The sequence below is a fragment of the Melanotaenia boesemani genome, chromosome 20 (genome assembly GCF_017639745.1).
Source record: "Melanotaenia boesemani isolate fMelBoe1 chromosome 20, fMelBoe1.pri, whole genome shotgun sequence".
NCBI lineage: Eukaryota > Metazoa > Chordata > Actinopteri > Atheriniformes > Melanotaeniidae > Melanotaenia > Melanotaenia boesemani.
In genome coordinates, this window is record NC_055701.1 from 4,903,007 (window position 1) to 5,173,671 (window position 270,665).

A 270,665-nucleotide genomic window follows, 5' to 3' on the forward strand; every position below is an offset into this window, starting at 1 on the left:
CAACATTACTATTCTCTGTTTTCCTGCTTGCTGAGAAGTTTTGTGTGAAAACCGAGAATTCGGACTGATAAAGGTAAACCTGGTAATCGTAAAGTCTAAGCTCATTTTGTAACCATGACAATGGATAGCTATCAAAGGAGTCAGAAGAGCTGAAGCCCCAAATGCCTCATATATAGCATGACCCAGAAAAGAAATGAGCACTTCTTTTCATACCCCAAAATTTATGATCCATAATCAGGATTCAAAGTTGATGCAGAAAACTTTTAGTTCTACTTGACCTCACTGCTGTCGTCGAGACTGTTGGTTATGACATTTTAATCCAAAAGTTTTTTTGGTTTTATATTGTTATTAATATAAATTCTCCAAGCAGTTAATTTTTTTGTATTTACATGATGTCATATCCACCTTATATGTTAGATAAATCATTATGTGGTGGTCAAATTAGCTTGTTGTATACCAGTGCGTGTGTGTGCCAATTAACGCCTCATGGTTTCAATTTCTTTGGTTGTTCCAATTGTTCAAATCATGACTCCATCAAAGCTACTTTAAAAAGAGAGAAGATATCATTGGAGAGGCTATTGTAAATGAACACCTTCCTTAAAATAATTCTATCTTCATCTGCAGCTCATCTGCAGCTCATCCAAAACGCTGCTGCTAGAGTTTTAACCAGGACTAAGAGATCTGAACACATCACACCAGTTTTGAAATCTTTACACTGGCTTCCAGTCAGTCACAGAATAGATTTTAAAACCCTTCTGCTTGTTTACAAATCCCAGAATGGTTTGGGCCCAGAATACATCTGTGATATGTTCAGAGAATATAAACCTAGCAGAGTTCTTAGATCAAAAGACTCTGGTCAACTAGTCCAAACCAGACTCCAAACCAGAGTCCAGACCAGAGACTAGACCAGAGTCCAGACCAGAGTCCAGACTAAACATGGAGAAGCAGCATTTAGCTGTTATGCTGCAAACAAATGGAACAAACTGCCAGTGGAGATTAAACTTTCACCAAATGTAGACATTTTTATTTCCAGGTTAAAAACATTTCTTTTCTCATGCGCATATGCATGAAATCTGCACGCTAACTTTTTTAACTTATCTTGCTTTTAATCATTTTAATGTAATTTATTATTTTATTGTGATTATGTGTTGATGCCTTTTACTATTCTAATTATCTGTAATGTCTTTGTTTTATGTAAAGCACTTTGAATTGTCCTGTACATGAAATGTGCTATACAAATAAACTGCCTTGCCTTGCCTTCATAGAAAACTTATCTTTTTAAAATTTAATACCATCTCTATGTTTATGTGGCCTTACTCTAGGCCATAGTAAAGCACATGCAACCAAACTGATATCCACAATGGAGTATAGGGCTAAATGACAATGAAAACAAGAGGACAAACTTCAATGAGACATTGAAATAAGGGAGAAAGCCATATGTAAAAGCAGTATGTGTATTTACACACCCGCCCACACACACACACACACACACATATATATATATATATATATATATATATATATATATATATATATATATATATATATATATATATAGAGAGAGAGAGAGAGAGAGAGAGAGAGAGAGTTCCAAAAATAGTTGGATTCAATGGTCTTGATGTTTCAGTGGGCTGTGTCAGTTTCTTGGTCAAAGGCACAGATAATATCCCTTCAAATCAGTTATGCTGAGGTTAAAAGAGTTTTGACACAGTGGGAAGCAGCATTAACTTTTAGTGAAACAAGGAGCTCTCTGAAAGCTGAACAGAAAGAGACATATTCCACCTTTTCTACAGCTTAGCTTCTGGCAGAAGCCAGGAGGAGTGCTCATTGCCACTAAACTGGGAAAAACAGACTTTTCTGTCAGTTTCCAAGCTTTGGACCACTAACTCTCTCTTCATAGTCATTTTATCCACCCAGTGGAACACCTGAACAGTTTTTCTGGCCTTTTTCAGCAGCTGCTTTTCACAAATGTGCTTCACAGCAGGACATTTTCTGTTGGAGATGGACTCTCATGGCTGGAAATGTAAGGGAGAGGGCATGGGAACCCACAGGAGGTAGGATGTGATGTTGAGTTTACACAGTTGAAATTGCTGTTTTCTTCACAAAACTTTGAGCATAGCAGATCCATGTTCTGCTGATCGATAAATTTGAACAATAGTGAGTGGAAAGCATGTCACATATATCATTTTTTTATAACTTAGATGTCAGGAAAAGATGTTGCCATTAAACTTATGAGCTAGGTATGCAGGTATGTCTGTCTGCAACATGCTGTTGGATAATCAAACTTAAAAATAGATGGGAGGCAGAGTTGGGGGCTAGTGGATGTGACCTCTGAAGTCAAAACCAGCGTTGGGCAGCAGGTAAAGTTTTAATTGTGATTAAGCTGCATGACTTTGTGATTAATCACAATTTTTACACATTTTATTTTGAATTGCAGTGTGAAAAATTCAGCAATAAATTCAAAAGCAGTGTGTTGCACACATTTTTAACAGCAGTATTTCATTCAGCAGTAACAATAGTTTATATAAATCTAAAAATTAAAATTAGATATCCATGAAAAAGAAGGATGAAAATTTCAGTATTTATTCACTCTGTAAAAAGTTATTTTAAAGTAATGTGTGTGTGCATGTATGTGTGTGCTTTCCAGGCTGACAATAGAGCAAGATGAAAAGAAAAGAAAAGAAAAAAAAAGAAAATATTATTTTCTGTAAGCATGGAAAAGGAAATTCTGATTTTGTTAGGAAATAAAAAAAAAATCTGCTATTTTTATTTATTTATCCATGCATTCATTCATTTATTTTTTGTAAGTTTCTTTTTTTTCCTGGAGAAAGGGCTGGAACTTGAGCACAATATAATAAAGAGCAGAATTTGTGTTTAATCTTCAATCAGCAGTGTCAAAAATACATCATGTCCCCTGAATAAAAACTTCTATCTTACACTTCCTTTTCATGGTAGGGTTTGCTTACAGCTGAATAACAGCCCACAAAGTAACTCATAAGCGATACTGAAATGGTGGAGGATCCTGTTATTTTCCATCGACACTCTGAAGGGATTCTTTGTACCGTTTTTCTTTTGAAGCCGTGAAGAAGAACTGAAACCTGCCTGGCGGAACAAAGCCAATCTGTGTGTGTGTGTGTGTGTGTGGGTGTGTGTGTGTTCAAAAAGACCACACAACAGTAGCCTTGTTGCATTATGCTATTGATTGCTCAGTCTCAGTGCTCCAGTGATTATAAGATTCAGCTGTGTAGCCGAGGGCTTGATTCCTTATTAATTCACTGCTCACCTCGATCCTCGCTGAGCTTTTGTTGGGAATGTTTTGACAAGATAAAGATCTCAGAGGCAAAGACAAAAGCTGTGCAACACTGATTCCAGGAACGACTGACATTATTATGATAATAATTACATGAACAAAGAGTAAAACAGTCTCATTTAGCAGATTCACAGAGGACGGGGTATTGTTTGGTGACTTCTTTTCAATTTTATGCACAAAAACGAAGTTTTTTTTTTCCTTTTAACTGCAGCACAGTAGTGACTACAGTATATATATTCAAAATATGTCATTCAATATTTCTGTGTGAAAACGTTGAGACTCGCAGCTAATTTTTATATATCCAGAGTAATTCAAAACTCATTCTGTCCAAACCTAATGAGCAAAAGAAAACAAAAAAAACATAAGAAACAAAAATTTAAAATGAAGAGAAAAGATTGAATCCATCAGAGATGCATGGCATGTATTTTCCCTGTGATTTTGTTTTATTCTCTCTGTTGTTTCCACCTGACAGCCCGACAGACAACATGCATCTAGGCTGCATTCTTCAGTCATCTGTTTGATGTTTGTTCCTGTTTTTACGCTTCAGGTCTTTCAAAGCAGACCTGACCAGTGGAAGGGCAGGAGGCAGTTTTTGAAGGTAAACAAATGCACACGCCTGTCAGTGATGTCCATAAAAGCAGACACAGAGGTAGTAAACATACTTCAGGCAACCCCCGAATTGTCACACTTCAAATTTAGATGCTGCGCAAAATATCTAAATTGTAGAACAAAGTACTTTAACAATTTGGGCACATTGAAAACAAATCTTCACACAACCAATAATAAAACCCAACAATTTTTAAAAACCTGATCATAATCTCTCTCTCTCAAACCCCACTGCCACCACAACCACCTACACCCCCATTATGTTTTGCATTCTATTTAGCTTCTATTTCTATAACTGTATATAATAAGGAAAAACTGGCTTGATACTGCTGTCAGGAAACGGTAACTTGGGGATCTGTTCACACTGGGATCCAGCCCACTCATGACTACAGAGGCCACCACCACTGGAAACCACCTAGATCATGGCAGACCGGGGTCCAAACTGCAGTCGTAGGGCTGCACAGCAGGGCCCCCACAGTCACCCAGACAAGAGTTATCACTGCAGTAACAGCCCTGCAGACCAAGCACATATAGCTCCCTGCATGAAGGATATTAATGAGGAAAACGATGGAATAAAAGATGTTAAACAAAAAGACCAAATTAAAGCAAGACAAAAACATTAAAATAACATATGAATTGGTGGTATTATAAATAAAGAAAAGTATGCAATTAAATAAGTAAGAAGTAAATCTGTAAAATGATGATGAAAAAAATGAGATTAAAAAAAGATTAAAGCAAAAAATTAAAGCTTAGCTGTAAGCTAAGTTAAAAAGGTAGAGCTTGAGCTTTTTTTTAAAAAAATGTCATCAGTCTCTGCAGCCCTGAGGTTCTCTGGCAGGCTTTTCCACACACAAGGGCTGTAGTGATGGAACGAGGTCTCAATAAAGGTTTAAGTCCTGACTTTGGGAACAAGTAAAAGGCTGGTACCAGAGGACGCGCGAGAGGGTCCGCAAAAGTTCATACTCCAAAAGCAGGTCAGATAAATAAGAAGTCCCAAGACCATTAAGACATTTATAAACAACTCAAAGAACCTTAAAATCAGTCCTGAAATGCATGGGGAGCCAGTGCAGCGATTCTAAAACTGCTGTAACGTGTTCATGCTCTCTGGTCCTCGTCAGAGCACGAGCTGTTGAAGGTTTGAAATACTCTTCTTGGGAAGACCAGAGAGCAGGGCATTACAATAATCTATTCTACTAAAGGTAAAAGCATGCTTCAGCATCTCAGTGCTGGTAAGAGAGAAAAATTGGTGGACTCTGGTGATATCTTTAAGATGATAAAATCCTGTCTTTGAGGAATTTCTAATGTGTGGAATAAAATCCAGCATATTGAGCCACTATAAGAAAAACAGTTTGCACTTTACATCTGCTTTCCTGTGTTTTTTGTCAGCATGATTTCTTTTAGGCTGCATGAATAAAAAATATTTTCATCTGTCAGGTTCCAACTGTTGTGCAGGAGTTGACAGATCAGCTGTGCAGGATGGAGCCTTGTTATGGAGCCTTATTTGATCTAGACTGTGTACTGGCACCATCAAGTCTTCTTTCTAATGATGGAGTGAGAGAATAGTCCAACATTTCAGTGTCCAGTACTGTTTTTACTGTGGAAATAATCTATCCTTCCTATCCTTTACAATCCCACATCATCAATAATTGTGTGAAATTGTTTGTCATCTTTCTGTTTCAGTGGACCTGCACCAATCCAAAGTTCCAGCATCATCTCCGTTAATCAAACACTTTAATCCAATCATCCACAGCTGCTTTTCACCCCACAGCAACCTGGTCATCTTCTGTTTAGCTGTAAGTGATGTTTACATTTGTTTTTTTCTGGATGGAAATCCCATTTCCTTCAGCTGCTCTGTTACAGTTCGGTCACAGACATTGACTCCTATTTAAGTCTATTTATTTTTTGTTCTTTTTTGTTGTGCATTTCAATTTTTTAAGGTTTTTTGGTTTAGTTTTTTCTCCTCTGGTGCTTCCTTCATCCACCTCTATGTTTCCCATTTACATTCTTCCACTTTTGTTTGTACCTTCTTCAAATTTTATTCACAGACCAATATCTTTGCTGCTCTCTGTGTGAAATCACCTTGTGGAAATAGGTGTATAATATTTTCCATTGTTTAAAGTGATAGAACTTGGCTGGTCTGCAGGAAACATGGCTCCAAGCAGATAGCTTTTTATTAAACTCTGCAAATGCTCCCTTTTAACTGTAGACTTATTCAGGTTTGTGTTTGTAAATTACAAGGTGAGTCACTTTATTTTTCTTGGTTTAAAAAGGAAACACTTTAAATATAACTATTTAATTTTTATTAATGTATGTAAGATGATTTAAACAGTTTAAAGCTTCAGCAACATTATTTGTTAAGCATGAACATAATGTGGTATTAACTATTAGTACTTGCAAAGTTTGTGGTGAAAATTGCATCAGAGGGAGTAACTATACAGTACAAAAGCTTGTCCATATTCATCGGAGCTCACACAGGTGGTAATACATATGCAACATTATCATTGTTAAAACCTGGATGCAATACAGAGAGGGGGTGTTGTGCCACAAGATACCATCAGACATGTGATCAGGCTGTTTGATCATGAAGGCAAGTTCTGTTGTGCATGAACTGCTTCTAAACTGGAACAAGGGTAAATGGATTCGCTACAGTTATAGAGATGGTTTTACTTGACTCAGTTCTGAACTTTTTGAGAACTTAGGTTGGTGATAAATGGCCAAACACTTCCTTACCCCTGTTCTCCACTAAAGAGTGGTTCTTCTAAGTCTTTACATACAATTTAGTGGGTAACAGCCCACCCATCCCCACACTGTTTGAACTAGGACACAGAAACACCACCACATAGACCAAGGGCTCAGAATAAAGGAAAAACCCGGCACATTTTTAAACAAAATGGCCACATGTCCCCCTCCACACATGATTCCTTTTGACCCTCTTAGTCTTCTATTTATTTTTCTCCTTTTTCTTCCTTCTTTTCCTCTTACGTCTTCCCTTCTTTTTTGTCTGTTAATTCATCTTCTCTGACCTCTTCCCTCAAATCATTTTCTTCCTTAACCCTCTGGCTTATACTCTTCCACTAATCTCTCTCCTCACACTTATCCTTGCCCTAACCTCACACTGTTTTAATCCCAACCCTAACCACTCTGGGCTCTGGGCCAGAGTGGTTGGTGGTTAGCCGAGCCCGAAGTGGTTAGCCCCTTTCTCTCCTTTTTCTCCTCTCCTCCCACTAACCCCATTCCACATACTGCACATATCACTTGCAGCCTCATGGTTTTTGGTCTGCACAGCAAATTCAGCACAGGGCCTCCTGAGTCTGTCCCACACAGAGCAGCAGGAGTCTCAGTGTCTGAGGTTTTCATTGATCTCGAGTTGAGCATGCCTACCACTGATCTCTACACCAAACTCTGGGATGCCATAGAGTGGTGGAAGGAGATCTTGGAGAAAATCTAACCCTATAAACAAAAAGTAATCATTCTCAGCATTTTGACTTAATTCACAAAATAGGAACAAAATAATTTTCCGTTCATTTTATTTTTCTCTGTGATGCTAACACTCATTTTTCCTGTTTCTGTGTTATTATCTGCACATTTTAATAACTCTGCCTTTCTGTGCCTATCTGTTTTAACTTTTTTGTTTTAAAAAAAAATGCCTCATTTTGATAGATCCCTTCCTCTGCTTTTATCCTTTAATGTTTTGCTGTAGCATGAGGTAGAGCATATTTTTTAACAGTGTATGTTATCTCATTACATACATTATATATATCTTTGTAGATTGCATGAAGGGTGAGCTATTGATCATTATTCACCCCACACAGATGAACTCTAACATTCCTGAGAAAGTGTTGACAGAATACGTGATAGTGCTCAGTGACGCTGGGGATTTAGTGGAGTTTTAAGGGTTAAATTCTGACTAACAACAATCAATTTAGCATCCATCTTGCATACTGTCTCTTCTCTGAGCTGTCGCCAGCTAGTAAAAGTCAGTCCAATGTTGACTCTTTACCTCACTTCCTCCAGTAACGTCTTCTCGGGTTTCTTTGCTGAATCAGCCATTGTACGTGTTCAGTCAGTGTGCCGATATTCAGATGCTGATATGTGATGCCATAAATCAAAATACTGCTATGAAGCGATAACCTTGGATGGAGTTCGTCAGTTATGTAGTGCTACTTTAAGTAGATTCTCATCCATTTGTTATAAAACGAGTGAGTCATGTTTGTGCATGAATATACATTAAAAAATGAAAAAACTTACAGTGTCTTTACATTGACTTTTCAGTGAGAACATTCCAGGGTTCACGAAACTCTGAGATATCAGTCTTGAAAAAAAGAATAATGATGCAGCATTGGTTTGGTTTCTGAGATGTATGAGGATGCTCTGGTGTTTTCAGAATTCATTGCAGCTCTTTGATTGCAAGCTGCTCATCTTTTTGAAGAAGCTCATTTCAAGCAGCCTTTCAAGTATGCATGGTTTAAATGTTTCATACAGGTTTGGGGCAACAGTCACTTCAACTTAGATCAGTTTTTTTAAATTAAAAATTTGAATTTTATTTCTTCTTGCCTGCTTCATCTGCAGGTGGGTGTAGATAGAGATTGATTAATGAATAAAAAAAAGCCACATTCTGGTTCTGTTGACCTTTCTCCCCAGCATCCGAGCTCGTGAAATTGTCCGGTTGTGTAAAATAAATGAGGAGCCCTGAAGGTAAGTTTACAAAGAGAATTCATAAGAAAATGGAACAAAAAAAGCAAAAAAAGCAAATGTTTACTCATGTATTTCTTTTTTTTAACCATTCCTGGTAAAAATTGGATTACTGGTGTTCTCCATGTTTGCGTATTATTTATAAGAGAAAATATTGTCACAACACTGCATGTGTGGAGCTTTTTGGGATTTAACTGTCAATCTGCAGCGTCTCCAACAGATTCTCTGTAATCTTTTCAGCAAAGCCGCTGTATACTGCAACACTGTTGCTGGATTCCGGTAAGGCTTAAAACTGAATTACTTGAAGATAAAATGCTATGCAGTGTGAAGAAAAGAATGACACTGGTAAATGAAAGCTGTACCCAGCATAACTATATGCACCATCCTCGTGCATATATACACCTGCAGGATGATACTTATGCAGCATTAATTGGTTCCTAGGGTTCATATTTAGCCCCTACAGCATGCTTACTTGTTGCTGTCCTACAAGGCAGTTCATCCACAGCAAGTAATCAAATTGCTAGAAATTATGTATTGATCTGCAGCTTTAACGTTGTCAATGGTGGTGTTTAATCAGCAAGTTTGTCAGTCATGTTATGGACATAAAAAAAATCTCAAGTGGACAGAATTGAATGTGAGAGGAATACAAATTAGATATTAAGAGGATTTCTGAGGAAAAATATAAATAATCTGAATAGAATGCTCAAGCTTCCTCCAGCCATCCACACACATGCAGTTCAAACCAACTTATGCTCTAAATAAACCCCTGTGTTTTTACATCTGCTGGGATTTTCCTGCCATTGTCCCAGTGCATGGTGGGATTGACTCCAGACCTCTCAGTGACCCTGAATAGGAAGAGGCAAGAAGATAAATTGGATTGGATGGAGAAGGAGACCTGTCATTGCCTCCGTCTAAAATTGGTTATTCTGCTGCACATGGTGTCATCCAGTGAATTCTTGATGGCAGTGCTGTTTGGAAATGGTTATTTATATATTTTAACAATGATTTTTAACAAGGATTTGTGCTCAAATTCAAAACACAAACATTTTGTGTGTGTGTGTGTTTGTGTGTGCATTGTGGTTTTTCTGAATTCATCATTTTTACCTCATTGGATTATTTATTTATTTATGTTTCTGGCTATGAGGATGTATTAATAAAAGCTAATAAATAATGGTTGCTGTACAGTGGGGCGAAACTGTACACAAATGTGCAATAACAGCAGACAAACGGGCAATAAATCATAACCTGACATGGTTTATGAAAAATATAAAGACTATTTTAACTTATAGACACCAAAAGCTAATAATTATTGCAATAGTTTATTTTAACATTGTATTCTTGAGTAATTATTTTTCTGTAATAGTGAGTTGATCTGTCTCATCTACTCCAGAAATTTGGTCTTTTGTTTCCTTACGGTTGCAGACAGCAGTGCTATAATGAGAAAACAAGCTCTTTTCTCTAGCTTGTGTAATGATTATGGGGACTTTAAGAAATGAGTGTCTGTGCACCTCATTTTATCATCCACTATCGTTGTCATGACATTTACACAACAATAAGTCAAGACATGCACATGTAATTCATAGTTTTTAAATGTCTGTCAGCACAGATGGTGGAATCCGTGTAAATAGGGTTTCATCAGCAGCCCAGACTACACATACACACACACACACACACACATACACACATATATATATATATATATATATATATATATATATATATATTCATATATTGACCTTTTGTCACTGCAAACTGAACACTTTCTCAAGATAAATAAGATAATTAACTTGTGTCAAGCTCATAACTTTAAACTGTTTTTTAATGTTTTTTTTCTCAGAAAGTGGTTGTTAGACTTTTACTTCTAACCGACTGGAAAAAGAGGAGCTGTTGCTGTGGCACAAAAATACACTTTTTATGTTCCTTTACACAGATTTGGGCCAGCACCAAAATTAAAGTAGTTGCCATTTCTGTAGTGACGTCTTTAATATGTGCATTCTGGAAAGCATGGTGCTCTGAGAGATGTATAATGTCCATTTCTTTTCTTTTCTAATGTTTCTAAACCATGGTGTCTAGAAATCTGGAGAACCTGCACAGTTTTGGCTGCTCAAACAGAAGTGGCCTTGTTAAACTAAATAAAAGAAGGAAACCTTTGTTAGCTTTATAAACCTGCTATGGTTTACATTTCTTTCTCTTTTTCTGTGAATATAGAGGTGTTCTTATATCTTTTATAAATTTTATTGTTTACCTGTTTAGGAGAACCTGTTATATTTCTGTTATTTTTTATGTGTGCTTTAGCCCAGAGACTCAAAATTTTGTTGAGCTTGCATAATGACAAGATATTGAATTTGATCATTTTAACAATGATTTCTTTTTACTGCATGAGAAATGACCAGTTTCTTTTTTTTCTGCAGAGATATGAATCTTAGGGATGTATGCCAATACAGCATTCATGACATAGTCAGGTCATGTGGTTCTGTTTAAATCTGTGTAGATCACTATGGTAACACGTGCTGAACATATAACCTGCTGTGGAGTTTTTGAATAAATCAGTTAGAAGCAAGTCCTTCTGCCAGTTATTTTCTGAACATATCTTTCTGAGTAGTTTGACACAGTCAGCACATAAATGTTGTCAGGCAGAAGTACTGAAAGTTGATCGCAGTCAGTGACACATTTAAACCCCATGATGGACACTGAAAAAGATTTGGATTGACAAACAACCAAAATAATATTAATACATCATCTCAAATAAGGGCTGATCACATGTTAGCATTTTAATTTTATATTTAAACATGATGCAGAGTTCATTTAATGACATTTTCTCAGCTTCTTCAACTACAAAATATTTGATATACTCCATATTGTAAGCATTATTGAACATCATTAATCATTACAAGCAATTAAAAAATAAAATGCTTCCAAAACCTAAAATACAAGTTGCAGTCTTTTTGGATTAATCTTTTGTTGGCAGTTGTTATGATCTTGCGTAACAAAGAGAACTGCAGACAGGTGTTAAAATGGAAGAATTTATTATTGCGAGTGGTAATGAGGAACAATACAAATGGTGGTAATGTATAACTGTTGAGGTAAGCACAGTTACGTAAAGCAAGAAAGCAACACAACAGCTAAATTCTAATTCAAAACCAGCCAGTACAAAAGCAAAACCAAGAATAAATAAACAGGTGAATGAATGAAAAACTGACTTATATGCCACATTCTAATTTTAACTCTATCTATAAATAACAGAAAGAGAAGCCAAAAGGGCTTTACTTATTACCAAACAACAACATCAAAAAAAAAAAAAAAAAAAAAGAAAAGAAAATAAGACTATCAGTCAGCAAACAAAAGAGAACACAAGACAAACAGTTTTAAACTGTTGGAAAAACAAAACAAATACCACCAATCGAAGCACACGGTCACAATATACCAAAGTTCAGCAGGCCAAGGACAGACTGTTTGTGAGCAGCTGCAGAAGTCTCTTATTTCCTGGTGGATGCCAGCAGGAGCAGGGATTGGACCAGTAATTATTCAATGAGGAAGGTGAAGTCGAAGGTGTGACAGCTCCAGCCAATCTCAGCCAGGTAACAGCAAGCAAGCATTTGCATGCAAAAAAACAAAAAAAAAAAGCATAAAAAAAAAACATGTAAACACATAGAGTATTTTTTGTGATTTTTTAAAGACCTGTAAAAACTCCATTACAGCATTCAAGATTGAAAACAAAAGCATGAAAAAATTTTTCCATATCATGTTGAGCCATCAGTCTCCTTATTCTATATATATATATATTCATGGGTAGTAAAAGGCTGAAATGGTTCCTGATTTAATATGGCTGTTAAAATTTAACTCAGAGTCCAAAATCAGAGCAAGATTTCTGGCTTGATGCATTAATTTCAACATCCCTGAAGTTGGTTGATCAGACTTTTGCACGCTGGCGAGAACTAAGAGGACAGGTAGGATACAGGATGGAAGCTGAATTAGCCATCGTTTGAAGGAAAATCATCCAAAGTTTCGTAATGCCTCTTTGAGGACTGATTTAAGCTGAACAATAAATCCACAGAGGGATAGGAAATGTTACCTTGTGTAGAACAGGGTTTTAAGAAACATTTTGAATATGTGAGTGCTGCAGAGGTCTCAAATATTTATGTATGGAAAATGATATATTAGGCTTTATCCATACAGGAACTCATTTTACTGTGAACTAAAAGTTCCAAACTGTGAAAACTTGCATTTGTTTAACAATAATATATTTTTGTTTAGTACAAATATTTAGTTTAGAGGAAATACAGCGGAAGTTTTAAATTAAGGAGGATGATTTTGGAAAAGGCCTTGCCTGAGGTGTTGCAGCAGCATATAGGGTGGCATGAAGAGTTCCAAAAGGAGGATCAGCAGTCACATGTATAAGCTGTGTACCACCCTCACAATTCATGCTGCTCCTCCTATAGGGCCACCACGTCAGAGAACTTAAGGCAGTGGAGAACATTATGTTGTGTCATCATTCAGCTTTGAGGACTTGGATAAGAGCCAGGGAACATGACGTGCACCACTACTGGCAGTTGTTCATCAAACAGCTGTTTCCTTTTTTTTTTTTTTTTTCTTTTTTACCGTTCTGTTTCTGTGAGGCTGATAAGAAACACAATAATTCCACCTGGCACTGCTACTGCAGCAGGTCTGTCATGTGAATTATGCCACTCTCTTACATATTTTCTTATCTGAAGAGCACATATGTGTTAATAGAATGGGTATTTCACAGTACATGCACCTTTCAGTAATGAGTTGTATCTGCACTGCAGCTATTCATCAGCTTCTGTATTCTACATGCAGCTGTGCCATTTTTCTTCAACAAGCATGAACGGTATTCCCCACAAACAGTACAGCTATTTCATAGTGCCCTGTCAGCATTCAGACCTCAGCAGGTAATTGGCAGCTGCAAGAAGCAAATGAAATTTGCTTAAAAAGATGCTGAAAACATTCAATTGTGCTTCCCTGCAAATCAGGAGTGCTGTTGAAAATCTGCTTATGTGGACAAAGTGATAATCTGACAGCAGCTTGAAAAGCAGCTTTTATTGTGACGGCATAAAAAAAGGATGATAATTATAGATTTTTTTCTTTCCTGTAATCTCTCAGTGCTCGACGGGCCACAGTTAACTTCATAACTCTGTCTCATCCATTTTGCGTTGAGTCATCTATTATGAGACACAATGAAAAAGTCATTTTTCTTCATTTTCAAGCTGGGTCATCTGCTTTAGCTGAACAAAGGAGAATCTCACCATGAGCTGTGTGATGAAATGGCAGTCTAAACTCAGACTTTATGATGCTCAGAATTAGAAGCTTGGGATCAGAAAACCAAGTTTTAACTGTGCCAAAATCTCTTTTCAACCTGATATACAGACAACACAATACAAATAATGTCTCAAGCCTTTAGCAGGAAGCGATGATTAAAATGAAGCATTATTTGGCATTTGAATCCAGGCTGTAATAAAAAGGTTCTTTAAAATTCTAAAAATATTGATGAGCCAAAACATTCTGACCACCTGCTTAATATATATATATATATATATATATATATATATATATTCTTTTTTGACTGAATCATCCCTGACCTTACCTGTAAAGCAACTAAATTCATATAAGATTCACAAGAGCACAATTAAAGATCAATTAGAGTCAGATAGGATTTAAGTGTATTGACAATCAACAAAGGTGACTATTGATTGATTTTGGTTCTGCTTGGATCACCTGACGGCATTAGATGGTTGGATGAAGAGTTTTTTTTTTTTTTTTCTTTATCAAAGTGAAAACCCAAACCAAAGTATTTTTGAAACTACCTATCCTTTTCCAAACTCCACAGAGAAGTCCCCAGATGCTTCAGTAAACCTACCAGGCAGAGACTTTCAGAGGGGCAGATGCTTAAAGTGAAAAAAAAAAAGAATCATGAGGAAGCTGATTTGAAACCATCGCTGGCTTCAGTCTCCTCTTGTAGAAGTATTACAGTTTTCCATAGACAAACATCAAGAACCTCTGTACCTTAGAAATAAAACAATATATTCATCTTAAATAATAAATGATGCTGTTGAAAATAAATAAGTCATGTTTACTTTTAAGGCATATTTTTGCAGCCTAAACAAGTACATGTGTTATTCCTATTTGTATTCATTCTCACCAGCTGGGAAACTGCTACCTTTTGCAGCAACATAGAGTTTTTATCTAAGTATCTTTGCACTGCAGCAGGAAATCCCAATAGGGAATTTATGTTTTTTTTTTCTTAGTAAATCATTAGCTCCATAGTAAGCCAAACTGAAGGAGTCAGGATGTTTGTACTATGCAAAAATGTCAAGTCTATTGAAAGCTGGATATGCACATTTAATCTAGTTGAAGAGCAACTTTATTTTGACCTGTGAACACAGATGGGGAGATAAGAAACTTCACAATGGCTGAGAAGTTTATATCCATTGAGAAGTAAGTGGAAAAATCAAAACAAGGTGGAGGTGAAAACCTGCCTGCAGCCTGTTTGTGTCCTGAATTGAAAAAAAAAAGGCTGCAAGGAATGTTTTTAGAAGTGTAAATGAGGTAAATGTGTCAGCTTTGCCTTACAAAATACACCAAAGTACACATGACACTGCAGTAATCCCAATCAACCTGCAAGCAAAGCTTCTCTGTGTTAAATGAAAGAAATTACATTGCTGCCCTGCTGCCAGTGTTAGCTGGGCTGAACATGTAAAATATCGTTTGACAGCTAGCAGCAGAAACTCACTCATGCCAAGTAGGTCAGTTTAGTTACATATTTTACTTAAAATTGTAATTAAGCTTCAATTATCCCTTAAATTCCCTTTACATTCCCCTCCATTGCTATGAAGGAATTTAAAAAAAAGAAGAAAGAAAACAAAATATCTTTCTTAGAGGAATCAAGAGCCAGATGCCGGCACTCCAGAACCTTCCTCTCTAAACATGCATGCTTCTGACCAAACAAATGCTCCACCAGCTCTCCAGATATCCTAAGAAATGTGGCATCGAGATATTTGCAGCAGGTAACTTAAATCCTTAAAGCTCTGATGTGGACGAAGAGGAAGAACATTCAATAGGTTGATTACAAAAGCCAGCTGTTCACTTTATTTCTTTATTTAGCCAAAAAGCCCACAGAGATTTCTTCCTCCGGGACGTTGGGTCATAAAAAAGACAATTTCAAATATTAGTGCAATAAAAATTAAACGGTGTACAAAATGGATCAGTAGTCGTATCCATGGTCAGCATTTCAGAATGTAAATGTGTGAAACTACTGATTTAACCACAAACACTCATAAGGAAGTAGGAAGGTAGATCACTGACATCCACACAAAGCAGCCAAGTTTGAAGCACATCCAGCAAAACCTTTTCTACAGAACTTTCTCCTTTTACTTCCATCTGACCTGAGAACAGTTTTAGAAATATGAGGTTGGGGTTAGAAATCAAACATACATTTCACTTTTGATGTTCTGGAGTTTAAGTTGTGTCACATAGAACCTTCACACAACGCTGCCTTGCTCCATCAGTGTCCATTTAAAAAAAAAAAACAACCTGAAAACCCATGAGACTCTTGCTTCCTATTTTTATTATTGTATTGATTTTAGTGTTTTATTGCTGTTTTATTGCATTTCACTTGTGTTTCTGTTTTGACTTTGGATTTATTTTACTTTAAATTTATTGCTTCTATAAGTGAAGTTGAGTTGAGTTGAGTTGAGTTGAGTTGAATTGAGTTGGACAAAGTTAAAAATAGTTTCTAGTGGAATGGAGCTGTGCTTCATTATGTCTTTAACAATGAAATCTAACTAACTAAAGCTCCAGTTTCCTTTGCAGTCCAGTCCAGATGCAAACTAAGAGACAGTTCAGGGGGAAACAAACACGTTAAAGCTAACAGCAGTGATGTACTTTACGTTTAATCAGAAATTAGTTTTCTAACATCAACCACTGATAAAATTTGGGTATGACGGAGGTTAGTAGGTGTTTTAAGGATGAGTGTGGTATTAGTAGTAAAATTCCTGATTTAAAACCTTTTTTTTTTGTTTTACAGTATACTTTCACCTTATGATCATAATGAATGAATCAATCAATCAGTCAATCAATCAATCAATCAAGCCTGGTTCTCGTGGAACTAAAAAGAAACCACACCTTGAGGCATTTGTTTGAGCTGAGGAAAAAAAAAGAAAAAAACTCAAAACATGAATTAATTAATATCTGGATTTTGGTGGCCAGAGGTCACTGTTACCACAAACAATTTCAATCTGCTCCATTCAAATGTCAGACAATGTCTAATCAAAACGAGGGAGCGAAGACATTTTGCACCAAAAAGTCAAAGCTCAGCTTTACTTAACATGTTTTACTCTCAGATGACTAAACAGAGATTAGATATAAAAAGCAACACAACCAGTTGCTTATAACAAAGCAGACATGGAAAGTTATTGTATTTTTCTTCCTTTAGTTGACTTAAAGATGAATTAATAATCCAGGGCTTTGACAAATTGTTCATGAAACATTTCATACTTTCTTTAATTTTAATACGTTACATCCATGCAGTTAATTCCTGCTATGCTCATCAACATCCACGCTGGTCTTGTTAAGGCAGTGTAAAAGATGTTGGGTGTTGCATGACTTTCACTGGGTGTGTAGTATTTATCATCCAGGTGATCAAGTGGCTAGCTATGTGGGTGATCTGCCAGATGACCCTCTGGGATTCAAAAGCGTTTTTGGCGACAAAGTCCCATAAACTGCAGGGCTGGAACAAACAAATCATAATTGTGTACTCGCGGATACCAAATATTAATATAAGTACTAACAAATCTCATTACACTAATGAAGGCTCAGTCTCCCTGAGTTTTCACCAAACCCCAGGAGCAGCTAGAAGCAACTGGTTAGTAGACTTTAGAGTTCTGGCTAAAGAGTAAGCTTGCAGGCAAAAACATTTAAACATTTAAATAACATAAAATAAAATTATTTTAAAATCTATTCTAAAACAGACAGGAAGCCGGTGCAAAGAAGCAAGAAGCAATGCTGGTATCTCAACCTAACTCCTGTATACTGGATTGTGCTTTTGTTAAGACTTCCAATGTAAACTTTGCAAATGGTTCACGGCAACGGTAAACATACATGCCGAGTCTGTTTTTGATGGAACACACGTCCAGAACGCATCAAACTCAGTAGTTCAGATAGGGGAAGACAGAAAATCAGACACAGGAGCAGTGTAAAAGCATCTGTTAATTTTCAAAATAAAAGTGCAGATTTGCTCTCTCTGAACTGTGTAAACATAACATCATTAAGTGGCCCGGATGTCTCAGTGTTTTCCATATATACATCAGTGTTTTGGATGTCGAGACGTTTATCCTGGACATAGGAAATCATAAGATTCTTCAATTCTCCTGTGATTTTATGATCTTGTGGATCCAGAGGATCTAGGATCCAGGACGCATCACGGAGGTCGGAACAAAACCGCTGCACAGCAGTGACGTGGCGCATATGCACCCGGTGGAAATGTGGGGTTAGATGTCTCCCTAACACCTCCTCATTCAAATGAAAAGTTCCTGCACAAGCCTGTTAATGGCCCATTGATTTGAGTCAGGTGTGTTGCAGTAAGGACGGATCTAAAACCTGCAAGATGGCAGCCCTGGAGGACCGGAGTTGGAGATCCCTGCTCTAAAAGTGTTATGGTTTCTGGGTTCATTTTTGTTTTTTGATTTCTAATTAGCTGATTGTCTTTGAGTTCTTTATTTTGTTTTCTGTTTTTATTTTGCAGTCTTTCCGCATGTGTATTCTGATTGCTTTACTTCCTGTTCCCTGCTTCCAGTCATTAATTATCCCACATGCTTGTCATTTATAATTTAGTTCCTCAGTAGTGAAGCTTCTGGATTTTCTTTGTCTTTTGCTAGTTCATTGTGTGTGCTACATATCATGCTTTGTTACCTGAGTTGTCAGTTGGGTTTTATTAGCCTTCAGTTATTTTTAGTTATGGTGCTTCCTGCTTTTATGGTATCTTTTGTTTTTATTAAAACATCTTCATTCTTACATCCACCTGCCCTTTATCCTACATTTGGTTCCAACTGCCTTGCCTGATGCTGCTGCAAGAGCCTTCATTTGTTTGGTAAGGCCTCTTCTTACAAGCAAATGCTTTCCTCTCCATTTCAGTGGTAAACTTTACCTCTGTCACTTGTTGTTAGTGTCTGAATTGTCTCGATTGCATAATTTGCCACATCTGTGTAGGTTTAGCTAAAAGCCACGCTGCCTGAGGCTTGTGGAAGTATCCAGCTGTTTGGCTGCTGGAGTGTGCCACCCCTAGATTTTCAACCTCACCTAAATTAGCTCTGTATTGAGCTTCTATTTTAGACTATAACCACCAAGTTGTGAAATTCATACCACACTCTTTGATATTATCATCATTTCAGTGAACAGTACCAAAAGTTTGGACACGCATCCCCATTCAAATTTAATGGGTGTGTGTCTAAACTTTTGACTGTTACTGTATAGATTAAACAGTTTTTTTCATATGAGGCCAAGGGTTCTTTATTTGATGGCAAAGTTCATCAATGGAGCAACCAAGGTCTGACCAGAAGGTTGGGATATTTGCAAATGTTCAGTTGCAACAAGGAGTTGTATTCTAACTTTAAACCCAATCTGATACTTTCTTAACTTTTCATAGAGTCTCAAAACCACTTTCATTCTGCAGCAAAACCCCTGACACTGCAGTTTTTTTTGTTTGTTTGTTTGTTTTTTGTTTATTCCAGTTTATTCCCATTTCCGTGTTTGTAGCTTGTCTTGTAGTGCTCTGTATTGTCACCACTCTGTCAGAGGAAAATAAAGAGGGACTAAAATGTAGATGCTGATGCTCTGCAGGGACAGAGATTGCTCAGATTTTCTACCCGACACCAACTGAGCACCCATGAAAACAACTTTGCTTTATATAAACAGTCACTAACCTAGGTTTAAGTGCATTTTCATTCCATGTGGGATACTAAAAAAGATACCTCTGGATAAAACCTGCTATCCTGTATGGATTCCTTTTATTAAATTTATATCACTCACAAAGAAGAACATTTTGTGAGTTGGTAGGAGATTTATTGAAGGATTTGCCTCTTTCTGGGTTTTAGAACTACCTAAATCAAACGAAAAATCCCCGGTAGTACTTCGGGAAGCTTTATCATTTCTTCAGTCTTGCATCCTGCAGTGGGTCTCTGTCTATAACTCCAAACCAAATAAACACATTTTCCCTGCGGATGAAGTGGCCAGTGATCAGTAAATAAATGAGCCATCGAGAAAATGCTGGATTTCTGCTTTTCCTTTGGGTGCCATATTGACTGACTGATTTGGGCACCGAGTGTCATCTGACCGGTTAATTCATCTCTTGGTCTGAACAAAACTGACGGAATTGCTCAGTAATTGCTCATATGGATGAGAGAGCATGTGAGACATTCAACCTTGGCCTCAGATGATGAAACCACTGAGATTACTCTTCTAAAGCAAAAAAAGAAAAAAAGAAAAAAAAAGAATGTCTGCCTTCCTTGACCTGAAAAGGGGAATCTTGTTGAGTGAAGTGTTGAACCTGATGACACCAAACAATTATTGCTGATTCAATCAGAAGGTTTCCCACAAGTGAGGATGAACTAGCTGTCGCCATCAGACATTGCTGTTTTTATTTATTTTATTTATTTTATTACATGTTCTGACATCTGCTGGGTGGACTTGTGCTCCTTTTTTTAAGTTCCCCAGATTTCCTCATGCAATTAGTGATAAAAAAAAAATGTTCATCATTCTTAAAAATGTAAATGTTCTTTTATCAACACATTTTTTTAAATTTATCTATCCTGAAAAATGTAAAGCATAAAAATGACTTGATTAAATTGAGGTTATTGCTTAGAATATACGGTGATTGGATTGCTATATTCACCACAGCAGTGGCTGGAGGTGTCAGTCTTTACTAGCATCGGGATTAGATTTAAGGATTATAGATTGGTATTCCAATACTCTGGAGTTGATACTTTGAAGTCTGCCAATAAAAATATCAGGCTGAATTATTTTTTTAAGCATTGGGATACCACTGAGCTAATGTAAATCATTCAGTTTGTTTTCACTTATAGCATGCAAAATACAGCTGTTGTATTCCTCCTTCTGTCTTCTATCTCACATAGTTATATTATTTCCTATTTGATAATGATTATGATGATTTTGTGTTTTTTTTTTTTTTTTTATATTTTACTGGTTTAATGCACATTCTTAATAATAATAATAATAATAATGGATTAGATTTATATAGCGCTTTTCAAGGCACCCAAAGCGCTTTACATTGTGTGAATCCATTATTCATCCACTCCTCACTCATACCTGGTGATGGTAAGCTACGTGTGTAGCCACAGCTGCCCTGGGGCAAGCTGACGGAAACGTGGCTGCCAGTCTGCGCCTACGGCCTCTCCGACCATCACCGAACATTCATCCACACATTCATACACCAGCGATGCCAACACTGGAGGCAAGGAGGGTTAAGTGTCTTGCCCAAGGACACAACGACAGATGACTGCGGGAGCGGGAATCGAACCGCCGACCTTCCGATCATTGGACGACCTGCTCTACCGCCTGAGCCACTGCCGCAGCATTGAGCATTGTTTTATTATATTATATTTTTACATATTTCTTCCTACTCAATTTAAGAAATTTAGACAATCTTATTAATTTGTAGTCTATTTATTCTATCATTTTCAAAGCTTCTTTTTACCATTATTTAATCTAATTTACTAATAAATATATTCTAATATCAGTTTAATGCACTTTTGAAGTATTTGTGTTCAGAGTTTTATGCATATTTCATATTGCCTTTGCAAAAAAGATATGAATGCACATTGTACAATATCTCAGTTTTAAAAAGGATAACAACTGTTCCTTGTTTCCCAATGGAGGAAGTTATTATTTCTGTATACATGTCCTTTTTAGAAAACATGATATTGTATTTCTCTCAAAACTATTTGATGCTAGTTCATGATGAAGTCATCAAGCCAAGAATGTTTTTGTGTTCTCTATACAATGATTCATAGAGCATGAAGGTCAGGGTGTGAACAGACTGCACAAGCTAACCCACATATTAATTAGAAGCTGTACTCTTTGACAAATGCAGTACAAATGTATAATAATAATTACTTAATCTCACCATTGTCCATGCACCCTCGTAATCAAGATGTAGCTCGGATCTTCAGTCACTTCCAGCTAATTTTATCAAGCATGTTGTTGAATGTCTCTTTCAGTTAGTTAATGTCCATAGAGGCCAGCATGTTAGCAGGTCACAGATGCAGATATTCTGCTGAAGATGAGCGATGACTAGAGACAGAGTGACAAACTCAACTCATCCCCTTCAACTCTGATGGATTGCAAGACAGAAACGTAGGCCCAGGGCCATGCATCTTCACCACAACGCTGTCAGAGTGGCATTAAAGCATAGAGGACAATAACTGTCAAGTGGTGAAGCCTGAAAATTCTTTACAGTATTCTTCAAACAAGCTGTTGGAATTGAGATGGTGTATGATGTTTCTTTTGGGTAAATGGCAAAAAAAGAAGAGAACTGTTGTAGAATAACCAAAAAGTTTGTATACCTCAGTATTTTTGTCTTTGAGAAGGGACTATTTTTAATATTATGAGATGTTTGTGACATGCTTTTCTCAAGTGATATAAATCTTACCTCTCATGTAAAAAAGTTATGCTCAATAAGGCTTCAAACATATGATTACAAAGTAAAACAGGCAACTAAATAACTTGAGAGCTCAGACTAGCACACACAGCAAGCTGTTATCAGACTAACACACACAACTGACAGACAAATACTTGACTGACAGTTTTATCACCGTCAACAGTTCAGCCCTATGCACTTATGCAGTTGGATTTGGATCATTATTTCATGCTTTATCTTTGGTAAATTGTAAGTTAAACTGGCCCAAGTTGTGTCACATATTTAGTAAAAACAAAAAACCAAAATGCAGACCCAGAAGAAGAATGTTTTATTGGGAAGTTCACATGTGGGGATGTTACCAAGGCTGGGGTTGATTGGCCAGAAAGCAGTCCTGATAGCTTTGCTAACAGATGGAAGGTGGATCTGTGACACTGGAACCTGGAGTTAGACAGGGAATAACAGAATTTAGGCAAAGTTTGCTGGCTGGACAGAGACTAAACTAAAACAGAGACCGGTATATGTAACAATACTGGTTGGCAGAATGGTGGGAGCCAGATTCCAGCACAAGAAAAGAACACATCGGCAAATAGAGGGAACAGGAAAAGAAAGAAAAGAGCTCATTCTAGGCAGTGAGTGACAGAAATGGACATGACATATTAACTCTAAAAATGGAGCAAATTGCTGTCCAGAATTAATAGACTTTATTATATTATATTATTAGAGCTCTTTACTATATCTGTTTTTTTACCTTTTTTACCAGACTAAAACAAAAACAAAACAAAAAAAAAAACACATGAAAGTTAGATTTCCTTACACATTAACCACTGAGAGCATCATTATCACATTTATTCTGTGGTTTATATAACTGCTGATGGGAATTTGCTGTCAGTAAGGCAGAATTAAGAGTAAAACTGTTTTAACTTCCCACTTTTGAGGTGCAGTAAATGCAGCATGATTTAAAATTAAAATTTGGTGAAGATGAGGATGAATTTGAATTCATTTTTTGTTCTGTAAATGAGATATTTTCAAGCATAGCGAAGAGCCACTGCAGAACAGCCCTCATGCTTTAGGCTCAGATAAATCTGTGATAAGCTCAGAGAATATAAAGCTTGCAGGGCTCTTAGATCGCAGGACTTAGGTCAGTTAGTCCAGACTAGAGTCCAGACCAAACATGGAATAGCAGCATTTAGCTGTTATGCAACAAACTGTCAGAGGACATTACAGCTTTCACCACCTTTAAAACCCAGTTAAATACATTTTCTCATGTGCCTGGCCATGAAACCTACACTATATCATTTGACTTGTCTAGACTGTTGATTTAATTATTATTTTATATGGTTTAAAATGATTTATAATCATATAATTTAATCATAACTTAAAATTAAAATAATTCTAACAGTGTGTGTGTTTGTCTTTATGTTCTATTATGTAAAACACATTGAATTTCTTTTACATATGAAATGAGCTACAAAAAAACCTTTATTTTTTACAATATCTGGAAACAATGAAAAAACGGCTTTGGAATTTATATATAAGCTATAAATTTCACAGATTAACATTTTCCTGAATTTGAAAGTATTCTGTGAAGGGAAATGAATGCGTCATACTAGATGTGCCAGCTCTTTGTAGACAACCTCTTGATGGTTTTACAATCAAATCACCATCTTTGCTGATCTGCATTGTTCAGAAACATGGTGAAAGAACAGCCTTCAGGATTTCAACGACTCCTGAACAACTAAATACATAATTTGCAGAACTAGCTGTCAGATGGGAAAACTTCAACTTTAAATGTCAACATTTTTAAAATATAGCTTAGATTAAAGCACAATTCTTCTCAGTAACTGTGAACAAAAAGTCATATGCCATAAGTTATAAGATGTTGAGGGGAAGATGTGTAGAGGGAACTGTTATAAAGTATAAATGTTCTGTTTGTAATTATCATAATTTTAATATTTTTATAAAGCAGTGATTGCAGTCGGTAAACATATTATGTCGTTAACATATCATTAACACAAATATTTAACAGAATAAAGAATTTCAGAAATATTTGAACATGAAAATGGTAAAGACCAATATGTAAAAGAAAATCAGAACCTATAACTCAAGTAAAAAATCCAGTGCAGGATCTTCTGTTCTAATACTGAGCCTGTGAATCCACCTGGACCTGACTTTTGCATAGAAGGGAATTTAATTCAGTATAACTAGAAAGAAATTGATACATTGAATTGTGCAGTATTGTAGAGAAAAAGTATTCTTGGAGCACAGTTGTTACAGCTGGACAGCAAGAAGGGGAGAAACGATATGTGCCTAAACATCCAATTATAATGATTTTAAGTTGGTTTAAAATTTTAGTTAGTAACTTAATATTCATGTGCTGACAGTACACCTATATACAGTTTTTTTTTTTTTTTTTTTTTTTTTATATCTGTATATTGTTCATATATGCAACCCTCTTTTACTATCTAGATATCGTCTACCAAAGATTGTTTGGTAGAAGAAGAATTCATCTAGAACAAATCTATGTATGACTGCAGACTGGAGCTTAAGAAGGCTGAATCTCCCATTAGCACCACCACTCCGGGAAGTCCCCCAGCCACAATAGAAAAAAAAAAAAAAAAAAAAAGACATATTGTAAAAGCCAAATAACAACTTGATTCCTGACAAGATCAGTGGATAATTACTGTGAACTTGTAAATGAGTGTCTGGTTCAGTTGGTCACACTTGATTTCCGCTTCTCTGTATAAACTACTGGGGAAAATGAAGAATTGAATTCTAAATCAAAGTATAAATTTAATTAATATCTTTTGATACTGAGTAAGGCCTTTTTTCGGCCTCCTTAACAAACTCCACAGGAGAACCTTAAAATGTTTTTATCATTGTGGTTTACCACTGTTTTTTTTTTTTTTTTCTCCACATTTATGGGATTCAGTCACTTTTGCTTTAAAGACAGAAGTCTTATTAAATGGGTCACACATGTATAAAATCATGATGATAATAACTTATCCATCAATGCAGCAACATCAATGTGCCATGCACCTCATTCTGTTCCTGTTTGCTGTTTCTTCCAGTAATTAATGCAATGCCATGGCTTGATTAGGCAGCTGATAGATGGACTCAGGCTGCAGCAGGTCCTCTTCCTTATCACTGCACGAGACCAGTCAGCCACTCACAGAGCACAGATATCCACTCAGCCAGACAACACCCATATGCCAAGGTAGGCACACCCATTACACATGTAACTGACATCATTAGTCATCAGCAACCCCAGGAAACCAACAACCATCCCTGGGCGAGTCTTTGAAAACACTTCTAAGTGGTGACTTGTCTCCCATAATGATAATGATATCTCACTGGTTTCTCATTTACCACCGCTGGCCTCTCAGCAGTGAAACCTGTTGATGGTCTTGATGTGGAAGACTCATTTGGCCTGTTAGACGTATCCTCACTGCCCCCTTTGCAGCATATTTTTTATGAAAGCCTTTTTAAGTAGAATCCATTTGTCTTCCAGTGAGAAGTTAACTGTCGCTGCATTAACCAGAGGATTTTAAATTTGATGGCAGCTTTAAAAAGCAAAACCTGAAAGATTCCTAATGTGGTTCTATTTTGATCAAGAGGTACTTTAAACACAAATTATTCTTCATAATTACATTTTCAGGATCATACATTGATGAAACTTAGTGTTCATCAATGTATGATCACTGACATGTTTCTATGTGTTTTTTGGATGACAATGGTACTCCAACGTACAAAGGAATATCATATACCATAAAATACTTGGGTCAGGAATAAGCTAATTATGCTTTCTGATTTATTCTGATTTAATTTGATTTGGATTGCAAACTCTGTTTAAAAATCCCAGATTACAGAATGAATGCAGGTCCAGTCTGCATTACTCACTCAGGCAGGTACAGATCGGGTTTTTCCACATTTTAACTGTTTTTAAATGCATCACAAACCATGTTAATACAAATTATTTTGCAGTTCAAAAAGTGGAAACATTGTGAAGCAGGAGTGATGTAATGTAAACATACACAAGCTGCGACATATATTTTGGTTTGAGTTGTTTGTGATGGTCAAACACTTGCTGTTGCGATGCTTTGCAGGGGGCGGCGTGGCTCAGCAAGGTAGAGCGGTTGTCTTGTAACCCAAGGGTTGCCGGTTCGATCCTCAGTCAAGTTCATGTTGAGGTGTCCTTGGGCAAGACACCGAACCCCTAATTGCTCCTGATGGGTCGTGGTTGAGCGCCTTGCATGGCAGCTTCTGCCTTCAGTGTGTAAAGCGCTTTGGTTATCATCCCAGGTACAGTAAAGCGCTATATAAATACGGACTATTTAAACTGGGTAGCTTTTAAATTGATCCTGTCTGTTGACAAACCAATTGATTCTCCAAGCAGACCACAATGGCCGATCTTTGCTAAAGTAAAAATATTCAGAAATACCCCACAATACTCAACTTGAAAAAAAAATCACTTTTAGCATGCTATGTCTCCTGGTTGACGTTCTGGCTAATGGATCTGTAACTATTCCACTAATGCACAAATAAAGAGATTTGCTGGTTGCTAATGTGCCATAAAGCATTTTGCTGTCACTGTTCAGATTCTGCTCATTTCCAGGATGATAGTATCTTTTTATAGCAACAGCTTTGGGTCATATGATGATTTAGAGGGCTTATTTTTTGTATTTGTTTTACTTTTAAAAGAAAAGAGCTTTGCAGTGTTTTGAATATGTGATGTAACCTTAAGGTCAAAAAGTGCTTCTGAGACTGTATAAACATGCCTCCATCTGCGCAAATTATTTCCTTTCGTGTTTTCAGACTTTGTTCTGCCTTCATTTGTAACACCCTTCTGAAAACCCTAACTACTGCTACCTTGGCTTTCGGTTTACCAGTTCTACATTTTGTCCCTCTCATCATCATCTCTTTTACTCCCTCACCTTTGTTGCCATGGCGTTGTCATGTTTGCAGATTACAAGTGATTGTCTTGGGTTTTGACAAATCTTTTTCAACTGCTTCATATTTTCATCAGCAATCCATTTCTCTTTATTTACATCTGTAATGTGTCTGTTTTAATTTTAATTTGACAATGTGGTCATGAAATGTGTGTTAGCTTAATGAAACAGCCTCTTTCTGTAGTTCCATTTGTGCAAAAGACACTTAGAGCTCTTTATGTGTATGCTAACTGGAGCTAGAAGCCTTTTTAGAATCATAATGGCTTATGCATGGCTCAGAGGCTGAACTCAGTCAAAACAACCTTCAGTACAGGTAAATGCTGAAGTGGAATAAGAACAACATTGTGGATTATTAGCCTTTTCTCCAGTTAAATGAGCCATTGAATTCAAATACTGCTTAGATGTTATTGTGATTCACCAGTGGCAGATCTTCAATCAGGGGGGAAAAAAAACAGAGGAAAAATGTGTTACTAAAGAGATCTTTGCTATAGTAGAAGTCTTCATATTATTATTAGTGCTGTATTTAAACAATAACACATTCTCTTAAGGTGTATTTGAGCTGTTTGTAATAATGAGAGTTGTTTGCCATCTGAATGCTGTTTTAAGTGGATTTCAAAGGAGAATCTAAACACAGATCAATGGCACAGCAGCTGTCTCCCCCACTGTGCATCGACAACAAACGGAACGAAGGAAAAGAAAAGGGAAGAGACTGTACAGAGACCAGCAGCTATAAGACGGCTGCCAGCGATTCTTCAATGCTAAGAATAAAAAAGAAAAAGAAAAACCTTGCCAGAATCAACTTAAAGCAGAGTTAAATCTCAGTCTTCACATTTTTCTACATTTTGTGTACATCTCCTTTTGATCATTTCTTTGTTCAGGGACCCTGCAGGACTTTACACCTAGATACTGACTTTCTAGGTGTCTTTCAGACTTTGTATTGTGGCTTTATCTAAAACCTGATTCAGCTATAGTACCTTTAGAAGTACCAAATTATTTCTTTGAGTCCTTAAACACCAAGCAACATTGTGTGACTATTTCCATGGATCCATGCTAGGCTTCTGATTGAGTATATCATGGTCTGTGTTGTATAAAATTTAAAGTCAGAGACAGTAAGTCTCCCCTAAGATAAAACTCTGGGGAAAATGGTTTTATTTAATTTGTGGACACCTCTAGGATTATAAATGCTATTTTAATATCATGCACACTAAGGAAGTGAGTCACATTACTTACATCCAGACTAAAATACATATTTACATTGTTTCTGATGCTGGGGAAGGCTTTGACTAAACATTAATTCATTCAGTTCCACAGATGAAATGCTCTTTAATGACCTTAAATTCAACTTGTGCAAAGCTGTAGGTTGGTTTGGCACACAGTGTGACTTCTTTTTGGGAGTTGAGTTGTATTAAGTTCTTATAAATAATCAGTGCCTGGCCTGCAGTGGACAGCAGTCAGAGAACTCTGAGTTTAGAGAATCGAGAAGGAATTCTGATGGGAAACTAAGCTAAAAGCTACTTATAAGGACACCGTGTAAGAGATGTGAGAGGGAATTCCTGACATCTAAAATAACTTAAACATCATGGATTTGATAGCTTGAATTAGTGCTACTAAAAAAAAAAAAAAAGCTTAAGAGGTCTAGAATTTATGTTGTCTGCTGCTGTGTTTGGACTCGATATGTCATCCAAGCTGTAGCTTTCAGACAGATGGCCTATGTGACTCTAGAATACTTTGGTATAAAGAGGAGTTCATGTGTGAATCAAGAACTGCAAAGCATTCAGGTACTGTAGCTGCAATAAGGCCAAATTATGACCTCTGAGCTTTGCACAAAGTGGTGCTGAACTGGTTTGGAAAGTCCACTCCTGAAGATCTGCAGCTGTTTTTCCTCTCTGTAGAATGATGGACTATAAATAGTTATCCTTTACAATCCCTCATAGATTGATGGGCACCAACAATTGCTTACCTAAAATCATTGCTGATGTCTTTCCTCCATGGCATTGTGCACCAGAATGCTATAGAGTGGGAAACTTACCAAAGAGGAGTTTGCATTGATGTTGATCAGTTAAGCAAATGATGACAGTTATCATAATAATAATAATAATAATAATAATAATAATAATAATAATGTTAAAGTTGAAACAGGGTGCTTTGACTGTTCTTTCTTTTCAACAGCTGTGAATTATATGCCATGTTTTATGCTGCAGACTGATCAGTGTATGTGTTTTAATTGATGGATTGCTTGAGTAACATAACTAACACTTGTAAATTTTGGTGACATGACTTACATTATAGTGGGGACTACTGAGTATAACTATAATTTAGCTGATTAAAAGGCGAATTCCATAATTCGTTTACAGGTTTGTGAGTAAAGTGACTGTGAAGACCTCCAGAAAGGCAGTTAATTTTTTTTTCTTTTTTTTTTTTTCCTTAAGATCAAACAGTTTAAAGCAGGGACTCACTGCACAGAAGAGCAAGTAAACATGTCCGGACTGACATATACTACAATCCAGGGCTTGTCAGCAGCTCTGATAGGCTACTTTGTTGCTGTGAAGGCTAAACACCGCTGAGCACACGCTAATCCGAGGTAGGTCCTTAATCCTCTGCAGACCTCACGGTATTCCATGCGAACGTTGCCAAAGTGGCTCGTTACCCACAATCAACGCCCAAGTTTCGCTTCTGTGTGTATGTGTTTGTGTCCGTGAAAAGGTGGTAGCCTATACTTCTAGATGACCTGTTCTGGATGACTCTGCCCCCTCCGGCTCTCCCTCTTGGTGGGCTCTGTGATACCTCGTGGTGTTTGTGCCATCTAGGGTTATCCGCCGCTCCATTGCAGTCATTCTGACGCAGAGACTTTGTACCTCTCCATTTCTGCGCGCTGGGACAAACAACGAACCCTTGAATTACTGAAACCAATCACACAACTTTCTTTCCATTTTGGATTTACTGTTTTGGAAAAGCGAACGATTACAAGGACATTGACTCGCGCCAACTGCTGTGCCGCCGGGACAACATAAAAAAATCGCCTTGTGCCATGTAGCGACACTTTCGCTTGGAAATATACCGACAAGCCCACACAGCAGAGATCTAGTTATTTTTACTTGCAGGTGGAAACTACAGAAAAAAATGCATTGAAGCTCCGTGTCGCAACTTGACTCCCAGCAAAAGCGCAGTTTTCCCCCCCACAGCATCTGCTGGTGGGAAAAAAACACCAAGTGCAAAAGAAGAAGCGATATGCGGCTGGGCAGGCAGTTTGTTTTGCAGTTCGTCTTCTGGAATTAGTGGGTGAATGGAAAGGGAGCGGCCATAGCCTCCAACCTGGCAAAAAAGAGATTTTACTGTATAAAACCTGCAGTGGCACAGAATGGATATTTGTCCGTCGGTGAAGGTAAGAGATAACACCTAAACTGTCTGATGTGTGCATTAGTTGGGAGTGCACTCCGCAGAGATCAGATCCGCACTTGGTAGTTTATTACGCTGATTTTTATATTTGTGCTTCACCTTTTGGTCACATGTGATTGCAAACGCATTATTTTTAAGTGAAATCCGACAAATCCAGGGTTGAAGCTGCTTTCAGCCAAATTTGCACTATATAATGGCAGGTGGCGTGTTTATTGGATAAGGGTGGCTCACATTCTTGGACCATTACAGGACAACTTTAGACGGAAAGTAACCTAATGAGAGGATAACTGGTGGAGCTTTCTGACGGCGATTTAATTAAATTAAAAATGGAGCTTGTACATGAAAGGAAAAATATGCTGTTTTTTCTCTCCCAAGGAGAGTGAGAAAGCTGAGATTGGACAGTTGTGGATTGCGGTATATAGTAGTAGTGGATTGTTAATCATGGGTGCGTAAACGGGCATGTTTTGTGCGTGTATGTGAAGGAGTGGGGGGGGGGGGGGGGTCTTCATAAAATAGTCCAGTGTTTTACAGTAAGCTGAGATGTTTATTAAACCCTTTTTTTAATTGCACAAATTGATTGGTGCTTGTTTGTGTAAAAGAGAGAGTAGAGAGGATTTTTATGTACGCCTGAAATGTGCAGGTCGTGTTACGAAACTCCCATTACCTCCTGAGAATAAATATTGGTTTGTGTGTGCGCGCATAAAAGCGTGTGTGTGTGTGTGTGTGTGTGGTTAGGGGCTCAATGGCCGCCATGAGGCAGTAACACCACCACCCACTGTAATCACCACCCTCTTGTGGATTACATGGCAGTAGCGGAATCGCAATGAGAAATCGGTGTCCGGAGGTAGAGACCGCCGCTTGGCTGGAGACTGTTCAGGACCACGGACAGCGCACAGAAAAAAAAGTCAAACTGCGACAGGAGGGAACGTTTCCACTCCCTCACTGGGTCTTTTATCAACATTTACATGGCTACCCCCCCACCCCCTCACCCCCTCACCACCACCACCACATTAAAAATCCATCATTTTTAAGCGTACATAGTGTGGAAAACCGCGTTTCTTACGGCAAAGAAGAACTCATGAAAACAGACATAAAATGGCTCACTGACATGTCCAACCGCAGTCATTTATTTCAATATATCCCCTTGTCCTACGATGAAATTGTCTGCATAGAGAGAAGTAGCTCATCTTAAAAGCAGCAGCGTTTTTTCCCACTGAGTCAGTGCACATACAACATTAATCACATCTACTTTGATTTATGAAGAATATCTGCTCTTCAAGTTCTCAAAGTTCCTGCAAGGCTGGTAGTGCGTATTCAGTTTATTCCTGAATGTATGTTCTAAGTATACTTATATGTTTATCCAATATAATGGCATTAATCATGTACTGTCCCCAAACGTTTCAGCTTTAGAACCACTAAATAACAACGTGTGACTCAGATGTGGGTTGAAGAATACAAACGTTGCTAACAAACTTATTAAAAACAAGGCCAAAATGACTGAACTAACAGCTTTGATATGATTCAAATTATTTTATCCATTTATGACTAATTTATTTATATCCTTTAACAATAATGGCACAACACATTAGAACTACCTAGTTCTAATCGTCACCTGGTTTTCCCACACCCCACCTCCTTTCCTTAATATAGGTAATCTTAAAAGTTTTTTTTTATAATTTCTTTATTATAAAGCATCTGTTAACATTCAATTTTACTGACAAACATCATCTAGAAAAAAATGGCCTTAGGCTACTTTGTAGTATTTCCTATCTTAGAAGCTGTTCTCATTCTTGATGACTTAGTAACTGAACCAATGGAATTTAAGCATGATGTTACCTACCACCTCCCTTTAACCTGATATAGCGAGCACATTACCATGTAGGTGTTCCTTTACAAATCTAGCTGACATGAAACAGCGTTATCTCTGCTTTGGTTTTAATCAGCCATTGAGGGAAACGTCATTTGGTCCTTTAGCTGCTAAAAACTACACCAGCTTTTCACACTGTTTTCAGTGGAAATGGTACAATGATAAGATGCTTGAAACTTTACTGTTTTAGTAGAAGGTCTGTGAATCAAAACAGGGCATGGACCTTGAAAGATATTTACAAATTCCATTGAGTTTGGGTGGCTCAGGTGGTAGATCGGATGTCCTTTGACTGGATGGTTGGGGTTTGATCTCCAGCTCTTCCTCATGTCATAGTGTCCTTGAGCAAAACACTGTACCAACAACTACCCTCACTGTGTTCCACAGTCTGTTTGTGTCTGTAACAGAGACAAAAGTGCTGCATGTATGAATGGAAGATGGAAATACAATGTGAAAACTTGCCAAGGTTAAAAGAGGCTTTATACAGAAAGTGTGGAGCATTTACTTTTTCTTTATACGCTATGAGAAATGCCATTCTTTGATATTAGAAGACAAATACCATTATTGTTTTTACATCAGCATCTTTAAAGACCTCCTACAGTCTAAAAGGTAAATATATAAGCTGTATTTTATTCAAATATAGTCTGTCTTATAATGCAACTCAGGTTTATTTGTTTTAATTTCCACTTATTGTCATCATGAGCTGGAACACACAAACACCCTCAGCACATTTTCAAGCACTGCTTTGTTTTTGCTTCTGCACATAACTTACGATGTTTAATTAGAATTATCATTCTGATTATGTTTAACCAACATCATCTACAAAACATCCCATTTGTGTAGTTGCATTAGATTCAGTCATTGTTTCTCTTTCAGCTGATTATTTCAGCTGCTGATTATTGTCTGATTTAAAGTAGATAATCATGTTAGAGAACAACAAAAGCAGGACCTGATCCATTCATTTTTATTGTTTGGATTCATTGTTATTTGTGTCTTCCGTTGCTTACCGTGAACAGTCACAACAGAAGTGTAAACACTGCTCATCTGATATGTTGTATCAATAGCAGTTATTGTCTCTCAATGTGTGATGGCAGAATGATGCTGGAGGGTTAATGCCTTCTGTTGAGACTGCTCAGTGAAATTGATAGGGCTGCTTTGACAGATGAAATAACCTGCAATTGCAGGCGAACACAATTTACGGGTGCAGCAGATGGATGCTGAGGACATTCTCAGAAGTAGGGCAGTTTTACCTTTGGGAGCAGCTTGACGTGCACAGAAGGCTCCCAGAGAATGTTGGAAAGTTACGTTTTTGCAGCTGAAATTATGAGAGAGAGGTGGGATGACTGAGAGCAGGAAGACAATTTTATTCAAGTTTGAAAGGGATCAATTCCTCTTCAGGTTTGCTTCATGAGGGGTAGTGCTGATGGAAGGCAGTTTGAAAAAAAATGTGGAAATAAATTTTGATTCAGTCTTAAACACTTCAGCTTGGTTTATGGCTTCATTCACTCACATTTAGAGGCAGAATGGTGTATCAAAATCACACAAATGAAGCCAAATGAGAAACTGGGAGCATCTGACATGCAGGCAGCTGGATGCGTCTGATCTGTTGGGGAATAATGGATTTACAGTAAATTATTACAAGGGGAACAAGAGCATTTGCAGGGCAGTTTCATGTGCTTTTTCACCTTCAACAACCATGCATTAAAGGCAGACATTTCACTAATGAGTTCAATCATTGGTTGCTCTTTTGTTTGCAATCATGCCAAGTAACAACAACACAGCTGCTTGGAGTGTAGCATGTGCACAAAGTAAAGCTGACAGTGATTGCAGTGAATTGGCTGCTTGGGTGGAGCCCTTGGATGTAGCTCCAGGAAGTTCTTTCTTGCTTTATTTATTTATTTTGCTCCTATATTATCAGTACACAACAACACCCTCTTCCATAAAAAAAGTATTCTCTTGCCACCACCTCACAGATTGTAGATATTCTATTTCTCAGATATGTCAGCTCTATATGATGAGCACCTGCTGTCAGTTTTTCTTTCACATTTCAGCTGAAATCCATCTCAACTTTCTCAGAGGGGTTTAGTTTTAGGTGATTGTGGAGGCCAGGTCATCTGATGCAGTAGATTTTGTCTTATAGTGCCTATAGTGCTTTTAAGCTTTCTGTCTAACATAAGAACAAAATACTGTCCCTCTCAGCTCAACCCAGATGTTGCAGCAGAATGTTGTGAAAAGCCATGCTATTGAATTGATTCATAGAATTCTGAAATTACACAATGTCAGCAATTTTGACCCCTAAATCCAGATTTCCATGTTCGTTGTTTGTATTGTTGAATGTCACTGGTTTCTATCTGGAGTGATCTCTCTTTAGCAGCTGTACCACAAAGCTCTTTTTTAGACACTCCAAACCATGTAGAGCTCCTCATGCTTTAATGCACCTAATCCACCTTTAATGTAGCTTTTCATTGTACAGATAACTGAAGCATATCTGGATTTGGGAGTTCTAAGAATTAAAAGAGTCTGCATCTGGATGTTAGAGGATTCATTTTCAAGCTTTCCAATCAAGAGATAAAAGTTGAAGATCCAGGATTTGAAATTAAAATGTATGTTATTGCTGCACATTTGCCTCTTAAAGTTGTCACTTTGGTTCAGTTGGTTAGATTTAGGTAAACATTCTGACTTGAGTTCAAAATGACTTCTTTTAAAACTTCAATAGCACAGCTCTCCCTCCGCATTAAGCTATTCTTCTGTTTCTTGGATTACTACAGTAAGGCATTCTTTGACCTCACAAATGAAGGTCTTATGGTGTCTGTTTACAGTATTTAGGATTTTTTATTCAACTCGACACTATGAGGCTCCCATAAAATGCCCAAATCAATTAAGCTGGATAAACTGCTGCTTGTCAAGGTTTTCTGCAATCTATTGATGTGAGCTCAAACCTGAGTTGCCCTCGACTGATAACTAGTAATAACTCACACAGAACTTACCCTGCACAAAGAAAATGGAAATTCTTAATCTCTGTTTCCTGATGTGGTCACTATTTTATATGGTTTTCTTGACTGCACATGAAATATTTGGCCTTTCTTTGCTTAACTGTATCTTTAAATTTTAATGGACTATTGCTTTTGTTTTCTTTGTTGAGAGCTTAGTAATGATAAATCTATGAAGCTAATATTTAATCTATTTCCTGGCTACAAAATCTGCCTCAACACACAACTGAAGGCTTCAGATTTAATAATATAATTGAGATGTAACGCAGGCTGCATGGTGGTGTGGTGTGGCTAGCACTGCGGCCTCACAGTAAGATAATTGGTTAAGGCCTCGGCTGGGGAGGGGTTTGAAACATGGTCTTTCTGTGGGGAGTTTGCATGTTCTCCTCATGTATGCATGGCTTTTCTCTGGGTGCTATGGCTTCCTTCCACCATCTAAAGACATGCATGTTAGATTAATTGGTCACTTTAAAAATTTCCATAGGAGTGAGCATGAGTGGGTGTCTTCTGTGCTTCAGCAGGTCCTGTTTTTTCTTCTTCTTTTAATCTCACTGCTCTACTGTCTCCAGTGTGGGACTTATAGCTTCATACTTTCTGGAATTGAAAGGAGAAACTCTGAAAGCCATTCCAGATAGAAACATTTACCAAACAGCTTTGCTTTAAAGTGGATTCTGACTCATCTTAAAAGTAAAGACTATAAATGCATGAACATGAGAAAGGCACTAAATGTTGGCCGTGTACAGAAATAGATGTGAAATTCATTAAAGTAAATGTTGGTGTAGATGCTATATAATTTTAAAATCTCAGATCAGAGCAACACTATTACTTTTTCTTGGTTCTGGAAAAAGAAAAAAAAAAAAAAAAAAAAAAGAAATCCAACTGCCATCATGTAAAGTATTTATGTATTAATAACAAATAAAAATATGTATGAATGCGTTTAGCTTGTGACAAACCTTACAGTTGCATTAGATCGCATCATGAGTCTACATGAAGTACACTCCTGAGAAATTCTTGACGATTTGATACAAAAACAGCAACTGAGTTAGATGAGAAGTTGTTTGAGTATACTCACTTTAAATCACGACTGCCCCGCTGCTCTCGGTAATTGTCTTGTCTTAATTGCCAACACTGCTGAAGCACTGATCCAATCATTGGTAGGTGGGACAAATGAGTGGTAAAGATGCGATTAGCAAGGACAATGGACCCTGAGCCTGTAGGGTCTGCACATTTCAGTTTACATGGTGACCCAAAGAAAATAGAAGAAGCAGAAAGCAATAAATGACATATCAGTTTTTGTTAGATTGTCACTTATTAAATCAAAACTATGTATTGTGATCTTTAAAATCACATGGCCATTTTTGAATGCGCACCATTGCCGATTTGTCTTTAAAGAAGCACTACTGAATTTTGGCAGATTGTTTAATTAAGGTGCCCTGTAACAACTGCTAAATGTGCACACACCTTGCATCCTACCTTAAATCTGAGTTCTCTCTAGTGAGTTAAAGTCGGTCCAATGTTCATGTTTTGGTTGTTTTGGTGACAAGGAGATCTTTTCAAAAATGACAACAGTGGCCAAACACATGATGAATACTTTGATTCATCAATCTTTTGTATTCATAAAGAGGCAGAGTGATCATCCATCAGATGGATCTTCTGAATCCTTTGGCATGACACTGAACCTTTTTTCCCTTAATGCATTACTTTGGATAAAAGCAAAATAGGTGCATAGTTTCCCTTAAAAGAACCATTTTGCCTGCTGTTAGCTCACCTGTCTGGGCTTTATCCAGGTAGCCATGCTGCTGCTCTGTGTTGGGATGTGGCTTCTATAAAACCGTCACAACAGGAAGTGCTTGACACCGCCATACATCAAAGTAACTGCCGCTTCTGGAGGGCAGAGTCTTTGTGGAGCTTCAGAGAAAACCTCTGGGAGCTCACTGGTAGTTCCCTTATTTAATGAAATACAGTCAGAGCATTACTAAGATGCTGCTTACCAACCAGGCTGACCGTGGGGACACACAAAGCAGTGCCTGGATTTGAAACCTGAGAACAATTTGAGTCTGTAGGAAGATTTTTTTTTCTTTTTTTTTTTTCTGGTGTGGTGATTAAAGGATGGACGACAGTGTGTCTGGACTCAAACTCTTGTTACCATCACAACTAAGCACTTTAAATACATTAGGAAAACTAACACCATGAGTCAGATTACAAAAGCTAAAATCATCTTATCCATCCCACCCTTTTCTGTTTGATGTTCTTTCCTTTGTTTAATTTCCAGGCCTGTGAGCTCAGAAAGGCAATGCTCCAGTTTCATTGTGACCCTTTTCTTCTCTCCCACATGAATTCTCTGTTGTTGCTGCACTTTTGAAAACAGTGGCGGCCGTCATTTAATGGCAGGTTCATTCATCACAGTCAGCAGTTTCAGCCCACTCAAGCTGTTGGATTTCAACTTACTTTTAAATTTTAAAAGCCTCTGAGCTTACAGTTGAGCTGATTGAGTGAAAGTAGAGAGCAGTCATGTGATGTTCATGGTTAAACTTCATGGGATGATGTGTCATGTTGTTTTGTTGACAAAGATGGAAGAGCATGTCTAAATATGAGGTTTGCATTAAAAACTGAATTGCATTATTGGTGCTTTGAGCTTCACAAAGACAGGACGCCATGATCTTCGGAGTCCCTTCTGCAATCATTTTCTAGTATACAGAGGCATGGGTTTCTGTTGGCAAACTTGACATGTAATGTACCCTTGCCTGTTACAGTAATTTACAGCTCGCAGGCTTCATGCATCACAGCCTGTGAGGGGTAAAGTGAGCGAAACCTCTGCCAACATGCCAGCTAGGAGTGATTAGCGCTGACACAGTTTTTGACACTTAGACAGTTTGACACAGCAAGCAGAGTAGAAGCTTTTTCTTAAATGTTCCTCTGTTTCCATTGTTGCGTACATTGAAAAAAAACAAGTGAAGTGTTGAGATATCAACACCACAACCTTTTTTTCATTACTGTGCCCAAGAGTGTGTTTGCAGATAGAAGAAAAAAAATCCTGAAAGTTTTATGTCTGTAAAATTTAATGTTAAAAATTAAATTTAGCATCCAGGTATGTCCAGGCCAACCAGGCTACCCTAGTTGGTTAAAATTCAACTCCAGAGTTTTGTACTTACTCCCAGCTAAACTTAATAAAATTCATATGTGAATTACATGGTTTAGCAATGTGCTTCACATATGAATCAAACATGTGATTTACATGTGAACCACAAGTAAATCACACATCCCCTCCCCTACCATCCAAAGACATATATGTAAGGTTAATTGGTCACACTAAATTCTCACTAGGAGTGAATGTGAGCGTGGGTGTTGTTGCCCCTCTGTGATGGCCCTGCGATGGACTGGTGGCCTGTCCAGGTGCACCGCTGGGATAGGCTCCAGCTTCCCCGTGATCCTTAATTGGACAAAGTGGTAAAGAAAATAAATGAATGAAGATTAGCACAAATAAAAATGTAGAGAACAGGTTGTAGCAGTATGGTTCGATCATATAAGTTAAATAGCCTTACATTTGATTTAATGAATTCATATTTTCTATTTGTCAGCGAAATCTAATGCAGTTGACTACAGTTTGGCCATCTAATATTTCTGTATGATTTTTGCAGCAGAAATGTGAACTGGGGAGTGTTTTTGCAGAGTTGTCATAGTTTGAGCCATCCATCTCATACTGTTATACCATCTGAGGAGTATCTGATAGGTTTCAAATTCATAATGCTGTAGCACAAACAAGCCCAAGAATATAATGCAGGGATCCTGTAGTTTTTATCATCAATATCATATAGAACATAAGCAACAGGGGACACAAAGAGTCCTGCAAAAAATTCTTGGGCCCCAAACCGATCTGATTACCTGCACATCTTATGCAGTTTATTGCCTCTGTTTTTATTATTTGACAGAACATATAAAACAATGATTGGGCTAGAAGTGAATACTGTTCTTGTTGTTGTTGAAGGAGTAAATTGTGATTGTATTTCTTCTATCCTATTCTTTTCTTTCTCTAGGCTCCAAAACATTTGCAACAAACAAAAAATGAAGTACCTGGCAGCATGTCATGTAAACTGTTGCTAATGAGCATGAAACCTGCTGACCTTGAGCACCACACAGGGGTGGAGGAGATGCTGCTCAATTTGTTTGCTTCCACTGGGTCATCTTTGGAGGGCAGCTCGATGTCATTTAGATTAATCTGTTTCTGCAGTTTGGAACCTCTGAGAAGAAAAAAAAAAAAAAGGAAAAAGTAAAGAAAAAAAAAAGATTTTGGGGCATATAAATGTTGTTATAGCTAATGTTGAAACGACTTGATGTACTCCACTGCAATTACATGGATTTTTCAACACATTTCACTTACACTATTTAAAAGTATTGCATTAATGTTATTTCTAGTCTACATCCCTTACACACACACCTTTCGCTGCTCTAGTGTGAAAAAACACAGTCATTGCTGAAGTTATCACTGAAACCATGACAGCTGCACCGGCAGGCAAGCTCATCTTCCTCACTCATGTGCAGCAGGCCCCAAGGTTAGCAACAAAAACTGTTTAGCTCCAGAGATCTAAAATGGAGAGCTCCTCTTGCCGCTGTGGAGCGATAACATTGAGTCTCTGTGGGGATGTCGCCACTGTGAAGAATCTGTAATTTAGAGAAGGGTTGGGAGAGCTTATCTTCCTAAGCCCCTGAGCAAAATAAAGAAATAGTGAGAGAGGGAGGGTGAAACACACACAAAAAGAAGCAATGAGTCCTTCTGTTGAGTCACTGTGAACAGGAGAAAAATTACTGTCTGGATAAGGGTTCTGTGGTGAAAGAGAGCGCAGTCACATTTATTATTCATGGGATTTTATGGTAAGACAGCAGGTCACCTAAAATGGGACCAAAAGGTCAATTGCTATTACACACAGGCGACTGTCTTTATGCTGCTTCAGGGGTTGTCTCTGCAGGTAATGAAAGAGGAAAACAATAAATTTGATATTCTGTTCATATTGCTATGACCAAGCAGCTGGGCAACTTGGATGCTCAGGACATTTCTTGCTCTGCCCGAGTTCGATTTTATCCTGCAAAAATGCACATCGACATGTGCTGTACGGTGTCCTTGAGTAAAAAAGTATGGATTTATGTTGTTCTTTTGACCAAAATTCTCTGGAGGTTATAGAGTTTTGTGCAGAATGACCCTGCACCATCAACAAGTACAATTCCCAAGGTTGTACCTTTAAGAGCTCATTATAACTGGGTCTCATCATCTTTGTTTCAGAGTCATCCATGCTCTGTTATAAATTGTAGTCATTAGGCGCAAAATGTCCCAATTCTGCCTCAAAGTTGAAGTTCTTTCCCAGCAGCATTTTTGATAAATTGATAGTGGGCCTTTTAATCTCACTGTGCTCCTTTCAGGTCCTCCCAGATGATTGCTCTGTTGATGGGTTCTTTGCAAAGCGCTGTCCTTGTCTCACTGCAATGAGTTTACATCTTTTAGAGCCTACAGTATAAGCACAGCGCTCCCTTAGTGCCGCTTTTGAAGCTCAGGCTTGGCTTGTTTATTAGGTATTCAGTTTAGAAAATCTGCAAAGCACTAGATTGTAAAATATTCTTCAGTGGACAACTTTGTCTCGTAACATTTAAAATTCAGTGAGGGTTTTTCGATTGAGGTTTCAGGTCAAGTTTGACAATTTTCTTCTGTTTTTGTCCTTGGTGAAGTGCTCTGAAATCGATGTGGGGAAAATATATCTTCATATGTCTATGAGAGTGGTAAAAACGGCAACTGGCACTTTTTGTCAAACCTGGAATGCTTTTTGATGTGTCAGTGCTCAAAGGTTGAAAAAGCTTAAACTTAGAGCTTTATACTATGTGCAAATAAAACCTGTCAGACTCGCATAACAGCTTCTTTTTATAGGATAATGGCTTTAAGGCTTAAGAAGGCACAGCAGAGAGTTCATTGGTTTGTAGCAATAAGCAACTTTGGTTCTTAAGGGCCACTGTACTGCAGGTGTTAGGTGCTTCACTGCTCCAACACAGTTGATTTAAATTAAAAGGAACCAAAAACATCAGGTCCTTCACAATGATCCATTAATTTGAATCCGAAGTATTAAACCAGGCAAACATGTCAAACCTACAGTTTTAAGGCTCTCGAGGACCAGAGTAGCCCATCCCTGGTTCATGGAGTCATATTTAAAAGAAATAACAAATATTCTCAGGTAAAATGAAGGAAGCTTAGGCGATTCTATCTGGAACATTAAAGGATTTGATTAACTATAACTGCAATGTAAAACAGATCATCAAAAGTATAATATCATCAAAATTAATATGGCCCACTTACAAAAATTTGTAACCTATCATCAATTTCTGCTTTGGTTTATGATGTTGAGTTCTGAGAAGATAGAAAACTACTGCAAGCAGAAAAAAAACAATTGTTAATGCCCATTTATGCTCCCTTACATACACAATAGGTACATCTGTTTCTGGTGGTATTACTCTGTTTGCTGCTTCAAGAGACTCATCCGCAAGGCCCCTGAAAATGCAACAATTACGTGCATAAATGACGCAGGAGATAGACCAAAGTGTCCGTCCATCTTCTGCATCAAGCATAAATAGGCTTTAAAATGTCTGAAAATTTTGTGTTATTGATTTAATAAACTTTAATATAATCACACTGAATAATTTAACTGATGCAAAGTATCTGAAAAATGTAGCAAGCTACTTGCTGTTCTTTGATTCTTTTGATTTAGCTGCCAAGCATCTAGACTACTTTAGTTCTACTAAAACTGCTACCGTAGTTCTACTTTTTTCTGAAGTTTTCCTTTTTAAACCTGTGAGAAAAGCACATTGCTTTTTCCAGTTCCTTTATTTGTATCTATGAAACATGCCAAAGATAATACAATTTGATTGACAGAAAATAGCATTCTTTTCAGTTGATTCAGATGCGTCTGAACCTCCCGTTGCTCCATCTATTGTTCTGACTCTTACCTTAAAACTTGTATGGTGTCACTTTGTTGTTGGAAATCTTAATAAAAAAAAAAAATAATAATAATTGTAGAAAATTAATAGTTTTATTTCTGAGCAGTCACAATATAGAGACATGAAGACAAACATCTGTGTTTATCCAAGTTTGCTAACATTAGCTCATATGTTTCCTTCGACATGAATATAGTCATTTAGTTGGCATTCTTCCCTTAGACTGTAAGATGTGTTGTGCTGCATTGCTTGTGTTCCACATGATTACATGAAGTGGTGTAATTGTGCTGTAATTAGCCATAATAAGCTGCTGGCAAGCATATCCTGGGATACAGGGAAAACTGCCAGAAAAGGAAAAATTAGGTGAAAATTAACGCTGTGGGCCTCTGATGATCATTTTGTGCATCTGCAAATTCAAACACAAAACAGCATGTTTCATTGATGCTGTAAAGAAAAAGAGAATTCAAATGAAATCAGAGCAAAGAGATCTAATCCAGGAGCTGAATGCCCACAGAGCCCCGTTTTAATCCGGTCTGGTGAACTTGTGGCTTTTGAATGTCTCAGCTCTCTAAGTAAGCAGTGATGGATATGAACGGTTATTACGGTGATGCTAGAGTTTTGCTCCATAAAGACAATCAGTACCAGAAAATAAAATTCTCAGAATTTGCATTTAGCTTGCAAAGCAATGGGGAAAAAGCTACACAGCCTCCAGTAAAGAGCCCGTGTAATCCCACCACAGGTTCAGATGTCAACAGTTGCAACAAAGCCTCAATTTGTTGCTTTTGCGAATTGGATACACAACGGAGGCACAAAGAAAACAGCAGTTTAACCTTTCTGCTGTGTTTTTGTACGTTTTTGCTAATAAATATTGTGTGTATAGCATTTTCTAACGGTCGGTGCTTAGGTGGTGAAGATTTTATTTATATGTGCTCACAATAGTATGACTCAGATTTAGTTAAATGTAATCCCTCTGTATGATTCTGAAAGCCAGAAGACCAAACCCAGCTCATACTTGCATCTCTTAAAACATGACCCAGATGTATGAGAGGCCCCTTGAGAGATAATTTAAACTTTCTCACACATATACTACAATACTCAGACACACTTGCTACTATATTCACACACACATGCTTCTATACTCTCACACATGCTACTATACTCACACACACACCATTATACTCACTCACACATGCTACTATACTCACTCACACATGCTACTATACTCACACACACACACCACTATACTCACTCACACATGCTACTATACTCACTCACACATGCTACTATACTCCCACACACACACACCGCTATACTCACTCACACATGCTACTATACTCACTCACACATGCTACTATACTCCCACACACACACCACTATACTCACTCACACATGCTACTATACTCACTCACACATGCTACTATACTCCCACACACACACACACCACTATACTCACTCACACATGCTACTATACTCACTCACACATGCTACTATACTCCCACACACACACACACCACTATACTCACTCACACATGCTACTATACTCACTCACACATGCTACTATACTCTCTCACACACACACCACTATACTCACACACGCATGCTACTATACTGGCCTACAAACAATAGTATGCTCAATCTTAAGTACTTATGTAGTCTCTTCCATACATAATCATTCTTGTATTTAATATCATGCTTTATCCCATAGACTTCTATACCCCTTGACATGTACCATGTCATTTTACATCTACTAACATACTCTATTAAATTATACACTGGTCACACAAATTAAAGGGACACTTTTTTTATTGGGCCTGGCATGAAATCAGTTAAACCTGTCTGATAATTTTCTGGTTGGTTAAGCAGCTGAGGGCATCGTTAATCACTTTCAGCTGTATTGGTGTTCATGGAATTAACAACAGGTGCACCACAGTGGCAACAATTAGAAAACCCTCAAAACAGGACTGGTTTTACATGTGGAGGTCATTTCAAGTTTCTCCCCCTTGATCTTTTGTGGCTGATTTTTCACTGGTGCTGGTTTTGGCTTGAGTAATTATCTCTACTGGCAGTATGAGGCGATCCCTTAACCCTACAGAAGTTGCACAGGTTGTCCAACTTCTCCAGGATGGCACATCCACACGTGCTGCAGCAAGAAGGTTCAATGTGTCTCCCAGCACAATCTCCAGAACATGGAGGAGATTTCAGGAGACTGGTGGTTATTCTCGGAGAGCTGGACAGGGCCGTAGAAGGTCCTCAAGCCATCAGCAAGACCGATACCTGCTCCTTTGTGCAAGGCGGAACAGGCTGAGCACTGCTCGTGCCCTACAGAATGACCTCCAGAGGGCCACTGGTGTGAATGTCTCTACCCAAACAATCAGGAACAGACTTCATGAAGGTGGCCTGAGGGCCCGACGTCCTGTAGTGGGCCCTGTGCTCACTGCCCAGCACCGTGGAGCTCGATTGGCATTTGCTGAAGAACACCAGAATTGGCAAGTCCGCCACTGGCGCCCTGTACTTTTCACAGACGAGAGCAGGTTCACCCTGAGCACCTGTGATAGACGTGAAAGAGTCTGGAGAAGACAAGGAGAACGTTATGCTGCCTGCAACGTCGTTCAACATGACAGGTTTGGTGGTGGGTCAGTGATAGTCTGGGGAGGCATATCCATGGAGGGACGCACAGACCTCTACTGCCTAGGAAATGGTTCTCTGACTGCCATAAGGTATCGAGATGAAATCCTTCAACCCATTGTCAGACCCTACGCTGGTGCAGTAGGTCCTGGTTTCCTCCTAATGCACGACAATGCCCGGCCTCATGTGGCAAGAGTATGCAGGCAGTACCTGGAGGATGAAGGAATTGAAACAATTGAATGGTCTTCATGATCCCCTGACTTAAACCCAATAGAACATGTGTGGGACATTATGTTTCAATCCATTAGGCGCCGCCAAGTTGCTCCTCAGACTGTACAGCAGCTCAGGGATGCCCTCACACAGATCTGGGAGGAAATGCCACAAGACACCATCCGTCGTCTCATTAGGAGCATGCCGCGACGTTGTCAAGCATGCATACAAGCTCGTGGGGGCCACACAAGATACTGAAAAGCATTTTTAATTTGCGGAAATTAAGTTTTTGGAAAAATGGACTAGCCTGCCACATCTTCATTTCACTCTGATTTTAGGGTGTCTACACAATTGAGCCCTCTGTAGGCTGAAAACTTTTATTTCCATTAAAAGACTTGGCATCCTTTTGTTCCTAAGACATTGCCCTGTCGTTATTTATATAGATATCCAACTTCATATTGAGATCTGATGTATCTAATGTGTTTCTTTAAAGGGCTCCTTTAATTTTTGTGAGCAGTGTATGGGTGATTCTCTGTTTGCAGCAACATTGTGACTTCATGGCCTTTGATAAAAAAACAAGTAATGTTTTATGTTTTTAATATTTTGTTACTACACTGACATGTTTAACAATAAGAAATGCATAGTGGTCAAGCTCAGGAGTGGATAAAATGATAATTACAGGTATTCCTCTTAAACATAGTCTCTGAATGTGTTCCAACCTGTTAGGGACATTTACATATGGACCACAAATAGTTAAACATGTAAATATTGATCAATAATGACTTTTTCTTATAAAGACTATGTCCCTTTTGCTAATATAATATGTTTTATTCTTTAAATTGTAACAGATAATTTAGTTATGAATTGTATTTGTCTGTATCATTAAAAAGAGAGAATTATTTAACTCATTTTTACTGACAACATGGAAAATATTGGTAGTTTAAAAAACTTTTATATATATATGTGTATTTAATGTTCCTCACTTCCTAATATGGTGCAACAAGATTCACAGTCCTCAATGTTTTTAGTAAAAAAAATTAAAAAACACCTTACTAACAGGGTGGAATGGAACATAACAGAATGGAACAGAGTATAACAGGGTGGAAAATATTTGTTCCCAATTCCAAATTCTGATGATTTTCCTCATTGTCCTGCATTGTGCCATCTGAAATGACAGGTATTACAAGGATTGGTGATAGGTCTGACTCCGTTGCCACCTCTTTCTGTATTTCTCTGTTTTTGCTTTTTGTTTTGCCAGGAGAGCTGTAATTTTTTCTATTTCTCTTTCCAGTCTTTGTTTATTCCTTTTTTATGACTTTGACCTAACTTTCTTTGCCTATAACAGAAAGAAATCAAAAGACATAATTAACATGCAGTTGTATTCCTATGTTTTAAGAATAGAAAAATTGAACTCTAAAAAATAATCCTGTACAGATCTGAGCTCAAACCTTGAATGTTCAGCAGGTGAAGGGCCTGTTGGCGTATCGGGGGTATTGGGTGATTCGGGTGGAGAAGGTATCGCTGCCCTAACCTTTTCCCTGGTTTGTGCCTCTCTCTTTCTTACTTCCACTTTTTCCTCTGGGCATGCTTTTCTCGCTCAGTGAGGTCTGCAATTCTTTTTTTTTTTTTTTCCTGTCTTTCCTGTACATATATATAGTGTTAAAAGACACACAAATATCTATAAATATGAAGTAAATAAAGTTAATAACATTAAATTATAATTATAATTATGACTCTCCACCCTAATCTCCACCCTGTTAGGTCCATGGACCTAACAGGGTGGAAATTTTTTAGCTAATCTAGCTGTAGTTCTTTAACTGATCAGCATTTAGCTAGCTAACCCTTAACAGAATAACACACCTTTAATAACTGAATTTAAGATATGTTTTTTTATATTCTACTGAATAAACATTTTTCATTGTTTACAATAACAGGGTGGAACTTTAAGAGTGCCTCATACAGGTCTAACATGTTAAAGATAAAAAAAAAAAGTAAAGAGAGAGCTACAGTTAAGCTTTCCTTTTTTTTCCACAGTTGAATTACCATCAAAACCAAAGATGTCACTTCCTGTAATCGGCTTTTATGGAATTTTAGTCTTTTTTTTGAAGGCATAAAGCACATTGTAACAGGGTGGAAAATTACTACAGGGACATGTAGAAAATGAAGGAACTAGCAAATAAAAAATATAGTTTCACCAGATTCAAGTGTATAACAAAATAAAGTTTAGTCTAGTTTATCAAGTTATGAAAAGAAATATATATCTATATATAATTTAATGGCCTACACTTCTTGAGGAAACTGATTACATTGCACTGCGGACACATAGAAACTGAATGTGTTTGTCATAATTGTCAAAATATAAACTAATATCTGAAATACATTTTATTTATGTTTAAATGATGGCAAACACCTAAGTGCATAACTAAAGTACTTTGTTGTAAATATTTTGAACATTTTAGAAAAAAATCAGGGCAGGACAAACATGTGGACATTAAATGTTGCCACAAAAAAAGAATCACCCGTATATTTTTTCTAATCTATAAACCACTGATCTCTCTTGCAGAGTAAACTGTGCATCATAGACATACACAAAAGTTTATTACAATTAAAATTAAGTTGATAGTATATGCGAAACTAATGTTTAATCAATGTATGAGATCGTAACACTATACTATTTGAAACAAAATACAAGAATATATAAAACACAAATAGTCCACATGAATCCAAATTATCATGTGGAAGTGACAAAATAACTGAATGCAAAATAGAATATGGTGTGTGAATGAGAATAGTTGTATGTGTGAGAGAGTTTGATTGAAACGGAAGGTAGTTTGGTTGAAACGGATGTAAAACTACATTCTCTGTTTGTTATTGGTTATCTCCGATGAAGAATGAAGCGGGACATCGGAACGTGGCCCACCCTCCTTGTTAAAATGCGAATATGGCGGACCGGGAGCGCCTGAGTGAGGCAATTAATCTATTAAATAACATCTTAAGCACTCCAACTGTTGTTTCGACAATGTCTGAAATGTTGCAACAAAGTCGGCAGCCGTCATCCACAGGGACGTCTTCAAACGAGGCAATTGAGCAAGAAATGCGGCGGATATTCAGGTCAGGTGCATCAGGGAGTGCCAGCAGCTTTACCTCCGAAGCTAGCCTCAGTGCTAACACAGTGAGTCGGCCAAGATTTCAAACTCAACAGTATTTTGGTGGATGGACTTCGAAATCGAGGAAGAGGTGAGTAAATTAAAAATGGGCGATTTTTAAATAGTTCTTTTTAGTATGTCGGGTAGCATCAATGTTTTTCTGTCTGCAGTTTAGAACACTTTTTCTTTACACCTGACCACATGTTGATTTAAAATTATGGATTTAACTGGAGCTAAACAGTTGTAAACATGAATAATTATGTCAGCTGCCTTTAGACTTCTCGTGATAGGGACTGCACTTAGGCAGGTAAACTGGTTGCAGAAGTGTTGCCGAGGCAGTTTTAAGTTTCCATGTGTTGTCATTTAAAATAAAACCTGAATGTCTCCGTGTTGTTACGTTACCTGGCAACCGTTTGGAATTTCTAATGGCCATTGACATAAATGTGATCTTCTTTACTTAATTTAAGCTAATATGATTAAATGCTTTTACCTTTTAGGCCTGCCCTTCCGAATCATCCTACCTTCAACAAGGATGTAGTACTCTTGCCCAATCCTTCATGGGATAAAGTGTGCAAACATAAAACAAAGAGAAAACTTCATGAACGTGGCTACATTTTAAGTGCCTTTGAAATGAGAAAAGCATGGGACTGCAAGATGGTCCTTGCGGAGATAAAAGAAGCATTCAAGGATAGAATTCCTGAGGATGTCAGGTATGACATTGGTAGTTTACTAAAGATACAACATACACTGAAGCTAATTTGTTGATGCTGACATATTTTGAATTTTTTTTTTATTCTATGTTTTTCAGTATACAACTGTTGATGCCATGTGGAAACAAACTTGTTTCACCAAAGTTACGTGAAGGCCAGGAACTGAATGGCTTAATGATTCACAAGGTATTCAAATCGAAGGCAGTTTATATTAAGCCATCAAGCGGTCTTCCTTTTACGGTAAACTATCATAAACATTTAATTCAGACTGCATATAAAAATGTTATTATACTTTGTGTCATGGTGTGGTAGTGGACTCCACCCTAACATCTTCTAAATGCACATTTGTTTTGCTTTAGCTTGACAGCACAGACTCGGAGGACAGCTGTGTGGAGCTTGACATGACATCTGCATCTAGTGACCAGGGGACTAACACTCAAAGTCAGACAAGTAACTACATGATTACAAGGTCCAGACGAAACCAGACTGCATTAACAGAAACTTCCAGTTATCCTTTGACCAGAAGTACCACAGCTACTCAGCTTTCGGCAACACAGCAAGCAACCAATGATCACCAGACCAGAAGTAACCAGACTCCACTGACACAAGCAACTGGTGATGATCTGACGAGGGCTAACCATCCCTCTGTAGCATCACATACATCCAGTGTCACTGGCTTGGAGAACCAGATTTCATCTACTGGCAGTGATGACTATGCTGCCTACCTTTCAATTATGGGTTCCATCTCAGACCCCTCCTCTGATGATGAAGAATTAAATCAGGCAATAATGGCCAGTCTCCAGAGCCATGTGTGAGTGGTTATTGTGTTATAGGCTCAGTCATTTAATATTTACACAGGCAACTTTGGCTGCCATTTATTTGTTAAAAACCTTACAAATCACCCACTCCAAGATATTTGAGTAATATTTCTCATTTGGCATCTCATTTGACAAAAAAAAAAAGAAGAAGAAAAAAAAAGGACCACAGATATACTGTTTGCTTAGCAGCTCTATACATAATTTGAATTTATGAACTAAGCACCTAAAGATAAATAGTCAGAACCAAGAAAAATTACAAGGGAAACAGTCTGCAAATGGTAAAAAAAAAATTACATGACAATAGTGACTGAAATTATATTTGTTTTAATTTAATTTATGTAATGACTGCCTGTAAAAAAAAAAAAAAACCATGAAGATCCACTTTAAACTTGCTTCTCTGCTAAGTTTTCTATTATGTGTCCAAGCAACTCTAGTTCATCACTCAAGTTAGGAGTCTGGTTGCAGTCTCAAAGATTCATAGGTCATAGTTGAGTGGCTTAACAAATAAAACGCATTTCTCTCAAAGTGACCAGATAGAAAGACTGGAATGAAAATGTGGGAAAAAGAAAAAAGTTAGGAGAAAAACGTCCTTCAGAAAGATGGAGAACTACAGATTAAGACCACATTAGTATTGCAACAAAGTCTGACTTCTTTGAATCAAAATGTAAATAAATTAGCATTGTGCCAAGACTTGCAAATTACTGTATTCTTATATTGGTACTAGACAGAAGATTAAACATGCTTACATTTATCATATATCCAAACACTAACATTTTTTATCTTTCAACAGGGCATCTGAACAGCCAAACATGAAGTCAGCACAGGAAGTCCTTCTTAGTCTGGCATCCCAAATTGACACTAACCAAAGATGCAGATTCAACATTAACAGGTCTTTGGTACTGGATGGTGCTCAACGAGGCTTCAAACGACTGTCTTATAATCCCATGTACCAGATGTCCATAAAGTTTTCAGATGACTTGGGAATGGATGAACAGGCTGTGGACCTCGGTGGCCCTAGAAGAGAATTCTTGCGTTTGCTTTTGGAAGCTCTTGCACATTCACCAATGTTTGAAGGAAGAGATGGCAAACTGAACTTGGCTCTGGACAGTTTTGGTATATTTTGTTTTCATTTAAATATTTTTTTGTCATATTTGTTTTTCCCAACCTCTGTTTTTTTTTTCTATGGCTTTTCTTCCATTTCTACTGATCTTGTTTTGTTTTCCATGCCATGTGTGCTTTAGCTCTGAGAGAAGATCGATATTTTATTGCTGGCCGGGCTATTGCTGTAAGTCTTGTCCATGGCGGTCCTCCACCAGGATTCATTTCACCAACGTTGTATTCTCGTCTAGTTGGTGGATGTTCCTCTGTGAAGCCTGTGTTGGAAGATATAGCTGATGCAGACCTCTATGAAAAGGTTAAAAAGGTAAAAAAAAAAAAAAAAAAACACTGTCTACCAGTTTATTTTTCTTCCTCTTAAATGAACCTTTTTTCAGTGATGTTTGTGAGCTTTTTAATATTCTGAATGTTCTACTATAGTTAACACTGTTTGGGAGTTTCTATGTCGAACAAACAAAAGAATATCCCAATTTATAGCTTAGAACCAATCTTCTGCAATGTGAATGATTCAGCAACACCTAACCCTCAGCTGATCAGAAAATAATCGGCAGCTCTGTTAAACTGTTATATTTATTTTTACTATAACACTATTAAAGGAGCTACATTTTGGGTTTACAAATTATTTAAATTATTCTTTATTGCTGCATTTTCAGGTGTCAGAATGTACACATTTGGACGACCTGATTCAAGCCATTGAACCACTGCAAGACTACCTGGCAAATGCTGGGTGTCTCAGACCACTGAAGAGCATTGAAGACAAGTACTTGATGGTTCAAGATATTCTCATGTTTCAAGTGGTCCACCGAGTCAGTGGAGGATTTGAAAGGTTTGTGAAATACGGCTGAGAAGAAATTAAATTGGTAATATTTTTTTATGATGTGAAAAAATATTTTTGCTACCATTTTGAACTATATAAATCCAGTGCTTAAAAAAAATCTTAAACTTTTCTGTCTTTTTTTGTTTTTGTAACCTTTTCGTTTTACTTTTTTCCTCTGGTTGGCTGACACTGATCCCACAATTGGAGAATATAAACATTGTATTTACGTTAGAATTTAGGGTCTATGCGTACACTGAGTTCAGAACATGTGTGTGTGGGAGTACAGTAGCATGTGTGTGTAAATATAGGAGCAAGTGTGTCTGAGTATTGTAGTATATGTGTGAGAAAGTTTAAATTATCTCTCAAGGGGCCTCTCATAAACATAGTTCATATGTACTATTTTAAAATGTACTTTTTGTATACAGTGAAGATTTTTTATTGATGTTTAGGAAAAAATACAACCAGTAGTCATTTTAATGTTTTTAATCTTGCCTTTTCCTAAAATTATTGATAGCTGCTAGATTTTTGATTAAACACTTAAAATTACTAACATTGTAATTGTTACTTTGCATAAGTGAGTTGTTCCTATCTCACCATAATATGTGTGTGTATGTATGTTTTTGCTTTTCTTGTGTGTCTTTTTTTATAGATTTATGGAGGGGCTGAAGACACTTGGTGTTCTGGATGCTATCAGAATGTATCCAGATAGTTTCAGGCCCTTAATGTGTCATGAACCATCGCCACTCACTGCTGACACAATGGATCATCTTTTCAACATCAGGCTGTCTGCAGCAGGAAGCAACAAGAGGAGGGCAGAGGAATGTGTGGTCCCATTTTGGAGGGACTACCTGCAGGATGTTGAAGGTAAATATTGCTGCTAGGTATAGCACATTGTTTTATTTCAACTGTTATCATTACATGTTTATTTTTGGTTGTCTTTTGGATGTTTTTCATGTTACTTTAGACTTTATACTAAATTACAGGTGGTTACATTTTTCTATAGTTATTGCTTGTGTTTTGTCTTTGTTGTAGAACAAATGGGACCATCAAAGCTTGGCAAAATCTTGGCTTTTGCAACGGGTGCAAATGTCATCCCACCGGTTGGCTTTTTCCCTCGGCCATCAATTGATTTCTTGCATGATCACTCAGGCACCCCTGGACGCCATTTGCCTATGGCAAACACTTGCATCAATTGCCTTAAGTTGCCACTGCTTGATACATATGAGGATTTCAGGGAGAGTATGGACTTTGCATTAGGTAACACACAAGGTTTTGGAAGAGAATAATGTAAAATAATATGTACAAGTACCTGTTGTTTTTGTTTTGTTTTTTTTTTTACTTTACTACAAACAAAAACATCTGGATTTTCATGCAAAGTATAAGTTACCACAATGTTGCTGTTTTTTTTTTTGTTTGTTTGTTTTAAGCAATGAGCCAGAAGATTCGTCCTTTTTGCTTTTTTTATTTTATTTTATTTTTTGTGTGTGTTTCACAATCAGTGCATTTACATTCTAATTTTCTTTTTTTTTCCGTTTAGAACATAAAAAACTGTGGTTCTAAAGAAATCAAATGTTTGTTCTGTAATTTCTTGAGGCATATTGTTTATCAGTATCCCAGCCAAACTGTTTAAAAACAAAAATTGCCACAATGTTTTAGTTTATTAACGACTTAATCAGTTACTGTTGTTTGAGAACATTTACCAGGCCTAAAAATAATACAATACCATGGTTTCCATCCTCTCTCAGTGGGTCTATAGTGTCTTGAATTCTGTTCATAACTGTTGGATTTACATTAAACTCATTAACTGGAATAACAACATTGTTTTCAGTCTCTACTTGTAGAGGGATGTCCTCATTGATTTCCAAGTTCTCAGTTCCTGCAAAAATGTCCTGAATTGCACCAGTATTGATACCGTTTAGAACCCCCCTCTGCCACAGTTGAAGAGGTGTTTGTCCTCCTTGTGTAGATAATCCATGGTGGTTCCACTGATTTCGGAATTCTGCAGTTGCCCTCTGTACTCTTGGTAGGTAGATGTAGTGTAAGCAAAACAAATGTAGTTCATCAGTAGAATCTAGTATGCCTTCATTTTCCATGAAGCTAAAGAGGTTACTGAAGTGGAAAGAAACGACTCTATTTAGCTCTGCCCACAGACGTTCAATCCTCTGGTTGTGGACACTGCGCCCGGTAATGACACTGCCTCTGTTCAAGCCCCGTCTTTCTAACATATATCGAGCAACTTCTGTGTTCTCCATGCCATGGTCACAGCGTACCCTTAGGGGCAGTCCAAAACACTGAATTCCGGTACGGAACAATCCCAGGACAGAAGATGCTCTGTTGTTGTTAAGACACTGCAAGTATATGATTGTCCGACTAAAGCCATCAACACAGCCATGAAAAACCATTCTCCACCTCACCAATTTGTGGTTTCCATCGATGTGCCTGTAAGGAGAAGCATCACAATTAGTTTTACTTCAATTAGCACTGTTGTCCAATGTTTGCAGACTTCAGAATACAATCTATTGCTGTATGCATTACAAAGCTCTAATCTTGTAGACAGCATGTTTATATCCTAGTCCATTGGAAAAAAATGGGTACAATTATGGGAATTTTAAAATTTATTCTTTGTTTCAATGCTTGATACCTATGTGTTCCATTCAAATGCTTTTTTAAAAACTTTTCATCATTTTTCATTTTCATTTTGAGTCATCCCATCTGTCTTTGAATATCAAGAGTCTAAATCTTTTGTTTACCATACCTGAAGGAATTGCTATGATTCCTTAATTCCTGTTTTAATCTGGTTCTAAATGCCAGCCTTGTGCATTTTTGTAGAAATATTTTAAAGTTTTACAATTGGAATAGAAAGCATTTATAATATAAATTTGCTATTAATATTTAATATTAATATTTTATATAATTTTTTCTGTACAGTGATTTTAGGATTGAAAAACTAAACTGTTTTGAAACAAAGATAAATAAATAGTACTTAGTGATTTTTCTGACCTGTGTAGTACCTGCTTTATTAACAGATGCTTGGCTCATGAGATAGTCTTTCAGTCTTGTATAGTGTGTTTACAGCCTTTTGCTTGTGAGATAAGGGTATGCAATGAAAAGTGAGAAATAGAGTTAAATATGAAAATCAGGCTAAATTTACAAAAAAAAAAAAAAAATACTTGGTTCCAACAACTTTTAAGATTTAAATGAAAGACTTTATTTTTGTTCTTTGTTTGTCCTTTGTGTATTTATTGTAGTTTGCGGTTGTAAACTACAAGAATAGCAGTGTCAGTACCATACTAAATACTTGTATTAAAGTATTGCAGATAACACAACTTTGGTGTTCGTGGCCTACATTTCTTAATATTCTTTTCATACTTAACCTGAGGATTTTACTATTGCATAATTTGTGCTCATACCTGAGTACTTTTTTTATTTTGAATTTGAATAGTGTATTTGTACATTGTAATCTTTACTTAAACATTATTTAGTAGAACATCTGTACGTTATTTTCTACTGCCATAACAATTTATTTCATTGTCAAAGATCCAGACTTTTTGAAATATTACAAAATACTTACCATAACTGATTTGGAGTTTGAACATTGTAAATTCTTCGACGAATTGTATGGCGGCGTCGGAAGGCCCGTCCAATTGGATCAAGCTGTTGCAGACAACGTCTCACTCGCTGGCGCTGTATTCTGACATTGCGGGATCGAAGACTTCCTAACACATATCGTTCACCTGCATTTGGGGTAGTTTGAAGGATCTCTCTTACAATGTCTGCCAATTCTTCATCAGACATTTCTGTATAGGTTAGTGGCCCAATTTGAAGTTGTTGCCTGTGCCTGTACAATGTCCTCCTGCTGATTCCAAAGCATTCAGCTATTCTTTGCCAAGTCATTCCCAGAGATAAACAGTACGTAATTTGTTCATGTTCTATACTGTACTCAGGACGACCCGGATGACCAGTTCTCACTGTTGGTGGTGTTCTCGAGGCTAAAAGATCTCTTTGTCTCATTTCCACAGGTCTTAAACTTACGTATGAATTCATTATGGAACAAAAACATGCAAACAACGCATCCAAAATGGCTACACTTTGATTATTACCCCTTTCAAGTTGATGACTAATTGAGAGAAAGACAGAAATTGTCCTTGTATATCCAGTTAGCTCACTGAATAATCTGTCCATGAGCATGTTGTTATGTCCACCGCTGTCAGTTTCCCTTACAATGTCCTGAACACATCTCAGTGCATGAGTGAAAAAAATAGTAATGTCAGCCTCATTACAATTTACTTCCACAAAAATAAACAGACTTTGAAAAAGGAGAAAAATAAGTAGCAATCTCATTGTTATCTATCACTAGTCAAAATACAGCTGTAAAATTGTCATTGAAAGGACAGTTGCCTGTGGCTCAAATTTAGCTAGCAGTACTAAATGTAGGTGGAATGTTTGTTTTCAGAGGTGTTACCCAATCAGGAAATGAGGATCTAAGTCATCTTCCTGTTTGATTAAAGTAACTTCCTTTTAAATCATACTTGATCACACATAGCACCATTCCCTCTTATATAGACCATTAAACTTTTTTACACACACAATTATGTTCTCTTATTGAGAACATAATAAATGCATATCCTGCTTTATAGAAAGCTATGAGGTATGCATGAGAGTATAATATAATTTTTAAGTAAGAACAGTTGTATTTGTAAGAAGGAAAAGTTGTGAGTATGCATGAATATGGTTTTGGCTCAGACAATAGTGTGTGAAAGTATGGTTATGTATGCAAGACACTATAAAAATATTGATGAGAAAGTATACTATTGTTTGTATGAGAGTATAGTAATATGTGTGTGAGATTGTAGTAGTTTTTGTGTGAGAGTATAATAGCATGTGTGTGTGAGTATAGTGGTGTGTGTGTGGGAGTATAATAGCATGTGTGTGTGAGTATAGTGGCGTGTGTGTGAGTATAGTGGCGTGTGTGTGTGAGTATAGTAGCATGTGTGAGTGAGTATAGTGGTGTGTGTGTGTGAGTATAGTGGCGTGTGTGTGTGAGTATAGTAGCATGTGTGAGTGAGTATAGTGGTGTGTGTGTGTGAGTATAGTAGCATGTGTGAGTGAGTATAGTAGCATGTGTGAGTGAGTATAGTGGTGTGTGTGTGTGAGTATAGTAGCGTGTCTGAGTGAGTATAGTGGTGTGTGTGTGTGAGTATAGTAGCGTGTCTGAGTGAGTATAGTAGCATGTGTGAGTGAGTATAGTGGTGTGTGTGTGTGAGTATAGTAGCGTGTCTGAGTGAGTATAGTGGTGTGTGTGTGTGAGTATAGTAGCGTGTCTGAGTGAGTATAGTAGCATGTGTGAGTGAGTATAGTGGTGTGTGTGTGTGAGTATAGTAGCATGTCTGAGTGAGTATAGTGGTGTGTGTGTGTGAGTATAGTAGCGTGTCTGAGTGAGTATAGTAGCATGTGTGAGTGAGTATAGTGGTGTGTGTGTGTGAGTATAGTAGCATGTGTGTGTGAATATAGTAGCAAGTGTGTCTGAGTATTGTAGTATATGTGTGAGAAAGTTTAAATTATCTCTCAAGGGGCCTCTCATACAGATGAACCTAAATCTCTGTTTTCAGTCACTAGTAGTTTCTCGCTCATATCCTCTCCTCTGCTGATTGTTGTGTATTTATTGACTGGCGACAGCATAAAGAACCACAACTGTCAAAACTGTGATGGACGGCCTTATAAATTATTCAGATCAACACAGCCAAAACAAAGATGACAGATTTCTCTATGTTCCCACATCCATTGTCCTTACATGATACAATGCACCACCACTTAGAGTTCATGTCAAGTCCTCATGGAGTTTAATATTATTAATGTTAAATATATCTGTTTGAGTTGCTCTCTCCTGCTCACTACAGCACAAGTTCTATTTCCTAAATAAATGAACAAAGGCAGGTTTATTTGAATAACACATTTCATGTGCACACAACTCAAAGTGCTTCATATAAAACATTAAAATGAAGGTACAAAAGAAACATTGAAAGTAGATTAAAAATAGAAGAATTCAAACAACCTAAAAAAAAGATCAAATAGAAACCAAACCACCTTAAATAAAAAAAAAAAAGATATGTAAATTGTATAAATAAATATATCATATATTAGTAAATAATTATTTCAATTAATTAATTCATTAACTGGTTTATTAATTAAATATTCTTGGTCTTTTAGGGCTTTTGCTGTAATTAAAAATGATTTAAAATTGTATAAACTCCCTTTTTTATCTTGAGATGTTCTGGTTGTTACTCTCATGTTAGCTTTGTTCTCTGCCTTATTTCTTTCTACACCTGTTGTTAATCAATAAATTACTCCACACCTGTGTTCACTTAATCAAGCCTCACAGAGTCTTAAGATAAAGAAAAGAAATCAAGTCTGCAGTAAGTATGTAACATTAGAAGCTTAGTATCTGATTTTATGTCCAGTTATTACTGTTTTAGATTTTTATGCAAATTTAGCAAACTAACAGGTTAGAAGAGTCATGGACATAAAAAAAAATCTGTTTGATAAAGATACAACTCTTTAAATATAAACTATCATATGACACTCTCCTCGTCCTGGGTTTATCCATCTTTTCTCCAGTCAGACTCACGGCACAGTGATTTGACCTTCCACTCATTCTTTTTGTGACATGTATATCTCACTGTGTCTAAACCCTGTCTTGCATCAAAACTTGGATTTTGGTACTTGAATTTGTCTTTGATCTGCATTCTTATTACTTGTGTACCTATCTTAGTTTATAAATGTGACTTTCATCTCTTTAGATTCTGATGGGGTTTTGGCATCCCCATCAGAAATGAAACTCTCATTCAAGATAATGAGCCACTAAAGTAGTCACAGTTGCAATTTTTTCCACAAATAAGGCATTTTTTTAGGCTAAACAAAGGAAAGTATAAGCATCCGTCATCCAGTTCAGATAGCATAATTGCTCTTTCATGCTTGCAGTGATATTATTTTCTTCCTTTTTTTTTTGTCAAATTGCTCTGAGCACATTACAAGACTGAGCTATTCTCTGTGAAATGGCAGCGAGCATACCAGGAGATAATCGCTGAACAATACCCTGCCGGACTTGAGCTGAGCTCCACTTTGTCCGCATGATTCAGCTTCAGTGTAGGCAAATTATCCCCAAACTGTTGCCTCGTTCTTCTGCTTGAGTAAATAGCTTTTCCATCTGTTAGCAACAACGGCTGTCTCCCCAACAGAGACTCTGCATACTAATGGAAAAAAAAAGTAAAATGTGTCACTCAGTTCATCCATCATGTAGCTAGTTTTAATTTTTTACCCATGTTCTCATCCTCCACTAAGATGCATGTATTCAGAGTGGTAACAAGGTGGTGGTCTACCTGTATTTTATAAGCCATGGTGCTGACAGCATCAGTCAGCTGCTGCTGCTTTGTTGCCTCTAAGCCCTGTTGAGAGAGTTACTGGGTTCTTTGGAATGAGAGATGTTTTGAATGATACTTTATTGATCTGTAAAGGAGAACATATCTTTGTTGTTTAAATTCTTAAATGACAAAATGAAATAAAGAGGCTAAAATTAGCAGATTTTCATTAATTTACTTGAGTGTTTTTTGTTTTGTTTTTTGTAGCTTGCCAACAAAGAAGCTAAAGATGCTACACATGGAGCTTTTCAGAATCACAATTAGAATTGGAATACTTTATAAATCCTGGAGGAAACTGTGTGCACGCAGTCGCTCCATACAAAATAATAAAGGATAAGACAAAGATAGCAATCACAATAAGGAAAAATTACAAATTTGTTAAAATATCTAAACAGATACAGGATAAATCCTGCCCGTGAGTGGTATGTACAGTATTATCAATATGATAAACAGTAAATGTATAACAGTGGATGTTGTTGATCAATGGAGAAGTTGTACAGTTTGATGGCCACAGATAGGAATGATTTCCTGTCTCATTCAGTGGAGCATTTAGGTGGTTTCAGTCTCTCACTGAACATACTCCTGTTACTGATCAGCAGGTTGTGAAGCGGGTGGGATGTATTGTTCAGTATTGTTTTTATTATGGACAACATTTTCCTCTCTGACACCACTGTCAGAGAGTCCAGCTTCAGCCCCACAACGTTACTGGCTTTGCGGATCAGTTTTCTTCAGTTTGTTTGTGTCTGCAACCCTCAGCTTGCTGCCCCAGCATGCAACAGCATAAAGGATAGCATGGGCCACAGCTTCTTTTTTTAATAATGGCTGAAGGAGCTGTGTTTAAGGGGCCTTCTGTGATGCAGCTGTACAGTGATTCACAGACATGACAATCACTTGAAAAGTGATGACAGAAAACCTTGTAAAATGTTGCCCATACTAAGGCAAACCTTCAGATTGGCTATACATATGAATGAACAGAAACTAAAATGCCTACCACCCGCCAGCTGGCTGCTACTTTCATATCTACAGTGCGATTGCAACTGGACAGAAAGCACATCATGGTATTTTGTCCTTTAGGAGCACCCGTAGAGCCTGGAAAACGGTTTTAGTCCTGAATCACGTAATGACTAACACACACAACAGATCACCAGTTCTGCCAAGACACTGCCACAAAAACACGAGAGTCTTTGTGTTTAGACCTCAATTGATAACTGTGGCAGTTTGGCTTCAGACTGTTGGGTTCTCTAAATGCCCCCCTTGTCTCTCTCACTCTCCTCCAGTCGCTGTTCTGTCACTGTTTTACATTCCTCTGGCTTTTATAAATGGCTAGGGTGACCTTTTAATGTTTGAATTGCAAATGCTTCATTTTGTTCATTCAGCAGCAGGGAATATTTACGGGGGGTCAATATGTGTGTAGATCTTGCAGTTGTAGATCTCAGTTATTAAAATCTCTGATTTATTGCTTTACATAAATGTGAACGCCACATAGCATCAGTTGACAGATCAGCAAGTCCATTCTCTCTAAATTAGTGTGAGGTGTAGAAACATTGTCACCAAGAGAGAAAACCAGACATGTTAATTTTAATGGATATGACAATATTTGCAGAAAAAAAAAAAATCTTATATTCAAGTGCAGAAATGTATTAAGACAACAATGCGCAGATCTGCTGCACCATCAGATGAGAAGTCAGATTAATTTTCTCAGATAAAACAAGCCTGATTACCTGCATTGATGGAGGTATTAGTGAAAATGGAAATATGGATTAAAATTTGCCTTTCACAGCACAGCAAGTTATCTTTTTAGTAAATTTAGCTGAAGATTTATTCACAATTTCTTATTTTTTTTCTTATTTATATAATGAGATGAGGGGAAAATGCAATTCGACGGTGAGTTTAAACTTGGTGTAAACATTTGAGCAAATAAAGTAAAACAATGACATTTTCTGATTCCTTAAACCAAGTATATGTGTAATCTTACACTTCACCCAAGGAAGAAATAAGAACAAACAAAGGATTGGTCTGACAACAGGCTGAAGCTGCAGCGTCTACAGTGATACTAATGCCTTAAGACTGGTCTGACATCTTGTTTTGCTCCAGGCTGCAAACCTCCTGATGCCCATTTGTTGGTTGGTAATGTTCCTGTTTTTGCATACAGAGGTTAAACACATCTATAGTTTATTGGAAATATAAAATAGCAACATCTTACACTGGCTACTGGGCGACAGTGGGTATTACGTGTGGAGAAAATTATTCTAAAATAAAGCCTTACTGAATGAGTCTTTCTGGGTTTTATTACAACACTGATCAGGGAACATATTTTACATCATTGATAGCACAAAAAATGAAAGTCTCACCATACACACAAACGGTTATCACAATCAGTGAGACAACTTTGCATTGACGACATCTGTCCTAGGTGCATGTCATATGTACAGAGTAGAGGTGTTCTGATACCATGTTTTTCTGTCCGATTCTGATTCCGATGCGTGGGGTTTAGGAATCTACCGATACTGAGTACCAATCCGATACTTGTTTTGTTTTAGTATGAGGTTTATTACCTTCTAAATTAACTTATATACACTATAAACTAACATTCAGTGGCCTTGCATAGGTTAAACTCTAAAACATAAATTAACACCTGAAAACAAAGATTGTCATAGAACATTTTTAATCATTGACTATATAAACTTAAATAAAAAAAAAAAAAAAAAAAAAAAATGACTTACATTGAACGTTTTCCATGATGGACAGGAGCTGGTCATCCAGGACCATGAATAAAAATTTGCCAACAATGTTTGTTGTTTTTTACGCTAGGGTACTTTTACGCTAGCAGTAATTCCAATGTATTCTAAAAGCTGAGAAGTCCAGCTTTGCTCCAATATATACATCACGGTAGTTGCACCGCTCCCTCTAAAGCTTTATACAGTTGCTGATGTTAAATGTGGCAGCATTAATGCCACCTTTGGAAAGTTCAGCCCTGCATATGAGGCCAGTCGCTGTTTTGCTAATGGGATTTTCTAATGAGTAATAATGCCAAATTGCTGTCATAACGTCAATGCTAAATGTTAGCACAACAGTGACACATGTAGCTGCTTCTCCACCTACCAACTCAAAACAATCGCCACAGAAGATTTTACTCAACTTCCTGTGTCTGTGTCTGGCAGGAATTAAAGAATTATTTTGTTCATGTGGTATCTGATGGTGTTAAAACAGAAATACTCACAACACCTACCCCTTTTTGGAAGGATTGGCGGATCCGATGCTAAAATCAGTTTCGGCCCAACTCTAGCACAGAGTAAAAAGTATTGTTCACAACATATTTAAGTAAGGGTTAGGGTTAGGGTAAGGGGGTCCTTGAGGCTTTGAACATTAGAGCTGTTGTGCTTAATGTCCACAAATTGTTCCTATTCTAAGGAAAAAAGTAAGGCTGTATGTTGTTCATTTACCTCTGGCTTCATCAAAGGACAGGACCCAACCAGAATACATTATTTATGGTGAGAATCTCACTTTTGAAAGCCTAAAACCAGCATGGTTTCAGTACAGGGTGGAGCAGGGGGTCCACAACATTGTAGTATGTGCATGAAGGTGGTCCCTGAGAAAAAAGGTTGGGAACCACTGTTGCAGATGATATGAGTGATAGTAGGTTAGCATTTTTTTTTCTTTTTTGCAGCAAATCTTTTAGGTTCTTTATGTTTTTGTGCTGCTCTGATAATGGTAGCTAATTACGTCAATCAACGCTTTAAAAATGGATATTTTGTCTCTTTAAAATGATTTTAAATGAAGCCATGAGATGATTATGAGTAGCCTGTTTCTTGCGTGCTGCAGACAGCTGTCAGCGTGCTCTACATTTGGAGGATCAGGATGTTTTGACAGGGAATCCAAACTAGTAGCTATTCAAAACAGGAAGAGCAAGTCTTTGCTGCCTAAAAATACCTTCAGCCTCAACATATGATGGTTTGAGCAAACAAAACATGATGGATTCTTACACTATTCCACTTTGGCATCAGATGTTTTTATTTCTCTTGTCTTTTTTTCTGTGCCATTATATTTTCTCAAACAAAAACTTAAGTGTTGCACATGGAATCCTCCAACCACCAGTAAGTAAATAGCTGTACAGTTGTTGCAAGTTATTTGCACAACATTGGTGTCTTTTGGTGGAGAAAATATAGTGCCACATAGCTCTACTTTATTGTAAGATGATGTAGATATATTTGATTGTTGATTTAACTTTTGGGAAGCAATGGAGAGAAAAAGCTGTTTACTAGAGCTCCCTGTGTATATGCTTTGACATGGAGATGATGCACGGAAAGCCTTGTAAAGAGGTTTCTAAGTGTGACATGCTACGCTGACCCAGCTTTTACTCTCCTCATGTTGTTATTTAACCACATAGCAGCTTTAACTCAGATGTTTTATTGAACAGGCTCAATTAATGGCCTCCAAAGATGCTGTTGCATCCTGTGTCTTACGGGAACACTGCCCCACATATGCTACGAGCCAGGACAATAGTCAATAAAAGCTAGGACACTACTAAAGCCACAGTGGCACCTGCTTTAGTGTATATTTAATACTAATTCCATTGGAAGAGGACACATATATGTGGCTGCTCTGAATCGATTGAATTGAGATTCTATTTTTTGATTCTGTCAACTAATCTGTTATTTTTGGGTTTTGTACTACAGGTTTTGCTTGTACTGTGGAGGGAGAGGGTTGAAATTTTATTTTCACCTGTCCCAAATAGAATTGCAGAACGTGCATTAGTAATATGCATCTATTAACGTTAAGTAGTAAAATGGAGGCATCCTAATAGAGACTAACCACACATGTGCCTGATCTGCTTCCATGTGGAAAATAATGAAAATGATAGTTGCATGCTAACCTAATCAACTTGTATAATTGGAGATTTGATATCGCTACACCTCAAGTCTTCATATATTCATTAAAGTGTGACTTTAATGGATCAGTATTAAAATTCAAAGTACTGATGATCTAATGTAAACCTTAGCCACATCTATTAAACACATCCCTGCTAACTGGACTCTATTTAAATGTCAGTCACCCTGGCTCCTCGACTTCATGTGAGCGCTGTGCAGAGCTGCGTTCCCACCCAGAAGGGAGAACATTGATTTTCCTTTTTTTCCTTGGATAACAAGGCTTGACTGACTTGGGTGCTTGCCTGAGTTCGATTGCTTCCTCTGAATGCTGGTTGTCTGTACCGATCTCAGACGTTCACATCAAAATACTAAATGTCCTCTTGCAGCTGTGGATGTGTTTCGAGAGAGTTGTTTGACTGACACTGTTTAGCACAGTTTGATTTAAGTGTCAGATGACAAACCAGAGCTTCAATCCCAGAGACTGGAAGAGAAAGTAAAAACAGATTTGTTTTCACCTGTGATCAGTGTGAGCTCTGATTGATTAAATGCAACCCCTTTTTAAGGCAAACCGAGTTTTACCATTATGTTTTTGACAGTTTTGTGGTTGGAGCGAAAGCTGCAGCAGGGAATACCCCATTTCAGCTTCTCAGGGTGGGCATTTCAGTGATGTGTGATTCATAGCAAAAGTGAAAGTCAGTTTAGGTTCAAAGTCTTGTGAGCTTGCAGAAGCTTTTCTAATTGGCACATCCCACATATTTGTGCAAAAATTAAAACTGCTTTGAGATCGAAACCTAATAAAGCAATGCAAAAAAAGTTAGTTCTTGTGAAATGCATAATTGTTTAGCTCCCAGCTAACCTGTCACCCTGCTGAAAAACTTTAAATTAACTAATCACTAATATTCAAATCTCATCAAAAACATACATATTAAAAAAGATTTCTTGGGGGATTTCAGTTGTTATTTTACACTTTTTAAATTACATGGTTAATATTGGGGTCAGCATCATTCCTCATTATCAAAATTAGCCATAGTAGTGCATCAAACATAAAACCCATCACTTTGGATCAGTGCACAAAACATGCTGAGCAAACAAGTGTCAGATACATGTATTACTTTGTAGACCTTGCTGAAAGACATACCAGAAAATATATAATTTGTCTGCAGGAGCACGAAATGTACTGCTTTTGAAGGAAAAGTTTGAACATGGGGAAGCTTTAATCACAAAAAAAAAAAAAAAAAAAAAAAAACACTCCAAGAATTGCATGTTTATTTCAAATTGATTTAAATTTTATTCTTTTTTTTCTTTTTTTTTAATGACAGTTGTATTTCTCTGTGCTCCCCTAGAAACAGCTTGACTTGGAACCAGCTCTGGATTAGTGCTAAACGCATTATAACTGATCTTAAAGGAAAAAAAAAAATCTTTGGGGGGAAGAAAACAAATGAGCTTATAATTCACAAAATATAGAAATATATTTGAGAGAAACAAAAAATATGATTCTAATTCTGAACCCTGTTGGGCACATGCGAATTAAAGAGGCAGACATGTAGCATCAAATTTATTACAATATTCCCCCATCACAATCCGAATCCTTTGTTTTGTAAACTATTCTGAAGATGACCACAAATACTGGCCTTAGCATTAACTTGTTAGTCTAAAATTAATTTACAAAAATTAAATTAATTTTTCCAACATATATGTATATATATATATATATATATATATATATATATATATATAATTTTTTTTTTACTTTTTAAACTGTCTGCGTGGTCAATATCAACAAAGACTGTGGTACTGTCAGATTTCAAAAACATGTCAAAACTGCTGTTCATTCATCAAGAAGATAGCTCAAACAGAGACTCAATATTCCGAATTGCATTAAGTCTTTATCAAGATTAAATCTGTGATCCAGACTGCAAACAGTTTCTCAGCACTCACTCCCCCAGTAACAAGTTGTGTGTGTCAACCAGCAGAGTTGTCATCTGTCTGTTTCTCAGCATGCCCAGCACTAAAATTCTCTGCCAGCTTTCTGCATTCTGAATGTAGGCTGCTATAAATAATACAAAGCCCTGTGAATTGAGAATACATGTACCAAAAACAATGGTACCATGCTGTTTTGGTAGTGCTAAGTTAACATCATATCATTACACATCAACGAGGAGTACGGTTCATAAACCTACTCTTTTTCTTTAAAATGCATGAATTTTTAACATTTAAATTTTTTATGTATTTATTCTGACCAGAGTTTGTGACATAGGTCTCATGCTCCCTCAACCACTCTTTCACAATCTGAGCCCGATGAATCCTGGTATCATCTTGGATTATACTGACATTGTTGTTTGGACACATAATGTTGCTGAACTAGACCTGACCAACTGCAGCAACTCCAGATCATTGACTGCCCTGACAGGCTTGCACAGTAGACACTAGGAATGATGGCTGCATCACTCCATCTGCTTCTTTTCTTACCCTGATGCTCCCATCACTCTGTAACAGGGTGAATCTGGACTCATCAGACCACATGACCTTCTATTGCTCCAGAGTCCAATCTTTATTCCCTAGCAAATTGAACATGGTTCCCACTACCCTTCATTTTTTTTTTTTAAAACGCATTGGACGGTTCTCAACCCATTTTTAGTCCACATGGTTGTTACTCGTTGCATCAGTTGGGTTAAGTAATGTATTGCCAGCTGAAAGATAATCACCCATGCAGTAATTACCTAATAGGAGGCTCGTACTCACTACTTTTAACTTTGAAGAATCTTTACAACTTAACGTATTTAACATTTCACTTGTTTTTGCCTTTATGATCTGAAAATATTCATTTTCTGACACTTTCATGAACTTTTATTCCATTCCTTGTTGTATCCATACACCCAACATCCACACACTGAAGTTTTTAAAAGACAAAGATGTGACAGTTTTTATAGAATTATGTGTGGCCATCTTGCACTTTATTTGAGAAAGAAAGCACAAATGGGTTCCAACCATTATCAGTGAATGGTTTTATTCTTATTTTTAAATTTGTGACAATTTGAAGGCAAATCAAACAGCTATAACATGAGGATCATCGATACTTAAAAAGCAAAACATTATATAGTTTATTAATGTAGTATAGTGGGATATGAAACACAGTAAGATTTTTTAAAGTTGATGCGTTGACAAAGATAATGTGCATCCATAACAAAGTGTGCAACTTTGAAAAAAGTTGAGCTGTGATTGCAGCTGGCCCATAGTATCTCCACAACTGCAGCTTTTATGTCCCCTGTATGTAGTGGCCAATACGTAAAAGAAAGAACCAGTCAGTTGGTGACAGGGCCATGAGCAGCCGAGGCTCATTGATGCCTGTGGTGAAGAAAAGCTGGCATAGTCTCTTCTCCAATAGAAAAGCCACAGTAGCTGAAAGTGAAAATGTTCATGCTGGTTCCAGTGGAAAGGTGCCAGAACCTGTAGTGCATCAGATTGTGTATGGGGTGGCTACAGATTGGTTGAGGTATCGATGCTGAAACTTACAATGGGTACATGAGCATCAGAAGTGGCTAAGTAGATGATTTGGACAATGTTCCGTTTGGAAACCTTGTGTCCTGCCATTTATGCAGATATAACTTTGATATGTACCTTTGATATGATATGAACAGACTAAATATTCTTCATGACTGATTCCCTGCACTGAGACAATTTTTCTTGTTGGCATTAGCTGTTTTAGCAAGATAATGTGTCTTGCTGCTCTGCAAGAATGTTTAAAGTAGTTTCAGGGAATTGACCAAGTCGGCTCCTGTCTACCTTCACTCCAGAGCTAGACTCCCTGTCGACAGTAACGCTCTGCCAGTGAAAGACGTCTAGTGCTCCCACCACAATGTGGTGCAAAATCAGTAGCTAGACCTCTGATGTCCCCCGGTGGTGGAACGATCTACCAAACCTTTTCCAATCCGCAGAGTCCTTATCCACTTTTAAGAGCAAGCTAAAGACGCACCTGTTTAAGTAGCATTTCCGCACTTAGCTTAACTCTTCTACTCGTCGGAATGAGTTAGAAAGATTTGTCCAGCTCTTTGGCTCAACTCAGCACTGAATAAGCTGCGTGCACTTACACTCAGGGTGATATTGTGTGTTGAAATCATGATCTCGTAATTAAACGAAAGACTGTTATAGAGAAGATTAATTAAAAAAATAAATAAATAAAAGCACTGCTTCTAGCACTACACAACAGCACCAGGGTACAACTGGACTCAGCAGTCTGACTACCACTTGATTATGATGTTCATTCCTGTTTGAATTCTTGCTTGTGTTGTTCCAACTCTCAGATGTAAGTCCCTTTGGAAAAAAAAGCATATAGAATAGAATAGGCCCAAGGTGTTTATTTGGCCCCCAAATTCTCCAGATCTTAATCCAGTCAAGCATCTGTGGGATCCACAGCTAGGCGTTTATTGTTCAGGGCTGTTTTGGTGGTACAAGGGCAGACTTATCAATATTAAGTGGGTATTTAATAATGTTGGGGCTGATTAGTGTCAGTTTCTAGCTTGATGCTTGACACTGGAACAAAATAACATGAGGTCAGGAATGAAGTCAAGGGTTTTATCTGTAATTTATTTTTTATGTTCAATGATAACAAAAGATTTGACCAGTAAAGTCGATCAGGTGATAATGTTCTGACTTGCATCTTTTATTCTATCTATATCATAATTTATATGGACTTTTACTTAATATGAGACCTAAAATGCATTCAGTATTAAGACTGTGAAGTTTTAGACTTGAAGTAGAGTTTGGGGTTGCCTCATCCCTTGTGGAAACATACAAATTAAAACCTAGCCTCACACAGGATATGTACCCCTAAAGAAAAACAGGTCTTCTTTCCATCTAAAAACAGCTAAATATCCAAAGATTTCTACTTCTGAGCTGAATGTGGATAAGGCTGTCACATTTTCCTGTTTAATCTGTAGTGCTTTTTAACATTACTTTGAGAAATAGGAAAATTAGGAGAGTGCCCCAGGAGAGAAAACACTATGCATAACAGTAGAGGTATTTTAGATATGAGAGGAAAAATTTGCCTCTTACGACTTTTTCATTACCTCTTTATGTCACATTCCAGGATAATGGACTGTCACAGTTTAAAGGACTCTCTGTTCATCTCAAGTGGATAAGAATGGATGAGGCATGAGAGCAAGGTTAATTATCCAAAAGCATGATAGTGTAGCTCTCAATTTGGATTCAATATTCACTTCTAATGTCTCCAAATGATTCATCTTTTACATGATCAAGATCCTTTGATCGAGGTGAAAAGGGAGGGCACTGCAGTATTGAGCTACTGCGAGATAAAGTTCAATGTTTCTTTTTAATAGGCATTGAAACTATCCCTAAATTACTTTTGATTCTAAAAAATCTTTAGAACCTGACACACTCTTAGAAGTTACTGAATTCATGATTCAGACTGAAAAACTATCCCTCATCTTATTAAATACAGAACAAGTCTTTTTCACATTGTCCTCCATTTATGCAATTTGTGTCTGTTTAGTGAATGAACTTTTTACATTTTTGTTTTCAAGAAGTAAATTACACACATTGTTAGGAAAATTGACATTCTGATATTTTTTGTAAACATTTATCTTCATAGTAATGCAATTTGATATTGTCATACTAGGTTACATTTAATTTAAGTGTGGTGCCAGACAGAAAGCACTTCTGCAGAACCCAGTATGACAGCTGGTGAAGGTACGTTTAGGCTACAGTCTGATTCCAGGGCAGGTTTATTGAGATGAGGTTAGTTTGGGCTATTGCCTCTGCATTTTAATAAGGAATTAACATATTTTGTCATTGCTCATGTTTTTAAACGTTAATCTTTTGAGCTTTGTTTTGTTATGGAGGAAAATAAAGTTTATTTTTAAAAGACTGACTGACTTCCGTTTAAAATAAAGTTTTTTCTTGTTTCCAGTGGGACATTACGTTAATGCCAAACTGTAGAGCTTATCTTCTGGTGATCGATTCCCTTTGATTTGTTTACTTTGTAGTGAAGGATTTTAGATTTACACAGTGAGATAAATTCATTGTTTTGTTCTCTACATATTCTAACAATGGATTTATGACTATATGTTAGTGGCGATGAGGTTTTGAATAATTATATAGAATAATAAAAATTTAACTAAACACATCACAGTGACAAGTTCTGCTCCAAACCCCCTTTTTTACATGAAATTTCAAACCCAGTGACTCTGGTTGACTCTTTTTATTTTCCATATAAAGAACCTTGATTTGGGTCTCAATCTATGTGATGTCCTCTGGCCCTGCTGGCTGTTTCAGGTTGTTTTCAGCATCAATATAGAGCTCAGACATTACACATCTAAACCCAGCTGTGGACCCCAGGTGTTTACTCTGTGCTCATCCTGACAAGGAAACCAATGCAATTATTCCATTTTCTCTCCAAGCATGTTATAGTCTCATTCAGTTGTGCTCCAACAACTTATTTATTTATTTATTTATTTATAAGAGCCAGTTAGAAGTTTTAAATATTTATGAAGGACCAGAATTTGTGGTATTTTCAGTCAGATTGATATAATTGAAAATATTTATTTATTTATTAATTTATGTTTTTTTTTTTTTTTTTGTTTTTTTTTTTTTTTTTTTTAGCAAAACAACACCTAAATACTTTAGTTCAAAACATACATATTTGTGGTTTATTTTTGGTTTAGACTTCTTAGCTTGCAAACAATATTTTCTTAATAAATGACCCTGTCAGATTAGATTTGGTGATCTCTGTTAAAGTGCTTTTTGTTTTTTTTCTTTTCGCTTTTTCTTTTCTTTGTTTCTTTTTCTGCTGTTTGTTTAGTAGAATAATTCTACTCGCTGTTTTATTGACAAAGGAGAAACATGTTACAGAGCTGCAGTTGTACATGCATGTTGTACCAGAGCTTGTCGGGGTGAAATTTAGTAGAACCATCTTGAAAAAAAGATGCCATACTACATTTTTTACTTTTACATGAAAAACCTCAGATTTAATAATAACTAATGATGCAATTTTGATGATAATAATAATAATAAAATAAAATAAAATAAAAAATAAATTTTCATATATAAATATATTACATATATTATATAGAATAGAATAGAATAGAATAGAATAGAATAGAATAGAAATACTTTATTAATCCCTTCGGAGAGCCCTCAGGGAAATTTGGGTACCAGCAGCAATACAACACCAACAGTAAAGCAGGACAAGCTATATGATAGTTTACCCTAAAATAAATCAGTAATTTGGTATTTCCGGTATTTCTTTCTATATTGCAGTTGTCAATCGATTGCAAAATATTAGGAAACAGCACATGTATTTCCTTTCAGTGAGTCCAATGTGCCATTTCTGTGAACAACTCAGTCTAAATCAAGATCTAGGATCTAGCAGTACGATGCACTGAAGTTAATTTCAGTGCCTTCTGCAGACCAATTAGCACATTCTTTATTTATACATGCTGCAGGCAGATGTGCTACTGTTACATCAACATCAGTCTTTGAATAGTTTGTATCATGCTGTTCCTGTGCTTGAAGAGTGCCTCGTGTTTAAAGTTTGAGTCTGCAAACTGCTTCTCCCACAAAAGCTGAAGTGCACAGATAACGTCAACTGAAATGCATGTTACTTCGTGATATATTTACATTTACAAAATGTTTAATGTCAAAGGATGGATAGATGGTCTGCCCCTCTTTCAGAGCAAAGAGTGGTGCAAAGCGGTTTAAATGACATTTTGAGAAATGAATTTATACCTCTGTGGAGGGAGTGGAATGACCAGACCACCCTATACCCGTGACATTTTGCAGCATTCTCTGTGATGTGTTGAGGGGTTCAAATTACCTATGAATATACAGTATTATTACTCACACATGGAAAAAACCCAAATGTGCTTTGTTTGTCTTATTTGCTGTTTCAGTTGAAAAATCCCCATGCTTTGACAAATGGACAGAAGTTTGAGGTTGTACTCGTGCTTGGGCATCTGCTTTGCACCCTTTCACAATAACTGCAAACTGCAACTAAATGCTTGCAATCTTGTGCCGCGCATTGCATTACACTTACAATATTTTAAGAAATATTAATTTACCTATTACAATAATGTGAAAATTTAATATAAATTATAAAAAAATAAATATATAAAATAAGTGTTCACAATGGACGAAAAACTGGGGAAAGGTTATTATTATTTTGGTTTTCTCCCTTTTAATTCAGCACTATGAACCTGAGAATTTGTCTTGTATTAAATCAACAAGCTATGAAAATACACACATACATTGATTTTGGCCCAGTAAAGAAATTGTTTTTGTAATGTATGCATTTTTTTTTTTTTTTTTTTTTTGACGTACATCAGTTTGCCATTCAGAGATTAAGCCTCACAAGAGCCTTAGTCCAAATCTGTTGACGGCACTATGGGCGTTTAGTACTGGGGTTAAGAAGGATGAATAGGAGCTGAAAGGGATTGAATTCAATCCCAGATGGAGTTCTGCAAAAGTTCACATTAAGAGGCAGCTGCATTTTTAAACAAGGTCTGGTTTATGCTATTGCTTGCCTGCAGATAGGTTTGCAGTGAGTGTTGCTCATGCACAATAGAGGGTAAAAATAGTCTCTCTGGACAGCTCTTGAAAGAGATACACGTGGCCACATTCTGTAGCATCATATGGGCACTTAAGATCCGACACTGTGCAGCTTTTTATCTTTTTGTGTACCACGAAAGTGAATGGAGGACCTCCGGGCAGACAGGGTATTCTATTCGTCTATTCCAGACAATCTGGTTCATTTAGAGGCATTTTTGTGCTCTGTTATTGTCAGCAGATGTCTAATTGAGGTTGAAGGAATTAAACATGAATAAACTAAGCCTTGAGGGAGAACACACATCTCTGGACTGGGATTTATCTGCTAGACTTGCCTTGTTGGATCTTTGCAAAAGTTCAGCGGTGAAGGTTTAATTCAGGGTTGACCACGTGTGCTTGAGGGGTTAGAAAAGTGAGAAATGAAGGGAAAGCTTTCAGCAAGAGGTTTATAACTGTGGAGGTCAAATCAAGGATTCAAGCTCCAGCTGTATGAAATGAAAAATGTGATAGGCTAAGAGTCTAATTGGGGAAAGTGTACCTGTTTGCATGCACAAACAAAATAATTCTATTAGAGAGCAACACATTCACAATGTACCACAATTAATTCAGTGAAATTAAATAAATATATTGAGGTTTTTTTTCTCCATTTTTCTGTCCTTTTTTTGTTGTTTTGGAACCAGCGCAGTCTTGTAAATACCGCAACAAAGCTCCTCCACTCACTTATTGCCCTGATTGGTTTAGGATTTTGTAGAATATGTGCCAACATTTGTGAATTGTTTTTCAGAAAAAATATCATACAAACTATTTCCGAGATAAGTCTGAGTGCAGTCATCACTGCACCTGAAGCCACTGGATCCACTCGCAGATGAAAATGGTTGTCTGGAAGATTTCTGGCTGTCCATTCACAATTATTCTTGGCATTTGAAGTGATTTCTATGCCTATCTTTACCACTAAATATTAGTAATTCTCATACATTGTACCCTTTAACGTAAGCTCCGAATTTTACCCAGCTGCTACATATTATGGACACATGGTTTATGACACAAAATCTTTGATTTAATAATAGATGAATGAAACTAAATGGCAATAAAAGATCATAGATGTATGAAAAATATATTTGTAGTCACTTGCTTTTATAACTTAGAAATGCTTTAAATGCAATACAATTGCAAGAGACTGGCTCCATAAATAGCATGGCTCCAGCACACGGCCATTACGAAAGGGGGGAGGGAGTTATTATTTTGTTAGCGTCATTAAGTTAATATGGTTTTGTTACCTAGATTTATTACTTATAATCAGAATGCTACTGGTCTTATTTATTTATTTTTTTTAAGTATTTTTATTTTCAGTTAAATGACAACAAAAGTTAGTCAGACATTTACTGTCCAGCTCAACCCAAAGATTATGTAGCTTCAGTCTCTACACACAGTGTAATGTCATGGTGGTTATATCAAATCAAACTTTATTTATAGCCACTTTTCATGCAAACAGCATCACAGTGCTTTACATAATAAAAAAAAACATTTCTACGTCTTAAAATAAAACAAGCCTTCACACACCAATAGCAATTTAAAAACACACACCTCATAATGATCTCCTTTACACACACTCACACATGCACACACACACACATACAAAAAACAACAAAATAAAAAAGTAAGAAAAAAAAGCATATTTATCAGCTCATTATACACAGCCTATGTTCTGAAGCACATTCCCGACACTATCAACTTAAAGGATGTGTGGCATCAATGTGTATCCACTGGAACGTATAAGCTAGTGTCAGTTCATGCTGCACCTCATATTTGTCTAAATATACAGGATTTACACAACTGATGGGTGTTTTCAAGGATAATTTAAAGTGACCGCACAACAACGCAATAATGCATGAGGCTATAATATGGCTTGTAAAGGACTTAAAATGCTTTAGCTGTAGCTCTGCACTAGATGTTTACCCTATTTCTACATATTGAAGGTATAGCAGCTGAGGCTGTAGCAATGAGGCACATGCTGCATCCATTGTATTACTAAGATTGCTTCTATTTCATTTGAAAGTAATACATTTTAAGGATACATAAGATTTAAGGTCAGCTTTCCCCACATTTAATCCCAGAGCCATACAAATGTTGACAGTGCAGGAAAATATCCAGAAGCATAATGCTTTGCTGGTGTATTAGAGCTTGGATGATAAATTTGTAGGGTAAAAAGCAAATGGAGGCCAACATTTAAACATTCATTAGACATTTTGTTTGCCATGTACTGCTTTCAGCTCCAAATAGTATAGTCTGTAGATGAAGAGCAATTACATAAATAATGTTGACCTTTTATGCTGTTGTCCATAGTCAAAAGGTTTATAATTAATCAACCATTTACTATAAGAGAATTTCGACACACAACAAATTAATGTCCTCCATTATCATGATGTCAGTTAGCCTAAATAATTTGACTGTAGCAAATGTTGCAACAGATGCTGTTCATGTGGGAGGCATACTTATGGTTTGCCAAATAATCTTACACTTCAGTGAGTGAGAAGAGTGAGAAGAGTCAGAAGCATCGTGCCAAGTGGCTTTTACAACCAACTGCAAGCTGGGAACTTGTTTGAATAATCTGGTGTATAATTAAGCAAAGTGGTTCTTATTAGTTTTTCAGGGTGTGTTTCGGGCTTTGGGCAATGCTGGATTTTGATTATTTTTGATCAAACCACTTAGAATTGCTTGGGGACATTTATTGTTTTGAGTTAAGGAAAAAGGAATAGGATTATATATCAGATGGGCATCCATTCCTTGATAAAATGGAGAAGAATCTGTACTGTCACTCATGTGACAGTGAATGGAATGAAGGAACAATGAAGGGAAAAAAATAAATTGTGCCAACTTGCTGAACTATTCCTTCTTGTGGCTGAAAAATTAACAAGTTGGTGGCACTACAGGTAAATGACACTTAAGTCCGTGCCGGTGGGAAGGAGTGCCTGATAAGTATCTGAACAATCTTGTGGCAGTGCTATAGTGATTGTCAGGGCACGGAGATTTGGGTTTTATCCTTCAAGGAATGTGTTCAAAATACTGAGCTTGATTTTGCTGGATAACTGAACATGTTGACTAGTTTGAGAGGTTCCATGAAAAGTGAAGAGGCTTTCACTCTTCATTCCAAATTGCCAATCCCAAGTTTGTCCCAAAGCTCAGGAGGGCATGATAATTTTGACAAAATTGAATTAAAACTAATATATTGTTAACCAAGAAGCTGATCAATTTACTTGCCTGGCCAACCTCTGGAAAATATCTGTAAAAACATGTTTAGTGTATGCAAACATTTGTTCTCAGTTTAGTTATTACATTACAGCTATTTAACTGATGCTTTTATCCAAAGCGACCTACAATGGTTAGACAGTAGGGTTAAGGGTCTTGTCCAAGGACCCCATTGGAAGGTGTGAACATTTGTCTCCTGGGGAATCTGAAACCCCAGAGAGCTCTGCCAACTGAGCTAACCAGCCACTATGTCTTTTAATTAAAACAAATGTCTACAGCACAAAATGAATCAAATTCACATTTTCAATTGTCAAATTAGAACATAGTCGATATGCAACAAATTAGCAACGCTTCCTTAACAGGTCAGGCTGTTATTCGGGTCATGCTATTGGTGAAGACATATTTAGTTGCATTGCTAATTTCTTCTATCTGTGCTTTTATTTATTCATATATATAGTCAGTCAGTCAGTAGTATTAGCAAGAGGCAGTGCTCACTTATTGCTCTTTCACTTACATCCTCTTGTGAACTAATTGGCATGGAAGTTTTATTGTCTGTGGAGACAGAAGGCCCCTGTCTCACAAAAGATGTACCACTACAGCTGCTCTCAACAGGTTTAGGTGTTATTTAAATCTACTTGAGCTTCTTAGAGAGTCTTAGAGTGAGAGTGCATTAGCTAATTAGCTTCATGTATGTCTCTGGAAGAGGGTTAAATATGTAAAACAGTAGTGAGAGAGTATAGCTTTGTAGAATTTTAAATGAAACAATAGATGAAATGCATTTCAGTCTGAAGGAAGTTCATTAATTTCAAATGTGAGAATACTTCATGGCTTCTTTGCATCACAGAAAATAATTTGCATTGTTGTAAAAAAAAGATTTGTATTTGTGGAAAATAATAGAAGTTCTTTTGCAAACATCCTGTCCACAGATGTGTGAATTCACATCTACAACTACAGAGTCTTGCACGCAGTTTTGTGCTTTACATTTGGAGGTATGTGAAGCACAAAACTGCGTGCAGGATAACAAACTTGATTTACAAACAAAAATTTTTATTTACAGCTGCAAAGTCTTTATGAATTTATATTGAGACCATACTTTCCCTCCTTAGCTAATGCAAATTCTGTCATGCAAAAGGGTTAGTTAAGCCGCGGTAGCTAGTTTTATGATTTGTAACTCCTTGTTTTTGAAAAATACACAGAAAGATAAACAGGGAAGTGGTTTGTGTTAGCTTCATGGATAATGCTAACTTGTGATTAATTTCGTAGTCAACCTAGCAGGTAAAGAACCTTAATGTGTGGGAGCATTTCTGAGAGACCCACAAAATGTATATTTACATAAAAGTTAAGACTAAGAACAAAAAAGAAAGTGTTTAGAAGCAATTTTCAGTAATCAAAATGCAACCTTTTAAGATACTGAAATCTTTAAAAGGTACATAAAAAACAGCAGCTAAGAACTGTACTATATACCTGATACACATCATTGTATAGTGTTGTGACGGCCCCACTTTCACTTTGAGTTTATGTTTCGGGTGCCATCTTTAGTAATTAATGGCACAGGCCAGACCTGGGCCTGGTGTGCGCTGCCTTCTATTTAAGAGCTTCACCAGCCTGAACTCAGGGTGTCTCCCAGGCTTGGGCTGGGTATCACCTGGGTTCCGTGCAGGCAGCATGTTTGTTTTTTTCTGTTGGTTTGAGATTGGTATCTGTTTCATATACATTTCTATACATCCATGCACTGTTTACATCACTGACATAGAGCTCACACATTTTATGTTTTATTCTTAATAAATTTATATTTTTGTAATATACCACCTTGTGTCTGTGTAATGTTTTTGTTGTAGCCATTAAGCCGGGCTGTATTAGTGTTATGATTGTTGTTATGGATTAAGAGTTTTTGGTTTGGTTCTTGTTGAATTTCTGTTAGTCTATTCTTTAGTTTGTGGTATTGGTTGTCTTCTTTCCTATTTTTATTTTGCAGAGTTCATCCACTTGTGTATCATTTTCTATTTACTTCTTTTTCTCTACACACACAGTTTCATTTTACCTCCTCAATACATGCCTCTTGCTGTCTTTTGCTCTCTGCCAGATTGTCATTATTCGTCATTGGTTCCTTGTTGTTTCAATGGCTTCCATGTCCCAGCTACCACTTTGCTCTTTGCCTTAGTTTCTCTGTCAGTCTGTTTCTGAGTTATATTTATTGTTCGTTTCTTTTAAATGTATTTAATTATCCCACCTAAGTTACTCCTTTTTAGCTCTGGGAAAAAATCCTCCATTTTCCTATTCCACCTGCCTAGCCCTGCATTTGTGTCCTTCCTCCAGGCCACACCCTGGCAATTGCGGCAGATTATAGGACAGGATCAGTTATAGTGTGATGCTGGTTAAAGCACTGCACACACCTGCATCTTTTTTTGGCTTTGACTGGCAGCATTTTCTCAAGACAAGTATCGACCAAACATGGCCCATCTTTACATTTTTCTCAGGGCCAGATCTAGCCCCCATAACCTATGCAGTAACCTAAATCAAAGCTAGTTTAGCTTATAAAGCTACTAATACTTGGGCATTGATGGCCCATAAAGCACATGCTGCACATTAAGCCTTGCTTATGAAATGTGGGCCATATCTAGCAAACATAATACCTGCCAGAGGCATAGGTACCCAGATTATGTCCACTTGTTTCATCCTTGAGGACAAGCTGCACTGAAAAGATAAAAAATGTTATGGCATGGAAAATCTCTAGGGTTTAAAACAAGGCCAAATTAGGTGTTGGTTAGACCATTTTGATTTGCAGATAAAAGTAACTGTGTATGGAAATTAATGAACTTGCACAAGCTATTGAACATCCATAAAACAATATGTGCTACAAAATGCTGTGTCAAACAACAAAAACAGACATGCCACATAACTGAGATCAGTAGCCCTCAGTGTCCTCAGTGACACATGATGGCAAAAGACAAGCAGTAATCATCGCCATTGCAGCTGGAGTGGCTCCATAACATTCTCCATCCACAAAAAGAAGAATCAGATAGCAACTGACCTCAGCCCTAGTGCTTGAAATCCCACTACTGCCATAAGAGGCTTTTCTGCAGACTAGAGGAGGGTGAATAGGGATAATTTAATGAAACATTAGACAAGAGCCCTCCACAGGCATTTTTTTTTTTTAACAAATTGCTTCTCTCACTGCCAAGCTTTGCTCAGTTTTGGTTGCCTTAAGGAAGAGCAGAATAGAAACAGCAGGGAAGAAGAGCAGTTATTCACCTGCAGCACTGGGGAGGTGGATGTAATGACGCCCTTCTACCACAGAAATGTAAGAGGATGTTGTACTGTTGGGGGCTGGACCTCTACTGGAAAAAAAATATATTTGTGGATTTATTTTTCAACTGGATTAAGTATGATGCCAAGCTTTTGACTTCCAACAAGCATGAGGAGTAGTCACACTTCTTCTTACCCACACTTACCTACTGGCATAAACAAGTCATTACATTATTCCTGGACCTTTTTCGTGGCAGTGGTAGTTGAGTGGATGTTGGCAAGTTCCACGAAAGTTGTTTTTTCATAGCATCATAGAGAACATTCACCTAATGTTGCCTTTTGGGCCGATCTTGAGGTTGGGCTTTAAGGCTGTCTGGAGTAAGACTTTGAATTGGCTTAATGAGATTTTCAGGCACATGACTTCAACTTCACGTGGTGAGAGATTCAGTCCAGCGTAGCGGATATACTAACCCATGCATAAGCCCCTATTTGTTTCTGCTGGACTAGTATACAGCAGGGACATGGCTATTCTTAATAATGAATGCTGAGAAGGTTTTAGACATTAGGGTTTGCATTGCATTAAGGATTTTTTTTCTGTCTTTTTTCACAAAGTCAGAGTGGTGACTAGCTTGATATGTGTCCTAAAGTCAGATCTGATCATTGGGATCAACTGATTTGCTAAAACAGTGTTTTAAGTTACAGTATGTATCATTTAATTTCCCCATCAGTTTGGTATATTGCAGGGATCCCCAACTCCAGTCCTCGAGGGCCAGCATTTTGCAGTTATTAAACGCTTCCCTACTGCAACACATCAGATTCAAATAAAATGGAAATCCAACAGCTTGTCAATTTCTGCATAAGTCTATTACTGACCCATTCATTTGAATCTGGTGTGTTCCTGCAGGGACACATCCAATTCCTGCAGGACACCAGCCCTCGAGGACCGGAGTTGATGAAATTTCAGCTTAGCCAAAGATGAATTTCTCTGGTAATGGTAAGCAGAAAAAAGATGTGTATTATGTGGTAGACACAGTAGAAAAGTACTTGTCAAGCCAGGTTTTCCAAATTTAAATGTTATTGGCTTGAGTTGATCAAACAGCAAAGTGTCAAAATTAAACCAAAGAGTGACTGAAATAAAAAGTGAAGTTTGAGGCTGAACTTGGGCTCAATGTATGAGTCAGAAATAACTATTGTGGATTTTTTTTTTTTTTTTTTTTTTAACCTTGTGGTGAATATAAATGCCCTGGTCTACAGTTGTTTTTTGTTGTAAAAAAATGTACCAAAATAGACAAGAAAATCATGTTCCAAAATCAACAACTTCTATTACTTCACAAATCGTGTTCTGCATAAACAACTTCAGCTGTAACGGGTCCTGTCTGCATATCTTACACTTATACAAGAAGCATAAACTGCACTCTGGATAGCTTTTTTTTAAGTTTTTAACTTTGAGTTTAACATGTGACAAAATAGAAAGCACAATTATCTCTCCACTTCAGGATGTAGTGGAGACTTGGACTATGGCACTGATACTCACTTCGGTCCTACGAGGGCCGCAATCCAGCAGGTTTTCCATGTATCCCTGCACCAACACACCTGAGTCAAATTAATGAGTCATTGTGTAGAACCTGATTGGCTGTTAGAGCCACCTTATTTGACTCAGGTGTGTTGGTGCAGGGATACATGGAAAACCTGCTGGATTGCGGCCCTCGTAGGACCGAAGTGAGTATCAGTGGACTATGGAGATGATAAAGATGATTTTTTTTTGTACTATTTTTGTCATATGTAGACTTGGGACTTTGTCTGGTTGTGGTTTCCAGAATATGACTCACAAATGTATTTGTCTGGATTACTCTGACATTTTCATAACTTGAGATAAATCGCCCCTGAAGTAAATATACTTGAATTGAACTAAACCCAACTTCGATGACATAAATAAATATATAAAATAATATTGATTGTTAGCACAATTTTTTGTATTTTGGAATTTGAAATGGACTTAGTTTGGAGCTCTTTTTCAGTTAGTGGGTCAGTTTGATTTGTACTGTTTTGCACATTAAATGGATCAGGAGATTGTTGAGGTGCATTCACACCAGGATGGTCTTGGGTCTTGGTTTGATTGAACAGAAATGCTGAGAAATTTAGAACTTTCTTATGGTTTGTTTTGCTTTCACACAATATTTTCCTAAAATCTGACCAAAACACTTCCAACTGTTCACCCAGGGTGTTAACGGCCCCAGGCTGTGGCATTGCTGCATGAATTAACATTTTGGTTGCAACCAGGTGATTGGCTGGCTGTCTGGATCCCCTCTGCAAGTAGCTGGCCGTGCACCCGCCTGCGATTGGCCCAATCATGTGCTGCCCACCTGGGGCTCCACTATTTAAGCATGCATTAGACAATCATTCAGGGCAGCTGTCTGAGATTAGAGCAGCTTCTCCTTGTGGTTCTGAGTTGTGAGCATGTGCTTAGGTTTTTCTGAACTGTGTCACTGAACTATTTCGATTGTAGAGGTTATTGCTTGAGGAAGTCCTTAGGTAGGCCATTTGGATTTTTTTAATTGGCCCCAAGTTTGTTAAATTCCACAATCACTAGCTGTTTATAGGTGCTAGCATGATGTTTATTTATAGTGGATGCAGTGGGTTTTATTTGTCTTTTGTTTTCAGTTTGTGTTGTTTTGCTTTTATTCCTAGTAAATTAATAAACCATTTTGCCTTGAACTATAATTTCCAATCTTTAATGTTGTCACCACCTTTTTCCCTAGCTGAAACCGTGGTTGTAAAAGGAGCGATAGTGCCCAAAACTACAGGAGAAAACCTGGTTCAGAACCAAAAATGGAGTTGGCACATTCATTGCATGTAAACAATGGATTAACAGCTAATTTATGCAGTCTTTGTTTTTCACTTTGGTGTTCAAGCTCAGTACAGTTTTCACAAATTACTGCCCAGTATGAGCACCAGGTAAAGCAGCGAGCTATTCAGCATGTTGCTCTACAACACGCTCTGTCACTTCCTGTCTTTGGTTGACTTGATGGTCTGTTTGCTTTTACACTGTTGAAAGTGAACCAATACCCCTTGGTTTTCAAGCAGACCAGAGCTTACTACTTTAGTCTGCCCCGGGTTGCGAAAAAAAAAAAAAAAAAAAAATTAAAATGAATGGATCTGGACCTAAAGAACTGCCAAACAAATGATGCAAATGATGCAAATGATGCAAGGATTTTCTCTGCAGAGTAAAGCCATATTTTGTTTTACCTCAGCCCTTGATCAAAAAACAAAAAAACAGGGTTTCTGCTGGATGTCATTGAGAGCAATGACAACATTGGGGCAACATTGAGAGGTTGAGTCCACTGTGGCTCTTTAATTTGTCCCATCTTTGTGTCACCATGTTACAGGACTTCATCAAATAAGAGACGGTAGGCAAGCTGGTTGGTTTGTGTTAATGTAAAAGTATAGGCCCTTTAGTATGAGAGGCCCCTTGAGAGATAATTTAAACTTTCTCACACATATACTACAATACTCAGACACACTTGCTACTATATTCACACACACATGCTACTATACTCACACACACACACCACTATACTCACTCACACATGCTACTATACTCACTCAGACACGCTACTATACTCACACACACACACCACTATACTCACTCAGACATGCTACTATACTCACACACACACACCACTATACTCACTCACACATGCTACTATACTCACTCAGACACGCTACTATACTCACACACACACACCACTATACTCACTCAGACACGCTACTATACTCACACACACACACCACTATACTCACTCACACATGCTACTATACTCACTCAGACACGCTACTATACTCACACACACACACCACTATACTCACTCAGACACGCTACTATACTCACACACACACACCACTATACTCACTCACACATGCTACTATACTCACTCACACATGCTACTATACTCACACACACACACCACTATACTCACTCACACATGCTACTATACTCACACACACACGCCACTATACTCACACACACACACCACTATACTCACTCACACATGCTACTATACTCACACACACACGCCACTATACTCACACACACGCCACTATACTCACACACACATGCTATTATACTCCCACACACACACCACTATACTCACACACACATGCTATTATACTCTCACACAAAAACTACTACAATCTCACACACATATTACTATACTCTCATACAAACAATAGTATACTTTCTCATCAATATTTTTATAGTGTCTTGCATACATAACCATACTTTCACACACTATTGTCTGAGCCAAAACCATATTCATGCATACTCACAACTTTTCCTTCTTACAAATACAACTGTTCTTACTTAAAAATTATATTATACTCTCATGCATACCTCATAGCTTTCTATAAAGCAGGATATGCATTTATTATGTTCTCAATAAGAGAACATAATTGTGTGTGTAAAAAAGTTTAATGGTCTATATAAGAGGGAATGGTGCTATGTGTGATCAAGTATGATTTAAAAGGAAGTTACTTTAATCAAACAGGAAGATGACTTAGATCCTCATTTCCTGATTGGGTAACACCTCTGAAAACAAACATTCCACCTACATTTAGTACTGCTAGCTAAATTTGAGCCACAGGCAACTGTCCTTTCAATGACAATTTTACAGCTGTATTTTGACTAGTGATAGATAACAATGAGATTGCTACTTATTTTTCTCCTTTTTCAAAGTCTGTTTATTTTTGTGGAAGTAAATTGTAATGAGGCTGACATTACTATTTTTTTCACTCATGCACTGAGATGTGTTCAGGACATTGTAAGGGAAACTGACAGCGGTGGACATAACAACATGCTCATGGACAGATTATTCAGTGAGCTAACTGGATATACAAGGACAATTTCTGTCTTTCTCTCAATTAGTCATCAACTTGAAAGGGGTAATAATCAAAGTGTAGCCATTTTGGATGCGTTGTTTGCATGTTTTTGTTCCATAATGAATTCATACGTAAGTTTAAGACCTGTGGAAATGAGACAAAGAGATCTTTTAGCCTCGAGAACACCACCAACAGTGAGAACTGGTCATCCGGGTCGTCCTGAGTACAGTATAGAACATGAACAAATTACGTACTGTTTATCTCTGGGAATGACTTGGCAAAGAATAGCTGAATGCTTTGGAATCAGCAGGAGGACATTGTACAGGCACAGGCAACAACTTCAAATTGGGCCACTAACCTATACAGAAATGTCTGATGAAGAATTGGCAGACATTGTAAGAGAGATCCTTCAAACTACCCCAAATGCAGGTGAACGATATGTGTTAGGAAGTCTTCGATCCCGCAATGTCAGAATACAGCGCCAGCGAGTGAGACGTTGTCTGCAACAGCTTGATCCAATTGGACGGGCCTTCCGACGCCGCCATACAATTCGTCGAAGAATTTACAATGTTCAAACTCCAAATCAGTTATGGTAAGTATTTTGTAATATTTCAAAAAGTCTGGATCTTTGACAATGAAATAAATTGTTATGGCAGTAGAAAATAACGTACAGATGTTCTACTAAATAATGTTTAAGTAAAGATTACAATGTACAAATACACTATTCAAATTCAAAATAAAAAAAGTACTCAGGTATGAGCACAAATTATGCAATAGTAAAATCCTCAGGTTAAGTATGAAAAGAATATTAAGAAATGTAGGCCACGAACACCAAAGTTGTGTTATCTGCAATACTTTAATACAAGTATTTAGTATGGTACTGACACTGCTATTCTTGTAGTTTACAACCGCAAACTACAATAAATACACAAAGGACAAACAAAGAACAAAAATAAAGTCTTTCATTTAAATCTTAAAAGTTGTTGGAACCAAGTATTTTTTTTTTTTTTTTGTAAATTTAGCCTGATTTTCATATTTAACTCTATTTCTCACTTTTCATTGCATACCCTTATCTCACAAGCAAAAGGCTGTAAACACACTATACAAGACTGAAAGACTATCTCATGAGCCAAGCATCTGTTAATAAAGCAGGTACTACACAGGTCAGAAAAATCACTAAGTACTATTTATTTATCTTTGTTTCAAAACAGTTTAGTTTTTCAATCCTAAAATCACTGTACAGAAAAAATTATATAAAATATTAATATTAAATATTAATAGCAAATTTATATTATAAATGCTTTCTATTCCAATTGTAAAACTTTAAAATATTTCTACAAAAATGCACAAGGCTGGCATTTAGAACCAGATTAAAACAGGAATTAAGGAATCATAGCAATTCCTTCAGGTATGGTAAACAAAAGATTTAGACTCTTGATATTCAAAGACAGATGGGATGACTCAAAATGAAAATGAAAAATGATGAAAAGTTTTTAAAAAAGCATTTGAATGGAACACATAGGTATCAAGCATTGAAACAAAGAATAAATTTTAAAATTCCCATAATTGTACCCATTTTTTTCCAATGGACTAGGATATAAACATGCTGTCTACAAGATTAGAGCTTTGTAATGCATACAGCAATAGATTGTATTCTGAAGTCTGCAAACATTGGACAACAGTGCTAATTGAAGTAAAACTAATTGTGATGCTTCTCCTTACAGGCACATCGATGGAAACCACAAATTGGTGAGGTGGAGAATGGTTTTTCATGGCTGTGTTGATGGCTTTAGTCGGACAATCATATACTTGCAGTGTCTTAACAACAACAGAGCATCTTCTGTCCTGGGATTGTTCCGTACCGGAATTCAGTGTTTTGGACTGCCCCTAAGGGTACGCTGTGACCATGGCATGGAGAACACAGAAGTTGCTCGATATATGTTAGAAAGACGGGGCTTGAACAGAGGCAGTGTCATTACCGGGCGCAGTGTCCACAACCAGAGGATTGAACGTCTGTGGGCAGAGCTAAATAGAGTCGTTTCTTTCCACTTCAGTAACCTCTTTAGCTTCATGGAAAATGAAGGCATACTAGATTCTACTGATGAACTACATTTGTTTTGCTTACACTACATCTACCTACCAAGAGTACAGAGGGCAACTGCAGAATTCCGAAATCAGTGGAACCACCATGGATTATCTACACAAGGAGGACAAACACCTCTTCAACTGTGGCAGAGGGGGGTTCTAAACGGTATCAATACTGGTGCAATTCAGGACATTTTTGCAGGAACTGAGAACTTGGAAATCAATGAGGACATCCCTCTACAAGTAGAGACTGAAAACAATGTTGTTATTCCAGTTAATGAGTTTAATGTAAATCCAACAGTTATGAACAGAATTCAAGACACTATAGACCCACTGAGAGAGGATGGAAACCATGGTATTGTATTATTTTTAGGCCTGGTAAATGTTCTCAAACAACAGTAACTGATTAAGTCGTTAATAAACTAAAACATTGTGGCAATTTTTGTTTTTAAACAGTTTGGCTGGGATACTGATAAACAATATGCCTCAAGAAATTACAGAACAAACATTTGATTTCTTTAGAACCACAGTTTTTTATGTTCTAAACGGAAAAAAAAAAGAAAATTAGAATGTAAATGCACTGATTGTGAAACACACACAAAAAATAAAATAAAATAAAAAAAGCAAAAAGGACGAATCTTCTGGCTCATTGCTTAAAACAAACAAACAAAAAAAAAACAGCAACATTGTGGTAACTTATACTTTGCATGAAAATCCAGATGTTTTTGTTTGTAGTAAAGTAAAAAAAAAAACAAAACAAAAACAACAGGTACTTGTACATATTATTTTACATTATTCTCTTCCAAAACCTTGTGTGTTACCTAATGCAAAGTCCATACTCTCCCTGAAATCCTCATATGTATCAAGCAGTGGCAACTTAAGGCAATTGATGCAAGTGTTTGCCATAGGCAAATGGCGTCCAGGGGTGCCTGAGTGATCATGCAAGAAATCAATTGATGGCCGAGGGAAAAAGCCAACCGGTGGGATGACATTTGCACCCGTTGCAAAAGCCAAGATTTTGCCAAGCTTTGATGGTCCCATTTGTTCTACAACAAAGACAAAACACAAGCAATAACTATAGAAAAATGTAACCACCTGTAATTTAGTATAAAGTCTAAAGTAACATGAAAAACATCCAAAAGACAACCAAAAATAAACATGTAATGATAACAGTTGAAATAAAACAATGTGCTATACCTAGCAGCAATATTTACCTTCAACATCCTGCAGGTAGTCCCTCCAAAATGGGACCACACATTCCTCTGCCCTCCTCTTGTTGCTTCCTGCTGCAGACAGCCTGATGTTGAAAAGATGATCCATTGTGTCAGCAGTGAGTGGCGATGGTTCATGACACATTAAGGGCCTGAAACTATCTGGATACATTCTGATAGCATCCAGAACACCAAGTGTCTTCAGCCCCTCCATAAATCTATAAAAAAAGACACACAAGAAAAGCAAAAACATACATACACACACATATTATGGTGAGATAGGAACAACTCACTTATGCAAAGTAACAATTACAATGTTAGTAATTTTAAGTGTTTAATCAAAAATCTAGCAGCTATCAATAATTTTAGGAAAAGGCAAGATTAAAAACATTAAAATGACTACTGGTTGTATTTTTTCCTAAACATCAATAAAAAATCTTCACTGTATACAAAAAGTACATTTTAAAATAGTACATATGAACTATGTTTATGAGAGGCCCCTTGAGAGATAATTTAAACTTTCTCACACATATACTACAATACTCAGACACACTTGCTCCTATATTTACACACACATGCTACTGTACTCCCACACACACATGTTCTGAACTCAGTGTACGCATAGACCCTAAATTCTAACGTAAATACAATGTTTATATTCTCCAATTGTGGGATCAGTGTCAGCCAACCAGAGGAAAAAAGTAAAACGAAAAGGTTACAAAAACAAAAAAAGACAGAAAAGTTTAAGATTTTTTTTAAGCACTGGATTTATATAGTTCAAAATGGTAGCAAAAATATTTTTTCACATCATAAAAAAATATTACCAATTTAATTTCTTCTCAGCCGTATTTCACAAACCTTTCAAATCCTCCACTGACTCGGTGGACCACTTGAAACATGAGAATATCTTGAACCATCAAGTACTTGTCTTCAATGCTCTTCAGTGGTCTGAGACACCCAGCATTTGCCAGGTAGTCTTGCAGTGGTTCAATGGCTTGAATCAGGTCGTCCAAATGTGTACATTCTGACACCTGAAAATGCAGCAATAAAGAATAATTTAAATAATTTGTAAACCCAAAATGTAGCTCCTTTAATAGTGTTATAGTAAAAATAAATATAACAGTTTAACAGAGCTGCCGATTATTTTCTGATCAGCTGAGGGTTAGGTGTTGCTGAATCATTCACATTGCAGAAGATTGGTTCTAAGCTATAAATTGGGATATTCTTTTGTTTGTTCGACATAGAAACTCCCAAACAGTGTTAACTATAGTAGAACATTCAGAATATTAAAAAGCTCACAAACATCACTGAAAAAAGGTTCATTTAAGAGGAAGAAAAATAAACTGGTAGACAGTGTTTTTTTTTTTTTTTTTTTACCTTTTTAACCTTTTCATAGAGGTCTGCATCAGCTATATCTTCCAACACAGGCTTCACAGAGGAACATCCACCAACTAGACGAGAATACAACGTTGGTGAAATGAATCCTGGTGGAGGACCGCCATGGACAAGACTTACAGCAATAGCCCGGCCAGCAATAAAATATCGATCTTCTCTCAGAGCTAAAGCACACATGGCATGGAAAACAAAACAAGATCAGTAGAAATGGAAGAAAAGCCATAGAAAAAAAAAACAGAGGTTGGGAAAAACAAATATGACAAAAAAATATTTAAATGAAAACAAAATATACCAAAACTGTCCAGAGCCAAGTTCAGTTTGCCATCTCTTCCTTCAAACATTGGTGAATGTGCAAGAGCTTCCAAAAGCAAACGCAAGAATTCTCTTCTAGGGCCACCGAGGTCCACAGCCTGTTCATCCATTCCCAAGTCATCTGAAAACTTTATGGACATCTGGTACATGGGATTATAAGACAGTCGTTTGAAGCCTCGTTGAGCACCATCCAGTACCAAAGACCTGTTAATGTTGAATCTGCATCTTTGGTTAGTGTCAATTTGGGATGCCAGACTAAGAAGGACTTCCTGTGCTGACTTCATGTTTGGCTGTTCAGATGCCCTGTTGAAAGATAAAAAATGTTAGTGTTTGGATATATGATAAATGTAAGCATGTTTAATCTTCTGTCTAGTACCAATATAAGAATACAGTAATTTGCAAGTCTTGGCACAATGCTAATTTATTTACATTTTGATTCAAAGAAGTCAGACTTTGTTGCAATACTAATGTGGTCTTAATCTGTAGTTCTCCATCTTTCTGAAGGACGTTTTTCTCCTAACTTTTTTCTTTTTCCCACATTTTCATTCCAGTCTTTCTATCTGGTCACTTTGAGAGAAATGCGTTTTATTTGTTAAGCCACTCAACTATGACCTATGAATCTTTGAGACTGCAACCAGACTCCTAACTTGAGTGATGAACTAGAGTTGCTTGGACACATAATAGAAAACTTAGCAGAGAAGCAAGTTTAAAGTGGATCTTCATGGTTTTTTTTTTTTTTTTACAGGCAGTCATTACATAAATTAAATTAAAACAAATATAATTTCAGTCACTATTGTCATGTAATTTTTTTTTTACCATTTGCAGACTGTTTCCCTTGTAATTTTTCTTGGTTCTGACTATTTATCTTTAGGTGCTTAGTTCATAAATTCAAATTATGTATAGAGCTGCTAAGCAAACAGTATATCTGTGGTCCTTTTTTTTTCTTCTTCTTTTTTTTTTTGTCAAATGAGATGCCAAATGAGAAATATTACTCAAATATCTTGGAGTGGGTGATTTGTAAGGTTTTTAACAAATAAATGGCAGCCAAAGTTGCCTGTGTAAATATTAAATGACTGAGCCTATAACACAATAACCACTCACACATGGCTCTGGAGACTGGCCATTATTGCCTGATTTAATTCTTCATCATCAGAGGAGGGGTCTGAGATGGAACCCATAATTGAAAGGTAGGCAGCATAGTCATCACTGCCAGTAGATGAAATCTGGTTCTCCAAGCCAGTGACACTGGATGTATGTGATGCTACAGAGGGATGGTTAGCCCTCGTCAGATCATCACCAGTTGCTTGTGTCAGTGGAGTCTGGTTACTTCTGGTCTGGTGATCATTGGTTGCTTGCTGTGTTGCCGAAAGCTGAGTAGCTGTGGTACTTCTGGTCAAAGGATAACTGGAAGTTTCTGTTAATGCAGTCTGGTTTCGTCTGGACCTTGTAATCATGTAGTTACTTGTCTGACTTTGAGTGTTAGTCCCCTGGTCACTAGATGCAGATGTCATGTCAAGCTCCACACAGCTGTCCTCCGAGTCTGTGCTGTCAAGCTAAAGCAAAACAAATGTGCATTTAGAAGATGTTAGGGTGGAGTCCACTACCACACCATGACACAAAGTATAATAACATTTTTATATGCAGTCTGAATTAAATGTTTATGATAGTTTACCGTAAAAGGAAGACCGCTTGATGGCTTAATATAAACTGCCTTCGATTTGAATACCTTGTGAATCATTAAGCCATTCAGTTCCTGGCCTTCACGTAACTTTGGTGAAACAAGTTTGTTTCCACATGGCATCAACAGTTGTATACTGAAAAACATAGAATAAAAAAAAATTCAAAATATGTCAGCATCAACAAATTAGCTTCAGTGTATGTTGTATCTTTAGTAAACTACCAATGTCATACCTGACATCCTCAGGAATTCTATCCTTGAATGCTTCTTTTATCTCCGCAAGGACCATCTTGCAGTCCCATGCTTTTCTCATTTCAAAGGCACTTAAAATGTAGCCACGTTCATGAAGTTTTCTCTTTGTTTTATGTTTGCACACTTTATCCCATGAAGGATTGGGCAAGAGTACTACATCCTTGTTGAAGGTAGGATGATTCGGAAGGGCAGGCCTAAAAGGTAAAAGCATTTAATCATATTAGCTTAAATTAAGTAAAGAAGATCACATTTATGTCAATGGCCATTAGAAATTCCAAACGGTTGCCAGGTAACGTAACAACACGGAGACATTCAGGTTTTATTTTAAATGACAACACATGGAAACTTAAAACTGCCTCGGCAACACTTCTGCAACCAGTTTACCTGCCTAAGTGCAGTCCCTATCACGAGAAGTCTAAAGGCAGCTGACATAATTATTCATGTTTACAACTGTTTAGCTCCAGTTAAATCCCATAATTTTAAATCAACATGTGGTCAGGTGTAAAGAAAAAGTGTTCTAAACTGCAGACAGAAAAACATTGATGCTACCCGACATACTAAAAAGAACTATTTAAAAATCGCCCATTTTTAATTTACTCACCTCTTCCTCGATTTCGAAGTCCATCCACCAAAATACTGTTGAGTTTGAAATCTTGGCCGACTCACTGTGTTAGCACTGAGGCTAGCTTCGGAGGTAAAGCTGCTGGCACTCCCTGATGCACCTGACCTGAATATCCGCCGCATTTCTTGCTCAATTGCCTCGTTTGAAGACGTCCCTGTGGATGACGGCTGCCGACTTTGTTGCAACATTTCAGACATTGTCGAAACAACAGTTGGAGTGCTTAAGATGTTATTTAATAGATTAATTGCCTCACTCAGGCGCTCCCGGTCCGCCATATTCGCATTTTAACAAGGAGGGTGGGCCACGTTCCGATGTCCCGCTTCATTCTTCATCGGAGATAACCAATAACAAACAGAGAATGTAGTTTTACATCCGTTTCAACCAAACTACCTTCCGTTTCAATCAAACTCTCTCACACATACAACTATTCTCATTCACACACCATATTCTATTTTGCATTCAGTTATTTTGTCACTTCCACATGATAATTTGGATTCATGTGGACTATTTGTGTTTTATATATTCTTGTATTTTGTTTCAAATAGTATAGTGTTACGATCTCATACATTGATTAAACATTAGTTTCGCATATACTATCAACTTAATTTTAATTGTAATAAACTTTTGTGTATGTCTATGATGCACAGTTTACTCTGCAAGAGAGATCAGTGGTTTATAGATTAGAAAAAATATACGGGTGATTCTTTTTTTGTGGCAACATTTAATGTCCACATGTTTGTCCTGCCCTGATTTTTTCTAAAATGTTCAAAATATTTACAACAAAGTACTTTAGTTATGCACTTAGGTGTTTGCCATCATTTAAACATAAATAAAATGTATTTCAGATATTAGTTTATATTTTGACAATTATGACAAACACATTCAGTTTCTATGTGTCCGCAGTGCAATGTAATCAGTTTCCTCAAGAAGTGTAGGCCATTAAATTATATATAGATATATATTTCTTTTCATAACTTGATAAACTAGACTAAACTTTATTTTGTTATACACTTGAATCTGGTGAAACTATATTTTTTATTTGCTAGTTCCTTCATTTTCTACATGTCCCTGTAGTAATTTTCCACCCTGTTACAATGTGCTTTATGCCTTCAAAAAAAAGACTAAAATTCCATAAAAGCCGATTACAGGAAGTGACATCTTTGGTTTTGATGGTAATTCAACTGTGGAAAAAAAAGGAAAGCTTAACTGTAGCTCTCTCTTTACTTTTTTTTTTTATCTTTAACATGTTAGACCTGTATGAGGCACTCTTAAAGTTCCACCCTGTTATTGTAAACAATGAAAAATGTTTATTCAGTAGAATATAAAAAAACATATCTTAAATTCAGTTATTAAAGGTGTGTTATTCTGTTAAGGGTTAGCTAGCTAAATGCTGATCAGTTAAAGAACTACAGCTAGATTAGCTAAAAAATTTCCACCCTGTTAGGTCCATGGACCTAACAGGGTGGAGATTAGGGTGGAGAGTCATAATTATAATTATAATTTAATGTTATTAACTTTATTTACTTCATATTTATAGATATTTGTGTGTCTTTTAACACTATATATATGTACAGGAAAGACAGGAAAAAAAAAAAAAAAAGAATTGCAGACCTCACTGAGCGAGAAAAGCATGCCCAGAGGAAAAAGTGGAAGTAAGAAAGAGAGAGGCACAAACCAGGGAAAAGGTTAGGGCAGCGATACCTTCTCCACCCGAATCACCCAATACCCCCGATACGCCAACAGGCCCTTCACCTGCTGAACATTCAAGGTTTGAGCTCAGATCTGTACAGGATTATTTTTTAGAGTTCAATTTTTCTATTCTTAAAACATAGGAATACAACTGCATGTTAATTATGTCTTTTGATTTCTTTCTGTTATAGGCAAAGAAAGTTAGGTCAAAGTCATAAAAAAGGAATAAACAAAGACTGGAAAGAGAAATAGAAAAAATTACAGCTCTCCTGGCAAAACAAAAAGCAAAAACAGAGAAATACAGAAAGAGGTGGCAACGGAGTCAGACCTATCACCAATCCTTGTAATACCTGTCATTTCAGATGGCACAATGCAGGACAATGAGGAAAATCATCAGAATTTGGAATTGGGAACAAATATTTTCCACCCTGTTATACTCTGTTCCATTCTGTTATGTTCCATTCCACCCTGTTAGTAAGGTGTTTTTTAATTTTTTTTACTAAAAACATTGAGGACTGTGAATCTTGTTGCACCATATTAGGAAGTGAGGAACATTAAATACACATATATATATAAAAGTTTTTTAAACTACCAATATTTTCCATGTTGTCAGTAAAAATGAGTTAAATAATTCTCTCTTTTTAATGATACAGACAAATACAATTCATAACTAAATTATCTGTTACAATTTAAAGAATAAAACATATTATATTAGCAAAAGGGACATAGTCTTTATAAGAAAAAGTCATTATTGATCAATATTTACATGTTTAACTATTTGTGGTCCATATGTAAATGTCCCTAACAGGTTGGAACACATTCAGAGACTATGTTTAAGAGGAATACCTGTAATTATCATTTTATCCACTCCTGAGCTTGACCACTATGCATTTCTTATTGTTAAACATGTCAGTGTAGTAACAAAATATTAAAAACATAAAACATTACTTGTTTTTTTATCAAAGGCCATGAAGTCACAATGTTGCTGCAAACAGAGAATCACCCATACACTGCTCACAAAAATTAAAGGAGCCCTTTAAAGAAACACATTAGATACATCAGATCTCAATATGAAGTTGGATATCTATATAAATAACGACAGGGCAATGTCTTAGGAACAAAAGGATGCCAAGTCTTTTAATGGAAATAAAAGTTTTCAGCCTACAGAGGGCTCAATTGTGTAGACACCCTAAAATCAGAGTGAAATGAAGATGTGGCAGGCTAGTCCATTTTTCCAAAAACTTAATTTCCGCAAATTAAAAATGCTTTTCAGTATCTTGTGTGGCCCCCACGAGCTTGTATGCATGCTTGACAACGTCGCGGCATGCTCCTAATGAGACGACGGATGGTGTCTTGTGGCATTTCCTCCCAGATCTGTGTGAGGGCATCCCTGAGCTGCTGTACAGTCTGAGGAGCAACTTGGCGGCGCCTAATGGATTGAAACATAATGTCCCACACATGTTCTATTGGGTTTAAGTCAGGGGATCATGAAGACCATTCAATTGTTTCAATTCCTTCATCCTCCAGGTACTGCCTGCATACTCTTGCCACATGAGGCCGGGCATTGTCGTGCATTAGGAGGAAACCAGGACCTACTGCACCAGCGTAGGGTCTGACAATGGGTTGAAGGATTTCATCTCGATACCTTATGGCAGTCAGAGAACCATTTCCTAGGCAGTAGAGGTCTGTGCGTCCCTCCATGGATATGCCTCCCCAGACTATCACTGACCCACCACCAAACCTGTCATGTTGAACGACGTTGCAGGCAGCATAACGTTCTCCTTGTCTTCTCCAGACTCTTTCACGTCTATCACAGGTGCTCAGGGTGAACCTGCTCTCGTCTGTGAAAAGTACAGGGCGCCAGTGGCGGACTTGCCAATTCTGGTGTTCTTCAGCAAATGCCAATCGAGCTCCACGGTGCTGGGCAGTGAGCACAGGGCCCACTACAGGACGTCGGGCCCTCAGGCCACCTTCATGAAGTCTGTTCCTGATTGTTTGGGTAGAGACATTCACACCAGTGGCCCTCTGGAGGTCATTCTGTAGGGCACGAGCAGTGCTCAGCCTGTTCCGCCTTGCACAAAGGAGCAGGTATCGGTCTTGCTGATGGCTTGAGGACCTTCTACGGCCCTGTCCAGCTCTCCGAGAATAACCACCAGTCTCCTGAAATCTCCTCCATGTTCTGGAGATTGTGCTGGGAGACACATTGAACCTTCTTGCTGCAGCACGTGTGGATGTGCCATCCTGGAGAAGTTGGACAACCTGTGCAACTTCTGTAGGGTTAAGGGATCGCCTCATACTGCCAGTAGAGATAATTACTCAAGCCAAAACCAGCACCAGTGAAAAATCAGCCACAAAAGATCAAGGGGGAGAAACTTGAAATGACCTCCACATGTAAAACCAGTCCTGTTTTGAGGGTTTTCTAATTGTTGCCACTGTGGTGCACCTGTTGTTAATTCCATGAACACCAATACAGCTGAAAGTGATTAACGATGCCCTCAGCTGCTTAACCAACCAGAAAATTATCAGACAGGTTTAACTGATTTCATGCCAGGCCCAATAAAAAAAGTGTCCCTTTAATTTGTGTGACCAGTGTATAATTTAATAGAGTATGTTAGTAGATGTAAAATGACATGGTACATGTCAAGGGGTATAGAAGTCTATGGGATAAAGCATGATATTAAATACAAGAATGATTATGTATGGAAGAGACTACATAAGTACTTAAGATTGAGCATACTATTGTTTGTAGGCCAGTATAGTAGCATGCGTGTGTGAGTATAGTGGTGTGTGTGTGAGAGAGTATAGTAGCATGTGTGAGTGAGTATAGTAGCATGTGTGAGTGAGTATAGTGGTGTGTGTGTGTGTGGGAGTATAGTAGCATGTGTGAGTGAGTATAGTAGCATGTGTGAGTGAGTATAGTGGTGTGTGTGTGTGTGGGAGTATAGTAGCATGTGTGAGTGAGTATAGTAGCATGTGTGAGTGAGTATAGTGGTGTGTGTGTGGGAGTATAGTAGCATGTGTGAGTGAGTATAGTAGCATGTGTGAGTGAGTATAGCGGTGTGTGTGTGTGGGAGTATAGTAGCATGTGTGAGTGAGTATAGTAGCATGTGTGAGTGAGTATAGTGGTGTGTGTGTGTGAGTATAGTAGCATGTGTGAGTGAGTATAGTAGCATGTGTGAGTGAGTATAATGGTGTGTGTGTGAGTATAGTAGCATGTGTGAGAGTATAGAAGCATGTGTGTGTGAATATAGTAGCAAGTGTGTCTGAGTATTGTAGTATATGTGTGAGAAAGTTTAAATTATCTCTCAAGGGGCCTCTCATACTTTAGCGGTTTATGTTAAAGAGTCATGCAATGGATATATATATATATATATAAACTCTTGTAAGTTTGTAAGACATTTTAATGCCTGCAGCCTAAAGTAGAGACTTGGTGATTGGTCCATAGATCTGGGACTGTAAATTAAATTCCTTCTGGCCTTTGCAACACAGCACTTGCAACATGACCTGACAAACCCCTTTAAGATTATTCGTGTCTAAATGCTTGTAGCCCTGTGATCTGCTCTGAACTCGTACGCACTCCCCACAGATGATGTGTGATCTAAATGAGTCTACAGGCTTGTCGTCAGGTAATGCTGACGAGCAGAACATGGAAATCACATTAAACCCTACATGAGTCATCGTCAATATGCACAGCTGCTTGTGTAGATGAGTCTTAAAATCTCCCCTTGACAGCAGTTTGGAGCGTACACTTTTGATCAAGAAAGTCAAGGAATGCAATAAAACTATAAGCTAGTATATCTGTTTCAGTCAGAAACCCAGGAGGTCTGTGTTTAAACAGCTGAGGACGGGAAATATATATATATATATATATATATATATATATATATATATATATATATATATACATACATATATATATATAAGGATTCAAGCTGAATAATCAGAGGAATCCTAACCATGTGTTTATTTATTTATTTATTTTTTTGTAAAGTAATTTCAAAGATTGGGTCATTCATAAATGTTCTACCTTGTCTCCAGTCAGTGATTTGGCTGTCGCAGCCTTGCTTCAGTCCTGTCACAGATGCATTTTGACGTCAGTGGATTGTGGGAGAATGCAGACTGAAGCTGAGATGAGCTTCTTTACACTTGTGGGATTTTACGTCAGTGTATCACAGTCACACTGTGGTCTGTTAGTCCATGCTGGAATCTGTGAGGAGAATGAGAGAAAAAAAAATTATGAAAATGTCTTTAGAGACCCTGATAGCTCAAAGAGCTTCTTAATTACCACACATTGAAAAGGTATCATTTGATAGTCTTTGCTGAGTGTGGATAACTGCTTTAGCTCCCTACCTAATACAGAAATGTTTCCCCTGCAGATCCTAGCTGTTAACCGAATTCTTATAAATGTAAATGTGTTTTATGTCGTGTTTATTTCAGGCAAGAAATGGGGGCTGGCAGGTGTCATAAGGAGCTTAATGACAAAGCAAATCTGCTCACAGATAAAGCCTGGCTTGAGTGCAGAGTATTTATTTGCACTGTACAGAAGTTATCAATACTCCAGGGTATCTTCTTGTTTTGTACATGTACTGCAGGTCCTGCTGGCTTGCTCTCCTAACAGCATTATTATTTAGATAAACCTGTGACTGTATAGACAAAAGAAACGTATTGTGATGTCACCTATTAGTTTGGTCCTGACCACCTGACTCATCTGAAACCAGAAATTACCAACAAGTTTATTTTGCTGTCTGAAAACAGCAAGACCTTCATACCCCCAGAGTACAGACTTACAAGGTAGCCCCTGCAGTCTTAGTAAATACCACCTAATGCAGTTAATAAGCCTTAAAGATGCAGTATGTAACTTTCTGACCTGAAAACTTTGCATTGCTGAGTTGTTTGATGGCACAGTGACATCTATTATGTGCGTTTTTGGAACTGCCGCTGCCCAGCAACATCCCAAGACTGAGAAACCGCACTTTACAACCTTTTTACCTGGGACGCTGCATGACATTGCAGCCGAGTTTTTCTTTACACGGGTCACGCACTAGCAAATAGATATAAATAAACTTTTTTACCATTTTTAACACACATCGTGACTGATTGAGCAACGAAATGCAATAAACAACATCGCAGGAAGAGAAGGAACAAAAGAGAACCAGCGGCAGAGCAAACGATTAAACAAGAATCAAGATAAAACTGTTTCTTACTGTCTGGAGAGAACTATCAGTGCAGGTATAGGATGCAGGATGGATACTGATTTAGCCGTCGATAGGGGGCGCATCACTGAGAAAATGGCAAAAGTTCTGTAGTGCGTCTTTAAGATGATAAATTCATTAGGAAAGTATCTAAGCAGTACTATGATTTCCAATTAACACATGTTGGAGTTACCTTGTTAGCTGCTTGGTTGCAGGTTGTTGCACTTGGTTTACAGGTGTGTCAGGAAATATATGACTAGTGGTTGTTTAGGTGATGTTATGTTACTATCATTCACCCACTGGTCACTAGGACACTAAATTGAAGATGATTGCATCAGTATTTGAGCAGGTGAACAGTTTGAGGATGGTGTGTTGCATTATTCACTGCAAAGTTTGGAGTATAGGAAACAGCTCCTTGAAGGAGTGTTGGCAAATCATTCAAGCAACATGATTTATGCAGAAATGATCAACTTTTTCAAATCATGAACAAATCAATCAAATAAAATATTTTAGTCACTCAGAAACGCAACCGCAAATCTTTATACTTTGTTATCAGAATTTGTAATGTTTTGGTTAACTTTATTTTTATGTTTATCTTTGTTACAATTGGACACTACACAATTGCACTGTATATACATACACTCAAATTTATATTAGATTTATTTATATAGTGTTGGTTCACAGTAAAATTTTATTTCTGGGCTTTTAACATAGAAGTGTAACTCTGTGCAAGCAAGAACTCTGCAACAGTTTGGGGAAAAACAGAGACCAAATTAACATTAAATAATTTTGTACAAATTAAAGATTTGATAAAAGTCCTACAGTATTTTAAGTGTATCTTTACAGGATCCAAATTTGTACACCCTTATATTATTTAAGTCTACAGGCCCCATGGTTGGTAAGTTTAAGTTTATAAGGCCATTTTTGAGACCATATTGCTGAGACTATAACTGTATTGCAATACAAGTTTTGCTATAAGGCAAAGAGACTAACTTTGATGGATGAAATCTAACTTTTAACATTTCATATTTCTCCAAGGGACAAAAGAAATGGTTTAAAGAATCACCTTTGGGAGGAACAAGTGAACAGTATGTCCCAGACACCCAGCTCACGGCCAACCCTTTTGCTAATGGAGTTGCAGAACTTTCTCTTGAAAAAAATACAGAAAGGTGGTATCAGTGAGGCGTCAGAGGGACAGGCAATAGACTGGAAAATATGAGCGAGTCGGGGTGGACTCAAGCTGATGTGTTTATTTGCCACTATGGGTTTCCCTGCAGAAATCTAGGAGGCCAGATGCATTTTGATTCCCCAATGCGTACATGCAGCCTGTCGACCTGCATAAAAATTGAAACTGATCAACCAAACTCTCAGTTGTAGAATCGTCAGGTGTTGGATGGTTTCAAAAATAATGCAGGGCTTCAGAGGAAGGTGGAAATTATTTTCAGTTCCACTTTGCACTTTACTTAGTTTCTGGGGAGATCTTGTCATTTTTCCACTCCTGAGTTATCTTAAGTAAATTGCTCTAAAATTACTCTGTTTATGTCCTGATCTTTGGAAACTTACGTGTTATTGTGATTAGAAATAGTTGGAAAAGTGCAGTGACTGCAAAATCTTCAACATGTATCAGCAGACTAGACTGGAATTGTCAGTTTTATTTCTGAGGCACCAAATCAGTTGTTTGCCTTTCCCAGACTCTACCAAATCTCAACTGTAGCAGGGATTTTCATGACAGCTTGACATACTGGTGACTCATACAAAACAAACCACTTTGTTCATCAGCAAATAAAAGCACACAAGGTCATATGACATCAAAATGCAGGTTTTCTATCTCTTCACTGGCTGACTCAAAGAAAGACTGAACACTAAATAAAATAATTGGCTGCCATCACAGAGGCGTGTTTAATTAAAATTTTGGGTGCAATTTTAAATACCACTGAGGAAGCTGTAAGGGCTCTGACAGACAGAATGTATAATGTATGTAAAAACTATCCACTCTGCAAAGCTTGCCAGAATGATTCATTACACTACAAATAAATGCTGACTTGGGTTAATCAGTGATGCATTGGAACATATAACGCTGCTTGTTAACCTTTCATCTTGGGCTAGCTGTAAAAGCTTGAGGCAGCACAGAAACATGGCACATGAGCAGTCCTTTTGTAATTGGCATCAGTTCGGTGAGGTTAAAAAAACTGAAAGAAAAGTGGCTTAAATAGTTAAGCTGGGGAAGCCAACTTAATAAGTTGTCATGGTAAATCTGGGTTTACGGGTTAATAATGGAATGCAAAATGAAGTTAATGTCAAGTTATATATTGAGAAGTCAAACCTAATGGTGTAACTGGTTTTAGTGACGGTTTGTATGGTTCATAGTCATTTGCCACTTCAGACGTTGATTTAATCTGATCGTGACATTTAATACTCTCCAACAAACAGTTTAAAAGTACTCTCTTACCAAAAGGCTTACTTACCCTACTTTTTGGTAAGTGAGCATAAAGTGTTTGAAGCTGATGATCTGGCTAAAGTGTTGAGCTGTCTTTTGAATGGTCAGATGTGGCATACCTTGTCTGCTCTGCTTGATGGTGATTCATTATGTTGTCTATAGGCAGGCACTTGAAGAAATGAGACTTCATAGTAACTGCGATAGCAGCTGGCCAATCAGATCTAACTTTAACAGAATAATAGCATTCAAGGCCCCAGGGGCAGAAACAAGGATGTCATAAATTATACATTTCCATGAGAACATGTATGGATGGCAGTGTCACACAATAACTGGCACAGCACTTAGCTCCAAGTGAGGCTGCTTGGGTGAGTGATGTCTGCTGCAGGCACCTGCCTGGAAAGCATACTGAAGTGATTTGCAAAGTCAGCGTGACAAATGGGCACCCTCAATTATCATGTTGACCCAAGACTTGATGATGGGGCAGCACTGAAGGGAGTGACAGTGGGTTTAATGATACAAGTACTTGTATAATCTTGTTTTACTGAGCTGACCTTCTAACTGGAAGGGTTTGAAGGTGTTCCACTGCCAAACCCTTCAACTATTAAATTCAATATTTTAGCCATAAAAATTCTTTTGATTATGGAAATGGTAAAATGTTCCTAAATGTTATCTATAAATGCTACTGATTGCTGAAAAAAGGGTTAACAGAGAAGTTTGTTTGCAATTCAGTTAAAAAAAAAACTTGCATTTGTCCCTGAGGGGCAAGTAGTGGCACACAGTTACTAGCACAGTATGTGGAAATTAACAAAGAAACAAGGAACAGGGCAGAAGAAAAGTAGCTGTGCAAGAAGGACATAGGTATAGGAAATAATGTAGAATAATATAATTTAAGTTAAAAAGGTTGATATTAATAATAAAATAAACAAGTATAATGCACTAAATAACATAATATAATATGATATAATATAATATAATATAATATAATATAATATAATTTACTCAAAAGCATCCATGACTATGTGTTCTATACCCATAAAGTGCCATGGTATGTCAAGGTTTAGACTTGCCTGCATCTTTACTGTGAAGAAACCAGAGGTAGTAATAAATGCATAAAGAAATGATTAAGAAAAAATGATAGTAGTCATTTAAAATGATCAATGACCATCTTTACACACTGCTATCTGGGAGTCGATAATAACGATTCTTACAAAATGTAAAGCCCCATTTAAAATTAAATTATTTGTTATTAATTTAAACAAGCTGCCACAGTTTACAAAATGCATAAAACTGAATCACTCAGAATAATTTGTAAATGAAGTTTGCTGCCTGTCAGTATAAGTATGTAATAGTTAAGTTATACTTTAAAAAACTATCGTTTAAAAATTATATCTAAGCCAAGGATATCACATTGGCCTCAGTACTGTATTATCAACACTAACTCTGTTATGGATGTCCAGCTTTTCCCATCCAATATTTACTTAGTTGTCAATACTTTTAAAACTGTACTTGACATTTACCTTTGGATCTAAGTAAAGCTGAGGTATAACTGCAAAAGAAACAATGGTATGAAATATCCTCACTTGTCTGTATCAACTTAAAGTCTTCCCTGAAAGCTCCTCCGTGGGCTTCTTTAATATTAACGGGATAGTAAAATACACACACACACACACACACATATATATATAACACACATATATATATATATATATAGATAGATAGATAGATAGATAGATAGATAGATAGATAGATAGATAGATAGATAGATAGATAGATAGATAGACCCATCCCAATGAGTCTGATCCAATTAGAATCTTCTGATGGGTATGTTTACATAAAGCATTTTTAGCCCTGTAAATAAACATAGCTACTGTTTTATTGGTGCACAGACTGTGCTCTCTCAGCATATAAGAAAATTAACTTTTTCAGATTTGCAGCAGGTTTATGATGCTTTTTAGTTGATTCAGGGGTTTGCATACAGAAGTAATTATATCTGTAACGTTAAAATTTGAGTTTGTCTCATCTGCACTGCATATTACAGTTTTCTTTCTCCAGCTTTAAATAATACATGGAAATATTTGAGACACGAGTAGCATTTAAAACAAAAACATATGCAAAAGCAGACAACACATTCACATCTTAAAAACGGTGCTACTCCGAGCAAGGACACTGAACTGTAAACCTCAGCAAGGCTTCGGGCGGACTCACTATTCTTTTTTTTTTAAATAAAAATAATAATAAAGGATTAGAAGCCACACAGAATGCTGAGAGCGGTGCAATTTTTCATTGTTCCTGCTCTCTGTGTCTGTTCAACATCTTCCTGCAGGTTAAAGAGTGAACGGATGAGGTGAAGGTCTTCTTCCTCAGCACACACACACGCCAGCATCTCAACTCATCTGTAGGAGGAGGAAGACTTGGGATTGTTTGTTGCCTGCAGGAGAAATTCAAGGTCAATGCACAGTACACACACAAATACACGCACACACACACACACACACAAACACACACATACACATGCAGACAGTCTGGATTTGTGTCAAGAGAGGGAATTTCTTCTCTTCTGGCTGTTTAAAGAAGTGAGATGATGAGGAACGCTCTTCACCACAAATACTGAGAATAACTACAAGCTAATCAAACTGATAAAAATCTTAAATGAAAATTTTTTTCTGACACGTCTCTGTGTTCTCTGTTTCTTCTGCCCTTCATTTGTTCTTTCCCTCCTTACCTTTGTCTCTGCCTTCTTTCCTTTGTTCTCTTACAATTTTACCCTTTCTCCATTTTTTTGTCCTTTTTTCCAGTTGTCTTTATTTTCTTCTTTATTTTCAGATTTTCTCTTTCTGAATCATAATGTCTTTAATCTATTGTTTCTTTTTTGTTTTGATTCTTTTCCCTCGGTCCCTCCCCAGTTTTAGGTTTCTTGCTCCATCCCGTTTTCTTTCTTCCTTTTCTTGCATTTTCGTCTGTTTGTGTCTTCCTTCTTTCTTCCAAGCCTTTTGATCCATCCATTATCCTATCCAATCTTTCTTTCCTTCCTCTTATCATTTCCATCATTTATCCCTCTTAATTTCAGTTTTTCTTCTTTTTTTCTCACTCATTTATTTAACCCTCCTGTTTCCTCATCTTTTTTTAATTTCCTTCCCCTTCTTTCTGCCATTTTATCTTTGTTTTGACCTTATTTTCTCCTTTTTTTTCTTTCCAATCTTGTTTGGCATCTTTGCTGATCTTTATTTCTCACGTTTTTTACATCCTGTGCCTTCCTTTCTTGCCAACCTTCTCTTGCTGTTTTTTCTATTTTTCTTCATTTCTGTCCCCTACTTTGTTTCTTATTTAGTTTACTCCACTTTTTTTTTCCAGTTTTTTTTTCTTCCTCCTATCCTGTACCCCCCTGTAACATTTCTTAAAGCACCCCCCCCCCAAACAAAAAAAAAAAAACACTAATCAACTCTCCCAAACAAACACTGTATTGTCCAAGGATTTTTCCCTGTGAAGTCCACACACTGAGAATAATTTGGATTTTAATTGCTTCCCTACAGATCTCTGCCTCACAGAAACTGGGTTAATTGCATTAGTAGAGACACTTCCATTAAGTGCTGCCAGTCTAAGTTACTGCAGTGAGCATGCTGCAGTGTTGCTATTTAGCCACAGCTCAGAAAAAAAAATAGAGGGGGGGTTGTTAATGTCCTGGATGCTGACATGTGTTTCAGAAAGCTTTTAAAGTGTCAGTCATGAAGAGACCATGCTTATTGTGTGCTTCCTTGCCCTACATGTGTCATCACAAGGGCAGCAAGCACATGTTCAGTGTTGTGACAGCGCTGCAGGTTTATCACACTGAGCACAGCTGCTTTGAGGACGAAGTTAAAAACTCTACTTATGGCTCAGTTTTACTGTCCTTCCTCCCCATTCTTCTGTTAAGCCAGAATTAGTCAGCGCCCCTTTTCCAGCATGCACATCACTATTAGAATCAATGTCATCTTAAGGAAGAATGAATCAATCTTCTGAACTACTGTCATTCCTTAAAGAAAGTATATTGTTTGCAATTGGTAAAAACTTGTGGTCCATTTCTGAGCTTTGAGTTGAGCAAACTGCAGATCAGACATATGCCACTGTAATTCTAAGTAAAAATGCAGAAGCAGTGTGTGAAATAATATTTACAGTTTCACTGGTTCCATTGAATCAACAAGACAAGTACTAACCAGGGATTGCTGATAAAATATATTCTTTTTAATAAAAGATCAACAGCAAGTTTAACCACCTTTACAGAAGCCAGAGCAGAAAGACAGCGGACAATGGTTGTAGGGCCATTTCCCAACAACATGGCATCTGTTATTCTATGAGAAAAAAAAATGCCAGTGGAAAATAAGTGGAAACAATTCAAGATAGCAAATCTTCTCTGGAGTGAACTTATTTATCCCACAGTCACACTAAAAATGCTCACAGAAATTGTTAAACAATTCAAAAGACTTCAGTTAACATGTTAGAGTTCATGACAGTACAATACGAAGATGAAACATGTATGGCTTGTTTCACCTCTTCTCTCAGAAAAAGAACACTAGCATGGCTTAGGTTTGCAATGCTGCAAACCACAAGACTATTGGAACAATTTTATGGTTTTCCCTATCCTTCCTCTTTCCCTTCCTGTTAATAGTTTCCCCATCTTTCTGTCACAATGCTTCCCTCGTCATTTGTGTAATTTCTGCTTTGGTTTTTGTAACTGTGGAAAGCTCCTACAGAGACACTGATTACTGGAGATGAGATTAGACTCCCTGACATTTTCCTGAGTATGCCTGGAATACACACACCGTGGAACATTTCACCAAATGGCTTCTGGTTGAGAGTAATAATACCAGTTTTATTGGTTGAGAATCTGAGGGCAAAGTGAAGGACAAGCAGGGTCAGCTGGAAATGCAGAGAAACTATAAATCTTGTGTCATTGCCAGAGCTGCTTGCTGTTCATTCCAATTCATTTCAGACGCAGCAAATTTGATAAGACGTTCTAATACCTTTTCTTTTACCTCAACCATTAAATAAATGATGAATTTCTTAACTGATTCTTGATTGTACACTGAAGTCCTCACAGTGACTTTAACTATCTGGGTTAATGAGTTGACCAGGATGGAAAATTGTAATGTTCATTCAGCTGCTAGGTTTCCTGGTTTTACCTTCAGAGATTAACTTTAAGCATGGCCTCTAGTTTTGTGACAATAGTGTTAAACCAGCTAAGTGGGGATAATTAAAAATAATGGGCTTCATGGTGGAATATCTTGTATCTTGAGTTAAATAGTCTCTTATCTGTAACATTTCTTATTGAATTCAATCCTCTGCTGCGCTGAAAATAATTAAATCAGCATTCATGTTTTACTCAACAGCTTAAATTTATAGCTTAACGTTTTTGTGGCTTTTTTATTAATTTGTAGTGTGTTTGCTAGTTCATTTCCAGCTGTTTATCTTCTCAGTTTACTAAAAAACAGTAGTAATTATTCAATTCAATTAAGCTTTATTTCTATTAGGCGAATTCACAACAATGTCATCTCAGGCCACTTTACAGAAAAATCTGTTCAAGCCAATTAATTGTGATCCAATCAGTATTCATAGAAGCCAACTCATGATAAATAATAGTTTAGCTAAGGAAACCAACATATTGTATCAAGTGGAGAAGGAAAAACTCCCATTTCACAGGAAGGAAAACCTCTGGCATAACCTGGTGCAGGGAGGGCAGCCATCTGTCTCGACTGGTTGGGGTGGAGAGGACAGGAAAGGGAGACCAACAGGCACCACAATTTTTAGCCAGGAAGACCTGCTCAAAGAGAAGAAATAGTTAATGATACAAGTACTGTTATAAGATTATATATGGAAAATAAAGTGCAGAAAGATGATAAGGGAAGAAAGCGCTCAGTGTATCATGCAGTCAGAGCAGTCTAAAGGCCCATTTATGCCTCCTTACATACGTATTAATAGGCACCTCAGTTTAAAGTGTTGTCATACATCTCCACCATTCATACTTCCATTTGTATTTAGCGTTGTCATGGTTATGAAGTCAATTCATCCACAAGTGAGCAGTGCTAAGTCCAGAGTTGACACTGGTTGGTGGCGGTGATGCACTGCTATGAAGGTGTTTGCAACCACCCAACACACTTACAGTATCTCACTTACTTACAGTAAGTAAATACACCCTTCACATTTTTGCTAATATTTCATTTTATCTTTTCTTGGGACAACACTATAGAAATTAAACTTTGACATACAGAATATCAAAGTTTAGTTTTTATAGTTTGGTGTCCTGTATATCGAAGTTTTTCTTTTTCCCTTCATGTTTTCCTTCCCTATGAATAACATATTGACAGCTACCCTTCCATGGAAACTATTCCTAATGAGACCACTTGACAGATCAAGTAAAGGTCCAGATGTATCTGTCCAGCTCTGTCAGGTCTTTTTCTTAAAGATCATGTCTATCTGCTGTAGATAGTTGTTTTTAGACCTGACACTTCAATTTGTTCTTCCCTTGTCTAGTTTTCTTTAAAGTTTAAAGGACCCACTGTACATCATGCTTAGATATGCCAATTTTTCAGCTAATAGCTGTTTGAAAATCATCTTCTTTTGAAAAAAATCATTTTTGAGTGGTCAAACTGCTTCATATTTGGCGTTCATAAGCAATAGGAACAAAGAAATGAATAAATAAAAAAAATAAAAAAATATTCTGACAGGCTGCCACTATAACAATGCTTTCAGATTGCTTCTTTGCTAAGCTGAAAAGACTTATTCATATTTTGAGTTACGACTTATATATGTAATTTAATTTATAGCTCAGTCCTTGCATAAACAAATAGAAAATAAAAAAGGAAAGTCCCTATTTCTCTGAAAATGGCCAGGTTCAAGGACTGGATTGGAAATGAGTAAAATATCAGCCAATGCCCAAAGAAAAGTTTTAAAAAGACCTTCGGAAATCAAGGAGGACTATTCATTAAGAGCAGCATCAAAGATTACATTGACATCTAGCTCCATAGAAAGAAAACACAAAGACATTAGGAGTGGAAACATATCGTAGTCCATGTACATTACTGAGCATGGAGAAAAATTATCATAGCAGTATTCCTACATAATGAGTTAATTTAAGTTCATTTAGAGCAGGAGAGTATTCTCGCTGATACATTATGACAGACTAATTGATGTGCCAAATAAAGATCTTCATCACCCCACAAATTTACACACATGCACACTCATTCTTTAATAAATGAAATATTGATGTGATCTCAATATGTCACTCCCTCCCCAACACACTGAGTGAAATGTAGATCGCATTTGAGTTGTATTACTATTAAATTTACTCAAACTATTTTAAAGCAATTTTCTACTTCTTAGGTAATGAGAATATTAGACAAAGTAAAGTTTGTTTTTCAACTATCATTTAACAAGTTTATTTATTTATTTGTTTGTTTGTTTGTTGAATTACTCCAATAATCGGATGTACAAAAGTACTGTTGGAGTGTTTTCTTTTTCTCCTCTGAGAGAGGCAGCAGACCTAATGGCAAGATTTTACTGCAACTCTTTGAGGTGATATAAAACAACAGATGTGGGAGTTGAGATGGGCTCAGTGACCCTAAAGCTTGATCTATCCATTTTATCTGCTTGATCCAATGTGGTGTAAAAAGGTGGGACCCTCCTCAAATAAAAGGTCTTAATCAACCGGGGGGAGGGGAAAACAATGCAGCTTTATTATCATTTTGATTTTGACATTTTCAAAACACAAAACCTTAAAAATTTAAGGTGCCTTAGCTATTTTAGGATACCAAGGCAACAATAATGTTTTAGTTTGCCTAAACAATGTGCACGCTTCACATTAGTGTAGCACCATGCACGTTCAGATAGTGGATAAATTATATTTGAAGATTCAGTATATTTCTACTGGTTTAAATTTAAATAATAATAATTAAAGATACCCACAGATAACTTTGTGAATTGATGTTATCTAAGTTGAGATGAAGTGAATAGAAAATACAAGCTTTCCTGAGGTTGTGATTATTCACTGACTCTAGAGAAAATTCTATATTTCCCTGCATGCAGTGTGATATAGTGTTACCTGCTGCACTGGCATGTATTGTGCTGTGATTTGTGCATCACCTGATTACCAGCACCTGGAACAGAAATCAGCATACATATTGAGAAATACTGTGTGGATGCACTGTTGAACAGACTTTATTGTCAGGAAGTAAAAGGCCTGGTTTCTGTGACGAGTAGGAAATAAGGCTGTTGGTGGGGTATATGACCGATCTATTTATTTTTTTATTTTTTTGATATAACTGGGATGAATTGTTTCCTCTGCCAATAATTTTCTAGGGTGGGCGTGTTGGGAGGCTTTCCTAAGAGAGCTGCTAAAGAAATATGGTGAAATGTATGATCTGCTTTATAAGCCACCCAAACAAATCGGACTGAAAGAACGAAACCGAACTAGACAGGCAAAGAAAATCTGTTGCATCCCACAATCATGCAGATTATATAAAAAACTGGGTGATGAAACTGAAGCACAGTTTTCTTTTTTTCTGTGCCTCATTTTTAAAACCTCTGATTGAGCTTTGATCAAATAAATGCCGGATGGTGACATTTTTGAATAGTTCAGCGCCCTGTAGCAGCTGTTTATGAACTTGTCCTGAAACTGTCACCGTGGTTGATAAAAGGTAGCATGAGCTTCAGGGATGTCGCACTTGAAAGCAGAACCACATGAACATCTTACTCAAGAATCATTCAGCGGTGGCCCAATACTCCGTGCATCATCTCCTCACCCTCTTGGGTAGACTGATGTTTGTCTCATTCATCTTCCTCACGTCAGGAGGAAGCTGTAAGGCAGAAGTATTTTTTCTCATGGTTGCATCATTGTAGCTGAGACAATGAGGTGTGGTTAGATGGTTCCTGGGGCACCACCATATGCTTCCACCTGGGGATGGTTTCATTTCCGTTGGAGTAGTAGGCTGTGTCTTGTGTTTGGGATTCTATTGTGACAGATTCAGCTACACAGGAGAAGCGGTGAGAGGAAGAGGTGAGATGCAGGGGATGTGTGATATCTCAGCTTTAGAGACAGACAATGTGATGATACTTTAAAGCTTGCACAATCTCATTTTTTTTTTTTTTTTACTTTGGCTGGTTATCATGAAGTGTTAACAGTAACAGTCTTTGTTTGAACCAGCTGTAACCTTGTGTGAAGATTTAAACATTCAATTAATCAAAACGGTGAGATTTTCATCATTGTAGAAACAGCTGTGAATTATTAGTAAGCTTTCAAGAAGTAGAAGACAAACAAAGACAAAACCAGGGATGATTTAGAAAATGAAGTTTTGTTTGCAGGATGAGAGATATGAGTAAATAAATAAAAACATTTTCAGACTGTGTTTGAAGTACTTATCCAATGCAGTCTCACTACAAAGTATTTTATTGCTTTGTTGGTCCTCAGTGTGAAAATGTTCCGCTTAAACAAAAAAGTGAAAAAAAAAAAAAAAAAAGAAAAGATGCCCATAATCAGTCAAATATAATTTTTGTATTCTGTGAAAATGTCATACAGCACATGTTTTAATGCTTATAATGAAGCAGGAGGGGTGGATGGTGGAGTGGAACTGCAGACTGTGATACCACAGAACCAAATTTCAGCCCTTTCTGACTCAAAAACATTTTTTTAAATATTGCTCTCTGTTACTGTTACTTAGATTTAGGCTTAAATATTAAAACAGTCAACCATTCATGTTTTATTTGTAAAGCCGTCTTTCATACTAAATGCTTTTACAGATGGCTTCAGATTACTGAGGAAGTACCAACATATTTAGATCTCATAAATCTTGTGGATTTATATTTTGGGAACTCCACATGTTGATGCATGAACTGCAAAATTCTCATATCGTAACCTTAAAATCTGGAAGTACCTCTGCATACTGCTTCTCACCACTCCCTCAGATGCTCGTCCCTATGTTTAATGATGCTGTTACTTGGTGGGAGTAATCAGAAATATGTGGACCAGGTTGACCCATGGACTGCTGTTAATCTATAAGTTCTGATGTAGGTGGTTCTTTAGTGTTGCTCCACGGTGGAACTGTTGAACATTAGGGGATCCAAGATCTTCTTTGTGATGAAGTCATGTTAGATAAATGGTTAAAGGATTCATCAGGTTTTTTCAACGCTGCTCTATACAAAGTAAGTAAAATAAAAAATTCTTAAAACATCTCAAAAGTTTTATCTGAGTCGTTAAGGATGTAGCTATGCTTTAAATATGTGGACAAACACACATGATAGGTTTTCTTAGAAGATTGGGTTGACTTGACAGGTTCAAAATCAGAACGTCTGGTCAAATACTCTTCATGTTTGAGAGCTGAAGAAGTTAAATCAAATCTGGGGGTATTTCTAAATACATGACCCCAGCTGAGCTGGGTAAACTGAAAGGGTCATTAAAAAAATCTGTAGATTTGATGGGAATTTGATGGGATCTGTTGATTTGAGTGAGGTTTAATGGAGCAGAAAAACCTCTAAAAGACTTTTCATCCTGGATCCCACAACTGTATGAGGTAGATAATGAAACTAGAATTCAAATGCTGCAAATAAAAAGTGAGCCTCCTTTAAGAAGACTCCCAGGTGTTTTGATTTAAAATGTCAAAATTCTTTAATAGAATGGGCTTTAACTTAAAAATATGATGAGATGTGATTTTTCTTTTTTTTTTTTTTTTTTTTTCCCCAAGTTACAGATCTCCAGTATATTGCTTTCCCGGTCTGATACTTACGTATGTGAAGGCTTGAGTGTTTTTAATTTCCAAAAAAGTTTTTTTTTCTTTTTTTATGTGAAACAATTTCTGCTGCTTTTTTATGAAAAGTGATATAAAATGAGTTAAACTTGTGATATTTTCTGCATACGTCCAGGCTAAAATCACTAATCGTTCAGAAGGCAATGCATTACATGGAATCAAACACTAAATGTAAATAAGAATCTTAAATATGGAATCATGGCAGATCAAGCACCTCATTAAAGATTCAGCTGTATTGAAACTTAACAAAACACTACCCGTAGGAGAGGGGAAACACTTACATATTCCCTACAATTGTATATTCAGTTATGCAAATCATTTGAGTCCTTTTTCTCTTCAAATACAGAACAGACCACAATGTGTGGACTACATGCATGCTGATGCATAATATGAACATTTTTATGTTGCATCCTTTGCCAGCACATGGATGTATGAAGTGTTTTGAGGAGTTTTCACAAAGTGGCTTTCATGGGAAAACACATGTGGGTTGATTTGGCAACTGAGAGGCAGTGTCAGGTGGTTTTGTGGGAATGGATATCTCTTACAATCTCATCTGTGAGAAAATGCTTGCAGTAGGTTATCCCATCTGCTGGAAGAAATCTCCTATTTTAACGGTTTTCTGCAGCTCCCGCAGTATCTTAAAAAATGTTTGTATAGATTATTAGTATTGAAATGTTTTGGATGAGTTTTGCTGCTTATGTGTTTGGCAATGACTTTTTCAATTGTACAGTTAATGCCCTTTTAAAGTACTTAGCAACTTGCTTCTGAGTTGCTTCTGTTCCATAATGAAAGGAAGATTGTTAGTAGTGGGGTTAATCTAGCTAAAACAGACAGATGGGAAATCATTAGATCCTTTCCGCTGTAGCTCAGGAGGTTTACAAAATGCTGAGGTACAATAAGTTCAACATGTTTGACCACTGAATCAGATGAATGCTAAACAACCTCGGCTTCACTGCAGTACAGTTTACACTCCAGCAGAAATTGATTGATTAATTTGTGCTAATCATATCACTGATAATAATAATTTCAATGCAATGAACTGATTTAGTCATTTTATATGCTGCAACTTAAAAGGTGTGAATGCTGCAGCATGTATAAAAACAGCCAAACAGAAAGACTTCACATTAGTCTTAAATAATGTGCCTCATTATGGGCAAAGAGAGCAAAACTGAGACTAAATTAGCTGGTTGTGTAAGTTGTGTTACTTAAGTCATTTTTTCAGATTGTTAACACATTAAATTAAAACTTTAGTGTGGCTCATTTTTTAATTAGTACATTTGCTGGTATGTTTCAAATCCAAATTTTTAATTTGCGTTTAGTCCCTTTGCAGTCATTTGTTACTCCTATGTTTAGTGGATCTGCATGGAGGATGCATATTCTTAAAGTAAAACATCAACACAGTAAAAGGAGTAAAATATTATAAGAGAAACTATAATTAAATTAACACACATCAAACCTTTCTCATGTGTGTTCATCAGATTTTTCAGGAGAAGGTTTGCACACTTTCTCCATATTTGTTCACACTTTAATATCACAGCCAGAGATTTTCTGCTGGAGATGCACTCTCACAAAATCAAATATCACTTGTATCTAAATAGAGTGCAAAAGATTTAGCAGCAGGCTCTTTCTTATAATATTACATGTATTTAAAAGTATGTATAATTTCTCGAAACAATTAGCAACTTGCAGTACTGAGTCTGGAGCAGCAGCTCTTACAAGGCCTCTTATTTTAAACACACTAGATCATTAACTGCAGTTGGCTAAAAATCTCCAAAAGGACTCTGTTTACTTATGAAGTTGGTTATGATATTTCTGCTCCCACACGTTGACCATCTGTTATATCACTGATCATTTCAGGCCTGGAGTACATTTCTAAAAATGACTTTGCAAAGTTTTAAGCATTGATGGAAAACTATTTGTTTGGTCTCCTTAAATGTTCCTCTGTTATATACTGTAAATATCAACAGTAGCTACAGTGTGAAAGAATCAGTAGCTACGCGGTTTAGACTGCTGGTTCATATGCAAAATACGTCAAAGCCCATTTCCAACAGGTCCGTGTCCAGGTTGGGCCGCAGTCTCCGGAGCTAATCGCTGCCGTTTTAGGTGATGATTTGGCTCATACTGGATGCACTGTGGCACTTGTTAAAAGTGTCCCAGAAGCGCCTAGTCGTGACTTTCTGCTGAACACACACACCGGTTCTATTTTTGACGACGCGTGCATCCAGAACAAGTCATGCCCAGCAGTTTAGACAGGAAATAAGACATGGGTGCAGTGTAAAGCATCTGGTAAATTTAAAAATAAAAGCCCCCATGCAGATTTGCAAATCCTGTAAATGCAAACTTTGGTATCGATATGATACCAAGTAAATCCAGGGCAAGTATTGACGATACTGATATCGATACCAATGCTTAAAATTTCCCAATCATTTAATGAGTTTGCCTTTGATTATCTACAATGGTATGGTTAGATAGACTGCCGCATTTCACAAACAGTAAGCAAACCAAGAAAGGTTAGAACTACATAGGCAACTGTGTGGAAATTAAAACATCTGATTGGCTACATTAATCATGTGACACCAAAGGAGCACACTGTTGCTGGGCTTCAAATGCAATTTTATTGCCTAAAACTCTCAGAAGTGAAAACAAATGGCATGTTTTGTATTAACAGTGGTATCTCAATTCTCAAAACAGTATTGAATCCAATATGTTGACTGGCTTCTATTGATACATCAACTTCAGAGTATCAATCTGCCCATAAGGTATAACAATTTCATGAACTTGCATATATCTGGCAAGCAGCTGGAAAACAGCAGCCACTTTAAAACTGATCCTTTTAATAGTTATTCAGTTTTGTTCTTCAGTGCAGAAGAAGAACAAATAACAGTCCTTTAGTGAAGTAGCTGTGAATAAATATGTGATGAAGCATTGCAGGCTGGGTTCATTTCCAAAAGCTTTTTAAAAGTCAGAACTTGCCAAACCCATATGTCCTCCCACAGCTCCCTGTTAAGGTTTAACTGAAGGAAAAACTTTAGGAGTGATTAGACATTAAAAAAATATTATAAAGGAGTGATCAAACACAATTTCCATCATCATTACATGCGTGCACAGAATGTTTGCATTAATATTTGTGCATTCACAGGATTAGCAATTGATTTAAATGAACAAGATAAATCAGTCCTAATTATACATCAAACCTTTGAACAATTATCACCAAACATTGATTCTGTCATCTCATCAGCCTCTGTCAGACAAGGATTGAGGCTGCTGAAATATTTAGTGCTGGTTCATTTTAAACTTTAAAGAGTCCTCTCACAGTGACATGACTAAAATATTCTAGCAGGTAAGGATGTCATTATGATAAAAGATGTTATATGTTGTCATGGAGATGTACTGACGAATTCATTTCTGTACAAGGCTTGTATATTCTTTTGATTATTCCATTAAAGGGCAATCACCGTTTGTGCTACTTAATATTTTCCAGCTCTAAAAAATGTTTAAAAAAAGGGGGAATATTTGTGTAATGGTATAGACCAATCAAAGCAGTTGAAGTTATTAGTAATGAAATTGAAGTGCAGATATGGTAAAGCCATCACTAGCAAAGTGAGATTGATATCACTGTCTCATAAAAGCATTTCAGCCTCCAGCTCACAATTACTCCTAAGCCATCATCATGCCATATAAAGACTCCAGCAGAATGTGAAATTAGATCCTGAAATATCTTCATATTAACCCTTCATGAACGTTAGTGAGAGGTTTCTTCATCATCAAAAAGATGACAGCTCCCCGAGAGGTGCGGAAAAAATAGATGCCTATGTTGATGAAAGAGTATTGATTGAGAATAAAAGCTTTCCTATTTCTGTGTAATTCTTGAAGAAAAAAAAAAAAAAACCTTTATCTTAGGTATTTTGACCCATATATTCTCTTACTTTCTATCTAGACTTTCACATGAGCAAAGCCTTGCTTACAATATTAAATAGTTGCATATGATTTTTTTTGCAGACAGTACAATCGGTGTAAATTTATTCTAATTACTTCATTGCCTTAAACCAGCATTCATTTCTTGGCACCGGTAAAAGCACAATGACATAAGTAATTACAATGATGTAAATGTGTTCGTACAATAATGACAGATACAGACAGTCCATTCTGCAACCTACGCAGCCTTAGTTGAGTTTTGAGTAACAGTTATTGCTTGTGAAGCTGACAGGGAGGCTTGGACAGCTGCTCTAAGAGCGGATATGACTCAGCTTCACATTCATCTAGCATGTTAAATGCCCGTGCTGTGTTAGAGCTAATGCATGTCATTCATCATGTCATTCATCTTGTCCATTTATTGTAACTTATAGATTGCATATTGCATTGTGAGCCAGTTGTTTAAAAAATATGAGTGCATCTGTATCAGTAAAATTGATCTCTGATTTCTATGCATGCCTCATGAAAATTAAACGTCCAGAAATGCTAAAAACAACATGTGATTGTTTAGATGAATGCTATTCCGTTTGGTCCACAGCCCACGGTCCTGCATGTTTCCGATGTTTCCCTGCTCCAACACACTTAAATAAAAAAGTCAATGTGCAGAACTCCATAGGCTATTGGATCTATTTAATTTGAGTCAGGTTTATTGGAGCAGGGAAACATCAAAAACCTGAAGGACCATGGCCCTCATGGGACCAAATTGAATAGCCCTGGTTTAGATTATGCTCTTAAATACACTGAAAGCAGCATTACTGCTGGTGATGTAAGTTGAGGGTTTGAAATACAGAGGACCTATGGGACTTTGGCTACCTGAAAAGCCGATGAGTTCCCCTTTAAACACTCACCTGAGACAGTATGTGGGAGCTCCAAAAATATTCAACCATTGGGTTATATTTAATTTTATGTTGTATGAGGTTCCTGATGTTTCTTAAATGAAAAAAATAGCATTAATTCATTGGTGTTGTGTTTATAATCATTAATTTTTTTTTAATACATTTAATTTTCCTTATGAAGCAGGTGATCAGTTTTCTTTTTTTTAATTTCAGCGCTGTTTACAGCAACATTATTTGGCCCAAGCTACAGTAAACTTGTACAGTTCTGTAGTAGTCACCTGTAGTTCATTCATCAGACCACTGGATCCATTCGCAGATGAAAACATGTTAATGTCTGGAAGAATTTTGGCCACTGACAGCCACCGTCCATTCACGACTGTGCTTGACATTTGAAGTCATTACTGTGCCTATCAATTATTCTTGCACATGGTACCGTGTTAAAGCATAGTAAAAAGAAAGGAATCTTGAGTAGGGAGCACCTCTTCTCTTGCTGGTTGTTTACCTTCAGACACGCATCAAAGTTCAAACATTCAAAAGTATTAAAGTGAATAACCTTCATGGATAGCAAGGTTTATATGCAAAGCTATGCAGTTAGTTGCTTTGTGTGGCAGAGAGCATCAGCAGTGGACTGGATGCATTTAAAATCTCTGTATTCACGTGGTGGGGTATTTAAAAGTAGAATAATTGCATGTTTATTTGAATTTAAATTAACTTAATATCTGAATAAAAAGAACCTTCATCTATTGTTTTAACTGGACTGGATGTACCAACATGAGCTCATGTTATAGAAAAAAGTGGATGTCTGGATAAAGATGTGTCTATAAACAACACCACATAATTGTTATTTTCATGTTGTTTGTTCTCATTTTAATTGTACATGCTGAAATGGTTTGAGGTTGAGGCAAAAGTACAGCCAAGGATGCCGTTATCTTACAGCATGAAATGATACACATAATTACAAAAACACAAACTAATAACGTGACGTGACGTGACTTCACTTGCAAAAACAATGCTTTTTCTTTTTCTTTCTAAAGAGAGGCTGGATGCATAGCTGCAACTTCACAAACCTGTACATACTGTAATGGATCTCACACTCAAGCCATTAAGTCCAAGTGCTTTGTAGACCTCGAGCTAAAACACCACATGATTGGGGGGAGTTCTCAGTGGCAGAGACTGAGACTAATGACTTTCGGTCAAACACAAAAAGGTTGCTTAAAGACAGCTTGCTTCATATTGAAGACTGAAGCACCTCTCAGGACACGAAGGCCTCAAGCATACTGATAATACAATTCTGAAGAGGCTTTAGGACAAATCTCCGACTGCCTCTAAATGGCCCGGCTACGGGCAAGATTTAAGTCCTGTAAAACATCTGTGGAGAGACTGAAAATGACATCTCACAGAAGCTTTCCCTCCAGTCTGATGGAGCATGAAATAATATGAGGAAGAATGGATGGATAAATGTTTAAACACAGATTCGAAAACCTCAAGCTGTAGTGGCTAATGGTGCCTCCTATCACTGGATACGGGACTCTAAGAATTTTTTTGTTTATGCAAGATTATGCATCTAAAATTAAATCTAAACAAACACATCTTGCACATATGTCATTGAGGCTGTATTTGAAATGAAAGCAAAAATTTGTAGAGCTAGCTACCCTTCAGAGGCCATCTAGTTATCTAATGATTTATACCAATTAATGCCACAAACAAGACACTCTTCAAAGATAATTAAAAATGACTACAATCTGCACATAATTTCAGATAAATTTGAATAAAATCCACACAGATATATGTTACGCTAGTTTCACTTATCCAATGGAAAAGAGAAAAACACTCTGAGTGACTTCTGACAAAACCTCTCATGTTTTATGGATCAAAGGAGCTACTGATAGAGGGATATGCTTTTCTCCATCTAATTAACTAATATATACATGTATTGCACTGCCAGACAACAAAAGCCCCGCATCATGCAAATCTGGAACAGCTTTTCACTTCCTCCATCAGCATCAGAGGAGCTCACTTCATGCTGTTGTGGAGGCTAAATATAGAGCCAGCCCCGGATCCTCATGCATCTCTCTGGAGTTTTTCTGGTATTTTTGTGCTTTTTTTTTGTGCCAGCAGCTGGATTTATAGCGTTCAGTTGGCAAAATGTAGTGTGTTATCAACAAACATCACTGCTTTCATCAAGGAAAAGCAAAGCATTTCAGTCATATTTACTGACAGCATTGTGAATTTTTAATCAAATGTTTTATGCAAACTTTCAAGAAGTAACACCTCTGTGTTTAATACGCAGGCCGGTTTGTTAGTGACACCGAAAAGAGATTTTTCAGTGACCGTCAAGTAAAGGATTGAAAGCAGTTTCACTTCAGTGCATTTCTAAACAGTTCTAATCAGCTGCTGTTCTAACCCTAACCCAAGACAACATGGTGAGAAAATTATTTTTTTTGTAATCTGAAGTCTTTGTTTGGACTTTTAACAAAATGTAAAAAATAAATAAATAACAAAACAAACATATATATATATATATATATATATATATATATATATTTATATATATATATTTATATATATATAATTATTTTCTTTTTTTTCTTTTTTTACCATAAAGGTCAAAACGTGTCAGAAACTGTATGTATCATATATGATACATATGATACTAAAGAGTTACCTGATGGCCTTATGTGTAATATCAGTGGAAGCAACATATCTTCTAGAACAGTGGTTCTAACCTGGGGTCCGGTACCACCCTAGGGGGTCCCCTGAATAGTACATCGGGCCCCTGAGGCTTTGAACATTCAGAGCCACTGTGATTAATGTCCACACATTGTCCCAGTTTTAAAATAAGAGTAATGCTATATGTTGTTAATTCAGCTTTGGCATTATGGAAGGACAGGACTCGGCCAGAATACATTGCTTATGGTGAGAATCTCACCTTTGAAAGCATAAAACAAAGCATGGTTTCAGCACGGGGTGGGGCAGGGGGTCCATGGCTTCTTAGTGTTTGCATGAAGGGGGTCCTCAAGGAAAACAGATTGGGAACCAATGTTCTAAATCAGGGCTACTCAATTCGGTCCTACGAGGGCCGCAATCCAGCAGGTTTTCCATGTATCCCTGCACCAACACACCTGAGTCAAATTAGGTGGCTCTAACAGCCAGTCAGGTTCTACACAATGACTCATTAATATGACTCAGGTGTGTTGGTGCAGGGATACATGGAAAACCTGCTGGATTGCGGCCCTCGTAGGACCGAATTGAGTAGCCCTGTTCTAGAACAATGGCAGGGAATCTCAAGATGTTTTTCTTTTTCCTTTTTTGTTTTTGGCAGACCTGCTAAAAAACATCCTTCATTCTCTAGAGAACCATTTGTCCTTCTACATAATTCAGTGTGAAAGATTTCTGTGACAAAAATCAAGTTTTTTATTTAGCAAGAAATTTTCCAACACTAATATAAGACTTTTTGGTTACTGTTATAGCCATAAAAAATAATTTCTATCAGAGGAAAAATAATCCCAGTAGATCATACTCTTATTATATATATATTATTTTGTGTATTTTTTTAAGTACAGATTTGGCTCCATGCTGAAAAATAAATATGATGAAGATTTGGGCAACTTATGAGTCCTGACCAAAACACTGATTTACACATATATACTATGTTCCATGATTTCTTTTAAAGTGTGAATGCTATTTCTTATGACTTCATTGCAGATAGCATTTCATCTTTGATAATAATAATCATGACAAAAATGATATTTGCAAACATTATAATTTCTCCTTTGGAGATTATGCAGTATTTATTTATTTATTTATTTATTTATTTATTTATTTATTTATTTATTTATTTATTTATTTATTTATTTATTCAATTACAGTCAAGATAAGAACTGTGAATTTTCCATTTCCCTTCACAGTAAAGCTGATCCTGTCTGATTAGAGCAGCTTTCAACTTGCATACCCTGTAATGACATAAGTAGAGGATCCAAAGAGACAATTTGAGAAGCATAAACAAATAAAGAATTTAAGCTGTATGCCTACATTTGTAGAAAGTAACTCTTTGTACACAAGTTTGAAATAGAAGATTATTCTGTAAGGTGGGGGTATTGTGAAAGTTATAAATTTGGTAGTTTATTTATTTAAATATTGTTTTAAGACCATTTAAATTGTGATTGACAACTGCAAGGACTGAAAACAGCAATTTTAAAGTGTGACTGTTGAAATAATTGTATCCTCACCATATAAAGGTATTCTAGCAGGACTGAGTTCCTATCATTAGTTAATTATGAAAATATAAATATAAAATAAAACAGAGCCTAAGATCGACCCTTGTGGAACACCTGTAGTCACTCTGAGGCTGATGTGCAGCTTTCAGTTGCACACTGTGTTGTTTAAAAAAGATTAGTTCCATTTTTTGTAACTGAGATTTGTGATTTAAAAAATCAATAGCTGTAAATCACTAGAAGTGCAATAAAATGTATCCCTGGAGGGACATTGGACCCATCATTGCATATAGGGTCAGGGGATTTGACGTCCACAGGAGAGGAAATCATAGTTCTTTTTTATCAACTGTGTAGAAGTGGTCCATGTTTAAGGGTAGGGTACACTTTTGAAATGGTTGAGAATCTAAGTTGCATAGCCTACTGTCACCTGATGTGGTTCTTACATTAGTATTCATGATATAAGCAAATTTACCTGATGGACTGACTTGGGCTGTGAATTTCTTTAGAAAAACTTTGAACATCAGTCGTTTGTTTTGGGTTGAAAAACAATCAGATTGTAAGTTGTATAAATGGATAAATCATTTAGGGCAATTTTTCTTGTGATTCTATTAAAGGCACTTTCATATCACATAGACTTGATGCCAGCTGGTAAATTCTCACTAAGATAAGATATTGTGTGTCCTATGTTGGTAAATGGGTCAAATACATGGACGGTATTGGTGTGTAAATCCACCCTGAAAGAACTATCACAAATTCAGATAAACTGAGACATGGAGTTGGGAAGTAGTTTACATTGAAGTATATTGACAAATTAAAGAAATTACCATCTTACTTTTAAGCTGCAACAAATTTGAATATCTGCCTGCTTGCTTTCCTCTCAAGTATGGTAGCAAAAACATATATTTTTGTAGAACATGATGCAAACACAATAAAAAATCAAACTGAACATACACTCAGATTTGTCGGTTTTAATATGGAGTAAAGTTCACAGCGCTGCTGGCTATTTTTAATGCACAAACTGCTAAATTGACAATTTCACATTTGTCTAATTAATTTGGATGTTTCTGTTAAAGGAAACATGTAAATGTCTTAAAAAAAAAAAGATTTCTCCTTTAGGATTGGAAATGCTTCATTAAAAAAAAAAAAAAGAGGAAACGCTTCACAAAAAATTTTGAAAAGCAATTTTTCTATATTTAAAATTATTATTACTGGGTAAATTCTATATTCTAACTCTGAAATTCTATGATAAAAGATGTAAAGACAGCTAAGAGCCTTACTTATGGGCCTACAGTGGTTTACCATTTCCAGGTTTACCATCATTTCCAGCCTGGGGTCTTGATCCTGGGAACTCCAGTCCCGAATCCACCTGTTAAACGTCTAAGCTAACACCATGCAATATGTATATTACTGTGTATAAACTAAATAATTTAAGAGAGCATTAACATTATTGAAACTGAATTTAGGTTATACATTTTAATAAACTTATAATAAATATGAAAAAGAATTAAAACAGTTTTTATTTGAAATTAAATTGTTTTTTTTACAAATGGCGACTTCATCTATTTTCTATTTTATTTTACATTTGACATCTAAATTTGCAGTCTGTTTTTTTTTAGTATTATTCTGTAATTGAAAAAATACATAAAAAAACTGTTATTATTTTTATTTATTTATTTGTTTACTTACTTAACAGTTCAGGAAACAGCTGAGTAAAAATTTCTGTCTCACAGATTATTATTTGCCACTGCAAAGAATAGAAAGAAACATGACTACACATGCATCTAATGAGTCCATTCTTTACTCACTTGGTATGTAATCTATAAATTTTGACAGGAGTTAACTTTAATTATTACTTATTTTTTATTCATGGACAATGAATGGCCTTTCAGTGAATAAGCTTTTGATGGTAATAAAAATGTCTTGATGTTAATTAAATTCTGTCTCAGAGACAGATGCACACAGTTGTCATTAGTGTGAAGGGCATTCAAACTATCCCGTGCATTTTAATTACCGCTTGTTTTCAAACATATTACTGCAGATATGCTGTCGAAACTGTAATGTTTGACACTGAAAAAAATATTACAATAATATAGTTGTGACCAAGTGTTTTTTTTTTTTTTTTTTTGTTTGTTTGTTTTTAAGAGAAAGGAAAACAAATGTTATGTGCCATGAGTAGGATTGATAAGAAGGAAGGGTACACTCGAATTTACAGTGTATGGGCTGACCTTTGAAAATGCCAGCCTTTGTTGTCAAGTACTGACCTGCTGCCGAGGAGAGCAGTTTCACCTCTGCAACACCACCTACACACCTTTCTGCAAAAGGAAAGCAAGTGCAGTTCATTTACAACAAACTTCAGAGAGTATATGGAGGGTAAATCTGTTTTTTTAACTGGTGTCAGAAGATATAAAATAATATTATATTAAGCTTTTTTTCCAAACTTTGTTTTGGATGTAATCCAGTTTACCATTTACATTCTGAATAACAGAAAAGACTACATCAAGACCTGACAGCAAGCAGGAGCTTGAAGCCCAGGCTTGTGATGTAAGAGCCACCTCAATATTCTCCCTAAACTTGATTTGCTACAAAGAATTCTAAAACTTAATATGTACTATCTCTGCATAAATTACGCATATAAATACATATTCTAGCCTGTGTTCAGAAATGAAGAAGACTTAATGCACGAAGTCAACTACTGTGTACAGCTTCACCATATATCTTGCATGCAAATGAGCCTATAATTGCACCACCTCTGTGATGTATCAGCATGTCATGGTGTTAAAAAGTGCACTCTCAACTGTTTAGCAACACCCTTCCCAACATCTCACACTCATGTTCAGAAGTAAACATAAAGTTTCTAACAGGATTTTCAAATGCTTTCAGACTTTTTCATTCATTGCTGAGTCATAACATGGCTCCTCTAAATTGCTGAAGAAGTGTTTCTATTGTTTTATAACCTAATGAAATTGCATAGCCTTTTTATATTGTTGTGAAATCATGATGGTGTTAGCAGGGGGAAAAAAAACTCATACTCATCAGAAAAAAGATTGATTATCTTTAAATATTAGATAGTAAATTATGTCTGATTACAATCCATTTTGTGACCAATTTTTTTCCATATTTTCCTTCAAATTGAAGATATCATAACAACAAATCTAAGATCTTAAATTATGAATGGAACTTGGAGGACATAATGATAAAATAATGAGGAAACAACACTGCAATTAGCAGCTGTTTGTGGCACCATTTTGTAGAAAGTGCAGATCATTCAACATCATTAGGCTTGAAAATTTCAACATGATCATAACAAAGTGAAATATTCAGCCTGGTTTGAAAAAAAAAAAATAGTTTTAAAAAAGGTGTTGCTCATTTGAAAGTATAGATAGAAAGTAAGACAGAATCTGTTGGTCATAAAAAAACTGTTTTATCCAGTGCTATCTGCTCTATGAAATAAATTAGTGTTTACTTGTTTCTGTATGTTAAAGGTGCTCATTCCTGCTCTGATATCTATTTTATACAACACTTTTATTTCTAGTTTGTAGCAAAATAGCCATGACCACTCATCCCCCTCACATGCTGTTTTATGGCACAGGCCTCTATCCTTACACACCCCCACTCAGTCTTCTCTTGCATGCATTGAGGCTGGTAGGAACTCTTAACCACTGTTGTGATTAAATGGCTGTTAGTTTGCATCAAGGTAACATTTTTTTTCCCTTTCAATGCGATTTTTATTGCTTTTCTTGCTTGAGCACATATGAATTATGCAGCAAAAGGCCCATTGATGCAATTCTTATGCCGTGTGCTGCGGAGCTAAAGATAGAGCAAACACCAGGTCAAGTTTATGCCTCCTCTGCTTTGAGCCTACATCTTTGTAAAAGCGCTGGAGGTCCAATGCAGAGGAGGCTTGAAAAGCTGTTAGTGTGTTAAATGGCTTGTAATCTTTGTCTTACAATTTATATTCTGCATATAGCCGTGTATCTCTGACAGCATGCACACACAGAGGAAGTGAAGGAGGAGTTGTACATTAACATTATTAAAAGATGTGTGGCACAGTTGGACCACAAGCATTTGCAAAGTAGCTGTTTACAGGATGAGACGGCATTGGCGTGTGTGGTGTTGTGTGAATCTATGAAACTAAAAACTCATTTAATTTTATTCTAGACCAGCTGGACATTTGGGCATGTCCAGATGCTGTCAAATGCAGTTTTTTTTTTTTTTTCTTTTTGAATCATAAGCTCAACGATGGCTTTTATACTGTGTAAAATGTTGCTCATTATGGCCAGGATAGTATGAGATCTCCTTATGTGGTATTGTATCATAGTATAAGCTGATTTTATAGAGTGTTGGAGCTGCGTCTTTGAAGACATCATCCATTTGCAGTCTAAGGGACGAGTCTGGTACATGGATCAAAACACTGCCAGCAGCAGGACTGAGGGACATGCAAACCTGGAATATTCAAGACACCTCATTTGCAGCCCAGGTGTCATGTCAAAATCCCCTTCATAGGTGGTGGCATAGAATAACCAGCAAGCTGTCATTTTGCTATGACAGTTGTATATGTAGACTAATATTGAATGTGATTTGCACAGAGAATCCATCGGCTCTTTGATGATCCAAATTCAAATGTTAATAATGAGAATGCAAGTATGTGCGGAGAATTTTCAAAGACTATTCAAAGTCAACATTTTCAGGATTTATTTTCCTCACTTCTTTAAATTCAGTGGAAGCTTAGAAGGCATTTCACTGGTTACACATGTCAGAGACAATTTAGTAGTCAAGCGTGGTACAATTCAGCCTTTAAAAAAAGATTCCTTAAATTCTACTCTGGATCTAGAGATGTGTCAACTTCAGGGAGGTTACTTTAGGTCAGTCACATGGAGTTTTCAATTAGACACTGCTGCTTGAAGTATTAAAATATCTTAGAATATCTCATTATGTACTGTTGGATCTACCTTAAATTTTAATCCATAGATGGTCCAGGATGACAAATTTTAACTTTACATCCATAACTTTCCCAGTGTGACCAAGAAATGCAAAATTGGAAATATGTGAAACAGTGCATGAAAGTGTCTTGATCTGTATGATTTTTTTTACTGTAATCCCTTAAAACTCTGCTAGATTTCCAGTTGCATCAAGCACTTTCACTTATATTGTCAACAATTTCTCAGGAACAGGAGTATGTAACTCTGTGGGGTTAATAGTGATTCATAACTTACCCTTTGGGTTAGTGGTTCCCAACCTTTTTTGCTTGGGGACCCCCTTCATACATATATTAAATGCCATGGACCCCTTGATCCACCCTGTGCTGAAATCAGCATAAAGTGTATTCTGTTTGAGTCCTGTTCTTTGATCAAGCCAAACATATAGCTTCACTTTTTTTCTTAAAATAGGAACAATTAGCAGCTTTCATTATTCCCAGATGTAAGTTGCTTTGGAGAAAAGAGTCTGCTAAATAACTGTACAGAAGAACAGAACTGTTTTCTAAAAATAAAACATTTATGCATATTGTTCTTGTCATATTATTATTCGCTTGCTTTTTTCTTAGTGTGAACATTAAAGGGTTAAAAATAGCAGACCAGTTATAGTAAAAAATGAGTTGGAGTTTAGGGATTAAGAGTCAGCTGCTTATAAAACATCTACAAGATGCCTCCAACCTTCTTTTATGATCGAATTCTTATTCGTTCTGGGATATTTATGCCACAGCAATTCATGACAAATGTAATCTCAATGGCCTTCTAAAGATGCAGTCCAATTCAATTAACTAACCATTAAATTTACTTAGATTGTTAATTGACTGTTATCCAGTTTTTATGCTTGAACAAGCTTATTGTTAAGCTAAAGTGTGGTACTTTAGATGCTAAATTACTGATGTGTACAGTATGGATCATTTTTAGATCTTCCAAGCCTTTTTTGATGATTTAAATGATAAATCCAGGGAGGAGAAGCTGTTCTGAGGAAATGAATTGAAATTATGTAATTTTGCCTTCTCTGGGCTTGATTTAATTTTTAGTCTAAAGTATCATGGGACCTCAATAGATGTGCTTTATACCTTATAGTGACACACAAAGCACTCTAAAAAGAAATAATATAGTGTACATATAATGCAAATATACTTGAGAGCTCAACAGAATTGATGGATAACATATATTTAATAGTTATGTCTATCAGTTCAGAGCTGAAAGCCTACAGTTTGATAGGGTCCTTCTGTGTCGGCTTATGCGGAAATGCGAGGCCAGCTTGTTGTATAGATGAGGTATTTCAACAAATATATTCCACAGCATCAAATGCAGCCATAGACTTTATATATGACTATTTCTGAAACTCATTTTGTGTCAAATGTGAAGTTAATATAGGAGTCCATAAAATTTCAGTATCACTTACAGCTACTGTGGGCTGCCTCCAGAAAATCCATAGCATTATTTGCTACATTCAGATTTATTCTTTTGATCCATGTGGTGTTTATTCATCTCCTATATACAGTAAATGGGTATGACACATGCCTGCAAGCTGGTAAGGCCACTCGCTGAGGACACTTTATCTCCCATGAAAGCAATCAAAGTTTCATGTGGGTTCCACTAATCTGTTATCGTCCTCTTGCTTAATTGAAGTCTATTAATTGCTCTGATATGTGAGCAGATGTATAGTTCACATGTAGCATTTACAGCTTACCTCGCATTAGAGTCATATTTATGTCCTTTAGGAATCCAAGTGCAAAGACGTCTGTATCTTATACGGTTTTTTTACTAAATAGATACCATTCATTGTTCCTATACTTCTCCCCCCCTTGCTCAGATCTGACCCTGTCAGAAGGGATGCTGCGCAGTCTTGCTTATAATTGACAGTAAACACTGGATGTAGAGAGTTTAAATACTCTGCATGAAAATTATTCCTTGGCTTCGTCTGTCCACCTCAACTGATCCCAAAGAGAGTGCATAAATGAGCAGATGCTCACGTTGATTGATTACTTTAACTTAACCAATTTCCAGTAAAGTGTTCTGAGACTGAACAGGTTAATCAATTTCCTTTGAGGGACTGTGTAGCTCATATCGTATTTGAATTACTTAACATTTATGACCATGCATGCCTTTTGCGTTACATCAAAAACCTAACAGCCACTGTCGCTGTGTATGAGCTCTGTGGCACCACTGCAAGGCACTGAAAATTAAGAGGAACCTTGTCCACACACCGTTAGTGAAACACTTTCCCAGCATGCCACACTTTACTCCATTACATCAACTGTAATCCAGAGTGACAGCAGCCAATGACCTACGTGACACGTATGCCAACAGCAGGGTCTCAATTATACAGCGTGAAATTGTAACTGTCTGAATTCTGGTTGAACTTTTACAACTTCATGCCTGTTTGCGCCTGAACAATGTTGAACCCACTACCAGGCAGTGTGGGCCGTCAGGCTGCTGTGGGTGGGTTTATGGAGGAATGGAGAACACTGCTTGCAGGCTCCTCAATCCCATTAGGCATATTGTGCTGGCAGAATGAAAGCAGAGGAGTTGTGGCAACACCTAAGCAGTACAACCACAGGAACAGGGAATCTCTGTGGCTTAGTAAAACCACACTGCAGATTGTTCTGTTAATTGAATTTGAGGAGGATATTCTACAGCTTGTCACATGACCAAGTCTAAAGAAATCCAAAGATAGAAAGAAAAGAAGAAAAATAAATTATTGCAGTTTTTGAATGTATTGATCTGATTTGACATTAGTTTATTTATTTATTTATTTTTTTTTACCTCGAGATCCCACCCTTTGTTGTTTGAACATTAGCCCAAAAAATGACCCCTCAAAAACATGTATGACACTAAAATCTAAGTGAATTAGCTGCATTTACATGTTTTCTTTCTTTAAATATTGTCAGAACTTTGTACTGATTCACCGCTGTAACTTACTCTGTCTTATTTTTAAGAACAGTATTTGAAACTATATTAACAAAATTGCTTAATTTGATGTCACTGAAACATAAAAGAAAAAAAAAATGGTAATAGTTCTGTATGAACTCCACCTAGCCATGAAGCAGTACGGGGTTTCCTTAAGATGGCGTGTTGGAATGATTTGCCATGCCAATATTGCTAAAATGTTAAAATAGATTTCTATGACAAAAATATATATTTTAAAATGCGACCAATATCTAATTATAATGTTTTCTGAACTTTATTCAAGTCTTCTCAATACATGACAAAATAGTGCGATCGTTAAGTGAAGGGAGTCGATATAACCACCAAAAATTACAAAGATATAAGATTTACAAAGAGAATAAGTACAAAAAATAAAAAGTGGCAGTATTGAACTGCTGAATTAAACACAAATGACCTGCTTCCTTTTATTGATCCGTGGGACCTGTTGACAACTGAGCATGGTAGGATAAAGGTTTTTGGTCACAGTTTTCTATTGGCACATCTGGTACATCACTTGCGACCACAGAAGGATGACTGGTGATATGCAGCAGTCCTTGTTTGCCAGAAAGTAGCACACAGGGAAGTCTGTGCTTAAATCAAAATCAAATCAAATCAATTTTTATTCATAGAGCGCTTTTTAGGCACAAAGCAACACAAAGTGCTTTACATAATAAAAAACAGATTATCCATATAAAAAAATCTAAATTTAAAACCCTTTACACACCAGAGTATATACACACACACTCACACACAAAGCACACGTACCCCTCCCCCAACAGTTGCCATTGTGTATCCCAGGCTTGCAAGAGTGATTACAGTCAACACAGAGCGCAGGCAGTCAGCGAGGAATCCAACTTCCTCAGTACACAGTCACAAATATACAGTATACATGTCAGGAAACCAGACTATGGTGCTGCTGTTATACAGAAACTAAGTTACATCTTCACAGTTGGAAAGTCAAGATATGTGCAGCAAATGAGACAAGGGGTTGAACTGAATAAATTCCCCTGGTAAACTCAGTAAAGTATGTTAACTTTTAGGTTAATTATATGGATTGAAATATGCTGTTGGCAAACTTCTAAACATCTGAGTCCAATCAGAGAAGCATGGCTGAAAGTTTGTTAGGTGGTTGAAACTGCAGTCAGTTGAAAGACTTTAGATTCAATTAAATTAAATATATTTAAATGAAAAGGATTTAATGCTGTCAACTCACCCAAGATGTGGTCTCCATTAGCAAAACTTTGAATAGTCTGTAATTTTAAAGAGGAGTCTAATGGCTTAAAGCTGTTAGTTCACAAGTCTGCCAATTTGTTACCAATGTTCTGCACACTGAAGTCGAAAAAAATAAAAAGTGGCTGCTGAGTAAAAGCATGAGCAGTAAATTAAGGTTGAATTGTTAGGAAACCATGTGTGGCCTTGCATATGCCATAAAAATTTCACTGCATATAAATGCAAAAGCAGTCTCCTATGTGGGGAGTATTGTGACGGTACCAGACGGCAGCTCTGACGTGGGTAGTGGGTAGCATGCTTTTGATTGCTCAGCAGAAGAGAATGTTTTCAATTGAGCTTCCAACTGAAAGAAAAAGAATGGGCATTGATTAAGCAGAAATACGAACTAACCCTAACACTTCCGTAAAAGGAGCAGGCCATCTTCTGAAGATACACCCAACTTCCTCAAGGCTTATAAATAAATAAATAAATGCAGGTCATTCCAACTTGCCATTTACCACAATCCCTCAGCTTGTGTTAACTCAACAATGTGACAGGAGTTTTATTCAAGTAGAGACTAGATCATTAAAAAAACAACATGTATCTATTTATGGGAGAGGTTGAAGTGACCCATTAAAACAGCCTAGAACAAACAAACACTTCCTCGGAGGAATGCTCTGTTTATGTAAGAAATAGGAATCAAACTGGGGACTTGTCAAATCAAAAACACAACCCAACAGATACCATATGAATGTGAACAAAACCTCGCAATAAAAATAAAGTACAATTTAATTTGGTGATGATTACATATATTTACCTCTGTCATTCTTTCTTCATCGAAGGTTCCACACATAGAGAACTAATTAGTGTTTCATTTGTAGTGTGTTTGGCATTGTGTATGATGCTTTAAAAAGTGATCATTTATTTGGAAAACTGACGCTGTGCGACTTCCATGCCAGGATTGTTTAGATTGGCTCTGGTTGTGCCAGGTTAGTGTAAATGAGAAACTGCATCACAGAAAAATGAAAGCACCCATGTAAGCCATAAACAAATTAATAGAGTTACTTTACTCTTGAGAAGCTTGAATTGTATCCACTGAAAATGCTGAGCAATCATGATACAAGATGGCTGACTTTACCCTTTCACCCAGTAAACATAAATCTGATTCTCTGTGCAGCCCCTCAAATATCTGCAGTGCTGCATTTTAATTTATAATATTATTTCAGTTCATCAAATTACTCTTTAGAAATTTAAGTGAGTAGTTCCTGTTTTAAAAATATCCTGACATTTTCATAATGAAGATATCTGACAACTAGCTGGTTAGCTAGCTAGCATGTTGTCAGATGGTATGGATTCATTATTGAATCCTGCAGGGATGTTAAGGGCCAGGTCTGCTTTTTACTTGCTTTAAATGCCCAAAAAAACAAATGTTTATATAAAAATCTTTTGAATTTTGGATTTTTCTGTGCAGTTTTCTATGGCTTGGCTTTCCTTTCACCACATTCTTGGCACCAGTCAATATCTGGGATGCTGTCATGATCTTTAACTATATTTTCACGCCACTGAAGTCTTGACTGAGCTATTAAGGTACCTGTTCTTTATTTATATTCAGTCACTTTTTTGTGGTTTTGATATGTTGAGTTTTGCAGAGCCCTTGATTGCAGTTAGTACGAGCACGGTGTACCTTTTTGAATTGACCAACTGGTTTGGAAACTGTGTTCACTTGACTCAAACCTTTAAAACTCTGCTTACATTTAGTAAAACTCATTCGAATCGTTCTCTCCTGTAATAATAATCCTTGCTGGTGGTATAATATGGGCAATGTCGGAGGTGTCAGTTTCAGAAAGGAGGTGATTTTCTTTAATTGTAAATTTGCTGTTTGCTACAAATGCCATGAGCAGAGATCTTATACCGACACTTAGAAGCTGATTTGAAATAATACCATCTGCATGGATATCACTGTGCAAAATTAAAGATGTATTATAATTCTTACAGAAGCTCAGCATCTCTGAAAATAGCAGCTGTTTTTAATGGAAAGAGTGCAAAGGATGACCAAGCAATCTGCTTTATTGTTATACTAGACAGCTGAGACAAAGCATTATCTATCTCTTATATAATATCACAATAACACCATTTTATTTTGTGTCACTTGTCCATTGCAGCTTCTTGTGATTGACCCTGTTGCAAATTGTGTAATTTAGTTTTTTCCTAACCATGTGATTTGGGAATCGTAGATGTCTTGCAGATGCATGTTTATAGAACCCTTATTTATTATTGCTATTATTCTACAAAGATAGCACTAATTGCAGTGGGACTTAAGCATTGCTTTAGTTTGTTCACCTTGGCCAATGCAGCCTGAAGCCAGAACACACAGTTTTCCCCAAAAATAAACATTGTGAAACCTTATTCTGTCTATGTTTCCCTCTGTTTGCTTTTATCTTCTCTCATTAGGATGAGGGAAGCGGCGGCTGGTTTTGGGAGGACATACTCTGACATGGCCACAGAATTTTAATATAGAGATGCATTAATACTGCATTTTTGCACAAATCATGATTTCCTACCTTCATAAAGTTAACAATCTTTCTCATGGAGAACTTCTTTGATTCCTCATCTGAACCTGTTACTGGTTGACCTTTCTAAGCATTTTTGCAGATTTTTCTTCACACAGACGTATAAATCCTTAATTCCTTCAAAGACTTGGAAGGATGTAGCAACCAAACTGAGCACTAAAGACCTGTTAAAGTGCACTTAGAATGTTTGATGCTCCATTTCCACCCATGCCTCTTGCTAAATCTCTTTTTATCTTTACAAGTTTATTCAGTAAATCACAACTAGCTCTTTCTGTTTTGGATTTCAAACCATTGTCACTAATTTTGGATGTTCTGTTTTGTCTCTTCCTGTCTTATTGTAGGTAACCGGATAAGCCCAGAAGAGACAAATGTGACCAGGAAGTGTTGTACAAAGTGGACTGCATCTTCTTGACATGAATCACTATGTGTTTGGATACCTGACTTGACCAAACGGCACAAACCTGCTACTGTGAGTACAACTGTCATGCACTCAGTTTGTTGGAAAATCAGTTTTTGGGGTTTAAATCACAACTTTGATCAATCTATCAGTGATACTATCACTTGAAAGGATAATGGTTTAATGTTTTCCAATATCCCAAATTCTTTCATGGTTGAACTAGAAATACATCCTGACCATGATGTTCAGAAGTTTCCCTGAAGTGCTACAAAAAAAATTCTGCACCATTGAAATCTTTTCATTCTCAAAAATGAAACGTAAAAGCTGTTAAATCAATCACAATTTCAGACTCTGCTGTCAGGCTCCTAAAGCACATGGAATCATTTTTCTCTGACAGCAAAAATTTTTCAGACTGTTGTTTTTTCTTTACTCTTTTTTCTTTAACATCATCATCATCTGTTACTGTCAACATTCTTGGCTGTTTTATAGATTGTTTCCCTGCTTCATGTTTGCATCAGACATCAGGGGATGTAAAATTTTGTCCATACTATTTCCACAATGGCAAAAGAAAGATATTACTTGAACTGTCAAACTCAAAAAGTTTCATTTTAAAATGTTTTTTTATTTTTTTATTTTTTCGAATAGTTAGTATGCTTACTTTTCAACATTTAGCTCCAGATAATATGGTGTAGTAATACATGCCAGTTTCCAGGTTTTTTTGCTTGTACAATAAAACCTCATACATTTAGAAGTTTTATGGCGTATATGTGCCAATAACACACCTAGAAAAGAGGAATCAAATGTTAGTTCACACACTGAGAGAAAGTTGGAGACAGATGTGATAAAGATGCATATCAACATCAGATGTAATGCAAAGATATATTAACATTTATTTATAGTATATTAGAAATGAAATGTAATGCCATGTCCTTTTTCAATCAATCTCAAGTGCCATAAAAACTTCATTACCTGTAAGAACGCTGATTGATGAAAATGAAGGATTTTTAATGGTCATGTGGCTGCTCTGGGGTTACTGGCCATTGCCTTATACAGGCAAGTGCTGAATTTGGTAAGGGATCTGTGATGGTGTGACATAACTAGCAAAAACCACACCCGTATCAGGTTCCTTTTGCAATGCAAGAAGAAATCTGATTCAATCTGTGACGTTGAGGGCCGATATTAAACACAGGGCTCCCAGACTAAAATGGCTGTTAAAGCTGACTTAACTCAAGGTCACTTGCAGAGACTTGGCTTAAATAAGTCCCACTTTTGGATTAATGTGGATTAAACCAAACCAGTTGCAGGACTGATGATTAAAACTAATCTAGAACTAAGTTGATTAAATTAATCCTTCAAAGGGTAAGGTTTAACTTCGGCTCAGAAATGTTTGCAGGGGACTAGGGACTATCTGGATTATTTAAACAAAGACCAATATGCAGCACAAAGGCCTGTCACCAGACTATTTGTAGACAGGAGGAATCCAAAGATTTTTTTTTTTTTTTTGATTAAATAACTTTTTAAGATGCTGTACATACAAAGGAAATATTTTTTTTAGCTAAAATGTAAGTAATGACCATGAAGACTTTCACAATGCAGCATTTCAGTTAGATCAGCAGCTTCATCAGAATGATGCAGTGATGATGGCGGTCTTGTGACTATCATTAACAGAAAAATCAAGAACTAAAAAAAAAATGAATAAATAAAATAAAAAAACAGACTGGAGACAGCATGAATACGGACGTTATATGTTTCCTTGTTCTCCAGTCAGCTCGCTCTCTGATTGGCTGCATTCCGTTCTGCATCACAATCCACATAGTCACAGATTTTTGGTCGTAAATATTAAACATGCTCAATACTTCCGATTGCCGGGATGAATTCGATCTTAACACACCTCAGACCAAATGATAATTTTAGAAGAAAATCCTATAAGACTTAAAAAATCTTATAAGACGGGCGGCGTGGCTCAGTGGGTAGACTGGTCATCTTGTAGCCTGAGGGTTGCCGGTTTGACCCACGGCCTGTTGAGCTCATGTCGAGGTGTCCCTGAGCAAGACACCAACCCCAAATTGCTTTTGATTGGTCATGGTTTAGCGCCTTGCATGGCAGCTTCCGCCATCAGTGTGTGAATGTGTGTGTGAATGGGTGAATGTGATGTATAATGTAAAGCCCTTTGGGTATCCTTCCAGGTACAGAAAAACACTTTATAAAACAGACCATTTACCAGACGGTCGCCGTCCTTGGGCGTTAGCGGCCAAAATCAGCCTGATAATCTTTATGTGTGTACTTGGTTTAACTTAGTCCAGGACTTTGTAAATTCAGACTCACGAGGGCAACTTTAAACCGAGATTAAGAAAGTGATGGCTTAACTAGTATAGATTAGGGGCTAGACCTGGCTTACTTTAAGTCCTGTCTATGAAACCGACCCTAAGAGTAGTGGACATGACATCATTATTTATTGAAAATAAAACCACATTTTTCTAAAAGTCTATCTTCTAACTTAATTTTATGTGGAATTAATCACATTATATTCTTCTGCAACCTTATTTACTTTCAGCATACTAAGATTTATCAATCAAGTAATTTAAATTATAAAAGCTGTAATTGTTCCAGTCAATTGTTATCAGACACTGAGTTAAAAAAAAAAAAAAAAAAAGACTTCAGTTTTTGAGGATTGAGTGCATTTTAACTCTGTTTTGAGGTTCTTTCTGATGACCTTTTTGACAGTGTGTGATTATGTCCATCAGACTACAAGCACTTTGTACACCAAGAATAGAGGAAGGTACAGTCCATTCTATTACACCAGTAGTCCTGGTGCCTTGTATGGATTTATTAGTTGCTGCTTTTCTATATGTTCCACTACATCACTTAATCATTTTTTTCATTTCTCATGAGGGGGTTTGGGATCAATAGGTTATCTCTTCTTTTCTGAAAGTGATAGAAATCAAAGAAATCTCTGCTGCAGGTCCATTATGAGCTCTCCTTCACTCAGAGAACATCTGTAACTGTACCAGGATCAGCCCGATTACTACCCCGCTGTGTACTAAATCAGGCACATAGAGATTGCCACTGAAAACCAAAAATGGCATGAAAAATTAAAACCACCAAGCACATTTGTGCAGTAACATTTTCTTGATAAATCTAACCCTGAATGTCTCTGGTACATCATTTGCTGTCCTTGTTGAATAATCTGAACAACACACAAAAAGTTATGGGACAAAATGAGCTCTAAATTATGACTCTGGGAGCTTTGAATAGAAATAAACACAAATTCAACACAGTATAACTGGATGCATTCATGTGTTAAAAAAATAGGTCATATAGGGAATTCTTTTACCATTTAAACTGATTAAAAAAAAGAAAATTTACTTTGCAGCAGGTGGAGAGTAGTAGCAGTAGCAAAGTAGAAGAAACTCGTCTGCCTGACAGCTCGCAAAGATAGCACGACTCACTCGACCTTTTTATCCCAATAATGCGAATACGTCAAATTTTCTTGCTGTAGAAATTCAACTAATCTTCTTAAAGCCATCCTGCCACATATAGACAGCCAGCATTTAGGCTGCCTGCAGTGCATTGATTGGATGATATGAATCACTTCAATGGGACAAACACTCAGCAAAACCCACAGCATTTTGATTTACAAAGTTGGATTACCGTCTTAAGCCGTCTCCCCAAACTGTTCTGCTCCTTTCTCATTTTATCGTTTTCTCTTTCAGAGGAGAAAATTGCCGTCATTTACTGCTGTCACAGCAGGGCTCATTGTCCCCCCCCCATTATCCTAGGGACAAAGCTGCTATGACATTGACTTAATCCCTGCTTGTTTCAGTTTTGCTTTTGGAGGAGAAAACAGATAATGAGTTCAGGTAAGTGGTTGCAAAGAGCAGCATATCTGAGCTGAAATGGACAACAATGATTGAAAGAGTTCAGAAAAGGATAAAATGCAATCTGCCAGGCAAATTGGTTCGATTTCTTCAAGAAAGTGCACATGTTGGGCCTCCCTGTGAGGTTTCTTCTCCTTGAGGTTGATGGAAAACTTTGTGGAGGACTAAACCTGCCTCTGGGAATGTCACACATTCTGAAAAACACAGACAGACATGTTAGAAAATCCTTATCGCTATGAAAAGTAAAGCTCAAGCTGTCCAGGCAGAAGTCAGGCAAGGCTTTGGGAGGTAGAGTTGTCGCTCTGTAAACATAAAGGCCTGATCTTCCACTGAGATATAAGGATATCTGTCCTGCAGAACTCACTGTCTCTAATAAAAACTTCTTTTAAAGAGTTAAATTACAGCAAATATGAGGTATGTTGCATTCTAAATGTATCCAGTCATCTATTTCCACTCCTGATTCATCATGTTTAGCTGTCAAAGTTTACTTTATATATATATATATATATATATATATATATATAAAAACCACCAAACTACATTTTCTCTGCTGCGCTTCCTTCTCTTATTTTTATTTATGCATTTTTAGCGGGAATTGCATGAGGCAGGAGTCTGACAGCCTTCAGCAAATTCAATCAAACAGGTCATTGCTTTTTTCTAATGAAATCGCAGGCGTTGTCAAATACAGTTGTTGGAAAATTTCTGTCTGACAGACAGATTTAGAGTTTTTGATGCATTGGATCAACTTAATGAATTACACCACATGTATGTCTTGTAATTTATTTTGCCACTTGGGTAGAAGCATGTTTTCTGCTTTTTAAACCAGCATCAGATAAACTGTGCTTCAGTTGGTCCACCCTAATAGTTTAATTTCCCTTAATTAAGTCAATCACCATCAGCTAAGTGACACCTGTTTTGCTTGTTATCAGCATCTTGCTTATCACTTCCATCAATAAGGTGAGAAGGTGCCCCTTCCCACATCAGAAGAGGCCCAGTGAGCCATTAACACATATTTGGTACTGAGAGAAAATAAAAATAAAAGCGGCTTATAGAGGCAGAGCGGCCCGTTACCAGTCCAGTGATGGACTTTTTACCCAGGAGACAAGGGTTTGTAGTTACTATTTATCTTCCTACTACATTTATTATTTTATTGCTTTAACTTAAGAAACAATATATTTAAACATCATTCACATCAGAGACATTGAAACTCAGGTCTATACCTTAAGTATAGATGCAATATAATTGCATCTAGTTTAATGACACAATACAAGGAGCTCAGGGAGAATAAGTGTGAATTAAACCTACCAGGGTGTTGGAGGTGGTGGACGTGTTAATAGAAGATGAGTCATCAAGAAATTTTTAAAGGCCTCAGCTCTGATAGCATCTGGTAGATTAATTAAATAATTATCCATACAAATACAAAAAAGAACATTTTGGATTGAGATTGCCTGGTGCAGAGAAGACCACTGCAGCAGAGTATATTCTTTAGAAGGGACTTGGTGAAGATGTAGAATACGCCCATATCACTGAGAATAACTAGTATGTAGGCAAACCATAGTCATGTGAAAAATAGTCAGGAATTCAGCAAGAAGTAGACTGATGTGCAGTTTTTGCTAATCAGACACAACATAATCTGATGTTACTTGTTAGGATGAGAGACATCTATGTCCTGTATCAGAAACTAACTTGCCTAATGAGTCAGAAACAGCTTGTTTTTTTGCTTCCTTGTTTTAAATTGCAGAGTGACATGACTTTGCATTTTTGACTTTGGCCTTTTGGTTAGACTCCTAAAACATTCTGATTAGTTTCAGGAAACGAAAAGGTTTTGGGTTGTAATAGACTTACTTGTTGAACGTACAGCTTGTTGACATTGTTTGGGTTTTTTGCTGCTTTTAAGTGCCTGTCGGTGACGTCTGTTTGATAGAAATGTTTTTCTCCGTGGAATTAAATTTGCCTGTAGCCATCAGAACGACATGTTGCTCTTTTGTGTTCTCTTTGTTCTTTAATTCAGCATCAGTACAAGATTCATGAGGCTGTCCTTCATGAGGATACTCTCCAGATTGTTTGTGCAAGCAGCTTGTTGTGACACATTGACAGTAGTTGTAGCTCTGATCTCAGCATATCTAAAAAAGAAAAAAAAAGTACTATTGCATGTATGTTTTTTTATTATTGTACTGCCTTAAAACAGTGTTACATTTCCTAAAAGACATACTGTAGTTATTGCAGCTGATTAGCCATATTCATGGGTGAAAGGTGGTGCATTCTACTGTCTTTAGAAGCGTGCACCAGCTAAATAAAGCCCTAACTTTATAAGCATTAAAACTAAGATGACATTTGTTTTGATTTTAAATAAACTTGCTTATTTGATGTAATAACTAAATGTCTTAGAATTATACCATATGGAATGTGTTAGTGATTCATACTAGTGAATAAAGACCAAAATATACAGAAACAGAAACATCTTATTTGATGCATTTTAACATTATAAAAATGTATATCAAGTGTTTGTTTTCATTGCCATTTTTAAATACCCAGGCAAGTAATTACTGCATGACTCAATACATTGCTAAAATTAACCTTTCCCAACAAATGACAGCATAAAGCTGTCATAAAAAGGCACACATCTATCTTCAAATGATATCATGTACCCATCTGATATGGTGGGAGAGTCAAATAATGAAATAGCTCATTTTACTTTAAGCAATTAGCTTAAAATAGGTTCATAATGTGCTATAACGTCACAAATCAATCTTATTCGATTTATCCAGAGTAAAAAGAAAATATGCTATACTAAATTTGCTGAACCTGGGAACTGCCTTTCTGCCCCCTCTCATCTCAGCAAGATATCAAAAAGATGATAGCAAGTTAGTATCACCCTGTGATCTATTGATTGCTCTTGTCAGCTTTGGCAATCTGGCCTCATCTATCGGTCTGCACTCATATTATTTAAGTTGCCTGCAAGTCAAGGTAAGCCTGTCCTCTACCTGACAAAGTGCAGCTCTCTCCATCATCCATCCAGCACCACTGGCCTCACTGGCTTCCTCACAGCAGTGCACAAGAGCCTTCTCATAGTTCACTAATCCCCCTCATTAAGCCAGGCCCCAAGGCTCTCGTTACTGTTCATCTATTCCCACAAGCCTTGTACCATACTTGTTGCTTTCATCTTTGGCAGCATGTGCAAATGTCATGAATTTGCCATGTGCAGTGCAGTATGTGTGTCAGGATGTTGATGTCTCTGTCAGCTGCAGGGACAGATAATATGGAGAAAGTCAGCTGTGTGTTTTATTTTATTTATTTATTTTTTTTCAGAAGAAAAGGGAAAAGGAGTCGAGTGCATATCAAGATTTTTACTAACCAAGTTGTAAAGATTTTATGTGTGAATCTGGTGTTGGACTCTGGGTTATGCCTCTGGACAAAATCCACCTTTGCCTTTCATGTTGCAATTTTATCTTGATATTTTATTTGTATACAAAGTCACTCTGAGGTTCTGGGTGGGACAAAACAAATTACAGCCTAAAAATTTCATTTTATTTGAGTATTTCTGTACATTCCTCCGTTTCTGTAAAGGTTGCAGCAAAGCCACAAATACTTAGGAGATGTGTATTAACTTAAGCTAATCTAAAAGCTAATCTTTTGGGATTTCCTTATTAAAAGCCTGATATTTTGATTCATTCTGGAAACAACTGAGACAAATTGGAAGCTGCAACATTGGTGGCCAGCCTGGATCTGACAACCTCTGCGATGCAGCATGCCCATCCAGTCATATAACACCCTCTGACAAACGATGCTAAAACTCCAGTGACAGCAGCGGGAGAAGAGCTCAAAGGACACAAATCATCCTCTCTGAGACTGAACCACAAAGTTTAGCAGCTTTAGTTCACTGTGAAAAATATGCCTAGAGTGATAGGATGTTCTGTTTATAAATAGTAGTAATGATTTTATTTTTAATCTGAGGAGGGAGTGGAATGAAATGCTGCATCACAGGAGTTTAATGTGTTTGACAAGGTATTAAAGTGCCGAACCAGGGATGAACTAGGTGATAACTGCTAAACATTACTCAACAGTTTTGTTTTTGCTGTCTAAGTTGTGGCATGTAAAGTATTCTGTGTGGAAAACGTGCAGCTACAGTTTAATTTCTTGTGAGAAGTTAATTGGATAAATGAATAGAATAGAATAGAAATACTTTATTAATCCCTGGTGTTTGGTATTTAAAAAAAAAATAAATAAATAAATTAGGTCTGGTTCTCAATATGTCAAATAGTGTGAATTGCATTCTAATGTAATTTTACACCATTAGGCTATCACATTATTATTTTATAATTAATGAATTAGAAACACTGACTAAACCATTTAAAATGATAAACTTTTTGATGAAGCAGTTTTAAAGGTGACATGTTATATGCATTGTAAAGTCTGCATTATTACCCTCAGATAATAGAGTTTCTATCGCTGTTTTAGATTTGCATTAAGAAAATTGAATAAAGAAAGATACAGTAAAAGGAAACAGCAAAAATAAAAAAATAATACCCACAAACATGATCACATACTTGTTTAAGCTGTTTTCTGTCTATTATGAAGAAGACTTTCTTCTATTCTTGACTCCTTTCTATTTTTTTTTTTTTTATATTGTTGATTTCTTCTTTTTTTCATTTTGTTCTGTTTTGATTTACAACCATAAGCATAACGCATACCACAACTCTGCAACTCTACATATAAAAACATAGCCTTATATTTCTTAAAGGGTAGTAGCCTACCATAAAGTAAAAAGAAGGGCTCCTAACCCATCATTTCTATGGACACATATGACACTCTTTGATACTTTTTACTAGTGTTAATGAAGATATAACAGTGTATATATCAAGTCATTATCAGTATAAAATGTGCAAATGTTGGCCAAAACAATAGAGACAATTATTATACCAAAATACTTCAAAACAGTGTCTCTAAAATAGTTTTGTTCAAGGTTAATGAGCAATAATTTATGCAAATGCATTTGAATATCCACACAAAAATCCCAAGACCCACCAACAAACATCAAAAGACAACAATCCAATTTTAACTATAAACAAAGAGAATTCTGTTATAAAGCGTGTTGCATAGAACTGAAAAAAACAACTAGCAAGTTAACAAACCCAGTCAAGATATAGCAAAATAGGTTTTTAAACAAAAGAAAAACACCTACACAGGCTTCTAACACAACACAAATATCACATATTTAAATGCACATGGCATAACAGACTACAGCTTTATTACACCATTCCATTGTATTCTCAATACAAAAGTCAACCAAACTGCAGGAGCAGCATGTTAAATTAATGCAAAAGTACAACTTTACTATTTTCACAGGAATCAAGAAAAGAAGCAGCCAGGTGCAGGTGCAGTTAATCAATCTGTGAATACCTCTATAAAAACTCAGTTTTGTCACTTTGCGTCTCTGCATCATTCAGGTATGTTTTTAACACAATGTCAAGGAGGAAAGACATCAGGAAGGGCTGGGGGAAAAAAACAAACAAAAAAAAAAACATAAAAAAAAAAAAAACAACATAGAGTCGTAGGAAGCGAGAACTTTGTTCTTGTTCTCAAGGCCACAATAACAAATGACATCATTTTGTTCTCATGGCCTTGGTTTGGAAGTTTTTGCATCATTTTGAAACATCCGCTGAGCAGAACTTTCTTATCGTGGGACTCTGAAAAGTATTATGTGATCGGTCGGACATTTGAGGTGGGCATGGTTAACGTGGAAAAGCATGAAGTGGACATTTGTCACTTCTGCATTTCCGCTGATGCAAGGTTGATTGGATAGTTTTAATGAATGATAAGACAGTAAAAAAACACATTTAACGTGTGATATAAAGACAAAGACACCACCATGTGCACAACCCCACCCTGCCACGGACAATAACTCGTCATTTCTTTATTGCACATAAAAACACATACCATTGTATACCCATGTTTACAGTCAAATGTTAGACCATCTGTCTGCCAGCTAAAGCTTGGCTGGAAATGGTTCATGCAGCTGGACAATGACCCCAAACACAGCAGCAAATCTATAACACAATGACTGAAAAAGAAAATAATCGAGGTGATGCAATGGTCCAGTCATCTGAGACCTCAGTTTGATTGAAATGCTGTAATGGGACCTTAAGAAAACTGTGCAGAAATGACTGCTGCAATCCTACATTAACTGCACCATTGTAAAGAAAAGTGGACTACAATTTCTATACAACTATGTGAAAGTCTGATAATGTCATACAGACAACCATTACAGTAAGTTACTGCTGATAAAGGTGATTTTACAAGCTGTGGTATCATAGGTTGGACTTAGTTTTGAATGCTTCTGCATTTTAAGTGTGTTGTGTTCCTGTTTATATATGTTTATATATGAAGTTATGTTTATCTAACTTTTTGACATGTCGTAAACCAGATCATTATATGTCCTGTTGCATAAAACCCAACAAATGAATTCTTCTTTTATCTTTTATCTTTATCTTTTATCTTTATTCTTTTATCTTTTACCATTCGTTTTTTTACCTGGAGCAGGGAGCCATATGCACCAAAAGTAATATTTTCATAAGATCTTTTTTTAAAGTCAACAAAAAAATGTGTCCCAAATTTTTTCCCCATCAAAGCGATAAACATACTTGATTTTCCATTTTTACTTTTCAGTGTTTTGCTTTTATTCTTTTGAGATCTTAATATGGTCTTGACCTTTAGAGGCACAATATACACAAAGGGATTTGCAGTATTTTCAACAATATTTCAGGGTTTGCTCTGCCCTTTAGACCAGAAAAATACAACTATTTTCTTTCTCCTGCTTTTTATTTTAGTTGGTGTACATTTATATGGTTCCTGCTGACGTGTTGCCACAGGTGCAGGTGAGAAGATGAAATTAGGCAGCAGCCTTATTCCTGTCAATCATTTACACACATCAGAGACATCTGTACTCATTCAATGACAGGATTTACAACTGCAGTTGATGCTGAAAGGAGAAAGCTTTGGATTTTAATCATATCTTGGTATTTATTTATTAAATGTTATCACAGTGCTACAAGCCTCGAGGCATTCTATCTGATATATGTGCTCCTGCATATTTAATAGGCTAACACAGTGCGGTGGTGAACGAGGCTGACCCTGAACAACTCAGAAAGCTCTTTCATGCACAAGAGAAAGTTGCTTTCATTTGACATTTGTCGGTCTGAATATAGACTAATTTATTCTTGTAGTTCTTCAATACAAAATAACCTTCTAATATTAACGGTTAATGGGAGTTTCAGTAAAAATACACATAAAATTGTGTTAAAGAATTTAATGCTTCATGGATACTGTTGATTTACAAAGTTTTACAATAATCTCATTCAACTCTTTGCAATGTTTCTATCTTCTTTTCATTTTTATTTTTATCTAAGGAGTTTTTGGCGATATATTGCAGAAGTACATTGCATTCCATAGAGAAAAAACAAACTTTGGGAGCCATATTTGTGAATTATGTACTCTGTGACTCATATTGCTGACATGCTGTCTCACAGTTATAAGATCCTGATATTTTGGTAATAAATAGCTTCTTTTGAGATGGCATACTGTATTGCCTGACTTAATACATATATTTTCCCTTTGGTTTGAGAGAATAGATTAGTTCATGAAGTTATCTAAAGTATTTTATAAAATGCTGGGTGGGTTTATTCATTTCATCATGATTAAGAGGTTTTGTCCTCTGAAAGTTAGCTGTGTTAACTACCTGTACTTCTCTTGTAGGATTTCAAGTGTGAGTAAAGTGGGAGTGAAGATATTGAGGTTATGCAAATGATTTGGATAACTGCCTTATAAATGTGTTTTTAAAATAGTAAGAAAATGAGCAATCTTAATCTAAATATATTGATTTACACATTGCAGATTAGTTCAGATGAACTTTATTTTAACCAAACTTGACTGCTGAGACATGAACTGAAAAATGTTTATAGGTGATGTTAAATATGCATGTCCTAGTGGGGATTCAGCCGACATCAGGGGATCTGTGAGCATGCTAGTACGGCAGGAAAACAGGTGTTCCAGCATTAGCTTGAACATTGTTTAGGTGTATCGGTTAATCCCAGCTGTCTTCAGTAAATGTTAAAATGCAAAGTAAAAAAAATGAGGCATGTGTTGGTGGTGATTCTCAGCTTTTTTTCACTGTTATTGCAACAAATGAATCTACAATCTACATCCATTTACTGCAGAGATGGTGAACAATAATTTGACTTTTGTGCTGTGCTGCCAGCATGGTGTTTAACTCAAACAGTCCTGTAGCAACCGTGGTGTGTGATCCTTGGCAAAGACTTGATTTTCTGATGTGCTTGAAATTCTTTAAACATATTTGATGCATTTAAACTATTTTCTTTACCAAAAAATGTTTATTCATCTCATTATTCTTCTGTAATTTAAGAGGGAAAAAGCTCTGCAAATTCTGTGATTCAGGGATGTGCACGTCTAATGGATGTGGAAAGATTAAATAGTGAGTTGACATGCACAACTACATGCACTGGATGGCATGCAGTTCTTAGAAAAATTACAGGAAGAGGATGAATTTCTTAGAATATTGTCAGACAAGTTGAATATTTCTTTGTGAATCTGTGAATTGTTTTCAAAACAATTCTACCTCCACAGTTAATGATAAACAAGGCAATAATTCTGCAGATTTCTTTCTGTTATCATCATCCTTTAATGAGAAGATAATTAACCCCAGCCTGGACCTTTATTTCTTTCAGTAATGAAGCTTCTGCATGTACTTATGTTTAATGTACAACAATTTATTATTTATGAGTAATTGACCTATTTTCTAACCCTGTCACTACCTTCATTAGTGCATCTGTGAAGGTGTGATTTTATTAATTCCCCATCTGATGTGGAACTCTTCATATGTTGAAATTCAGAAGGTCTTAAAGCAGTCAATTGTTTTTAAAGATGCCTACTCTCTTTAGACATGTCTTATCCTGGCAATACATATTAGGCCTATTTTTCCACATTCAGTAGGTTTTGATCTTAACTAACATGTCATCATGGGGCAATGAATCTTAAAGGCTGTTACTTGTCAGAGAACAAAACAGTGAGACAGTAAAGTCTGCATGCATGATGTTAAAGCAATGCTTGCACCAGCAGTAGTTGTTGTCCTTCCAAATGAATGAATTAGCTTGTGACAGAAGGCCATTTCTGCCTCGGGGATGTGTCTTACATTGAAAATTGTCAGGCTTCTTTTCAATTTTACACTACATTTCATTTTACATTTAGACATTTTATATTGTATATTACTCTCAGTACAGTGTCCAAGTGGCACCAAAGTACCATCACCCCAGGGTAGAAAGATACGCTGTACTCATGAAAACCATGCCTTAATCACTGTGGGTCATGTTTTGCTCATTGCTGACCCAAGCTCATGGAGAAAAGGCTGCAGATGGTCATACAGACTGTCATCCAAACTGAAGTAAATGCATGTGCCCCTGAAAGCTGAGACAGCTTGTGAGAATTGTACAAAAGTGGTTGTAGTCTCATATAAAGTATTTACAATGTTATACTTTCACATGTTTCAATAAATTGCTGTTTTCCTGGCTCAAGATTTTATCGGCTACCCTAAAATATAATGGAGATCCCAGACAAACCACCTCAGGACATTGAAAAAAATATTTAGTTTTGACAAATAAAATAGTTAAGAGGCTTTAAGAATGTTTTATGAGTCACAAATAATTATGATACATGGATTTGTTATGGTAGGAAAATAGCATGAAGTACTTCAAATTCTTGCTTCAAGGTCTTAACACTAGAACTGAAGCACATGAATACAACTGCACACATCCCTCACCTACCTTGTAATTTGCTTCTGTGTTATCTGCAGCAGTCTAATGACAACCTCCCTAGCTTTGAAGCTCTTTAAACAGCACTGGCTGGATGAGTGGTCACAGATATGGAAGGGACACCACATAGACTACATGATGACAATGTGTGAATTAGATAAACCCTTTTCTCATGGGCACTACAGCCACCCTAGCAGAAAATGTGATTACATTTCTCCACAGGAGGTGCAGTTGGGATGTCTTTGCAGGGAGTGGGGGGGGACCTGGCTTGTCACTGAGACCCACGTTTGTGTTTGCATCAAACCCTCAAACAGCTTTGACAGGCATGTAAAGTCCGAGGCAGACCACAGAGGACGGGTTTATATCTTTGTCTGCAGTTTAAGCCGAGCATGAGGACAAATAACTCAGTGATGTGTAATGTGGGTGACAGCATGTATTTTTGTTTTGTTTTATTTGTTTGTTTGTTTTTACCAGAGTAAAACACAAACACTGTGTGGTCACAAAGTGGATTTTTAGTTTGAGCCAGAATGCAAACAGACTGCCAGCAGATGTCTTTTGTATTTTTTTAGAAAAGCATTTGAGAGGCAGTATAGCATTGACACTTTGCAAAAGAGAGAGAGATAGTAAATTATTCAGATTGTCCTAAAACATGTCCTGCCAAGAACTGTGTTTCTGAACAATACATGCTAGTGTTTCCAATTTTATTCATTTTCTTTTTCTAAAAGAAGTATTAGAAGCAGTGGAAAAGCTTGCAAAGACTTTAAATGGGACCTGAGTTTGACCCCGTAATAAAAAACCTCTGGAATATGGATTTTTTTTCCTGGATAGCTGTCCAGGTAAACTGCTTTCAGTGTGGACAGATACTTAAATAATAGATACGTTGAACTTCTTTGTTTTAATATTAAAGCAAGTCACTTTGAGAACTTTTTTTTTTTTCTTCAAAACCCTTCAATAAATAATTGAATTTAAAAGTTTATTTGTTGTGACAGTTTTCACAGTCAGAGTAATTTGCTGTTTTTTCTGACTGGCACTTCTTTTTTTTTCTTGTCAACAAATTATCACATTGATTAAAACTAATGTGTTTGTCCAGTTTCTTTGTTTTCCTAAATCTTTTTGACTCATAACAAATCCTTAGAAATCAGGCAGAGTGTTACACTTCCAAAAGGATATGATTTAACTTATCTATTTCATTTTAGAAATGATATTTTGGAGATTTATTGGGGATTATTTTCAGCTGGAGTAAGGCACAATTATTGATATTGTTAAAAAAAGAAAAAAAAGAAAAAAAACAGAAATAGACAGGCATGTGGGATGACACCATAATGATGATTTTCCAGTATCTATTTAAATTGCCCATTTCTTGCCTGCTATAAGCGTTCTCTAATTCAATTATTATAACATGCTGAAGTTTTTACTTAATATAGTTTGACTGAGGGGGAACATTTAATTAAAGCCTTTATTAGTTTATGTTCACCAGACTCTCAGCTCCTCTATTTATCATTATCATTTTTATTTGATTTACTAGAGAGGTCTAGAAAGACAAGATCAACAGTTCTTCTTATAAATAACTTGAAAACATCTGCTGGTGTTAACATTGTTCAGAGGATATAGTCGTTTTAGCAACATCACTGTGCTCAAAACAAGAGGCCGTTTTCAAAGATGACCTAAAAATATTGACAAGACTTATCTCGCCATCATTTATTGCTTTTCAGGTTATTCCTCTACAAGGCACTCACCCCCTCAAAGTTTAATATACAATAAGTTTTTCCAAATTAGAAAAAGCCTTAACCAGGAATTGGACACAGGAAACTGTAGGCAGCTAGCATATATACATTCTGGGTAGTAGAAATTCACCCAATCTACCAAATACCCCATAACAACATTTCTATTGTCAAATTACAGCAGACTAAAGGACTTTGGCATTGATTCTGGTACTTTTTTTCCTATTTCAAACTGAAATCATGATCATTTAATAACTAAAACCACACAATTATTACTGTGAAGTTCTAGTTTGAACTGAAATCTTACTTTTTTCTTACTAACATTAGTCTTTATATATAGATCAGTAGTGTCCTGCTTCAGTCCTCGAGGACAGCGACCGTTGAAGATTGACTTTGCACACCCCTGGTTTAGGTGTAAGTGACACCAACCTATAGTGATTGTGTTGTGCGTGAAATAGCTTGACTTACTTGCTCAGAAATTCTTTTTTGCCCAAGTTTAATCAAAATATGAACCCATTCTCCACACGCCAATGGTGCCATTGTTATTTCCTTGTTTCCGGCAGATCATTCTCTTCCATAGATTAAATAGGCCCAGCTACGTGAGGCTAAATATGTATTTCTCAAAGTAGAATTTATGTGTCTGTGTTATAGTGAGAAGGTTGGAGGTGACTGGCATCAGCCACCAGCAATCACAACGTCTAACTTGATTTTTTTCGAGTTGTTAACATGCATCACGTGGTCACCCAGAAGATGAGAAGATCAGCGTGTAGACATGGAGGGGCCTAACAAGTGTTATGACAATATTCGATTAGTCAGAAACTGATGAAGCAAAAAAAAAAATAAATAAATAAAAGACAAGTGAATATGTTATGTTTCTGTTAGAGGGGTGGGGTTACTTTCACAAGGCTCATGGAAGATGCATATCTAGCAGAAATTTAACCTTTTATGATTGCTGTGCTATAAATTTGAGTCATGTGCTTTACTTCCTGTGTTGTGTTTTCAGTTAAACATTATAGTAAAGTTCTGCCCTGTTTGAACTTTAAAGTCGGTAACATGAGTGATACAGACAGTACAGGAAAAGAAACCCACAGCCACACCCTTCATACATCAGGGGTAAAGTAGTGATGGTCACTAATACAACTTATTACCACCTTCTCAGGTCTGTTGTTAAAAAGTTCAATGTGATTCCTAAGTAATTTTTAGTTAATTAGACATAATTTGGAACAAAGTGATGTTTTTAAGTTTACTTTCCATGAAACTGAGTCAGTGTGATTAAGTCTTTATTTAAACAACTAAACAATTTATGTAAATCTGATTTAAGAGAGTTAGTTCAAACAACTAGGGGGTATAAAGAGAATTAGTTAGGTGAACCCATTGGTTTGAGTAACTCTAATGGTCACATGTGTTCAACTTGAGATGTTTAGTTTCAACATTTGTGAAAAATAAAGTGGTTTAAGGTAACAGGTTTTCATGCAGATTTCTAGGAAACTCAACTAATCCGGGATTAGAGTGTATGCACTCCCACTGTATTTCATGAAACTATCAGAAATTATTTATCCATCTGGTTTGGATGCTCACCTGAGATCAGACTGTAGAGGCAACAGACCAAGGTGGTAAAACTAGACCTCCAACTCATCCTGGGGGTATACTGAGGTGCCCCCTTGCCAAAAAGGATATGAGTTCTGGGTCTAACATAAAAGGGTGACAACCAGGAGGCATCCCAGTCTGTTCCCTGAACCACCTTAGCTGACTCTTTTAAATTCAAAGGAGCAGTGACTTTATTACAAACTCCCCCTGACCTTATCTCCAAGGTTATGACCAACCACACTCATAAAGAAACCAATTTTAGTCCCTTGTATCCAAAACCTCACTATCAGTTGTGAACAAGATCCCAAGATTCATAAACTCCTCTTCTGGAGGAAAAGACCCTTTGGCTGATCTGGGGGGAGCAAGTCACTCTTTTCAGTTGACAAAACGATATATATGGAGGATCTGTTTTTCAGCCCAACTTCTGATTCATTCCTAGTTAAAATTTTAAAATGAGAGCAGGTTAAATATTAGCATCAAATTCAGCATTACAAGAGTTAAGGCCTTGCTTTCAAATGACACACACATAGTCCACATATTACCTAAAACCCTAATTTGGCCTTGCATAGAACACGTTGTAAGAACTTGTGACCCTGTGTTTTTCCAGTCGTTGCCTGTGATTCCTGCAGGTAAACAAGCTGCTGATTTGATGCTGAGATTAAGTTCATATTTGTAAATGAAGCACTTGAAGATCCAACTGATGGTGCCTGACAGGAGCAAACAGATTCCAACTGCATTATGAATATTATTAAAAGGCTTGTTGTGTTGTTGTAATAAAACTGTGCTCTCTTGGCGTCTTTTAAAGTCTCAATTCCCTGAGTCATTTTGCGAGCCTGACTGTGCATCTCAGCAGGTTACAGCACAAAGCAGCGTCTTTAATCTGAATGAGCCCTGCCAATGACAGCGTGCTATTTGCATACCGAAGCTGCTACGCCTTGGAAGGTAATAACATTTTCATGAAAGGAAGTCTCTAAAATAATCAACAACAAAACTTCTGACTCTCAAAATCATTTCACCATAAATATGTCAGCCATGAACAGTTTAAGTGTAGATAAATTCTTTTGAGTGTGTGGTGAATCATGGATAAGTGATTGGCGGGAAGAACCCAACCTGGGACCTGTGGGTCAGTTTTTCGTAGTTTTAGTGAGCAAGAACTGCTCCAGAAATCAAACCAACTTAGGATGTGCACTTTCAAGTCTTCCACTCATCGGGCAATGAACTGGAAAGAGGCATGAAAGGAACAGTAGAGCGAGAGCATGAATGTGAAAGAAATGCTGTCAACGTCAGCATCGATAGAAAGGCTGGATCATCTGGTTCATGCGTAGGAGGGCAAGCACATGAGGAAAATGGCACAAACAGCTCAAAGCACGAAGATTCTGTTGAATATAAAGATGTTTACCATCAACAAAGGAAGAAAAAGGGCATGCCCTCTTATTCATTAATTACAACAAGGCCACCTTTTCTCACTGAAGATCACGATCACCTGCATCCATCATCCAGAGGAGCCAGATGTCTCCTTTGAGAGCATCTGTAAATAAACAAATGCTGACATATGCATGATTTTGTAAATTAAGTATCCCTTATATTTCCTCATACATGAAGCTGAGCTCAGATATGCCCACTGACATGAATGCATCAGCACCCACACTCTCACTCCCACATATATCAGCAAAGCAAACACATAATGCAGCACCCATACTGTGTGTTTAGAAAGAATACAGCTTGTAGGGATGACTAGACACAAAAGAAAAAAAAATAATACAAAGAGACAAATAATGTGCATCAAGTCGTTGCAGAGATTATGTCACTTGGGAACCAAGCCCCTGCATAAACACCCTGCTGTGCAATGTTTCAATAATTTCCCATAAAGACAGCTAATCTTCTCCTCATTTACACTGTTTTCTTTTTTTATAACTGTTTGTTTATGCAGCCTACAATTCACTATAAATCATAACATTGCTGTCTGAATTGTGAAAGGCTTATATAGCGGCACAAGTTGCTCATGGCAAGTTTGTATAATAGCGCCTGTTTTGTTAGGGATGTGCATAAGATGGCATAGTTTGCAAACCATATTATAATAGAGACCTACTTACAGTCACTAAGGTCAAACATGTAAAACATCCACTGATTCTTTAATGCATGAAGGATTATTCATTATTCACCTGCAGAGGTATGTTGCGTATGACCGCACTTGACCTTTTTCAGTTCAGCTTTACCTCAAACGTGTTCAAATAAAACGGTAGAAGAGGATTTGGACTGAACAGCCGTTTTCTTTATCTCCTCTCCGTAGGATCCTGCTGTTTGAGTGAATGTGTGGCCTGGAGGTATTTCCAAGGGACCATATGGCACAATACCACACAATATAGGTAAGATAACCTTCTTCTTTGTGGGTGGAACCTGGAATCGCTTTATTATGAAGGTGCATGCACTGAAACCTCAGGCTTTGGTTTCTTAATAACCACTGAAAGGCTTTACAATTGTAAAAAAATCATAGCAACTTGAGAAATTTTCTCTTTATTTTTCTGTTTGTTGGATTTCTTATCACAAACTCTTTGTCATCTGCCCAGGAGAAGTGATTTGAATGTGCAAGATTAAACATTTCATCATCTTATGACAAATGAGCAGTTCTGCAAACACACAAGTCTTAGAACACAAAAACATGTTTTTTGTTATTTTTTACATTTTTTTTTTATTACTTGCATTAAATTTATGAGGAGATGCCAACCAAGCTAACAACACCTCCTACTCATGAGAATACTTGCATATTAAGGGTTGAAGAGTTATTTTATCATTGCAGTCACAAATTTGTATCCCACCTCTTAGATTGTGGAAAAAGTGAGCTTAATGAACTTTATGCAGTAAATCGCATTAGCAAGCAATAATAGTGTACAAGAATGTTGTATTCCTGTTTTTTAATTGTGAGCTGGAGGGGTTTAGTAACTAACACATTGTACATACACTGATTATTTTATCAGTATTATTAAGACTCAGTTTGTAAAAACATTTATTTTATAAATTCTCTGGCTCTGCTGCAAGCTTCAAAATGAAGAGGCAATTTTCTTCTGAATGACAGAACAAAATGCCTACAGACTCAATGTTTGCAAAGCTTATTTCCAATAGGTACAGCAGCAGAAAGGATGGTCTTTGGATGCAGGATTGTAAATGTATTCCATCAGTTTCGCAAGTCAGTATTAGTTTACCAGGGAATGTGTTATTTCACCTGTACGAACAATTGCACAAAGATAGATAGATAGATAGATAGATAGATAGATAGATAGATAGATAGATAGATAGATAGATAGATAGATAGATAGATAGATAGATCATTAAAGTTAATTGTATACATGTTCTCTTCCTTTTTTACTTTTTGAAAACCATTTAAACCAAATACCCAAGCAGTAGAACAACCTTCATATAAACGATAAGCTACCATGTACATGTTGTCTTATAAATATGTGGAACCTTATTATATGTGTTGGCATCACTGGTGTATGAATGAGTCTGACTGTTCGGTGGTTGGACAGGCTGTAGGTGCATATTGGTGTTTCATCAGTCTGGCACAAGGCAGCCATGGCCACACATGCAGTTTACCATCACCAAGTACGAATGAGAAGTGAATTATTAATGGATACAATGGAAAGTGCTTTGGGTGCATTGAAAAGTGCTATATAAATTTAATCCAATATTAGTATTAATAATTAGTCCCTCCTTATAACCATTATAAATATATTTAAAGGTTGTAAAACTACTAATTAACTGCTAAATCACCAACACTAGGACAGCATCCAGAACTCAGCAGCTATAATAAAGCATCATATAAGTTATATTTTCAGAAATTACCACCAGCAATCAGGAGAGGCTTGAATTTAACAGTTAAGGCTATGGAGTCAAATTAAGACTGGAACTTGTTTGGATTCACTTTTTAGTGCCTATTCCAAAGTTGATAGTGATCTCAAAGATTCTTTTATGACTTCGGGTCCAAGTCATTCTGATCAGCGTTGTATGTTAGTTGAGCAGTGATTTGCAGAAAACATGCTGGGCAGTTAATAGAGCTGTCTTATATTAATCCTGTAACCAACCACTGAATGTGAACATCAAACTTAAAGGTTACAGGTTCAACAGAATAAGACCGCAGTATTTAATATTGCCTCAAAAAGAGGTTTCAGCTGTTAATGATGATGTTTCTGGTATCAGGCATCAGCTTTGAGTCTCACTGAAAGCTGTCCTACTTTCTTGATGCACGTTTTGCATCATGACAGATTTAATGTGATCAAGTGTGCACACTTGCTTTTGAAGCTTTGTGCTTGTTCACTCAGGAGGAGTGTGGAAAGCTTGTGAGATTTATAGAGGACACGCAGAATAAATGTGCCTTTTTTGTTGTTGTTGATGATGTTCTCATCTTTCAGCAGTTTTACTTTGCAGAACAAAACAATGCTTAAACTCAGGCTGCTGGGGATTTATGTTGATCCAAAATGCTTCTAGTTTAATGCATGTAGAGGAGAAAAATCTGCATTTTGGGGAAAATATATCAGTTTTGAATAGTACTTTAATACTTTAGTACAACTTTTTAATTGTTAAGACTTGCTTGTATTTTTTTTTTTATTAACATGTCATTATATAGTGCATCCAGTGTTTTAATTAATTTCTTACTTTTCACCAAAGGAAGATCCCAAGGCTGCGAAGATGAACCACATAGATATGTTTTAAGACTCACTGAGTGAAAGCTGGATGAATCATTTTTGACTAACGGCAAGGAGATCCACTCAATGAAGAAGTTGCTGTACTCTGTGGAACGTCTGTGGAAATCCATCATGCATTGTTTCAATTAGTTCCCCCCTTCAACACACCATTCCACAGATCTGATGTCTTAATAGAAGCACTTTGCACACTCACCTTCAGCGTTAACTTACAAATTACTGAAGCCTTGTTATAGTCAGATAACATCTTTAATTTTTCATCTGCTTCAGTCTTTTGTCCGGAAGATTCTGTCAAAAAGCATTGTTGCTGAAAAAAATGAAAACCTTTAAATCTTTCTTTTCTTTTTATCTCATATATATATATATATATATATATATATATATATATATATATATATACACACATGTAGCTATATAATGGCTAGTGTGACATATCCCTACTCTGCTGGTCCACATCCTTCTTTTAAGATTCCACTGGACAGAGACGAGCATTGAGCAGCCTGGTGATGGAACCACACTGACGTAAAAAGTTGGGATTTATCGTTCTAACACTGGTGTCAGACAATCTTTAGCTTCTTGACTACAATAAGCAAATAAGATAACATCACCTGATGGCTAACATGTGGTTTTGTTGACTTTGCTGTAAAATTGACAAGATTTATTCATAATTGCAAGAATTGCTTAAAAGCTTTTGATAGCATATCTGTTTTCTTTGTTCAGTTTGTTATGCATTTATTATTTACACAAATTATATTTTGTAAGCAAAAATATTTCATTAAGTTGTCTGATCTATTTGTATGGAAGAATTTGTTCTTATTTTAACATATGACGAAAGGCTGTTATTTATGCATCTATTTATTTATAGTATTTTATGTCTTCACTGGCATTGAAAAGAAAATTAGAAATTTTTATCCTTATTTTTAACATCTATACTGCTATAGGGTCCAAATTTCAGGGCATACGAGCTAACAAGTTACCTGTATCAACAGAGAATGATGTAGGTTTTGGCAAACAGGAGATATTTGGTTGACAGTGAGCAGCAGTAAGGCTCACTCCAGACAAGAAAAATAACATTTGTCTTCCTTTTACTGGCAACACTTCCACAATGGTTAGGACTGCTGAACGCTTTAGTACCATTGCAGATGAACTTTTATGTCCACAGCAGAGCCAACGAATGAATAATCATCCAACAAAGAAACTTGTGTTCTAAGTCATCCACAAATGCCATGATGCCTGACACTATAACATCCCTATGTTCAGCCTCTGGTGAATTTAATTTGTTCTAGTGGGAAAAGATGTTCTCAAAAAACCTCACGCTGAATAGGTGGTTTTAATTTTGTGACAGATCTGTAAGTGTCCGTGTAGGTTGTAGATAAGCTGTTCTGCATTGAAAGGGAACACCTTCATTTGCTTCCTTTTAAGACTGAGATGACAAGATTCATTTTAATCTATGAGCTACAGTCAAGGCATTTGTTGCTGACGTTGGACAGACTGTAAACAGGGAAAAGCCAACCTGGATCTATAGACATAATAGCACCATTATAGAGAGAAGAAATAACCTGTTAAGACACAAGACTAAAAAAAAAACTGTAAATATGCAGTGGCCATATCTGTGATCTGTGAATAATGTTAAATATGCTAAAGTTAGTGTTAGCCTGTCTTGTATTCTAGATCATCAACTTAAACAACCTTCCCTTTTCTATAGAGTACGTAAAGTTGACATCATGTGTAGCTTTGTTTAGAAACCATATTATATGTCCAAAGACATGCATGTTAGGTTAATTGGTCACTCTAAATTCTTGCTAGGAGTGAGTGTGTGTGTGAATGGTTGTTTGTCCATATCTATGTTGGCCGAGCGATGGACTGGTGACCTGTCCAGGGTGTACCCTGCCTTTCACCTGTTAAAATGCTGGGATAGGCTCCAGCTTACCTGCGACCCGTAATGGACTAAGCAGTCAAGATAATGAATAAATGATCCTGAAATCTATCTCTAAGATCGTGCTTTTATGCACACTCTGTGGCATTAGCTTCTAAAATCATAACTCTTTCAATTTCCTCATAACCTTATGCTAAATATAGCAAACCACTGCAAATGCAAATCTTTATCAGCATACTGACTCATAAAACCACTTAATAAAGACTTAATAAAAATGAACCCATGGCTGAATGTATTAGTGTTATATTTACTTTAATTTAATGAATAGGCCAAAGAAGGGGTTGGATATAGCAGGATCCGATTTCAGCACATTAGTGGCTTTTTAATGAGATCTTCCACTTGGCAGGGTCTTTTTATGTCTCCCGGTAAGGTCAGTCTTCTTCCCTCTTATCCTTTCTTTATTTATTTCTCCACCAAATTGGGACATCTTTGGCAAACAAAACAACGTCCAATCAGGCAATAATGTTAGCAAGCAGAAGTATCTGAAAAGATACTTATTCCTTACAAGATGTTTCTATCCCAGCCAGGAACACAGCATGACTTACCGTCTTATTTTTACAATGAAATGATGAAGGCTGTGGCTCTGAAATAAACCATGCAATGGATAAAGGCAATGACTGCTCCGTAAATGTGCATAATGAGTGCCAATGTGCCATAAATCCAAGCACCCGTAAGTTCTTTCCAGTCTCTCAGCTTTCAGGATCCTTACGGGAATCAGAATCAGACTTTATTGATCCCAGGCTGGGAAATTTTACACTTTGCATGGGTGTACAAGAGCTTGATGGGTTCTGCAAGATGTAAATGTTGTCAGAGAGTGTCTGGAAGGCTTACTCCTTGTACAGAAGATTATGCACCACTTCTTTGTTGTAAATACACTGTCCTATTCACAAGTTTGATTAATACACAAGCAGAGAATACCTCCTTCAGTAGATGTTGACATATTTGAACGCTGTCTTGCAAGTATACAATTCAACACCAGGTCCATACTACCCCCAGTGTCTATGTGCACATACAGTACATAACAACCATGAACTGTGTCCTCAGGTCCTTGTCAATCTGAGTGAAGTTCCTCATTTTTATATCCTCACTGGCATTCTTTCACCGTTTTTGTTGCCTAAGAGCAGCTGTACTATAACTACAACCATAACATGGATGCTATGTGGTACAATAGTAGCAATTCCTTTTAATAGGTAGAAAGCAGTGAATATCCCTCTCATTCCTCCACAATCTTGAATTTACTGTTAAACTCAATTTTTCTGGCAAATTATTTAAAAAAAAGTGATGGACCTGAAAGTCATTCTATTTCGCCTTGTCCACATTGAGGCCTAGCCTTTGAGGCAAAGGACCTTTAAATCTTGTGCGTGAAACCTTTTGTGGCACATGAGTGAACACACCCTCTGTGTTTGTGTCTTGCAGCTGAGAAGCCACATGCATAGGCAGGAAGAGAGAGGCAGGTGTGAGGACAGGAGGGAAGGGAAGTGGTAATGGTGGAGATGTGAGGGGAACAGGGGTTGATCAGGAAATGATGTAGGGAAATCTAATTTATTTTTCATACGCTGCTGAGATGGAATGTCATATATCATGCTATGCTGCAATTTCCAACCAGTCCCAGGCTCACAAAAGATGAAAGAATAGTGATCAAAGATACAGAGAGGAAAGTCATCTGCTGGAGTTGCTATGGGAGCCACTTCCAGGGAGAACAATATAAACTCTGTTGAATTAGTCATCCAGTATACTGTCACTGTTGGTTTTCAGAGCGGTTCAACTCACTTCAAATATATCAAACAGTGTAAGATGTTTGAAATTCTGTTGAGTCAGTGGAGTGCACCTTTTATCACTAAAATTGAGAATGAATGGGCAGTGCTGAGTATCTCTTGGTGGACAGTAAATTTACACAAAGACACAGTGTAGAATGAAATGTATTGTTTTTATGGAGTAAGTTAATACTTAATCTGCATTTTTCATGAATTTAAATCAACAAGGAATGACAAACTATTCAGCTTCCTCACAAAAGGTTCCTCTGGCACGAAAACCATGTTTAAAATTACAATATTCTTTCATTACAATCTTGAACTTGCCACAAGACTGTCATGGATGTGGTGTATGGATCCAAGGAGTAAGCTTTTGGAGAATGACAAAGAACAGTTTATTGAAAGGTGCAGATGAGGTTGGCAGGGTTCACTGAACGGACGGGCTGGAGCGGGCAGACAGGGTTTTCCAAGATGCAGGCGAGGCACGGACTGGTTCTTTGGAAGAGAGACGTCAACAGGTTAGTCACAGGAAGACACAACAGAATCTGATAACGTGTACGACTGGTTACCACGATGAGTAGTATAATCCAGCGATGACTGGAGGTCCGGGTGAGGTTTATATGGAGATGATAATGATGCCTTGATGTCCTCCAGCTGCGCTGTCCTGATAGCAGTGATTGGTGATCCAAATATGGTCAGCAGGAAGCAGGGAATGGAAGTGAGCGTGAGCCATGACAAAGACAGGGATTGAAAAAAAAAAAACTCTTTAAAGAAATCTGCAAGGAACAACAATAATCAGTCTTAGTGTGTGTAGGCCGTGACAGTTGCTTCAATGATCAATAAACTAGTAGCTTTGGTCCAAACTGAAAACACCAATACAGTAATATTTTGTAACAAGTGCATGAAAAAAAAAAAAGCGCAGGATTGTTTTGCAAACACAGTTTATTATTTTACACTGATGAAGACAATGTGGTGTCCAAAGGTCTAGTTTGTTAATGATAAAGTCAGACTTCACTACATTGGTTATTACAAGTAATACAAATATTTGGATTGAATACGGTTTGCATTATATCCTGATTTCATATATTGAATACAAGTATTGTGGCAGACTTTGTGTTATTGGCAAACATCACATCGTTATCCACTGAATTGATATAACATGTGATTTACATGCCTAGCATGGCTTAGAATCAGGGTGTGATCGTGAGGTCAAGCAGGCTTGATAATCATCGTCATTGTTGCTGGGCTGTTTTGCCAACAAACTGTTGAGGCTCAAGGTTTGCAGGGGATTTTGCTGGAAATGTAATATTTGGGTCAACCTTCCATATTCTTCTGTATTTTCTTCTAAAAGATGTGTGAAAGTGGATGGCAGGTCATTTGAAGTTATCCGCTATAAGGCAAGGCAAGGCAGTTTATTTGTATAGCACATTTCATGTACAGGACAATTCAAAGTGCTTTACATAAAACAAAGATATTACAGATATTTAGAATAGTAAAAGGCATCAACACATAATCAACACATAATCACAATAAAATAATAAATTACATTAAAATGATTAAAAGCAAGATAAGTTAAAAAAAAGTTACCGTGCAGATTTCATGCATAGGCACATGAGAAAAGAAATGTTTTTAACCTGGATTTAAAAATGTCTACATTTGGGGAAAGTTTAATCTCCACTGGCAGTTTGTTCCATTTGTTTGCAGCATAACAGCTAAATGCTGCTTCTCCATGTTTAGTCTGGACTCTGGTCTGGACTAGTTGACCAGAGTCTTTGGATCTAAGAGCTCTGCTAGGTTTATATTCTCTGAACATTCTCTTCGCTATAAGTCTACTCTATGTTCCTGCCAATCATGTTAGTTGAATTATAAAGACTTAGATGTTTATTCTTAAATTCAGTATGTTTTTTTTATTTATACATGGACAGGAAAGTGTATTTAGCATGAGGAAACAGAGCTTAATGAAAACAATGTCATATATTTATATATTCAGAGTAAGGAGTGTTAAGATGTTCCTCAGCAGCTTTAACTGAACTGAATTTAGACAGATATTTCCCCATGTAACTCATTTTGAGATTAGCATATTATTTGAAGTTGTAAATGAGGAGCATGAATATCTGACTGCTTGGTAGCCAGATGCGTAAGATGATGCCATTCAACTGAAATGTCCACGCTTCATTTCCAGCAGGTAAGTCATGGTGTGTACACCACAGTGTTTTTTGTTGCTGTGCACATTGCCCAGAGAGCTAAAGTAAGATGTAAAGAACAAAGATGAGCTCTAAGCTTAACCCATGAAGTACGTAAAATGCCAAAAGCAAAGATTCATCTGTATAGGCCATGGTAGGTATAGAAAAAGTAGTTGTATAACACGAAGCATAAATCAGAAGGAGTGAGCATATGCAGTAATTGTCAGGGGAGTTTTTTTTTTTTTTCCTGGTCTTTTTTTTTTAGAAGTATGTATCTGTGCTGCAGAACAGAAATATAAGTACTTGACAGATATGAAAAAATGAATAAATTAGAGAGGTGCATAAAAATAACACACTGTTACTCTTAAACTGGTAAAAAAAAAGAGCTTTTGGTGGTGTGTGCACATATATATATATATTCTATTCTATTCTATTCTACAGTCATTTAGCAGACGCTTTTATCCAAAGCGACTTACATTTGAGAGTAAGAACAACACAAGCATGAATTCAAACAAGATGGGACGTCATAATTAAGTGATAGTCAGACCGCTTTTGAGTCCAGTTGGACCCAGGTGCTGTCATGTAGTGCTAGTGCAGTGCATATAATTTTTATTTTTTTTTTAGTCATTTTATTTAAATACAAGATCACAATTTCATCACACAATATCAACTTGGTCATAAGTGCATGATTTATATATATATATATATGACTGCAGTTTATCGCCTTTAAAGATTAAAATCTTTCTGTTAGCATCAGTAAGATTTGTGACTAACACTTCACTGCTAGGTTGTTTTCAACATTTAGTTGTTACATGAGCCTACACATCTGCTGGAGGCCAAAACTAACAACAGTCCTCACCATGTTCAACATTACCAAAACATCAACCACCTGCACATTACCAGGAATATTTTATTTGCCAGATAAAATGAAAAACTTTGGCTCAGCTGGGTCTTTAATTCTACTAAGAACATACTGAACACAATGTATAACATGTACAAACTGGGTCTGTGTAAAGACTCAATGCTGATTATGAATAATTTGCATGCCTCTCTCGGGAGATATTCCTCAGCTACAGCCAGGTTGTGTCCTGCTGCTTCCCACCTGCTTTGTAGAACAACATCCTCCACATGAGTTCCCTCTGAAGGGGAATGCTCAACCAGAAATCCTACTTTGTACATGTGTGTGATGTGTAAGTGCATTAAAAAATATCTAAGAATTCAGCACCTACTTAGAATTTGTTCTTAGTCTCCTGAGTTCATGCCATGGTCTGTGTTATTGTTGGGTTTTTAGTTTTCTTTTAGGATTAGTAATATTTTCTGTTCCTGTTGGGTTACCCTTGGTTTATTACTAGTTAAAGTTTTCATGTTCTGGTTTAATTCATATTCTCATAGTTTATTCTTTGCTCAATGTTATTCCTTTCGTCTGCCTATATACTCTCTTTGCTTACCTGTGTTCTGTCCATTCTTGTATGCCTTGCATATTAAGCATTGGATTACTGTTTTCCCAAGGTCTTGTTGGTTTTCCTGCTCAGGCATTTCTATTCAATATTTCTCAGAAAAATGTTAAAAATATTTACGTTCATTCTTCACCAGATGCTTGCTGTAGCTGCTGCTTTTCATCCTCCTTATCCTGCAACCTCATGAGAGTTAATGATAATAACTGGGCGAATGGAGCAAATGAAAGTAGATTGAATCTCATTTAAAAAAAAAACATAGATACAAACATGTTTCTTTAGCTTGTTGGATCTGAAACAATGTGATTGCAATGATGAAAAGTTTCAGTCTTGTGTTTCAGCCACACATCTCAGTCACAAACCCTTTTTGATATTTTGATAAAAGCTGTTGCTGCTTTTCCTATTAATCGTGAATGCAGGGCTGCTTCTGATATCAGCAGCTTTCAAAGCTATAAAGACATAATGGACTTGGCTGTGGATGTAAGTTTTTATGTCTCCCTGCTTTGCTCCATTGTTCTACATAGCTCTTTTAAAATGTCTTTGTTTGCTCCAGCTCCTATAAAACACTAAAAGATCAATTGTGCTGCCATACTTCTTGATTTCAGTGTGTACAGTCAACTCCAGCATAATGCTGACTGCTGTTACACAAGCAGAAGCATCCATCATGCATATTTACGTGCAAAACAAGTCACGCCGTTCCCTTTCAATTACATTTTGATTTATTTCTTCATTCATTCAGCTTGTCATCGTCAAACCGCAACAAGCTTTCAAACCTTTTCCTATTTCTACCATCCTGTTACACACCAGAGATCAACTAATTACAGTATCTATATCAGGCTGAGAAGCTCTTTCTGCTTCACCTGCACCATGGAAAATGTTCTGATCTGTACAACGTTCCACTTCCTGATTTCCACAGGAGATATCGAGCTCCATTTTGAGGGATTCAGCATATTCACAGCAAAATGGGTCCTTTCAGCAGACCATTGCTGTTCTTCATATCATTTTCTAATGAATGTGTTTCTTTCTTTAAACAAAGATGTGGTTCATGTTTTGAACAAGCAATATCTTGCCACTGTGGAAAGTCACCTCCAAAACCGCACAAGTACTTGTCTTTTGTTTAAAGGAGACTCTAATTTGGTCTTTTTCTGTTCTCAGTCTATAGCTGTTAATAGCTGTAGTTGTAGACCAGTTTTTTTTTTCTTTCTAAGGAATGTTTAGGACTGGGTGAAAAGCACCCAGAAGCTGGGATGAGATCTGGTTTAATTCTTTAAATACTATGAAGATAAAGCTTCTGTGCAGTCTTTTAGTACCTCCTTTAATATTGGAAACATTAGAAGATCCTTCATGAAAGAAAGGAGCTTATTACATCTCACAAGTCTTTGTGATCAAACTTTGTAAACTTTCTAATGGTTTTATCTTGTTAGATCCCCATGATGACTCAAACTGAACACATGATCTGTGTTGTAGAAGAGCAAAATCAGAGTTTAAATCTGAAATCATGAGCAAACTGATCCATCTATTTCGTGATTATTTTACAGACAACTTCAGAATAAAAGCTTTCAGATTTCATCACTCAGAAGCTTTGAATATCAGTCAGTGTCTAACATTTTAGTATCTTAAAAGGATTTAACATTAAATAAAAGTTGAATTGTCAAAACAATTTGTCAATAGATCATTTGAAGCTGATCAAATTTAGTTATATCTGCATATAAATACATTTGACAGGATTTTCATCACCAATGCAATCATCATAAAACACAATGACATGTTTAATCATTTGTTCTGTTCAGAAATTGACAACTTGAAACAATAAAATAAATAAATAAAAGCCTTTGACCAGGACTAAGTGAATCTAAAATCTTATATAATTTTCAACTTTCAGCTCACAAAATCTATACTATATACTACTTTTCAATTTCATTAAAATTAACATAAAAAAACTAAAATTTTAAGTATTAATACAGCTATTTGGTTAAAAAATTAAACTTGAATAAATAATATCAGACAATAAAATTAAAGAATGTTACATTATATCATCTAGGTTATTTTAGCACTAAACAAATTAAAAAGTAGAGTAAATAAATAACGACACATAAATAAAGTAAATAAAATTACTTTGTAGACTTGGAAAAAAATAAATATATGCTCAATAACAAATACCAATAACAATTAAAGCTGGCTAATATAAACTGGTAAACACGCAACTCAATAACTACAACTGAGCTGAGAATTTCAGATTTGTAGTCATTTTATGTAATAAAATGTGAACTTATGATCTGATCAGCTGGATGTTTAACATTAAAGCCTGCTCCTTGTCTCATTTCATCAACAATTTTTAATGAACATACGTCATATCTGCATATGTAGACCAAAATATCTCACTGTATACTGTACAGCTATATGTCATAAAGGAAAAACATCTGTACCACTCCCATAAGAGTCATGCTCTCAGTCTGAAGACCCTTATAAAGATTTTCTGACTTCAGCAACAGAAAGCATGATTTTGTTGTTCCCCTCTGGAGATTATATCCATCTTTTTTTACACGGTATGTTTTAAACTAAGACCGCATTGCCGTCATGCTTCCATACATACATTCCTACATCACACTTCTGTATCATTACACTGTTGGAATAAACAGTACCAGCAGGCAATAGAATGAAATAGGATGTGGTCCATGCTTTATATACTGTGAGTCAACTATTTCTGTAGCTTTCTTTTCCTTTGAGCTCAGCAGGGATTCCTCAGCATGCTAATGGAGAAATCACAATCCCAGTTATAGTTGAGGACATAAAATCATCTTAGTGAATTACTGCAGATTAACAATAACAACAAATATATTTCATGATTTGTCTGATTTAATTGCATATTAACTTGGGATTGCTTTGTGTTTTCAGTTAATTATTTCACGTGATGATTAATCAGCTTCACTTCACAAATGAAACTCCCCCCACAGCACAGCCCGTCAGATATGAAGCACACCAAACTAGGCCACCTCTGCCTTGTTGCACGCAGCAAACAGGAAGAGAAACGGTATGTCCTAAATCAAAGTTTTCTTCGGTTCTCTACCCAATTCAGTGTGACAAACCCGCTAGAGGCGAACTAATGCTGTTAAAAGCTCCACCAACTGCCATGTGCTTTTGTCTGATGTGTTTTTCTCACTGTGGAAAAGAGGGGAAGTTGTATTGGAAGTGAATGCAGAGTTCAACCCTTCCAAAAATAGAGCTCTGCATTTGCAATGCCATTTTCAAAATCTCACCTGTAGGATCACATCTGTTTTCCTCCCCTGGCTGTCTGATCTTTTCCACTGCATTATCCCTCACCCGTCTCTCCTCTGTCTTTAGCTGCTTTGATTTCATTTCGACATGAAGAGGGAACATGTAAGTTGAACTTGTTACGTTGCCTCTCATTGCGTCAGCGGTATGCCCTGGAAAAAAAAATCCTTCTTCCTCATAACACAATTTCACCAAAAATAAGAGCTCAAAACCCTAGACCGAATGATAAATGTAATTAAAGAGATAATTTGTCACAGACACCCTCTAATATAGCAGGGCATTTTTTATGATCAGCGAGAGATTACACTGAAGAACTACCAATACTACAGTCTTCATTCCCATTATTTTGTAGAAGAAAACTATGTCAAAGTACTCCCAAGAAGAAAGAATTTTTGATTTCTAATTTTTTATCCATTTTTGTTTTATTTGGCATATTGAGAGATTTTTGTCATGAGAACATGTTGCATGATAATCCATCAGAGGGAGCTGAAAAGTGTTAATAAATAGATCAAGTAATACATTAACATCAGAGCCCTTCTTTAATATCCCAAACTCTATCAACTTTGATAGATACTTTGATGCCTGGATCTCATGTGAGGATACTACAATTGTTTATTGCCCCCCCACATCATAATAGATCTTTCTTTTCCACAGTGATGTTCCACAGGTTCTTCATATCGTTGAGGTCAGTGGATGATGGTGGCCACAATGAAAGATTTTCTCCTTTTAAACCTAAAGCAGCCAAAGATGTAATGGTGTTTCTGCAGCATGGGTGGAGTGTTGCCTTTACTGCAGCTTACTCTTCTTTTTATACCAGTCAGTTAGAAACTGCATATATTTTGCAGAGGTTATTTCGACATCATCAGGCACCCTAAAGAAGCCTACCATCTCACTCCTCATTATTTCAGCCCAAGTCATCACTCCACAACCACTTACTGATATGACAGTCTTGTTAAGACATGGCGCCGATCCACCAATCATCCAGAACTCCAACCATCTGAATCGTCCAGTGTAGCACGGCATTCTTTAGTGAATAAAACCATCTTGAAAATGAGTCTCTATGCATTTCTGAGCTCACTTCAAACATTTCTCTTTGAGGCATTGTTTAAAGATGGCCAAAAGACAGCTTTATGCACACCTGCAGCTTCTGGAGCAGGAGTGTCCAGCTGTGGTCCTCAAGGGCTGCAGTCCTGCAGATTTTAGATGTTTCCCTGCTCTCTCCTCAAAAGTTTGTCAGTTTCTGCCCAAGCACATTGACATATTGATCTGAATAGGTGTGCTGAAGCAGTAAACATTCAAAACCTGCAGGATAGTGGCCCTCGAGGACAGAAGGACAGACTTTGTCCTCAAGCGCTAGAGAATCTTATATTTAGAGGTCCATGGGATTCCAGAGACAGCAGCTTCAAACAGCTTTTTGCTGTTTGAAGCTGCTGTCACACACATTTTTAACAGTATGTAGATCTTGCTTAGTCTTTGTGAAATGTCCAATCTACTCATTCCTTTTACAAGGCATTGCTCCATTTTGCAGTTTTCATTTGAAAGAAGATCCTTCTATGTTTCTGTTTTCCCATACTGCATGAAAAATGCAACTTGTAATGTGGAACAACCTCCTTCAGGAGTATCCCTTTAATTAAGCTCACCTGGGAAACTAATTATCAAACCTGTCTGAGATTGTTATCAATGATCTATACAGATAAGAGAAACAAGACAAACAAAATCTTCCACAGAAAAACTAAATCTAGATTATTCATGAACTGAAATTCTACATACAGAATCATCTGGAATACAGTACACAGTTACATCAAGTTTTTTAGATATTGCTAAACATCAAACTGTTACCCACTGTGTTGATATAATACTGTATTGTTATCAAACATGTGATTTACACCCTTAAACATACTCACAACTCCCTCAGCAAGGAAAATCAGATACAAAAAGAGAACCAGAGCAGAAAGTACCACAGCTTTATAGCTTCCTTTATGAGGTGTGAAAGTATTGAATATTTGAAGTACAGTGCATCCTGGATGTCTTTCTGAGAATCCTGTCCTGTCAAACGAAGCAGTGAGCAGCCAACAAAGATCAATAAAATGGATTTCAGGAGACTGTAGCCCCACCACCAGGAGTCTGACAGTGCATACACTCTTTTCCTGACTCTCCCTTTCACTGTTATATTTCAATCAATGGGTTTTGGTATAGACACCCCAATGAGCTTGTCAAGTTGCAGTCAGTCCTGTATCCACTGCATGCGATGCTGAGGCAAAATCTTCATGTGACAACACATGTGATAAAATTAAATTAAATTTACACAGAAAATTTTTTGAAATGTAAAAAAAAATCCTGCGTTTTAATTGCAATGTTGATGCAAAGTACTGACACATTACTATGAAGTCAACTTTCATGTCCATATTTGGTTAAAAATCTGACTTTTACTCATAATCAGTGACTTCTGAGGTCACACGGTGCATCTGCATTTTGCTGTATTTTGGAGTTTTAAATCCAATGTTTGGTGACATTCCCACATCTGTGCATTAGTGATCCTTGACTGAACTGGTTTAGCTAAATTGAGCTGACAGAGACTGTGTGACAGAGGTGATGAAGGCATTCAGGGAAGGTTTCCTCAGATAGAAAAGAAAATAATTGTTTAATTTTTGCTGGAAAACACAATATTCATGGGGCAGGACTACTCAATTCTGTCCAGGAAGGGCTGCAGTCTATCAGGTTTTCAATATTCCCATGCTCCAACACACTTGGCAAAAATGAATGAGTCATTGTGCAGAGCTTCATAACATGCTGGATCCATTTAATTTGGGTCAGGTGTGTTGGAGCAGGGATATATTGAAAACCTGATGGACTACAGCTCTCTTAAGACTAAATGAGTAGTCCTGATCTAAAGCATTCTAGCATCTTAGTATTAATTTTTGGCTTTAGCAGCCAAAGAGCAGATACTTCAATTAATGCTCCAGTGTGTAGAACCTAGTGGCATACATTTCTAAATGCAACCTCATCAGCTACAGTGGGAATGAAAAATGACCCATTGTTTGGTTTGTTGCTTCTGCTGGTGGTGGAATGTGTATAATGAAACGCATATTATTGGTCTATTGTTGCCAAAAAAAATGTCATGTATTGCAGGTTCTTTTTCTAATTCACCACTGGTTGTCAAGAGAAGCTAATGCAACAGTTGGGAAATAGTTTGGAAAGTGGAAAGTGTGCACTCGGAACACAAGAAAACGAAGGTCTCTGGAAAAAAAGACGCTTAGTTCAGCTGATTTCTCAAAGCAGCTGCGTACACGCTACTCATTGGGCACAGTTGGACAAAAGTGCTGATGCTCAGGGAATTACAAAAAAAAAAAAAAAAAATGGACACCAGCCTTGTAGTACTTCTCTTGCTGTGTTGTGGTTCACCCACTTTCACTGAACTTAAATTAGCTTGACTAGCTGGCAAAAGTGATTAAATTCCACCTTAATGAGTTGTACTGTGGCAACAGAACCCAGTTTCACCAAAACACTGGAAGTCTGAGGATGTTTTGTGGTTTCTGGTTCAGGGATGTTTGGGCCCTGTGGGTTGGGGCTGCATAGATTGGACTGTTATTCAGTGCAACCTACAGATGGCTGATTGGATGGGGATTTGGGGAGTTTAGAGATCAGGTCATCACCCTGTCATGTCCTTCGAGATTTTCCAGACTATTTTTTCTAGTTAGGTGGAGATCACTCTTCGGTTGGAGAACACAATTCTTTTTTTCCCAACAGAATGAGATAATCATTGTGAATAACCTAAATATATGTGTAATTTTGGCACTGTTTTTTGAGCTGAATTCAAATTTTGACCATAATCTGTAGGTGAATCTGATACCATCAGTGGTAGACCCAAACAGATCAGAGGAAGGCAGGACGTTAAAGCTGAGCTTCTGTGTGCTGCTTCAGTGGTCTCAACATACACAGAGGTCCACTGAGCACTATAAATTACCAGCTGTCTTTATTGTATGAGCCTTGGCTGATTAGACATCTTTCTCTAGTTTTTGTGCCAGTCGCATGACAAAGAGAGGCAGCAGCATCTGCTGTGTGACTGGGGTGTTTGTTGCACAGAATATGCAGCAAAGTGCATCTCACATCAAAGAATGTTCAGTATCTCCAAATCGCTGCCTGCTTTAATCATACATTACTTTCTGTTCTTTTATTATCTTCTATTATTTCAGAATCTAATTAAACGGGAACCTTATCAGCCTTTGAAAGCACATCTCGTATTGAGTAGGAAACAAAAGTTAATCCTGTTATTGTAGCCGGAGTACTGGCTGACTCAATCACATGAGGATTATTTTGATTTGATCTGAACCTTCTATTCTAGCAGTCATCTTCAAACACATTTTAAACATCATGCATTATCTCCACAAGGGAAACCTCACATCAGACATGTTACTGTTTGTCAAAAAGTTGGCTCACACCCTGCTGATTGCTTTCATGCCCTTCATCCTCCTTGCGCAGCAAACCCGTGTTCCGAGTATATTTCTCCACGACTTCTGCCTGTCAGCCATTTTGCAAACATGCAGGCACACTTTACAGTACATGATGGGCCCTATTTCAAAGCTGCTTGTGTCTCCTTCAGGAAGCTTAAGCTGTTTAACACCTGCAGTATGAATTATATAACAGTCCCCCATATGGAGAGTCTTCTGCATAAATGCACACATTTCACTCGTGTTTGCACGATGCAAATGTAGACTAATCACCCGGTATCATATCTGTCACTCTCGGTCTGTGGCCTGACCTAGGTTATATTTATATTTGCTTGCACTTTGTTTGTGCTTGTTTTATCTTCCCTGCAGTGACAGATTGGTGGGGTTTAGAGGTTTCCGTGTTTCGTAAATTTTGAATTGCAGATGCATTAATTCTAATTGCAAACAATCTGATTGTCTTGACATTTCAGCATTGCTTGGGTTGTTTAAGTGGTTCAGCTTTATTAATAAGATCCCTATCCACATTATAATTTAACCTATTAAAAAACATATGTGCTCATTTTGGCACTATTATCAATCAATGAAGTCATGACGTTGGCTCTGCATGTTGTCACGGTGAGATTACCAAAGCATGCCAGTGGGGACTCAAAAGAGTTAATTGCTTTAAAGAAGTAGTCGTGTAAATCAGCTTTTTTTGTTTGTTTGTTTATTATGCAGTTGCACTTAAGTAACAGGAACAGAGATGCTTATTTTTTGCAAACATAAGATTTTAAAGGAAATAATAGCAAAAATAAGACACACAATGACATTATTATTGCAGCAGAAAATCCAAAAGATGTTGAATATTTGGTCTTTTTTTAATGTGACAGAATAAGAGTGAAACTGGAGGTAAAGAACTGAAAAGTAGATCTAATTTGATTATCATTAGTGGTATATTGTGAAACTCCTGAACACAGGCACAATATGAAATAATTAAATAGTGATCTAAGTGATTTGATTATGAGTTGGAGAGTGCATGTGTGCAAAACATTCCAGGTAAGCCTTCTGCATACTTCACAAAATGAGAGAACTTTGTTTTGTTTTAGAGGCCGCAACGGCAAGAAAAAAGTGAATATTGGTCCGGTCAATTCACACACCATGAGAACGTCCACCCGGCAGGGCGGGGATTACCGCAGGGGGAGCCAATGTGTTTATGTGCAATAAACAAATGACTCAGTGAATTCAGACTTAATGGGAAACTTCGTCTGTGGCAGGGCGTAGTTGTGCATGCAGCAGTGTCTGTGTCGTTCTTTACGTTCTTTACGTATTGTATTCATTTTCGTACTTTCTCACCATCTCAAATAAGTTGTGGCCTCGAGAACAAGAATTTCTCCCTTCTTGTGGAGTAACAGCATTAAGATGTGACTTAAGTTTCAGACTGTGAGCAGAGGGACCTCCTAGCTTTCCACACAGGTTCCCATGTTCCTTACCTCCCACACACAACTTCTAATGTTGAATTTTCCACATTTTTAATAAGAATTAATGCCAGGATGACAGAGGGCATTGATCATAAAAAAAATAAATAAATAAAAAAATTGTTGATTTCAGACGTGTATATGTTTTATGCTGTCATTTCTTTTCTACTTTTCCTTCACACTTATGATTCTCTTTACAGCCTGTTGCTCATCAACAGATTGCGTAGGGGTTTGGGGTTAAACGTATCTGATTAAAATTATAACGACATGATACACAACATGTGGTTGGAGAGTTACAACCACCTACAAGGTTACAGCTTCCAGATTTTTATTTTCATTTTTATGAGTCACCACTCTTGTCATGTTGAGTGAATCCTGCCTGACAGGAAACATCAGCCTTCAGGGAAACCCTACCATGTCACAATTTCCAACAATAGATTTTTACACTATTTAGTTGTACCCATGACACATTCTCTAATCGGATCGTGTTAATTTTACCTGATTGAGCTGGATGGAAAAGCTGTTAGACTCCTCCTCCTGTGGACAAAATAAAATCTGACACTAGCATTTAACTACAAGATGGAGACTGGTAGCACTATTTAGTATTGCAAATAAGCATTGTGATCAATTTTGGCAGTAATTTCATTTTCATGTAAAAGTACTCATTTAATGCAAATGGGTTCATGTTCAAATAATGTTCCTCATGCATGTTTAGTTATATAGCTTTAGAGCTATTAAATTCAGAAAAAAATAATTGTTATAATTTAAGTACTCAAATGAAAATTTTCTTCCTGTTCCATTTTGAAATAGTTTGTCCTTACACCTTGATGTGACATTTCATTCCTGCTCTGCTTTTCCTTCACACCTGTTTAAATTTAGTTGATTGCTCCACACCTGTGACCTATATACACTTCCCTGTTTCTTTCTGTTGCTGCCAGATTGCCACAGTACTCCTTCCCTGCTGTTTATTCCAAGTATCCATATTTCCTTTATTTATTTATTTCTGTGCTTTAAATTAAACATTGCAGCTGATGTGTAGCGATGACGAGATGAAGCTTCATGAACATTGACTGATTCCAGCCAGTTGGTTCATAAGAGGGTTAATTTCTAAACTCTTAGTGCCATTGTAAGGTTATGGATTATTTAGAACGGCCTTTTCCCCACATCCTGCTAATATTCCCTTCTGTGTAATTGTATTCACCTGTGTCCTTTTGTCTTCCTGTCCCTCTGACCATTTAAGCTGGGTTTCTCTTCCCTTCTGCCAGATCATCTTGTTTCCGCTGCCCTGAGCTTTGGAATTATACTGGAGGGATTCTTGATCTGAATAAAACATCTTTTTTTTTTAATTGCTTAAGAATCCGACTGCACATTCCTTAAGTTCAGCCTGTCTGATCCATGATAGTATATAGTCACCTCAAATTACTTAAATATCAATATTGTAATGTGAGAATCAGTCCATGACCAGCAAGGGTATTGATCGACTACAACAAAGGCTACGATTTATTGGCACAGTACATCCCATCATTAACTATCAGCAACAAAAATAAACACATTTTTACTTGGTTGGTTAATTTTGTAGCATTAAGTATGGCATTTTATACATTTTGAGAAGTTAATGTTAAAGTTTATTGTTTTTAGTAATCGATTACCTTTTCTAAACTGACATGAGCCCTTTTGACAAAGTACATATTTGTCTTAAAATATGAAGAGCCAAAGTTTAGGCTGTAAATGCCTCAAGAATTTAGGCAGAAATGTTAATCTGACCCACCTTCTCAGTCAATTTATTTATGTAGCACATTTAAAAACAAGAAATGTCAACCAATATATTGCCCAGTATGAGTTGAATAAATAAAAGGAAAGAAAAGGCTGTATAGACTTTATTTGGAAACGCCACTGAGAAGAAAACTTGTTTGTTTTTAATTGACATTTAAACTCTTGTAATGAGGAGAATCTAATATGGTGGTTTTAGCTGTTCCAGACTGTTAACTGCAACTAAAAGGCACAAACCTGCCAGGGATACAAATCTGGATCCTGAAACATCTAAAAACTGCTGATCCAATGAGCTTAGAGAGTGACCCGGAGCATGAGGCAGCAACAGGTCAAACAGATAGCCCGGACCATGTTAGCACTTCAAAGCGGTCGTAACACTATTGAAAAATTTCTCCACGGATCAAATATTGGGATTTTCTCCATCATTAATAATTAATACTCAGGAAAATAAAACAAAAAGAAAAAAGCAGGGGGATTAAATAATTTTAAAGAAGAGCCAGAATGTGTTTTGAGGACTGAAATAATACAAGAGTTTGGCACCTCTTGTGACGAATATTGGAATTCTATAACATTTTCTAGGCTGTATATGATGCTGTATTCTTTGTTTGTGTTCTTGTGGCTTCAGCCCCCTCCATCTTACACTTAGAAGCTCTCCCTTTCCATGCTTGAATTATATTTTGCAAGGTCCTTTTCCATGTCCACATTTCACACTCTTTGCCTCAAACTTAAATGTTCTGCTCACATTCTCTGTTTACTCCCTGCTGTTTGTTTGGAGGACAACTGGTGCTGGTAATCAGCTTTCACCGGCAGCCCGAGAGAGAAGTTAAGGCAGTGAACAGCTGCCAGCCAGCATGCGTGTACGAGTGTGTATGATGTCACTTCTGAATGTTGCAGCAGATCGTTGTGTTTAAGCATAGCATGAGAAAGTGAGGTAAAATTGAATTTTGAGGCTGTCAGCTGGCACACTCTGAGCTGCCTGTCAAAATTTAATCACAGATGGCTTGATCAGGCAGTGCATCTCACACTGGTAAAAGGTTCTCTGCTTTTAGAAAGCTTCCACCCACAGTGAAAGACAGCCTGAAGGTTTTGTGCATGCAGTGTGCATGACCGGCTTTGCTGTATGTTGAAACTGTAATAAGAGTGATGGATGGAGCTTGTTACTCACAAGTTATTTACATCATCCTTATTGTTGCGACAAAGCTGCAATAGGAACCTTCATAAACTAATTTTTTTTTCTGGTTTTTCCACTGTAGCAAATCACACTCTGTCAGAGAACATCTGAAGTTGCATCTCGTCTTTCTTTGGTCTTTAGCCTCACAGGCAAAAGGGTGGGGGGGTGTATCGGTCTCTGACTCTACTTTTTCCCCATGCTCCACTCATTCCTCCTCCGCATGGTGATCCACTTTTCCTACTGAATGTTCTGAGGCTATACATCTCTTTCTTCCTCTTCCTACCCCTCTCTTTACTGTATCGCTCCCTCCTCCCCACTGCAATGGCATCATGTTGCCGTGCACCTTCAGGCTGTGTGTGGGATGGTGTTGTAGGCTGGCATCTGGCAGCCTCTGATAAGAGAGCAAGTTAGCCGGTGCTATTCCTTCTGAGATGTGATTTAATTTTTTTAAAAGCATCAGCCAAAGTTTTTTTTTCCTCTGTCTGAAGGACATTGTCTAAAAAGTACTTAACAGTGAGCGTGTGAGTTTCTCATGATTTTCCCGTACACTGCACAGGATCTTATCTGACTTTCTGTAGCATAAAAAAGTGGAACAAGCTGAAAACACAACATACACCAAGTTGAAGAAAAATTGGAGGCTGCATACCTCTGCCAAGGCAGGAAAATCCACACACTTCATTTTCAGTAGGTTGTCGATACCAGAAACAGAAACTGTTTCACAATACTTGGAGTTTCTTTCTCTAATAGTTATTGAGCCAAAGCCTCAAGTGCACACACCCTAGTTTTTTTTTTCCACTGCAGTTCTATTTGTAAAGAAAAATCTGTTTAAAAGATCAAATTTAGTGAAGAATTCAGGATTGACAGAAACATTTAACCCCTTAGGAACAACGTCTCACCAACATGAAGAATAAGAGCAATAAACCTTTAACATAATGATGTTATTAGGACCTGTTTTTCTTTTCCTGAGGGGAGGCTAAACATTGCTATAGTGTGCCACCTCTGATAAAAATCTTTTTATTTTTTATTGTTTATTTTGACAATTCTGATAACAGACATACACTACACTGTTTTGAAAAGTAAAAGGTCCTGACACTATAAAGTTGTAAGAACATTTCTGTTTCCAGTATACTGGTTTTAATCCTTTTTGTGCTTTCTAAAAGAAAAATATCAGTATTTATAAAAATTTAGCTTATCAAACAAGCTGAGTCCTCGTCACCATGGTTTCACATTAAAGATGGATACAATGATCTTACTGTCTGTGAAGGCTTTGTTGTGATATTTTAGCAGATGCTGTTTTGTTTTTAGTCAGTATGCTCAGAGTCTGGTCCACTGCTTCAACATTGCAGCTTCAATAAAAAGCTGTGTATGTATTAACATTTAGTTTTTGTTGTTGCAAGTAAAAGGTGACACCTGAATCCAAGCAAAAACAAAGAGCTGAGTTCAAGCTAACAGATTTATTGAAGAACAGACAGGAGTGAACGAAGGGCTGTGGTGGGTGTGCAGTCCGTTACAGGCGCGTCTGGGCTCCTGAGAGAGCACACAAATGAGGATTAATACAGGCTCAGGGAAATGACAGGACTTTTTCCAAATTGTTTCAAGACACTAGAATGTATGAATTACCACGGGGTAAGCCAACTATGTGGTGATGACTGGAGGGCCAACCAGGAATAAACACTGATCAGCTGATGCGGTGTAGGTGTACATCTTGGTCCCCAGGGAAACAGAGAGACATGCCTACCGCAGCAACACAGTGGTACTGGGGCATGGACCATGACATTTATTACCATTTATCAAATGCTTGTACTCTCGTCGTGTGAGTCTAGAAAGTTTGTGTTTTTTTGTTTTTTAATGGAACGATTTGTGAGAATTCCTACTAATAAACAAGTAAAACCAATCCCATTATTTAAAGCAGCAATGCTGGACTTTGATAGATTTTTCCACCCAACAAAGACTAACCTATCTTGCATCCAGTCTCTTCTCTGAGCTCTCTACAGTCAGTAAAAGTCAGTATGATGTTTATTCTTGTCTTGTCTCTTGCTCTATTAATGTGACTCGTTCCTGTCTTTGCTTCCTTTAATAAGGTCATCTTGTGTTTCTTTGATAAATTAGCCATGGTGCATTTTCATAAGGGTTAGTGTGTTGATATCTAGTTGCTGAAGTGTAATGTGGTTCCATAAAGCAAAACATAGCTGCCACATGGTGCTCCAGGCTGGGGGAAAAAAAAAAAAAAAAAAGGTCAAGTGTAATTTCTTACCCCCGGATGTAGCAGTGCAACAAAAGTCCATGAATATGTGTAATGAATGTCAAAGTGGCCCCCAGGTTGGGAACCACTGTGTTAGAGAGATTATCCAGAATAATACAAGTGACAGCTAAAGTGGGAGCTGGTCAAATCACTTAAATGTTAAGGAATGGAGCTTCATTGATTCCTCTTTTATCTCTTCACAGTTGAGAATCTTTTGTAAAAGATCATGGCATTAAAGAAGCTTCTGTTGAGGACAATGAGATGCATCTTTTTAAACACATCTTTTGAACTCAACATAACTTAAATAGATTTATTGGTCCAGCATGCTTTGCCTATATTGCCTACAGTTTCCCATTATCTCCATAATAATTGTGATTTTTGAAATGCGTGGACAGGAAGGTGAGTGTGAGCTGTGGAGTAAATTTTCATATTAAGATGGAAATCATGATGGGTTATAATTTGTTATAGAAATTTTCAAAGCCTGGAATAGCTGGCATGTTAGGAGTGGAAGGTTTCTGACTGTACTGCCAGGAAGTCTAGTCACCGTGATATTGAAAGCACTAACCTGAAAGATGATGGAACAGCTTACAAGGATGTCTTCTGTTTTCTCAAAGACTTGCTGTTGCTGCATCTCCTGGTCGTTTGTGGCTGTGCACACTGACTGGGCCCGCTCCTTTACGAATTAGGAGGTTGTATTTAATTTTTTAATATGTTACAAACCCACCAACGTTGTGGAAAAATATCCGAAATCTCCTCTGCAAAGTATACAACAGCTATAAATGAAACAAGGAAATCTAAAAACAAAAGAATGCTATTAAATTATGTTGTCTGTTGTAGGTAATGAAGGGCTTGTCATTTTGACTGGAAAAGCACAATATAACTACAGACCATTTAACATTTTTCAAGTTAGACACTGAAAGTTTCATACGCTAAGTATGTCACTACTTTACAGAAAACAGTTGTACTGTGACAATAATGTTCCTTCTGATAAATCCAAAGTTATCCTTGAGAAAGTATTACTTTAGCAGCAAGAGACCATTTTCATTGTTTGTTTTACTTGCTTTTGGTTTTTTTTATTGTTCTTTAAAATGAGATTTTACATATCAGAAAATCAGAAAAAAAAGAAAAAAAAACACAAAAAAACAAAAGTGAATTAGATTAATGACTCTTCATATCACGTACTGAAGTTTCACAATAATAGAGTTAATTGCAGATTTACAATTGGCCTATTTATCATGGCTAAGGGGCGAGGAAGTACATGGTTAAAGTTTTAAAAAGATTAAAACTTTAACAGTGTCCTTGGAGGTTGTAGATATTTCTGATACAACTTTGTCTTTTGGCAACTTGTGTCTATGTGGAACAAGCTTAGGGCTGATTGGTAATAGATAATCTGAGCCATGGGTCCTTGTTTATCACAGTAAAAAATCTCTTTCCAGGAAGTTTTGGAATTAATTGCATACCTCAGTGGGTCAATGCTCCAACATCTGGAGATTAATTTGACTCCCAGGCCTAATTTATTGAACAGGATTTATGAAAATATCTCCTCTGTTCCAGCTTGCTTCATTTTGGGTTTGATTTAGAGGTTTTGGAGGATGGGCTAAAGTGACGAACATTATTTGTCATTCTGTAATTAATTTCAAATGTACCACCGGGGAAAGAGACAGACAGGAGATCACTGGACGCCTTTGGTCACAGATCGATCGGGGCTTTGTTAACAGATTATAGACCAAATTGCCAGTGAAACCAAATCATTTTAAGTAATAAAGCTGAACAATTTTCAATAATTAATTTCAAATTTAGTTAAAGGCTGTCAAAAGAATAACTATTTTGTCATGGTATTTAACATATATTTGATCGCATGTCAAGAATGAAAAACAAATAGTCAGCCATATAAAAATAAAAAATAAAAGTCAAAAAGTCAATTTCTTTTATTTGTAGAAAATACCCAAATTCAACCCTGTTGTTACAACCCCAAAGGAGACTTATTATACTTTTTTTTTCTTTCTTCTTTTCCTCTTTGAACTGAAGTTACTTTCTTTAACCCTTGAAACACACTATTTCTTTATGGGGAATTATGCAATGATTTTTCTTTTTTTTTTTTAGTTAATAGCTGCTTTAGACACTATTTACATAACATTTATCATCTTCTTTCAGCTTCCAAACTGAAACGTCATTTTAATTTTACTTTGCACCATTGAACCTTTTGCCCTCTTTTCATGTAACGTTGTAACTGTAATATGACCCCATAATTTTATTTTTACCATTTTTATTCAGCTGTCATCCTTCAGACTCTTTTTTTTTTCTTTTTTTTGCAGACATGTGGTCAAACACAAAACGATACATAATTTTAACTTTGCCTATTACACCTTTTACTATAACTCAAGGTTGAAAGGTTAAAAGAATCTGGAAAGTTCAGCAGTCAGGAGCTACGTGATGTGCCCTGCAGAAGGCCAGTCAAATATTAGATGAATCCGATATTCAAGTGAGATTCTTTGGCTGGATGAAAAGAGCAAAGGCTTGAGGTATTGGCAAGGGGTTGTCAATTACCCATTTGTGTCTGACACTGAGCAAAGCCTCTGACTTGCCTCAGGAGGTGTGAGAAGTGTTATGTGATGGATACAGCAGTGAACCACCTCTGGAAGCATGAGGCCAGCTTCATACTGAGCTCTGCTGGAGCTGAGTGTCTGCACTCAGTAAACCAGCTCAATTTTCATTTATCTGTGTTTTATAATATGTATTCTTCTTGGATGGGATGGTGAGTGAAAATGAATAAATGCTAAATTGCATTGTATTTTTTTAACCATGCAATTAAATGTCGATTGACTTCAAGTTTTATCAGGTTTCAGTATAACATGGTTAGTTTTTCAGATCTTAGTTTGAACACCTTGATCCACCGAAAGAAGGGAACAAAGAATCCTTCTAAGATGTTAAAAGATAGGATGCTATCATATGAAAAAATTTAAATGATTAACAGCTCCAATTTAACACTAGCTAATTTCTAGCCTTTTTTTCCTATGAGGACCAAAGTGTGAGTCAGAGCAACAACCTCCAGATGGCTTAAGCAGCCTACATCGTTATGGTAGCTGAAAAGAAAATAAAATCCTGTCAAAGCCCGATTCTCCATCTGCAGGATCCACATCTTAATCATGCTTCTGGCACATGTTTGCTTCAAGATATCCCTGACAATTCATCGCAACCTGCTCAGATGATTCAGTTGTAGCCCCATTAGCACATTTGCTGCAAATATGAATTAACCCCAAATCGAGGTTTCACTCTGCAAACTGCAGAGCTGCAGCAACAGTCTCCAGCTTTATTACTAAGTCTTTATCATTATATGTGGTTTTAATATTTCCAACATGTTTTAACATAATCTTGTAATAGTTATAATTTATTTTTAATTCCGCAAATTGAATTTGGGCTGCACGGTGGTGGTTAGCCCGCAGCCTCAGAGCAAGGTCACTGGTTCCAGCCTTGGCTGGGGAGGGGTTCAAACAGTGGTCTTTCTGTGTGGAGTTTGTTCTCTCTGTGTATGCATAAATTCTCTTCAAGACAAAATAAATAAATAAATATTTCCTTTGATTTTTTTTTTATTATTATTGTTCAATAGGCTGAGATAATAGTTATTTATATGGTAGAAATAGTGAAATGGTCTAAACTTGAAAGAGTAATGGGACAACAAGCGCTTTTAATACCCAAACCGAGTGTTAGAGATGCCTGATTATAGTCACTGAATAATTTGCTCTAGAGCAGGCAGGGAAAGGGTTAAGTAGTGACACAGTATAATATGTCATAGGTTTCTTTTGCAACTCTGACCTAATAAGCTGATAAACTTGGTGTAAGATCATTATTCTGCCTCCTATGATACTGGACAGGAACAGTTAAAAGAAGAAAAAAAGTCTAAGAATTAAAGTGGAGCTTTTTTTCAAACTTTTGTGTTATGCAGAAAATAATAAGAGTTTATGGATCCTGTTTATATTCACGTATTTACTCAGAAATAATTTAATTTCTAACTACCAACCTCAGTAGCATGAATTAGTTTGTTGTATTTTGGTGTTTTTTGAACCAGCTCCACCTGCTCTGCCGCTGTTCATAACAGCACAAGGGAAGCTTTTATCTAATACTGAGCTGGGTTTGTGAAGTGCAGCTCAGTTAATCAACCTGTCTTTGCTTTCGGATTTCAGAAGCGTACATGTAAAGAATATTAAACAAAAATAAACTAGATGATTGAAGAGAGTACACAGCCTTAATATAATTGACCTCTTTTCTCTATGGCATATGATGTTGTGCAATCTTTTACAAAAATGAAGTCAAGAACTGGATGATTTGTGTTTGGGCCTTGTGCATGTTTAGCACTTTTACTTTATGAATCTGTCACTTTCAGATTAGTTATTAACTATATGGAAAGAGAAGAGACTTTGGGTAAAATAAAAAGATGCATATTGATGATAGAGGACAGGAAGATCTGAAAAGCTTATTGTCCAGATGCTGCAGCTTGGATGAAACATTGCATTCTTTCGTGCAGTCATAAAAGGATCAAATTTAAACACGTAGGAAGGATGCTTATATTATAAACTCAGTTTGACTTTGTGAATAAAAATCTATTAATCTGCTTAAAAAGAAATGGTTGGGGAAGAAAACCTCTCCATCGCTCAAGAACGTGGCCAAGCATCATAATAATCCGCCACAGCTCTGTACTCATTTACAGCCACCCAGCAAACAGGAGCCTGTAACAGCAAACTCAGCATACTCTCACTGGTGTCAGTTTGTTGAAATTTAAATAAATCTAAGCTTTAAAGAGACTGCTTATGCTGCAGCCCATGCGACTTGCTGACTTTTTTTTTTTCTTAAAACCCTTCATGTGGACTGAGCTTTCATTTCCTGTTATGTCATGCATTTATGCCCAAGTTGATGTTGTTTGATGAAATCATGATGTTTGTATTTAAACAAAATGATTTACAAAAACTACAAAAAAAAAAAAAAAATGGCAGCACCTGGGTTCAACTGGACTCAAAGCAGTCTGACTACCACTTAATTATGACGTCCCATCTTGTTTGAATTCATGCTTGTGTTGTTCTTACTCTCAAATGTAAGTCACTTTGGATAAAAGCGTCTGCTAAATGACTGACTGTAGAATATGAATTAAATCTGGGATGAGATTTCCAGTATGACCTTAAAATGAGGAAAAATCTCCTGATATTAAATTTGAATCACTTCTTTACCCCCACATGAAGTAGAACTATTTCTTTCCTTTTGTTTAGGGTTCCAGTTGCATCCTGCACTGCCCCACTAACCTCATCATCGCTGTAGAAACTGCACACTATAAGACTCCCAAAGATAAAAAGTTTTCACCAGATAATGCCTCAAAGCCTGATGTGTACTTTCCAAATATCTTGGGGGAGACAAAGTGAACACTGTGGGCTTTTCTTTCATAGTTTAACACAGAGAGCATTATGGCTCTTTCAGCTGGATTACATCACACACTGACGGTAGATCCATGTCAGTAAAGTCCAGCTATAACAAGAAAAAAGAGAAAAGCAGACAGCAAAAGAGGTAAATAGATTTGACAGGTTTGAAAATAGCACCTGTCTCACACTTAACGTACAACATTTCTGTATTTTATCATGAGCATTTTGGGAACACAGAGAACAGAGGGTAGGCACTGTCATCCATGATGGAACTGAACTAAACAGAGGCCTTGTGGATGGTTACTATATTCATTTATTTATTTTTTATTTAAGTTATTTTTTCGGGGGGTGTAAAGAGGAATAAATGAAAATTTATTGTCATTGCAACAGGTGCAAGATTTTATTTTCCAGTACAAACTCGTCCAAGAGTAGACAACAACAACATAAACACAGACAGGATCAGGCAGACTGAGGCAGCAGCCGCCGAGCAGAGCGCCATTTGTTTTTTTTTTTTCTTTTTTTTTTCTTTTTAATGAATCAAAAAATGTATTTTTTTTATTTGTTATTTCAAAATACTTCCTTGTTTAAAACATGAACCAGTGATATTAAAACACTGGACAGACTTTAGAGGCGTAGCAACAAAGACAGTTTCTATATTCTCATAGAACACGAAGCTCATGTTCTTACGTCACTGATATGACGTCACCTCCATGTGGAAGCACAGGTTTTCTTTCTTTTTTTTTTCTAACTTAAATGAAGCAGCCTAGATTATACTATGACATCCAATCAAAAACATCTGGTTTATTCTGACCCAGTAGAGGGGTTGTTAACGTCCCACCAGTTTTTGCTATGGACCCAGTGGGACAGGAAGAACTGGTTCTGTGGTTCTGTTTCAAAAAGACACCCTCAGATCAGAGACAGACAGAATTTAAATTGACTCAAGCACATATAAATGAGGGAGGTCAGCTTTAAAGTAGTGAAACAAGGTTGAAATGAAAATTAAATGAATGTCAACACCATCTTAATTGGAAAAAGAGGGGATTTAACAGTAACCCCACCTCCACCTTATCTTACTGGTTCTTTTTTTTCCTTTTGATTCCAGAAATAACTTGGCCATCATAAAAAAACAGAGAGGTGATGAACAGCATCTGATGCAATGTATGATCATTATTCTGTTAGCATTTTTATTCATCTGCACCAAATCTGTCCATTCATATCTTCATCAGTTTCTTCCAGTGATCACTTATAGTGCTTTTAATCATATTAAGATAACATATGAAACATCACCGTTTGTTCTCACAGCTTTAGAGATATTAAAGAATCAGGTTGATTATATCTACACTTCACTCTCAAATTTCCCCTATGAGCTGGAGGTGACTTTAGAAAAGTTATACGATATATATAGTTTCTTATAAGCTGTGCTGTTTAAAATAAAATATAAATGTTTCTTTTAAATATCTGTGCAAACTTTTCTCAGGCTCATCTAATCTGGCAGACTTCTACAAAGTTTTCTTCAGATCTGATAAAAGCCTGCATGTAGCTTTTCAGGACAGAGTTTTGTCCACATTTGGTTGTTAGTGTATATTAGCTGGCTTTTATTGTTCAAGAGAGGTGAAGGTCTTCGCATATCTGCCAAGACTATCCTGAAGAACATGTATGTAGGTAAGTTTGACTGAACACAAAGATTACCTTGTTTATTATCCAGAGAAGCTTTCAGCTGCTGTGTGCTCCTCCATTTCCCACTCTGATGATCTCCATCTTTTGTCAAGATTTTTTCCATAATGGCAAGATTTTGCGTCTGAATCATGTCAGCAATTTCCCACCTCCATTAAATTTTAAATGGAATTCCATAAAAGACGCAAGAACCCAGACTGTAGGTGATTCACATAGAGGAAAAATAACCGTCATCCTGTCATTTCACGCCCTCGTGAGGCGACGTTTACACATGCTTATGGCACCAAACAGCAACGGCAGAAAGATGCTGTCCCAATTTTGAGCGTAAGCACCCAAAAATGATGCAACATGGCATCAGTGGATTGTGCAGAGCACACTCAGGTTTAGCTGTCATCCTGTGACATGTTTTATCAAAGCGTGGCAGATGAATGAGAAAGATGTGATGCTGCTGGTGAGTCCAGTTCTGTCTGAGATGCACTCACTCTGTGTAGCTGGAAGACTGTACTGAACACAGCTGACAACTGAGGTAAAAAAGTCTTACATCCAGACTGGAGAGTATCTATGTGGAGCACTTTTTTTTTTTTTTTCCAGAATGAAATAACAGGAGAGAGACATTTGTAGAGCATAAATTGAGGCCGCAACAGTTCACTGGAGTCTGCAGCAAGGCATGTCCACAACAAAGCCTCAGGCTGGAGGATAACAGGATTCGTTGCTGCTAAGAGAAAGTGACCATCCTCTCCCTCAGGGCCACCTCTACCTGTGGTACATTTGGATTTTTGTCTAACAGATGGTAAAACAGCTGGGCAGTCATGTGAATTCAAGTGAAGCTTGTATAACAGACTCCTACTCAGGAAAAACTCACCTAGTTTTTTAAAAGCTCTCATCGTCTCTCTGCAATACAGATTGTCTGTGTGTTTGGTCCTCAAACTCAAATCAAGATGTCAAGGATACGGTCAGACCAGCTTCTGTAATTCAGTGCAGTCTCAGATAGTATGTCTGTCATCCATCCGGATAAATAGTAATGGTTTCTGTTTGCACCAGTGGATTGCTCAGTAAATATTTATATATTATTCTAATATTATTGATGAAATCAATTCTTGTTTTATTCTTTATACTCTTCTGATCTGTGACCTGCTGTTTCTATAACCAAGGATCAAAGCTCAAAACACTGACTGTGTGTGGCTCTAGCTCTGGTCTTTCACATAGACATACTGGTAACATTATCATCAGGAAGATTCCCTGCAGCCTTATTCTCACAGAAGCTCAGGAAGTACAATTTGTGAAAATCACTGATAAAAAAACTTCATTCTTTTAGAGAATTAAACTAGCCTCTGTGTTTCTTGTGTGTTTGGGAAGCTAAGTGAAGCAGTTTGTGTATTCCTTTAAAATATTTCATTTATTTATTAATTTGTCTCCACATTATTGGATGGATCTGTCATTTTTAAAAGCATTGTGTCCAATAAGCCTCCATTGAGTTTTTTTTTACTCTTAATAATGCAAATAAGCACAATCTAACAAAGTCAAACTTACACCACGTGCTAACATCATGTGACATCTTAAAGCTTTAAAAGAAATTAAGTTTCTATAACTCATGATTCCTGCTGAAATTAATGGGAGGCAGTTTTACTCTCTCTCTCTTTAGATTAGATGATCAGATATTCTGTTGAAGCCTATAAATTAAAAATACCAGCCTGATCTTTATTTCTTTTATAGATTCTATTTGAGATGGAATTAATACCATCACTCAATATTATCCCTCAATAAGAATTATCAAGATTTTTCTGTGGTAAAACTATGAGAACAGAAATGCTACCTCATGTCCAATGAAGCCAGCATTGCTGACTAATACCTCATACAGCTCAGCCTCTTTAAGCTACAATACCTGCTTAACTAAATTTAGTATTATCACAGTTCTGCTAAAGATTAATTTATTTTTATTTTTATTAACTTGCATTGAATGCTGTAAAAAAAGTGTTAAAAAAATTAAATTTATTTGGTAGCTAGGTTTGTTAAAGTTACACAGCTTGGGTCACAGTTTTACTTTAGTTGCTGATAGTGGACTAAACCCAGACATGGAAACCAGTGGAGACTACAAAATCCTTGTTTTCAATGCAGAAATTTTCCCCAGGGATTGAAAATCTTTTAGAGACTCAGCTGCTTTCTTTCCACCAGAATAAGCAGAGTTTAAATGAAGCTCCAGGGAGAATAATTTGTGGTAACCTGGGATCTGATAGTAATTCACTCACTTTATTTATTTATGTATTTATTTATTTATTACCACTTCTTTATCTATAAAGACATTTTAGTACACCTTCTATATTATCTTAATTGTTTTTAAGCCCATGTGAAATGAAGCCTTTGAACAGAAACGTATCTATACACCAGCATCTCTCAGGAAGTACTTTTGGGGTTAGTTTTTACAATATATCAAATAAAACATTCAACCTTTCCCTAAAATAAATGTAACATTAAAATGTTGATGACTCATTTTATACACAAGCAGCTTCTTCTAACTTTGTGTCAAATCAAAATCTGAGTTGTTGTGTAAGAATGGCTGTTGCAGGTTTGATCTACCAGTCAAATTAGATTGGGCTGTATTGGGAGAGGAACATTTGTAGATGGATGAAGCCACCGTAAGGAGTTCGTGAAACACTGGATTGATCTTTGAGGTCAGCTGTGGGGATCTTGGTCCATCCATCATCTATCTTCTGCCTTTTATTCAAGGTTGGGTCATGGTGGCAGCAGCTATAGAGACTACATAAATAAATAAATTTTACTGTATTAATTCCAGTTGGGAATCTCTGCATTTGACCCTTCTCTAGATGCACTAGATCCGAAGCCACCTCACCCAGCTCGATGTGGAAGAAGTGCCCGTACTCTGAGCCCCTCTCAAATAACCAAACTTCTCACCATGTGGTGGAAACTCATTTCGACTGATTATATCTGTGGTCTCATTTTCTAGGTCGCTACTCAAAGCTTGTGACCATAAGTAAGGGTAGGAACATTAATCCTACCCTAAAAAATATATATATGTTGAGGTTTTAGACAAAAAGATGGCAGTTGTCAGGTGTTTGCATTGTGTCTGCTGATACTTCTATACAAATTAAGAATCAATAAAGAAAGTTTTTGTTCGGTGTCTTGGATATGCTACATAAAATACTACACAAGAAATAAATGAGATTAGTAAGATATACTAAAGAAACAAGTAACAAAAATGTTCTGTGTATTAGTGCCACCATTGCACAGTGGAGCTCTATAGAAAGTATACATCTTGGTGTTTCAGCAGCAGTTTTGTCCCTTTACACTGAAGTGTAGATTATATTTCAGGCTTGGTAAAGGCCATGAGTAAATGGATAGGGGCCTTAAACACTGCCAATGGTTCTTATCTCACTGCAACTGAACCTCTTGTATCCCTGAAAGGTCACCTCTGCTTCTCATTTACCAACTTTTTCTCTTGACTAACCACAATACGCTCCACAAATGGCAAACACTTTACAGGGAAACTTAATGAGATTGGGATATGTACTGAACGCTTAATGTGACTCCAGCCAGCATTAATTCCATTTCTGCAATTTTTTTTTCTTTCTTTTAGAGAAGAAGAAGATCTAAAGAAAATAAAAAGAAAAAAAAAAGAGGCAGCTTCTGTTCAGGGCTTTTGGGTGGTGTTTCCAGATGCTGTCCATTAAAATGAGTCCTTGAGAGAAACTGTCTGTCATCACTGACAGCTCTCGCCATGAAGCCTTGTGGGGATTAGCTTCAGAGTGCTGAGAGGATCAGAAGAGTATGCATCAAGTCTGCAAGAATTTGGATGAAGTAGAAAACCTTTTGCAGAGTTTCACACAGTTTCAGCAGTGCTGATTGAATCCTAATGTGATGACTCAGAAACACACAACAGTACAGGGAAAAGGTCAGGTTATGATTGAACGTAGCCCTGCAGTGTGTGTGTGTGTGTGTATGTGTGTGTGTATATATGTATATGTATATATATATATATATAATTTTATTTTTATTTATTTTTTTCTCTCTACTATTTCAAGTTTTAATAAAATTAAAATACATCATTCATCAGAAATCAAAAATCTGTGGCAAAAGGATTTTTTTTTTCTTCGTTTTTATTTGGCATCCACCATCTTGGTATAGACATTACTATGCTAGGCTAACTAGCTTGTTGACATGTCAGTGTTTTGGCCTTTTTCTGATTTGGCCTGAGAAACAGCCACACTCATAGATGTATGCTGTAAAATGAAGATTTCTTGGAAAAGTATGCAATTAAAGAAGAAATTTTAACAAATGTTCTGCATTTGTACCTCCTGATGTCTTGGGTAAAGCCAAAAGACAGCCACCTGCACTTGTCTAGAATAGCAATGGATGCTTGAAAATCAGAAATTTATTTATATTATTGAATAAATTCATTTAATTATTCAAGCTCTGAGGATAATAATCTTACATTTTTCTATGATTAAAGACAGATAAAAATCTTTAAAACTATCATACATAGTATTTAGAGTATTTTTTTCCCAAATTTTAAGTAACTAATTATGACATTTTCACCCTAGAACTGGTCATCAAACAACTTGGAATAAACATTATTGTGGCCTTTCCCAAACTGGGGGTCTTGACCCCCACAGTCGTCCGAAACATCATTTCAGGGGGTTGCCAAGATTGTAAATAAAACTTAAAGTAAAGGGATTAATCTGTGGAACTATCACTTTAATTATTTAAAACATTAATGCACAAACAACAAAGTACTCATGCCATATTAAAAATCTGAATTTGGCATTCTTTAGGAGAGAGAAGATGATTTTGGACATGTAGGTGCTTTGTTACAGTGGTGAACTGAATCCATCAAACAGCACTGTGTCTCACTTATTTATAAAGTTTCTGATAGGTAAATTAAGATTTAATTTTTTTCACCGGGTGTCCAGAAACAAAGTTATTACAGGTACTAACATACGAGTCATGAACACAAACAGATGTTGTCTTTGGGGTCGTGTTTTGAAACCACTGCATTAATTTGTACTATATTGTCGCTTAGTCTTTATTTGAAAAAAGAAGAAGAAAAAGAAGAGATTAAGATTATCAAGTGAAAGTCAATGGATGCAGTGCAAAACTTTACATAGCAAACTTAAATAGTGTGGTTGGTCTGATCATGACTGTAGTTTGGATTCTGCAATGTTTTGTATAGTGTAATTACAAACCAACAAAGCACAGTCTAAACATAAATCAGGATAAGAAACCTTAAAGTGCAGCGGGCATGTCACACAGGTATGCATATTAATGAATGATAACAAAAACATGTGGTTAACATAAGGAGAAAATAACAACGATCCCTCATCATGGTTCCAGAGTGAACCCTGCACATGAGAAGTCTGTCTTTTATTACTAAGAATTGCTTCTGTAAAATGAAAAAAAGGAAGGGTGATTGAAATTGATTTTTAGATTTTGAGTGTATTAGGAATTAATGATACAAATGTCTAGGGGAATTAAAAGTTTGCTGGGTGAAGCCAAGGGTGACCATTCATTCGGAGAAGTCAGCCAGGTGTGAGGGCTGTTAAGATGCTCAGACAGGGGTGCACTCATGTTGTCAGTCTAGCCTGCAGAGTCTAACGCCTGCAGCTTGTGGAATCTTTTTTCTTTACTGCATTCTCTTTGCCAAAACTATGTAGAAACTGAAGGAATAAGGCAAATTACCAACATAAACGCCCATACTTCTGTACAAAAAATGTAAACAGTGTAAACACATGGAAAAACAGACCATTAAAAGAACCCGCAGCTGTCATTAAGATAGTATAATGTTTCCAGAAAGAACAAAACCATTGTTTACCCCATGAAGGCAGTAATTAAAAACAACCTCATACTGCTGTTTATTTCAAAGCTTTATTCAGAAAAAAAACAACTTATTTTCATCCCCAAGCACTTACTGTACATGTGGAGGTTATAACACTGAATATTAATGGACAATATTCTCAAGGATGATCAACCCAGCTAATTAAGGTGAACCATACTGTTCATGGTAAAATTCTTCCTAACCTAGAGTAATGGATATATTTGTACACTGATGTCAAACAAGGCACATAATCAGTGCTGCTACATAACACTGAAAGCTTTATAAAAATCTGAAACTTGATCAGATCTTTTGTTTTTCTTTTTGTCTTTTCTAGGTCCCCCTTGTTTGAGGTAACATGGACAAAGTGGTCATCTGTCTCCTGCTTCTGGGAACCGCAGTTACGATGGTCCATGCATGTCCCAAATATTGTGTCTGCCAGAACCTGTCAGAGTCTCTGGGGACTCTGTGCCCCTCCAAAGGCCTGCTCTTTGTGCCACCAGACATAGACCGGCGAACTGTAGAGCTTCGGCTGGGTGGCAACTTCATCCTCAAGGTCACCACTCAGGACTTTGCCAACATGACAGGTCTGGTAGATCTCACTTTGTCCCGCAATACAATCAGTGCCATCCAGCCTTTCTCTTTCATCGACCTGGAGACATTGAGATCCTTACACCTGGACAGTAACCGACTGACCGAACTGGGACCAGATGACCTCCGAGGACTGATCAATCTGCAGCACCTGATCCTCAATAACAATCAGCTTAGTCAAATCTCTAAAGCAGCCTTTGATGACTTGTTACTCACTCTGGAGGATCTTGATTTGTCATATAACAACTTGCGCAGTGTGCCTTGGGAAGCCATCCGAAAGATGGTCAACCTCCATCAGATGAGTTTGGACCATAACCTCATCTTCTTCATTGCAGAGGGGACTTTTACAGACTTGGATAAATTAGCTCGCTTGGATCTGACCTCCAATCGTCTCCAGAAGCTTCCTCCAGACCCCATCTTTGCTCGCTCCCAGAGCAGTATGGTGATGAGCACTCCTTATGCACCTCCACTTTCTCTAAGCTTTGGTGGGAACCCACTGCATTGCAACTGTGAGGTGCTTTGGCTTCGAAGGCTGGACCGCGAGGATGATATGGAAACTTGTGCTTCTCCTGCCAGTCTAAAAGGACGCTACTTTTGGTCTGTTCGTGAGGAGGAGTTTGTCTGTGAGCCCCCTCTAATCACTCAACATACACACAAGTTGTTGGTGCTGGAGGGCCAAACAGCTAGCTTGCGCTGTAAAGCTGTTGGAGATCCGATGCCAACTGTGCACTGGGTTGCTCCTGATGACCGTTTGATCAGCAACTCTTCCAGAGCCACCGTATATGAAAATGGCACCCTGGACATAGCAATTACCACATCCAAAGACTATGGCATCTTTACTTGCATAGCTGCTAATGCTGCAGGTGAATCAACAGCCTCCATTGAGCTATCAATAATTCAACTCCCCCACCTGACTAATGGTACAAATCGTACCACACAGTCCAAGTCAGGGCTTTCAGACATCACTAGCTCTACCAAGATCAGTAAAGGGGAGCCAAAGCCTCTACCAGAGAAGGTGGTTTCTGTATCAGAAGTGACTGCCGTCTCTGCTCTGGTCAAGTGGAGTGTTAGCAAATCAACGCCGAAGGTCAAAATGTTTCAGCTTCAGTACAACTGTTCTGATGATGAAGTCCTCATTTACAGGTGAGAATGATTAATGAATCTAAATGGCCTGAAACTGCGAACTGAGACCTCTTTGTTCAAAGTGGCTAATTAATCCTGAGGTAAAATCTGTCTGTTCAGAATACTTGGAGCTCATTTTTATTAGTCAATTGCTAATTGTTTGGATGATAAACGCTTGAGACATTCAATTTCTCTGAAGTGTTACTTGAAGATCAATGTTTATTTTTCTTAATCCTTGAGAACTTTTTCCTTAAACTGACAATTGGTGGAGATGCTACTTCCACATTTTATGTTATAAAAGAGAAATCCTTGCCCCCAACCATTAATTAGAAATCCAAGAAGAAAAAGGATTATAGACCTCATTTTAATGTATCCCGCTTAAGCTGCTCAAGTCCATAGAAGTGTGAGCTTGGCAGCTGCAGCTGGAGATCTTTAGGCTCTGTGAAATCAATTTCTTTTTTTCAAATGAAACAGTGAATGCAGCAACATTCAACAGAGATAATTGGTTGGAAATATAGGAAGTAGCTTTGATGTTTACCACTAAATCAGTTGGGGTGTTTTTTTGTTTCTCCAGAGTTCATACATTTGTAATCACACTGAAAGTGAAATTTAAGCTACAGTAGCAAACTAATGGTTTCTTCTTTTTTATCATTTGATCACTGATTGTGTATTTCTTTATCAATACCTTATCTGAAAATTTATTCTCTACTATAGCTTGGCACCGAAACATGACAGAATATGGGAAGGTAAAAGCTGGATGTGAACTGCAATCTTAGATTATGACCAAACAGTAAATGAAGAAAAATATCGCCATGTCCAAACATTCTGGATGCCACTCACATCCTGGCTAACTCAATAATAGGCTGTTTATCTGATTTTCTTGCATGCATGCTCTGTGCTTGTTTTTGGAGAAAATAATATAATTTTTCAGAATGTTTCTTCTCTGCTTGGTGACTGAAATATTGGATGACTCATCCACATTCACTACTAGAAATGACTCAAAGCAGCCAAATTGCATCCCTGAAATGTGATAAATTTAATGGCACTCCTGATGCTGCTTCAACTCAATATCCATTACCAACAATAACTACAGCATTTATTTGTTTTGAATGCCATTCTGAGGCCCACTTATGAAAGCTTTTTCCTTCCTCAAAGTTCAAAGGTGTCAAATTTAGGGTTATCTGTTGGCAAAAGTTGAATATAACATCCATGAGTGTGTTTTTAGTAAGTACATCAAAAGTAAATAAGATTCTGTTTTCATGACCTCAAATAGCTATTGTCATGTCATGGTTTGCACACTTTGCAACATTACTACAGCACCCTGAAAGAACCTAACAAAACACTAGCTTTAACAATGGGCCTTTAACACATTTTAAGTGGTCCATGTTTTTTTAAAGGAAACCAAATGGGACATGATTTCAATGTCTTCCTTTGGCATCTCCCACTATTCATTCAATCTTGCAGTTAGGTATAATAACCCCTTTTCCCTTGGGTGATCAAGGAGTGGTCATCGAGCCATAAATTTGCCCCCAACATTGTGAAAGAATGACTACATGATTATTACTTCTTGATAAGCAAAAGAAAAAGGATAACTTGCATCTGAAAAATAGACATCAAGTAGATAAAATTAGGGCTTGGGTGCAACATTCCTGTCACTAAATGGCATTTGGGATAGGGTATTGGCCCCCATGTATCTGAATAGGTGGAAGCAGGTTTATTATTGTTCCATTATTGAAAAATATATATTGTAAAAGTACCAGGTGAACAAAAAAAAGTAGGTATTAGTGAGGAATTCCAACCTTTCTGTCACTTTAGCTCTACAAGAACAAATGAAAAGTCAGTTTGAAACTTTGGTTCTCTCACTTGGTTCACTTCATGAAATTGATCCAGCTTTTCCTTCTCTTATTATTTCATTTGTCTACACATTCTGACTTCCAGGGAAGATGGGTGTTCATGATATAAGGAGAAGCTGTTAGTTTGTCTGAGGGTAATGCAAATTCTAGGCTGATGCAGGCCTACTTCTAACATCTAGATACACTGAGTGGGGTTGCTTTTGCAGACTTAACATACAAAATCCCAAAAGCATGAATTTGTGATATTAGACTGTCTAACAACCCATCTGCACCATTCAGGAAAAACACAGTTATCATTTTAAGATGTTTTAAACAACACAAATTAAATTAAATTAAATTAAATTAAAAATACTATCTTTATCCCTAAGCAAAATGATAACTTGCTTAAAGTATATGATTTGTTTTCATGCCAATATCTGAATTTGCTTTACTCAGACTTTAAATGCAAAGTCAATAGCAGACATCAAAAGCTGATGGTTCATTTTCTCAAAGTCTTTGTTTATTTTTTTCAGAACTGAAAAATACAGTAAATGTTTCAGAGGATATTAATAATTCTGCTTTCTAGAGAACCCTCATGCTTTACAAGGTTGTCTTCAAACAGCCTAAAGGCTTAACAACACTTCTTTTAAAGGGTACTTTGGATCAGACAGACATAAAGATCGACAACTTCATACAAGCCCACAGGGAAATTTTTTTACTATTATGGCAGTTTTGAAAGTAATTTTCTGTTAAACCTTTTGTTTTCATGCTCAGTAGGTGACTGTTAAAAGTATTTTGCCCCAACTTTCTCACTTTCCTTGTATACAGGAAATAATGGTTTAAAAAGTATTTTCCATTATCACTGCACATGGTATTCGGTTCATAGATAATAGGTTTCTGGAATCAAAACATGTCCTGCAAAGACAGGCTAACTACAAATGATAATGATATGATTTCACTGCTTGCACATGCTCACCTACAGCGTGCCTCTAGCTGGCAGACTCTGTGTCCCACTGCTTGCACTCAAGAAACAGCATGATTAAAAATCAATCAGAGCCACGTGGGCCAGCAGAGCGACTGCATGAGTTCCCTCGGACACGTGAGGAAGCACAGCCTCTTCCTGGTTAAGGAAAAAGGCAATTACAGATGAATAATGAATTGCAGCCCCACTGGTGTCTGGGCTCGGTAATGGAGGAGCTTCAGAGGGATCAAAGCTTTGGATGCATGTGCTGCAGGAAAACCTCAAGCCAACAATGGATGGATGATCGAGGAATCTATTTATAGATAACCAGAACAGTGTGGCTGAGTCTTTAAGGGCTCGTTTCTGCTAATGTAGTAAACAGCAAAGCCATTAGTTGCTTTTGTGCTGCTCATGTAATGACATTGATTTTCCAAAGCATAACCTTTTAATTCAATGTTTTTCCAGCAAATATTTGTATAAATTAGTTAGAAGATAATTTTCAAAATGAGCTGAGCTTTCCCATTATACATGTTGTAATATATAAGAACCCTTACTCTATACATTATTTGCCTGCCTGCTGTACCAGACCATTAACCATGTTATCTACAGTACTCTTCCTTACTCCTTTGTTGCATATGCCATATGTACTAGTATAGAGCTCTGGTTGAATCTATACAAATCTTACTGTACTGTATACGAAAGAGGTTCTAAAATGTGTTCTTAATAATAAGTTAATTGTTTATGTTTAGACTGGGTTTTATATTAGGTTTGATTACTGTATCTACACGTGCTGAGCACTTCAGCTAATTATGTTGCTTATAGTTTTCTGTTTCAGCTTTCATTTGCTTTATAGTTTTTTTGGTTGCTCTCACTCTGTATTTGAAGCCAGAAATTACGGAATTGAAATATATGGACATTTTTTAGAACATCATAATTTTAATTAGTCGAGTTCCCCCACAATAACAAACCCTGCTGCTACTGCAGATTAACCCCCTGGGGTACAAGACTGTGGGTCTTGAATCACTAATGTTAAGTATTTTACTGAAGAAAGGACCACAGTTTTATTCTGTGGAGTACAAACTGGTTGTGCTGTTTTGAAAAAGTTAGTGAAGTCTCTGAGATACACACAAGGTGTCCTGTAGTTCCACTGCCATGGGGACTGATGCACCAGTCAGACACTGACAAATGCTGCCTTATTATCCACATTAGGAGGAGTTGGTGTAAAAGAAGTTGTCAAGCTTTGATGCCCATGTTAGTTTTTTCTAAGTTTTGCTTTTTGGTTCAGTGTCTCATTAAATTAGGTGTGTATATATATATATATATATATATATATATATATATATATATATATATATATATATATGTATGTATTGTTTGTTTCAACTCAATTATTTGGTTTGTAATAGTTTAGTTTTGAATGCATACATGATGAAATATGCATAAGTGCTTATTACATTAAGTTAGGTTTTTGGGTTGTTGATCACGTATTACTGTTTAATATTTTAGATAAGAAATGTTAATTTATGGCAAATTTACAAAATGGCTGGGTTCTGAACTGTAAAGCATGCTGTTAGGTTTACTGTTAGTGGAGCATTTTATTTGTGAAGAAATGACAGCTTAGGAATGCTTTGCACCATGCAACTAAAATTCCTGGTTAACATTCAGATGTGCTTTATATTTGGCCATTCACTGGACAAGCTTTACAGTTATTTGTAAATGCTGGATACTAAGTAATGCAGCGAGCAGTTTTTTATTCTTAGCCATGTCAGATACATGCTGTGGTCAAGTAAAAGATGTTTTAAATGCTTGAAGTTATTGGATGAAATGGGATCTCTGAACCTGGAGGGAAGTTGCAGCTGAATGAATGATCAGTAAAAAAGAAAATTTTTCTACAAGAAGTTAGCTTGTTGGGACCAAACAGCTGTGTAACCTAAAAAAAAAACAAACAAAAAAAAACATGTCGGCAAGGCTAATCGAAAAAGTTTGGGTTCTGCAGCAACAGAAAAATACAATGTGTGATGAGCCCAATTTTTTCTTTGTTCAGATTCAGGAGCAGCAAGGTGAAAGCGTAGCAGATGAAGTGCAGCACTCTTATATATATATATATATATATTTACCATCAATACATTTTATTTCTGCTGATGGCCCAGTCATATTCCAACATGACAAAGCCAGGATTCATCAGGCTCAGATTAGGGATGGTTTCTAGAGCATAAAACATCATTTTCACACATGATTTAGCCACCACTGAGTTTACCCAATTTAGAACTTTTGGGATGTGATGGAGAAGACTTCACAAACTGATTTCATTCTACTTTGATCAGTACAAGATCTTTGCAAAACATTCATGCAGTTCTGGATGGAAATTGCATAAGTGTCTAGAAACTGGCATACAGTATGTGTATCACTCAATAATAACCTGATCAGTTATGTTTTTCATGGTATTTTTCCAAATGCCATAGCTGAAAACACAAACAACTCATGCAGACCAATCACAGACCATGGATACAACACCCGTTGGTACAGTTGAACTTTCCATTGAAAAAGCATTAATGCAAGTGAGAAGTATCATGATTTATAAGATGTTGATTGAATGTTTAACCACTTCCACTTCAACTTCCAACCCCTTGGCTGAAAATAGGTGTTTTATTTTTTCCAGAGTTGGTATAGCTGGGGATGTCAACTTTTGCATACCTGCAAATGTTCTTCTCAAATGTGACCTCTCAGCAATGTGATAAGATTCAATAGATAGAGCTGAATACATTTAACAGAGCATGACATGACAACAGAGGCAACAAAACAATGTCATTTTTGTCAAGTCATGAACACAGTGTTAAAACATTTTTCTATTAACTGAAATAAAAGAATGACTAATTAGATGTCCCTGCAGTCTGCATAGCAAATGGACGAGTTTGCTGGATGAAAGCTTTTGTCAACTGTCTGCGTAATAAAAATGTGGGTTCCTCATTAATAGCCGCCTCAGTGATAAAGAATACCTATATAGGAACCCAGTTTCAAGTGGCTTTGTCTTTGAGCTCTAGTCAAAACCTCAGAGGCTTAGTTAATTACTTGTATTTAAATATCTGGAATTATAAGACTGGCTCGAAACACCTTAATACACGTTAAATGGAATGTACAAGAAATTACATTTTGCCAAAACAATATTCAAAAAGTGGCCATTCAGTTATCTCATTACTGTTTTCTTCATGCATATCAAAAGGGATTTACAGGGAGCAATGAAGTCATCTTTCTGAATTACACTCTGCATATAAATAGCTACTTAGCATGGTTATTCTTGGCTATTTCTTTGATCTGCCCCAGACTGCTTTCAGCTAGCTTTGTCTTGATCTCACGTAGCAAAATATCTCTAATGTTGTTTTTTTCCTGTCTGTTTGCAGAATGATTCCCATGATTAACAGAGCCTTTGTCGTCACAAACCTTGTCCCGGGGATGCAGTATGACCTGTGTGTCTTGGCTATCTGGGATGACACTGCCACCACACTCACTGCCACTAACATCGTCGGCTGTGTCCAGTTCATCACTAGGGAGGACTACCCACAGTGTCAGTCCCTTCACAGCGGCTTCATGGGTGGCACCATGATTCTGGTGATTGGCGGCATCATTGTGGCCACGCTGCTGGTGTTTATCATCATCCTCATGGTGCGCTATAAGGTGACCAGTGGGATCCAGACTAGTAAATTACCCACAGTGAGCAATACATACTCACAGACCAATGGAGGAGTAAACAGGTTTAATGGTGCCCCACCACAGGTCAAGTCCACAGTTGTTGTCATGCGTGAGGAAATGGTAGAGTTTAAGTGTGGATCCCTTCAGAGTAGCCTCTCTTCATCATCTTCCTCCTCCAACTCATTAGACAGCCAAATGGGAAGAGGCCCTGGTGACCGCTACAGTGTACAGGGCAGTGAAAGCAGCACCCTCCCCAGCAGCAAGTTTAGGAGGCATGGGCACAGCACCAAAGCACGACAAAGTCTGGACCACCTGCTAGGGGCCTTCACCGCACTGGAGCTGCGAGGGATGGCAAAGGACCAAGGGGCTTCCTGCTCCTCCACCATTCCCAATGTAAAGACCACAGTGGCTGTGGCACCACCATCTGATAAAGAACCCCTACTCGGGAGAGCTGAGTCCACAACCATGCTTGGACGTATTCTAGGGTTTCCCCAGGAGGGAAAGCCTAAGAGGAGCCACTCGTTTGACATGGGTCACGTAGGGGCGGAACAGTGCCGCAGCACCCAGCCGCGAAGGATCAGTAACATCTGGACTAAGCGCAGTCTGTCTGTTAATGGCATGCTGCTGCAATATGAGGACAGTGGAGATGAGAAGCCGTCCTTTGAAAGCTCTGAGTGGGTGATGGAGAGCACAGTTTGAGAACAGAGGAATTGCGCAGTCCATGGCTAAACAATTAATCAAATCAGACACTAAAGAAACTTGAGCATAGAGCGAGAGGATTTCAAAGGGAGCTGTCTTTGGTACTGCATGAAGTTCAACCATGTGAATAATGTTTAAAAGATGTAAGAAAAGACAGAGAAAATCTATAGATAACTGGCCATGATTGAAACTTTCCGACAGTGATGACTTTATTTGAATAATGCTCAGTTTTTAAACAAATAGACGTTACCCATGGAATAAACCCCAATCCACAGTCAAAAAGAAAGATAAGGAATTCTGTATGGACTTTGTGCATCTGTCAAAGGACCTGATTACCAAAAGGATTTGGTTTGAGCGTGGAGAACTGGATCACAATGTTATGGACCTTTCAGTGTGATACAGGATCACTGGAACAGTAGAGAGAGGCCAGAGGAGCTATAACAGTAAAGGATTAAAAGAGAGTCATTTTTATTTTCATCTGTGTTTTTCTATCAATTTTACTATTTATTATTTTGGGTTATTCATCAGAAGGCAGAGACGTAGCTCAGTAAAGAGGTTGTAGTTCTCACGCAGAAGCTCGTCTCTCACACAGCCATTTCATTCACTTTCAGGCAAACTGACAACAAAATTTATGCCCTAGGTATTAGTAACACTGAACTACAGAAAGCCAGTCTTGTATTTCTACCTCAGGTTATGTATGAAATGAGGTTCTTCATATGTGGCAGTAAGAAAAAAATCACACCTGCTCAAGATGGATCAGAAACAGATCTAGACGCAAAGTACTTTGCTTGTCCTCGGAGAACTAATTGGCCTCCAAGCAGTTAGAGCCAGAATTTTTCTCCCAAATGGTTGGTGCTGGTGGCAGCGCTCCCTGTAGGCTAAAAGGCCATTGGTGTAAACAGTTCTTGCCTTGGGGTGCTGTTTCAGATGCTATCGGTACATATTACAGTAGCCAGATGAGAGTGATGTTTAAAATCAATCAAGCCCATTTAATCATTTGCCCAAAGCAGCTAACATTATGATGTATCACCAGGCTGTGATTCTCTTCAGGCTACACAAATAGGAGAGTACAATGATTACTCATTTAGCCAGGTTAAATTGAGGAATTTGTCATTTATCAGCTGGATAAAAGTCATTGTGCTGCTTATGTGAGGATACTCCACAGAGAAAACAAGGTGGGAGATAATTTATTAAGAGCCAATAAGAAGAAAAGTCTGGAAATCTGCTTCACCAGATTGCATGATGCATAACCTTTTTTTTTTTTTTTTTTTTTGACTTGCTTTACAAGAGGAAAATGAGAAAATCGTCTTTCATTCTCTTTCATACAGAGCTGTACATTGCAGTAATATTCTTTGAATTAGTCACTTTTCAGATCACTGCCTACGATCAATTGCATTTTAATGCCTTTCTTGATATTCTGTTGGACTGAATCACATTGTGGTTTAGTCTCCTACTCCTACAGTAGGTGTACTGTTCTGTATATTGGCATATTTTTTGTACAATAACTGGGTGAGAATGTAAATGGGATGGGATGTGGGGGAGGGGGGGTGGAATTGTGAAGTAGTCATTTTATTTTCATGTGAAGCAAACAGTGAGAAGGTGCTTTACTGTGCTGTACCAACATGGACAGTGTTAGTTGGCTCACTGAAAGGGGATTTTACATGGTTCAGGAAGTGGGGAGTGGAAAAGTAAAAACTAAAGGGTTGAGTCGCTCACATCACTGAAACATATGTTTTCTCATTAACCTCTGAAGGTGATTTTTTTCTTTTTTTTTTAAATGCCACAGAGATGCATGTCTGGCACTTTAAACACAATTTAAATATTTTCTTAACATGAATGAGTTTCCAACCATTCTTAAATAAGAATAACCGAGTCATTTATTAAAATATTACTTGTTACCAATCTGTTTTTTAAATGAAAATCATTCATTAAATTATTTTTCCTCATTGTTACAACCTTGTCTCACGCAGACACCCACGTCAGATAAGACATTAATCACTTATGACTCTCAAACTCAAGCTAAATGAATTTTAAGTGTAGCACAATAACAAGTGTTACAGCATGGAAAAACAGATGAGACAATTCTTCCAAACGATATGGGATATTTTTCTTGGATTAACAGTTCCATCATCACCTAACTGTTTGAGGATTTAAAACAGATGTTAAAAACTAGGGATCAAGATCTGAGTCGTTCCAGTATCTCAATCCCATACTTGGATGACTCCTACATTAAGTTATTGAAACATTTCTGCAGCAGAGAAAACTTTAGATGAAGTTTTCTCTTTTCTTTGATAAAAGATGTATGTCACAACTGTATGTGTTTTTTGTGGTTTATTTTACTTTATTTTTTTATTTATTTAAATTTTTTTCACAAAGTATTAAAGCTTTCGTCTTTCTGACATCTATTTGTTATGTTTTTTTTTGTTTGTTTTTTTTTTTTAACATTATCTTGAAAGCCTGTGTAACATCTGGATTGCATCAACGTATTTAAAACAAAAAAAAAAGCTATATTTTTTGCCAAAGGATTACTCCAGAGTTTTTTTTTTTCTTTTTCTTTTGTTTTTTTTTTTTTTTTTTTGTCTTACTCATGAAAGGATGTTGCAGAAAACTTTGTTTGGACACTTGAAAGCAGTTTGCTAACATTAATGTAGAGTATTTCTCCATAAAACTGACATTTTCAGCGCTTCGTACAAGTAAAACAGGAAATAATGCCTTGAATCAAAATTTAAATTCACTGTATAAGAAATTCAAGTGATCTTCAATGACAGCAGTAAAACCTTGGGGAATTGTAAACTAAGGTTTTTACCACATTAATCCCTCAATTGGATCAGTAATGATTTAATGAAATATTAAGACATACAGCAAATAACATGTTTCCATATTTCTCCAGAGAAAAGTGAGAAAATGATCATTTGAATGATTTGTGTGAAGCGACTCTTCGACCTCTCTGCCTGTCACATGATGTAACATCCCCCTCCACTCTGCTAACTAACACTTTAAATTTAAATGTGTATCTGACTCGACATAGACATGATTCTCTCCTAAGGTTCTAGAAAAAAAACAAAAACAAATAAAAAGAATTGTTTCAGTGTGAAAACATTTTGCTACAGAAGAATATAAAATATTGATTCATTCCTATGAACCAAACTGACTCCTTTGTGTTTTCTTTTCTTGCATCAAGTCACACTGCTTCATGGGTTCCATAATTAAACTTTTTAAAAAATAATCTTTCTGATTTGTAAGGGATGTCCTACTGTGCCTCCCTACAAAACACATGGCTTTAAAGGTGTCCTCATCTTTCTGTCGTTGCTTGCCACAGATGGGACGAGGGTTTTCCTCCTGAGGTCCAGCTGCTGTAATCAGGCCAGGTGCTGCTGACTCACCTCAACACTGTCCTTATTACGAATCACCTGTACATGCAGCTCCTGGCCAGATCCCATAATAAGGCCTTAATGGAAAGGTGCTTACAGCAGCACAGAGTAAATATAATCTCCACAAGGGGCAAGTGCTGCATGATAAGGCCGCGATATGCACGTGATGAAGGCGTTAGAGGAACATGACCACTGATGTCAAACAGAGGAAAAGCTATTATTATTAGGCTTTGTGCTGTGACATGTGAGATATAAACAGACAAGCAGGGGGAGTATGGAAGCAGCAGGTTTTAATAGATTTGTTTAAGTGCAAATATCAGAGGTTCTTCTGATCAGAAGTAAGCACATTCCTTCAGCAAATATGAGAAAATTCTTTTTTTTATTTTTACACTGTGTTTATGTGTAATAGCTGCATACAACTCACAGTATTAATCTGTTTACTAAATTGTTATTTACTAATTTAATTTTAGCTATGTACAAAACCAAAAGCTGAACATGAGCTTGTGGTACAGGACATCAGATCTGTCTATCTATCTGGTATTTATTGGTAAATGGTTTGCATTTATATAGCGCTTTTCTGTATCTGGAATGGTACCCAAAGTGCTTTACATTATACATCACATTCACCCATTCCTTCGTTGAGGGTGGACACTGCTATGCACGGCGCTAACCACGACCCATCAGGAGGATCAGGATTTGGTGTGTTGCTCAGGGACACCTCGACATGAGCCCGTTCGGGCCGGTATCGAACCGGCAACCCTTGGGCTACAGGAGGACCACTCTACCCACTGAGCCACGCCACATCTATCTATCTATCTATCTATCTATCTATCTATCTATCTATCTATCTAGAATTATTATTATTATTATTATTTATGGTCAATGTGTTTGAGTAATAAGTGCAAAAATGGCTAATTCTTCTCCTGATGTGTTGAATGAAACAGGTTTAACCCTTTAGGGCATTGGAGTTTTTAAAGTTTTATTAGGCATACTGTAAATGAGAAAAAAATGTTAATTATGAACCAGCGCTTTTGATGCAAGTGAATTTACTCTAATTTCATATTGTGGTATCACAGGTTGGCAGCCATATTATATTTCATAACTTTAACTATATGATAAAAAACTTCCCTCACCAAACCTCCCATGGGCTGAGTGGCTGCTCATCTCAAGCTCAGGTCCTCTACCAGAGTCCTGGAAGCATGAGGGTCCTCCGCAGTATGTTAGCTGTTCCTGGGACTGCATTATTCTGGATGGAGATGTCTGATGTTTCTCCAGGTATCCGTTGGAGCTACTATCTGTTGAAGCTAGTGTGGGGGACACGGCCACCAGTGCTCCAATGACCACTGGTCATCCTTTACCTTTATGATCCTTCACCTTCCAGGCTTTCTCCAGTTCTTCCTTGAGTCCTTGGTATTTCTCCAGTTTCTCATGTTCTTTTTCGTCCACAGCCAGTGCTTGAGGGCCGATTCACATGTCTGCCATCTAGTGGTGGACAATGGTAACAGATTTCAGTTCTCTTTCTGGAGACGTGGCCTGGTGTGTTTCAGTTTTACAACTTTAGTGCTTAGTGGGTTAATAATGCTCTACTCCAATCATTCTCTTATCATTTGGATTGTGACCACAAAACACAGCTGCGTTTAATTAATTTTTCATTTACAAAGTATTACATACTATAACATTTTCATTAGACGATGAAAATTCCTCATTATGGTGGTTAAATTCTGTTAAACTCAACAGTAGTAGTAGAAAGTTTAATTCTGGAGCATGGCAATCTATTTTTTGTGATTTTGCCACCACATGCTGTTTTGGCATCACTAAGTGAAATCTGGAGTTTGATATCGTGCAAATGGAAATACATACTTTGTTAAAAGCAGATGTTTCCCGTGTACAGAAATAAAGCTGATTTGTTGACTTTCATTTTCATGCTGCCTGCTGGGATCTATCATACTAATTATCTTTCTTCTCCTTCATCTCTGACCCTCACAGTCAGTGTTTTATATCAAGTTTTATTTGGCAGGCCAATAACCCATTTTAGTATTTTATGTTTTTTTTGTTTGTTTCTTTTTTTTTTGTTCAGTTACTTTGATGCAGCTCTGCATTTCATCTATCCATCTTGTATGTGTGAACCCAGCCTGCAGCAGTTTGTTTTCAGTTGTTATAAAGGCTCACCAGACTACATTGGAGGTCATGGCAAAAAGTTTGCATAAGGTGGGAGGAAGGGAGGGGGGGCTCTCATATTCCCATTAAAAGTGGGTGTCCATTACAAAATGCTCTCTGAAAGCAAACCTTATCTATCATCAGCCTGTGAGCCCTCACCACCATGTTCATGGGGACTCTTTCCTCCCAGAATGCTGCATTAATAACCACAATATTAATAACACAGGAGGGAAAATTGGCGACAAAGTTGTTTTGCCAGAGATAAGTTTGAAATGTGAGCCTGCCAGACATTATTTAGTCTCGCCTCACAACTGCTATCTTCTCATTCTTCCTGTAAGAAGGACTTAAGTGATACTTTCTGGTTGGTGTTATTATGTGTCAGGCTGCTAAAAAATGCTCTTTTGGATGGATAGAAAATGCAATCACATCACCGCATTATTACATTTACTATCATTTATGGAGGTTCTCATGAGGGTGTTGCATATTCTTAAACTAATAATGCAAATCCATTTCTAAAAAAATCAAATCTGTCAAAATGAAGACATTTTAATGTAACTCTGTCCTCTTACTTTTACATAAGCAATAATCATAGAAGCTGTCACAAGTATCCAGATGTCCATGGTCTATGATGGATGGGTACGTGTGAGTTGGTGTTAGCTGGGACTGTAGCACTGACAGTGTTTTTATTTGATTGTGTTTTTTTTTATGTTCCAGAGTTTTAAAGAGAGTTTAGACATCTGCTGCAATAGACTTACTTACGTTTGTCAATGACTGCATTCTGCTCCTTTCTCTTTTAAGACCTCCCACTGACAGGCCCATTGTGCTCTGGTTGGTTAGCTTTGTCAATTATAAATAACAGAGATGACACAAGTATTTGTCATTTCCACAAAATTTTATTTATTTATTTACTTACTTACTCACTTACTTACTTACTTATTTTTTGGTTTATTTATTTTTGTATTTGACTGAGACACTGGCAAAACCACTTAGGCAAAATAATGGTAAAAAAAAAATATTTAGGTGGAAAGTCTGGATAGTTTTGTTAACTATTTGATACCTTGATTGGTTGGATTCCGCTGAAAAGTGAATCATAAACCAATTTTAGCCCAGTGCATGTGTGCAGTTTAGACTTATACCATGTTGAAAACTATTTGTTAATGTTACTATATCTTTTGTTACATTGCCATCACAGCTTTCTTTTTTTTTTTTCCTTCTTCTTTTTCTCTGGAAAAGTAACAGGGCACTCGTTCAGATAAAATGCTGATATGTTCATTTGCAATCAAGTTTTTGGAAAATAATTGATGTCAGCAGTGAGGTAAGAAGGCAACTCAAGAACGTCTTCTGTCAGACAAAATAAATTATCTTGGTTTTAACTCTGGGCTGTGCTACTGCAGACATTTTATGTGCATTAAAAATGTACCAAAAGTGAAGGAAAACCCCATAAAAACACAGCAAGGCTATGCATAAAAATGTGCATTAACTTAGACTGCACTGAAATTAAGCATTATCTAAGTTAAGATAGTTTATCTACTTAAAACCATGCTAGCTTTTGTAATCTATAATGATAAGTTGCTGGTAATATTGTGTTAATGTAAAATACAATACAATGCAACCATAAAATAATACAGTATAATATATCTGTGCTACTCATGTATGAAAAGTGCTTTATAATTAAAAATGTGATTGAATTGAACATTTTCCCCTTGGAGAAATTGGAGAAATTGCTCCACACATATTCATCCACCAATGAACTAAAATCATAGTTGTCAGTTTAGAGGAAAATTTTCAGCAGACGTTCCTGAAAATCTCCATCACTTTAAGTCATGTAATAGTCACATGTGGCAGCCCAAGAATTTACCATGTCATTACAGTATTGGTAGGATTTTATTACATTAATATCCATTTTCTGGGGCATTTTCTCTTTATGTAACAGTTTTCTATCAATCTTACTCCTTTATTTCTTGTTAAATTATGTAAAGTTCTACCTTGTGAGAAGTGATTCCTGCTGGTGACTCATCGACTTTCCCTCCTGTGATGCCCCTTCATTACGCCTGAGCTCCCCAAAACTTTAACTGCAGGCGAACGATGCTCAGTTTCCAACTATCCAATCACTGTGCACCTCTGTTGCTTCAACACCTCTGCACCTCCATTGATTCTCCTTCCAGCACCTCCACACTTTCATCTTTCAGCTCAAGGACACCTGCCGTATCTTTGAGCTTGACCTCATGTGAGGGGAAAGATTCTGACACAGAATTCACCTCTGCCTGCCGTCAATAGCTCTGTATGCATGTCAATACTTTATGGAACACGTCGCTGACAAGAAACAGAACTTGTATCTTTACAAAGTGAAGCCTACATATTCCAATCACATAAAAAGATTTTGACTTTTTAACAGTTGTTTACTCAACAGATAATATTTTGATAATGCATCATGCACTTGACAAGTAATCATCATAGTCTGACTATGGAAAAGCTTAAATATATTTATGCTTACTTGATGTACACAGGGGAGGATTAAGTCGAAGTCCAAATCTAATTCCTGACATGCATCAGGAAAAAATGTGTCTGGGAACAAACATAGGAGCAATTATAAGTTTATGACCGTTTTTGCTGAATCGAATTATTGTGCTGTTAAAATAAAATAAGTTATGTCCAAAAGCTTTGCTTGCAGATGTATCTATAAGCTTCTCTCAGAGATATAATGTTTGCTTTCAATTAAAGCGCTATTGTTAATGACAAAGGTGCTGCGAATATTGGTCATTTTTTTAAATTCTACTTGGTTTTACTCAGTTTGTTCAAATCTTGCAACTTGTTTTATCCCAAAATCTTTGCATCTTGTTCTTCATTCTTGTAACAAACAGTGAAGCAACTGAGCACATTCAAGCTCAAAATGTATTTTCCAGTTAACTGTGGGAACTAACCGAGGAGCTGTGCTTCACCTAAAAAGTGTCAAGTACAAGGAAACATAACCACAAATAAATAGTTTAGTGTCTGCTGTGGATCAAGGCATTTTCTTTTCCTTGGTTCTTGAAGACATTTTGCCTCTCATTCAAAAGGCTTTTTCAGATCTAACAAATAGAAGTTCTATTTTTTCTTTTTTTTAATAACTACATCCATGTATCCCACTATGTGCACATAGGAGATGTTCTCTAAACCCTGCAAGACAAACCGTGTTCTTATCAGAGATGATGGTCATTTACTGCAAATTTTGGCTATTGTGTTTTGTTGGGATTTACAATTTGTAGAGTCTCGCACATCTAAACACACACATCTGGTAAATTAATCTAGAATGGAAACAATAATTAAAGTGCCACAACTCATCGCTGCAGCTGAGGCCACTGGAGCCCCTCACAGATAAAAATTTTGGCCATGGAAGGTCGTAATTTATTCACGTTTTTTGTTGTTGGAGGAAAAGGCAACCATGAATTACTCGTCACTCTTTGCATGCAGGTAATAATAATAATAATAAATTTAGTTTTATGTTAATGAGCTTTTGTGCAATTCATTAAAAATGTCTTTATAATGATACCTTTAATATACAAACAAAAACACTGTAAAACAGGCCTAAACACATTCTTACTTCTGTCTTTACCTTTTTTGGACCACAAACATTTAAACGGAATGTGTAGAAATTTTATTGAGTTGTTTGTTTTTATTGTTTTGTTGTTATTGAGTATGAACTTATTTTTAATTTATAGACATTTCCTGTTTATTTATTCCCTTTTTGTGATTGTTTTTACTGAGTTCCAAAAAGTAAACTTAAACTAAATAAACAACCTTATTATGCTTTTACAGTCACTGCTATGCTCATCTTTACCACTAGATGTCAGTCATTTTTTACACATTGTACCTTTAAAAAAAAGAGGTTATGCCACTAATGCAATTCAGTGAGCCTTGTGACCTACAGATACCGAATCCTTCTTGGAACGTATTTTAAATGTTCAAAGAACAAAACTTCTGACCATGTTTATTTCTTTACTGCAGGTATCACCAACTCCGAACCTCTTGGGTCAGAGTTTAATTGTTTAATGCTTCAACACACCTGATTCAACACATTGAAGCTTGCTGTGCACCAGCCTCTTAATGACCCATCAATTTGAGTCCAATCTGTTGCAGCAGGGAAACATGCAGTTTGGCCCAAGAGGTCAGGAGTCGGTGATCCCTGCTCCACTGAATCCAATCACGTTGCTTCACAAACTGAAGACATAATTAAGAGGCGTTGCCTCATTGTACTTCAAGCAAAACAAGCTTCCACAAGTTCTTTCTTCCAGAAAACAATCTACAATCAAAGATATCATCATTTGCAACAGAATTTCTCTGAAAAAGGAAAACATGGCTAACTGCATCAGCCATATACAGATGTGAAAATTGTGCTTTTTGCTATAATTCAGCAGATGCTAAATCTTTCAGTCTTTTGCATGCCAGAAAGAAAATTCCAATTAAAGAATTTATAAACTGTCAGTCTGCCATTGTGATGTTCATTTTATCATGTCATTGTGGTTTAGCATATTTTGGATAGACCAACTGACCTGTGAAACAACAGCTACCACAACATAAATTAGCAGTCTGCAGAGCAAATATGGATTATGCAATTGCAACGCACTATGCTGAAGCATACCATGACTCACCCTCCTCACTGATGTTTTAGTGAATATGGGGGTTAAAACATCAACCAAAGTAGGCAAACATCCAAAGAAAATGGCCCAAAACATGTGAACTGGAAATAATAATGACCTTAGCCTCAGATGTTTCTTGACCTGAGAATTTTATTCTGGAAGTGTCTATTCAAAGTGTTAAAAGTGAGAGCTGGGAGTCACATGTATAGTTCACCTTGTCATAGGAACAAGATGATTGGATGTTAGCATTTTGGGAATCTTTGAACAGTGTGGGCATAGACACACAATCCTGATGTTAAAATTAAGAGCAATGCATACAGAAACAGCCTCAGAACAAGCAGGAATACAATAACGGGTCAAAACAAACGGGATGCATGATCTCATCTTCACATTCTCATCCTAGTACAGAAAGTATGCAGCCATACTCATCTGTGTGAATACACTTATGTGCTCAAAAGTGAGGTATGAAAGCAAAATATTTGAGAGACAGTGGACCTCTGACTGAGTTTGCAGCACTTCACTGTAGAGAACAAGTAGCTCCAGTAAAATCTGATGCTAAGTGAGAACCTCCCTCTGTTCAAGTTCAGGCAGGATTTGAATAAATGTTCATAGAACTCCAGTGATCACATGTTTTATTCCTCTTGAAGTAGGTGATGTCATGCATTACAAAATAAATCTATGGGTTTATTTTCCTTTTGGTTTAGCTCAAATGAAGCTTCTTGTAGAGAGTTGTGAAAAGCTTTTAAAGCAGCAGCACTCGTACGAGCCAATAATACTGTGATTGATGCTGACCTTTGTGACTGATTAAAGACCCACTCTGATGAAAATCATGTTTTTCATGTTGTTCACATGTCCATGTGGCATTTATCTGACGCTGGAGGACATATCTTGTTAAACATTTGATCAAAATGGCTTTTCTGTGTATTTCTGCATTTAAATTATTGTGAACCAATGGTGGCAGAAAAAGGCCACGCATTTACACGTCATAAACCCACAGGGCCAGGCCACAAGCTCCTGCTCCGCCTTCTCCACCCACTCTGACTCTGAGGACGAACAACAACTATGTGCAGTAGCAGGTTGCTAATCACTGTTAGCTTTCATTATTTACCGAAAACCTTTGCTGTGAGAGAACAATGAATTAGGTTTCTCGGTCATCACATTATAACAAGCCATGGCGGTTTGCAGTCAAGACTTTAAGGAAGACATGGGTCAGCATAGCTCCGGGAGGGGGGAGGGCACTGAGCAGCACTGACTCCACCCACAACTCAGAGGCAAATTGCTAATGAGGTACTGGTCCTCTTCAGAAGCAGAGTCCTGGAAAAGGGCACAGGTTTTGTGATTTTTGCCAAAAACTTCATGATCACAATTTAAAGACCACTGACAACATTTTAAATAGTTCCAAATAAGCATTGGAATGGGTCGGTAAGGGTATATGTCCAAACATGCCCATTGACAAGATGCAAGCTGACTGAATCCTGGTTTGATGAGGAGAGTCAGTATGCCCTCTGCACAGCAAAAGGCTCATGAAAACTCTTCTTTTACAATCAACCTCCTGATAAATTACAACAACTGTAACCAAGACAACCTGATACAAAGATGCCAACAGTTCAACACAAAAGGGTGTGACTTTAAAAAAGTCCAATTTTTGGCTATGACAAATACTATGGTTGTAATTGTAATGTTTTAATTCTCTAGTCAATTGACAAATAAGGATGATAGGCTTTAAAATGGTACAAATAAACCTCTTTCCCTCAGTTCTAGAACTCTGTCTGCATTTGGGTCTGCACATCCACTGCTTTGTGACACAGTGTGACATTGCAAAGTTACAGACTGATCTGCCAAAAATCACAAGCTGGATCATGGAAAACAAATATTATCCAAGGTTTCATTCAAATGATAAAAGTAATGTTATGTATCGATTCTTGAGAGCTGTGCCTGAAACACTGAGCACCGCATAATGAAGCTCAGTGTGACATCTGAGGCGCAGCATGATGTATCTCAGCAGTTCACCTCATCTCACCCCTTTGTAGAACATTGTGTAAATGTCAGTCAGTAAATAGAGCGGAGGAAGTGTTTGTAGCCATGAACCATTCCTCTTGGTGACTCCTATCGCCAACGCAACGGCATCCACAGCCATGTCATCCAGCTGTTTGGGATGATGAATGGAACCAAACTGCTGCATCCAACAGTAACAGGTATATGTTTTAGACCTGCTTGCTGTTCTCATGCATAAACATTGCCTCTGTAATTGAACAGAGGTATTTTCTTCCTCTAAAACAAGCATTATGAATATTTTATGCTATACTTTCAAGTTGTAAATGTTCAAGGAAATAAGTTCCAACCATAAATTGAATGAAGGTAAAGGCTATTTTCTGAGCCAGGTCTGAAAGGTAAGCAGTCACCCTCCAGGTTCTATCTATTTTGTTTGCTTACCTGTGTGGAAATTGGATAGAGAATGGTGACACTTTCAATTTATTCTGTTGTTTATACATATTTCACAAAAATAAAAGCATAGCAGCAACAATGAATTTGAAACAGTGTGTTTTGGGTGTTCAGTGAAAGGAAACACATTATAAAGACACTCAATCGATTTTACTCTCCTTCTGTGATTCTGTTTCACAGTATATTAAAAAAAACAAAAAAAACAAACAAATACAGTACAACCACCTTGTAGCAATGTGCATGGTGAGTGCATGGTGAAACTAAATTAACCTTAGAAGTGTATCCTTTCTTCAAGAACTAACTTGAGAGCGAACTTAGAGCTAGAACTAACTAAGAGCAAACCTAAGGGCCATTATTAAATAAAGCGAAAGGTAACTGAATAATAATATCTTACCTGCCTATTTTTAAATCTCTACATAAACCCAAATCTCATTCACAATCAGGACCTCCCATATTTGAGCTAGTCTTTTTATTTTAATTACTATATTTTTGTTCTACCAAATAAAAATATATACTTTATGATTAATATCATCATCAACATCATTTGAATGATGTTATTAAATCATTATAATTACAATCAGTTCCTGTTTCCGCTTTTTTTGAGAAATATTTCTCGAGATATTTGCAAGCCATGTGTGTGTGTATGATTAATCCAACTATAATCACCAAATGTCACGATAACTTAAAGGACATAATACATTCTTTATGTTGTTGTGATTATTGACAAGGAGTCATTGACTAGCTCTGAGGAATGGTTGTGGACATGGACATCAGAAAATTGCTCTATAGAAACATGAAGGATGAAACATGCGTAAGGTGTCATGCTGCTAGAATCAATCAGTTTATGCAGCTTGGATGATGTCACAAGATCTAGTAAGATATCAGATGCTGCAGCAACTGCATGCATGTGTCCCTTCTTCTCTTCTGCCTCTGGACACATCATCTACAGCTGGATAAAACTCGGTCTGACCCACCCTTATTAAGTGCAGTGAGTCGCAGTTACATTTTGTACTGACAGTATTTATTATGTTAGGGTCTTGTCTGCTGCAGATGTTTCCTTTATGTTTTACAGAGATGAAGTTGCAGAAAGTTAAACAGCTGGTGGAGCTCTACTAGCCTTTCTCAGTAATAAACTTATGCAGGTTTATTACTTAGCGTCCCGCCACGGTTCCTCTTTGACTGGGCTGTAGAAGTGTGTTGACTGGCAAGAACATGATGAAAACATCTGTGCTGAGAGTCTGTGTTTTTCTGTGAGAAATACGATCTGTGCTGCTGAATGTATCTCACATAATATCACCGATTATGTTCTTTCATTAACTGATCTCAACCTCAGACAGCCTGTCATTTAATTATAAAGTCTGATTATTGGACGAACAAAAGATTTTTTTCTTTTTATAATAGAGGAAACTACTTCTCTTTAATGGCATTCTTTACCCAATCTGCTTTGATATGGGACAAATATTTAATCATCAATCTAATTTAAGTCTGTTTAAATAATTTTAGAGTCATAATAAAGGCAACACATGAGATTTTGAAAGACGTGAAAATATCAGCATATGTGTTACTGGTAAAAAAAAAATAAATGTTAAGATGACACAGATGAAAAACTTTTTTTAGGCTTCCCAAAAAAAAAAGGAACAAACAAAAAGTCTTTCAGCATGAATATGAAGATCCATTTGGAATGATGCAGCAGTAGCTCAGAGCCTTCATTAAATCATAATATAATATGTGAACACTATCTCTGCAAAGGTCAGCTTGAGGTTTAAGAGAAAAAGTTTAGGGGACGTCTCCAAAATGGCCCTTTTGGCAAAACCTGACACCATGTTTTCAAAGTCCACCCAGTTATGGGATCTCATGTTTCAAAATGGTTACTGGGGCGATGTGGCTCAGTGGGTAGAGTGGTCGTCTTGTAGCCTGAGAGTTGCCATTCGATCCTTGGCCTGTCGAGTTCATGTAGAGCGTCCCTGAGAAAGACACAGAAACCCAAATTGCTCCTGATGGGTCGTGGTTAGCACCGTGCATAGCAGCTTCCACCCCCAACGCAGGAATGGGTGAATGTGATGTATAATGTAAAGCACTTTGGGTACCATTCCAGATACAGAAAAGCGCTATATAAATGCAGACCATTTACCAATAAATATGCTGATAATACCAAAATGTGTATTTTAAAGTAAAGAAAATATCTTTAGCAGCTGTAGTTAGGATTCAGGAAAATTTCATGCCTCGCTTAATAAGACTGTGAAGGGCTTTAGCATACCTGAACGTTTCCAAAGATAATGCATGACTACACCTGATTAACAGCTAATGTTTGTTGCAAGAATGTTTCATGACCATGCCCCCTAACGCATGTATTCATCAAGACATGTTAGCAATGACACACAGACCAGCTGTAGCATTTGCCACTGGCAGGTTAAGAGAGAAAATCTAATTTTCTCGTTTCAACTCAAGCTTTTGTGAAATGTCCCTGAACTGCTGAGGTCAGAGCCAACAGTGATCCAAGAAAGAAAATCTGCTCAATGAGCAACAGGGCCAAGGCTCATTGCTGCACCTGGAGCCATTACTAGTCCATGCTGTTGATAAAATGAAAGGACTACTGCAGCTGCTGAAAACACTCATAGTGGTTCTAACAAAAAAGGGTCTGCAGTTAAATGCATATAAAGTGGAAACATGAGCATCAGAAATGCAACACAAAACCATTAAACAACTGATCAGTCATGCTTTCTTTCATATCTTATGGATGAACAGATCTGTGTCGTCTACCAGACATGGCACCAGGATGCACTTTTGATGTCAGTGGCCTCTTTTTGAATAATATTGAGCCCTGCCCTAATCAGTATTAAAAAGAACAAAACAGTAGAAAGGTTTGTGTGAATTTGTGTGTGTGTGTGTGTGTGTTTTATGTCGTACTGCCATTGTTTGTCCAGCCCTGTGTTGGCAGGGATCTCTTGGTTGTACTATCCAGAATTCCCTGATCATTGTTTTGATTTGACTTGACGTCTTTTCACATAATAAACTCAGCTTTATTAATATACTTTATCAAGCACATAATAGCAATATAAGAATGAAACTATTAAAACAGCTAAATAAAACAAGTAAAATCTTACATACCTTTCACCATTTCCATGTTTGTAGCTCCTTGATCAACACAATGTGACACAATTTAGATCAAGGAGCCAAGTGCATACATTTTAATGCTCTGACTGTAGCCTTCCCACTCTGTCAACACCCCATTAATCCCCAATTTATATGTTCATTGCTTGCTGTTTTTGATGGATAAACTAAAAAATGCTAAAATGACTTTTTTCCCCTTTTTTTCAAATAGACCTTTTATAATAAACCTTCAAGTGTTCAAATATCATAATTTTCCCCAAAAGATGACTCTTTAATACAAATAGTACTGACAGAAACCTTTAAGATGAACTAAATATGCTTTATGCAGCACCAGTGAAACACAAGATGCAGTAATAAAAGAAGGAAAAAAAAATGCTGCGTTCAGTGAAAAACTAATACCTGAGGTGTACACAAATAATCCATCCTAAAAGACAGTTTTAAGTATGCAAAATGCTGTAATGCTTGTACAAACTGCTTCTGCTCAGGAGGTGAATTTTCTTAGCTAAAATTATCTGCAAAATTTAGTTGGAGATGGAAGCATCTGTTTTTAAATGAGTACAAACTGGCCAGTGTGTGTCCTTGTGCCAGCAGTACTCAGATTTACCAATCCCTTGAGATAGGGTTTTGGACAGTGTTTCCCAGACAGACGTGCAGTGTAGTTCCAGTAAAAGCTACCTCCACTTTCTGTGTCCTGAAAGTGTACCTTCTAGTTATGTCAGAAATCCCTCAGGATTACCTGAGGAAACTGCTGACAAACACACATGATAAATGAGAGAAACAGGACGCAGCTTAGGCTGGAAGCAAGGAATTGTAATGCTTACTAAGACTCACTGTGGAAAGCTTACTGCATTTAAAGGGACTGTTTAATGAAAAAAATAAATAAATAAATAAATAAAACATTATTGCTCAAATCTGGTCTTGGAGGTACAATACCCTGCATGTTTTTGATTTTTCCCTGTTTACATGCAAATGACTCAGCGATGGCCAGGCTCATGAAACAGGATGTTGAGGACATCCTTTTAATTTGAATCAGGTGTGTTAGAGGAAGAAAATGTCTGAGCTGAATTTGGAAAATTCTGAACTACAACTACAAGTACAGCTTTAAAACGAAACTGAAAGAGACAGTTGTTTAGTGTCAAAGAACATTGGCATTGTCAGGGTTACATTGGTGGTTGTTAGCAGGAATCGAGATGCCTGGTACTATTTGCATAGTCAGAATAAACAGTACATTATTATTATTATTATTATTATTATTATTATTATTATTATTATTATTATTATTAATTTTATTATTATAAGCAGTTGACCAATTACTAAGTGTCCTTTTAACATTGTTAAATTTTACCATGATTGTGTATTAAGATTAAACAATGGTAATTATTGTAAATAGTAGATAGTACTGTATGTCTAACAACAGTTATGAGATTTTGTCATAAATTTAGTATTTATTTTATGAACGGTGGAAAACTGGCAGAGGAGTAAATAAATTGGTATTGTACACAAACTAGACTAAAATGCATTTTAGCACCAAGGATGTGATAACTCATAACTAAGTGTGATTGTATCAGTTTGTGCTGCTGCATGTTATTATCTTGCAGTTTTACTTATAACCTGAGCAGGTTTATAATGTGATGTCCCAATCACAGCTGTGCTTTTAAGCTATATGAAAACGGCAGCTAGTTTAGCCAGAAAAGTCGCCTCCACTCTGGCTATTTTAGAAGTGTTTATCACACTTGAGAATCCTTAGAAAAATAATCTTAAATTTCAACTAAACAAAAGCAGCATAAAGTGAGCAAAAGACTGAAAGTGAAAAAACATCATACACATCAGTAGGACCAGATTTAATTAAGCTTACTGGCTAAGAATGTGAAAAACAGTGTGTGCTTTTAGTGTGTATAAGGTTCATTCAGATCATATCCAAGGTAATATGATTCTGATAAAACTTGTGAAGAATGAAGGCTGCTAGAAAATGTCCGACTGGCAGCACAATTTGTGTGGGAAGGATTTGATTGGACAGTGAGGGAACAGTCTGTCGTAATGTGCAATCTGACCTAATCTGAACCCTACAAATCAGAATTTAGGTGCAGTGAGGCAACCTTAAATTTAACCCAGGGTTAAAGCTGAAGTTGATGGGATTGGTGTCCAACATAATGACCATGTGAGGTGTAAAGGTCACTGACCACGAAATTATGTGTTTAGGTATTTTGCGGTAAAAATCTGAAAAAGGCACAATTCACCTTTCTTGGCTAATACCTGTATGTTTTAACAGATGCCTGGAAAGTTATTGTATATAATCATACCAACCCACAGTTTATATTGCAACATTGTCATAATGTGACATGTTTACACACATTATTGTAAAAAAAAAAAAATTTCATGTCACTTGCTGAACTTGCTGATTATTTTTACACACACACACACTATCAAAAAATCCCTTTTTAAGTTAAGTTAAATAGAAAAGATTTCTAAACAAGTTTCCAGCTTATCTAAAATCTTTCATTAACAGTATAGCGATAATAAAATCCAATGTCTCTGACTTCATGAAATATACACAGAGCTAAATGTACTTGGAGTTATCATAATTGGTTTACTTTGATGAATGGCACAAAAATGGGTATCATATTTGTAGGGAATCAGATTATAACACTACACCAACTTGTTAATTGGAATATCTCACATCATTATCCAGACATTCGCCAACAAATGAAGCTGTGTACTTTCTGCAGCCGCAGCTGAACAGTGAACAGGATGTGAGGAGATTGTTGATGTGAAACAGGAGCAGTGTGCAACATCAGGCCAGTTAAATGTTTGCAGGCAGCTGATGCCAATGACAGGCTGAACCAGTGCATTCATTTATAACAACCTCACTCAGGGAACTGTAGCCAATCAGAATAAAATATATTCAGATCATGCTTTAATAAATATATAAATTATGCATTGCATATGAGCATAATTTGAAAATTTGTATCAAGCATTTGGAAGAAAAAAACTATTAATTACAGCTAAATTATGCTTTTTTTCTGTCTCATTTGAATACTTAATTATTGACTAACAATGTTAATGTCTCATAACAGAATTTACATTGCACGTCTGTTTTTATTCTGCTCTCCTCTGAAATAAATCCCAGGCAAATAATGGTCCATGCTGGAAAGGCTGCAAGCAGGGCTGAAAGCACCCGGGGCTGTGGGGCATCCAGTGCCTTTATTATGAAGCATTGTCCCACAGCAGCCTCCTGCATTCAGCTTCTTTTTATGGATGCACTTGTCTCTGTTTTAGAAAGCAACTTTTTCCCTGCCTGTTTTCAGTGATGCATAAAATATAAAATAATGGAGAATTTCAACTATAACTGAGTCAACTGTTTTGTGAACTGAAAACAGCAGGCCACATTCTGGATTTTAAAATCTCTGCGATAGCATCATGTTCTAGTTCAGCATTCTTTGACAGAACTAGGACAAACAAGGAGGAAATATTTTCTTGGTTTAAGGCAAGCAACCTAGGAAAACAAAATTATGCTGCAGTGAAAGTTTGCACATAACTGATGACTTAAAAAAAAGTCTAAGGGCTTAAAAGGATCATTTTACATCTCTGTAAATTATCACAATTCTGCCACGTATTTATGAAAGGGTCAATCAAGACATTCATCTGAGAGGTGCTTATAGAAATCGATTATAAATCAGCACACATTTTTGTTTGATGAAGAAAATTGTTTTTCAGTAGCCCTGCTCAATGAGTCTTAAATTTACAAATGAGCACTAATGAGCCACAAATTCAAAAGGGAAATAATCACCTGTGATAACTGTACATGGCACCATGGGATGATGAAACGCACAATGGCTGACCAAACTCAGCTGCTTCAGGAAGTGATATTTTGGTAAAGCCTTCCATGCAGGATTTAAAATCAATTTAAAATTGCACTTCTATTTGAACACCACTTCCTAATTGCTTTATACATGAGGATTTTATACACAACAGATATGAACTGATTGAAAAATATGAAAAAATGGACTGTGCTGCACTTCACAACCCCCAAGAGTATGTAAACATGGTTAAAACTAGCCCCCCCTTAATCAGCTACAGTAAAAAGTCCTGCACATTGATTCATCAGACATTATAACCCAGTAACAGAGCACAGCACTCACATGGGATATTTTCTAAATGGAGATATTTTGAACAATGTGATTTGCTGGCATTTTTTTAGTGCACAATCTTTACCCGTAATGGAGAGCATTCTATATTGCAGTATTTCCTCTCTTCACTTCCTCCACCACTTTTCAGCACAGCTTGGTTGTTTCAGCTGGTGTAAAGTAGTGTCTAAAATTAGCCTCTGTCTGTTGCATCGTCTCCCTCTGGAGCTTCATTGCTCTGTAGCTCGCAACAAAAACCAAACCACTGCAAGAGCTGGCAGTTTGTTCTTATTAACGTAAACTTAGAAATTTACTGATTTGTTGGCATCATTTATTGTATTTGTGTAAGCTATGAAACCATTTATACCCTGAGTTTGTTCCTCAATCAGCTCTTCTCTGCAGACTTAGCACAGTGTTTGCATGATGAGTCCATGCTACACTAGACCCCTGGTGGGTAACAAGCTTTCTGTCATTGTTAAATGAATCAATTAAAAGATTAGGAATAATTTCTATTCACAATCAAATATCATGAAAAACTAGACCTAAGTAAGATCTTTCCAATCACACATTACTTTTTTTTCCTGCAACAATTTAAGTGCATGTTCTGAACAAACTATGATGCTACAGCATCTCTTGTGATGTTTAAAATGCATTGTTGAAGCTTCTGTCGCCCCTATCAAAAAGTATGACAAAAGCAGACACTTTTTCTCTGACTAAAGCAGTCACCAGATTGGACATATGCAAAGGTGGAGATAGGATAGTCCGAGGGACTCTGTTCAATTGGATGAGGAATGAAATGAGGAAAGAAATGCTGCACTTTCATTTGGTTTTGGTTTGCTGTCACACTGCACTTGACTCAAGCAGACAAACCACAAGGAAAACACCATGCAGTTACAGTTGCTTGTTTGAGGGCATTGTTTCCTGAAACAACCGCTGACCAAGAAAAAAATAAATAAATAAGCAGAAATGGGAAGAAAACGTGGCTTATCAATTGGCCAGGACTGAAAACAGAAATACCTCTGCTTTAGCTGCCTCATTCAACACATTTAAACAATGGAGCAATACCAACTTTATGCAGGTTTGGTGTTCAAACATAATATGGATTTCACAACAAAGTGTGTAGTATGAGCAGCGGGTGAGGTGCTCTATGTCTCTTCCTCTCTGTAGTTCACTGTATGGTCTTTTCATACCACTTCAAACCGTACTTTCTGTGAAAGCAAACCAGTGTTTGTTCAAAGCGGGCCAAACAGTGCCAGTGTAAATGTGCCCAAATTCTCTTTGGTGTAATTTTTGGCTATATACAACTTTATTATGGAGAAATATAAACTTCTGTTTCTTTCTTCAATCATATGTGCTTAACAATCTCATATGACTTTTAAAAAATAATTGTAAAATGAAAAACTGCCTCATTTTAAAACTTAAAAACTCCAAATGTAGAAAATGTATTATCACGGATGCCATCACATCACAGAGAGTTAAAGGTCCCATATTATACATTTTTCAGTAATTCATATGGGTGTCAGAGGTCCATGACATCGTTTTCAAAGTGTATTACCCCAAATTCAGCCTTGGTCCTTAATTTCACCCATTCCAAAAGTAGCTCTAATGAGCTCTAATATTCATGAGTGGTGCCTGTTCACGCCCATTTCAGGCCCCTTTGTTTATGTGGCAAATTGTAAAATTCCTTCATGCATCAAGACACACTGTTCATGACACACTTGCTCATCGTTTGGTTATTGCTTTCTCAGTGTATGTGTTCCTCTTAGTTTCTTTTGCTCATTACCCATTACAAGTACTATAAAGCAAGATTAGCATACGTGGTGTAGCTGTGCTACCTGGGCTGACCTACCCAGACGTTCGCAATCCTGGTGCGTTACTACGAAATTGGTTATCAACTTGATAATTCAACCCAGAATTTTTTCCAACTTGATGAGTGCATGCTCAGATAAAAGGGGCGATGTTTGCAGTATCTGACCAATCGCAAACATTAAGAAACCCTGCAGGGCAGCCTACTTCACCGTGGCGGAGCAGACGATTATCCTTCAAAAATGTGAAGAATTCAAACACATCATCCAGGCTAAAAAGCACCACTGTTGCCACAGCAACAGCCAGGAACAAATGCTAAGAAAATTGCAGAATCTGTTAATGCGTAAATTCATGCAATTATTGAATATTAATTCATCAGACAATATAAACTGACAGCACTCTAATTACTCAATTTCACTTTATTACAGTACAGATGTTTTGTGCTTCTTCAGTTCTTTCCTTTCATTTATATTTCCCATTCAGTTCTTGTGAGGCTCGGCAGCCACGTGTGACTGCATGTTGTGCTGAAATATTAATTCATCAGTAGAGCTTAACAGACTTGGGAACATGTCCAGAACACGTATTAAAACATATATTAAAGTGGTCAGTGATGAGGCTTTAGTTCTTTACACTGTCTCTGTTGTATGGTTGAAATTAACAGAATTTATTTGATATTGTTTGCAGCCTATTAAGGGACATCAAAAAGATGCATTTATCCCTAAAAACCCAATCAATCCTAAGAGCTCCTCTTATGATCTGCAAACTAACATGGACAGGATGTTCTAAGAATAGGCGGGCCATTTTCCAAGAGATCTGATTGGTCAGGAGGTACTGCTTTTTTAAATCTTGATCTCTTATCCAGTACATAAGCTGCTCCGGAGCAGGTTAACTGTTCAGCTTAAGGTACCATGGTGATTTTCCCCAGTAAGAAGTCAACCAGCATCGTAGAACAGAAAAACCAGGGTTAACCCTGGCGATTGTTACTGTTACTATGAAGTTGTATTGAAAGAGATTAAAACCCATTAAAGCCTTTAGACAGTGGCAGGACCTGATCTTTTACAGTCCCTGACACATGTCTCATGTAACAACCTAACATATTGAAACACTTCTGATTTATGAGACTGGAACAGAATTCAGCAGAAATACCATTTTTGATGTTTTGTAATAGATCACCATCTTCTCCATCCACAAATTAAATCCTTCTATAGTGTCATTGTTTAGTATACAGCTGGACATATGGTGTAAAAGTTAGAAAAGCACAGTGCTCTGCATTTCCACTGGTCTTACAGCTGCAGTTCCTTTGTAAGTCTTTGGGTGGTTCAAAGGCCTCACTGAGTTTAATTGACCTAATTGGTGGCAGCTGTGAAGGTGTAGATATCAAGCCTGTCTGGTGAGTCATTCTTGCTGCAGCTAAGCATGCTCACTCTTCCATCTCCTGTTTTCATTTAGTTACCCTTATTATCTTTAACTTGTGGAACTACATCTCATGCTGCTCCCTGTGCCCATGTTCATTTACTACACTGAACAAAGAAAGACGTTGCCAGGCCATGGTTTCTTAGCATGCATACTAAGTCGATGTTTAAAGTTCTACTCTGAACAGACTTTATAAAGTTTGAAAATACAAATGACTGTCTGCTAATCTGCAAGATTCAGTAAAAATATTTATCAAAATTGTCTTACTAATATAATTAGAGATGAGGCAAAGCAGGATGGTTCTTCAGTTCAACAGGAGAGTTTTATCTTTTGTCAGCAGGAACGAAGTAGAACAATCAATGTTTTACTCCCTTATGAGGGATTTTGAAGAGATGAAATAGTTCAACTGAGCCCTGAGTGATGGAAACTAACTGTTTACACAAATCCACAGACTGAGCTACTTGCACTTGAATCAGTGAGAAGAACAGAAAAAAAAACTTCTCTACAAGCATCTTGGCTTTTCTGTTTATGATCCCCACAGCGGTGAAACCCCAGATCAAGCTGTGCTGAGTGGTTTTTTCTCATCCTCCAAGGCTCTCCGCCACCAATGCTTTTTATGAAGTAAGAATAAATTGAACTGCAGACTAAAGCCCTTTCTAAGCCAGGCCTGGTAATGTTGCAGTGGGGGGAAAAAATAGCTTTTTTTATATGCTTTAAATCCCGAGTGTATTACTTAACTTGTTAAGGAAAGGTCAAGTCAAGCAGAAGCAGAGATGCAAGGACAGCAGAGAGTGGAGGTTTTGAATGAATGTCAGAATAAATGCTTACCACTGCTCACCAGCAACTAATCCAGTGAAATCAGTTTACATCAAACTGGATAGCATGGTAAATGAAAATCTATAAGTAAACCATTATTTTTCACTCAAATAGTACTAAAAGAGACAAATTCCCACTTCCCACAGATTTTATTGATTTTCTTTCTCAGGCTTGGCATAATCCTGAAAATTTGTCCTTGAAATTTTACTTTAGCTTTAGGTGGATTTAATCTTCTTTCTCTTTTTTTTGTTTTTTTATAGTTATTTTATGTCACCAAAAAAAAAAAAAATCATCATTTGAATGAGTAGTTATCACAGTTCATTAGCAGTTTGGAAAGTTAAGACCAGGTCACTTTTTTCCAAGTAAAAACACAGCATGAGCAACAGCAGTGAGTAAATTCAGTCTCTTTCAAAGCAGCACAGTTTCTGATTTTTGGGTTCATGTTAAAAATGCCCAAAAATAATTCAACAGTAGAGTTTATTCAAAAACATTTGTAAAACAAAGATGCAAAACAGAATGAAACAAAGGTATATAATGTCATTAAAAGGCACCATAAACATGTATTCAAGTGGGGGAAAAATATATATATATATCAAATAAAGTTGGAAATAATAAAAATGGATCAGTTACAATTCTCATGTTTTTGTGAAATATGGAAGAACTTCGATATTTTTAATAGTTGGGTGATGGTCGTTGATGCTTATAAGATTGAGAGGAAACAAATCCTATCAGACTTGGACTAACCCTAACCCTACTTTTCAGTGTAAAATCTTTTTGGTATAACTTTGGCAAAACAAGCTTTAAGGCTATATGTCTATTTCATTACAAATGATATCAGAGTAATAGAGATAAGAAAAAGAACAAATTAGAAAATACATTCCCTTCCAAGTTGGTTTCACATAAACATCTTAAGAAGCACAACCTCCCTAACAACTCAGTACATTGTGGTAGCATTATGTGTATAAATTATGCACTGACAAGGTGAAAATGCAAATAGAAGTTAAATTATCACCTTTTGTCATGGCTGTCAGGAATTCTCAGGTTGAAGTGGACTCCTAGCTTCTCTCACCCACCCTTGGATTGCTTTGGTTTATTATTGTTCAGTGTAAGCATTACAGCTTCATCGGGAAGGATGGGCAGCAGGGAAAAATACAGGATTCATGTCATCCTCTTACAGCACCACCCCTTTCCCCTCTCCGTTGTCTTCATCTACATCAGCTTACCTTTTGATCAGACTCTAATTTCACACCCTCATGGGCTGCTTTTTATCTTGTTTTTTTATTTCTTCTTCTTCTTCTTCGTCTTCTTCTTCGTCTTCCCATCACATATCTATGGATGAGGAGTGTGCTTTTTTTAATCAGAGACTTCTGAGACCACAGTGGATTGAAGCCATGTCTGGGCTTGCACATCATCTCCTATTGTATAGGTTTCTCTAAATTGCAATATCACAGCTTGACCTGTCAGACAGCGCCTCTTGACTGAAAGACATCACTGCAACGTTAAAACTATAAGGGTCTAGCAGATCATTTATATTTCCTTGGGAACCTTATGTAAATGTACCATGAAGCAGATGATTTATTCCTACTTAACTCCCCCTACCAAATCATTTTGCAGTGCATATTGGACACAAGTGGACTCCTTGACCTTCACTCATTTCATCGCCTATAAGGATAACAAGTTTTTTTTGATCACAGAGAGTTTATTCTCTTCCTTACCCTCACTTGTCATGAAAAACTGAATAAAAGCAGCATTTTTTAGCAGATACTGTGTTGTTTCTGGTAATAACTTAATTAAAACTGTAAACCAAAGGCAAATTATTAAAAAAAGCTATGTTTCTAGTCTATATAAATATTTATCTCGAAATGCATCCGGTTGTTTGTTTTCATCTATAATTTGTTGCTTATAATTGCTCACAGTGAAGTAGGTGATGTTTTAATGAGAGCAGCAAAAATAATCCCGAGAATAAGATTTCTACAACAGAAGGAATTTAAAGCAAAGAACTATTGAAATAGTAAACAATACAAACCCTCAAAACGTTGCTCTTTTTAAATCTACAGTAAATGCACTCTTAAGTGGTTTGAAAAGTAACAGATAAAATCCTACAGAGCTGGAGCGTCTGTTTTTTTATTTGTTTACAAGGTTGGATTTTCAAAGGAAATGGCACAACGAAGTGCTGTTCATGACTGACCACCGCTGTGCTGTATTCTCACTGCTGTCGTAACGCTACACTCTTCTTCATATGATTGCCTGTCAGTCAAGCTTTACTTCACACTAACACTTGTACTGGTTTAAATGAGGGCTCAATATGACCAACTAAACCTGATATCTTTATGTAAACTTGAACAACTTTGGCAGATTTTGACAGTGATATGCCCTCTAATCATGATTAATTCAGTATCCACCTTGCATCCCACCTGTATTATAAGCTCTCTCCAGCCAGTAAAAGTCAGCCCTATGTTGACTCTTGTCTTATTTCTAGCTCTGCCTCCCTTCCTCCAGTAATGTCCTCATATGTTTTTTTGCTGAATCAGCCGTGGTGCACATTCAAATCTGCCAGTGTGTTAATATCCACCGTCTAGTGTATGACCTGGAGTGTGAATCACAACTCGGCTGCAACGTCATGCATTATGCTAGAGGCAAAAGTTGTGAAACAGGGTTTCTTCACCTCAGGATGCAGCTGGGCAGTGACGGCTCCATCACTGGGCCAACAAACCTGTCAGAAACGCAGAGATTTAAGGTTGGAAAGTTAGTACTACTTTAAGGTTATGGGTGGCAGATCAACAAAATCCTAATGATAAAAATACAAATCTAAACAGACACACTGTGTATTTTAAAAATGATTTAATGGTTAAGGACTTGTTGGTTGAGCTACAGGTTATTTTGGAGGGTACTGAGGAACAACTGTGATCCGTTAATGACTAATCTATGGGTGTGAATGTGTGTGTGTGTGTGTGTGTGTGTGTGTGGGTAAGAGAGCTCTACTAAAGCAAAACAGCAGCAACCATTCTGGTGCCACCAGTGTGTCCAAACAGAAGGCTTTTGGGTGTAATAATGAGAGCCCAAACAATTTTAAGAAAGTTTGCAAGTGATGTGTTGTTTGACTCATTCTATTCAAATTGCATGCAAACCATATTTAGAGGCAGTTTGACGTATGTCTCAGATTTAAGAATCTGATCCCTTAGATTTTCTCATGCATCACTCAGTGTTTGACACAGTCAAACTTTGAATGTCAGCATCTCTAAACTCAATCAAGACTATCCAATCTTGTCTCAAGGCTAAATTAAAATAGTCAAGTTATGAGGCTGCTCATAGATCCATGCATTTTCTTTGCCTACTTGATTAAATTTAGGGCTTAGGAAGAGCTGGAGCCCTTTCTAACTGTCATCATGTGCAAGGTGGGGTTCACATTAGACAGGTTGCCAGTACATCACAGGATCAACACAGTATTGGACAAGACAGTCAAGCACATTCATACTCATTCCAAAGGTCAACATATAACAGGGATCCTCATCTCGGAGGGCCAGTGTCCTTCAGGTCTTAGAGGTTTTCCTGGTGCAAAACATCTGATTCAGGCTCAGACCTGGGCAGAATTACCCACTGATTTGAGTCAGGTGTGTTGCAGCAGGGAAACCTCAAAAACCTGCAGAACACCAGCACTCAAGGACAAGGACTGAGCATCTCTGAACTATGGACTTTGAGGGGAAGTCAGAGTCATCTGAGAGAAACCATGGATGCATTGGGAAAACATGTGAACTCCATGCAGAAAGGCTCCTTTTGAGATCCGATTCAGAAATTGGTTTCTCTATAGTGGATCCCCAGTCAGCATTAAGGCACCCTAGAAACATGTCTGGAAAGCATCTTGACAAAATGCCTTTTAGGTCTAAAGGCGGATTTATGCTTGCACGGCGTCTGCGTGTGGTCGGTTACAGTGTAGCTGACGTTGATGAGTTTGCTCTTGCACTTGAGCTTAGGGGGGTGTGTTGTTTTGGTGTCATCTTGCAGTTTTTCCTCCTAACCTGAAGGTGGCAGCAGGGGTGGTATCGGCCAGTAAACTCACCAGGTCAGAGTTCTTTTGATGGTTCAATTCAGTTTGGTAGGTATTTTCTGTTTTAAACCAACAATGGCGTCCAGTATGGTTCAGTGTCTTTATTAGTTTGTGGAAGAAAACAAAGAAATAATTCGATCAGCCACTCATAAACTTGATCCACTGGTTATTGTTTTTAAAAATGGTGGTTACCACATAAATTCAGCAAGAAGATCCAGATATCCGGCTGCATGTGATCCCAAACTGACCAATCACAAGGGAAAACCTTGGCGTATGCGTCTGCGTAGCAGGGGTGGACGTCGAATCTGGAAGAGGTGCCTCTGCGGAGCTATGCCGAGCCTACGGCAGTTACGTAGAAGTAGATGCCACGCGACCATAAATCCGCCTTAATACATTAGTACAATTAAAAATATATATACATGAGTATAGAACTTAATACATTTTTAAATTATATATTGTCCATTTATGTGTTTTCTTTGTCAAATTACTGATTTATCCATTTAATGTACATATTAATTATTCCATATGTTATTAATTATTCATTTGTTTTATGGTAAGGTGAGCATGATAAGGACACAGTTATAAAGCATGTTTAACAAACGTTTAAAGTTACAGTGTGTAAGAATTAATGACATCTAGTAGTAAAGATTGTCTGCATGTGTACAGTTTTCTTGTTAATGTCTGCTTTCATGGGTTTTTTTAAGGTGTTACTTAAACAGAATCGGTACTACAGAATTAGAATTCTCATTTCACACACAGAGTTGTTTGTCCATTTAGGGACACCGTAGTAAAAGTAGTGACAGCTGCCATGTAGAGTTAGGCCCAGAAGTATTTAGACAGTAAAGCTATTTTCACGTGCTGGGCTTTGCATGCCACCCAACGGGCTTTGAAATGAAATAACTGAGATGAAATGGAAGTGCAGATTTTCAGATTTAATTCAAGTGGTTGAAAATAAAATATCCTATGAAGCATTTAGGAATTATGTGAAATCTTCTCATTTCAGGGCCTCAAAAGTAATTGGACAACTAACACTACTTTAAATAAAATGTTTATTAGAGGACACGTATGCTTTATCATCTAACTGCCTCCACCTTGTTTTACAGAAGATGTGGTGCACTTTGAATCACGAGCAGTTGAACCCTCTTTTTTGTGTCCTCATGAAGTCTTCTCTTTATGGTAGATTTAGATGCTGATACACCTGCTTTCTTGTTGTTTTATTGGGAGAATGTTGTGAAGGTTTTTTTTGTCACTATGTCTACATATTAATGAGCTGAAATTCCTAAACTTTTCCTCCAGTTTGGATGTGAATACCCTCAAGGTATTAAAGCTAAGAGTCTGCACTTCAAACCCATATTGATTAGGTATCTGCACATTGAATATGTTTTGGTAAACGGCTAAAACAACAAAACTTGTAGAAATGGCAGTATGTGGACCCAACACAAGTAGATGTAGACAGCTTATGATTAGATCCCAATCAAAACTCTTTTTACATTTTCAGTTTTTCAGTCATTGACCTTTTATTTTGTTACATGCTGGATCTTTACAGTCTTGTGAAATGATTATTATAAATTATTTTATTTCCTGAATATTCTTTCTCATTTGTGCCAGTGCCTAGTAAGAACTGTGTATTTCCCCTTTCTAGTGCAGCATTTCTAAGTATGGCTGCACGCATGCTGAATGTTTGTCAGATTATTTTGAAAAATGGACAATTTCCTTCGCTTTGCAGAGACAATCAGCAAGTATTTCTGCATATTTGAAAACTCAAAACCAGCATACTTATAAAACTCATAACTTAAACCAGTAGGGTATAAACATTTGAGTATGCAGCAGATTACTGCTGTTTTATTTTTAGCAAGCAAAGCTTTGCACTTTCTGTACAGTGCTGTGGTTTGTAGCAGCCGAATCATCACTGAAAACAGCAGTGTGCCTCCCCCTCAAGCACCTACATCTCACTGGTGTCGGCAAATTCCAAAAGCATCAAAACATCCTTGCTCCCCCTCCCTCTTGTGTTTCTCACACTCTCCTCATATCCCTCATATCCCTTATCACTCGGTCTCGCTCCCCTTTCTCCTTGTCCACACTGCATCACTCCTCTTGCCTCATAGTGAGAGACAGATAATCAATACTGCGGCTTGGTGCTCCAAGTCTTATTGACTTTGTTTTTCAGGAAGACTCCATAAAGAGTCATTGGGGAGATTCTGTCACTACCTGTTCCATCCTGTGGCATTAAAACCTCTGTTGCCACCTAAGACAAGGAGCTGAAAACGAACTCTATCTGCCCACACGATCACTGGAATACCAAATAACATGAGTAGAGTCAGCAAGGCTACTTTCCACTTGCAGCAGAGACAAGGTTGAATGCCATGCGAGGAGAATGAAAACAGCAGCCTGAGTCCTTCACAGACTGAGGTAACACCGATATGGCTTTAGATGTGAGGCTGCAGGATGTGTAGATGATTTTCAGAGATAAGCTGCAGGGGTGCTTGTGGATTAAAGACCATGGACAAAAGTTTTCACACAGCAAAAAATTAGTTTGGAATGTCCAGAACAGGTGAAGTGGGTTGTTGAGCACAAACATTGAAACAGCTGATCACTAGTCTTTCACTAGTTTGAAAGTTTTCCTTCGAAGGTCTACTGCAGCGGTGCCCAAAGTAGGTCCCCAAGGGCCACTGTCCTGCAGATTTTCCAATGCTTCCTGCTTCAACACACCTGACTAAAATAAAATAGATCCAACAGCCTATTAAGTTTTACACAATGACTAATCAATTTGAGTCAGTTGGTTTTGGAGCAGGGACACATCAAAAACCTGCAGGATTGTGGCCCTTGAGGACCGGAGCTGGGCACCCCTGGTCTACTAAAAACCAGGGCAATAAAAGGTTTTGCTAAGTATTTCCTTTTTCTTTTTTGTAAAATCGACATCTTTTTAAGATCGTCCAGTTTCAACAAGCTACCTCTGATCATTAGCACTAGAAGTCCCAGAGAGGGGTCAATTGACCTTTCTACCTTTACAACCCAGAGATGGGTCGATTGACCAGTAGGATTTTAGCTAAAATCCTGTCTTAAGCTGTGAACAGCTTCTTTTGTTTGTAGACGAGTCAATTACTGGCACACCCCAGGAGGGCGCATACTTAGGGGAGACACTGTAGACTCTTGAAACCTGACTGTCAACTTTTGCCCAAAGCTTGGCTTGAGACACTGCTTGGTCCCCTGAGTATGAGATTGGAGTAGACCTCAAACAGATTCAGAAAGGTTTTCCTGCATTCTGGTATATTTCAAATAATTAAAAATATATTTGATATGATATATGATATATACCTCCTCGACACATTTGTGTGCTTTTAGAAGAAAAAAAAAAGATAATCATTGTGGGCCTTCAATAAAAAAGCAAACAATTTAGAATGATATGACAAAATGATGAATTCATATTTTTTTTAAAAATCACTTTAAAAGGTCCAGCTCTCCTCTTTTCATACAAATGAAAAAATACAAATTTTTCAAAATTTTTGACCAATTTTTCAAACTTTCTAACCCAATGTTCATGTACCTTATGTCCAAAAAGCCCAAGCAATGAACAATTTTGAATATTTAAAATGAACATTTTTTGATTGTGGTGGTACAGGCAGGGTCTGTGAGTAAAATGTCCAGAAGCATTAGTGTCTAAGTCAAGAGGGCATAAATGTCAACATGACAAAGATATAAAAGAACAACTGTGAATTTTTTCCAATGCTTTTTATTTTTGTCATAAAAAAAACAACAAAACAGTTAAAATAATGCAAGTAATGAAACAATTTCACAAATATTTACACAAGGCTACAGTGGCATGCCCTTGTGTGAATGGCTTTTCTGCTCTTTCAGCAGTCCGTCTGTGCTAAGTCCAAACATGCTTGGCACTTCCATGGTATCTCCATCCTGCATTTGCCACATGTGTATTTGTAGCAGTCAACACATCTTACAGTTGCGCAATTGTTCTTGCATCGATGGTTGACCTGACATTTTGCCCTTTTCCCAGGGCTAGGTGTGGGAGGTTGCTGCTGAAGCAGTTGCTCCTTATGTGCCTTCTTCTGACTCACATGAGAGTTGGCCAACTCTTTCGCGAGCTCAACCAGGAAGTCCACTCTTCTCTCCTGCACTCCGGTGCATTCCTTATGAAGAACATGAGCGTTCAGTGCCGCCATGTCGATCATGTTGTAGAACACGGCGACTGGCCATCTCCGTGTTCCTGCACGCACGCTGTACTCCCGCACCATCTGGTCCATCACATCCACACCACACTTTGTGGTGTTGTATTGTGTGACAGTGTTTGGCTTCCTTTTGGTGGTATTCTCAGTCTCAACCACATTGTGCATGCTGCTGAGAAGATAGACAGTCTTTTTCCGTTTCGGCGCATATACTGTGAGTGTTGCACCAGTGGTGGAAAACACTCGAGTGGTGAATTTAGTGTGGTCCTTCTGTCTAGTTGACTGAGGAATTTCCCGGTGAATCTTGTTGACTGTGCCAAGGATGGTGGTTTTCCGGCTAAGCAGTCGTTGCGCAAGGGACAGCGATGTAAAAAAATTGTCTGTTGTTACAGTTCTGCCCTTATCCATGAACGGCTCCATCAGCCTCATCACTACACTCTCAGAGAGTCTCTCTCCACTGGGACGACTGGGGTCCTTGCCAAGATATGGCAGGATATTGCAAATGTACTTTGATTTCAAGTCACAAGCCAGCCAAAACTTAATGCCAAATTTGTCCGGTTTTGTTGCAATGTACTGCAGAAAACTGCAGCGAGTCTTTGTCGGGAAAAGCTGTTGATCAATAGTGATGTGTCGACCAGGGTTATAAGATCTGATGCAGTTATTGACAAAAGATTCCCACAGATTAGAAATTGCAGCAAACTTATTTGTCTCCACTCGCTCACTGCGTGTGAACATGTTATCAAAGCGTAGGTGTTGCATGATGTTTTGGAAGCGGTTTCGGGCCATAGTAGCAATGATTCGTGGGTTTCCCAGCTCTGCTGACCAATTGTCACGTAGTGATGGAACTTTCTTCACCCCCCGCAAGATAATAATTGCAATAAATGCCATTAGTTCTGGGAGGTTCATGAACCAATCTGCCTGCTCCTTTTGCCGTGCATGCTGAATGGTCCATTCTTGAATGCTACGAAGCATTTCAAGTGTTATAAAACAGAAGAAGCTTTGAAGACGAGTCCGGATACTTCTTCTGGCCTTAGCAGTTGGCTCTCCATCTGTGCCGTATGGTTCTATTGGGGTGAAATTGAGACATGTCCCCAGCTGTTCTTCATGCCACACTGTGCCATCTTTAGCCATCTCTGTCCTCTCACTTCCCAACCGAGCCCTCTTTTCTGGCAGTGGAGCAGTCTCATCATCTGCAAGGTAAACAATTTCACAATTTCAGAGGACGAAAATAGGATGTTTTGGAAATAAGATTAAAAAAATCCTTTATTTGTACCAAAATGGAGAAATTCCAGTGTTGCAACTCACAGTACAGGACAAAGCAGAAAGAAAGAAATTTGTCATACCAAAAAGTTCAATAATAGTTTCAAATCTTACCTGAAGACTGCTCAGAGTCAGAGTCCGAATCCAGCTGAATTTGTATCTCTTCTCCATCTGAGTCACAAGGGTTTGTATCGCTGAGGATCAGGTCCAATGCCTGCTGAGTTGTAAGCCGCCTCTGCATTTTGCTTCCTTCTATTTGTTGGAGGTGAAGCTAGCTACTATTTATCCCCCTCAGCCCACCATCCCCCACTGCCACAGAATTTACCAGACGTTTCAAGGTAACAAGGAGGGGCTGGATGCAATGGGTGCATTCCTCAGGTAATGGCTGCATTTACAAATGAAGAGATGCTAATTTTTGCCAGCAGAGTCGTCAGTTTGGACTAAAGGTCTTTCGACCCTTCTCTGGGACTTTAGGGAGATATCAAAATTCCTGGGACTTCTAGTGTTAGGTGGGTTACTGAGGTCACACTCCTCTTTGTTGCCTGAAGGGTCTCCCAGATTCCTTCTTGTCTTGGCAGCATCACAGCATGCATTAGATGTAATTGTCAAGGATAGTGGGTTGTTATGTTTGAAGATTCATTTCACTGCAATGATGGCTTGCGTATGGGTGATGCACACAGATGTGGCCCACACATCCCCTTTAGTGAACATGTGGGATAATCCTATTAAGAGATGGCCACAGCTCATAGCTGTCACAATGACGGGGAAAGAACCAGGTGACAAAGCTTTGGGGATGAGAGAGGATCATGTTAAGTTGCTTTCACGCAAGATGCAAAGGATAGAGTGGGGGTTGTGAGGGACACCTTAAATACTAAACATGCTTCGTTAGCAAGAGGGGTAGGCATGCAGTGGTGTCAGCATATGATGCAGTGTGCTAATGAAGGCTCATGCTGTCAGTCAAACAGCTGGTGGAGCTCTTTGTGGTGATTTGCACCTCAGGAGATCAGATTTGACTACATCTATTAATCATCAATGAAACTCTGTGTTGCTGCATTGCTATCTCTTAATTTCACCCTGAGAACTCATGCATGATATTTATGCAGACAGAACATATTTCTCTTGTGACAACCATGGTATAGATCACACAGTTTATTTCTGCCACACAGTGATATTGGATGTCTGTCTGAAGACTGCTATACCTCAGCAAGTGATTTGTTTTGCAGTCTAAAGTTGAGCATCGTAAAGTTTTTGTTTTGTTTTGTTTTTTTGACATATGTTTAAGTTTTGATTGAATGGCTTTGTCTCAGCTTATGTCTCAGTAAAATCAATATTCCTGTTGCAAACTTTTACGTGACTGAGGACTGGTGAGAATTTGCTTATTGCATCTGAAAAGTCTATATTGCTTAAAGCCCATGAGGCTCACAGGTCAGGTTATGTGGATCCACAAGCCCAGATGACATTATGTTTTACCTTTTGTTAGTAAGCAGGAGGAAACTGTAGAGGGAACTAACTTTATGGATCCCAAGCAATATATGGATCTAAAAATATAATTCTCATCATAATATTTTATACCTACTATCCACAGGAAGAATGTCACTGCAAGATATGATGAATTTCTACTCACTTGGACTTGCAGGTCCCAGAAATGTGCAATTTGACTGTAATCCATATTGTAATATCTTTTAATGTTGCCTCAATCAAAGCTACATTAATCCAAAATTGTTTTAACAAAATAAAACATTAGAAGCTTTAGTTTTATTTCACTTTTTCCAAGCATTGGGGCAGCTGTCAGGCTGAAACTGATCTAATTTCACCAGCAGCTTTCTTTAGCAGAAACAAATCAGTCCTTAATTATTTAGTCTGCAAAGGGACAAAATACTGTCATAGGCTAATTCTCTGTATTTCCCAGAGAGCGTTGAGGAATCCCAAATGCAGATGATAAGCATTTACATTATATTCTGATAAAAAGACCCATTGGTTATTTAGTCTTTAAGGAAATTACACATTATTAGCAGAGTTAGGACATTTTCTCCCTGTTCTTATGTGTTTTGGTCTAACACATCAGATTCTAAATTTCAAATCCGTTTATTAATTCATCTACAAGAAATAAAGTGTTTTTTGTTACAGTTAGAAGCTGTAAATAAGAAAAGAAATACAAAGATCTATATATTCCACTTGTATAAATATAGTATACTTTATTTATAAAGCACATTTAAAACAGTCCAACCAAAGTGCTGATAATAAAAATAAGAGAACGATAAAATGGAAATTTGGGTCTCTGGATGCAAATCCAAAGTCCCAGAAAGAGTTAATGACACTCCGATCTTGTACAACTTGTTGGTAGTCTCGTCCTTTCTATACATCACCATGTAACACATCTGGGTAAGACTCACTCAGTGGCTACTTCAGTCTGACATCAAATAAACTAACAGAAAAATGTTTAGTTAAATACATAGATAGATAGATAGATAGATAGATAGATAGATAGATAGATAGATAGATAGATAGATAGATAGATAGATAGATAGATAGATAGATAGATAGATAGAAAAGCAACAGTGTAATAAAACCAGTATAAAATGGTTGCAGCAATGGTTTACATTAATAGTATTGATAATAATACTACTGATAATATCTGTACACATGTGAATAAATGTTGCCTATATATACATATATTTAGATATACATACAAATATACAAACCTACTATGTGATGGGATTCAGAAATACAAAAAGTGACAGAATTAGACCAGATGTGTGATCCTGACAGAGGTAGATGAGTTGTAAAGTCTGATTGCGGAAGGTAGGAAAGACTTCCTGTATCGGTCCTTAGAGCAACGGGTTGAATAAGTCTGTTTCTAAAGCTGTTCTTTAACTTGTCCAGTGTTTTGTGGAGGGGATGGGAGGAATTGTCAATAATTTCCAGCAGCTTTGTCAGCATTCTCTCCTCCACCACCTCCTCCGGGGTGATAAGTTTACAACCAACAACAGACTGTGCCTTCCTGATCAGTTTGTTCAGACTGTTGGCTTCCTTTGCCTTGATCTCCACACCCCAGGACACAGCAAAGAAGATAGTGCTTGCCACAACAGACTGATAAAACAACTGCAGCCTTTTGTTGCAGGCATGAAACGACCTGAGCCTCCTCAGGAAGTAAAGCCAGTTCATGCCCTTCTTGTAAATGGCCTCTTTGTTGGTGGACCAGTCCAGTTTATCGTCAAGTGTTAACCCAGGTACTTATATAAGTCCACAAGATCCACGTCCTACCCCCTGACGCAGACAGGAGAGGGATAAATTCCATTTTAGTAGACCTGTATTGGATACAGTGAAGAATGTGCTTATAACTTAATTCCTCACTTTTACAAAGAAGAATAAACTTTTAATTTTGTTCTTTATAGTTTATTTGACTATGTTTCCTGTTCAAGAAGCTAAAAGTACTGAAGCTATGTGCATCAGTAAAGAGTTTTTATTTATAACATCATAAGCAAATCAGGGCCTTTTCAGTTGACCCGACACATTTAATGGTGAACCTTTATTGACTTCCTCACGCTACACCACGATAAACAACAGTAATATGACACCATTAGGGGCTTAGCTAGAGGGGTGGCCAGGGTGACAGTGGTAGTGGTCACCTCTGAAATCTCTGAAATCTCATTGGACACCCCGGATGCTACATCAGGTCATTTACAGGTCACCAAAGGAGGAGACCAGAAAAGTCTTTTCAGACATAAATAGGTCACCAATGTCAGTTTGACATATATTTTAAATATTTGGCTACACTTTTCTAGAAAATACTTTGTCCTTGTGCAAGTACAACTACTAATGTTATGTAAGGCTATTAAGCTGATGTTAGCCTAAAGCTGCGAAGTAATGCTAATCAACTTATATGGTAACACTGGATAAGTTTTAAGTTAATGTGGGGAAACCAAATTATTTAGTTTTCTCTGAGTGTATTTAGGGGCTACATAACAACATAGTTAACCATGATTTTCACAGCTGAAAATAAACTTTAACGATGCATCAACATGGACAGCAGTGGCTCAGGTGGTTAAACAGGTCCTCCAATGACTGGAAGGTTTGTGGTTCAAAGCCCCCTCCCCCAGTCATCTGTCATCAGGCAAGACACTGTCAAGGCGAGGGTGCGGATCCAAGGAAACGTGAGTACTTTGGAGAAGGTAACACAGGTTTATTGTGACTGGTTGGTGGAAAGGAATGAGAATGCTGGAAGGACGGGCTGGAGCGGGCAGACGGGTTTCCTCAAAGACACAGGCGAAGTCCGGGTCGGGTTCTTGAGGTGAGAGAACACACATTAGTTACAGTCAGACTAGAGACAAAGGCAAGACTTGGATCACGACTGGTTACCACAGGTTGTAGTATAATCCAGCGATGACTGGAGGTTCGTCAGGGGTTTATGTGTGGAATGAATGATGAGCCTGATGTCTGACAGCTGCGCCGTCCTAATCGGTGTCTCCAAATAAGGGCATCCGGAAGTAGATGAGGAGAGGAGACGTGGGCCATGACAGACACTTCCAGAAACTACCATCACCAAGTATGATTGAGAAGTGGATAGCGGGATAACGATCCAGTCTAAGTACTTTGAGCACCACCAGCACTGCAATATGAATCTAATCCATTATTTTGGCATGAAAATATAGCCTGTAACCAGTCTGATTTTGTATATGAAGATGTTAAAAATGAAGGGAGATGGAGATTTTTCAACTTTTTTTTGCAAAGAGGAAAAAAGTCCAGGCCAAGACAGACCCCAACCGAGGTCAACAGCCCACCAGCTCCCAATGTAAAGCTAACTAGGCAAGTCAGTGTAATTATACAAGGATCCAGTCTACCACCACCCTACAGTAAGCCAGAACTCCTCCTCCTACCACATCAATCGCCGCATTCTGCATCCCAAAACAACCATCTTATCTGTCTCTGAACCTTTTGAACTAATTCCAAATATTTCCATTTATTTATGTAAAGATGTTTTATTTCTCATGTTTCTATAATGTGACCACAGTTATCACAGTGTGTGCATTAAAGAGGGGAAAACAATCATTTCCTTTCTAAGTCTTGCCCACCCACTGACCACCACATGTATAAAAGACTAGCTTTGTCATATCAGACTGCCCTCCTATAGGGTTGTCGACCATCCCTGAGGCTCCATTAATTTTCCCTTCAGATATAACAGTCCAAGAACCTCCTGTAGAGAGAACAGATGGTGAGAGCCGAGCATAACCCAAGGCCCTTCTACAGGATGCTACTTTTCTTCTCCTCGTTTGTAATTATGCCTTAAGGGGAACAACCCAAAGAGGCTTTCCAACTTTCAGCTTTTGGCCGATGCCTCAGCTGCAGCTTCCAACAGACAGGGAAGGATGGCGTGGCACAGATTGCGGGGTCAGAGTGGCACATAGTGAACTTTAGCTGAGCTGTGTGTTTCAAGTAGATTAACACCCAGCAAAGAAAGATGAGAACTGTGCATGAACTCCACTCCCAGCACATACTGTAATCATGTAATAGAATTGCTGGAAGTAGAAAGCAGGCATAGACTGGGGCAGAGAAAGTGATTCTTTCTCCTTTTATCATGGAAATATCACAAAGTAATAAAGAAACGCCAGGATTAAAATGATCATCAAAGCAAGAGAGGGAGGGAATTGAATTAAAGTTAAAACACGTCTCCAAGTTATATTTTTAATGCTGTAATTTCAAGTCTAATTTTCTAGTAATTAGAGTAGTTATTTGATAAGAAGCTACAGCAGCAGAGGCAAGAACACATACACCAGGAAGTAAAATACCACCAACCTGGATAACAAAGAGAGGCAATTCATTGGGATTCCTTAGAAGAAACAACAAAATGCAATAAATGACCTCGAGTGTATAAGGACCTTGCAGGAAGCCCAGCTTGAGGAAGGTCTAAAATGGAAAAATGCAATTTGTCCAGTGCAAAGCCTTCTTGCTGTGTGATAACTCCAACAATGCGTTGGATGTTCTGTATGTAAGAGACAAGTCAAGCCATATGAGACCTCCTCTTGCGCATTCAAAACGCTTTCCTATGGAATAGTACTGATTTTTAAGTTCTGCGACTTAATTTTCAATCTTATCCATAATAACACCATCAATGTTATTGGCTTGTTTTTCATGTGCATGGCCACAGTCGCTGTCAGCAGGCCATTAACAGTCCAGTCTCATCCCTCACAGCTGTTGGTTGTGCTCTCAGTTGTTTACCAAATGTCATTCAACAACGAAGCACAGGAGAATAGAAGCTCTTCACATTTACAATTACATTCCTTTTCTTCCGTTTTAATATCTCTGTTGTACTGAATGAGCACTGGAAATAATATCACAGAATGGGAATGGCTTTCCTGCATACTTTACTGCCCTTAGGATTTTGTATTATGCTGAACATTCAGGCTGCAATGAAAGGCACCTGGAATTGATTCTGCTGCTGTGTTATACTGTTGCATAACAATCTGCGTGTGTAGTATTTTATATTGGTTCAATTCTCAAAATTATTCTGGCCTGTTTTTGATTACATGCTTTATGAAACGCTCTGGTTAGAGACTGTGGGAACATTGTGGGGCTCTCAGAAGATTTCATTTCACTACTCTTTCAATTACAATGTATTCTGGGGAAAACTTTCATTAAGCAACTGGCAAACTTCTCCACTTATCTTACTTGTTATCCTTGTTTTATTTGTGACAAGCATTAATTTATCATAGGATGCATGTCACATAAACTGGGGTTCATATGAACCCATTTGTTAATGAACACTACAAACTTAAAAAAAATCAACTGAATTTCTATTGTAATTTCTATTTGTTCCCCAGCATTTGTTTATATCCATGATCAGATTAGCAAGACAATTAAAATACATATCGCCCTAAATCAAGAGTCACCACTTTGTGAGGTGAACATTTCTTTTAGATGTTCCTGAAAAATACTAAATGAAACTTAAAAAATTACAATATTGTAGGGATGGTGAAACAAGGCCTCATGAAACATAGTTTGGTTGTTTTTTTGGTTTTGGTTGAATATTATTATATTTTTTTTTAGGGTAGCCATGTTTGTTAAGTCAATTCCTCCACTAGTGGGCAGTGCTAAGTTTAGAGTTCACCCCTGCGATCCGACATCAATTTCAGACACCATTTGGTAGTAGTAATGGACCGATATGAAGTTGTTTCCAGCCACCCAACTCGCCCTAAACATTTGCATGTAGTCTTTCTTCAAAATCTCGTGCAATTTGTACATTTTTTGTGCTCGTCTTCATTCTTGTTTTTCGTTCCCTTCTTAATTCTCTTCTTCTTCTCTGGTTTGTTTCTTTCCCTGGTCGCATTTCAGCTATTCTGCTCAGCACTGCCCCTGCGATTTTTATTCGTATTACTTTGCCTTCTACGTCAAGCGACGGATAGCTAAGCTACTTGAAAATGGACCAAATTACGCAGAAGATGTCTTCTACATTGTGCATAAATGGGCTTTTACTTGGGTTAAAGAAAAAAAAATAACTGGTCTGTTGAGCAGTGGTCCAACGTGCTCTTTTCTGAAGAGATGAATTTTGTATCTCATTTGGAAATCAAGGTCCCAGAGTCTGGAGGAAGAATGGAGAGGCAACAGTCCAAGACACTTAAAGTGCAGCATGAAGTTTCCACAGTCAGTTTGCCAGTGTTGATCCACTGGGCTTTATGAAGTCCAGAGTCAACGTGTCTCTTGGGAGATTTTAGAGCACTTCATACTTCCTTCAACAGAAAAGCTTTATAGACATGCTGACTTTACTTTCCAGCAGGACTTGGCACCTGCCTACACTGCCAAATAAAAACAAAACCTGGTTTAATGACCAAAAGATTACTGTACTTGATTGGCCAGCAAACTCTCCTGACATGAACCACATAGAACATCTATGGGGCATTGCCAAGAGAAAGATGAGACGCATGAGACTGAGCAATGCAGAAGAGTTGAAGGTCGCTTTGTAGCATCCTGGTCTTCCATTACACCCCAGCAGGGCCACAGGCTGATAACATCCATGCCACGCCACACTGAGGCAGTAATTCATGCTATGGGGCTCAAACCAAGTATTTCGTTCATATGCATTACTATACTCTTCAGATGGTCAACATTTCTGCATTCAAATCCCTTTGATTGATTTTATGTAATATTCTAGTTTTCTGAAATTTGGATTTTTGGGATTTCATAAGCTGTAAGCCATGATCATCACAATTAGAATGCATAAATGCTTGAAATATCTCACTTTACATGTAATGAGTCTATATAATATATTTTCCCCTGCTGAATTACTGAAACAAATTAGGTTTTGCAAATAGTCTATTTTTTTTTTTCCACCTGTAGCTGTTCTGCTGTTACAGAGCACACATTTATCGGGTCTCTGTTAAAAAAAATCCCAGAGTTCGGAAGACTTTGTACTAGATTTACTACATGAAATTTCATACACCTGAAGGTGGGAGCCACCCACTTCCCAGTGTCCATTGGGAAGGGACACCTTGAAGTAAACACTGAAAACTTTGTAAGCCTTGACTTTATTTTAGGTTGGGCGAGCTTGGTTATTTTTCTTCACTTGACAGAACAACATGTTATTGTTAGTCCAGTCAACACACTTTTAAAGAAGATTTTGTCTTGGCAATGGTACAATAAGCCATTAATATACTGTATATATGGATGCTTACAGGGACATACTGTAAGTCACAATGTGAGTACTTGGAAAGAGATCTGAGCAAGGCTCAGGGAAGCCTCCTACTGGGTGTTATCTGAGAAAACAGTTGCAAAAACATCATCTAGCATTGCAGTGTAGACCGTTGTGTCTCTACCCTCTTATGGTCTACATTTAAAAGACATGCAATCTAATATGTATACATATGTGAAGTTTGAACTAAAAACACAGAAAAATAAATATCTACAATCTCATACCACTACCTTGGCTCATGCCTTGACACACGTATGCAGACTGGTCTCATTCACAGCCTGGGTCTTGTTTATGTTTGACAAATTACAAGAGCTTTAAAGTTTTACATATATAAGCATAAAAAAGTAATATGCAAAAACAGGATTATACTATTGTGTGACATCATGCTTTGGTTAACTGCAGCTCTGCAGCTTCATTCAGTTCCATAACAAAATCTTGAAATTAACACTGAAGTGCTCTGTAGAGAGGCAAATTAGATTCACACTCTGAGTACAGAGGAGTCTTTTTCTAAATAAAGAACTCTATTTGGCATTTTTACTCCAATTCTACTTGAACAAAATGTTTACGCATATATCTTTCTTTCTGACATGACGGTGGCTCTCACTAGTTCATGATTTGGTTTTCAGATGTCTGTGTTACTTTGTGTAAGGGGGTGGGGAATAAAACCCTGATAGAAGGAAGATTCACTCTTTTATTTGCGATCAAATAAATATGAAACTTAAAGGTTGGGTGCCGTCAGCAGCATTAACGACTGTAAATGAAATCTGTTTGCTTCACGCTTCTTTCAACCTATTTCCGTTTACTGTGCATCTGGCACCATATGGTCTAACTGTATCCTGCTGGAATCTACAGGGACAAGAGGAATTTTCAGGTTTACAGTTTTTGGAACATTCATTGATCCTTAGTCACTGAGCCATTTGCCATTTCTCATGATTGCTTAGGTCATTGTCAGCTGTGAGATGTTTTATTTATCCAGCCAACATGTGTGATGTTTTGGTCATGAGAATAAAATTGAATTGTTGTTATGCCGCCTGCTAAAAGGCTACCTTCCAAGTGTTTGGTGTGTGATACCTGAGATTTCCTCATCTGTTTCATGTTTTATTTTTTATGACTTCATTCACTCTTTTGTTAATCTGTCTCTATATTGTGTACAGGATGTGTGCATTACTGTCCTCAAAAGAAAGCCCCTTATTTTTGAGATGTAGGTGGATCATTAAGTCTTGATCTGAGGAGTTACCCCTCCTGTCTTGTGCATTAAGTTTGTGCATGGTTGGTTGGTTGGTTGCCCCAATATCATAGAAAACTAGAGAGAGAGAAAAAAAGGCAGAAACAAATTATGAAACCAGTGGATACCCCATCTTGGCCTTTTTAAGTCGGCAAAAGAATCTAGAAAATCTAAGGGCTTTTATGAACCAAACCAACATGTATGAGAGGCCACTGTTGTCTCTTCTCTTACTGCCAGCATAAACACAGATGCATATGCTTTCTGTTTTAAGTCATATCAAACACAGCTGGTCACTCTTGTTTTTGAGTCATGATTATCAGCAGGTCTGACCTTCTCATCTTCAAAAAGACTCAATAGCACCTCTCCCTGCTGAGAAAGCTAAGGACTTTAAATGCAAGCAGAATGGTTTTAACAGTTGTTTACAAATCACTCAGTCAGTCTTGACCTACAACATTTTCATCCCGGTACACTTCTCTCTGTTAATGTGTAAATCAAAACTGTGGAAAGTCAACAAACAATGTACTCAAATAGCAGGCACCACTCAGGCCTCATTGACAGATCTCTACAAAAAGGCAGTCAAACGTAAAGCCAACACCATCATAAGACTCCTCACAACCACTCTACAGTTCATTTCAGCTTCTTCCATCTGGCCGACATTACAAGGTACCATTAGCAAGAACAAACATAATAAAGAAATCATTCATTCCAACTTCAATCAACATTTTAAATCTCTTGATTAAACTAAAGTCTTAACTCTGGTTTTCTTACCTTGTAGGAATGTCTTATGGATTTCTTTATTTGTTTGCTTTTATTCTGTGAGCCACTGCTCTGCAAAGGACAGTAAAGTTTTTCTAACTCTTAAGTTTCTGAACTCCATTTGAAACATAACAAAATATACTTGCTGTGAAAAGTGTTACTTATTTTGGAGAATGAAGGAGCAGAGATGATGAGACACATGAAGTTAGCCGTTAGCTTTCTGTCCTCCCTGCTGCATACCTTCTTCTGGACTGAGTCACTACGCTGTACAATCAGAGTGAAGTGTCTCATCTACAGAATAGATACAACAAGTTGAATCAGCAACAAAATGTCAAAAGGGACCATGGGCAATTGCACACTGAAAATAGAATAGATGTTCCCTGATGCTCCACCTGATGGCCAACTGTCAGTTTAGTTAATAAGGCCTCTGATGCTGCATCAGACAGAGAGAAAAGACAGAACAATATTCTCCATTCATATGTGGTAGGAGTGTCTGAGAAAGTGATGGTGCATCCATGCCAGGTTAGTCTGGGGTAGTGAGCCCGACTGGGCAGAAAATTCCAAAAAAATGCCACGCCTTATTTTATTTGTGGACCAAACCTCCAGCAGTTACAAGAGCGTCTGGCTAGGGGCATCGTTCCCTAAAATGACCAGTGACCAAGAAGAAAATCCAGTTCATCGATTGGCCAGGACCAAAAATGGCTTGATCACCACAAGTAAACAATGGAGCAAAACAAGTCTATAAAATGAAATAACTAATTTAGGCTTTTTGAATGAAAGTGTGCAAGTGGTGTTGAGAAAGCACCTCCTAGTGGTCATCAGTGGTATAACACTTTAAGTCACCTTACTGCTGTAAGACAAATAAAGCTTTGAAGAATGATTTTGGAGAATTAGGCTAAGAATTATAAAACCTCTTAAGTATTATCTGCCTATGCCTTTATCTATTCTACTTATGCAAATGTTTAAATTTCTGTGGATACAAAATAGATTTAGTTTTGAAGTGATATTTAGCATTAATAACAAGAAACATGACAAGAATAATTAAAATCACTGAAAGTACAAGGGAGATAATTATAGTCATTTTCAAAGAGGAGGCAAGTTCAGTGCATTGATGTTAAAAAAATCTTGAGAAGGTTGTGAGATTAAATTAAACAAAGTAATTATTTCCAGCATTTTGTGAGGAAAAAAAATATGTCTGCTTTCACATTTATTATGTGGCATTTATTTATGGCATATTAATGTCAAAACCGAAATTTATAAAGAGAATATTATAAAGAAATAGTATGTTAGCTGCTACAGTCAGTGTCTCTGGGGAGCAGAACAGTCAAAGAATCATGTACCTCCTAAATTACAAGTCACTGGAAAGTAACTTATTCAGCTGTCGATTGTGTTAAAGAAGTTTAAACCGCGTATTTGTGTGTATATGTGTGTGTGTGTGTGTTTGTGTGTGAGAGAGAGAGTGAATTTCACCTGGAGCTCCTGGCCTCAGGATGTCAGTGACCCAATTAAACCAGTCTATAATAGATTGGTATGCTTGTAGATTCTTTCACCAATTGGAAGATTCAGACAGCAGCAGTTAATTAGCTTTAACAGTTCGACTGACTTTCACGTCTTACTTAATTCCCTAATTTAATTTTCAATCCAAATATAATTATCACACGGACCCAATTATTGATTGACTGCAGGTGTGCTGATTTTCAACAAGGAGGCAGCTGTGCCAGTCTCATTTTTCTGCTGTCAGACAAAAATACCAGCTGCTCCTGTCTGAGTCTGTCCGCACACTAAAAAAAATAAATAAATAAATAACAGGAAGATAAAATCCATATTGTATGAGTGCAGAGGCACACAACACAATGATGGGAACTAACTGGAGGCAGCAGTTGGCTGTTAAGATGACATGATCAGGGCAACAGAACTGAGATTTATTCACTACTGTCCAGAAATGTGTGCAAAATCACAGAGATATTGTCTTTAAAGAATAATGACACTTTTGGATTATTTTATTTCACTGGGGAGACATATGATGATTTGTTTGTTATCACAAGTACCTGAGAAAAGGCAGAACCCTTGTTGACTCTACCTAAAATGTCTGTCTGACCTCAGTTATCTTCACTGCTGGGAAACATTTCAGTTTTGAAAAATGGAAGTAAGAAATCTTGTGATTTAAAAATGTTTTATGAAGCCACATCGACTGCTATCTGGCATGCTCTCCAGTCAGAGGCAATCAAACAGGAATTCTCCTCAGAATTAAGAGCTGTAAAATAATAGTTTTTGGGGCCTAAATTATAAATTAATCACCTGCTTGTTGCAGAGGGAAAATGAGCAAACCTGTTCAAGTGTTCACTTTTCTGCTGTGTTTGTTTTTGAATGTAACGTGATTCTATAAAAAGTCTACTTGTTGTCATGACTGCAGCTGAGATTGACAGCTGCCCTGAATAAAGCAGACACAAAGGGGCCTTTGTTCAGAAACGGAACATATGAACAAGCTACATGTACATAAGATCAGAAGATTGTTTTATTCTTTTCTGTTTCTTTCTATAAACTGCACATTGCTGGCTCTTTAGTCTATAAACTACTGATTTGGAAGAGCTTACAATTCTATTTCATTTCAAGGTTCAACTCACTTTGGATTTTTTCTTTCTTTTGTATTTTGTTGGGAGGACTGGGAACCAGCTGAGGTTCCAAGTGAGTTAAGCCAATCCTAAGAGATGAAAATCACACCTGTGCGTAGTAATAATGCAGCAGCACAAAAGCCCTGCAAATATCACACTTCAGCTCTGAGGAAAGATGCAATTTCCAATACCATGTGTCCAATTTACAAATCTGCAGGCAAGAATTGCAATACCCAAGGAATGGCCATCCTTTCTGGATACTGTATCACATACCTACAGTTTTTAAACATATTATGCATTATTAGATTTTGAAAGCTCTTAATAAATCTATTAAATAGGATATTAAATAGAAGAATAGTTTATGAATTAAGTTTCTTATAGTAGTGGGTGTAGTTGCTTGTTTAATTGTGTTTGTACTGGTGTAATTAACTGTATTTATTTATTTAACTGCCCTGGTACCATGGACGGAAATTAGCCAGTGGATAAATCTGGAATAATGCATATTTTCTCCTCTGAGATTAATGTTTTTTGTGCATGGTGCCTGACAAAACAAAAGGAAAAATAAACATAAATTTGCATGACTATTACTGCCAGCAGAACCTTAACACTTCATACCATTCACAAACTCCCACAGTGCATGACAACTCCTTATTTACAGGGAAGATTGGTGTTCTGTCTTTGTGTTACAATGATTTCACATTATGCCACAATCTAGGGTTGCACACAGATTTAGACACACTAAATTAGTAAAGTAGTTATTTTATAACATGCTAGGAGCACAAGCAATTGATTAGAATAAGCAGACAGATGACCTGTTAAAAAAAAGGAGGAACAGTGCTGGTCTACAGTTGTTTTTAAAACTTCTTGTGGCCATCAGGACAGGCTAAAACCTCAAGGTAATGCAGGGTGAGTGTGTTCAGCACATCTTAACCAGGCGATTGAAAGTGCTTTACAGAGAACATACATGCATTAAACAAAAAAGCTCTGCAGCTTGCAGGGATTTTGTGAAGGCCGCAAACATCATAAAGAAGGACCACCAATGCTTTTATTTTCTCAGGAGACTGAGGCAGGCTGGCCTCAAAACCGCAGTGCTGCAAGCTTTTTCCAGGTACTCTTACTTTCTCCATCACCGCCTGGTATGAGATACTGCTCTGCAGCTGACAGGAAGGTGTATTAGAGGCTGGTGGTAGCCATCCAGAACATCACCCACAGCAGCCTTCCTTCCATTGACATAATCTACATCTGCAGGTGTGGGAGCAGTGTGACACACATCATGGGGGACTCTAGCCGCCTGGCACATGGACTGTTTGACTTTCTCCCCACAGGCAGGAAACTACAGAGCATCAAAGACAGAGCAACCAGACTAAAATACAGTTTCTACCCAGAGGCCACCAGGCTGGTGAACTCTATGACTCAATAATGCACTTTTGACCCAGGCTGCTTTGTTTTTGGCACTGCTGTTTAACATGTAGCTCAACCTTTTGTTTACTACACTGTTGTGTTTATTCATATTCATATATTCATTATATTGGTTTCATTCATATTTTTCTACAGTACTTACCACAATTCACTGCTCGGCGCTAGTCGTGAGTTTGATTTTTTAATTTCACAATATCGACCAACCATGAACACTAAAGGACACTTTTTAAGAGGCACCTTCATAATGATTAGTATGTATTGACTCTTCAGGGTTAGCTTCATATGTAAAACTTACATAAAGGGTATTTTACAGTCGTCTTTGACATCTGACATTTAAGGTGGTCTTAAGCTTTCCTGCAGCTTCTGTGTCAACTTACGCAGACCATCCTTATTTTTATTGTTTTGTGAGAAAATCAAAGTTTGGATTCATTATTGGCAGCTAAATTTATTTGTTCGTTCGTTTGTTCGTTCGTTCGTTCGTTCGTTCGTCCGTCCGTTCGTTTACTTATTTATTTATTGTTTTAACAAGCGGGGACTGCTAGTATCTCATTTGTTGACACTTCCTTTGCTTCACAGTTAAATCTAGCCCCAATCAAGAGTTTTACACAGTCCAACAGAATAGTTTTGCTCTTTCATGTTTAGGATCTCTAGCTCCTCCAAAGAAGAGTTTTTTTATTTGAAAAGGATGTCTGGATTTTAGAAGAACTTTTCTACTTGTTTTGGACCTTTTAGGGCTGAAAGATCACACATCTGGGACAAAGGACAGTTTTGTGGGAGTGATGGCTAACCCGCATTGCAGCTGTGGTTTATAATGATAATGATAATATATAATACATATTTTAATGGTGGAGAAAAAGAAGGAAATATCACATTTAGATCTCAATAATCATACATTGCAATGAGGCAAATAATTCAACTGCAGAATGAATAAATAAATTCCGACATCCTAAAAAAAAAAAAAAAAAAAATATAGAAACCTTTTATTATCAAATTTAATAAGAAAACAAATGTATTGTTGCAGTGGAATTAACAATGAAACTAGAAACTAAGAAATGTCTCAAGCCGAGCGTTATCCGAAATCATTTTAAATATTTTAGAACAGTAATTCAGAAATCTCACCACTAGAAACTGCATCGGATCTCATTTGATAGACTCATGATTTAATAAACATAGCATTGTTCTTATAGCAATCATGCTTGTGTCTGTAAATGTAAATGACCAGATATGACACCTTTAAAGGCAAGGCAAGGCAAGGCAGTTTATTTGTATAGCACATTTCATGTACAGGACAATTCAAAGTGCTTTACATAAAACAAAGATATTACAGATATTTAGAATAGTAAAAGGCATCAACACATAATCAACACATAATCACAATAAAATAATAAATTACATTAAAATGATTAAAAGCAAGATAAGTTAAAAAAAAAAAGTTACCGTGCAGATTTCATGCATAGGCGCATGAGAAAAGAAATGTTTTTAACCTGGATTTAAAAATGTCTACATTTGGGGAAAGTTTAATCTCCACTGGCAGTTTGTTCCATTTGTTTGCAGCATAACAGCTAAATGCTGCTTCTCCATGTTTAGTCTGGACTCTGGTCTGGACTAGTTGACCAGAGTCTTTGGATCTAAGAGCTCTGCTAGGTTTATATTCTCTGAACATATCACAGATGTATTCTGGGCCTAAACCATCCTGGGATTTGTAAACAAGCAGAAGGGTTTTAAAATCTATTCTGTGACTGACTGGAAGCCAGTGTAAAGATTTCAAAACTGGTGTGATGTGTTCAGATCTCTTAGTCCTGGTTAAAACTCTAGCAGCAGCGTTCTGGATGAGCTGCAGATGTTTAATGCTCTTTTTAGGAAGTCCTGTTAAAAGACCATTACAGTAATCCAGTCTACTGGAGATGAATGCATGGATGAGATTCTCTTGGTCTTTCTGGGAAACTAAATTTTTAATTCTGTTGATGTTTCTGAGCTGGTAAAAAGCTGTCTTAGTGACAGCTTTGATGTGGCAGCTGAAAGTCAGATCTGAGTCTATCAACACTCCCAGGTTACGAACTTGGTTGGTGATTTTAAAAGCCCGAGTCTCCAGGTGTTTGCCAATGCTGACCCTCTTGTCTTTGCTACCAAACAGAATAATCTCAGTTTTGTCTTCATTTAATTGTAGAAAATTCTCCCTCATCCAGGTGTTTATTTGCTCCAGACACTGACACATTAAGTCTATTGGACTGCAGTCATCTGGTGACAGAGACACATAAAGTTGTGTATCATCTGCATAACTTTGATAACTAATGCTATAGTTCTGTAATATTTGACCCAAAGGGAGCATATACAAGTTGAACAGAAGAGGTCCAAGGACTGACCCCTGGGGGACTCCACAAGTCATGGCCACTCGCTCGGATTCATAGCTGCCAATCGTAACAAAATAACTCCGGCCTTCTAAATAGGACCTGAACCAGTTAAGGACCGCTCCAGAAAGTCCAACCCAGTTTTCCAGCCTATGCAACAGGATTCTGTGATCTACAGTATCAAACGCAGCACTGAGATCCAACAGAACCAGGTCTGATACTTGACCAGAATCGGTATTCAACCTAATGTCATTTAACACTTTGACCAGAGCTGTTTCAGTGCTGTGATGAGGTCGGAAGCCGGACTGAAATTTATCAAGATTTCCACTTTCATTTAAAAAGTCATGAAGCTGGTGAAATACAACTTTTTCAACAATCTTGGAAATAAAAGAGAGGTTAGAGACAGGTCTATAGTTGTTCATTATAGAGGCGTCTAGAGTCCTTTTCTTTAGGAGTGGCTTAATAGCAGCTATCTTTAGTGACTTGGGAAAAATGCCTGATGCCAGTGAGCTGTTAACTATCAGTAGGAGATCACTTTCTACTGAGGTAAAAACTGTTTTTAAAAAGTCGGATGGTATCATGTCCAGAGTGCATGTTGTTGATTTCAAATGCCAAACTGTTTCTTGTAGGACTTTTAAATTCACCATTTTAAATTGCGACATGACATCAGAATTATTTCCGGGTTTTAGACACAGACTAATTTTCTTGTTTGACTGTGTGGAATTAATATTTTGCCTAATTGTTTTAATTTTTTGGCTAAAAAAGTTTGCAAATTGGTTGCATTTCTCAGTGGAAAGGAGCTCTGGGCTTATCTGTATAGGAGGATTAGTAAGTTTTTCAATCATAGCAAACAGAGTGCGAGAATTGTTGACATTCCTGTTAATCATTTCAGATAAATGCAGCTCTCTGGCCTTGCACAACTCATTGTTATAGTTACGCAGGCTTTGTTTGTACAGCTCATAGTAAATTTGAAGTTTATTTTTCCGCCATTTCCGCTCAGTTTTTCTGCATTCTCTTTTTAGGCTGGTAACCACAGTGGTGTTTCTCCATGGTGTTTTCTGTTTGCTCAAGTTGCTCTTGATTCTTATTGGTGCAACAGCATCCATTACATTCAAGATTTTCAGATTGAAATGATCCAGGAGTCCATCAACTGACTCTGCACTGGTTGTTGGTAACATAGCTATGGCCTCCACAAACTTAGCACTTGTTCTTTCATTAATGTACCTCTTCCTAACGGAGAAGCAGGTTGGTTGAACATTCTGAGTGATCAGTAAATCAAACAAAATACAAAAATGGTCAGACAAGGCCGAGTCAGTGACCGCAACAGAAGAAATTTCCACACCCTTTGAAATAACCAGGTCCAGAATGTGACCTCGAATGTGGGTCGGTTCTTTTACATGTTGCCACAAACCAAACATGTCCAATATGGAACAAAATTCCTTGACATTACCATCCATCATGTTATCTATGTGAATGTTAAAATCCCCAGTTAAGATGAAATGGTTAAAATCAGTAGAGATAACCGACAATAATTCAGAAAATTCATCAATAAAATTTACACAGTGTCCTGGACGTCTGTAGATGATTAGAAATAGGATTTTAGGAATGCCCCTTAAAATAAAACTAAGATATTCAAAAGAAGTAAAATCACCAAATGAAATTTCTTTACACTGGAATGAATCTTTAAATAAGGCAGCTTTAAAAAAGACTATGACGACTCCTCTCAACCACTGGTGGATCTGGAATATATGCAATGGCAGCACAGTGGATCATCTAATATTTAATCCTTCCTAATTGATAGCTTTGCCTAAATCAGTAATGAGAAGAGGAAACCTAAAAAGAAGACTTCCTTATTATGAAATTATTCAAATTCAGCCAATCTGCGAGTTAGGTGTCTATTGTCAAAGAGATCCATTCAGACTGGCCACTGAAGGCTAAAGCAGTGACCCTATCTGTTTTTGGCTCATTTAACAAAGAATACCCTCAAGGGAGCTAATTAAAGACCAATCAGGTGAAGCCTTATGATTTATAATTGCCTCCCAGAGGTCTTAGGGCTATGGACTAAAGGAGAGAGAAGGAAATTATAAGGGATTTATATAATTTACTGTGAAAAGAAGAGAAAGATTGCGAATGTCCTGCAAGGACCATTTGCAACTGAGCCGTAGCAGAAGCAGTTGAAATGTGAGAATAGCAGCTACTCAATGGAACCAAGTCAATGCAATTCATTAACTGTACAACGTCTGCAGTGAAACCCGAAGAGTTTGATGAAATTTAGATACTATCTATGCAGATATACAGGGAATACAAGAGGGATTTTCATATTAAACAGACTTATAAAAGAACTAAATTAAAGAATAAATGAGACAGAATTAATTTGCTTTGATGATTTATTAATCAAGGGAAATAATCCAGGGTTGCCAGCAGAAAGTGACCTTTGCTTCCAGTGACTGATGTGAGGCTCTTGTGCATCATTACCTGTAAAGCAGTAAGAGTGTGAATCCAAAGCCTCATTTCCACCAACAGGTCTGGCTCGAATTGGTATGGTTTGGTTCGGAGGGTAAGAGTATGGTTGGCATTTCCACAGCCAACCATACTCTTACCTACTTGGTGGCCTATAAGCCAGATAGCGATAATGTGTCAATGTATTAGCAGCGCAACATGTTAAATTATAACGAAGAATGCAACATAGAAACAGAGGGTGAGAAAAGTCAAGCAACTTTTGTTGTTTCTCCTTGACATGTGGCATCAACCTAAAAAATCCACAGTCTATTTAAACATGGCGCCTTTTCTGCTTTCTTCCTCTGGCAAAGTCACACTGGAAGAAATTGTTCTTTTGACCAATCAACGTATTGCAGTGTCTCCAGTTCCACCCTTTAGGAAGACGGGTTGGATCAGACATTCTGGCGCTCCCAGTTTTTGGCTGTGGAAATGCAAAATAATTTGTACCGACCCGTCCCATACCGAGCTGGAACCGTTGGTGCAGAGCTCAAGTATCCTTTCTTTCTGACAGTTTTTCCAGGCTCTTCCATTTTCCTTTTCTCACATTGTAGTCAATCTTGTGCTTTACAACCCTGCTTATCATAACTGAGTTCCAAACTAATTTGGTTGGAGACTCGAAATAGGAGTGAGGTTTACATTATGTGCTGCTCTAATGTCTTCAAAATAGAAATGTATTCTCTTGGATTTCTCTTACATTGTGTTAACATTTTAAGACTTCAAATAAAGAATGTGTAATGCCTATTTTTTGTTAAAAGAACAGGTTGTTTTTCATTTAAACACCCTAATTTAAACATTTAACTTAAACCTTTATGATTTGATATGAATGTAAGTGATTGTGTCAGATCTGAACGTCATATCATTTCGTAGCTTCTGAAAGGAATTAAATTAAGTTCATATCATGGCAGAATTTGTGACACTGGCAAACATTGTGTTGCATGTTGCAACATGTTGCATATTTATTCAGCATCATTATTAGTCATTTTGGTCTGTTGTTGCAAAAGGGTTGTTTTCAGGAGGAAGACTGTCTGTCTAAATTCTCCCACTTTAACTTAGTGCATTTTTAATAAGCTCAGGCCGAGAAAAGGCAGCAGCCTCTCTAGCTCTTGTTTCGTTGTACTCTAACTTGAAGTGTGTTCTCTGACAATTATTTCATGAGTGTTTCTGAGCATAATCAAGTCCGCCTTTGATGCAGTGCTGCCTGAGGCAAATGCTGATTAGACTATGAACTGATCTGCAGCTTTAGTCCTCATAACTACATAATCATGCATAGAATTGTTTGGAGAAACCTTCTGAGTGGGATAAATACATTTCTCTTGTACTGTGGGTAAAGATCTTTTACTCGCCTTAGGTCATCATGCCAAGCTCTCTCAAAGTGCTTGCTCTGTTCCAAATAATTCTGACAAGGAGCTTGTCAAAATAAAACTATTTGGCTTTTATACATTTGGAGTCTTCTTCTACGCACCTTGAATAAATGTGATTTAATAAGTTGTTTGGAGGGATAAGAAGAAGGGATTAGGGAAAGCTGAAAAAAATAACTCAGTTGCACTTGTGTTTGACTGTGTACTAGTGTGAACTCAAGTGTAAAACCAGGTTACATATTTTGCACACACACACACACACACACACACACTCATTCCATGCATACTTATACAGGTGTTGTGCTACAGGTTTAACCACCAAAAGCTATAGTTTTGTTTTCATATACTTGTCACTGGTGTTGTTTGTTACTGCTGCTCATGTTTTTTTCTCTGTTTGGCTTCTTATTGGTGCTCTTGATGCTTCTATGCTTTGTTTTCTTACAAGGGCCATAAAATATGTCTTGTTTTTATGACTGGCGTAACAGCTATGTTTTTTCTGCTTTTGTTTTTTATTGTACATGCACTTGTTTTCTATCTTTGATAAAAGAGAGGGAGAAAGTGCACAAAATAATGAGACAAAGATGTAGTTTCCCCATTTTTTGTAGGATTAACCAGAAATGGGGACTTATGAATGTGACTTGGACTCAAGTTGCACTTAAGTTACATTTCCATATATTTCCAATATGTATTGTTCCTAAAAGTATAGGATCTAAATTAAAATATATAATTTTCTGTTATAATTGTTCAGTTTTAAAAACTTTAAAATTGATATTTTCTGTGCTCATCTCACAGTTATTTTAAGCATTTTAAAACATTTATTTTTCTGGTGCATTACTGCAGGGATCACCAGCTGTGGACCTCTTGAGCCACTGTCCTGCAGATTTTACATGTTAACCTGCTGCAATATATTTGAGTCAAATTATTAATGGGTCATTAAGAGGCTGGTGCAGAACTTGACAACAGCCTGTCGTTTGAATCAAGTGTTGCTGTAGGGAAGCATCTAAAACCTGCAGGACAGGTGATGATCCTGCACTAAAGTGTGTCTTATTTGCCCTCCTCTCTACATTAAGGAAATGGAAAATGCTATGAACTGCAGTATTAGTATTTTTTAAAATTTCTCTGTGGGTCCAGATGGATTTTTGTTCATGTTAAAAACTCTTCAATAATTAACGTTAAAGGCACATTTACTCATCTGATTAGATTTCTATGTTCATCTACAGGTTTTCCAAATTCAGTAAAGCAAAGAAATAGTTCAGAGAAGAGGAACAGATCATTTTTCAGTTTACGTTAGAATTCAGTGCTGTTACAACATGCTGGTGGATAAAGTTTGAGTACATATTTTAAATTCCTTGGATTATAATGCAGTCTTCTAAGCAAACCAGATGGCAGGTGTTGCATGGCAGATTACTAATTATAACAAAAAGTGTCTTGCAACTCTATTTGGATTTGAGCCACAAGACTTGAGATTCGAATTGAACTTGCCACTCAAAGATTTGAAACTTGACTCGGACTTGAGGTGAAAGACTTGACTTGTGAACATCTCTGGGTATTTCAGCAGTGCCCAAATTTGAAAAATAACTGTTCCCGAGTGTCACAGGGGAGTCTTATATCCATAAAGTTTCATTGCTCCCCCATTGATAGAGGCAAGGCAAGTTTATTTGTATAGCACATTTCATGTACCAGACAATTCAAAGTGCTTTACATAAAAAAAATAAAAAGCATTACAGCGGGATGCAGAAAAATCATTAAAACAAAAGAAAATTAGTTTGAGACAACATGGCAGCCAGACCATTTTTTGCTTGATGTGATGCTGTTTTTGTGAACTCATGTGTAACCTCCACAGAGTCTCACTTTCATGGACAGGTTTTTACAACCATGGCCACTCAAATCCATCTCTTTTATTGCCATTAACTCTCCCATTTCAACACTTTACTGTTTATGAGTCCTGCCAGCAGGAAGTATATTGTTTTGTTATGTGCAAAGCTTCAAATTTAAATACAATATCAAGCATACTTCTTAGTCAGATGCTGACTCTTAAATTAATGTTTTGGACAGCTTGAAAAACTTATGGTCATCACGCTTTTAGTGCATAATAGAATGTGTCATTTCATTTGTCGTCCCAGTGATTCATTTATCACCATCTGTTGAAACATCTGAGGTGAAAAGTGCAGCAAATGTGATTAAAGAAACAGGTTTGGTGTCAGCAAAAGCATGGAGGTTTCTGCAATTATTTGCAACACTCTGGAACATGTTTAACTACATTTCAAAAGTACAACTTCATACATTTACAGGCAGATTAACAGCAACTGATGATAGTAATGAAAAAGAGTCACTGGTATAAAGCAGGGGTAGGCAAGTTTGGTCGAGAAGTGCCACTGTTCTGGAAGTTTTAGATTTTTCTGTTTCAACACACTTTGAACTTAGAACTTGATATGATGTTGGATTCATTTCATTTGAATCAGATGTGTTAGAGGAGGTAAAGATCTAAAACCTGTAGGCCTGCGGCTCTCAAAAACTGAACTTGGCTACCCCTGTTGTAAAGGAAAGGGCCAGAGTTTAAGCTGCGGACTAACTGGTTTGATGGTGGCATTGACCACTTAAAGTGTTGGTCTTGTTTCATTCTTGAGAAACTTTAGTTTTGGTCTAACTTGTTTTAGATTTAAGTAGAAGACAAAACTGTGCTAGAATGTCAAAACCAAGCTGCCAAACAAATTGAACAAAAAGACCCCATAAGGCATGATTTATGTTGATAAGTTGATAAAAGCCAGCCTATTTTGACAGATTGTAATGTTGTCAGTGTGGGGGTCTTTTATTAAACAAAAAACAAAAATAACAACCCATGAGATTCAAGGTTTTGTTGTCATTATGCAAGCACAGCAAAGTTTTGAAGAGTCTCTCGGCTTAAGCACACATAAATAAAAAAATTTAAATATAACAAGCACACATAAATAAGCAAAAATAAGGATATTAAATATATAAGAGATATAAGAACACCTCTATATTTACAGAAAATGAAAGAAAGAATGAATTCACATTGACCTAGTATTAAAAGTGTTGATAAAGTGCATCCAAGTGCAAAGACGAAGGTCTCTATGTGTGTGTGTGCGTATGTCTGAGAAGGTGTGAATCTTCAGTGTGTGTGTCTGTGGAGGGTAGTGTGAGATGTGTGAGAGTACTGTAGGGGGTTAGATGTAAGTTTTGGACTACAGGGGGACTATTGTTTTCACAGCTCTGGCGAAGACGCTGTCTCTGAATTTTTTGTGGTGGTTTCAAGGTTCTTACCCATTTCCCAAGTAGGAGGGGTTGGCTGCAATGTATCTGGCCCTCATACGGACTCAGGCGGTGGAGATAGAGTCCAGACCTAGTAGATGGTGGCCCACAACCCCCTGGGCTGTCCTCACCATCTAGGCTAAGTTCCTCTTGTCCTGTGCTGTGCAACTGCCTTACCATGCCGTCACACTTCACTTTATTAATTTGTCCCTTGAGAGGGCAATTTTGTTTGCAACACAAAACCACTGAGACACAGGGTGCTCTCTGTGGTGGCTCTGTAGAAGTTCACAAGCAGCTGGGAAGAGAGTCCTATCCACCTAAACTTCCTGAGAAAGAAGAGCTGTTGTTGGACCTTTCACCAGGTGTAAAGTGTTCACAGTTCAGGAGAGGTCAGAGAAAATATTGATGCCCAGGAACTTAATGCTGTCTATATGCTTTATTACCTCTGTGTATGCAGAAAGGAACTTGCTCAGTCTTCCTGGACCTCCTGTAATCTACAATGACCTCCGTTGTCTTTTAGAACCAGATTGGTCTTGAACACCATTTCATGAGACTCTGGACCTCTTTTCTGTAGTAGGTCTCATCATTGTTGATTATGAGACCCACCACAATGGTATCAAACTTCACAACCATGTTTGTAGGGTGGCTGGCAGAGCAGTCCTGAGCCTTGTTGATGTTGATCCTCTTCAGGGTGGAGGTCACTTGGTGCAGCTGTAGGGTAAGGGATGATGCTGCGCCTCTGGTTGTGGAGGATGAACAGTACTTCTGCTGCTTCTGCTTTGTCAAAGGGTGTTAAGAACCTGTTCAAGGTGTTGGGCAGAGTGGGGTCGTGGCTGACCTGCTCATCGCTGCTCTTTGTTCTCTGTTATGGTCTTGATGCCTTTCCACATGTTACGCATGTTGTTGTCATTGAAGTGTTCCTCAATGTATCTACTTGTACCTGAATTCTGCCAGCTGGATGCCCTTTTTCAGTTCTTTGTGGCCCCTGCTATAATCCGTTTTGTCTCCTGCTCTGTAGGCTGCATCCCAGGCTTTTAGCAAGGACTGTGTCACATGCTAGCATCATGCCACACGTTAGCAAGGGATATCTACACACCCACAGTGGGTGCTTTAGCAAAGAAATGCAAGAAGATCATGTTGGAGGAAGAAGAGAAAAGAAGGAGAGAAAAGGACATAGTAATAAAGAAGACAAGAGTCAACGTGAAACAGAATTTTGCAGTCTTCAGCATGCTAACAATGCAGGCAAGATGCAAAACGGATGCCAAATTAATTGTCGTTAGGGGGTGTGTCACTGAGAAAATCTGCCAAAATTCTTTAAAGCCCAGCTTTATTTCTTACCATGAGACCTTTTTCCTACAATCATTTGTAGCCTTAAGTGCACCAGAAAGCATTGACTTTGATTAAGTTAGTGGCCTATTTTAAAACACCTGTGGTGCTCTGACCTGTGCTGATTAGATGAAGTGAGGAAAGATAACAGCGGAAAAAAGCTGGTGGGGACAGATATAACAGAAAGAAAGAAAATCATATTCCTTCATTTCAGTGGGGGAGGAAAAACAGCAGACACCACATTATTGGTCATTTGTTCAGTCATCATGATTCTGTTGCTTTGCATACATAACACAAGCCAGTGTAAATTGATGAAGCCACTCTCATAAATGGGTGTATGCACTGCAGAGTATTATCAGGAGAACATTTTTTATTAAGCTCTCTTCAGAAATCTGGGCTCTGGGTATTGAGAGGTTACTTAGTTTTTTTCTCAGTGCCTCTCAGCCATCATCATCTTCCTTATCTCCACCTGCTCCAACGGGCTTGCCGCCACTGTCAATGATGTGAACTCATTTGTTTTCCTCTGCATGAGGATATTGCTCATCGAGAAGCTAGAGGTGATGCTGTTAAACTGATCTATGTCTTTTTTATTTATTTTTTTTTTCCCCCATTTCCACAAATATAAGGAGGAGAATGGCAACATTTGCATAATGCATTTGAAGAGTGGAGCATCATTGTGTCATCACCTGCACTGGTACAGGGAGATGCTCCAGGAATTCCTCCGTTTTTGTGTGTTATTACAGCTAATTTTTTGCTCTAATGTTTTCTAAAAAAAAAAATTTATAATAATAAACAGTGCCTCAGTTAATTCAGCTGTCTGCCAACTTACTCTTTTAATGATCAGAAATTGATTTGAAATGTTTTAGACAGGATTAAATGCTGGGAGAACCAAATTATTATTATTATAGTCCATCTCATTTACATGTGCAAAGAGCCAACAGGAAATTATAATAATTGGTGGTGGTGGTCTGTTGCTTTCTATTGGATTGATTAGGAAAATGTCAATAAGCATGTAATCATTATACAGTTTTGAGATTTTTTTTTCCTCCATTGCTTGGCTCTAGTATTTTATCTTTCACTTTTGGCCTTTGTTTGCCATGAAACTCGTTTACTTCCTTTATTCTTAATTTGTCATGTTTCATTTTGTTATACTTGCTCCTCTTGTTGATTCCAGTTATTTTTGCTCCCACTTTTTACCTCATCATATCATGTAATCTTGTTTAAACTTCAGTAACCCATTTTCCTTTATGCAGTATGTGCTTATATATTATTTCAAACCATTTAATGCTACCTATGCTAATTTATGCCATTTAAATTTGCCAAAATTAGCCACCTTTGTTATGTATAATACTTTATTTATATGAAGCTTGATATGAACAAATATCATCTCAAATTTTGTGTTAATATTAGAATTGTTTTAGATGCAATAGCTTATGTTTTTTTTTTTTTTTTTTTTTAGTTTTTTTTTTTGTTTGTTTGTTTGTTTGGTTGGTTTTTTTTGGTCTTTTTTTTGAAGTGGGATGAGTGCTGGATCTTTTTGCATTAGATTCCTAAAGATTGTCCTGCACAAAAAGCAGAGAAATCCTCATTTTTGTTCCAAACAATTTCACTTTTTTTTTTTTTTTTTTTTTTTATTGAGGACCAACCTGTTCAGCATATTATGATGTAACCATTGTAAGCAGATGACTCAGCAGGGTAAAGGGTGAGATGATAACAGGTGGAAGATCAGGGAATTGGATGTGGTGGCTGTGGTGTCTGGCTGGACCAGGTGAGGGTGTGACAACCGTAATATGTCACACAGAGACTTTAAAGCAAACATCAACAATTTATGAGCAAAAATAAATTATGTCAAAATTTTCTCCTGTCTGAAAGACAGTCGGCAGCTTACTCTGCCACACTGTGAAAGGCTAATATCCCTGGTTCAGTCAAAAAAACTAAACAAATCTAATTATCTTAAAGTTGTTATTAGTAGAAACTGGTCAAACCCAACCTGGACTAAACAGTTTAATGCTATCCTATGTGCTTCACAGCCTTGTGCTAGTTATTAGACATGTTCAGTTCTGTGTTTTTTGTAGCCATCGGAACGTTGAGAGTAAACACATAATTGCTAGCAATGGGAAATAATTTAATCGGCCTGTTTTAGCTACCCACATACAGAAAAATCTGTGGAGCTTTTCATTACCTGAACTCATTTGACATGTGATGAGAGCCCATTAACAGCTTGACCTGAACCCCGACACCTGTTTCAGATGCCTCAATGATAACTGCAATGCTTCAAATTCTTACAGTTATATTCCTTTATTTTTAAGTTATTTTTTTCAGTTACATACCTATATAGACTGTTCTGAGGTCTAGTAATGCAAGTATGACTTTCAGAGGTCTACAGCCTCTTCAGTGGTTTTGTTTTTGAGTTATAAATTGAATAAAGAGAGGAGAAGAAAGTAGAGGATGGACTTAAGATGAAGAAGAAATTTTTTCCATATGAAGAGAAAAACAAAAGTGCATAGTTTAAAAAGAAATAAAAATAGAGAAAGAGCTGTATTCGTTTAAAATAGGCTCCATATTAGTCTGTGTACATAAGGTGGAGTAAGATGAATATTGATTGCACAGTTGGGGGGAGTGATGGAGAACTGGATGAGACAATGTTGACTTTCTGGTTTAGGAGTCTGTAAGAGGTGTTTGTATTTCCTTTCTGATTTCACACCCCTGGAGCGTTTTTCCAACAACAGGAGTGTAAAACATTGTGTTGTGGATGTACCATCGCTGTGAGCCCTCCTGATTACCCCGCTGGTGGAAATGTCTTGCAGTGATAGGAACACTGCTCCAGTGATGAACTGTGCATTTTCTTATCCCCTATTGGAGAGCATTCTCATCCCGAGCAGTGCAACTTCCTTACCAAACTGTATTTGTTAAGGCTGAGGAAATTTGTCATGTCAACCTAAATTCTTTGCAACATCTAATGATGTACAGTCGATAGTGTAATCACCAGCTCAATCAGTCTGCAGAGGAATTTTGTGTGTAATTTAAAGTTTTTCAATAGCTGTACCTCTGCCTTCCTGTAAGTAATGGTGTGGCCTCTCTAGTCTCCTCCAAGGGTAAATACTCACCTGCTTGGTCTGTGTCTGCGCTATAGAAAAGATTATTAGTAATCATAGTTTTGATTCTGAATGTATTAAATTTATTTTAATTTCATTTCTTTTTATTTCTTTTTCATAATTGAGATAAAAGGCAGTTTTTTTTTGTTTTTTTTTGCCACAGCCTGCCCCAACCTCTGAAATTTGTAATGCAACCTGAACACAGGCCACTTCTGCAACTTTAAGACCGGTGTTCTGCACTACCATGTCGAAACGTGCAACCGCAGGTTGAATTTATAGATATATCTGTCAATCTGTCCTATGCTGTCAGAACAGAATACTCTGCAATTTTTTCATACAATTCCGTTTTTGTGAAATCAAAAATAGCTTGTTTGTTAGCTTAAAGATCATTTATCCACATATTTGTAACTGAAAGATTCTTTAGGTATGATCTTAAGAAATAACATCATGGTTGTTCAAAAATGAAACTTCAAATAAAATTAAAGGTAGGATGTCTCGTGAGTATAAAGGACCCTATAAAAGTATGCTACCTTATTAATGCAGGTAAGATGATTTGACAGTTTAAATGACTCCCATTAAAGTATGTTACTTTATATGTTATATTTGTGAAGGTACGACGTCTCGACAGTATAAATTACCACAGTGGATGGTTTAAATGACCCCAACAAAGAAAGCTACCTTATTAGGTATATTATGCAGGTAGGATGATTCAAAAGTATAAATGATCTTATCAAAGTATGCTACCTTATATTTATGCAGATAGAATGATTCTACAGTGTAGACTAATAAATATAGCCTAGATATTCACATATGATAAAACAATGAAACACTAAAATAGTTTAAAGAATATTTAATATACAATTTCTATGAACACACATGTAAATAAATAAAAAAGGAGGTAGATTTGACAGTGTAAATTACCCCATAAAAATGTGATACCTTATATTTGTGCAGGTAGGATGCCATGAAAGTGTAAAGTACTTCACCCAAGTATTAAGATAGGATGTCTCAACAGTATAAATTAATGAAAGTTTATGATATTAGGCTTTTATAATAATGAAAAACTCAAAATACTTTAGGTATAGGCCTACAATTTCTATGAAAATACATTAAATACATCTATGAAATAAAAGTTATTTTATTTCATGAGCTGACGAAAGCCTCACACAACAGGTACAGCTGTTAGCAACGGACTTGCAGGTAGCATGGATTTATGGGTGTATCCTTTCTGTAGACTGATATAATGTTTTCTTGTTGTGTGCATGCCCAAAAGGCATAGGTAGCACATCTGGATGGGTAGGATAAAATGTTAGAACACCAGCAGTTTGAAGTTTGAATCAATGATCCACCCAAAGCGATTATTGCAGAATAAATTGAAGCAAATTAATACAAATTTTATATAGATAGATTATACAAGGTCTGCAATATTTTGCTGTTTGTTTCCACTCTTTGGACTTGGCTTTGGGTCTATGTGGTTCGATTTTTTATTTTATTGTATTTCCTGTGTCTTAGGTTTAAGTAGTTAAGGAATTTTTATGTTTTGCATTCTGGTTAAATTTATTTAAGTCATTTAAGTTTTCCTTTTGCACTTTAGTTAGCTATACTTTTATTTTGTTGAGCTCACCTCCTTCCCTTCACTTGATTTCCCAAACTATAAACTCTTAATTCCTCAACTCAACTCCTCTATTTCTGCATAAGAAATGCAAGCAGAGGAGTCCAGGACAGACACGGGGAGAGTGGAGATAAAATGAGAGACATTTAAACAAGAGCAGTCATTTTAAGCCTCCATCAGCTAAATAGAACATTGTTCATTTGCAGCTTTAAAAACATTTTCTTTGATCATTTCCTTCAGATGAATATTAAATCTTTTTTTCTGACAAAATAGACATTTATTTTTAATCCAATTAATGTCTCTATGCACCTTTCAAACATCTTCTGAAAAGGAAACACTGTTGCATCCTTGGTTGTAGCTCCTCTGACAAGCCTTCTCTCTCCTCCAGGTGTATTTTAGGAACTAAGATGTCCTTTGAAATATTCTGTGTGAATAATTTTTCAGTCAGAAGCAGAGGAAAGGAGGGGCTAAGAGATGAGATTGGAAAATTAAATGAGCATCCTTTTTTTTCTTTCTTTTGAACATTTTGTATACCCAGCTGTGCCAGACTTTCTTGTAATCTTTTAAAGTGGTCTTGATCAATACCTCTCCAGACTTTCTGAAGGTCTTTCAATGTTTTCCTGCTTTTACATTAATTTTAAGTCCAGTCCTGACCACATTCAGAGGAATCCTGTTTTATTTAAGCCACTCAATGCTGACTTATGAAACATTAAAGCTTAAAATATGCTCTTAGTACATGAGCTTGTATCACATCTATACATGGCAGAAAACTTTGCAAAGAGTCCATTTTCAATAAATCTTGACATCTTTTTCTTGTTTTCCTGGCAGTATATATATAAATGAGGAGTGGTTCAAGACAGCGCCGTAAGGAGAAATTCAAGGTGTCACTGATTCATAAAAGGTCAATAATAAAAAACAACTCACTACTAAATTATTTATGATGGTGCAATGGTGTAACATACAGGCAGCAAAACAAGGTAAATTTAGGCTCTGGCCTGTGCAGCACCCACAGACCTTTGTGAGCTCCCTGTCATCTGGCTCTGGCTCTCACCTGCAGACATGCCTGTTTTCATGCCGGGGTGCACAGCATTATGTGCTCATTGCTTCTGCCATAGTCAGATCAGCATTTCAGTTTGAGTGAAGGACATTTTACCCGGTTTGGCATCATGAGAGTGAGTTGTTTTCTAATGCAGAATTGCAGTATTAAATCTTCTTTAATAACAACTTTGGCCTTTAACCCAGAGTCAGGCTGTGACAAACTGGAGTTTCCTTTTTGCCAGTTTTAGTTGTTTTGTTTTTTTTATTATTATTATTTCTTCTTTAAGAGTATCCCTGTTTATTTTTTTCTTTACTCTTCTATTAATTTTTCTTATTTTATTTCTATTTTATTTTACAGTACTTTGGTCAGCCACGTTGTTGTTTTTGTAGAGCTTTATAAATAAAGATGGCATGGTAATGTGTGCGTTAGACTTGAAATGGTCATTTAGGCTTTAAATGAGTAAGGCCCTGTGCAAGTTGGTGCAAATATGTTTTTTTTTTGTTGTTGTTGTTTTTTTTTTGGTTGTTTGTTTGTTATTTATATGGGAGTTATATCTATTTTTGTGTTTTATAGAGAAACACCAAACTTTGAGGGACCTCAAAGGGGTCAATACAAAACAATAGGCCTTTGCACCATCTTCACAGATAACCCTGTGGGTGTTTCTTTCTGTCAATGTTGCAACATTTTTTATTCACAAGCAAGATATAAGACAACAAAGTAAGTAAAACAGTAGCATTAATAAGTATTCAATGACACAAAGTTAATGCATTGAAGAGCCCCCGTAGACAGCGTTTAAGGAAAATCTATTGGAACATCTCAAAGTTTGGTACATTGAGCAACTGGGATTTTAGCCCACTCATCAAGGCTCCAGATGCTTCAAGCTGGATGAGTTCCATTGGTGTACAATCCTGAAGTCATACAAAATGAGCTCTGGCTGGACCGTTACTGTCTTAAACTACAAGTGTTTAGTAATATGTTTTTAAACTACTGTCATTCTTAATCTACATCCCATATTCTCATATTCAGTTTTATCATTTTTCTGGCCCCGCATTATGATGCTACCACCTCCAGACACATTCTTCTGATTAACGCTCTTCTTTACAGGGATAAACACCTATGCATACACTGTTTAGATATTTTGTTTTTGTTTATCTCACAATCATTTAAAAGATTTTGATCGAATTTTGCTTCACCAATTTGGTCAAAGTTGTATAAAAAGATCTACCAAATTACAGCCTTTAATGCAACCAAATAGAGACGTGGGTGGTGGTTACTGATCATGGCATTTTTTTATAAGGTGAGGCTGAATTTATGACCCACATCGGAACAGCTTTTTTCTTGTTGGATAAACATATGATAACTGTGCTGTTTGACTTTTACATACTCTAGAAGAGACTGTAGACTCATGTTTTGTTCATTAAATACATTTCAAAAGATGTCAAAAAACTACATTAAATTTCTCTGTTTTCAAGTTTTCAGAACCATGAGCTGTGAGTCATTCTTTATACGTTGTCATAACATGAGGAAAACATATTTGAATTTGCTAGCAGTCACCAGAACAGTTTGTCACCACCTGAAGCTTCTGCCTGACTGCTTGGACAGCCTGGCGATGCTATTCAGTGAAATCCCTGCTACATAATCTATTTGTAAAAAAAAGGACAAAACAGTTTTGTTGCAGTAGTTGTGAAACTTATAACTTATAACAGTTATAAATATAACTGGATTTTTTTTTTTTTTTTTTACCTTCCTGCAAAGTATGAAAGCAACAATTGTTGTAATTGCTCTTGTTAGGATCTCAGATCTAATTTTACATATTAATTTTCCAATGCAGCTCTCAGCGTTTACAGGATTTACACCAGGATTTAATTGTACTAAAATACTTGTCTAAAGTTAACTTAAACCAAATCTTCCTGTCATGATAAGACAAGTTTTCATGTTAGACCATAGATGGAGTCAACCTGCAGAACCAATAATATAGAGATGAAAATAGCTGTTATGCGAAACAAAGCAAACGAAGGCACCATCCGCTGAGCATCCTGAACTTCCACATGAGGTTTTTACAGTGATAGTGGTAATGACCAACAATGGAAACCAAGGGATGTCTGTCTGCTTCTTTCAGTTAGGCCTCCCTCAAAACAGCTAAACATCCAGTGTCAGGTCTAGACAGGCCTCATCACCCACTTGTTCAACTTTCACATATGAGTTAGGTGCTAAATTTCCAGAAGAGGCACAGGATTACGACTACAGACTTTCCTGCTGTTGTGTTAATGTGCATCATGAAAATTATAGCAGCATTTGCTTCTGCTGCTAGGCTACATGTTTTTGTTAGGTCTTTGCCTCAAGGCTCTTCAATGTTTCATTAAACTGCTGAAGCTACTCTGTCAATCCCTCCATGAGGTTATTTTATCTTATTTGTGCTTAATTAGTAGTTTTTCCTTCCATTTCCTTTAGTTTTTTGGAGTTTATTACTTATGTTATTACTTATGTTTATGGTTTCTATTGTGATGAATTAGGCATGGTGAATTAATTAATTAATTAATTAATTATTCATTTATTTATTTATGTATGTACAGTATGTATGTATGTATTTATTTATTTAAAAATTGATTATTCTAGTGAATTAAAGAAAGGAGATGAGTCCAACCATTTTAGACTTTAGAGTGAAGAACGTATTCACAAGGTCTTAAAAGAAAGTCAACACATGTGAGATTACTAAAGAAGAGGCACTCCAATTCATCTAGGAATTCATGAAGTAATGTCTGAGTAACTGCAAAAAGCAAAAGCTAAAACTGTGAACATGAGCAGTTTTACAGATGCTTGAAGGGAGGGAGTAGTTAGCCCGGTAGACATCTCTGCAGCCCATCAGCTGATTCAGACTATTGACACTTTTATTGATTGTCAGGCTAGAGAATCAAGAGAAAACACCCAAATTCCTCTTAGAAACACCACAAGGATCCAGATTATATTATAGGAAGAGGGAATACTTCACTATAATCCAACCCTTTGTTTTCACAGAAACTATACCAGGATCTTCATTAATCATTTCAAACAAGTCAAGTTTATTTGTAAAGCACATTTAAAAACAACCTCAGTTGACCAAACAAAGACCGTCAGACTCATAGGAGAACACAGAGTTCCTTGGAGGGGGAAACAAAACTTGATCACAAAACAGCCAAAGTGTACGACATGGTTTGTTATTTTGTATTGTCTATCTATTTATTTCTTTTTGGCTATTCTTTAGCCGATAGCATGCACTGATTGTCCAGCAGTGTTGAGACAGACATTTCTGTAATTTCTGTTCTGAGGACACATCATGTGGTTTCCTTCAAGTGGAGAAATTATATGCCATTTACATTGTTACATGGCTACACATGAGCTTGGGGGTTGAATTGGGTTTTATTTGGATGATAATGCTTGTAGATACTTTTTTCTGAGTTTTCCCCCTTTTTGTTATGCTAATGTCAGGATTAATGCGTCTTAGCATGTCTAAAGACCTTCTCTGCTGCAGATATCTCATGCTGCCCCATGTACAGGGAGCTCTACTGATGAAGTTACTCATATTTTATTCTTTCTTTATAAGAGAAATATATATATACAAACCCCTATATTTGGGTACTTTGTGAAAAGGTTATGTCTCCCACACTGACATTTCTTATTGATATGAACATTTTCAAATAACAGTTGAGACTTCTCTCTTTCATCTATGGTCCATGACTGGATATGGAATGTCATGTGCTCATGGTATGAACTTTTTCTCGGCATCTTTCATCTACTTTAATAGACTTACATTAGATGATATGTCACACAAGGGCACCATGATGTAATATATTTATTATATGTTATTTTTTCTATCCCTACAACCCATGTGTGGAATTCAACAGCTATGAGTGATTCTCAAAAATAATGCCAAGAACAAAATAAATCACATGGTTAAAAACACAAACTATATCAGCCACTGCAAACTTCATCAGCTGCATCTCTGCACAACTGTCCTCCATCATGTTTAGGACAGCTGTAATAATGTGGTTTAAATGCACCGGGTCATTTATCTTTATATAGGTCTAATTCCTGCTCTGTGCCTTATGCACTGATTTAAGAAAATCATAAAAAATTATATTTCACCTCCACTTATCTTCAACACTGTGCCTTTCCATGATAATACATTTGAAGCTTCTCTTCTCCAGTTCAGGATCCTGTTGTTCACACCTGATTTAAGGGTGCAATTTCATGGCATTTGGTTACAACAGGCTTCTCATCTCTATGGTCTCCATGAAAGGGCACAGCTAACATGGGCTGTGTAACTCTGTGTAACCAAACAGCATATAGCTGTCAGGGTTTGGCTGTATGGATCCAAGGAGATGAGCACTTGGTGGATGATTAAAGAACACTTTATTCGGATTGAACAGAGGAATGTGCAGAGTTCGCTGGACGGCGGGCTGGAGCGGGCAGACAGGATTCCTTCGTGGCGCGGATGAGGTTCAGGTGCGTATCTTTGGAGAGAGATGGTACAGGTTAGGTTGGTTTAAACACAACAAGATCAGGATAAGGTGCGCGACTGGTTACCACGATGAGTAGTATAATCCAGCGATGACTGGAGGTCCGGGTGAGGTTTATATGGGGATGAGAATGATGACTTGATGTTCTCCAGCTGCACCGTCCAAACAGTGGTGATGATTGGCAATCCAAATATGGTCAGGAGGAAGCAGGGAGTGGTAATGAGCATGGGCCATGACAATAGCTGGTCTGTTGAGGAAAACTTTTAAAAAAGAAAACATAAAAGACATGTACTAATGATCAGCCGTAAGAAGAATACATGCAATAATATACCAGAATATAAAGGAAAATCCCTATTTTTCAGCTCACACTTTAAGCACTGTTCAAGGCTGACCTCATTCTGTTTAATTTAAAAATAAATCATTTTGACCAATGCCTTTTGCATTTCCCTCGGTATCTCCTTCTCTACAGTGGAAACACTGCAAATCCCTACAGCACCAAGCATAAAGGATGAAGCAGCTCAAAGTGGAGGGTTATTAGCACAATGTCTAAACCAAACAGGCATGAATATAAGGCTATTACGGTTTCCATAGGCCAATGACTATTAACCTGTCTACTGTAATTAAGCGCAACTTTGTGGGAAGGACACAGACATCAAGACAAGGAGGAATTACAGGACAAACGGTTGGGGTGTGACAAGAAACAGTGTGGTAAAAGTATTGTGGAATTTATACCAATCAGCTGTACAATGATAATGCTGTTTCAGTTCTTGCTAATTCAAACATGACTGATGGTTGGGTTACTCTAGTGTGCTGCAGTTATTAACATGGCAGGTGGATAATTTGCGGTGTTATATCTGGTTATGTGAAAGGTACATTTATCACTCTATTCAAAGGTGTAATCAGGGGTCAGTGTTGCATTTCAGTGCAGGTATCTGCAGCACAAAGAAGCAGCTGTGTCATGGGAAGGAAAAAAAATTGTAGGATTATTTAACAGATGGAATAAAGGTCCTTTTGTCAATAAGTTTTGCTTAATAAAAATACAGGTATAGCTAAAGATTTTGCCATATTTGTAAAATATACTTGCTCAAAGTTCAATCATATCCCAAGTTATGCAAAAATGAAAACAATTTCAATATGATATTAGTATGTATACAAAATAAAGACTATAACTACATAGTCAACTAGTTTTTATCTTGTATTTCCAATATTCCTTCCATGAATACTTTGAGTATTTATATATTCTGTTCTCTAGAAGACCAGGATGGTGCCATCCTATGTGATAATGCAACAGTTGACAGGAAGTGATGCATACGGAGGGACAACAAAGGCACCTTTGACTAACTTCTTGTTTGTTAGCATTGGGCAAACAATGTAAATATTGTTCTTTTAACTGTGTAAGAAAGGTTTAGATAACATCCTAGTGTCTACATAAGCCTTTCGTGTAAAGTGTTTAAACACATTTTTGGTCTGATCTTGGCCATATTTGGCAGGTGTAGCTGATTTATGGCCCTTTACTCCAACACAATCCAAACAGCTCTCAAGGACTGTTTTTTTTTTTTCTTCTTCTTCTTTTTTACCACCTTTCTCTTCAGATATGGTCATTTCTGGCTCTAAGCAGACCAATGAGGTATCTGCCAAATACGAAAGCAAAGGCTTCAAACTGGCAACCTGTCCTGGAGGTTTAGATGTTTCCTGCTGCAGCACACTAGAATCAAATTGATGGGTTGACATGCATGGGCAGAACTTGGCAACAAGCTGTTGAGGAAAGCCATTAATTTGAATTGAGTGTGTTGGATCAGGAAGACATCTAAAACCTGCAGGACTGTGGCCCTTGAAGACTGGAGCTGGCCACCCCTGGTCCATACGCTCTTGTTTCAATTCAGGGTTGCACTGGGCTGGAGTCTATCCCAGCAGTACTAGGCATGAGGAAGGGGTACATGCTGGGCAGGTTGCCAGTCCATCGCAGGGACATCAATCAAATTTACATTTTTATTTTCTTATTAACCACAACTAAGCAGTACTAAAACCTCTTACTACATCCTGACTTACTGCATCACCGTGTGGTGCAGCGCCTGCATGCTGTCCTGCCACAAACCCCTCCAACGCATTGCAAGAGAAGCTGAGAGCACCATCAGTATCTCTCTCCCTGTAGAGCATCTACAATACCCATTTCACCTTCACAGCCCTCTGCATCGCTGATGATCCCACCCATTAATCTCATAGCTTCTTCAGCCTGCTGCCATCAGGAAGGAGGCTGCAGAGTCTTAGGTCCAGGACCAGCAGACTGAGGGACAGCTTCATCCATCAGGCTGTCAGGAAGCTGTCACTTTACAACATGGTCTATTTTGTTCCACTGTAACCATTACTTTTCATCTATCCACTGGTCCTATTTATTTACCCACTTCTATTAGGTTGCTTGATTTTATCTGAAGTTGAGCTCATTCAAGTTTCATTCATTACATTATACAATCCCAGACAGTTCGAGTAGCACACTGAGCTCAGTTCGGTCAAGAAGATGAGTGATGGAGTGCTGCATCAGAAAACCCACATCACTGACTTAAACCAAACTGAGATCCTTTAAGATGAGCTTGAATACCAAGAAGAGTACGAAGCACCAAGGTAAAACAGATGTAAATTAGCAGTTATGCTAACTCTGTATACATTTACATTTTGTATTTTTTAAACTCATGTTCACAATATGTCCCTTTTAAAAAAAATAACTAATAAAATGATTTTAAACTCCTATAAGACTGCTGGAAAAGTTCCAAATATATATCCTCGCTTTATCATAGCCTGTTTGTAGAAGCTGTGGTCACACATCCTGGGGAGCTATTTGGAAGACAGTGATTTTGATGTGCTTTCCTCATCAATTATAAGTGATTTAAAGTTTGATTTGGGTAACAATGCTATCACAAAGTTGACACAAAGGCAAAAGAAAAGTCAAAATGATGTTACAAAATGGCTCAGGGAGACCAGTTTAAAACAGAAATCCCTTGTCCAATTATTTTCTTGTTTTTGCATTTTGTGCATCTATTTGAAGTGACAGCAGCAGAAATGGTCTATGCTGAGAGGTGTGCTGTGTAGTTTAATTTCAGAAGTAACTTTAAAGTCATACCTTTTATGCTAATACAGATCGACTCTATACATTTTTTTTTTGTTTGTTTTTTGTTTTTGCTCACACAATTTTATTCTAAATTTGAGTTATTCTTTACCCTCATTACTTTCTATTTTTGTACATGAGATTAGAAGCTTAGGGTTTGCACAAATCGATCTGTGTGAAGATGTCTAATGGAAAGTGTCAACATGTGATGAGTGAATGTCGACCTAATGCATTGCAGTGATGCCACCATATGATAACAAATGACTCTCGGCCATATGGATAGTCCATGACAGATCTCAAAATGCTGACCTGAGAACAGCCCCCTTCCATTAAAGAAATAATCACCAGATGCACAAGTAATATCTCTTACATTATTGATGTATTGATTTAGTTCCTTGAATTACAAATAAAGTCTGGGAGACACACTGTCCAGAAGATGAAAGATAACACACAGTAACAGCAACGGTAACAGA

The 270,665-nt window shown here is 37.1% G+C and overlaps 5 protein-coding genes and 3 long non-coding RNA genes across 8 annotated transcripts in view; 4 read left to right on the plus strand and 4 right to left on the minus strand.

Annotated features, from left to right (window-relative positions):
• Positions 1–3,254, plus strand: part of LOC121631795 — a 10,630-nt gene extending 7,376 nt beyond the window's left edge. Inside the window, exon 3 of the long non-coding RNA XR_006008798.1 lies at positions 3,241–3,254. This is a non-coding gene — a long non-coding RNA (uncharacterized LOC121631795). The remainder of the gene's footprint in view (positions 1–3,240) is intronic.
• A 23,289-nt stretch (positions 3,255–26,543) lies between these two features.
• LOC121630824 lies at positions 26,544–47,795 on the minus strand. The gene is made up of 3 exons (XR_006008597.1): positions 47,639–47,795; positions 44,850–44,852; positions 26,544–26,555 (listed from the first exon to the last, which is right to left on the minus strand). It is a non-coding gene; the product is annotated as an uncharacterized LOC121630824 (long non-coding RNA).
• LOC121630803 (leucine-rich repeat and fibronectin type-III domain-containing protein 2) lies at positions 30,102–199,523 on the plus strand. Its single transcript, XM_041971304.1, has 6 exons — positions 30,102–30,602; positions 103,287–103,409; positions 132,779–132,906; positions 152,132–152,207; positions 189,461–190,857; positions 197,028–199,523. Exons 5-6 carry the CDS (start codon positions 189,482–189,484, stop codon positions 198,013–198,015), a joined length of 2,364 nt encoding a protein of 787 aa, XP_041827238.1. The 5' UTR covers positions 30,102–30,602; positions 103,287–103,409; positions 132,779–132,906; positions 152,132–152,207; positions 189,461–189,481; the 3' UTR covers positions 198,016–199,523.
• On the plus strand, positions 48,291–53,167 carry LOC121630806. The gene is made up of 9 exons (XM_041971309.1): positions 48,291–48,511; positions 48,918–49,130; positions 49,229–49,370; positions 49,490–49,941; positions 50,739–51,061; positions 51,190–51,371; positions 51,718–51,890; positions 52,531–52,745; positions 52,914–53,167. The coding sequence occupies exons 1-9, from the start codon at positions 48,294–48,296 to the stop codon at positions 53,165–53,167; spliced, it is 2,172 nt and encodes a 723-aa protein (XP_041827243.1). The 5' UTR covers positions 48,291–48,293.
• Positions 53,170–56,786, minus strand: LOC121630809. The gene is made up of 2 exons (XM_041971312.1): positions 55,453–56,786; positions 53,170–54,320 (listed from the first exon to the last, which is right to left on the minus strand). The coding sequence occupies exons 1-2, from the start codon at positions 56,220–56,222 to the stop codon at positions 53,558–53,560; spliced, it is 1,533 nt and encodes a 510-aa protein (XP_041827246.1). The 5' UTR covers positions 56,223–56,786; the 3' UTR covers positions 53,170–53,557.
• Positions 83,349–86,965, plus strand: LOC121630810. The gene is made up of 2 exons (XM_041971313.1): positions 83,349–84,682; positions 85,815–86,965. The coding sequence occupies exons 1-2, from the start codon at positions 83,913–83,915 to the stop codon at positions 86,575–86,577; spliced, it is 1,533 nt and encodes a 510-aa protein (XP_041827247.1). The 5' UTR covers positions 83,349–83,912; the 3' UTR covers positions 86,578–86,965.
• Positions 86,968–91,845, minus strand: LOC121630807. The gene is made up of 9 exons (XM_041971310.1): positions 91,625–91,845; positions 91,005–91,217; positions 90,766–90,907; positions 90,195–90,646; positions 89,074–89,396; positions 88,764–88,945; positions 88,245–88,417; positions 87,390–87,604; positions 86,968–87,221 (listed from the first exon to the last, which is right to left on the minus strand). The coding sequence occupies exons 1-9, from the start codon at positions 91,840–91,842 to the stop codon at positions 86,968–86,970; spliced, it is 2,172 nt and encodes a 723-aa protein (XP_041827244.1). The 5' UTR covers positions 91,843–91,845.
• Positions 106,674–129,240, minus strand: LOC121630823. The gene is made up of 3 exons (XR_006008596.1): positions 129,074–129,240; positions 123,016–123,066; positions 106,674–106,757 (listed from the first exon to the last, which is right to left on the minus strand). It is a non-coding gene; the product is annotated as an uncharacterized LOC121630823 (long non-coding RNA).
• Positions 199,524–270,665: the final 71,142 nt, after the last annotated feature.

Bases quoted from the DNA above. Each gene is read 5' to 3' on its own strand.
- LOC121630806 (XM_041971309.1), top strand. From the start codon at position 48,294: ATGTCTGAAATGTTGCAACAAAGTCGGCAGCCGTCATCCACAGGGACG. The intron at 49,371-49,489 runs GTAAACTATCAT...GTTTTGCTTTAG, and splicing joins CAAGCGGTCTTCCTTTTACG to CTTGACAGCACAGACTCGGA. The intron at 51,062-51,189 runs GTATATTTTGTT...TGTGTGCTTTAG, and splicing joins CTTGGCTCTGGACAGTTTTG to CTCTGAGAGAAGATCGATAT.
- LOC121630809 (XM_041971312.1), bottom strand. From the start codon at position 56,222: ATGAGATTGCTACTTATTTTTCTCCTTTTTCAAAGTCTGTTTATTTTT. The intron at 54,321-55,452 runs GTAAGTATTTTG...TTCTCCTTACAG, and splicing joins CAAACTCCAAATCAGTTATG to GCACATCGATGGAAACCACA.
- LOC121630810 (XM_041971313.1), top strand. From the start codon at position 83,913: ATGAGATTGCTACTTATTTTTCTCCTTTTTCAAAGTCTGTTTATTTTT. The intron at 84,683-85,814 runs GTAAGTATTTTG...TTCTCCTTACAG, and splicing joins CAAACTCCAAATCAGTTATG to GCACATCGATGGAAACCACA.
- LOC121630807 (XM_041971310.1), bottom strand. From the start codon at position 91,842: ATGTCTGAAATGTTGCAACAAAGTCGGCAGCCGTCATCCACAGGGACG. The intron at 91,218-91,624 runs GTGAGTAAATTA...TTTACCTTTTAG, and splicing joins ACTTCGAAATCGAGGAAGAG to GCCTGCCCTTCCGAATCATC. The intron at 87,605-88,244 runs GTTTGTGAAATA...CTTTTTTTATAG, and splicing joins GTCAGTGGAGGATTTGAAAG to ATTTATGGAGGGGCTGAAGA.
- LOC121630803 (XM_041971304.1), top strand. From the start codon at position 189,482: ATGGACAAAGTGGTCATCTGTCTCCTGCTTCTGGGAACCGCAGTTACG. The intron at 190,858-197,027 runs GTGAGAATGATT...GTCTGTTTGCAG, and splicing joins GATGAAGTCCTCATTTACAG to AATGATTCCCATGATTAACA.